The following is a 288,358-nucleotide window of genomic DNA, read 5'->3' as shown; positions in this document are numbered from 1 at the left end:
AGCTGAGTTTTTTAGATGTTTTAGGACACACCGTGCACTTCTCCAAAGTGACTGTTGGCAATTTACATCCCGCCCATCAGCGTAGCCAGGCTCCAGTTTCTCCATGGCCTGTCCTGCATTTCTGGTTTTGACACTTTATTCAGCATGGCCCTTTTGACCGATGGGAAGCGAGACTTCTTTTTAGCGCTGATTTGCCTTTCCAGGTTGCTTGGTTGGCCAAAAAGGGCGTATGCGTTTTTTCCTGAATATATTCAGGAAAAAACGCATACGCCCTTTTTGGCCAAGGGCATCATTGTCGAGGTTTTGCCGCTTTTCCTGTGCTTTAAAGGCGATTCGAATCTCCCTCCTGAAATCTGTTTCCTGCAATTCTGCCTTGCTTTCAAATCCTCTTCGTTGCCTTCCCTCAATATATTTGTGGACGAGAGTCATCATTTCTAAGTCTGCAGGTTTGTGAATTGCAGTGCCCCTGAGCTCCATTTTTCAACTCGCTTTCTTGGGAGCTGGCCGCAAAAGCGCAGGATTGCTTCAGGCCCTATTCTGGTCCCAGGTGGCAGGCTGAGCCTGTGGTTAATTCTTCTTCCTGATGGGAAAATAGAGTGACCTGTGCCTGTCCCAACACCTAGAGCTAGTCTCTCATTGCTTCCCCCTCTTCCCGTTCATCCTCAGGACAAATTGCAACCTGTACGGAACAGGAGGTTAAAGGTGCTGATTCTCCAAGGAGGGAGATTGCTAGTAAAGCGGCTGGAATGGCGAACCCGAGCACAAGGAGATGAGAAATGAGGTGCGATTTAGAAACCTTTCCCGATCACACGGTGTACCATCTTCTGGGTTTCTCATGCATGTTTTCGATGTAGGAAGATGCCCTTGAACCTGGAGATTTGGGACCCATGGGATGGGTACCACGCATTATTACTTTAAAGGGTCTGCGTTTGCTCACCCAACCTCACCAAACCTCTCAGCCCCAAGAGTGTCCACCCTTATGTCTCAATCAGCTGTGGGTCTAGATATGGTCAATCCAGGTGGCATCACAGCCCCTGAACGAATTTTGTAAGAATTTCTCTCTCTTTCACTGTCTTTGTTTCACGGGTTTTTAAAAGTAATTGATTTTTATAATGGGGTTTACCTGCTTTTCACTGCTGTGATTTTGCCGCTTTACACCCACTTGACTCACTTACAGAGAGATATCAATGCATAGGTTTCAAGATTCTTACTAGTCAGATATATTCTTTGGCGGTGAATAGGGGGTGTTGAGTCCAATTCATTGAGCAAGGAGTAGGTCTTGTCTATTACATATTGGGTTAATGGAACGGTATCTGAGCTAATTTGAAACCCTTGTTTTATGCATCACCCCACCTCACTTTTCCCGTTAAGCAGCCATAGTGTGTTTTCTAAACGTGTGACTCTATTCTGTTTTGTAATTCAGTTCAAGGGTAGCGGTTTTTACATTCCCTCTATAAGTGATATCTTATGATAAGTGTCCTTTTCTGTGTGACTTATTTCACTTAGAATCGTCGTACCTAAATCCACTCATCATGCTGCTACTAGCCTTATGACGTTGATTTCATGGCTGAGTGATATTCCATTGTACATAAGGACCACACCTTCTTTATCCATTTTTCTCTTTCCTGGGATATTTAAGGTGTAACGAAGTGGAGGTACTTGTCAACAGAGCAGCCCTAAACTTTGGGGTGCCTGTGTCTTGCTGATTTTTAGTTTTCCCAATTTATACGCCCATGAGTGGAAGTGCCCTATGCTCCCTAAGCTGAGTTTTTTAGATGTTTCAGGACACACCGTGCACTTCTCCAGAGTGGCTGTTGGCAATTTACATCCCGCCCATCAGCGTAGCCAGGCTCCCGTTTCTCCATGGCCTGTCCTGCATTTCTGGTTTTGACACTTTATTCAGCATGGCCCTTTTGACCGATGGGAAGCGAGACTTCTTTGTAGCGCTGATTTGCCTTTCCAGGTTGCTTGGTTGGCCAAAAAGGGCGTATGCGTTTTTTCCTGAATATATTCAGGAAAAAACGCATACGCCCTTTTTGGCCAAGGGCATCATTGTCGAGGTTTTGCCGCTTTTCCTGTGCTTTAAAGGCGATTCGAATCTCCCTCCTGAAATCTGTTTCCTGCAATTCTGCCTTGCTTTCCAATCCTCTTCGTTGCCTTCCCTCAATATATTTGTGGACGAGAGTCATCATTTATAAGTCTGCAGGTTTGTGAATTGCAGTGCCCCTGAGCTCCATTTTTCAACTCGCTTTCTTGGGAGCTGGCCGCAAAAGCGCAGGATTGCTTCAGGCCCTATTCTGGTCTCGGGCGGCAGGCTGAGCCTGTGGTTAATTCTTCTTCCTGAGGGGAAAATAGAGTGACCTGTGCCTGTCCCAACACCTAGAGGTAGTCTCTCATTGGTTCCCCCTCTTCCCGTTCATCCTCAGGACAAATTGCAACCTGTACGGAGCAGGAGGTTACGGTGCTGATTCTCCAAGGACGGAGATTGCTAGTAAAGCGGCTGGAATGGTGAACCCAAGCACAAGGAGATGAGAAATGAGGTGCGTTTTGGAAACCTTTCCCGATCACACGGTATACCATCTTCTGGGTTACTCATGCATGTTTTTGATGTAGGAAGATGCCCTTGAACCTGGAGATTTGGGACCCATGGGATGGGTACCACGCATTATTACTTTAAAGGGTCTGCGTTTGCTCACCCAACCTCACCAAACCTCTCAGCCCCAAGAGTGTCCACCCTTATGTCTCAATCAGCTGTGGGTCTAGATATGGTCAATCCAGATGGCATCACAGCCCCTGAACGAATTTTGTAAGAATTTCTCTCTCTTTCACTGTCTTTGTTTCACGGGTTTTTAAAAGTAATTAATTTTTATAATGGGTTTTAGCAGCTTTTCACTGCTGTGTTTCTCCCACGTTACACCCACTTGACTCACTTACAGAGAGTTATCAATACATAGGTTTTAAGATTCTTACTAGTCAGATATTTTCTTGGGCGGTGAATAGGGGTTGTTTAGTACAATTCACTGAGCAAGGAGTAGGTCTTCTGTATTATATATTGGGTTTATGGAACGGTATCTGAGCTAATTTGAATCCCTTGTTTTATGCATCACCACACCTCACCTTTCCCGATAAGCAGCCATAGTGTGTTTTCTAAACGTGTGACTCTGTTCTATTTTGTAATTCAGTTCACGGGTAGGGGTTTTTACATTCCCTCTATAAGTGATATCTTGTGATAAGTATCTTTTTCTGTGTGACTTATTTCACTTAGAATCGTCGTACCTAAATCCACTCACCATGCTGCTACTAGCCTTATGACGTTGATTTCATGGCTTAGTGATATTCCATTGTACATAAGGACCACAACTTCTTTATCCATTTTTCTCTTTCCTGGGATATATAAGGTGTAACGAAGTGGAGGTTCTTGTCAACAGAGCAGCCCTAAACTTTGGGGTGCCTGTGTCTTGCTGATTTTTAGTTTTCCCAATTTATACGCCCATGAGTGGAAGTGCCCTATGCTCTCTAAGCTGAGTTTTTTAGATGTTTCAGGACACACAGTACACTTCTCCAGAGTGGCTGTTGGCAATTTACATCCCGCACATCAGCGTAGCAAGGCCCCCATTTCTCCATGGCCTCTCCTGCATTTCTGGTTTTGACACTTTATTCAGCATGGTCCTTTTGACCGATGGGAAGCGAGACTTCTTTGTAGCGCTGATTTGCCTTTCCAGGTTGCTTGGTTGGCCAAAAAGGGCGTATGCGTTTTTTCCTGAATATATTCAGGAAAAAACGCATACGCCCTTTTTGGCCAAGGGCATCTTTGTCGAGGTTTTGCCGCTTTTCCTGTGCTTTAAAGGCGATTCGAATCTCCCTCCTGAAATCTGTTTCCTGCAATTCTGCCTTGCTTTCAAATCCTCTTCGTTGCCTTCCCTCAATATATTTGTGGACTAGAGTCATCATTTATAAGTCTGCAGGTTTGTGAATTGCAGTGCCCCTGAGCTCCATTTTTCAACTCGCTTTCTTGGGAGCTGCCCGCAAAAGCGCAGGATTGCTTCAGGCCCTATTCTGGTCCCGGGCGGCAGGCTGAGCCTGCGGTTAATTCTTCTTCCTGAATGGAAAATAGAGAGACCTGTGCCTTTCCCAACACCTAGAGCTAGTCTCTCATTGGTTCCCCCTCTTCCCGTTCATCCTCAGGACAAATTGTACCCTGTACGGAACAGGAGGTTAAAGGTGCTGATTCTCCAAGGAGGGAGATTGCTAGTAAAGCGGCTGGAATGGCGAACCCGAGCAAAAGGAGATGAGAAATGAGGTACGTTTTAGAAACCTTTCCCGATCACACGGTGTACCATCTTCTGGGTTTCTCATGCATGTTTTCGATGTAGGAAGATGCCTTTGAACCTGGAGATTTGGGACCCATGGAATGGGTACCACACAGTATTACTTTAAAGGGTCTGCGTTTCCTCACCCAACCTCACCAAACCTCTCAGCCTCAAGAGTGTCCACTCTTATGTCTCAATCAGCTGTGGGTCTAGATATGGTCAATCCAGGTGGCATCACAGCCCCTGAACGAATTTTTTAAGAATTTCTCTCTCTTTCACTGTCTTTGTTTCACGGGTTTTTAAAAGTAATTGATTTTTATAATGGGGTTTACCTGCTTTTCACTGTTGTGTTTTTGCCGCTTTACACCCACTTGACTCACTTACAGAGAGATATCAATGCATAGGTTTTAAGATTCTTACTAGTCAGATATATTCTTGGGCGGTGAATAGGTGGTGTTGTGTCCAATTCACTGAGCAAGGAGTAGGTCTTGTCTATTACGTATTGGGTTTATGGAACGGTATCTGAGCTAATTTGAAACCCTTGTTTTATGCATCACCCCATCTCACATTTCCCGTTAAGCAGCCATAGTGTATTTTCTAAACGTGTGACCCTGCTCTAATTTGTAATTCAGTTCAAGGGTAGCGGTTTTTATATTCCCTCTATAAGTGATACCTTATGATAAGTATGTTTTTCTGTGTGACTTATTTCACTTAGAATCGTCCTACCTACATCCACTCATCTTGCTGCTACTAGCCTTATGACGTTGATTTCATGGCTGAGTGATATTCCATTGTACATAAGGACCACAACTTCTTTATCCATTTTTCTCTTTCCTGGGATATTTAAGGTGTAACGAAGTGGAGGTTCTTGTCAACAGAGCAGCCCTAAACTTTGGGGTGCCTGTGTCTTGCTGATTTTTAGTTTTCTCAATTTATACGCCCATGAGTGGAAGTGCCCTATGCTCCCTAAGCTGAGTTTTTTAGATGTTTCAGGACACACCGTGCACTTCTCCAGAGTGGCTGTTGGCAATTTACATCCCGCCCATCAGCGTAGCCAGGCTCCCGTTTCTCCATGGCCTGTCTTGCATTTCTGGTTTTGACACTTTATTCAGCATGGCCCTTTTGACCGATGGGAAGCGAGACTTCTTTGTAGAGCTGATTTGCCTTTCCAGGTTGCTTGGTTGGCCAAAAAGGGCGTATGCGTTTTTTCCTGAATATATTCAGGAAAAAACGCATACGCCCTTTTTGGCCAAGGGCATCTTTGTCGAGGTTTTGCCGCTTTTCCTGTGCTTTAAAGGCGATTCGAATCTCCCTCCTGAAATCTGTTTCCTGCAATTCTGCCTTGCTTTCAAATCCTCTTCGTTGCCTTCCCTCAATATATTTGTGGACTAGAGTCATCATTTATAAGTCTGCAGGTTTGTGAATTGCAGTGCTCCTGAGCTCCATTTTTCAACTCGCTTTCTTGGGAGCTGGCCGCAAAAGCGCAGGATTGCTTCAGGCCCTATTCTGGTCCCGGGCGGCAGGCTGAGCCTGCGGTTAATTCTTCTTCCTGAATGGAAAATAGAGAGACCTGTGCCTTTCCCAACACCTAGAGCTAGTCTCTCATTGGTTCCCCCTCTTCTCGTTCATCCTCAGGACAAATTGCAACCTGTACGGAACACGAGGTTAAAGGTGCTGATTCTCCAAGGAGGGAGATTGCTAGTATACCGGCTGGAATGGCGAACCCGAGCACAAGGAGATGAGAAATGAGGTGCGTTTTAGAAACCTTTCCCGATCACACGGTGTACCATCTTCTGGGTTTCTCATGCATGTTTTCGATGTAGGAAGATGCCTTTGAACCTGGAGATTTGGGACCCATGGCATGGGTACCACGCAGTATTACTTTAAAGGGTCTGCGTTTGCTCACCCAACCTCACCAAACCTCTCAGCCCCAAGAGTGTCCACCCTTATGTCTCAATCAGCTGTGGGTCTAGATATGGTCAGTCCAGGTGGCATCACAGCCTCTGAACGAATTTTGTAAGAATTTCTCTCTCTTTCACTGTCTTTGTTTCACGGGTTTTTAAAAGTAATTGATTTTTATAATGGGGTTTACCTGCTTTTCACTGCTGTGATATTGCCGCTTTACACCCACTTGACTCACTTACAGAGAGATATCAATGCATAGGTTTCAAGATTCTTAGTAGTCAGATATATTCTTGAGCGGTGAATAGGGGGTGTTGAGTCCAATTCATTGAGCAAGGAGTAGGGCTTGTCTATTACATATTGGGTTTGTGGAACGGTATCTGAGATAATTTGAAACCCTTGTTTTATGCATCAACCCACCTCACCTTTCCCGTTAAGCAGCCATAGTGTGTTTTCTAAACGTGTGACTCTATTCTGTTTTGTAATTCAGTTCAAGGGTAGCGGTTTTTACATTCCCTCTATAAGTGATATCTTATGATAAGTGTCTTTTTCTGTGTGACTTATTTCACTTAGAATCATCGTATCTAAATCCAGTCATCATGCTGCTACTAGCCTTATGACGTTGATTTCATGGCTGAGTGATATTCCATTGTACATAAGGACCACAACTTGTTTATCCATTTTTCTCTTTCCTGGGATATTTGAGGTGTAACGAAGTGGAGGTTCTTGTCGACAGAGCAGCCCTAAACTTTGGGGTGCCTGTGTCTTGCTGATTTTTAGTTTTCCCAATTTATACGCCCATGAGTGGAAGTGCCCTATGCTCCCTAAGCTGAGTTTTTTAGATGTTTTAGGACACACCGTGCACTTCTCCAAAGTGACTGTTGGCAATTTACATCCCGCCCATCAGCGTAGCCAGGCTCCAGTTTCTCCATGGCCTGTCCTGCATTTCTGGTTTTGACACTTTATTCAGCATGGCCCTTTTGACCGATGGGAAACGAGACTTCTTTGTAGCGCTGATTTGCCTTTCCAGGTTGCTTGGTTGGCCAAAAAGGGCGTATGCGTTTTTTCCTGAATATATTCAGGAAAAAACGCATACGCCCTTTTTGGCCAAGGGCATCATTGTCGAGGTTTTGCCGCTTTTCCAGTGCTTTAAAGGCGATTCGAATCTCCCTCCTGAAATCTGTTTCCTGCAATTCTGCCTTGCTTTCAAATCCTCTTCGTTGCCTTCCCTCAATATATTTGTGGACGAGAGTCATCATTTCTAAGTCTGCAGGTTTGTGAATTGCAGTGCCCCTGAGCTCCATTTTTCAACTCGCTTTCTTGGGAGCTGGCCGCAAAAGCGCAGGATTGCTTCAGGCCCTATTCTGGTCCCAGGCGGCAGGCTGAGCCTGTGGTTAATTCTTCTTCCTGATGGGAAAATAGAGTGACCTGTGCCTGTCCCAACACCTAGAGCTAGTCTCTCATTGCTTCCCCTTCTTCCCGTTCATCCTCAGGACAAATTGCAACCTGTACGGAACAGGAGGTTAAAGGTGCTGATTCTCCAAGGAGGGAGATTGCTAGTAAAGCGGCTGGAATGGCGAACCCGAGCACAAGGAGATGAGAAATGAGGTGCGATTTAGAAACCTTTCCCGATCACACGGTGTACCATCTTCTGGGTTTCTCATGCATGTTTTCGATGTAGGAAGATGCGCTTGAACCTGGAGATTTGGGACCTATGGGATGGGTACCACGCAGTATTAATTTAAAGGGTCTGCGTTTGCTCACCCAACCTCACCAAACCTCTCAGCCCCAAGAGTGTCCACCCTTATGTCTCAATCAGCTGTGGGTCTAGATATGGTCAATCCAGGTGGCATCACAGCCCCTGAACGAATTTTGTAAGAATTTCTCTCTCTTTCACTGTCTTTGTTTCACGGGTTTTTAAAAGTAATTGATTTTTATAATGGGGTTTACCTGCTTTTCACTGCTGTGATTTTGCCGCTTTACACCCACTTGACTCACTTACAGAGAGATATCAATGCATAGGTTTCAAGATTCTTACTAGTCAGATATATTTTTGGGCGGTGAATAGGGGGTGTTGAGTCCAATTCATTGAGCAAGGAGTAGGTCTTGTCTATTACATATTGGGTTAATGGAACGGTATCTGAGCTAATTTGAAACCCTTGTTTTATGCATCACCCCACCTCACTTTTCCCGTTAAGCAGCCATAGTGTGTTTTCTAAACGTGTGACTCTATTCTGTTTTGTAATTCAGTTCAAGGGTAGCGGTTTTTACATTCCCTCTATAAGTGATATCTTATGATAAGTGTCCTTTTCTGTGTGACTTATTTCACTTAGAATCGTCGTACCTAAATCCACTCATCATGCTGCTACTAGCCTTATGACGTTGATTTCATGGCTGAGTGATATTCCATTGTACATAAGGACCACACCTTCTTTATCCATTTTTCTCTTTCCTGGGATATTTAAGGTGTAACGAAGTGGAGGTACTTGTCAACAGAGCAGCCCTAAACTTTGGGGTGCCTGTGTCTTGCTGATTTTTAGTTTTCCCAATTTATACGCCCATGAGTGGAAGTGCCCTATGCTCCCTAAGCTGAGTTTTTTAGATGTTTCAGGACACACCGTGCACTTCTCCAGAGTGGCTGTTGGCAATTTACATCCCGCCCATCAGCGTAGCCAGGCTCCCGTTTCTCCATGGCCTGTCCTGCATTTCTGGTTTTGACACTTTATTCAGCATGGCCCTTTTGACCGATGGGAAGCGAGACTTCTTTGTAGCGCTGATTTGCCTTTCCAGGTTGCTTGGTTGGCCAAAAAGGGCGTATGCGTTTTTTCCTGAATATATTCAGGAAAAAACGCATACGCCCTTTTTGGCCAAGGGAATCATTGTCGAGGTTTTGCCGCTTTTCCTGTGCTTTAAAGGCGATTCGAATCTCCCTCCTGAAATCTGTTTCCTGCAATTCTGCCTTGCTTTCAAATCCTCTTCGTTGCCTTCCCTCAATATATTCGTGGACGAGAGTCATCATTTATAAGTCTGCAGGTTTGTGAATTGCAGTGCCCCTGAGCTCCATTTTTCAACTCGCTTTCTTGGGAGCTGGCCGCAAAAGCGCAGGATTGCTTCAGGTCCTATTCTGGTCCCGGGCGGCAGGCTGAGCCTGTGGTTAATTCTTCTTCCTGAGGGGAAAATAGAGTGACCTGTGCCTGTCCCAACACCTAGAGGTAGTCTCTCATTGGTTCCCCCTCTTCCCGTTCATCCTCAGGACAAATTGCAACCTGTACGGAACAGGAGGTTAAAGGTGCTGATTCTCCAAGGAGGGAATTTGCTAGTAAAGCGGCTGGAATGGCGAACCCGAGCACAAGGAGATGAGAAATGAGGTGCGATTTTGAAACCTTTCCCGATCACACGGTGTACCATCTTCTGGGTTTCTCATGCATGTTTTCGACGTAGGAAGATGCCCTTGAACCTGGAGATTTGGGACCCATGGGATGGGTACCACGCAGTATTACTTTAAAGGGTCTGCGTTTGCTCACCCAACCTCACCAAACCTCTCAGCCCCAAGAGTGTCCACCCTTATGTCTCAATCAGCTGTGGGTCTAGATATGGTCAGTCCAGTTGGCATCACAGCCTCTGAACGAATTTTGTAAGAATTTCTCTCTCTTTCACTGTCTTTGTTTCACGGGTTTTTAAAAGTAATTGATTTTTATAATGGGGTTTACCTGCTTTTCACTGCTGTGATTTTGCCGCTTTACACCCACTTGACTCACTTACAGAGAGATATCAATGCATAGGTTTCAAGATTCTTACTAGTCAGATATATTCTTTGGCGGTGAATAGGGGGTGTTGAGTCCAATTCATTGAGGAAGGAGTAGGGCTTGTCTATTACATATTGGGTTTATGGAATGGTATCTGAGCTAATTTGAAACCCTTGTTTTATGCATCACCCCACCTCACCTTTCCCGTTAAGCAGCCATAGTGTGTTTTCTAAACGTGTGACTCTATTCTGTTTTGTAATTCAGTTCAAGGGTAGCGGTTTTTACATTCCCTGTATAAGTGATATCTTATGATAAGTGTCTTTTTCTGTGTGACTTATTTCACTTAGAATCGTCGTACCTAAATCCACTCATCATGCTGCTACTAGCCTTATGACGTTGATTTCATGGCTGAGTGATATTCCATTGTACATAAGGACCACAACTTCTTTATCCATTTTTCTCTTTCCTGGGATATTTAAGGTGTAACGAAGTGGAGGTTCTTGTCAACAGAGCAGCCCTAAACTTTGGGGTGCCTGTGTCTTGCTGATTTTTAGTTTTCCCAATTTATACGCCCATGAGTGGAAGTGCCCTATGCTCCCTAAGCTGAGTTTTTTCGATGTTTCAGGACACACCGTGCACTTCTCCAGAGTGGCTGTTGGCAATTTACATCCCGCCCATCAGCGTAGCCAGGCTCCCGTTTCTCCATGGCCTGTCCTGCATTTCTGGTTTTGACACTTTATTCAGCATGGCCCTTTTGACCGATGGGAAGCGAGACTTCTTTGTAGCGCTGATTTGCCTTTCCAGGTTGCTTGGTTGGCCAAAAAGGGCGTATGCGTTTTTTCCTGAATATATTCAGGAAAAAACGCATACGCCCTTTTTGGCCAAGGGCATCATTGTCGAGGTTTTGCCGCTTTTCCTGTGCTTTAAAGGCGATTCGAATCTCCCTCCTGAAATCTGTTTCCTGCAATTCTGCCTTGCTTTCAAATCCTCTTCGTTGCCTTCCCTCAATATATTTGTGGACGAGAGTCATCATTTATAAGTCTGCAGGTTTGTGAATTGCAGTGCCCCTGAGCTCCATTTTTCAACTCGCTTTCTTGGGAGCTGGCCGCAAAAGCGCAGGATTGCTTCAGGCCCTATTCTGGTTACAGGCGGCAGTCTGAGCCTGTGGTTAATTCTTCTTCCTGATGGGAAAATAGAGTGACCTGTGCCTGTCCCAACACCTAGAGCGAGTCTCTCATTGCTTCCCCCTCTTCCCGTTCATCCTCAGGACAAATTGCAACCTGTACGGAACAGGAGGTTAAAGGTGCTGATTCTCCAAGGAGGGAGATTGCTAGTAAAGCGGCTGGAATGGCGAACCCGAGCACAAGGAGATGAGAAATGAGGTGCGATTTTGAAACCTTTCCCGATCACACGGTGTACCATCTTTTGGTTTCTCATGCATGTTTTCGATGTAGGAAGATGCCCTTGAACCTGGAGATTTGGGACCCATGGGATGGGTACCACGCAGTATTACTTTAAAGGGTCTGCGTTTGCTCACCAAACCTCACCAAACCTCTGAGCCCCAAGAGTGTCCACCCTTATGTCTCAATCAGCTGTGGGTCTAGATATGGTCAATCCAGGTGGCATCACAGCCCCTGAACGAATTTTGTAAGAATTTCTCTCTCTTTCACTGTCTTTGTTTCACGGGTTTTTAAAAGTAACTGATTTTTATAATGGGGTTTACCTGCTTTTCACTGCTGTGATTTTGCCGCTTTACACCCACTTGACTCACTTACAGAGAGATATCAATGCATAGGTTTCAAGATTCTTACTAGTCAGATATATTCTTGGGCGGTGAATAGGGGGTGTTGAGTCCAATTCATTGAGCAAGGAGTAGGTCTTGTCTATTACATATTGGGTTTATGGAACGGTATCTGAGCTAATTTGAAACCCTTGTTTTATGCATCACCCCACCTCACCTTTCCCGTTAAGCAGCCATAGTGTGTTTTCTAAACGTGTGACTCTATTCTGTTTTGTAATTCAGTTCAAGGGTAGCGGTTTTTACATTCCCTCTATAAGTGATATCTTATGATAAGTGTCTTTTTCTGTGTGACTTATTTCACTTAGAATCGTCGTACCTAAATCCACTCATCATGCTGCTACTAGCCTTATGACGTTGATTTCATGGCTGAGTGATATTCCATTGTACATAAGGACCACAACTTCTTTATCCATTTTTCTCTTTCCTGGCATATTTGAGGTGTAACGAAGTGGAGGTTCTTGTCAACAGAGCAGCCCTAAACTTTGGGGTGCCTGTGTCTTGCTGATTTTTAGTTTTCCCAATTTATACGCCCATGAGTGGAAGTGCCCTATGCTCCCTAAGCTGAGTTTTTTAGATGTTTTAGGACACACCGTGCACTTTTCCAAAGTGGCTGTTGGCAATTTACATCCCGCCCATCAGCGTAGCCAGGCTCCCGTTTCTCCATGGCCTGTCCTGCATTTCTGGTTTTGACACTTTATTCAGCATGGCCCTTTTGACCGATGGGAAGCGAGACTTCTTTGTATCGCTGATTTGCCTTTCCAGGTTGCTTGGTTGGCCAAAAAGGGCGTATGCGTTTTTTCCTGAATATATTCAGGAAAAAACGCATACGCCCTTTTTGGCCAAGGGCATCATTGTCGAGGTTTTGCCGCTTTTCCTGTGCTTTAAAGGCGATTCGAATCTCCCTCCTGAAATCTGTTTCCTGCAATTCTGCCTTGCTTTCAAATCCTCTTCGTTGCCTTCCCTCAATATATTTGTGGACGAGAGTCATCATTTCTAAGTCTGCAGGTTTGTGAATTGCAGTGCCCCTGAGCTCCATTTTTCAACTCGCTTTCTTGGGAGCTGGCCGCAAAAGCGCAGGATTGCTTCAGGCGCTATTCTCGTCCCAGGCGGCAGGCTGAGCCTGTGGTTAATTCTTCTTCCTGATGGGAAAATAGAGTGACCTCTGCCTGTCCCAAAACCTAGAGCTAGTCTCTCATTGCTTCCCCCTCTTCCCGTTCATCCTCCGGACAAATTGCAACCTGTACGGAACAGGAGGTTAAAGGTGCTGATTCTCCAAGGAGGGAGATTGCTAGTAAAGCGGCTGGAATGGCGAACCCGAGCACAAGGAGATGAGAAATGAGGTGCGATTTTGAAACCTTTCCCGATCACACGGTGTACCATCTTTTGGTTTCTCATGCATGTTTTCGATGTAGGAAGATGCCCTTGAACCTGGAGATTTGGGACCCATGGGATGGGTACCACGCAGTATTACTTTAAAGGGTCTGCGTTTGCTCACCAAACCTCACCAAACCTCTGAGCCCCAAGAGTGTCCACCCTTATGTCTCAATCAGCTGTGGGTCTAGATATGGTCAATCCAGGTGGCATCACAGCCCCTGAACGAATTTTGTAAGAATTTCTCTCTCTTTCACTGTCTTTGTTTCACGGGTTTTTAAAAGTAACTGATTTTTATAATGGGGTTTACCTGCTTTTCACTGCTGTGATTTTGCCGCTTTACACCCACTTGACTCACTTACAGAGAGATATCAATGCATAGGTTTCAAGATTCTTACTAGTCAGATATATTCTTGGGCGGTGAATAGGGGGTGTTGAGTCCAATTCATTGAGCAAGGAGTAGGTCTTGTCTATTACATATTGGGTTTATGGAACGGTATCTGAGCTAATTTGAAACCCTTGTTTTATGCATCACCCCACCTCACCTTTCCCGTTAAGCAGCCATAGTGTGTTTTCTAAACGTGTGACTCTATTCTGTTTTGTAATTCAGTTCAAGGGTAGCGGTTTTTACATTCCCTCTATAAGTGATATCTTATGATAAGTGTCTTTTTCTGTGTGACTTATTTCACTTAGAATCGTCGTACCTAAATCCACTCATCATGCTGCTACTAGCCTTATGACGTTGATTTCATGGCTGAGTGATATTCCATTGTACATAAGGACCACAACTTCTTTATCCATTTTTCTCTTTCCTGGCATATTTGAGGTGTAACGAAGTGGAGGTTCTTGTCAACAGAGCAGCCCTAAACTTTGGGGTGCCTGTGTCTTGCTGATTTTTAGTTTTCCCAATTTATACGCCCATGAGTGGAAGTGCCCTATGCTCCCTAAGCTGAGTTTTTTAGATGTTTTAGGACACACCGTGCACTTTTCCAAAGTGGCTGTTGGCAATTTACATCCCGCCCATCAGCGTAGCCAGGCTCCCGTTTCTCCATGGCCTGTCCTGCATTTCTGGTTTTGACACTTTATTCAGCATGGCCCTTTTGACCGATGGGAAGCGAGACTTCTTTGTATCGCTGATTTGCCTTTCCAGGTTGCTTGGTTGGCCAAAAAGGGCGTATGCGTTTTTTCCTGAATATATTCAGGAAAAAACGCATACGCCCTTTTTGGCCAAGGGCATCATTGTCGAGGTTTTGCCGCTTTTCCTGTGCTTTAAAGGCGATTCGAATCTCCCTCCTGAAATCTGTTTCCTGCAATTCTGCCTTGCTTTCAAATCCTCTTCGTTGCCTTCCCTCAATATATTTGTGGACGAGAGTCATCATTTCTAAGTCTGCAGGTTTGTGAATTGCAGTGCCCCTGAGCTCCATTTTTCAACTCGCTTTCTTGGGAGCTGGCCGCAAAAGCGCAGGATTGCTTCAGGCGCTATTCTCGTCCCAGGCGGCAGGCTGAGCCTGTGGTTAATTCTTCTTCCTGATGGGAAAATAGAGTGACCTCTGCCTGTCCCAAAACCTAGAGCTAGTCTCTCATTGCTTCCCCCTCTTCCCGTTCATCCTCCGGACAAATTGCAACCTGTACGGAACAGGAGGTTAAAGGTGCTGATTCTCCAAGGAGGGAGATTGCTAGTAAAGCGGCTGGAATGGCGAACCCGAGCACAAGGAGATGAGAAATGAGGTGCGTTTTAGAAACCTTTCCCGATCACACGGTGTACCATCTTCTGGGTTTCTCATGCATGTTTTCGATGTAGGAAGATGCCCTTGAACCTGGAGATTTGGGACCCATGGGATGGGTACCACGCAGTATTACTTTAAAGGGTCTGCGTTTGCTCACCCAACCTCACCAAACGTCTCAGCCCCAAGAGTGTCCACCCTTATGTCTCAATCAGCTGTGGGTCTAGATATGGTCAGTCCAGGTGGCATCACAGCCTCTGAACGAATTTTGTAAGAATTTCTCTCTCTTTCACTGTCTTTGTTTCACGGGTTTTTAAAAGTAATTTATTTTTATAATGGGGTTTACCTGCTTTTCACTGCTGTGATATTGCCGCTTTACACCCACTTGACTCACTTACAGAGAGATATCAATGCATAGGTTTCAAGATTCTTAGTAGTCAGATATATTCTTGGGCGGTGAATAGGGGGTGTTGAGTCCAATTCATTGAGCAAGGTGTAGGGCTTTTCTATTACATATTGGGTTTGTGGAACGGTATCTGAGATAATTTGAAACCCTTGTTTTATGCATCACCCCACCTCACCTTTCCCGTTAAGCAGCCATAGTGTGTTTTCTAAACGTGTGACTCTATTCTGTTTTGTAATTCAGTTCAAGGGTAGCGGTTTTTACATTCCCTCTATAAGTGATATCTTATGATAAATGTCTTTTTCTGTGTGACTTATTTCACTTAGAATCGTCGTACCTAAATCCACTCATCATGCTGCTACTAGCCTTATGACGTTGATTTCATGGCTGAGTGATATTCCATTGTACATAAGGACCACAACTTCTTTATCCATTTTTCTCTTTTCTGGGATATTTGAGGTGTAACGAAGTGGAGGTTCTTGTCAACAGAGCAGCCCTAAACTTTGGGGTGCCTGTGTCTTGCTGATTTTTAGTTTTCCCAATTTATACGCCCATGAGTGGAAGTGCCCTATGCTCCCTAATCTGAGTTTTTTAGATGTTTTAGGACACACCGTGCACTTCTCCAAAGTGGCTGTTGGCAATTTACATCCCGCCCATCAGCGTAGCCAGGCTCCCGTTTCTCCATGGCCTGTCCTGCATTTCTGGTTTTGACACTTTATTCAGCATGGCCCTTTTGACCGATGGGAAGCGACACTTATTTGTAGCGCTGATTTGCCTTTCCAGGTTGCTTGGTTGGCCAAAAAGGGCGTATGAGTTTTTTCCTGAATATAGTCAGGAAAAAACGCATACGCCCTTTTTGGCCAAGGGCATCATTGTCGAGGTTTTGCCGCTTTTCCTGTGCTTTAAAGGCGATTCGAATCTCCCTCCTGAAATCTGTTTCCTGCAATTCTGCCTTGCTTTCAAATCCTCTTCGTTGCCTTCCCTCAATATATTTGTGGACGAGAGTCATCATTTCTAAGTCTGCAGGTTTGTGAAATGCAGTGGCCCTGAGCTCCATTTTTCAACTGGCTTTCATGGGAGCTGGCCGCAAAAGCGCAGGACTGCTTCAGGACCTATTCTGGTCCCGGGCGGCAGGCTGAACCTGTGGTTAATTCTTCTTCCTGAAGGGAAAATAGAGTGACGTGTGCCTGTCCCAACACCTAGAGCTAGTATCTCATTGGTTCCCCCTCTTCCCGTTCATCCTCAGGACAAATTGCAACCTGTACGGAACAGGAGGTTAAGGTGCTGATTATCCAATGAGGGAGATTGCTAGTAAAGCGGCTGGAATGGCGAACCCAAGAACAAGGAGATGAGAAATGAGGTGCGTTTTGGAAACCTTTCCCGATCACACGGTGTACCATCTTCTGGGTTTCTCATGCATGTTTTCGATGTAGGAAGATGCCCATGAACCTGGAGATTTGGGACCCATGGGATGGGTACCACGCAGTATTACTTTAAAGGGTCTGCGTTTGCTCACCCAACCTCACCAAACCTCTCAGCCCCAAGAGTGTCCACCCTTATGTCTCAATCAGCTGTGGGTCTAGATATGGTCAATCCAGGTGGCATCACAGCCCCTGAGCGAACTTTGTAAGAATTTATCTCTCTTTCACTGTCTTTGTTTCACGGGTTTTTAAAAGAAATTGATTTTTATAATGGGGTTAACAGCTTTTCACTGCTGTGTTTCTGCCGCTTTACACCCACTTGACTCACTTACAGAGAGATATCAATGCATAGGTTTCAAGATTCTTACTAGTCAGATATATTCTTGGGCGGTGAATAGGGGGTGTTGAGTCCAATTCATTGAGGAAGGAGTAGGTCTTGTCTATTACATATTGGGTTTATGGAACGGTATCTGGGCTAATTTGAAACCCTTGTTTTATGCATCACCCCACCTCACCTTTCCCGTTAAGCAGCCATAGTGTGTTTTCTAAACGTGTGACTCTATTCTGTTTTGTAATTCAGTTCAAGGGTAGCGATTTTTACATTCCCTCTATAAGTGATATCTTATGACAAGTGTCTTTTTCTGTGTGACTTATTTCACTTAGAATCGTCGTACCTAAATCCACTCATCATGCTGCTACTAGCCTTATGACGTTGATTTCATGGCTGAGTGGTATTCCATTGTACATAAGGACCACAACTTCTTTATCCATTTTTCTCTTTCCTGGGATATTTGAGGTGTAACGAAGTGGAGGTTCTTGTCAACAGAGCAGCCCTAAACTTTGGGGTGCCTGTGTCTTGCTGATTTTTAGTTTTCCCAATTTATACGCCCATGAGTGGAAGTGCCCTATGCTCCCTAAGCTGAGTTTTTTAGATGTTTTAGGACACACCGTGCACTTCTCCAAAGTGGCTGTTGGCAATTTACATCCCGCCCATCAGCGTAGCCAGGCTCCCGTTTCTCCATGGCCTGTCCTGCATTTCTGGTTTTGACACTTTATTCAGCATTGCCCTTTTGACCGATGGGAAGCGACACTTCTTTGTCGCGCTGATTTGCCTTTCCAGGTTGTTTGGTTGGCCAAAAAGGGCGTATGAGTTTTTTCCTGAATATAGTCAGGAAAAAACGCATACGCCATTTTTGGCCAAGGGCATCATTGTCGAGGTTTTGCCGCTTTTCCTGTGCTTTAAAGGCGATTCGAATCTCCCTCCTGAAATCTGTTTCCTGCAATTCTGCCTTGCTTTCAAATCCTCTTCGTTGCCTTCCCTCAATATATTTGTGGACGAGAGTCATCATTTCTAAGTCTGCAGGTTTGTGAAATGCAGTGGCCCTGAGCTCCATTTTTCAACTCCCTTTCATGGGAGCTGGCCGCAAAAGCGCAGGACTGCTTCAGGACCTATTCTGGTCCCGGGCGGCAGGCTGAGCCTGTGGTTAATTCTTCTTCCTGAAGGGAAAATAGAGTGACGTGTGCCTGTCCCAACACCTAGAGCTAGTATCTCATTGGTTCCCCCTCTTCCCGTTCATCCTCAGGACAAATTGCAACCTGTACGGAACAGGAGGTTAAGGTGCTGATTATCCAATGAGGGAGATTGCTAGTAAAGCGGCTGGAATGGCGAACCCAAGAACAAGGAGATGAGAAATGAGGTGCGTTTTGGAAACCTTTCCCGATCACACGGTGTACCATCTTCTGGGTTTCTCATGCATGTTTTCGATGTAGGAAGATGCCCATGAACCTGGAGATTTGGGACCCATGGGATGGGTACCACGCAGTATTACTTTAAAGGGTCTGCGTTTGCTCACCCAACCTCACCAAACCTCTCAGCCCCAAGAGTGTCCACCCTTATGTCTCAATCAGCTGTGGGTCTAGATATGGTCAATCCAGGTGGCATCACAGCCCCTGAGCGAACTTTGTAAGAATTTCTCTCTCTTTCACTGTCTTTGTTTCACGGGGTTTTAAGAGAAATTGATTTTTATAATGGGGTTAACAGCTTTTCACTGCTGTGTTTCTGCCGCTTTACACCCACTTGACTCACTTACAGAGAGACATCAATGCATAGGTTTCAAGATTTTTACTAGTCAGATATATTCTTGGGCGGTGAATAGGGGGTGTTGAGTCCAATTCACTGAGCAAGGAGTAGGTCTTGTCTATTACATATTGGGTTTATGGAACGGTATCTGAGCTAATTCGAAACCCTTGTTTTATGCATCACCCCACCTCACCTTTCCCGTTAAGCAGCCATAGTGTGTTTTCTAAACGTGTGACTCTATTCTGTTTTGTAATTCAGTTCAAGGGTAGCGGTTTTTACATTCCCTCTATAAGTGATATCTTATGACAAGTGTCTTTTTCTGTGTGACTTATTTCACTTAGAATCGTCGTACCTAAATCCACTCATCATGCTGCTACTAGCCTTATGACGTTGATTTCATGGCTGAGTTATATTCCATTGTACATAAGGACCACAACTTCTTTATCCATTTTTCTCTTTCCTGGGATATTTAAGGTGTAACGAAGTGGAGGTTCTTGTCAACAGAGCAGCCCTAAACTTTGGGGTGCCTGTGTCTTGCTGATTTTTAGTTTTCCCAATTTATACGCCCATGAGTGGAAGTGCCCTATGCTCCCTAAGCTGAGTTTTTTAGATGTTTCAGGACACACCGTGCACTTCTCCAGAGTGGCTGTTGGCAATTTACATCCCGCCCATCAGCGTAGCCAGGCTCCCGTTTCTCCATGGCCTGTCCTGCATTTCTGGTTTTGACACTTTATTCAGCATGGCCCTTTTGACCGATGGGAAGCGAGACTTCTTTGTAGCGCTGATTTGCCTTTCCAGGTTGCTTGGTTGGCCAAAAGGGCGTATGCGTTTTTTCCTGAATATATTCAGGAAAAAACGCATACGCCCTTTTTGGCCAAGGGCATCATTGTCGAGGTTTTGCCGCTTTTCCTGTGCTTTAAAGGCGATTCGAATCTCCCTCCTGAAATCTGTTTCCTGCAATTCTGCCTTGCTTTCCAATCCTCTTCGTTGCCTTCCCTCAATATATTTGTGGACGAGAGTCATCATTTCTAAGTCTGCAGGTTTGTGAATTGCAGTGCCCCTGAGCTCCATTTTTCAACTCGCTTTCTTGGGAGCTGGCCGCAAAAGCATAGGATTGCTTCAGGCCCTATTCTTGTCCCAGGCGGCAGGCTGAGCCTGTGGTTAATTCTTCTTCCTGATGGGAAAATAGAGTGACCTGTGCCTGTCCCAACACCTAGAGCTAGTCTCTCATTGCTTCCCCCTCTTCCCGTTCATCCTCAGGACAAATTGCAACCTGTACGGAACAGGAGGATAAAGGTGCTGATTCTCCAAGGAGGGAGATTGCTAGTAAAGCGGCTGGAATGGCGAACCCGAGCCCAAGGAGATGAGAAATGAGGTGCGTTTTGGAAACCTTTCCCGATCACACGGTGTATCATCTTCTGAGTTCCTCATGCATGTTTTCGATTTAGGAAGATGCCCTTGAAGCTGGAGATTTGGGACCCATGGGATGGGTACCACGCAGTATTACTTTAAAGGGTCTGCGTTTGCTCACCCAACCTCACCAAACCTCTCAGCCCCAAGAGTGTCCACCCTTATGTCTCAATCAGCTGTGGGTCTAGATATGGTCAATCCAGGTGGCATCGCAGCCCCTGAACGAATTTTGGAAGAATTTCTCTCTCTTTCACTGTCTTTGTTTCACGGGTTTTTAAATGTAATTGATTTTTATAATGGGGTTTACCTGCTTTTCACTGCTGTGTTTTTGCTGCTTTACACCCACTTGACTCACTTACAGAGAGATATCAATGCATAGGTTTCAAGATTCTTACTAGTCAGATATATTCTTGGGTGGTGAATAGGTGGTGTTGAGTCCAATTCATTGAGCAAGGAGTACGTCTTGTCTATTACATATTGGGTTTATGGAACGGAATCTGAGCTAATTTGAAACCCTTGTTTTATGCATCACCCCACCTCACCTTTCCCGTTACGCAGCCATAGTGTGTTTTCTAAACGTGTGACTCTATTCTGTTTTGTAATTCAGTTCAAGGGTAGCGGTTTTTACATTCCCTCTATAAGTGATATCTTATGACAAGTGTCTTTTTCTGTGTGACTTATTTCACTTAGAATCGTCGTACCTAAATCCACTCATCATGTTGCTACTAGCCTTATGACGTTGATTTCATGGCTGAGTGATATTCCATTGTACATAAGGACCACAACTTCTTTATCCATTTTTCTCTTTCCTGGGATATTTAAGGTGTAACGAAGTGGAGGTTCTTGTCAACAGAGCAGCCCTAAACTTTGGGGTGCCTGTGTCTTGCTGATTTTTAGTTTTCCCAATTTATACGCCCATGAGTGGAAGTGCCCTATGCTCCCTAAGCTGAGTTTTTTAGATGTTTCAGGACACACCGTGCACTTCTCCAGAGTGGCTGTTGGCAATTTACATCCCGCCCATCAGCGTAGCCAGGCTCCCGTTTCTCCATGGCCTGTCCTGCATTTCTGGTTTTGACACTTTATTCAGCATGGCCCTTTTGACCGATGGGAAGCGAGACTTCTTTGTAGCGCTGATTTGCCTTTCCAGGTTGCTTGGTTGGCCAAAAGGGCGTATGCGTTTTTTCCTGAATATATTCAGGAAAAAACGCATACGCCCTTTTTGGCCAAGGGCATCATTGTCGAGGTTTTGCCGCTTTTCCTGTGCTTTAAAGGCGATTCGAATCTCCCTCCTGAAATCTGTTTCCTGCAATTCTGCCTTGCTTTCCAATCCTCTTCGTTGCCTTCCCTCAATATATTTGTGGACGAGAGTCATCATTTCTAAGTCTGCAGGTTTGTGAATTGCAGTGCCCCTGAGCTCCATTTTTCAACTCGCTTTCTTGGGAGCTGGCCGCAAAAGCATAGGATTGCTTCAGGCCCTATTCTGGTCCCAGGCGGCAGGCTGAGCCTGTGGTTAATTCTTCTTCCTGATGGGAAAATAGAGTGACCTGTGCCTGTCCCAACACCTAGAGCTAGTCTCTCATTGCTTCCCCCTCTTCCCGTTCATCCTCAGGACAAATTGCAACCTGTACGGAACAGGAGGATAAAGGTGCTGATTCTCCAAGGAGGGAGATTGCTAGTAAAGCGGCTGGAATGGCGAACCCGAGCCCAAGGAGATGAGAAATGGGGTGCGTTTTGGAAACCTTTCCCGATCACACGGTGTATCATCTTCTGAGTTCCTCATGCATGTTTTCGATTTAGGAAGATGCCCTTGAAGCTGGAGATTTCGGACCCATGGGATGGGTACCACGCAGTATTACTTTAAAGGGTCTGCGTTTGCTCACCCAACCTCACCAAACCTCTCAGCCCCAAGAGTGTCCACCCTTATGTCTCAATCAGCTGTGGGTCTAGATATGGTCAATCCAGGTGGCATCGCAGCCCCTGAACGAATTTTGGAAGAATTTCTCTCTCTTTCACTGTCTTTGTTTCACGGGTTTTTAAATGTAATTGATTTTTATAATGGGGTTTACCTGCTTTTCACTGCTGTGTTTTTGCCGCTTTACACCCACTTGACTCACTTACAGAGAGATATCAATGCATAGGTTTCAAGATTCTTACTAGTCAGATATATTCTTGGGTGGTGAATAGGTGGTGTTGAGTCCAATTCATTGAGCAAGGAGTACGTCTTGTCTATTACATATTGGGTTTATGGAACGGAATCTGAGCTAATTTGAAACCCTTGTTTTATGCATCACCCCACCTCACCTTTCCCGTTACGCAGCCATAGTGTGTTTTCTAAACGTGTGACTCTATTCTGTTTTGTAATTCAGTTCAAGGGTAGCGGTTTTTACATTCCCTCTATAAGTGATATCTTATGACAAGTGTCGTTTTCTGTGTGACTTATTTCACTTAGAATCGTCGTACCTAAATCCACTCATCATGCTGCAACTAGCCTTATGACGTTGATTTCATGGCTGAGTGATATTCCATTGTACATAAGGACCACAACTTCTTTATCCATTTTTCTCTTTCCTGGGATATTTAAGGTGTAACGAAGTGGAGGTTCTTGTCAACAGAGCAGCCCTAAACTTTGGGGTGCCTGTGTCTTGCTGATTTTTAGTTTTCCCAATTTATACGCCCATGAGTGGAAGTGCCCTATGCTCCCTAAGCTGAGTTTTTTAGATGTTTCAGGACACACCGTGCACTTCTCCAGAGTGGCTGTTGGCAATTTACATCCCGCCCATCAGCGTAGCCAGGCTCCCGTTTCTCCATGGCCTGTCCTGCATTTCTGGTTTTGACACTTTATTCAGCATGGCCCTTTTGACCGATGGGAAGCGAGACTTCTTTGTAGCGCTGATTTGCCTTTCCAGGTTGCTTGGTTGGCCAAAAAGGGCGTATGCGTTTTTTCCTGAATATATTCAGGAAAAAACGCATACGGCCTTTTTGGCCAAGGGAATCATTGTCGAGGTTTTGCCGCTTTTCCTGTGCTTTAAAGGCGATTCGAATCTCCCTCCTGAAATCTGTTTCCTGCAATTCTGCCTTGCTTTCAAATCCTCTTCGTTGCCTTCCCTCAATATATTTGTGGACGAGAGTCATCATTTATAAGTCTGCAGGTTTGTGAATTGCAGTGCCCCTGAGCTCCATTTTTCAACTCGCTTTCTTGGGAGCTGGCCGCAAAAGCGCAGGATTGCTTCAGGCCCTATTCTGGTCCCGGGAGGCAGGCTGAGCCTGTGGTTAATTCTTCTTCCTGAGGGGAAAATAGAGTGACCTGTGCCTGTCCCAACACCTAGAGGTAGTCTCTCATTGGTTCCCCCTCTTCCCGTTCATCCTCAGGACAAATTGCAACCTGTACGGAGCAGGAGGTTACGGTGCTGATTCTCCAAGGACGGAGATTTCTAGTAAAGCGGCTGGAATGGCGAACCCAAGCACAAGGAGATGAGAAATGAGGTGCGTTTTGGAAACCTTTCCCGATCACACGGTATACCATCTTCTGGGTTACTCATGCATGTTTTTGATGTAGGAAGATGCCCTTGAACCTGGAGATTTGGGACCCATGGGATGGGTACCACGCATTATTACTTTAAAGGGTCTGCGTTTGCTCACCCAACCTCACCAAACCTCTCAGCCCCAAGAGTGTCCACCCTTATGTCTCAATCAGCTGTGGGTCTAGATATGGTCAGTCCAGGTGGCATCACAGCCTCTGAACGAATTTTGTAAGAATTTCTCTCTCTTTCACTGTCTTTGTTTCACGGGTTTTTAAAAGTAATTAATTTTTATAATGGGTTTTAGCAGCTTTTCACTGCTGTGTTTCTCCCACGTTACACCCACTTGACTCACTTACAGAGAGTTATCAATACATAGGTTTTAAGATTCTTACTAGTCAGATATTTTCTTGGGCGGTGAATAGGGGTAGTTTAGTACAATTCACTGAGCAAGGAGTAGGTCTTGTCTATTACCTATTGGGTTTATGGAACGGTATCTGAGCTAATTTGAATCCCTTGTTTTAGCATCACCCCACCTCACCTTTCCCATTAAGCAGCCATAGTGTGTTTTCTAAACGTGTGACTCTATTCTCTTTTTGTAATTCAGTTCAAGGGTAGCGGTTTTTACATTCCCTCTATAAGTGATATCTTATGATAAGTGTCTTTTTCTGTGTGACTTATTTCACTTAGAATCGTGGTACCTAAATCCACTCATCATGCTGCTACTAGCATTATGACGTTGATTTCATGGCTGAGTGATATTCCATTGTACATAAGGACCACAACTTCTTTATCCATTTTTCTCTTTCCTGGGATATATAAGGTGTAACGAAGTGGAGGTTCTTGTCAACAGAGCAGCCCTAAACTTTGGGGTGCCTGTGTCTTGCTGATTTTTAATTTTCCCAATTTATACGCCCATGAGTGGAAGTGCCCTATGCTCTCTAAGCTGAGTTTTTTAGATGTTTCAGGACACACCGTACACTTCTCCAGAGTTGCTGTTGGCAATTTACGTCCCGCACATCAGCGTAGCAAGGCCCCCATTTCTCCATGGCCTCTCCTGCATTTCTGGTTTTGACACTTTATTCAGCATGGTCCTTTTGACCGATGGGAAGCGAGACTTCTTTGTAGCGCTGATTTGCCTTTCCAGGTTGCTTGGTTGGCCAAAAAGGGCGTATGCGTTTTTTCCTGAATATATTCAGGAAAAAACGCATACGCCCTTTTTGGCCAAGGGCATCTTTGTCGAGGTTTTGCCGCTTTTCTTGTGCTTTAAAGGCGATTCGAATCTCCCTCCTGAAATCTGTTTCCTGCAATTCTGCCTTGCTTTCAAATCCTCTTCGTTGCCTTCCCTCAATATATTTGTGGACTAGAGTCATCATTTCTAAGTCTGCAGGTTTGTGAATTGCAGTGCCCCTGAGCTCCATTTTTCAACTCGCTTTCTTGGGAGCTGCCCGCAAAAGCGCAGGATTGCTTCAGGCCCTATTCTGGTCCCGGGCGGCAGGCTGAGCCTGCGGTTAATTCTTCTTCCTGAATGGAAAATAGAGAGACCTGTGCCTTTCCCAACACCTAGAGCTAGTCTCTCATTGGTTCCCCCTCTTCCCGTTCATCCTCAGGACAAATTTCAACCTGTACGGAACAGGAGGTTAAAGGTGCTGATTCTCCAAGGAGGGAGATTGCTAGTAAAGCGGCTGGAATGGCGAACCCGAGCACAAGGAGATGAGAAATGAGGTACGTTTTAGAAACCTTTCCCGATCACACGGTGTACCATCTTCTGGGTTTCTCATGCATGTTTTCGATGTAGGAAGATGCCTTTGAACCTGGAGATTTGGGACCCATGGAATGGGTACCACGCAGTATTACTTTAAAGGGTCTGCGTTTCCTCACCCAACCTCACCAAACCTCTCAGCCTCAAGAGTGTCCACTCTTATCTCTCAATCAGCTGTGGGTCTAGATATGGTCAATCCAGGTGGCATCACAGCCCCTGAACGAATTTTTTAAGAATTTCTCTCTCTTTCACTGTCTTTGTTTCAAGGGTTTTTAAAAGTAATTGATTTTTATAATGGGGTTTACCTGCTTTTCACTGTTGTGTTTTTGCCGCTTTACACCCACTTGACTCACTTACAGAGATATATCAATGCATAGGTTTTAAGATTCTTACTAGTCAGATATATTCTTGGGCGGTGAATAGGGGGTGTTGTGTCCATTTCACTGAGCAAGGAGTAGGTCTTGTCTATTACGTATTGGGTTTATGGAACGGTATCTGAACTAATTTGAAACCCTTGTTTTATGCATCACCCCACCTCACATTTCCCGTTAAGCAGCCATAGTGTATTTTCTAAACGTGTGACCGTGCTCTAATTTGTAATTCAGTTCAAGGGTAGCGGTTTTTATATTCCCTCTATAAGTGATACCTTATGATAAGTATGTTTTTCTGTGTGACTTATTTCACTTAGAATCGTCGTACCTAAATCCACTCATCATGCTGCTACTAGCCTTATGACGTTGATTTCATGGCTGAGTGATATTCCATTGTACATAAGGACCACAACTTCTTTATCCATTTTTCTCTTTCCTGGGATATTTAAGGTGTAACGAAGTGGAGGTTCTTGTCAACAGAGCAACCCTAAACTTTGGGGTGCCTGTGTCTTGCTGATTTTTAGTTTTCCCAATTTATACGCCCATGAGTGGAAGTGCCCTATGCTCCATAAGCTGAGTTTTTTAGATGTTTCAGGACACACCGTGCACTTCTCCAGAGTGGCTGTTGGCAATTTACATCCCGCCCTTCAGCGTAGCCAGGCTCCCGTTTCTCCATGGCCTGTCTTGCATTTCTGGTTTTGACACTTTATTCAGCATGGCCCTTTTGACCGATGGGAAGCGAGACTTCTTTGTAGAGCTGATTTGCCTTTCCAGGTTGCTTGGTTGGCCAAAAAGGGCGTATGCGTTTTTTCCTGAATATATTCAGGAAAAAACGCATACGCCCTTTTTGGCCAAGGGCATCTTTGTCGAGGTTTTGCCGCTTTTCCTGTGCTTTAAAGGCGATTCGAATCTCCCTCCTGAAATCTGTTTCCTGCAATTCTGCCTTGCTTTCAAATCCTCTTCGTTGCCTTCCCTCAATATATTTGTGGACTAGAGTCATCATTTATAAGTCTGCAGGTTTGTGAATTGCAGTGTCCCTGAGCTCCATTTTTCAACTCGCTTTCTTGGGAGCTGGCCGCAAAAGCGCAGGATTGCTTCAGGCCCTATTCTGGTCCCAGGCGGCAGGCTGAGCCTGCGGTTAATTCTTCTTCCTGAATGGAAAATAGAGAGACCTGTGCCTTTCCCAACACCTAGAGCTAGTCTCTCATTGGTTCCCCCTCTTCTCATTCATCCTCAGGACAAATTGCAACCTGTACGGAACACGAGGTTAAAGGTGCTGATTCTCCAAGGAGGGAGATTGCTAGTAAAGCGGCTGGAATGGCGAACCCGAGCACAAGGAGATGAGAAATGAGGTGCGTTTTAGAAACCTTTCCCGATCACACGGTGTACCATCTTCTGGGTTTCTCATGCATGTTTTCGATGTAGGAAGATGCCTTTGAACCTGGAGATTTGGGACCCATGGAATGGGTACCACGCAGTATTACTTTAAAGGGTCTGCGTTTCCTCACCCAACCTCACCAATCCTCTCAGCCTCAAGAGTGTCCACCCTTATGTCTCAATCAGCTGTGGGTCTAGATATGGTTAATCCACGTGGCATCACAGCCCCTGAACGAATTTTTTAAGAATTTCTCTCTCTTTCACTGTCTTTATTTCACGGGTTTTTAAAAGTAATTGATTTTTATAATTGGGTTTACCTGCTTTTCACTGTTGTGTTTTTGCTGCTTTACACCCACTTGACTCACTTACAGAGAGATATCAATGCATAGGTTTTCAGATTCTTACTAGTCAGATATATTCTTGGGCGGTGAATAGGGGGTGTTGTGTCCAATTCACTGAGCAAGGAGTACGTCTTGTCTATTACATATTGGGTTTATGGAACGGAATCTGAGCTAATTTGAAACCCTTGTTTTATGCATCACCCCACCTCACCTTTCCCGTTACGCAGCCATAGTGTGTTTTCTAAACGTGTGACTCTATTCTGTTTTGTAATTCAGTTCAAGGGTAGCGGTTTTTACATTCCCTCTATAAGTGATATCTTATGACAAGTGTCTTTTTCTGTGTGACTTATTTCACTTAGAATCGTCGTACCTAAATCCACTCATCATGCTGCAACTAGCCTTATGACGTTGATTTCATGGCTGAGTGATATTCCATTGTACATAAGGACCACAACTTCTTTATCCATTTTTTTCTTTCCTGGGATATTAAAGGTGTAACGAAGTGGAGGTTCTTGTCAACAGAGCAGCCCTAAACTTTGGGGTGCCTGTGTCTTGCTGATTTTTAGTTTTCCTAATTTATACGCCCATGAGTGGAAGTGCCCTATGCTCCCTAAGCTGAGTTTTTTAGATGTTTCAGGACACACCGTGCACTTCTCCAGAGTGGCTGTTGGCAATTTACATCCTGCGCATCAGCGAAGCCAGGCTCCCGTTTCTCCATGGCCTGTCCTGCATTTCTAGTTTTGACAGTTTAATCACCATGGCCCTTTTGACCGATGGGAAGCGTGACTTCTTTGTAGCGCTGATTTGCCTTTCCAGGGTGCTTGGTTGTCCAAAAAGGGCGTATGCGTTTTTTCCTGAATATATTCAGGAAAAAACGCATACGCCCTTTTTGGCCAAGGGCATCATTGTCGAGGTTTTGCCGCTTTTCTTGTGCTTTAAAGGCGATTCGAATCTCCCTCCTGAAATCTGTTTCCTGCAATTCAGCCTTGCTTTCAAATCCTCTTCGTTGCCTTCCCTCAATATATTTGTGGACGAGAGTCATCATTTATAAGTCTGCAGGTTTGTAAATTGCAGTGCCCCTGAGCTCCATTTTTCAACTCGCTTTCTTGGGAGCTGGCCGCAAAAGCGCAGGATTGCTTCAGTCCCTATTCTGGTCCCGGGCGGCAGCCTGAGCCTGTGGTTAATTCTTCTTCCTGAATGGAAAATAGAGAGACCTGTGCCTTTCCCAACACCTAGAGCTAGTCTATCATTGGTTCCCCCTCTTCCCGTTCATCCTCAGGACAAATTGCAACCTGTACGGAACAGGAGGTTAAAGGTGCTGATTCTCCAAGGAGGGAGATTGCTAGTAAAGCGGCTGGAATGGCGAACCCGAGCACAAGGAGATGAGAAATTAGGTGCGTTTTAAAAACCTTTCCCGATCACACGGTGTACCATCTTCTGGGTTTCTCATGCATGTTTTCGATGTAGGAAGATGCCCTTGAACCTGGAGATTTGGGACGCATGGGATGGGTACCACGCAGTATTACTTTAAAGGGTCTGCGTTTGCTCACCCAACCTCACCAAACCTCTCAGCCCCAAGAGTGTCCACCCTTATGTCTCAATCAGCTGTGGGTCTAGATATGGTCAATCCAGGTGGCATCACAGCTCCTGAACGAATTTTTTAAGAATTTCTCTCTCTTTCACTGTCTTTGTTTCACGGGTTTTTAAAAGTAATTGATTTTTATAATGGGGTTTACCTGCTTTTCACTGCTGTGATATTGCCGCTTTACACCCACTTGACTCACTTACAGAGAGATATCAATGCATAGGTTTTAAGATTCTGACTAGTCAGATATATTCTTGGGCGGTGAATAGTGGGTGTTGTGTCCAATTCATTGAGCAAGGAGTAAGTCTTGTCTATTACCTATTGGGTTTATGGAATGGTATCTGAGCTAATTTGAAACCCTTGTTTTATGCATCACCCCACCTCACCTTTCCCGTTAAGCAGCCATAGTGTATTTTCTAAACGTGTGACCCTGCTCTAATTTGTAATTCAGTTCAAGGGTAGCAGTTTTTATATTCCCTCTATAAGTGATATCTTATGATAAGTGTCTTTTTCTGTGTGAATTATTTCACTTAGAATCATCGTATCTAAATCCAGTCATCATGCTGCTACTAGCCTTATGACGTTGATTTCATGGCTGAGTGATATTCCATTGTACATAAGGACCACAACTTCTTTATCCATTTTTCTCTTTCCTGGGATATTTGAGGTGTAACGAAGTGGAGGTTCTTGTCGACAGAGCAGCCCTAAACTTTGGGGTGCCTGTGTCTCGCTGATTTTTAGTTTTCCCAATTTATACGCCCATGAGTGGAAGTGCCCTATGCTCCCTAAGCTGAGTTTTTTAGATGTTTTAGGACACACCGTGCAGTTTTCCAAAGTGACTGTTGGCAATTTACATTCCGCCCATCAGCGTAGCCTGGCTCCAGTTTCTCCATGGCCTGTCCTGCATTTCTGGTTTTGACACTTTATTCAGCATGGCCCTTTTGACCGATGGGAAGCGAGACTTCTTTGTATCGCTGATTTGCCTTTCCAGGTTGCTTGGTTGGCCAAAAAGGGCGTATGCGTTTTTTCCTGAATATATTCAGGAAAAAACGCATACGCCCTTTTTGGCCAAGGGCATCATTGTCGAGGTTTTGCCGCTTTTCCTGTGCTTTAAAGGCGATTCGAATCTCCCTCCTGAAATCTGTTTCCTGCAATTCTGCCTTGCTTTCAAATCCTCTTCGTTGCCTTCCCTCAATATATTTGTGGACGAGAGTCATCATTTATAAGTCTGCAGGTTTGTGAATTGCAGTGGCCCTGAGCTCCATTTTTCAACTCGCTTTCTTGGGAGCTGGCCGCAAAAGCGCAGGATTGCTTCAGGCCCTATTCTCGTCCCAGGCGGCAGGCTGAGCCTGTGGTTAATTCTTCTTCCTGATGGGAAAATAGAGTGACCTCTTCCTGTCCCAAAACCTAGAGATAGTCTCTCATTGCTTCCCCCTCTTCCCGTTCATCCTCCGGACAAATTGCAACCTGTACGGAACAGGAGGTTAAAGTTGCTGATTCTCCAAGGAGGGAGATTGCTAGTAAAGCGGCTGGAATGGCGAACCCGAGCACAAGGAGATGAGAAATGAGGTGCGTTTTAGAAACCTTTCCCGATCACACGGTGTACCATCTTCTGGGTTTCTCATGCATGTTTTCGATGTAGGAAGATGCCCTTGAACCTGGAGATTTGGGACGCATGGGATGGGTACCACGCAGTATTACTTTAAAGGGTCTGCGTTTGCTCACCCAACCTCACCAAACCTCTCAGCCCCAAGAGTGTCCACCCTTATGTCTCAATCAGCTGTGGGTCTAGATATGGTCAATCCAGGTGGCATCACAGCCCCTGAACGAATTTTGTAAGAATTTCTCTCTCTTTCACTGTCTTTGTTTCACGGGTTTTTAAATGTAATTGATTTTTATAATGGGGTTTACCTGCTTTTCACTGCTGTGTTTTTGCCGCTTTACACCCACTTGACTCACTTACAGAGAGATATCAATGCATAGGTTTCAAGATTCTTACTAGTCAGATATATTCTTGGGTGGTGAATAGGTGGTGTTGAGTCCAATTCATTGAGCAAGGAGTAGGTCTTGTCTATTACATATTGGGTTTATGGAACGGAATCTGAGCTAATTTGAAACCCTTGTTTTATGCATCACCCCACCTCACCTTTCCCGTTACGCAGCCATAGTGTGTTTTCTAAACGTGTGACTCTATTCTGTTTTGTAATTCAGTTCAAGGGTAGCGGTTTTTACATTCCCTCTATAAGTGATATCTTATGACAAGTGTCTTTTTCTGTGTGACTTATTTCACTTAGAATCGTCGTACCTAAATCCACTCATCATGCTGCAACTAGCCTTATGACGTTGCTTTCATGGCTGAGTGATATTCCATTGTACATAAGGACCACAACTTCTTTATCCATTTTTTTCTTTCCTGGGATATTAAAGGTGTAACGAAGTGGAGGTTCTTGTCAACAGAGCAGCCCTAAACTTTGGGGTGCCTGTGTCTTGCTGATTTTTAGTTTTCCCAATTTATACGCCCATGAGTGGAAGTGCCCTATGCTCCCTAAGCTGAGTTTTTTAGATGTTTCAGGACACACCGTGCACTTCTCCAGAGTGGCTGTTGGCAATTTACATCCCGCCCATCAGCGTAGCCAGGCTCCCGTTTCTCCATGGCCTGTCCTGCATTTCTGGTTTTGACACTTTATTCAGCATGGCCCTTTTGACCGATGGGAAGCGAGACTTCTTTGTAGCGCTGATTTGCCTTTCCAGGTTGCTTGGTTGGCCAAAAAGGGCGTATGCGTTTTTTCCTGAATATATTCAGGAAAAAACGCATACGCCCTTTTTGGCCAAGGGAATCATTGTCGAGGTTTTGCCGCTTTTCCTGTGCTTTAAAGGCGATTCGAATCTCCCTCCTGAAATCTGTTTCCTGCAATTCTGCCTTGCTTTCAAATCCTCTTCGTTGCCTTCCCTCAATATATTCGTGGACGAGAGTCATCATTTATAAGTCTGCAGGTTTGTGAATTGCAGTGCCCCTGAGCTCCATTTTTCAACTCGCTTTCTTGGGAGCTGGCCGCAAAAGCGCAGGATTGCTTCAGGCCCTATTCTGGTCCCGGGCGGCAGGCTGAGCCTGTGGTTAATTCTTCTTCCTGAGGGGAAAATAGAGTGACCTGTGCCTGTCCCAACACCTAGAGGTAGTCTCTCATTGGTTCCCCCTCTTCCCGTTCATCCTCAGTACAAATTGCTACCTGTACGGAGCAGGAGGTTACGGTGCTGATTCTCCAAGGACGGAGATTGCCAGTAAAGCGGCTGGAATGGTGAACCCAAGCACAAGGAGATGAGAAATGAGGTGCGTTTTGGAAACCTTTCCCGATCACACGGTATACCATCTTCTGGGTTACTCATGCATGTTTTTGATGTAGGAAGATGCCCTTGAACCTGGAGATTTGGGACCCATGGGATGGGTACCACGCATTATTACTTTAAAGGGTCTGCGTTTGCTCACCCAACCTCACCAAACCTCTCAGCCCCAAGAGTGTCCACCCTTATGTCTCAATCAGCTGTGGGTCTAGATATGGTCAATCCAGATGGCATCACAGCCCCTGAACGAATTTTGTAAGAATTTCTCTCTCTTTCACTGTCTTTGTTTCACGGGTTTTTAAAAGTAATTAATTTTTATAATGGGTTTTAGCAGCTTTTCACTGCTGTGTTTCTCCCACGTTACACCCACTTGACTCACTTACAGAGAGTTATCAATACATAGGTTTTAAGATTCTTACTAGTCATATATTTTCTTGGGCGGTGAATAGGGGTTGTTTAGTACAATTCACTGAGCAAGGAGTAGGTCTTCTCTATTATATATTGGGTTTATGGAACGGTATCTGAGCTAATTTGAATCCCTTGTTTTATGCATCACCACACCTCACCTTTCCCGATAAGCAGCCATAGTGTGTTTTCTAAACGTGTGACCCTGCTCTAATTTGTAATTCAGTTCAAGGGTAGCGGTTTTTATATTCCCTCTATAAGTGATACCTTATGATAAGTATGTTTTTCTGTGTGACTTATTTCACTTAGAATCGTCCTACCTACATCCACTCATCTTGATGCTACTAGCCTTATGACGTTGATTTCATGGCTGAGTGATATTCCATTGTACATAAGGACCACAACTTCTTTATCCATTTTTCTCTTTCCTGGGATATTTAAGGTGTAACGAAGTGGAGGTTCTTGTCAACAGAGCAGCCCTAAACTTTGGGGTGCCTGTGTCTTGCTGATTTTTAGTTTTCCCAATTTATACGCCCATGAGTGGAAGTGCCCTATGCTCCCTAAGCTGAGTTTTTTAGATGTTTTAGGACACACCGTGCACTTCTCCAAAGTGGCTGTTGGCAATTTACATCCCGCCCATCAGCGTAGCCAGGCTCCCGTTTCTCCATGGCCTGTCCTGCATTTCTGGTTTTGACACTTTATTCAGCATTGCCCTTTTGACCGATGGGAAGCGACACTTCTTTGTCGCGCTGATTTGCCTTTCCAGGTTGTTTGGTTGGCCAAAAAGGGCGTATGAGTTTTTTCCTGAATATAGTCAGGAAAAAACGCATACGCCATTTTTGGCCAAGGGCATCATTGTCGAGGTTTTGCCGCTTTTCCTGTGCTTTAAAGGCGATTCGAATCTCCCTCCTGAAATCTGTTTCCTGCAATTCTGCCTTGCTTTCAAATCCTCTTCGTTGCCTTCCCTCAATATATTTGTGGACGAGAGTCATCATTTCTAAGTCTGCAGGTTTGTGAAATGCAGTGGCCCTGAGCTCCATTTTTCAACTCCCTTTCATGGGAGCTGGCCGCAAAAGCGCAGGACTGCTTCAGGACCTATTCTGGTCCCGGGCGGCAGGCTGAGCCTGTGGTTAATTCTTCTTCCTGAAGGGAAAATAGAGTGACGTGTGCCTGTCCCAACACCTAGAGCTAGTATCTCATTGGTTCCCCCTCTTCCCGTTCATCCTCAGGACAAATTGCAACCTGTACGGAACAGGAGGTTAAGGTGCTGATTATCCAATGAGGGAGATTGCTAGTAAAGCGGCTGGAATGGCGAACCCAAGAACAAGGAGATGAGAAATGAGGTGCGTTTTGGAAACCTTTCCCGATCACACGGTGTACCATCTTCTGGGTTTCTCATGCATGTTTTCGATGTAGGAAGATGCCCATGAACCTGGAGATTTGGGACCCATGGGATGGGTACCACGCAGTATTACTTTAAAGGGTCTGCGTTTGCTCACCCAACCTCACCAAACCTCTCAGCCCCAAGAGTGTCCACCCTTATGTCTCAATCAGCTGTGGGTCTAGATATGGTCAATCCAGGTGGCATCACAGCCCCTGAGCGAACTTTGTAAGAATTTCTCTCTCTTTCACTGTCTTTGTTTCACGGGGTTTTAAGAGAAATTGATTTTTATAATGGGGTTAACAGCTTTTCACTGCTGTGTTTCTGCCGCTTTACACCCACTTGACTCACTTACAGAGAGACATCAATGCATAGGTTTCAAGATTTTTACTAGTCAGATATATTCTTGGGCGGTGAATAGGGGGTGTTGAGTCCAATTCACTGAGCAAGGAGTAGGTCTTGTCTATTACATATTGGGTTTATGGAACGGTATCTGAGCTAATTCGAAACCCTTGTTTTATGCATCACCCCACCTCACCTTTCCCGTTAAGCAGCCATAGTGTGTTTTCTAAACGTGTGACTCTATTCTGTTTTGTAATTCAGTTCAAGGGTAGCGGTTTTTACATTCCCTCTATAAGTGATATCTTATGACAAGTGTCTTTTTCTGTGTGACTTATTTCACTTAGAATCGTCGTACCTAAATCCACTCATCATGCTGCTACTAGCCTTATGACGTTGATTTCATGGCTGAGTTATATTCCATTGTACATAAGGACCACAACTTCTTTATCCATTTTTCTCTTTCCTGGGATATTTAAGGTGTAACGAAGTGGAGGTTCTTGTCAACAGAGCAGCCCTAAACTTTGGGGTGCCTGTGTCTTGCTGATTTTTAGTTTTCCCAATTTATACGCCCATGAGTGGAAGTGCCCTATGCTCCCTAAGCTGAGTTTTTTAGATGTTTCAGGACACACCGTGCACTTCTCCAGAGTGGCTGTTGGCAATTTACATCCCGCCCATCAGCGTAGCCAGGCTCCCGTTTCTCCATGGCCTGTCCTGCATTTCTGGTTTTGACACTTTATTCAGCATGGCCCTTTTGACCGATGGGAAGCGAGACTTCTTTGTAGCGCTGATTTGCCTTTCCAGGTTGCTTGGTTGGCCAAAAGGGCGTATGCGTTTTTTCCTGAATATATTCAGGAAAAAACGCATACGCCCTTTTTGGCCAAGGGCATCATTGTCGAGGTTTTGCCGCTTTTCCTGTGCTTTAAAGGCGATTCGAATCTCCCTCCTGAAATCTGTTTCCTGCAATTCTGCCTTGCTTTCCAATCCTCTTCGTTGCCTTCCCTCAATATATTTGTGGACGAGAGTCATCATTTCTAAGTCTGCAGGTTTGTGAATTGCAGTGCCCCTGAGCTCCATTTTTCAACTCGCTTTCTTGGGAGCTGGCCGCAAAAGCATAGGATTGCTTCAGGCCCTATTCTTGTCCCAGGCGGCAGGCTGAGCCTGTGGTTAATTCTTCTTCCTGATGGGAAAATAGAGTGACCTGTGCCTGTCCCAACACCTAGAGCTAGTCTCTCATTGCTTCCCCCTCTTCCCGTTCATCCTCAGGACAAATTGCAACCTGTACGGAACAGGAGGATAAAGGTGCTGATTCTCCAAGGAGGGAGATTGCTAGTAAAGCGGCTGGAATGGCGAACCCGAGCCCAAGGAGATGAGAAATGAGGTGCGTTTTGGAAACCTTTCCCGATCACACGGTGTATCATCTTCTGAGTTCCTCATGCATGTTTTCGATTTAGGAAGATGCCCTTGAAGCTGGAGATTTGGGACCCATGGGATGGGTACCACGCAGTATTACTTTAAAGGGTCTGCGTTTGCTCACCCAACCTCACCAAACCTCTCAGCCCCAAGAGTGTCCACCCTTATGTCTCAATCAGCTGTGGGTCTAGATATGGTCAATCCAGGTGGCATCGCAGCCCCTGAACGAATTTTGGAAGAATTTCTCTCTCTTTCACTGTCTTTGTTTCACGGGTTTTTAAATGTAATTGATTTTTATAATGGGGTTTACCTGCTTTTCACTGCTGTGTTTTTGCTGCTTTACACCCACTTGACTCACTTACAGAGAGATATCAATGCATAGGTTTCAAGATTCTTACTAGTCAGATATATTCTTGGGTGGTGAATAGGTGGTGTTGAGTCCAATTCATTGAGCAAGGAGTACGTCTTGTCTATTACATATTGGGTTTATGGAACGGAATCTGAGCTAATTTGAAACCCTTGTTTTATGCATCACCCCACCTCACCTTTCCCGTTACGCAGCCATAGTGTGTTTTCTAAACGTGTGACTCTATTCTGTTTTGTAATTCAGTTCAAGGGTAGCGGTTTTTACATTCCCTCTATAAGTGATATCTTATGACAAGTGTCTTTTTCTGTGTGACTTATTTCACTTAGAATCGTCGTACCTAAATCCACTCATCATGTTGCTACTAGCCTTATGACGTTGATTTCATGGCTGAGTGATATTCCATTGTACATAAGGACCACAACTTCTTTATCCATTTTTCTCTTTCCTGGGATATTTAAGGTGTAACGAAGTGGAGGTTCTTGTCAACAGAGCAGCCCTAAACTTTGGGGTGCCTGTGTCTTGCTGATTTTTAGTTTTCCCAATTTATACGCCCATGAGTGGAAGTGCCCTATGCTCCCTAAGCTGAGTTTTTTAGATGTTTCAGGACACACCGTGCACTTCTCCAGAGTGGCTGTTGGCAATTTACATCCCGCCCATCAGCGTAGCCAGGCTCCCGTTTCTCCATGGCCTGTCCTGCATTTCTGGTTTTGACACTTTATTCAGCATGGCCCTTTTGACCGATGGGAAGCGAGACTTCTTTGTAGCGCTGATTTGCCTTTCCAGGTTGCTTGGTTGGCCAAAAGGGCGTATGCGTTTTTTCCTGAATATATTCAGGAAAAAACGCATACGCCCTTTTTGGCCAAGGGCATCATTGTCGAGGTTTTGCCGCTTTTCCTGTGCTTTAAAGGCGATTCGAATCTCCCTCCTGAAATCTGTTTCCTGCAATTCTGCCTTGCTTTCCAATCCTCTTCGTTGCCTTCCCTCAATATATTTGTGGACGAGAGTCATCATTTCTAAGTCTGCAGGTTTGTGAATTGCAGTGCCCCTGAGCTCCATTTTTCAACTCGCTTTCTTGGGAGCTGGCCGCAAAAGCATAGGATTGCTTCAGGCCCTATTCTGGTCCCAGGCGGCAGGCTGAGCCTGTGGTTAATTCTTCTTCCTGATGGGAAAATAGAGTGACCTGTGCCTGTCCCAACACCTAGAGCTAGTCTCTCATTGCTTCCCCCTCTTCCCGTTCATCCTCAGGACAAATTGCAACCTGTACGGAACAGGAGGATAAAGGTGCTGATTCTCCAAGGAGGGAGATTGCTAGTAAAGCGGCTGGAATGGCGAACCCGAGCCCAAGGAGATGAGAAATGGGGTGCGTTTTGGAAACCTTTCCCGATCACACGGTGTATCATCTTCTGAGTTCCTCATGCATGTTTTCGATTTAGGAAGATGCCCTTGAAGCTGGAGATTTCGGACCCATGGGATGGGTACCACGCAGTATTACTTTAAAGGGTCTGCGTTTGCTCACCCAACCTCACCAAACCTCTCAGCCCCAAGAGTGTCCACCCTTATGTCTCAATCAGCTGTGGGTCTAGATATGGTCAATCCAGGTGGCATCGCAGCCCCTGAACGAATTTTGGAAGAATTTCTCTCTCTTTCACTGTCTTTGTTTCACGGGTTTTTAAATGTAATTGATTTTTATAATGGGGTTTACCTGCTTTTCACTGCTGTGTTTTTGCCGCTTTACACCCACTTGACTCACTTACAGAGAGATATCAATGCATAGGTTTCAAGATTCTTACTAGTCAGATATATTCTTGGGTGGTGAATAGGTGGTGTTGAGTCCAATTCATTGAGCAAGGAGTACGTCTTGTCTATTACATATTGGGTTTATGGAACGGAATCTGAGCTAATTTGAAACCCTTGTTTTATGCATCACCCCACCTCACCTTTCCCGTTACGCAGCCATAGTGTGTTTTCTAAACGTGTGACTCTATTCTGTTTTGTAATTCAGTTCAAGGGTAGCGGTTTTTACATTCCCTCTATAAGTGATATCTTATGACAAGTGTCGTTTTCTGTGTGACTTATTTCACTTAGAATCGTCGTACCTAAATCCACTCATCATGCTGCAACTAGCCTTATGACGTTGATTTCATGGCTGAGTGATATTCCATTGTACATAAGGACCACAACTTCTTTATCCATTTTTCTCTTTCCTGGGATATTTAAGGTGTAACGAAGTGGAGGTTCTTGTCAACAGAGCAGCCCTAAACTTTGGGGTGCCTGTGTCTTGCTGATTTTTAGTTTTCCCAATTTATACGCCCATGAGTGGAAGTGCCCTATGCTCCCTAAGCTGAGTTTTTTAGATGTTTCAGGACACACCGTGCACTTCTCCAGAGTGGCTGTTGGCAATTTACATCCCGCCCATCAGCGTAGCCAGGCTCCCGTTTCTCCATGGCCTGTCCTGCATTTCTGGTTTTGACACTTTATTCAGCATGGCCCTTTTGACCGATGGGAAGCGAGACTTCTTTGTAGCGCTGATTTGCCTTTCCAGGTTGCTTGGTTGGCCAAAAAGGGCGTATGCGTTTTTTCCTGAATATATTCAGGAAAAAACGCATACGGCCTTTTTGGCCAAGGGAATCATTGTCGAGGTTTTGCCGCTTTTCCTGTGCTTTAAAGGCGATTCGAATCTCCCTCCTGAAATCTGTTTCCTGCAATTCTGCCTTGCTTTCAAATCCTCTTCGTTGCCTTCCCTCAATATATTCGTGGACGAGAGTCATCATTTATAAGTCTGCAGGTTTGTGAATTGCAGTGCCCCTGAGCTCCATTTTTCAACTCGCTTTCTTGGGAGCTGGCCGCAAAAGCGCAGGATTGCTTCAGGCCCTATTCTGGTCCCGGGAGGCAGGCTGAGCCTGTGGTTAATTCTTCTTCCTGAGGGGAAAATAGAGTGACCTGTGCCTGTCCCAACACCTAGAGGTAGTCTCTCATTGGTTCCCCCTCTTCCCGTTCATCCTCAGGACAAATTGCAACCTGTACGGAGCAGGAGGTTACGGTGCTGATTCTCCAAGGACGGAGATTTCTAGTAAAGCGGCTGGAATGGCGAACCCAAGCACAAGGAGATGAGAAATGAGGTGCGTTTTGGAAACCTTTCCCGATCACACGGTATACCATCTTCTGGGTTACTCATGCATGTTTTTGATGTAGGAAGATGCCCTTGAACCTGGAGATTTGGGACCCATGGGATGGGTACCACGCATTATTACTTTAAAGGGTCTGCGTTTGCTCACCCAACCTCACCAAACCTCTCAGCCCCAAGAGTGTCCACCCTTATGTCTCAATCAGCTGTGGGTCTAGATATGGTCAGTCCAGGTGGCATCACAGCCTCTGAACGAATTTTGTAAGAATTTCTCTCTCTTTCACTGTCTTTGTTTCACGGGTTTTTAAAAGTAATTAATTTTTATAATGGGTTTTAGCAGCTTTTCACTGCTGTGTTTCTCCCACGTTACACCCACTTGACTCACTTACAGAGAGTTATCAATACATAGGTTTTAAGATTCTTACTAGTCAGATATTTTCTTGGGCGGTGAATAGGGGTAGTTTAGTACAATTCACTGAGCAAGGAGTAGGTCTTGTCTATTACCTATTGGGTTTATGGAACGGTATCTGAGCTAATTTGAATCCCTTGTTTTAGCATCACCCCACCTCACCTTTCCCATTAAGCAGCCATAGTGTGTTTTCTAAACGTGTGACTCTATTCTCTTTTTGTAATTCAGTTCAAGGGTAGCGGTTTTTACATTCCCTCTATAAGTGATATCTTATGATAAGTGTCTTTTTCTGTGTGACTTATTTCACTTAGAATCGTGGTACCTAAATCCACTCATCATGCTGCTACTAGCATTATGACGTTGATTTCATGGCTGAGTGATATTCCATTGTACATAAGGACCACAACTTCTTTATCCATTTTTCTCTTTCCTGGGATATATAAGGTGTAACGAAGTGGAGGTTCTTGTCAACAGAGCAGCCCTAAACTTTGGGGTGCCTGTGTCTTGCTGATTTTTAATTTTCCCAATTTATACGCCCATGAGTGGAAGTGCCCTATGCTCTCTAAGCTGAGTTTTTTAGATGTTTCAGGACACACCGTACACTTCTCCAGAGTTGCTGTTGGCAATTTACGTCCCGCACATCAGCGTAGCAAGGCCCCCATTTCTCCATGGCCTCTCCTGCATTTCTGGTTTTGACACTTTATTCAGCATGGTCCTTTTGACCGATGGGAAGCGAGACTTCTTTGTAGCGCTGATTTGCCTTTCCAGGTTGCTTGGTTGGCCAAAAAGGGCGTATGCGTTTTTTCCTGAATATATTCAGGAAAAAACGCATACGCCCTTTTTGGCCAAGGGCATCTTTGTCGAGGTTTTGCCGCTTTTCTTGTGCTTTAAAGGCGATTCGAATCTCCCTCCTGAAATCTGTTTCCTGCAATTCTGCCTTGCTTTCAAATCCTCTTCGTTGCCTTCCCTCAATATATTTGTGGACTAGAGTCATCATTTCTAAGTCTGCAGGTTTGTGAATTGCAGTGCCCCTGAGCTCCATTTTTCAACTCGCTTTCTTGGGAGCTGCCCGCAAAAGCGCAGGATTGCTTCAGGCCCTATTCTGGTCCCGGGCGGCAGGCTGAGCCTGCGGTTAATTCTTCTTCCTGAATGGAAAATAGAGAGACCTGTGCCTTTCCCAACACCTAGAGCTAGTCTCTCATTGGTTCCCCCTCTTCCCGTTCATCCTCAGGACAAATTTCAACCTGTACGGAACAGGAGGTTAAAGGTGCTGATTCTCCAAGGAGGGAGATTGCTAGTAAAGCGGCTGGAATGGCGAACCCGAGCACAAGGAGATGAGAAATGAGGTACGTTTTAGAAACCTTTCCCGATCACACGGTGTACCATCTTCTGGGTTTCTCATGCATGTTTTCGATGTAGGAAGATGCCTTTGAACCTGGAGATTTGGGACCCATGGAATGGGTACCACGCAGTATTACTTTAAAGGGTCTGCGTTTCCTCACCCAACCTCACCAAACCTCTCAGCCTCAAGAGTGTCCACTCTTATCTCTCAATCAGCTGTGGGTCTAGATATGGTCAATCCAGGTGGCATCACAGCCCCTGAACGAATTTTTTAAGAATTTCTCTCTCTTTCACTGTCTTTGTTTCAAGGGTTTTTAAAAGTAATTGATTTTTATAATGGGGTTTACCTGCTTTTCACTGTTGTGTTTTTGCCGCTTTACACCCACTTGACTCACTTACAGAGATATATCAATGCATAGGTTTTAAGATTCTTACTAGTCAGATATATTCTTGGGCGGTGAATAGGGGGTGTTGTGTCCATTTCACTGAGCAAGGAGTAGGTCTTGTCTATTACGTATTGGGTTTATGGAACGGTATCTGAACTAATTTGAAACCCTTGTTTTATGCATCACCCCACCTCACATTTCCCGTTAAGCAGCCATAGTGTATTTTCTAAACGTGTGACCGTGCTCTAATTTGTAATTCAGTTCAAGGGTAGCGGTTTTTATATTCCCTCTATAAGTGATACCTTATGATAAGTATGTTTTTCTGTGTGACTTATTTCACTTAGAATCGTCGTACCTAAATCCACTCATCATGCTGCTACTAGCCTTATGACGTTGATTTCATGGCTGAGTGATATTCCATTGTACATAAGGACCACAACTTCTTTATCCATTTTTCTCTTTCCTGGGATATTTAAGGTGTAACGAAGTGGAGGTTCTTGTCAACAGAGCAACCCTAAACTTTGGGGTGCCTGTGTCTTGCTGATTTTTAGTTTTCCCAATTTATACGCCCATGAGTGGAAGTGCCCTATGCTCCATAAGCTGAGTTTTTTAGATGTTTCAGGACACACCGTGCACTTCTCCAGAGTGGCTGTTGGCAATTTACATCCCGCCCTTCAGCGTAGCCAGGCTCCCGTTTCTCCATGGCCTGTCTTGCATTTCTGGTTTTGACACTTTATTCAGCATGGCCCTTTTGACCGATGGGAAGCGAGACTTCTTTGTAGAGCTGATTTGCCTTTCCAGGTTGCTTGGTTGGCCAAAAAGGGCGTATGCGTTTTTTCCTGAATATATTCAGGAAAAAACGCATACGCCCTTTTTGGCCAAGGGCATCTTTGTCGAGGTTTTGCCGCTTTTCCTGTGCTTTAAAGGCGATTCGAATCTCCCTCCTGAAATCTGTTTCCTGCAATTCTGCCTTGCTTTCAAATCCTCTTCGTTGCCTTCCCTCAATATATTTGTGGACTAGAGTCATCATTTATAAGTCTGCAGGTTTGTGAATTGCAGTGTCCCTGAGCTCCATTTTTCAACTCGCTTTCTTGGGAGCTGGCCGCAAAAGCGCAGGATTGCTTCAGGCCCTATTCTGGTCCCAGGCGGCAGGCTGAGCCTGCGGTTAATTCTTCTTCCTGAATGGAAAATAGAGAGACCTGTGCCTTTCCCAACACCTAGAGCTAGTCTCTCATTGGTTCCCCCTCTTCTCATTCATCCTCAGGACAAATTGCAACCTGTACGGAACACGAGGTTAAAGGTGCTGATTCTCCAAGGAGGGAGATTGCTAGTAAAGCGGCTGGAATGGCGAACCCGAGCACAAGGAGATGAGAAATGAGGTGCGTTTTAGAAACCTTTCCCGATCACACGGTGTACCATCTTCTGGGTTTCTCATGCATGTTTTCGATGTAGGAAGATGCCTTTGAACCTGGAGATTTGGGACCCATGGAATGGGTACCACGCAGTATTACTTTAAAGGGTCTGCGTTTCCTCACCCAACCTCACCAATCCTCTCAGCCTCAAGAGTGTCCACCCTTATGTCTCAATCAGCTGTGGGTCTAGATATGGTTAATCCACGTGGCATCACAGCCCCTGAACGAATTTTTTAAGAATTTCTCTCTCTTTCACTGTCTTTATTTCACGGGTTTTTAAAAGTAATTGATTTTTATAATTGGGTTTACCTGCTTTTCACTGTTGTGTTTTTGCTGCTTTACACCCACTTGACTCACTTACAGAGAGATATCAATGCATAGGTTTTCAGATTCTTACTAGTCAGATATATTCTTGGGCGGTGAATAGGGGGTGTTGTGTCCAATTCACTGAGCAAGGAGTACGTCTTGTCTATTACATATTGGGTTTATGGAACGGAATCTGAGCTAATTTGAAACCCTTGTTTTATGCATCACCCCACCTCACCTTTCCCGTTACGCAGCCATAGTGTGTTTTCTAAACGTGTGACTCTATTCTGTTTTGTAATTCAGTTCAAGGGTAGCGGTTTTTACATTCCCTCTATAAGTGATATCTTATGACAAGTGTCTTTTTCTGTGTGACTTATTTCACTTAGAATCGTCGTACCTAAATCCACTCATCATGCTGCAACTAGCCTTATGACGTTGATTTCATGGCTGAGTGATATTCCATTGTACATAAGGACCACAACTTCTTTATCCATTTTTTTCTTTCCTGGGATATTAAAGGTGTAACGAAGTGGAGGTTCTTGTCAACAGAGCAGCCCTAAACTTTGGGGTGCCTGTGTCTTGCTGATTTTTAGTTTTCCTAATTTATACGCCCATGAGTGGAAGTGCCCTATGCTCCCTAAGCTGAGTTTTTTAGATGTTTCAGGACACACCGTGCACTTCTCCAGAGTGGCTGTTGGCAATTTACATCCTGCGCATCAGCGAAGCCAGGCTCCCGTTTCTCCATGGCCTGTCCTGCATTTCTAGTTTTGACAGTTTAATCACCATGGCCCTTTTGACCGATGGGAAGCGTGACTTCTTTGTAGCGCTGATTTGCCTTTCCAGGGTGCTTGGTTGTCCAAAAAGGGCGTATGCGTTTTTTCCTGAATATATTCAGGAAAAAACGCATACGCCCTTTTTGGCCAAGGGCATCATTGTCGAGGTTTTGCCGCTTTTCTTGTGCTTTAAAGGCGATTCGAATCTCCCTCCTGAAATCTGTTTCCTGCAATTCAGCCTTGCTTTCAAATCCTCTTCGTTGCCTTCCCTCAATATATTTGTGGACGAGAGTCATCATTTATAAGTCTGCAGGTTTGTAAATTGCAGTGCCCCTGAGCTCCATTTTTCAACTCGCTTTCTTGGGAGCTGGCCGCAAAAGCGCAGGATTGCTTCAGTCCCTATTCTGGTCCCGGGCGGCAGCCTGAGCCTGTGGTTAATTCTTCTTCCTGAATGGAAAATAGAGAGACCTGTGCCTTTCCCAACACCTAGAGCTAGTCTATCATTGGTTCCCCCTCTTCCCGTTCATCCTCAGGACAAATTGCAACCTGTACGGAACAGGAGGTTAAAGGTGCTGATTCTCCAAGGAGGGAGATTGCTAGTAAAGCGGCTGGAATGGCGAACCCGAGCACAAGGAGATGAGAAATTAGGTGCGTTTTAAAAACCTTTCCCGATCACACGGTGTACCATCTTCTGGGTTTCTCATGCATGTTTTCGATGTAGGAAGATGCCCTTGAACCTGGAGATTTGGGACGCATGGGATGGGTACCACGCAGTATTACTTTAAAGGGTCTGCGTTTGCTCACCCAACCTCACCAAACCTCTCAGCCCCAAGAGTGTCCACCCTTATGTCTCAATCAGCTGTGGGTCTAGATATGGTCAATCCAGGTGGCATCACAGCTCCTGAACGAATTTTTTAAGAATTTCTCTCTCTTTCACTGTCTTTGTTTCACGGGTTTTTAAAAGTAATTGATTTTTATAATGGGGTTTACCTGCTTTTCACTGCTGTGATATTGCCGCTTTACACCCACTTGACTCACTTACAGAGAGATATCAATGCATAGGTTTTAAGATTCTGACTAGTCAGATATATTCTTGGGCGGTGAATAGTGGGTGTTGTGTCCAATTCATTGAGCAAGGAGTAAGTCTTGTCTATTACCTATTGGGTTTATGGAATGGTATCTGAGCTAATTTGAAACCCTTGTTTTATGCATCACCCCACCTCACCTTTCCCGTTAAGCAGCCATAGTGTATTTTCTAAACGTGTGACCCTGCTCTAATTTGTAATTCAGTTCAAGGGTAGCAGTTTTTATATTCCCTCTATAAGTGATATCTTATGATAAGTGTCTTTTTCTGTGTGAATTATTTCACTTAGAATCGTCCTACCTAAATCCACTCATCTTGCTGCTACTAGCCTTATCACGTTGATTTCATGGCTGAGTGATATTCCATTGTACATAAGGACCACAACTTCTTTATCCATTTTCTGTTTCCTGGGATATTTGAGGTGTAACGAAGTGGAGGTTCTTGTCAACAGAGCAGCCCTAAACTTTGGGGTGCCTGTGTCTTGTGATTTTTAGTTTTCCCGATTTATACGCCCATGAGTGGAAGTGCCCTATGCTCCCTAAGCTGAGTTTTTTAGATGTTTTAGGTCACACCGTGCACGTCTCCAAAGTGGCTGTTGGCAATTTACATCCCGCCCATCAGCGTAGCCAGGCTCCAGTTTCTCCATGGCCTGTCCTGCATTTCTGATTTTGACACTTTATTCAGCATGGCCCTTTTGACCGATGGGAAGCGAGACTTCTTTGTAGCGCTGATTTGCCTTTCCAGGTTGCTTGGTTGGCCAAAAAGGGCGTATGCGTTTTTTCCTGAATATATTCAGGAAAAAACGCATACGCCCTTTTTGGCCAAGGGCATCATTGTCGAGGTTTTGCCGCTTTTCCTGTGCTTTAAAGGCGATTCGAATCTCCCTCCTGAAATCTGTTTCCTGCAATTCTGCCTTGCTTTCAAATCCTCTTCGTTGCCTTCCCTCAATATATTTGTGGACGAGAGTCATCATTTATAAGTCTGCAGGTTTGTGAATTGCAGTGCCCCTGAGCTCCATTTTTCAACTCGCTTTCTTGGGAGCTGGCCGCAAAAGCGCAGGATTGCTTCAGGCCCTATTCTGGTCCAAGGCGGCAGGCTGAGCCTGTGGTTAATTCTTCTTCCTGATGGGAAAATAGAGTGACGTGTGCCTGTCCCAACACCTAGACCTAGTCTCTCATTGGTTTCCCTCTTCCCGTTCATCCTCAGGACAAATTGCAACCTGTACGGAACAGGAGGTTAAAGGTGCTGATTCTCCAAGGAGGGAGATTGCTAGTAAAGCGGCTGGAATGGCGAACCCGAGCACAAGGAGATGAGAAATGAGGTGCGTTTTAGAAACCTTTCCCGATCACACGGTGTACCATCTTCTGCGTTTCTCATGCATGTTTTCGATGTAGGAAGATGCCCTTGAACCTGGAGATTTGGGACCCATGGGATGGGTACCACGCAGTATTATTTTAAAGGGTCTGCGTTTGCTCACCCAACCTCACCAAACCTCTCAGCCCCAAGAGTGTCCACCCTTATGTCTCAATCAGCTGTGGGTCTAGATATGGTCAGTCCAGGTGGCATCACAGCCTCTGAACGAATTTTGTAAGAATTTCTCTCTCTTTCACTGTCTTTGTTTCACGGGTTTTTAAAAGTAATTGATTTTTATAATGGGGTTTACCTGCTTTTCACTGCTGTGATATTGCCGCTTTACACCCACTTGACTCACTTACAGAGAGATATCAATGCATAGGTTTCAAGATTCTTAGTAGTCAGATATATTCTTGAGCGGTGAATAGGGGGTGTTGAGTCCAATTCATTGAGCAAGGAGTAGGGCTTGTCTATTACATATTGGGTTTGTGGAACGGTATCTGAGATAATTTGAAACCCTTGTTTTATGCATCAACCCACCTCACCTTTCCCGTTAAGCAGCCATAGTGTGTTTTCTAAACGTGTGACTCTATTCTGTTTTGTAATTCAGTTCAAGGGTAGCGGTTTTTACATTCCCTCTATAAGTGATATCTTATGATAAGTGTCTTTTTCTGTGTGACTTATTTCACTTAGAATCATCGTATCTAAATCCAGTCATCATGCTGCTACTAGCCTTATGACGTTGATTTCATGGCTGAGTGATATTCCATTGTACATAAGGACCACAACTTCTTTATCCATTTTTCTCTTTCCTGGGATATTTGAGGTGTAACGAAGTGGAGGTTCTTGTCGACAGAGCAGCCCTAAACTTTGGGGTGCCTGTGTCTCGCTGATTTTTAGTTTTCCCAATTTATACGCCCATGAGTGGAAGTGCCCTATGCTCCCTAAGCTGAGTTTTTTAGATGTTTTAGGACACACCGTGCAGTTTTCCAAAGTGACTGTTGGCAATTTACATTCCGCCCATCAGCGTAGCCTGGCTCCAGTTTCTCCATGGCCTGTCCTGCATTTCTGGTTTTGACACTTTATTCAGCATGGCCCTTTTGACCGATGGGAAGCGAGACTTCTTTGTATCGCTGATTTGCCTTTCCAGGTTGCTTGGTTGGCCAAAAAGGGCGTATGCGTTTTTTCCTGAATATATTCAGGAAAAAACGCATACGCCCTTTTTGGCCAAGGGCATCATTGTCGAGGTTTTGCCGCTTTTCCTGTGCTTTAAAGGCGATTCGAATCTCCCTCCTGAAATCTGTTTCCTGCAATTCTGCCTTGCTTTCAAATCCTCTTCGTTGCCTTCCCTCAATATATTTGTGGACGAGAGTCATCATTTATAAGTCTGCAGGTTTGTGAATTGCAGTGGCCCTGAGCTCCATTTTTCAACTCGCTTTCTTGGGAGCTGGCCGCAAAAGCGCAGGATTGCTTCAGGCCCTATTCTCGTCCCAGGCGGCAGGCTGAGCCTGTGGTTAATTCTTCTTCCTGATGGGAAAATAGAGTGACCTCTTCCTGTCCCAAAACCTAGAGATAGTCTCTCATTGCTTCCCCCTCTTCCCGTTCATCCTCCGGACAAATTGCAACCTGTACGGAACAGGAGGTTAAAGTTGCTGATTCTCCAAGGAGGGAGATTGCTAGTAAAGCGGCTGGAATGGCGAACCCGAGCACAAGGAGATGAGAAATGAGGTGCGTTTTAGAAACCTTTCCCGATCACACGGTGTACCATCTTCTGGGTTTCTCATGCATGTTTTCGATGTAGGAAGATGCCCTTGAACCTGGAGATTTGGGACGCATGGGATGGGTACCACGCAGTATTACTTTAAAGGGTCTGCGTTTGCTCACCCAACCTCACCAAACCTCTCAGCCCCAAGAGTGTCCACCCTTATGTCTCAATCAGCTGTGGGTCTAGATATGGTCAATCCAGGTGGCATCACAGCCCCTGAACGAATTTTGTAAGAATTTCTCTCTCTTTCACTGTCTTTGTTTCACGGGTTTTTAAATGTAATTGATTTTTATAATGGGGTTTACCTGCTTTTCACTGCTGTGTTTTTGCCGCTTTACACCCACTTGACTCACTTACAGAGAGATATCAATGCATAGGTTTCAAGATTCTTACTAGTCAGATATATTCTTGGGTGGTGAATAGGTGGTGTTGAGTCCAATTCATTGAGCAAGGAGTAGGTCTTGTCTATTACATATTGGGTTTATGGAACGGAATCTGAGCTAATTTGAAACCCTTGTTTTATGCATCACCCCACCTCACCTTTCCCGTTACGCAGCCATAGTGTGTTTTCTAAACGTGTGACTCTATTCTGTTTTGTAATTCAGTTCAAGGGTAGCGGTTTTTACATTCCCTCTATAAGTGATATCTTATGACAAGTGTCTTTTTCTGTGTGACTTATTTCACTTAGAATCGTCGTACCTAAATCCACTCATCATGCTGCAACTAGCCTTATGACGTTGCTTTCATGGCTGAGTGATATTCCATTGTACATAAGGACCACAACTTCTTTATCCATTTTTTTCTTTCCTGGGATATTAAAGGTGTAACGAAGTGGAGGTTCTTGTCAACAGAGCAGCCCTAAACTTTGGGGTGCCTGTGTCTTGCTGATTTTTAGTTTTCCCAATTTATACGCCCATGAGTGGAAGTGCCCTATGCTCCCTAAGCTGAGTTTTTTAGATGTTTCAGGACACACCGTGCACTTCTCCAGAGTGGCTGTTGGCAATTTACATCCCGCCCATCAGCGTAGCCAGGCTCCCGTTTCTCCATGGCCTGTCCTGCATTTCTGGTTTTGACACTTTATTCAGCATGGCCCTTTTGACCGATGGGAAGCGAGACTTCTTTGTAGCGCTGATTTGCCTTTCCAGGTTGCTTGGTTGGCCAAAAAGGGCGTATGCGTTTTTTCCTGAATATATTCAGGAAAAAACGCATACGCCCTTTTTGGCCAAGGGAATCATTGTCGAGGTTTTGCCGCTTTTCCTGTGCTTTAAAGGCGATTCGAATCTCCCTCCTGAAATCTGTTTCCTGCAATTCTGCCTTGCTTTCAAATCCTCTTCGTTGCCTTCCCTCAATATATTCGTGGACGAGAGTCATCATTTATAAGTCTGCAGGTTTGTGAATTGCAGTGCCCCTGAGCTCCATTTTTCAACTCGCTTTCTTGGGAGCTGGCCGCAAAAGCGCAGGATTGCTTCAGGCCCTATTCTGGTCCCGGGCGGCAGGCTGAGCCTGTGGTTAATTCTTCTTCCTGAGGGGAAAATAGAGTGACCTGTGCCTGTCCCAACACCTAGAGGTAGTCTCTCATTGGTTCCCCCTCTTCCCGTTCATCCTCAGGACAAATTGTACCCTGTACGGAACAGGAGGTTAAAGGTGCTGATTCTCCAAGGAGGGAGATTGCTAGTAAAGCGGCTGGAATGGCGAACCCGAGCAAAAGGAGATGAGAAATGAGGTACGTTTTAGAAACCTTTCCCGATCACACGGTGTACCATCTTCTGGGTTTCTCATGCATGTTTTCGATGTAGGAAGATGCCTTTGAACCTGGAGATTTGGGACCCATGGAATGGGTACCACGCAGTATTACTTTAAAGGGTCTGCGTTTCCTCACCCAACCTCACCAAACCTCTCAGCCTCAAGAGTGTCCACTCTTATGTCTCAATCAGCTGTGGGTCTAGATATGGTCAATCCAGGTGGCATCACAGCCCCTGAACGAATTTTTTAAGAATTTCTCTCTCTTTCACTGTCTTTGTTTCACGGGTTTTTAAAAGTAATTGATTTTTATAATGGGGTTTACCTGCTTTTCACTGTTGTGTTTTTGCCGCTTTACACCCACTTGACTCACTTACAGAGAGATATCAATGCATAGGTTTTAAGATTCTTACTAGTCAGATATATTCTTGGGCGGTGAATAGGGGGTGTTGTGTCCAATTCACTGAGCAAGGAGTAGGTCTTGTCTATTACGTATTGGGTTTATGGAACGGTATCTGAGCTAATTTGAAACCCTTGTTTTATGCATCACCCCATCTCACATTTCCCGTTAAGCAGCCATAGTGTATTTTCTAAACGTGTGACCGTGCTCTAATTTGTAATTAAGTTCAAGGGTAGCGGTTTTTATATTCCCTCTATAAGTGATACCTTATGATAAGTATGTTTTTCTGTGTGACTTATTTCACTTAGAATCGTCCTACCTACATCCACTCATCTTGCTGCTACTAGCCTTATGACGTTGATTTCATGGCTGAGTGATATTCCATTGTACATAAGGACCACAACTTCTTTATCCATTTTTCTCTTTCCTGGGATATTTAAGGTGTAACGAAGTGGAGGTTCTTGTCAACAGAGCAGCCCTAAACTTTGGGGTGCCTGTGTCTTGCTGATTTTTAGTTTTCCCAATTTATACGCCCATGAGTGGAAGTGCCCTATGCTCCCTAAGCTGAGTTTTTTAGATGTTTCAGGACACACCGTGCACTTCTCCAGAGTGGCTGTTGGCAATTTACATCCCGCCCATCAGCGTAGCCAGGCTCCCGTTTCTCCATGGCCTGTCTTGCATTTCTGGTTTTGACACTTTATTCAGCATGGCCCTTTTGACCGATGGGAAGCGAGACTTCTTTGTAGAGCTGATTTGCCTTTCCAGGTTGCTTGGTTGGCCAAAAAGGGCGTATGCGTTTTTTCCTGAATATATTCAGGAAAAAACGCATACGCCCTTTTTGGCCAAGGGCATCTTTGTCGAGGTTTTGCCGCTTTTCCTGTGCTTTAAAGGCGATTCGAATCTCCCTCCTGAAATCTGTTTCCTGCAATTCTGCCTTGCTTTCAAATCCTCTTCGTTGCCTTCCCTCAATATATTTGTGGACTAGAGTCATCATTTATAAGTCTGCAGGTTTGTGAATTGCAGTGCTCCTGAGCTCCATTTTTCAACTCGCTTTCTTGGGAGCTGGCCGCAAAAGCGCAGGATTGCTTCAGGCCCTATTCTGGTCCCGGGCGGCAGGCTGAGCCTGCGGTTAATTCTTCTTCCTGAATGGAAAATAGAGAGACCTGTGCCTTTCCCAACACCTAGAGCTAGTCTCTCATTGGTTCCCCCTCTTCTCGTTCATCCTCAGGACAAATTGCAACCTGTACGGAACACGAGGTTAAAGGTGCTGATTCTCCAAGGAGGGAGATTGCTAGTATACCGGCTGGAATGGCGAACCCGAGCACAAGGAGATGAGAAATGAGGTGCGTTTTAGAAACCTTTCCCGATCACACGGTGTACCATCTTCTGGGTTTCTCATGCATGTTTTCGATGTAGGAAGATGCCTTTGAACCTGGAGATTTGGGACCCATGGCATGGGTACCACGCAGTATTACTTTAAAGGGTCTGCGTTTGCTCACCCAACCTCACCAAACCTCTCAGCCCCAAGAGTGTCCACCCTTATGTCTCAATCAGCTGTGGGTCTAGATATGGTCAGTCCAGGTGGCATCACAGCCTCTGAACGAATTTTGTAAGAATTTCTCTCTCTTTCACTGTCTTTGTTTCACGGGTTTTTAAAAGTAATTGATTTTTATAATGGGGTTTACCTGCTTTTCACTGCTGTGATATTGCCGCTTTACACCCACTTGACTCACTTACAGAGAGATATCAATGCATAGGTTTCAAGATTCTTAGTAGTCAGATATATTCTTGAGCGGTGAATAGGGGGTGTTGAGTCCAATTCATTGAGCAAGGAGTAGGGCTTGTCTATTACATATTGGGTTTGTGGAACGGTATCTGAGATAATTTGAAACCCTTGTTTTATGCATCAACCCACCTCACCTTTCCCGTTAAGCAGCCATAGTGTGTTTTCTAAACGTGTGACTCTATTCTGTTTTGTAATTCAGTTCAAGGGTAGCGGTTTTTACATTCCCTCTATAAGTGATATCTTATGATAAGTGTCTTTTTCTGTGTGACTTATTTCACTTAGAATCATCGTATCTAAATCCAGTCATCATGCTGCTACTAGCCTTATGACGTTGATTTCATGGCTGAGTGATATTCCATTGTACATAAGGACCACAACTTCTTTATCCATTTTTCTCTTTCCTGGGATATTTGAGGTGTAACGAAGTGGAGGTTCTTGTCGACAGGGCAGCCCTAAACTTTGGGGTGCCTGTGTCTTGCTGATTTTTAGTTTTCCCAATTTATACGCCCATGAGTGGAAGTGCCCTATGCTCCCTAAGCTGAGTTTTTTAGATGTTTTAGGACACACCGTGCACTTCTCCAAAGTGACTGTTGGCAATTTACATCCCGCCCATCAGCGTAGCCAGGCTCCAGTTTCTCCATGGCCTGTCCTGCATTTCTGGTTTTGACACTTTATTCAGCATGGCCCTTTTGACCGATGGGAAGCGAGACTTCTTTGTAGCGCTGATTTGCCTTTCCAGGTTGCTTGGTTGGCCAAAAAGGGCGTATGCGTTTTTTCCTGAATATATTCAGGAAAAAACGCATACGCCCTTTTTGGCCAAGGGCATCATTGTCGAGGTTTTGCCGCTTTTCCTGTGCTTTAAAGGCGATTCGAATCTCCCTCCTGAAATCTGTTTCCTGCAATTCTGCCTTGCCTTCAAATCCTCTTCGTTGCCTTCCCTCAATATATTTGTGGACGAGAGTCATCATTTCTAAGTCTGCAGGTTTGTGAATTGCAGTGCCCCTGAGCTCCATTTTTCAACTCGCTTTCTTGGGAGCTGGCCGCAAAAGCGCAGGATTGCTTCAGGCCCTATTCTGGTCCCAGGCGGCAGGCTGAGCCTGTGGTTAATTCTTCTTCCTGATGGGAAAATAGAGTGACCTGTGCCTGTCCCAACACCTAGAGCTAGTCTCTCATTGCTTCCCCCTCTTCCCGTTCATCCTCAGGACAAATTGCAACCTGTACGGAACAGGAGGTTAAAGGTGCTGATTCTCCAAGGAGGGAGATTGCTAGTAAAGCGGCTGGAATGGCGAACCCGAGCACAAGGAGATGAGAAATGAGGTGCGATTTAGAAACCTTTCCCGATCACACGGTGTACCATCTTCTGGGTTTCTCATGCATGTTTTCGATGTAGGAAGATGCCCTTGAACCTGGAGATTTGGGACCCATGGGATGGGTACCACGCAGTATTAATTTAAAGGGTCTGCGTTTGCTCACCCAACCTCACCAAACCTCTCAGCCCCAAGAGTGTCCACCCTTATGTCTCAATCAGCTGTGGGTCTAGATATGGTCAATCCAGGTGGCATCACAGCCCCTGAACGAATTTTGTAAGAATTTCTCTCTCTTTCACTGTCTTTGTTTCACGGGTTTTTAAAAGTAATTGATTTTTATAATGGGGTTTACCTGCTTTTCACTGCTGTGATTTTGCCGCTTTACACCCACTTGACTCACTTACAGAGAGATATCAATGCATAGGTTTCAAGATTCTTACTAGTCAGATATATTCTTGGGCGGTGAATAGGGGGTGTTGAGTCCAATTCATTGAGCAAGGAGTAGGTCTTGTCTATTACATATTGGGTTAATGGAACGGTATCTGAGCTAATTTGAAACCCTTGTTTTATGCATCACCCCACCTCACTTTTCCCGTTAAGCAGCCATAGTGTGTTTTCTAAACGTGTGACTCTATTCTGTTTTGTAATTCAGTTCAAGGGTAGCGGTTTTTACATTCCCTCTATAAGTGATATCTTATGATAAGTGTCCTTTTCTGTGTGACTTATTTCACTTAGAATCGTCGTACCTAAATCCACTCATCATGCTGCTACTAGCCTTATGACGTTGATTTCATGGCTGAGTGATATTCCATTGTACATAAGGACCACACCTTCTTTATCCATTTTTCTCTTTCCTGGGATATTTAAGGTGTAACGAAGTGGAGGTACTTGTCAACAGAGCAGCCCTAAACTTTGGGGTGCCTGTGTCTTGCTGATTTTTAGTTTTCCCAATTTATACGCCCATGAGTGTAAGTGCCCTATGCTCCCTAAGCTGAGTTTTTTAGATGTTTCAGGACACACCGTGCACTTCTCCAGAGTGGCTGTTGGCAATTTACATCCCGCCCATCAGCGTAGCCAGGCTCCCGTTTCTCCATGGCCTGTCCTGCATTTCTGGTTTTGACACTTTATTCAGCATGGCCCTTTTGACCGATGGGAAGCGAGACTTCTTTGTAGCGCTGATTTGCCTTTCCAGGTTGCTTGGTTGGCCAAAAAGGGCGTATGCGTTTTTTCCTGAATATATTCAGGAAAAAACGCATACGCCCTTTTTGGCCAAGGGCATCATTGTCGAGGTTTTGCCGCTTTTCCTGTGCTTTAAAGGCGATTCGAATCTCCCTCCTGAAATCTGTTTCCTGCAATTCTGCCTTGCTTTCAAATCCTCTTCGTTGCCTTCCCTCAATATATTTGTGGACGAGAGTCATCATTTCTAAGTCTGCAGGTTTGTGAATTGCAGTGCCCCTGAGCTCCATTTTTCAACTCGCTTTCTTGGGAGCTGGCCGCAAAAGCGCAGGATTGCTTCAGGCCCTATTCTGGTCCCGGGCGGCAGGCTGAGCCTGTGGTTAATTCTTCTTCCTGAGGGGAAAATAGAGTGACCTGTGCCTGTCCCAACACCTAGAGGTAGTCTCTCATTGGTTCCCCCTCTTCCCGTTCATCCTCAGGACAAATTGCAACCTGTACGGAGCAGGAGGTTACGGTGCTGATTCTCCAAGGACGGAGATTGCTAGTAAAGCGGCTGGAATGGTGAACCCAAGCACAAGGAGATGAGAAATGAGGTGCGTTTTGGAAACCTTTCCCGATCACACGGTATACCATCTTCTGGGTTACTCATGCATGTTTTTGATGTAGGAAGATGCCCTTGAACCTGGAGATTTGGGACCCATGGGATGGGTACCACGCATTATTACTTTAAAGGGTCTGCGTTTGCTCACCCAACCTCACCAAACCTCTCAGCCCCAAGAGTGTCCACCCTTATGTCTCAATCAGCTGTGGGTCTAGATATGGTCAATCCAGATGGCATCACAGCCCCTGAACGAATTTTGTAAGAATTTCTCTCTCTTTCACTGTCTTTGTTTCACGGGTTTTTAAAAGTAATTAATTTTTATAATGGGTTTTAGCAGCTTTTCACTGCTGTGTTTCTCCCACGTTACACCCACTTGACTCACTTACAGAGAGTTATCAATACATAGGTTTTAAGATTCTTACTAGTCAGATATTTTCTTGGGCGGTGAATAGGGGTTGTTTAGTACAATTCACTGAGCAAGGAGTAGGTCTTCTGTATTATATATTGGGTTTATGGAACGGTATCTGAGCTAATTTGAATCCCTTGTTTTATGCATCACCACACCTCACCTTTCCCGATAAGCAGCCATAGTGTGTTTTCTAAACGTGTGACTCTGTTCTATTTTGTAATTCAGTTCACGGGTAGGGGTTTTTACATTCCCTCTATAAGTGATATCTTGTGATAAGTATCTTTTTCTGTGTGACTTATTTCACTTAGAATCGTCGTACCTAAATCCACTCACCATGCTGCTACTAGCCTTATGACGTTGATTTCATGGCTTAGTGATATTCCATTGTACATAAGGACCACAACTTCTTTATCCATTTTTCTCTTTCCTGGGATATATAAGGTGTAACGAAGTGGAGGTTCTTGTCAACAGAGCAGCCCTAAACTTTGGGGTGCCTGTGTCTTGCTGATTTTTAGTTTTCCCAATTTATACGCCCATGAGTGGAAGTGCCCTATGCTCTCTAAGCTGAGTTTTTTAGATGTTTCAGGACACACAGTACACTTCTCCAGAGTGGCTGTTGGCAATTTACGTCCCGCACATCAGCGTAGCAAGGCCCCCATTTCTCCATGGCCTCTCCTGCATTTCTGGTTTTGACACTTTATTCAGCATGGTCCTTTTGACCGATGGGAAGCGAGACTTCTTTGTAGCGCTGATTTGCCTTTCCAGGTTGCTTGGTTGGCCAAAAAGGGCGTATGCGTTTTTTCCTGAATATATTCAGGAAAAAACGCATACGCCCTTTTTGGCCAAGGGCATCTTTGTCGAGGTTTTGCCGCTTTTCCTGTGCTTTAAAGGCGATTCGAATCTCCCTCCTGAAATCTGTTTCCTGCAATTCTGCCTTGCTTTCAAATCCTCTTCGTTGCCTTCCCTCAATATATTTGTGGACTAGAGTCATCATTTATAAGTCTGCAGGTTTGTGAATTGCAGTGCCCCTGAGCTCCATTTTTCAACTCGCTTTCTTGGGAGCTGCCCGCAAAAGCGCAGGATTGCTTCAGGCCCTATTCTGGTCCCGGGCGGCAGGCTGAGCCTGCGGTTAATTCTTCTTCCTGAATGGAAAATAGAGAGACCTGTGCCTTTCCCAACACCTAGAGCTAGTCTCTCATTGGTTCCCCCTCTTCCCGTTCATCCTCAGGACAAATTGTACCCTGTACGGAACAGGAGGTTAAAGGTGCTGATTCTCCAAGGAGGGAGATTGCTAGTAAAGCGGCTGGAATGGCGAACCCGAGCAAAAGGAGATGAGAAATGAGGTACGTTTTAGAAACCTTTCCCGATCACACGGTGTACCATCTTCTGGGTTTCTCATGCATGTTTTCGATGTAGGAAGATGCCTTTGAACCTGGAGATTTGGGACCCATGGAATGGGTACCACGCAGTATTACTTTAAAGGGTCTGCGTTTCCTCACCCAACCTCACCAAACCTCTCAGCCTCAAGAGTGTCCACTCTTATGTCTCAATCAGCTGTGGGTCTAGATATGGTCAATCCAGGTGGCATCACAGCCCCTGAACGAATTTTTTAAGAATTTCTCTCTCTTTCACTGTCTTTGTTTCACGGGTTTTTAAAAGTAATTGATTTTTATAATGGGGTTTACCTGCTTTTCACTGTTGTGTTTTTGCCGCTTTACACCCACTTGACTCACTTACAGAGAGATATCAATGCATAGGTTTTAAGATTCTTACTAGTCAGATATATTCTTGGGCGGTGAATAGGTGGTGTTGTGTCCAATTCACTGAGCAAGGAGTAGGTCTTGTCTATTACGTATTGGGTTTATGGAACGGTATCTGAGCTAATTTGAAACCCTTGTTTTATGCATCACCCCATCTCACATTTCCCGTTAAGCAGCCATAGTGTATTTTCTAAACGTGTGACCCTGCTCTAATTTGTAATTCAGTTCAAGGGTAGCGGTTTTTATATTCCCTCTATAAGTGATACCTTATGATAAGTATGTTTTTCTGTGTGACTTATTTCACTTAGAATCGTCCTACCTACATCCACTCATCTTGCTGCTACTAGCCTTATGACGTTGATTTCATGGCTGAGTGATATTCCATTGTACATAAGGACCACAACTTCTTTATCCATTTTTCTCTTTCCTGGGATATTTAAGGTGTAACGAAGTGGAGGTTCTTGTCAACAGAGCAGCCCTAAACTTTGGGGTGCCTGTGTCTTGCTGATTTTTAGTTTTCCCAATTTATACGCCCATGAGTGGAAGTGCCCTATGCTCCCTAAGCTGAGTTTTTTAGATGTTTCAGGACACACCGTGCACTTCTCCAGAGTGGCTGTTGGCAATTTACATCCCGCCCATCAGCGTAGCCAGGCTCCCGTTTCTCCATGGCCTGTCTTGCATTTCTGGTTTTGACACTTTATTCAGCATGGCCCTTTTGACCGATGGGAAGCGAGACTTCTTTGTAGAGCTGATTTGCCTTTCCAGGTTGCTTGGTTGGCCAAAAAGGGCGTATGCGTTTTTTCCTGAATATATTCAGGAAAAAACGCATACGCCCTTTTTGGCCAAGGGCATCTTTGTCGAGGTTTTGCCGCTTTTCCTGTGCTTTAAAGGCGATTCGAATCTCCCTCCTGAAATCTGTTTCCTGCAATTCTGCCTTGCTTTCAAATCCTCTTCGTTGCCTTCCCTCAATATATTTGTGGACTAGAGTCATCATTTATAAGTCTGCAGGTTTGTGAATTGCAGTGCTCCTGAGCTCCATTTTTCAACTCGCTTTCTTGGGAGCTGGCCGCAAAAGCGCAGGATTGCTTCAGGCCCTATTCTGGTCCCGGGCGGCAGGCTGAGCCTGCGGTTAATTCTTCTTCCTGAATGGAAAATAGAGAGACCTGTGCCTTTCCCAACACCTAGAGCTAGTCTCTCATTGGTTCCCCCTCTTCTCGTTCATCCTCAGGACAAATTGCAACCTGTACGGAACACGAGGTTAAAGGTGCTGATTCTCCAAGGAGGGAGATTGCTAGTATACCGGCTGGAATGGCGAACCCGAGCACAAGGAGATGAGAAATGAGGTGCGTTTTAGAAACCTTTCCCGATCACACGGTGTACCATCTTCTGGGTTTCTCATGCATGTTTTCGATGTAGGAAGATGCCTTTGAACCTGGAGATTTGGGACCCATGGCATGGGTACCACGCAGTATTACTTTAAAGGGTCTGCGTTTGCTCACCCAACCTCACCAAACCTCTCAGCCCCAAGAGTGTCCACCCTTATGTCTCAATCAGCTGTGGGTCTAGATATGGTCAGTCCAGGTGGCATCACAGCCTCTGAACGAATTTTGTAAGAATTTCTCTCTCTTTCACTGTCTTTGTTTCACGGGTTTTTAAAAGTAATTGATTTTTATAATGGGGTTTACCTGCTTTTCACTGCTGTGATATTGCCGCTTTACACCCACTTGACTCACTTACAGAGAGATATCAATGCATAGGTTTCAAGATTCTTAGTAGTCAGATATATTCTTGAGCGGTGAATAGGGGGTGTTGAGTCCAATTCATTGAGCAAGGAGTAGGGCTTGTCTATTACATATTGGGTTTGTGGAACGGTATCTGAGATAATTTGAAACCCTTGTTTTATGCATCAACCCACCTCACCTTTCCCGTTAAGCAGCCATAGTGTGTTTTCTAAACGTGTGACTCTATTCTGTTTTGTAATTCAGTTCAAGGGTAGCGGTTTTTACATTCCCTCTATAAGTGATATCTTATGATAAGTGTCTTTTTCTGTGTGACTTATTTCACTTAGAATCATCGTATCTAAATCCAGTCATCATGCTGCTACTAGCCTTATGACGTTGATTTCATGGCTGAGTGATATTCCATTGTACATAAGGACCACAACTTGTTTATCCATTTTTCTCTTTCCTGGGATATTTGAGGTGTAACGAAGTGGAGGTTCTTGTCGACAGAGCAGCCCTAAACTTTGGGGTGCCTGTGTCTTGCTGATTTTTAGTTTTCCCAATTTATACGCCCATGAGTGGAAGTGCCCTATGCTCCCTAAGCTGAGTTTTTTAGATGTTTCAGGACACACCGTGCACTTCTCCAGAGTGGCTGTTGGCAATTTACATCCCGCCCATCAGCGTAGCCAGGCTCCCGTTTCTCCATGGCCTGTCCTGCATTTCTGGTTTTGACACTTTATTCAGCATGGCCCTTTTGACCGATGGGAAGCGAGACTTCTTTGTAGCGCTGATTTGCCTTTCCAGGTTGCTTGGTTGGCCAAAAAGGGCGTATGCGTTTTTTCCTGAATATATTCAGGAAAAAACGCATACGCCCTTTTTGGCCAAGGGAATCATTGTCGAGGTTTTGCCGCTTTTCCTGTGCTTTAAAGGCGATTCGAATCTCCCTCCTGAAATCTGTTTCCTGCAATTCTGCCTTGCTTTCAAATCCTCTTCGTTGCCTTCCCTCAATATATTCGTGGACGAGAGTCATCATTTATAAGTCTGCAGGTTTGTGAATTGCAGTGCCCCTGAGCTCCATTTTTCAACTCGCTTTCTTGGGAGCTGGCCGCAAAAGCGCAGGATTGCTTCAGGTCCTATTCTGGTCCCGGGCGGCAGGCTGAGCCTGTGGTTAATTCTTCTTCCTGAGGGGAAAATAGAGTGACCTGTGCCTGTCCCAACACCTAGAGGTAGTCTCTCATTGGTTCCCCCTCTTCCCGTTCATCCTCAGGACAAATTGCAACCTGTACGGAGCAGGAGGTTACGGTGCTGATTCTCCAAGGACGGAGATTGCTAGTAAAGCGGCTGGAATGGTGAACCCAAGCACAAGGAGATGAGAAATGAGGTGCGTTTTGAAAACCTTTCTGGATCACACGGTGTACCATCTTCTGGGTTTCTCATGCATGCTTTCGATGTAGGAAGATGCCCTTGAACCTGGAGATTTGGGACCCATGGGATGGGTACCATGCAGTATTACTTTAAAGGGTCTGCGTTTGCTCACCCAACCTCACCAAACGTCTCAGCCCCAAGAGTGTCCACCCTTATGTCTCAATCAGCTGTGGGTCTAGATATGGTCACTCCAGGTGGCATCACAGCCTCTGAACGAATTTTGTAAGAATTTCTCTCTCTTTCACTGTCTTTGTTTCACGGGTTTTTAAAAGTAATTGATTTTTATAATGGGGTTTACCTGCTTTTCACTGCTGTGATTTTGCCGCTTTACACCCACTTGACTCACTTACAGAGAGATATCAATGCATAGGTTTCAAGATTCTTACTAGTCAGATATATTCTTGGGCGGTGAATAGGGGGTGTTGAGTCCAATTCATTGAGCAAGGAGTAGGTCTTGTCTATTACATATTGGGTTTATGGAACGGTATCTGAGCTAATTTGAAACCCTTGTTTTATGCATCACCCCACCTCACCTTTCCCGTTAAGCAGCCATAGTGTGTTTTCTAAACGTGTGACTCTATTCTGTTTTGTAATTCAGTTCAAGGGTAGCGGTTTTTACATTCCCTCTATAAGTGATATCTTATGATAAGTGTCTTTTTCTGTGTGACTTATTTCACTTAGAATCGTCGTACCTAAATCCACTCATCATGCTGCTACTAGCCTTATGACGTTGATTTCATGGCTGAGTGATATTCCATTGTACATAAGGACCACAACTTCTTTATCCATTTTTCTCTTTCCTGGCATATTTGAGGTGTAACGAAGTGGAGGTTCTTGTCAACAGAGCAGCCCTAAACTTTGGGGTGCCTGTGTCTTGCTGATTTTTAGTTTTCCCAATTTATACGCCCATGAGTGGAAGTGCCCTATGCTCCCTAAGCTGAGTTTTTTAGATGTTTTAGGACACACCGTGCACTTTTCCAAAGTGGCTGTTGGCAATTTACATCCCGCCCATCAGCGTAGCCAGGCTCCCGTTTCTCCATGGCCTGTCCTGCATTTCTGGTTTTGACACTTTATTCAGCATGGCCCTTTTGACCGATGGGAAGCGAGACTTCTTTGTATCGCTGATTTGCCTTTCCAGGTTGCTTGGTTGGCCAAAAAGGGCGTATGCGTTTTTTCCTGAATATATTCAGGAAAAAACGCATACGCCCTTTTTGGCCAAGGGCATCATTGTCGAGGTTTTGCCGCTTTTCCTGTGCTTTAAAGGCGATTCGAATCTCCCTCCTGAAATCTGTTTCCTGCAATTCTGCCTTGCTTTCAAATCCTCTTCGTTGCCTTCCCTCAATATATTTGTGGACGAGAGTCATCATTTCTAAGTCTGCAGGTTTGTGAATTGCAGTGCCCCTGAGCTCCATTTTTCAACTCGCTTTCTTGGGAGCTGGCCGCAAAAGCGCAGGATTGCTTCAGGCGCTATTCTCGTCCCAGGCGGCAGGCTGAGCCTGTGGTTAATTCTTCTTCCTGATGGGAAAATAGAGTGACCTCTGCCTGTCCCAAAACCTAGAGCTAGTCTCTCATTGCTTCCCCCTCTTCCCGTTCATCCTCCGGACAAATTGCAACCTGTACGGAACAGGAGGTTAAAGGTGCTGATTCTCCAAGGAGGGAGATTGCTAGTAAAGCGGCTGGAATGGCGAACCCGAGCACAAGGAGATGAGAAATGAGGTGCGTTTTAGAAACCTTTCCCGATCACACGGTGTACCATCTTCTGGGTTTCTCATGCATGTTTTCGATGTAGGAAGATGCCCTTGAACCTGGAGATTTGGGACCCATGGGATGGGTACCACGCAGTATTACTTTAAAGGGTCTGCGTTTGCTCACCCAACCTCACCAAACGTCTCAGCCCCAAGAGTGTCCACCCTTATGTCTCAATCAGCTGTGGGTCTAGATATGGTCAGTCCAGGTGGCATCACAGCCTCTGAACGAATTTTGTAAGAATTTCTCTCTCTTTCACTGTCTTTGTTTCACGGGTTTTTAAAAGTAATTTATTTTTATAATGGGGTTTACCTGCTTTTCACTGCTGTGATATTGCCGCTTTACACCCACTTGACTCACTTACAGAGAGATATCAATGCATAGGTTTCAAGATTCTTAGTAGTCAGATATATTCTTGGGCGGTGAATAGGGGGTGTTGAGTCCAATTCATTGAGCAAGGTGTAGGGCTTTTCTATTACATATTGGGTTTGTGGAACGGTATCTGAGATAATTTGAAACCCTTGTTTTATGCATCACCCCACCTCACCTTTCCCGTTAAGCAGCCATAGTGTGTTTTCTAAACGTGTGACTCTATTCTGTTTTGTAATTCAGTTCAAGGGTAGCGGTTTTTACATTCCCTCTATAAGTGATATCTTATGATAAGTGTCTTTTTCTGTGTGACTTATTTCACTTAGAATCGTCGTACCTAAATCCACTCATCATGCTGCTACTAGCCTTATGACGTTGATTTCATGGCTGAGTGATATTCCATTGTACATAAGGACCACAACTTCTTTATCCATTTTTCTCTTTCCTGGGATATTTGAGGTGTAACGAAGTGGAGGTTCTTGTCAACAGAGCAGCCCTAAACTTTGGGGTGCCTGTGTCTTGCTGATTTTTAGTTTTCCCAATTTATACGCCCATGAGTGGAAGTGCCCTATGCTCCCTAATCTGAGTTTTTTAGATGTTTTAGGACACACCGTGCACTTCTCCAAAGTGGCTGTTGGCAATTTACATCCCGCCCATCAGCGTAGCCAGGCTCCCGTTTCTCCATGGCCTGTCCTGCATTTCTGGTTTTGACACTTTATTCAGCATGGCCCTTTTGACCGATGGGAAGCGACACTTATTTGTAGCGCTGATTTGCCTTTCCAGGTTGCTTGGTTGGCCAAAAAGGGCGTATGAGTTTTTTCCTGAATATAGTCAGGAAAAAACGCATACGCCCTTTTTGGCCAAGGGCATCATTGTCGAGGTTTTGCCGCTTTTCCTGTGCTTTAAAGGCGATTCGAATCTCCCTCCTGAAATCTGTTTCCTGCAATTCTGCCTTGCTTTCAAATCCTCTTCGTTGCCTTCCCTCAATATATTTGTGGACGAGAGTCATCATTTCTAAGTCTGCAGGTTTGTGAAATGCAGTGGCCCTGAGCTCCATTTTTCAACTGGCTTTCATGGGAGCTGGCCGCAAAAGCGCAGGACTGCTTCAGGACCTATTCTGGTCCCGGGCGGCAGGCTGAACCTGTGGTTAATTCTTCTTCCTGAAGGGAAAATAGAGTGACGTGTGCCTGTCCCAACACCTAGAGCTAGTATCTCATTGGTTCCCCCTCTTCCCGTTCATCCTCAGGACAAATTGCAACCTGTACGGAACAGGAGGTTAAGGTGCTGATTATCCAATGAGGGAGATTGCTAGTAAAGCGGCTGGAATGGCGAACCCAAGAACAAGGAGATGAGAAATGAGGTGCGTTTTGGAAACCTTTCCCGATCACACGGTGTACCATCTTCTGGGTTTCTCATGCATGTTTTCGATGTAGGAAGATGCCCATGAACCTGGAGATTTGGGACCCATGGGATGGGTACCACGCAGTATTACTTTAAAGGGTCTGCGTTTGCTCACCCAACCTCACCAAACCTCTCAGCCCCAAGAGTGTCCACCCTTATGTCTCAATCAGCTGTGGGTCTAGATATGGTCAATCCAGGTGGCATCACAGCCCCTGAGCGAACTTTGTAAGAATTTATCTCTCTTTCACTGTCTTTGTTTCACGGGTTTTTAAAAGAAATTGATTTTTATAATGGGGTTAACAGCTTTTCACTGCTGTGTTTCTGCCGCTTTACACCCACTTGACTCACTTACAGAGAGATATCAATGCATAGGTTTCAAGATTCTTACTAGTCAGATATATTCTTGGGCGGTGAATAGGGGGTGTTGAGTCCAATTCATTGAGGAAGGAGTAGGTCTTGTCTATTACATATTGGGTTTATGGAACGGTATCTGGGCTAATTTGAAACCCTTGTTTTATGCATCACCCCACCTCACCTTTCCCGTTAAGCAGCCATAGTGTGTTTTCTAAACGTGTGACTCTATTCTGTTTTGTAATTCAGTTCAAGGGTAGCGATTTTTACATTCCCTCTATAAGTGATATCTTATGACAAGTGTCTTTTTCTGTGTGACTTATTTCACTTAGAATCGTCGTACCTAAATCCACTCATCATGCTGCTACTAGCCTTATGACGTTGATTTCATGGCTGAGTGGTATTCCATTGTACATAAGGACCACAACTTCTTTATCCATTTTTCTCTTTCCTGGGATATTTGAGGTGTAACGAAGTGGAGGTTCTTGTCAACAGAGCAGCCCTAAACTTTGGGGTGCCTGTGTCTTGCTGATTTTTAGTTTTCCCAATTTATACGCCCATGAGTGGAAGTGCCCTATGCTCCCTAAGCTGAGTTTTTTAGATGTTTTAGGACACACCGTGCACTTCTCCAAAGTGGCTGTTGGCAATTTACATCCCGCCCATCAGCGTAGCCAGGCTCCCGTTTCTCCATGGCCTGTCCTGCATTTCTGGTTTTGACACTTTATTCAGCATTGCCCTTTTGACCGATGGGAAGCGACACTTCTTTGTCGCGCTGATTTGCCTTTCCAGGTTGTTTGGTTGGCCAAAAAGGGCGTATGAGTTTTTTCCTGAATATAGTCAGGAAAAAACGCATACGCCATTTTTGGCCAAGGGCATCATTGTCGAGGTTTTGCCGCTTTTCCTGTGCTTTAAAGGCGATTCGAATCTCCCTCCTGAAATCTGTTTCCTGCAATTCTGCCTTGCTTTCAAATCCTCTTCGTTGCCTTCCCTCAATATATTTGTGGACGAGAGTCATCATTTCTAAGTCTGCAGGTTTGTGAAATGCAGTGGCCCTGAGCTCCATTTTTCAACTCCCTTTCATGGGAGCTGGCCGCAAAAGCGCAGGACTGCTTCAGGACCTATTCTGGTCCCGGGCGGCAGGCTGAGCCTGTGGTTAATTCTTCTTCCTGAAGGGAAAATAGAGTGACGTGTGCCTGTCCCAACACCTAGAGCTAGTATCTCATTGGTTCCCCCTCTTCCCGTTCATCCTCAGGACAAATTGCAACCTGTACGGAACAGGAGGTTAAGGTGCTGATTATCCAATGAGGGAGATTGCTAGTAAAGCGGCTGGAATGGCGAACCCAAGAACAAGGAGATGAGAAATGAGGTGCGTTTTGGAAACCTTTCCCGATCACACGGTGTACCATCTTCTGGGTTTCTCATGCATGTTTTCGATGTAGGAAGATGCCCATGAACCTGGAGATTTGGGACCCATGGGATGGGTACCACGCAGTATTACTTTAAAGGGTCTGCGTTTGCTCACCCAACCTCACCAAACCTCTCAGCCCCAAGAGTGTCCACCCTTATGTCTCAATCAGCTGTGGGTCTAGATATGGTCAATCCAGGTGGCATCACAGCCCCTGAGCGAACTTTGTAAGAATTTCTCTCTCTTTCACTGTCTTTGTTTCACGGGGTTTTAAGAGAAATTGATTTTTATAATGGGGTTAACAGCTTTTCACTGCTGTGTTTCTGCCGCTTTACACCCACTTGACTCACTTACAGAGAGACATCAATGCATAGGTTTCAAGATTTTTACTAGTCAGATATATTCTTGGGCGGTGAATAGGGGGTGTTGAGTCCAATTCATTGAGCAAGGAGTAGGTCTTGTCTATTACATATTGGGTTTATGGAACGGTATCTGAGCTAATTCGAAACCCTTGTTTTATGCATCACCCCACCTCACCTTTCCCGTTAAGCAGCCATAGTGTGTTTTCTAAACGTGTGACTCTATTCTGTTTTGTAATTCAGTTCAAGGGTAGCGGTTTTTACATTCCCTCTATAAGTGATATCTTATGACAAGTGTCTTTTTCTGTGTGACTTATTTCACTTAGAATCGTCGTACCTAAATCCACTCATCATGCTGCTACTAGCCTTATGACGTTGATTTCATGGCTGAGTGATATTCCATTGTACATAAGGACCACAACTTCTTTATCCATTTTTCTCTTTCCTGGGATATTTAAGGTGTAACGAAGTGGAGGTTCTTGTCAACAGAGCAGCCCTAAACTTTGGGGTGCCTGTGTCTTGCTGATTTTTAGTTTTCCCAATTTATACGCCCATGAGTGGAAGTGCCCTATGCTCCCTAAGCTGAGTTTTTTAGATGTTTCAGGACACACCGTGCACTTCTCCAGAGTGGCTGTTGGCAATTTACATCCCGCCCATCAGCGTAGCCAGGCTCCCGTTTCTCCATGGCCTGTCCTGCATTTCTGGTTTTGACACTTTATTCAGCATGGCCCTTTTGACCGATGGGAAGCGAGACTTCTTTGTAGCGCTGATTTGCCTTTCCAGGTTGCTTGGTTGGCCAAAAGGGCGTATGCGTTTTTTCCTGAATATATTCAGGAAAAAACGCATACGCCCTTTTTGGCCAAGGGCATCATTGTCGAGGTTTTGCCGCTTTTCCTGTGCTTTAAAGGCGATTCGAATCTCCCTCCTGAAATCTGTTTCCTGCAATTCTGCCTTGCTTTCCAATCCTCTTCGTTGCCTTCCCTCAATATATTTGTGGACGAGAGTCATCATTTCTAAGTCTGCAGGTTTGTGAATTGCAGTGCCCCTGAGCTCCATTTTTCAACTCGCTTTCTTGGGAGCTGGCCGCAAAAGCATAGGATTGCTTCAGGCCCTATTCTGGTCCCAGGCGGCAGGCTGAGCCTGTGGTTAATTCTTCTTCCTGATGGGAAAATAGAGTGACCTGTGCCTGTCCCAACACCTAGAGCTAGTCTCTCATTGCTTCCCCCTCTTCCCGTTCATCCTCAGGACAAATTGCAACCTGTACGGAGCAGGAGGTTACGGTGCTGATTCTCCAAGGACGGAGATTTCTAGTAAAGCGGCTGGAATGGCGAACCCAAGCACAAGGAGATGAGAAATGAGGTGCGTTTTGGAAACCTTTCCCGATCACACGGTATACCATCTTCTGGGTTACTCATGCATGTTTTTGATGTAGGAAGATGCCCTTGAACCTGGAGATTTGGGACCCATGGGATGGGTACCACGCATTATTACTTTAAAGGGTCTGCGTTTGCTCACCCAACCTCACCAAACCTCTCAGCCCCAAGAGTGTCCACCCTTATGTCTCAATCAGCTGTGGGTCTAGATATGGTCAGTCCAGGTGGCATCACAGCCTCTGAACGAATTTTGTAAGAATTTCTCTCTCTTTCACTGTCTTTGTTTCACGGGTTTTTAAAAGTAATTAATTTTTATAATGGGTTTTAGCAGCTTTTCACTGCTGTGTTTCTCCCACGTTACACCCACTTGACTCACTTACAGAGAGATATCAATGCATAGGTTTTAAGATTCTTACTAGTCAGATATATTCTTGGGCGGTGAATAGGGGGTGTTGTGTCCATTTCACTGAGCAAGGAGTAGGTCTTGTCTATTACGTATTGGGTTTATGGAACGGTATCTGAACTAATTTGAAACCCTTGTTTTATGCATCACCCCACCTCACATTTCCCGTTAAGCAGCCATAGTGTATTTTCTAAACGTGTGACCGTGCTCTAATTTGTAATTCAGTTCAAGGGTAGCGGTTTTTATATTCCCTCTATAAGTGATACCTTATGATAAGTATGTTTTTCTGTGTGACTTATTTCACTTAGAATCGTCGTACCTAAATCCACTCATCATGCTGCAACTAGCCTTATGACGTTGATTTCATGGCTGAGTGATATTCCATTGTACATAAGGACCACAACTTCTTTATCCATTTTTTTCTTTCCTGGGATATTAAAGGTGTAACGAAGTGGAGGTTCTTGTCAACAGAGCAGCCCTAAACTTTGGGGTGCCTGTGTCTTGCTGATTTTTAGTTTTCCTAATTTATACGCCCATGAGTGGAAGTGCCCTATGCTCCCTAAGCTGAGTTTTTTAGATGTTTCAGGACACACCGTGCACTTCTCCAGAGTGGCTGTTGGCAATTTACATCCTGCGCATCAGCGAAGCCAGGCTCCCGTTTCTCCATGGCCTGTCCTGCATTTCTAGTTTTGACAGTTTAATCAGCATGGCCCTTTTGACCGATGGGAAGCGTGACTTCTTTGTAGCGCTGATTTGCCTTTCCAGGGTGCTTGGTTGTCCAAAAAGGGCGTATGCGTTTTTTCCTGAATATATTCAGGAAAAAACGCATACGCCCTTTTTGGCCAAGGGCATCATTGTCGAGGTTTTGCCGCTTTTCTTGTGCTTTAAAGGCGATTCGAATCTCCCTCCTGAAATCTGTTTCCTGCAATTCAGCCTTGCTTTCAAATCCTCTTCGTTGCCTTCCCTCAATATATTTGTGGACGAGAGTCATCATTTATAAGTCTGCAGGTTTGTAAATTGCAGTGCCCCTGAGCTCCATTTTTCAACTCGCTTTCTTGGGAGCTGGCCGCAAAAGCGCAGGATTGCTTCAGTCCCTATTCTGGTCCCGGGCGGCAGCCTGAGCCTGTGGTTAATTCTTCTTCCTGAATGGAAAATAGAGAGACCTGTGCCTTTCCCAACACCTAGAGCTAGTCTATCATTGGTTCCCCCTCTTCCCGTTCATCCTCAGGACAAATTGCAACCTGTACGGAACAGGAGGTTAAAGGTGCTGATTCTCCAAGGAGGGAGATTGCTAGTAAAGCGGCTGGAATGGCGAACCCGAGCACAAGGAGATGAGAAATTAGGTGCGTTTTAAAAACCTTTCCCGATCACACGGTGTACCATCTTCTGGGTTTCTCATGCATGTTTTCGATGTAGGAAGATGCCCTTGAACCTGGAGATTTGGGACGCATGGGATGGGTACCACGCTGTATTACTTTAAAGGGTCTGCGTTTGCTCACCCAACCTCACCAAACCTCTCAGCCCCAAGAGTGTCCACCCTTATGTCTCAATCAGCTGTGGGTCTAGATATGGTCAATCCAGGTGGCATCACAGCTCCTGAACGAATTTTTTAAGAATTTCTCTCTCTTTCACTGTCTTTGTTTCACGGGTTTTTAAAAGTAATTGATTTTTATAATGGGGTTTACCTGCTTTTCACTGCTGTGATATTGCCGCTTTACACCCACTTGACTCACTTACAGAGAGATATCAATGCATAGGTTTTAAGATTCTGACTAGTCAGATATATTCTTGGGCGGTGAATAGTGGGTGTTGTGTCCAATTCATTGAGCAAGGAGTAAGTCTTGTCTATTACCTATTGGGTTTATGGAATGGTATCTGAGCTAATTTGAAACCCTTGTTTTATGCATCACCCCACCTCACCTTTCCCGTTAAGCAGCCATAGTGTATTTTCTAAACGTGTGACCCTGCTCTAATTTGTAATTCAGTTCAAGGGTAGCAGTTTTTATATTCCCTCTATAAGTGATATCTTATGATAAGTGTCTTTTTCTGTGTGAATTATTTCACTTAGAATCGTCCTACCTAAATCCACTCATCTTGCTGCTACTAGCCTTATCACGTTGATTTCATGGCTGAGTGATATTCCATTGTACATAAGGACCACAACTTCTTTATCCATTTTCTGTTTCCTGGGATATTTGAGGTGTAACGAAGTGGAGGTTCTTGTCAACAGAGCAGCCCTAAACTTTGGGGTGCCTGTGTCTTGCTGATTTTTAGTTTTCCCGATTTATACGCCCATGAGTGGAAGTGCCCTATGCTCCCTAAGCTGAGTTTTTTAGATGTTTTAGGTCACACCGTGCACGTCTCCAAAGTGGCTGTTGGCAATTTACATCCCGCCCATCAGCCTAGCCAGGCTCCAGTTTCTCCATGGCCTGTCCTGCATTTCTGATTTTGACACTTTATTCAGCATGGCCCTTTTGACCGATGGGAAGCGAGACTTCTTTGTAGCGCTGATTTGCCTTTCCAGGTTGCTTGGTTGGCCAAAAAGGGCGTATGCGTTTTTTCCTGAATATATTCAGGAAAAAACGCATACGCCCTTTTTGGCCAAGGGCATCATTGTCGAGGTTTTGCCGCTTTTCCTGTGCTTTAAAGGCGATTCGAATCTCCCTCCTGAAATCTGTTTCCTGCAATTCTGCCTTGCTTTCAAATCCTCTTCGTTGCCTTCCCTCAATATATTTGTGGACGAGAGTCATCATTTCTAAGTCTGCAGGTTTGTGAATTGCAGTGCCCCTGAGCTCCATTTTTCAACTCGCTTTCTTGGGAGCTGGCCGCAAAAGCGCAGGATTGCTTCAGGCCCTATTCTGGTCCAAGGCGGCAGGCTGAGCCTGTGGTTAATTCTTCTTCCTGATGGGAAAATAGAGTGACCTCTTCCTGTCCCAAAACCTAGAGATAGTCTCTCATTGCTTCCCCCTCTTCCCGTTCATCCTCCGGACAAATTGCAACCTGTACGGAACAGGAGGTTAAAGTTGCTGATTCTCCAAGGAGGGAGATTGCTAGTAAAGCGGCTGGAATGGCGAACCCGAGCACAAGGAGATGAGAAATGAGGTGCGTTTTAGAAACCTTTCCCGATCACACGGTGTACCATCTTCTGGGTTTCTCATGCATGTTTTCGATGTAGGAAGATGCCCTTGAACCTGGAGATTTGGGACGCATGGGATGGGTACCACGCAGTATTACTTTAAAGGGTCTGCGTTTGCTCACCCAACCTCACCAAACCTCTCAGCCCCAAGAGTGTCCACCCTTATGTCTCAATCAGCTGTGGGTCTAGATATGGTCAATCCAGGTGGCATCACAGCCCCTGAACGAATTTTTTAAGAATTTCTCTCTCTTTCACTGTCTTTGTTTCACGGGTTTTTAAATGTAATTGATTTTTATAATGGGGTTTACCTGCTTTTCACTGCTGTGTTTTTGCCGCTTTACACCCACTTGACTCACTTACAGAGAGATATCAATGCATAGGTTTCAAGATTCTTACTAGTCAGATATATTCTTGGGTGGTGAATAGGTGGTGTTGAGTCCAATTCATTGAGCAAGGAGTAGGTCTTGTCTATTACATATTGGGTTTATGGAACGGAATCTGAGCTAATTTGAAACCCTTGTTTTATGCATCACCCCACCTCACCTTTCCCGTTACGCAGCCATAGTGTGTTTTCTAAACGTGTGACTCTATTCTGTTTTGTAATTCAGTTCAAGGGTAGCGGTTTTTACATTCCCTCTATAAGTGATATCTTATGACAAGTGTCTTTTTCTGTGTGACTTATTTCACTTAGAATCGTCGTACCTAAATCCACTCATCATGCTGCAACTAGCCTTATGACGTTGCTTTCATGGCTGAGTGATATTCCATTGTACATAAGGACCACAACTTCTTTATCCATTTTTTTCTTTCCTGGGATATTAAAGGTGTAACGAAGTGGAGGTTCTTGTCAACAGAGCAGCCCTAAACTTTGGGGTGCCTGTGTCTTGCTGATTTTTAGTTTTCCCAATTTATACGCCCATGAGTGGAAGTGCCCTATGCTCCCTAAGCTGAGTTTTTTAGATGTTTCAGGACACACCGTGCACTTCTCCAGAGTGGCTGTTGGCAATTTACATCCCGCCCATCAGCGTAGCCAGGCTCCCGTTTCTCCATGGCCTGTCCTGCATTTCTGGTTTTGACACTTTATTCAGCATGGCCCTTTTGACCGATGGGAAGCGAGACTTCTTTGTAGCGCTGATTTGCCTTTCCAGGTTGCTTGGTTGGCCAAAAAGGGCGTATGCGTTTTTTCCTGAATATATTCAGGAAAAAACGCATACGCCCTTTTTGGCCAAGGGAATCATTGTCGAGGTTTTGCCGCTTTTCCTGTGCTTTAAAGGCGATTCGAATCTCCCTCCTGAAATCTGTTTCCTGCAATTCTGCCTTGCTTTCAAATCCTCTTCGTTGCCTTCCCTCAATATATTCGTGGACGAGAGTCATCATTTATAAGTCTGCAGGTTTGTGAATTGCAGTGCCCCTGAGCTCCATTTTTCAACTCGCTTTCTTGGGAGCTGGCCGCAAAAGCGCAGGATTGCTTCAGGCCCTATTCTGGTCCCGGGCGGCAGGCTGAGCCTGTGGTTAATTCTTCTTCCTGAGGGGAAAATAGAGTGACCTGTGCCTGTCCCAACACCTAGAGGTAGTCTCTCATTGGTTCCCCCTCTTCCCGTTCATCCTCAGTACAAATTGCAACCTGTACGGAGCAGGAGGTTACGGTGCTGATTCTCCAAGGACGGAGATTGCTAGTAAAGCGGCTGGAATGGTGAACCCAAGCACAAGGAGATGAGAAATGAGGTGCGTTTTGGAAACCTTTCCCGATCACACGGTATACCATCTTCTGGGTTACTCATGCATGTTTTTGATGTAGGAAGATGCCCTTGAACCTGGAGATTTGGGACCCATGGGATGGGTACCACGCATTATTACTTTAAAGGGTCTGCGTTTGCTCACCCAACTTCACCAAACCTCTCAGCCCCAAGAGTGTCCACCCTTATGTCTCAATCAGCTGTGGGTCTAGATATGGTCAATCCAGATGGCATCACAGCCCCTGAACGAATTTTGTAAGAATTTCTCTCTCTTTCACTGTCTTTGTTTCACGGGTTTTTAAAAGTAATTAATTTTTATAATGGGTTTTAGCAGCTTTTCACTGCTGTGTTTCTCCCACGTTACACCCACTTGACTCACTTACAGAGAGTTATCAATACATAGGTTTTAAGATTCTTACTAGTCATATATTTTCTTGGGCGGTGAATAGGGGTTGTTTAGTACAATTCACTGAGCAAGGAGTAGGTCTTCTCTATTATATATTGGGTTTATGGAACGGTATCTGAGCTAATTTGAATCCCTTGTTTTATGCATCACCACACCTCACCTTTCCCGATAAGCAGCCATAGTGTGTTTTCTAAACGTGTGACTCTGTTCTATTTTGTAATTCAGTTCACGGGTAGGGGTTTTTACATTCCCTCTATAAGTGATATCTTGTGATAAGTATCTTTTTCTGTGTGACTTATTTCACTTAGAATCGTCGTACCTAAATCCACTCACCATGCTGCTACTAGCCTTATGACGTTGATTTCATGGCTTAGTGATATTCCATTGTACATAAGGACCACAACTTCTTTATCCATTTTTCTCTTTCCTGGGATATATAAGGTGTAACGAAGTGGAGGTTCTTGTCAACAGAGCAGCCCTAAACTTTGGGGTGCCTGTGTCTTGCTGATTTTTAGTTTTCCCAATTTATACGCCCATGAGTGGAAGTGCCCTATGCTCTCTAAGCTGAGTTTTTTAGATGTTTCAGGACACACAGTACACTTCTCCAGAGTGGCTGTTGGCAATTTACATCCCGCACATCAGCGTAGCAAGGCCCCCATTTCTCCATGGCCTCTCCTGCATTTCTGGTTTTGACACTTTATTCAGCATGGTCCTTTTGACCGATGGGAAGCGAGACTTCTTTGTAGCGCTGATTTGCCTTTCCAGGTTGCTTGGTTGGCCAAAAAGGGCGTATGCGTTTTTTCCTGAATATATTCAGGAAAAAACGCATACGCCCTTTTTGGCCAAGGGCATCTTTGTCGAGGTTTTGCCGCTTTTCCTGTGCTTTAAAGGCGATTCGAATCTCCCTCCTGAAATCTGTTTCCTGCAATTCTGCCTTGCTTTCAAATCCTCTTCGTTGCCTTCCCTCAATATATTTGTGGACTAGAGTCATCATTTATAAGTCTGCAGGTTTGTGAATTGCAGTGCCCCTGAGCTCCATTTTTCAACTCGCTTTCTTGGGAGCTGCCCGCAAAAGCGCAGGATTGCTTCAGGCCCTATTCTGGTCCCGGGCGGCAGGCTGAGCCTGCGGTTAATTCTTCTTCCTGAATGGAAAATAGAGAGACCTGTGCCTTTCCCAACACCTAGAGCTAGTCTCTCATTGGTTCCCCCTCTTCCCGTTCATCCTCAGGACAAATTGTACCCTGTACGGAACAGGAGGTTAAAGGTGCTGATTCTCCAAGGAGGGAGATTGCTAGTAAAGCGGCTGGAATGGCGAACCCGAGCAAAAGGAGATGAGAAATGAGGTACGTTTTAGAAACCTTTCCCGATCACACGGTGTACCATCTTCTGGGTTTCTCATGCATGTTTTCGATGTAGGAAGATGCCTTTGAACCTGGAGATTTGGGACCCATGGAATGGGTACCACGCAGTATTACTTTAAAGGGTCTGCGTTTCCTCACCCAACCTCACCAAACCTCTCAGCCTCAAGAGTGTCCACTCTTATGTCTCAATCAGCTGTGGGTCTAGATATGGTCAATCCAGGTGGCATCACAGCCCCTGAACGAATTTTTTAAGAATTTCTCTCTCTTTCACTGTCTTTGTTTCACGGGTTTTTAAAAGTAATTGATTTTTATAATGGGGTTTACCTGCTTTTCACTGTTGTGTTTTTGCCGCTTTACACCCACTTGACTCACTTACAGAGAGATATCAATGCATAGGTTTTAAGATTCTTACTAGTCAGATATATTCTTGGGCGGTGAATAGGTGGTGTTGTGTCCAATTCACTGAGCAAGGAGTAGGTCTTGTCTATTACGTATTGGGTTTATGGAACGGTATCTGAGCTAATTTGAAACCCTTGTTTTATGCATCACCCCATCTCACATTTCCCGTTAAGCAGCCATAGTGTATTTTCTAAACGTGTGACCCTGCTCTAATTTGTAATTCAGTTCAAGGGTAGCGGTTTTTATATTCCCTCTATAAGTGATACCTTATGATAAGTATGTTTTTCTGTGTGACTTATTTCACTTAGAATCGTCCTACCTACATCCACTCATCTTGCTGCTACTAGCCTTATGACGTTGATTTCATGGCTGAGTGATATTCCATTGTACATAAGGACCACAACTTCTTTATCCATTTTTCTCTTTCCTGGGATATTTAAGGTGTAACGAAGTGGAGGTTCTTGTCAACAGAGCAGCCCTAAACTTTGGGGTGCCTGTGTCTTGCTGATTTTTAGTTTTCCCAATTTATACGCCCATGAGTGGAAGTGCCCTATGCTCCCTAAGCTGAGTTTTTTAGATGTTTCAGGACACACCGTGCACTTCTCCAGAGTGGCTGTTGGCAATTTACATCCCGCCCATCAGCGTAGCCAGGCTCCCGTTTCTCCATGGCCTGTCTTGCATTTCTGGTTTTGACACTTTATTCAGCATGGCCCTTTTGACCGATGGGAAGCGAGACTTCTTTGTAGAGCTGATTTGCCTTTCCAGGTTGCTTGGTTGGCCAAAAAGGGCGTATGCGTTTTTTCCTGAATATATTCAGGAAAAAACGCATACGCCCTTTTTGGCCAAGGGCATCTTTGTCGAGGTTTTGCCGCTTTTCCTGTGCTTTAAAGGCGATTCGAATCTCCCTCCTGAAATCTGTTTCCTGCAATTCTGCCTTGCTTTCAAATCCTCTTCGTTGCCTTCCCTCAATATATTTGTGGACTAGAGTCATCATTTATAAGTCTGCAGGTTTGTGAATTGCAGTGCTCCTGAGCTCCATTTTTCAACTCGCTTTCTTGGGAGCTGGCCGCAAAAGCGCAGGATTGCTTCAGGCCCTATTCTGGTCCCGGGCGGCAGGCTGAGCCTGCGGTTAATTCTTCTTCCTGAATGGAAAATAGAGAGACCTGTGCCTTTCCCAACACCTAGAGCTAGTCTCTCATTGGTTCCCGCTCTTCTCGTTCATCCTCAGGACAAATTGCAACCTGTACGGAAATCGAGGTTAAAGGTGCTGATTCTCCAAGGAGGGAGATTGCTAGTATACCGGCTGGAATGGCGAACCCGAGCACAAGGAGATGAGAAATGAGGTGCGTTTTAGAAACCTTTCCCGATCACACGGTGTACCATCTTCTGGGTTTCTCATGCATGTTTTCGATGTAGGAAGATGCCTTTGAACCTGGAGATTTGGGACCCATGGAATGGGTACCACGCAGTATTACTTTAAAGGGTCTGCGTTTGCTCACCCAACCTCACCAAACCTCTCAGCCCCAAGAGTGTCCACCCTTATGTCTCAATCAGCTGTGAGTCTAGATATGGTCAGTCCAGGTGGCATCACAGCCTCTGAACGAATTTTGTAAGAATTTCTCTCTCTTTCACTGTCTTTGTTTCACGGGTTTTTAAAAGTAATTGATTTTTATAATGGGGTTTACCTGCTTTTCACTGCTGTGATATTGCCGCTTTACACCCACTTGACTCACTTACAGAGAGATATCAATGCATAGGTTTCAAGATTCTTAGTAGTCAGATATATTCTTGAGCGGTGAATAGGGGGTGTTGAGTCCAATTCATTGAGCAAGGAGTAGGGCTTGTCTATTACATATTGGGTTTGTGGAACGGTATCTGAGATAATTTGAAACCCTTGTTTTATGCATCAACCCACCTCACCTTTCCCGTTAAGCAGCCATAGTGTGTTTTCTAAACGTGTGACTCTATTCTGTTTTGTAATTCAGTTCAAGGGTAGCGGTTTTTACATTCCCTCTATAAGTGATATCTTATGATAAGTGTCTTTTTCTGTGTGACTTATTTCACTTAGAATCATCGTATCTAAATCCAGTCATCATGCTGCTACTAGCCTTATGACGTTGATTTCATGGCTGAGTGATATTCCATTGTACATAAGGACCACAACTTCTTTATCCATTTTTCTCTTTCCTGGGATATTTGAGGTGTAACGAAGTGGAGGTTCTTGTCGACAGAGCAGCCCTAAACTTTGGGGTGCCTGTGTCTTGCTGATTTTTAGTTTTCCCAATTTATACGCCCATGAGTGGAAGTGCCCTATGCTCCCTAAGCTGAGTTTTTTAGATGTTTTAGGACACACCGTGCACTTCTCCAAAGTGACTGTTGGCAATTTACATCCCGCCCATCAGCGTAGCCAGGCTCCAGTTTCTCCATGGCCTGTCCTGCATTTCTGGTTTTGACACTTTATTCAGCATGGCCCTTTTGACCGATGGGAAGCGAGACTTCTTTGTAGCGCTGATTTGCCTTTCCAGGTTGCTTGGTTGGCCAAAAAGGGCGTATGCGTTTTTTCCTGAATATATTCAGGAAAAAACGCATACGCCCTTTTTGGCCAAGGGCATCATTGTCGAGGTTTTGCCGCTTTTCGTGTGCTTTAAAGGCGAATCGAATCTCCCTCCTGAAATCTGTTTCCTGCAATTCTGCCTTGCTTTCAAATCCTCTTCGTTGCCTTCCCTCAATATATTTGTGGACGAGAGTCATCATTTCTAAGTCTGCAGGTTTGTGAATTGCAGTGCCCCTGAGCTCCATTTTTCAACTCGCTTTCTTGGGAGCTGGCCGCAAAAGCGCAGGATTGCTTCAGGCCCTATTCTGGTCCCAGGCGGCAGGCTGAGCCTGTGGTTAATTCTTCTTCCTGATGGGAAAATAGAGTGACCTGTGCCTGTCCCAACACCTAGAGCTAGTCTCTCATTGCTTCCCCCTCTTCCCGTTCATCCTCAGGACAAATTGCAACCTGTATGGAACAGGAGGTTAAAGGTGCTGATTCTCCAAGGAGGGAGATTGCTAGTAAAGCGGCTGGAATGGCGAACCCGAGCACAAGGAGATGAGAAATGAGGTGCGATTTAGAAACCTTTCCCGATCACACGGTGTACCATCTTCTGGGTTTCTCATGCATGTTTTCGATGTAGGAAGATGCCCTTGAACCTGGAGATTTGGGACCCATGGGATGGGTACCACGCAGTATTAATTTAAAGGGTCTGCGTTTGCTCACCCAACCTCACCAAACCTCTCAGCCCCAAGAGTGTCCACCCTTATGTCTCAATCAGCTGTGGGTCTAGATATGGTCAATCCAGGTGGCATCACAGCCCCTGAACGAATTTTGTAAGAATTTCTCTCTCTTTCACTGTCTTTGTTTCACGGGTTTTTAAAAGTAATTGATTTTTATAATGGGGTTTACCTGCTTTTCACTGCTGTGATATTGCCGCTTTACACCCACTTGACTCACTTACAGAGAGATATCAATGCATAGGTTTCAAGATTCTTAGTAGTCAGATATATTCTTGAGCGGTGAATAGGGGGTGTTGAGTCCAATTCATTGAGCAAGGAGTAGGGCTTGTCTATTACATATTGGGTTTGTGGAACGGTATCTGAGATAATTTGAAACCCTTGTTTTATGCATCAACCCACCTCACCTTTCCCGTTAAGCAGCCATAGTGTGTTTTCTAAACGTGTGACTCTATTCTGTTTTGTAATTCAGTTCAAGGGTAGCGGTTTTTACATTCCCTCTATAAGTGATATCTTATGATAAGTGTCTTTTTCTGTGTGACTTATTTCACTTAGAATCATCGTATCTAAATCCAGTCATCATGCTGCTACTAGCCTTATGACGTTGATTTCATGGCTGAGTGATATTCCATTGTACATAAGGACCACAACTTCTTTATCCATTTTTCTCTTTCCTGGGATATTTGAGGTGTAACGAAGTGGAGGTTCTTGTCGACAGAGCAGCCCTAAACTTTGGGGTGCCTGTGTCTTGCTGATTTTTAGTTTTCCCAATTTATACGCCCATGAGTGGAAGTGCCCTATGCTCCCTAAGCTGAGTTTTTTAGATGTTTTAGGACACACCGTGCAGTTTTCCAAAGTGACTGTTGGCAATTTACATTCCGCCCATCAGCGTAGCCAGGCTCCAGTTTCTCCATGGCCTGTCCTGCATTTCTGGTTTTGACACTTTATTCAGCATGGCCCTTTTGACCGATGGGAAGCGAGACTTCTTTGTATCGCTGATTTGCCTTTCCAGGTTGCTTGGTTGGCCAAAAAGGGCGTATGCGTTTTTTCCTGAATATATTCAGGAAAAAACGCATACGCCCTTTTTGGCCAAGGGCATCATTGTCGAGGTTTTGCCGCTTTTCCTGTGCTTTAAAGGCGATTCGAATCTCCCTCCTGAAATCTGTTTCCTGCAATTCTGCCTTGCTTTCAAATCCTCTTCGTTGCCTTCCCTCAATATATTTGTGGACGAGAGTCATCATTTATAAGTCTGCAGGTTTGTGAATTGCAGTGGCCCTGAGCTCCATTTTTCAACTCGCTTTCTTGGGAGCTGGCCGCAAAAGCGCAGGATTGCTTCAGGCCCTATTCTCGTCCCAGGCGGCAGGCTGAGCCTGTGGTTAATTCTTCTTCCTGATGGGAAAATAGAGTGACCTCTTCCTGTCCCAAAACCTAGAGATAGTCTCTCATTGCTTCCCCCTCTTCCCGTTCATCCTCCGGACAAATTGCAACCTGTACGGAACAGGAGGTTAAAGTTGCTGATTCTCCAAGGAGGGAGATTGCTAGTAAAGCGGCTGGAATGGCGAACCCGAGCACAAGGAGATGAGAAATGAGGTGCGTTTTAGAAACCTTTCCCGATCACACGGTGTACCATCTTCTGCGTTTCTCATGCATGTTTTCGATGTAGGAAGATGCCCTTGAACCTGGAGATTTGGGACCCATGGGATGGGTACCACGCAGTATTATTTTAAAGGGTCTGCGTTTGCTCACCCAACCTCACCAAACCTCTCAGCCCCAAGAGTGTCCACCCTTATGTCTCAATCAGCTGTGGGTCTAGATATGGTCAATCCAGGTGGCATCACAGCCCCTGAACGAATTTTGTAAGAATTTCTCTCTCTTTCACTGTCTTTGTTTCACGGGTTTTTAAATGTAATTGATTTTTATAATGGGGTTTACCTGCTTTTCACTGCTGTGTTTTTGCCGCTTTACACCCACTTGACTCACTTACAGAGAGATATCAATGCATAGGTTTCAAGATTCTTACTAGTCAGATATATTCTTGGGTGGTGAATAGGTGGTGTTGAGTCCAATTCATTGAGCAAGGAGTAGGTCTTGTCTATTACATATTGGGTTTATGGAACGGAATCTGAGCTAATTTGAAACCCTTGTTTTATGCATCACCCCACCTCACCTTTCCCGTTACGCAGCCATAGTGTGTTTTCTAAACGTGTGACTCTATTCTGTTTTGTAATTCAGTTCAAGGGTAGCGGTTTTTACATTCCCTCTATAAGTGATATCTTATGACAAGTGTCTTTTTCTGTGTGACTTATTTCACTTAGAATCGTCGTACCTAAATCCACTCATCATGCTGCAACTAGCCTTATGACGTTGCTTTCATGGCTGAGTGATATTCCATTGTACATAAGGACCACAACTTCTTTATCCATTTTTTTCTTTCCTGGGATATTAAAGGTGTAACGAAGTGGAGGTTCTTGTCAACAGAGCAGCCCTAAACTTTGGGGTGCCTGTGTCTTGCTGATTTTTAGTTTTCCCAATTTATACGCCCATGAGTGGAAGTGCCCTATGCTCCCTAAGCTGAGTTTTTTAGATGTTTCAGGACACACCGTGCACTTCTCCAGAGTGGCTGTTGGCAATTTACATCCCGCCCATCAGCGTAGCCAGGCTCCCGTTTCTCCATGGCCTGTCCTGCATTTCTGGTTTTGACACTTTATTCAGCATGGCCCTTTTGACCGATGGGAAGCGAGACTTCTTTGTAGCGCTGATTTGCCTTTCCAGGTTGCTTGGTTGGCCAAAAAGGGCGTATGCGTTTTTTCCTGAATATATTCAGGAAAAAACGCATACGCCCTTTTTGGCCAAGGGAATCATTGTCGAGGTTTTGCCGCTTTTCCTGTGCTTTAAAGGCGATTCGAATCTCCCTCCTGAAATCTGTTTCCTGCAATTCTGCCTTGCTTTCAAATCCTCTTCGTTGCCTTCCCTCAATATATTCGTGGACGAGAGTCATCATTTATAAGTCTGCAGGTTTGTGAATTGCAGTGCCCCTGAGCTCCATTTTTCAACTCGCTTTCTTGGGAGCTGGCCGCAAAAGCGCAGGATTGCTTCAGGCCCTATTCTGGTCCCGGGCGGCAGGCTGAGCCTGTGGTTAATTCTTCTTCCTGAGGGGAAAATAGAGTGACCTGTGCCTGTCCCAACACCTAGAGGTAGTCTCTCATTGGTTCCCCCTCTTCCCGTTCATCCTCAGTACAAATTGCAACCTGTACGGAGCAGGAGGTTACGGTGCTGATTCTCCAAGGACGGAGATTGCTAGTAAAGCGGCTGGAATGGTGAACCCAAGCACAAGGAGATGAGAAATGAGGTGCGTTTTGGAAACCTTTCCCGATCACACGGTATACCATCTTCTGGGTTACTCATGCATGTTTTTGATGTAGGAAGATGCCCTTGAACCTGGAGATTTGGGACCCATGGGATGGGTACCACGCATTATTACTTTAAAGGGTCTGCGTTTGCTCACCCAACCTCACCAAACCTCTCAGCCCCAAGAGTGTCCACCCTTATGTCTCAATCAGCTGTGGGTCTAGATATGGTCAATCCAGATGGCATCACAGCCCCTGAACGAATTTTGTAAGAATTTCTCTCTCTTTCACTGTCTTTGTTTCACGGGTTTTTAAAAGTAATTAATTTTTATAATGGGTTTTAGCAGCTTTTCACTGCTGTGTTTCTCCCACGTTACACCCACTTGACTCACTTACAGAGAGTTATCAATACATAGGTTTTAAGATTCTTACTAGTCAGATATTTTCTTGGGCGGTGAATAGGGGTTGTTTAGTACAATTCACTGAGCAAGGAGTAGGTCTTCTGTATTATATATTGGGTTTATGGAACGGTATCTGAGCTAATTTGAATCCCTTGTTTTATGCATCACCACACCTCACCTTTCCCGATAAGCAGCCATAGTGTGTTTTCTAAACGTGTGACTCTGTTCTATTTTGTAATTCAGTTCACGGGTAGGGGTTTTTACATTCCCTCTATAAGTGATATCTTGTGATAAGTATCTTTTTCTGTGTGACTTATTTCACTTAGAATCGTCGTACCTAAATCCACTCACCATGCTGCTACTAGCCTTATGACGTTGATTTCATGGCTTAGTGATATTCCATTGTACATAAGGACCACAACTTCTTTATCCATTTTTCTCTTTCCTGGGATACATAAGGTGTAACGAAGTGGAGGTTCTTGTCAACAGAGCAGCCCTAAACTTTGGGGTGCCTGTGTCTTGCTGATTTTTAGTTTTCCCAATTTATACGCCCATGAGTGGAAGTGCCCTATGCTCTCTAAGCTGAGTTTTTTAGATGTTTCAGGACACACAGTACACTTCTCCAGAGTGGCTGTTGGCAATTTACATCCCGCACATCAGCGTAGCAAGGCCCCCATTTCTCCATGGCCTCTCCTGCATTTCTGGTTTTGACACTTTATTCAGCATGGTCCTTTTGACCGATGGGAAGCGAGACTTCTTTGTAGCGCTGATTTGCCTTTCCAGGTTGCTTGGTTGGCCAAAAAGGGCGTATGCGTTTTTTCCTGAATATATTCAGGAAAAAACGCATACGCCCTTTTTGGCCAAGGGCATCTTTGTCGAGGTTTTGCCGCTTTTCCTGTGCTTTAAAGGCGATTCGAATCTCCCTCCTGAAATCTGTTTCCTGCAATTCTGCCTTGCTTTCAAATCCTCTTCGTTGCCTTCCCTCAATATATTTGTGGACTAGAGTCATCATTTATAAGTCTGCAGGTTTGTGAATTGCAGTGCCCCTGAGCTCCATTTTTCAACTCGCTTTCTTGGGAGCTGCCCGCAAAAGCGCAGGATTGCTTCAGGCCCTATTCTGGTCCCGGGCGGCAGGCTGAGCCTGCGGTTAATTCTTCTTCCTGAATGGAAAATAGAGAGACCTGTGCCTTTCCCAACACCTAGAGCTAGTCTCTCATTGGTTCCCCCTCTTCCCGTTCATCCTCAGGACAAATTGTACCCTGTACGGAACAGGAGGTTAAAGGTGCTGATTCTCCAAGGAGGGAGATTGCTAGTAAAGCGGCTGGAATGGCGAACCCGAGCAAAAGGAGATGAGAAATGAGGTACGTTTTAGAAACCTTTCCCGATCACACGGTGTACCATCTTCTGGGTTTCTCATGCATGTTTTCGATGTAGGAAGATGCCTTTGAACCTGGAGATTTGGGACCCATGGAATGGGTACCACGCAGTATTACTTTAAAGGGTCTGCGTTTCCTCACCCAACCTCACCAAACCTCTCAGCCTCAAGAGTGTCCACTCTTATGTCTCAATCAGCTGTGGGTCTAGATATGGTCAATCCAGGTGGCATCACAGCCCCTGAACGAATTTTTTAAGAATTTCTCTCTCTTTCACTGTCTTTGTTTCACGGGTTTTTAAAAGTAATTGATTTTTATAATGGGGTTTACCTGCTTTTCACTGTTGTGTTTTTGCCGCTTTACACCCACTTGACTCACTTACAGAGAGATATCAATGCATAGGTTTTAAGATTCTTACTAGTCAGATATATTCTTGGGCGGTGAATAGGTGGTGTTGTGTCCAATTCACTGAGCAAGGAGTAGGTCTTGTCTATTACGTATTGGGTTTATGGAACGGTATCTGAGCTAATTTGAAACCCTTGTTTTATGCATCACCCCATCTCACATTTCCCGTTAAGCAGCCATAGTGTATTTTCTAAACGTGTGACCCTGCTCTAATTTGTAATTCAGTTCAAGGGTAGCGGTTTTTATATTCCCTCTATAAGTGATACCTTATGATAAGTATGTTTTTCTGTGTGACTTATTTCACTTAGAATCGTCCTACCTACATCCACTCATCTTGCTGCTACTAGCCTTATGACGTTGATTTCATGGCTGAGTGATATTCCATTGTACATAAGGACCACAACTTCTTTATCCATTTTTCTCTTTCCTGGGATATTTAAGGTGTAACGAAGTGGAGGTTCTTGTCAACAGAGCAGCCCTAAACTTTGGGGTGCCTGTGTCTTGCTGATTTTTAGTTTTCCCAATTTATACGCCCATGAGTGGAAGTGCCCTATGCTCCCTAAGCTGAGTTTTTTAGATGTTTCAGGACACACCGTGCACTTCTCCAGAGTGGCTGTTGGCAATTTACATCCCGCCCATCAGCGTAGCCAGGCTCCCGTTTCTCCATGGCCTGTCTTGCATTTCTGGTTTTGACACTTTATTCAGCATGGCCCTTTTGACCGATGGGAAGCGAGACTTCTTTGTAGAGCTGATTTGCCTTTCCAGGTTGCTTGGTTGGCCAAAAAGGGCGTATGCGTTTTTTCCTGAATATATTCAGGAAAAAACGCATACGCCCTTTTTGGCCAAGGGCATCTTTGTCGAGGTTTTGCCGCTTTTCCTGTGCTTTAAAGGCGATTCGAATCTCCCTCCTGAAATCTGTTTCCTGCAATTCTGCCTTGCTTTCAAATCCTCTTCGTTGCCTTCCCTCAATATATTTGTGGACTAGAGTCATCATTTATAAGTCTGCAGGTTTGTGAATTGCAGTGCTCCTGAGCTCCATTTTTCAACTCGCTTTCTTGGGAGCTGGCCGCAAAAGCGCAGGATTGCTTCAGGCCCTATTCTGGTCCCGGGCGGCAGGCTGAGCCTGCGGTTAATTCTTCTTCCTGAATGGAAAATAGAGAGACCTGTGCCTTTCCCAACACCTAGAGCTAGTCTCTCATTGGTTCCCGCTCTTCTCGTTCATCCTCAGGACAAATTGCAACCTGTACGGAAATCGAGGTTAAAGGTGCTGATTCTCCAAGGAGGGAGATTGCTAGTATACCGGCTGGAATGGCGAACCCGAGCACAAGGAGATGAGAAATGAGGTGCGTTTTAGAAACCTTTCCCGATCACACGGTGTACCATCTTCTGGGTTTCTCATGCATGTTTTCGATGTAGGAAGATGCCTTTGAACCTGGAGATTTGGGACCCATGGAATGGGTACCACGCAGTATTACTTTAAAGGGTCTGCGTTTGCTCACCCAACCTCACCAAACCTCTCAGCCCCAAGAGTGTCCACCCTTATGTCTCAATCAGCTGTGAGTCTAGATATGGTCAGTCCAGGTGGCATCACAGCCTCTGAACGAATTTTGTAAGAATTTCTCTCTCTTTCACTGTCTTTGTTTCACGGGTTTTTAAAAGTAATTGATTTTTATAATGGGGTTTACCTGCTTTTCACTGCTGTGATATTGCCGCTTTACACCCACTTGACTCACTTACAGAGAGATATCAATGCATAGGTTTCAAGATTCTTAGTAGTCAGATATATTCTTGAGCGGTGAATAGGGGGTGTTGAGTCCAATTCATTGAGCAAGGAGTAGGGCTTGTCTATTACATATTGGGTTTGTGGAACGGTATCTGAGATAATTTGAAACCCTTGTTTTATGCATCAACCCACCTCACCTTTCCCGTTAAGCAGCCATAGTGTGTTTTCTAAACGTGTGACTCTATTCTGTTTTGTAATTCAGTTCAAGGGTAGCGGTTTTTACATTCCCTCTATAAGTGATATCTTATGATAAGTGTCTTTTTCTGTGTGACTTATTTCACTTAGAATCATCGTATCTAAATCCAGTCATCATGCTGCTACTAGCCTTATGACGTTGATTTCATGGCTGAGTGATATTCCATTGTACATAAGGACCACAACTTCTTTATCCATTTTTCTCTTTCCTGGGATATTTGAGGTGTAACGAAGTGGAGGTTCTTGTCGACAGAGCAGCCCTAAACTTTGGGGTGCCTGTGTCTTGCTGATTTTTAGTTTTCCCAATTTATACGCCCATGAGTGGAAGTGCCCTATGCTCCCTAAGCTGAGTTTTTTAGATGTTTTAGGACACACCGTGCACTTCTCCAAAGTGACTGTTGGCAATTTACATCCCGCCCATCAGCGTAGCCAGGCTCCAGTTTCTCCATGGCCTGTCCTGCATTTCTGGTTTTGACACTTTATTCAGCATGGCCCTTTTGACCGATGGGAAGCGAGACTTCTTTGTAGCGCTGATTTGCCTTTCCAGGTTGCTTGGTTGGCCAAAAAGGGCGTATGCGTTTTTTCCTGAATATATTCAGGAAAAAACGCATACGCCCTTTTTGGCCAAGGGCATCATTGTCGAGGTTTTGCCGCTTTTCGTGTGCTTTAAAGGCGAATCGAATCTCCCTCCTGAAATCTGTTTCCTGCAATTCTGCCTTGCTTTCAAATCCTCTTCGTTGCCTTCCCTCAATATATTTGTGGACGAGAGTCATCATTTCTAAGTCTGCAGGTTTGTGAATTGCAGTGCCCCTGAGCTCCATTTTTCAACTCGCTTTCTTGGGAGCTGGCCGCAAAAGCGCAGGATTGCTTCAGGCCCTATTCTGGTCCCAGGCGGCAGGCTGAGCCTGTGGTTAATTCTTCTTCCTGATGGGAAAATAGAGTGACCTGTGCCTGTCCCAACACCTAGAGCTAGTCTCTCATTGCTTCCCCCTCTTCCCGTTCATCCTCAGGACAAATTGCAACCTGTATGGAACAGGAGGTTAAAGGTGCTGATTCTCCAAGGAGGGAGATTGCTAGTAAAGCGGCTGGAATGGCGAACCCGAGCACAAGGAGATGAGAAATGAGGTGCGATTTAGAAACCTTTCCCGATCACACGGTGTACCATCTTCTGGGTTTCTCATGCATGTTTTCGATGTAGGAAGATGCCCTTGAACCTGGAGATTTGGGACCCATGGGATGGGTACCACGCAGTATTAATTTAAAGGGTCTGCGTTTGCTCACCCAACCTCACCAAACCTCTCAGCCCCAAGAGTGTCCACCCTTATGTCTCAATCAGCTGTGGGTCTAGATATGGTCAATCCAGGTGGCATCACAGCCCCTGAACGAATTTTGTAAGAATTTCTCTCTCTTTCACTGTCTTTGTTTCACGGGTTTTTAAAAGTAATTGATTTTTATAATGGGGTTTACCTGCTTTTCACTGCTGTGATATTGCCGCTTTACACCCACTTGACTCACTTACAGAGAGATATCAATGCATAGGTTTCAAGATTCTTAGTAGTCAGATATATTCTTGAGCGGTGAATAGGGGGTGTTGAGTCCAATTCATTGAGCAAGGAGTAGGGCTTGTCTATTACATATTGGGTTTGTGGAACGGTATCTGAGATAATTTGAAACCCTTGTTTTATGCATCAACCCACCTCACCTTTCCCGTTAAGCAGCCATAGTGTGTTTTCTAAACGTGTGACTCTATTCTGTTTTGTAATTCAGTTCAAGGGTAGCGGTTTTTACATTCCCTCTATAAGTGATATCTTATGATAAGTGTCTTTTTCTGTGTGACTTATTTCACTTAGAATCATCGTATCTAAATCCAGTCATCATGCTGCTACTAGCCTTATGACGTTGATTTCATGGCTGAGTGATATTCCATTGTACATAAGGACCACAACTTCTTTATCCATTTTTCTCTTTCCTGGGATATTTGAGGTGTAACGAAGTGGAGGTTCTTGTCGACAGAGCAGCCCTAAACTTTGGGGTGCCTGTGTCTTGCTGATTTTTAGTTTTCCCAATTTATACGCCCATGAGTGGAAGTGCCCTATGCTCCCTAAGCTGAGTTTTTTAGATGTTTTAGGACACACCGTGCAGTTTTCCAAAGTGACTGTTGGCAATTTACATTCCGCCCATCAGCGTAGCCAGGCTCCAGTTTCTCCATGGCCTGTCCTGCATTTCTGGTTTTGACACTTTATTCAGCATGGCCCTTTTGACCGATGGGAAGCGAGACTTCTTTGTATCGCTGATTTGCCTTTCCAGGTTGCTTGGTTGGCCAAAAAGGGCGTATGCGTTTTTTCCTGAATATATTCAGGAAAAAACGCATACGCCCTTTTTGGCCAAGGGCATCATTGTCGAGGTTTTGCCGCTTTTCCTGTGCTTTAAAGGCGATTCGAATCTCCCTCCTGAAATCTGTTTCCTGCAATTCTGCCTTGCTTTCAAATCCTCTTCGTTGCCTTCCCTCAATATATTTGTGGACGAGAGTCATCATTTATAAGTCTGCAGGTTTGTGAATTGCAGTGGCCCTGAGCTCCATTTTTCAACTCGCTTTCTTGGGAGCTGGCCGCAAAAGCGCAGGATTGCTTCAGGCCCTATTCTCGTCCCAGGCGGCAGGCTGAGCCTGTGGTTAATTCTTCTTCCTGATGGGAAAATAGAGTGACCTCTTCCTGTCCCAAAACCTAGAGATAGTCTCTCATTGCTTCCCCCTCTTCCCGTTCATCCTCCGGACAAATTGCAACCTGTACGGAACAGGAGGTTAAAGTTGCTGATTCTCCAAGGAGGGAGATTGCTAGTAAAGCGGCTGGAATGGCGAACCCGAGCACAAGGAGATGAGAAATGAGGTGCGTTTTAGAAACCTTTCCCGATCACACGGTGTACCATCTTCTGCGTTTCTCATGCATGTTTTCGATGTAGGAAGATGCCCTTGAACCTGGAGATTTGGGACCCATGGGATGGGTACCACGCAGTATTATTTTAAAGGGTCTGCGTTTGCTCACCCAACCTCACCAAACCTCTCAGCCCCAAGAGTGTCCACCCTTATGTCTCAATCAGCTGTGGGTCTAGATATGGTCAATCCAGGTGGCATCACAGCCCCTGAACGAATTTTGTAAGAATTTCTCTCTCTTTCACTGTCTTTGTTTCACGGGTTTTTAAATGTAATTGATTTTTATAATGGGGTTTACCTGCTTTTCACTGCTGTGTTTTTGCCGCTTTACACCCACTTGACTCACTTACAGAGAGATATCAATGCATAGGTTTCAAGATTCTTACTAGTCAGATATATTCTTGGGTGGTGAATAGGTGGTGTTGAGTCCAATTCATTGAGCAAGGAGTAGGTCTTGTCTATTACATATTGGGTTTATGGAACGGAATCTGAGCTAATTTGAAACCCTTGTTTTATGCATCACCCCACCTCACCTTTCCCGTTACGCAGCCATAGTGTGTTTTCTAAACGTGTGACTCTATTCTGTTTTGTAATTCAGTTCAAGGGTAGCGGTTTTTACATTCCCTCTATAAGTGATATCTTATGACAAGTGTCTTTTTCTGTGTGACTTATTTCACTTAGAATCGTCGTACCTAAATCCACTCATCATGCTGCAACTAGCCTTATGACGTTGCTTTCATGGCTGAGTGATATTCCATTGTACATAAGGACCACAACTTCTTTATCCATTTTTTTCTTTCCTGGGATATTAAAGGTGTAACGAAGTGGAGGTTCTTGTCAACAGAGCAGCCCTAAACTTTGGGGTGCCTGTGTCTTGCTGATTTTTAGTTTTCCCAATTTATACGCCCATGAGTGGAAGTGCCCTATGCTCCCTAAGCTGAGTTTTTTAGATGTTTCAGGACACACCGTGCACTTCTCCAGAGTGGCTGTTGGCAATTTACATCCCGCCCATCAGCGTAGCCAGGCTCCCGTTTCTCCATGGCCTGTCCTGCATTTCTGGTTTTGACACTTTATTCAGCATGGCCCTTTTGACCGATGGGAAGCGAGACTTCTTTGTAGCGCTGATTTGCCTTTCCAGGTTGCTTGGTTGGCCAAAAAGGGCGTATGCGTTTTTTCCTGAATATATTCAGGAAAAAACGCATACGCCCTTTTTGGCCAAGGGAATCATTGTCGAGGTTTTGCCGCTTTTCCTGTGCTTTAAAGGCGATTCGAATCTCCCTCCTGAAATCTGTTTCCTGCAATTCTGCCTTGCTTTCAAATCCTCTTCGTTGCCTTCCCTCAATATATTCGTGGACGAGAGTCATCATTTATAAGTCTGCAGGTTTGTGAATTGCAGTGCCCCTGAGCTCCATTTTTCAACTCGCTTTCTTGGGAGCTGGCCGCAAAAGCGCAGGATTGCTTCAGGCCCTATTCTGGTCCCGGGCGGCAGGCTGAGCCTGTGGTTAATTCTTCTTCCTGAGGGGAAAATAGAGTGACCTGTGCCTGTCCCAACACCTAGAGGTAGTCTCTCATTGGTTCCCCCTCTTCCCGTTCATCCTCAGTACAAATTGCAACCTGTACGGAGCAGGAGGTTACGGTGCTGATTCTCCAAGGACGGAGATTGCTAGTAAAGCGGCTGGAATGGTGAACCCAAGCACAAGGAGATGAGAAATGAGGTGCGTTTTGGAAACCTTTCCCGATCACACGGTATACCATCTTCTGGGTTACTCATGCATGTTTTTGATGTAGGAAGATGCCCTTGAACCTGGAGATTTGGGACCCATGGGATGGGTACCACGCATTATTACTTTAAAGGGTCTGCGTTTGCTCACCCAACCTCACCAAACCTCTCAGCCCCAAGAGTGTCCACCCTTATGTCTCAATCAGCTGTGGGTCTAGATATGGTCAATCCAGATGGCATCACAGCCCCTGAACGAATTTTGTAAGAATTTCTCTCTCTTTCACTGTCTTTGTTTCACGGGTTTTTAAAAGTAATTAATTTTTATAATGGGTTTTAGCAGCTTTTCACTGCTGTGTTTCTCCCACGTTACACCCACTTGACTCACTTACAGAGAGTTATCAATACATAGGTTTTAAGATTCTTACTAGTCAGATATTTTCTTGGGCGGTGAATAGGGGTTGTTTAGTACAATTCACTGAGCAAGGAGTAGGTCTTCTGTATTATATATTGGGTTTATGGAACGGTATCTGAGCTAATTTGAATCCCTTGTTTTATGCATCACCACACCTCACCTTTCCCGATAAGCAGCCATAGTGTGTTTTCTAAACGTGTGACTCTGTTCTATTTTGTAATTCAGTTCACGGGTAGGGGTTTTTACATTCCCTCTATAAGTGATATCTTGTGATAAGTATCTTTTTCTGTGTGACTTATTTCACTTAGAATCGTCGTACCTAAATCCACTCACCATGCTGCTACTAGCCTTATGACGTTGATTTCATGGCTTAGTGATATTCCATTGTACATAAGGACCACAACTTCTTTATCCATTTTTCTCTTTCCTGGGATACATAAGGTGTAACGAAGTGGAGGTTCTTGTCAACAGAGCAGCCCTAAACTTTGGGGTGCCTGTGTCTTGCTGATTTTTAGTTTTCCCAATTTATACGCCCATGAGTGGAAGTGCCCTATGCTCTCTAAGCTGAGTTTTTTAGATGTTTCAGGACACACAGTACACTTCTCCAGAGTGGCTGTTGGCAATTTACATCCCGCACATCAGCGTAGCAAGGCCCCCATTTCTCCATGGCCTCTCCTGCATTTCTGGTTTTGACACTTTATTCAGCATGGTCCTTTTGACCGATGGGAAGCGAGACTTCTTTGTAGCGCTGATTTGCCTTTCCAGGTTGCTTGGTTGGCCAAAAAGGGCGTATGCGTTTTTTCCTGAATATATTCAGGAAAAAACGCATACGCCCTTTTTGGCCAAGGGCATCTTTGTCGAGGTTTTGCCGCTTTTCCTGTGCTTTAAAGGCGATTCGAATCTCCCTCCTGAAATCTGTTTCCTGCAATTCTGCCTTGCTTTCAAATCCTCTTCGTTGCCTTCCCTCAATATATTTGTGGACTAGAGTCATCATTTATAAGTCTGCAGGTTTGTGAATTGCAGTGCCCCTGAGCTCCATTTTTCAACTCGCTTTCTTGGGAGCTGCCCGCAAAAGCGCAGGATTGCTTCAGGCCCTATTCTGGTCCCGGGCGGCAGGCTGAGCCTGCGGTTAATTCTTCTTCCTGAATGGAAAATAGAGAGACCTGTGCCTTTCCCAACACCTAGAGCTAGTCTCTCATTGGTTCCCCCTCTTCCCGTTCATCCTCAGGACAAATTGTACCCTGTACGGAACAGGAGGTTAAAGGTGCTGATTCTCCAAGGAGGGAGATTGCTAGTAAAGCGGCTGGAATGGCGAACCCGAGCAAAAGGAGATGAGAAATGAGGTACGTTTTAGAAACCTTTCCCGATCACACGGTGTACCATCTTCTGGGTTTCTCATGCATGTTTTCGATGTAGGAAGATGCCTTTGAACCTGGAGATTTGGGACCCATGGAATGGGTACCACGCAGTATTACTTTAAAGGGTCTGCGTTTCCTCACCCAACCTCACCAAACCTCTCAGCCTCAAGAGTGTCCACTCTTATGTCTCAATCAGCTGTGGGTCTAGATATGGTCAATCCAGGTGGCATCACAGCCCCTGAACGAATTTTTTAAGAATTTCTCTCTCTTTCACTGTCTTTGTTTCACGGGTTTTTAAAAGTAATTGATTTTTATAATGGGGTTTACCTGCTTTTCACTGTTGTGTTTTTGCCGCTTTACACCCACTTGACTCACTTACAGAGAGATATCAATGCATAGGTTTTAAGATTCTTAATAGTCAGATATATTCTTGGGCGGTGAATAGGTGGTGTTGTGTCCAATTCACTGAGCAAGGAGTAGGTCTTGTCTATTACGTATTGGGTTTATGGAACGGTATCTGAGCTAATTTGAAACCCTTGTTTTATGCATCACCCCATCTCACATTTCCCGTTAAGCAGCCATAGTGTATTTTCTAAACGTGTGACCCTGCTCTAATTTGTAATTCAGTTCAAGGGTAGCGGTTTTTATATTCCCTCTATAAGTGATACCTTATGATAAGTATGTTTTTCTGTGTGACTTATTTCACTTAGAATCGTCCTACCTACATCCACTCATCTTGCTGCTACTAGCCTTATGACGTTGATTTCATGGCTGAGTGATATTCCATTGTACATAAGGACCACAACTTCTTTATCCATTTTTCTCTTTCCTGGGATATTTGAGGTGTAACGAAGTGGAGGTTCTTGTCGACAGAGCAGCCCTAAACTTTGGGGTGCCTGTGTCTTGCTGATTTTTAGTTTTCCCAATTTATACGCCCATGAGTGGAAGTGCCCTATGCTCCCTAAGCTGAGTTTTTTAGATGTTTTAGGACACACCGTGCAGTTTTCCAAAGTGACTGTTGGCAATTTACATTCCGCCCATCAGCGTAGCCAGGCTCCAGTTTCTCCATGGCCTGTCCTGCATTTCTGGTTTTGACACTTTATTCAGCATGGCCCTTTTGACCGATGGGAAGCGAGACTTCTTTGTATCGCTGATTTGCCTTTCCAGGTTGCTTGGTTGGCCAAAAAGGGCGTATGCGTTTTTTCCTGAATATATTCAGGAAAAAACGCATACGCCCTTTTTGGCCAAGGGCATCATTGTCGAGGTTTTGCCGCTTTTCCTGTGCTTTAAAGGCGATTCGAATCTCCCTCCTGAAATCTGTTTCCTGCAATTCTGCCTTGCTTTCAAATCCTCTTCGTTGCCTTCCCTCAATATATTTGTGGACGAGAGTCATCATTTATAAGTCTGCAGGTTTGTGAATTGCAGTGGCCCTGAGCTCCATTTTTCAACTCGCTTTCTTGGGAGCTGGCCGCAAAAGCGCAGGATTGCTTCAGGCCCTATTCTCGTCCCAGGCGGCAGGCTGAGCCTGTGGTTAATTCTTCTTCCTGATGGGAAAATAGAGTGACCTCTTCCTGTCCCAAAACCTAGAGATAGTCTCTCATTGCTTCCCCCTCTTCCCGTTCATCCTCCGGACAAATTGCAACCTGTACGGAACAGGAGGTTAAAGTTGCTGATTCTCCAAGGAGGGAGATTGCTAGTAAAGCGGCTGGAATGGCGAACCCGAGCACAAGGAGATGAGAAATGAGGTGCGTTTTAGAAACCTTTCCCGATCACACGGTGTACCATCTTCTGCGTTTCTCATGCATGTTTTCGATGTAGGAAGATGCCCTTGAACCTGGAGATTTGGGACCCATGGGATGGGTACCACGCAGTATTATTTTAAAGGGTCTGCGTTTGCTCACCCAACCTCACCAAACCTCTCAGCCCCAAGAGTGTCCACCCTTATGTCTCAATCAGCTGTGGGTCTAGATATGGTCAATCCAGGTGGCATCACAGCCCCTGAACGAATTTTGTAAGAATTTCTCTCTCTTTCACTGTCTTTGTTTCACGGGTTTTTAAATGTAATTGATTTTTATAATGGGGTTTACCTGCTTTTCACTGCTGTGTTTTTGCCGCTTTACACCCACTTGACTCACTTACAGAGAGATATCAATGCATAGGTTTCAAGATTCTTACTAGTCAGATATATTCTTGGGTGGTGAATAGGTGGTGTTGAGTCCAATTCATTGAGCAAGGAGTAGGTCTTGTCTATTACATATTGGGTTTATGGAACGGAATCTGAGCTAATTTGAAACCCTTGTTTTATGCATCACCCCACCTCACCTTTCCCGTTAAGCAGCCATAGTGTGTTTTCTAAACGTGTGACTCTATTCTGTTTTGTAATTCAGTTCAAGGGTAGCGGTTTTTACATTCCCTCTATAAGTGATATCTTATGACAAGTGTCTTTTTCTGTGTGACTTATTTCACTTAGAATCGTCGTACCTAAATCCACTCATCATGCTGCAACTAGCCTTATGACGTTGCTTTCATGGCTGAGTGATATTCCATTGTACATAAGGACCACAACTTCTTTATCCATTTTTTTCTTTCCTGGGATATTAAAGGTGTAACGAAGTGGAGGTTCTTGTCAACAGAGCAGCCCTAAACTTTGGGGTGCCTGTGTCTTGCTGATTTTTAGTTTTCCCAATTTATACGCCCATGAGTGGAAGTGCCCTATGCTCCCTAAGCTGAGTTTTTTAGATGTTTCAGGACACACCGTGCACTTCTCCAGAGTGGCTGTTGGCAATTTACATCCCGCCCATCAGCGTAGCCAGGCTCCCGTTTCTCCATGGCCTGTCCTGCATTTCTGGTTTTGACACTTTATTCAGCATGGCCCTTTTGACCGATGGGAAGCGAGACTTCTTTGTAGCGCTGATTTGCCTTTCCAGGTTGCTTGGTTGGCCAAAAAGGGCGTATGCGTTTTTTCCTGAATATATTCAGGAAAAAACGCATACGCCCTTTTTGGCCAAGGGAATCATTGTCGAGGTTTTGCCGCTTTTCCTGTGCTTTAAAGGCGATTCGAATCTCCCTCCTGAAATCTGTTTCCTGCAATTCTGCCTTGCTTTCAAATCCTCTTCGTTGCCTTCCCTCAATATATTCGTGGACGAGAGTCATCATTTATAAGTCTGCAGGTTTGTGAATTGCAGTGCCCCTGAGCTCCATTTTTCAACTCGCTTTCTTGGGAGCTGGCCGCAAAAGCGCAGGATTGCTTCAGGCCCTATTCTGGTCCCGGGCGGCAGGCTGAGCCTGTGGTTAATTCTTCTTCCTGAGGGGAAAATAGAGTGACCTGTGCCTGTCCCAACACCTAGAGGTAGTCTCTCATTGGTTCCCCCTCTTCCCGTTCATCCTCAGTACAAATTGCAACCTGTACGGAGCAGGAGGTTACGGTGCTGATTCTCCAAGGACGGAGATTGCTAGTAAAGCGGCTGGAATGGTGAACCCAAGCACAAGGAGATGAGAAATGAGGTGCGTTTTGGAAACCTTTCCCGATCACACGGTATACCATCTTCTGGGTTACTCATGCATGTTTTTGATGTAGGAAGATGCCCTTGAACCTGGAGATTTGGGACCCATGGGATGGGTACCACGCATTATTACTTTAAAGGGTCTGCGTTTGCTCACCCAACCTCACCAAACCTCTCAGCCCCAAGAGTGTCCACCCTTATGTCTCAATCAGCTGTGGGTCTAGATATGGTCAATCCAGATGGCATCACAGCCCCTGAACGAATTTTGTAAGAATTTCTCTCTCTTTCACTGTCTTTGTTTCACGGGTTTTTAAAAGTAATTAATTTTTATAATGGGTTTTAGCAGCTTTTCACTGCTGTGTTTCTCCCACGTTACACCCACTTGACTCACTTACAGAGAGTTATCAATACATAGGTTTTAAGATTCTTACTAGTCAGATATTTTCTTGGGCGGTGAATAGGGGTTGTTTAGTACAATTCACTGAGCAAGGAGTAGGTCTTCTGTATTATATATTGGGTTTATGGAACGGTATCTGAGCTAATTTGAATCCCTTGTTTTATGCATCACCACACCTCACCTTTCCCGATAAGCAGCCATAGTGTGTTTTCTAAACGTGTGACTCTGTTCTATTTTGTAATTCAGTTCACGGGTAGGGGTTTTTACATTCCCTCTATAAGTGATATCTTGTGATAAGTATCTTTTTCTGTGTGACTTATTTCACTTAGAATCGTCGTACCTAAATCCACTCACCATGCTGCTACTAGCCTTATGACGTTGATTTCATGGCTTAGTGATATTCCATTGTACATAAGGACCACAACTTCTTTATCCATTTTTCTCTTTCCTGGGATATATAAGGTGTAACGAAGTGGAGGTTCTTGTCAACAGAGCAGCCCTAAACTTTGGGGTGCCTGTGTCTTGCTGATTTTTAGTTTTCCCAATTTATACGCCCATGAGTGGAAGTGCCCTATGCTCTCTAAGCTGAGTTTTTTAGATGTTTCAGGACACACAGTACTCTTCTCCAGAGTGGCTGTTGGCAATTTACATCCCGCACATCAGCGTAGCAAGGCCCCCATTTCTCCATGGCCTCTCCTGCATTTCTGGTTTTGACACTTTATTCAGCATGGTCCTTTTGACCGATGGGAAGCGAGACTTCTTTGTAGCGCTGATTTGCCTTTCCAGGTTGCTTGGTTGGCCAAAAAGGGCGTATGCGTTTTTTCCTGAATATATTCAGGAAAAAACGCATACGCCCTTTTTGGCCAAGGGCATCTTTGTCGAGGTTTTGCCGCTTTTCCTGTGCTTTAAAGGCGATTCGAATCTCCCTCCTGAAATCTGTTTCCTGCAATTCTGCCTTGCTTTCAAATCCTCTTCGTTGCCTTCCCTCAATATATTTGTGGACTAGAGTCATCATTTATAAGTCTGCAGGTTTGTGAATTGCAGTGCCCCTGAGCTCCATTTTTCAACTCGCTTTCTTGGGAGCTGCCCGCAAAAGCGCAGGATTGCTTCAGGCCCTATTCTGGTCCCGGGCGGCAGGCTGAGCCTGCGGTTAATTCTTCTTCCTGAATGGAAAATAGAGAGACCTGTGCCTTTCCCAACACCTAGAGCTAGTCTCTCATTGGTTCCCCCTCTTCCCGTTCATCCTCAGGACAAATTGTACCCTGTACGGAACAGGAGGTTAAAGGTGCTGATTCTCCAAGGAGGGAGATTGCTAGTAAAGCGGCTGGAATGGCGAACCCGAGCAAAAGGAGATGAGAAATGAGGTACGTTTTAGAAACCTTTCCCGATCACACGGTGTACCATCTTCTGGGTTTCTCATGCATGTTTTCGATGTAGGAAGATGCCTTTGAACCTGGAGATTTGGGACCCATGGAATGGGTACCACGCAGTATTACTTTAAAGGGTCTGCGTTTCCTCACCCAACCTCACCAAACCTCTCAGCCTCAAGAGTGTCCACTCTTATGTCTCAATCAGCTGTGGGTCTAGATATGGTCAATCCAGGTGGCATCACAGCCCCTGAACGAATTTTTTAAGAATTTCTCTCTCTTTCACTGTCTTTGTTTCACGGGTTTTTAAAAGTAATTGATTTTTATAATGGGGTTTACCTGCTTTTCACTGTTGTGTTTTTGCCGCTTTACACCCACTTGACTCACTTACAGAGAGATATCAATGCATAGGTTTTAAGATTCTTACTAGTCAGATATATTCTTGGGCGGTGAATAGGGGGTGTTGTGTCCAATTCACTGAGCAAGGAGTAGGTCTTGTCTATTACGTATTGGGTTTATGGAACGGTATCTGAGCTAATTTGAAACCCTTGTTTTATGCATCACCCCATCTCACATTTCCCGTTAAGCAGCCATAGTGTATTTTCTAAACGTGTGACCGTGCTCTAATTTGTAATTCAGTTCAAGGGTAGCGGTTTTTATATTCCCTCTATAAGTGATACCTTATGATAAGTATGTTTTTCTGTGTGACTTATTTCACTTAGAATCGTCCTACCTACATCCACTCATCTTGCTGCTACTAGCCTTATGACGTTGATTTCATGGCTGAGTGATATTCCATTGTACATAAGGACCACAACTTCTTTATCCATTTTTCTCTTTCCTGGGATATTTAAGGTGTAACGAAGTGGAGGTTCTTGTCAACAGAGCAGCCCTAAACTTTGGGGTGCCTGTGTCTTGCTGATTTTTAGTTTTCCCAATTTATACGCCCATGAGTGGAAGTGCCCTATGCTCCCTAAGCTGAGTTTTTTAGATGTTTCAGGACACACCGTGCACTTCTCCAGAGTGGCTGTTGGCAATTTACATCCCGCCCATCAGCGTAGCCAGGCTCCCGTTTCTCCATGGCCTGTCTTGCATTTCTGGTTTTGACACTTTATTCAGCATGGCCCTTTTGACCGATGGGAAGCGAGACTTCTTTGTAGAGCTGATTTGCCTTTCCAGGTTGCTTGGTTGGCCAAAAAGGGCGTATGCGTTTTTTCCTGAATATATTCAGGAAAAAACGCATACGCCCTTTTTGGCCAAGGGCATCTTTGTCGAGGTTTTGCCGCTTTTCCTGTGCTTTAAAGGCGATTCGAATCTCCCTCCTGAAATCTGTTTCCTGCAATTCTGCCTTGCTTTCAAATCCTCTTCGTTGCCTTCCCTCAATATATTTGTGGACTAGAGTCATCATTTATAAGTCTGCAGGTTTGTGAATTGCAGTGCTCCTGAGCTCCATTTTTCAACTCGCTTTCTTGGGAGCTGGCCGCAAAAGCGCAGGATTGCTTCAGGCCCTATTCTGGTCCCGGGCGGCAGGCTGAGCCTGCGGTTAATTCTTCTTCCTGAATGGAAAATAGAGAGACCTGTGCCTTTCCCAACACCTAGAGCTAGTCTCTCATTGGTTCCCCCTCTTCTCGTTCATCCTCAGGACAAATTGCAACCTGTACGGAACACGAGGTTAAAGGTGCTGATTCTCCAAGGAGGGAGATTGCTAGTATACCGGCTGGAATGGCGAACCCGAGCACAAGGAGATGAGAAATGAGGTGCGTTTTAGAAACCTTTCCCGATCACACGGTGTACCATCTTCTGGGTTTCTCATGCATGTTTTCGATGTAGGAAGATGCCTTTGAACCTGGAGATTTGGGACCCATGGAATGGGTACCACGCAGTATTAATTTAAAGGGTCTGCGTTTGCTCACCCAACCTCACCAAACCTCTCAGCCCCAAGAGTGTCCACCCTTATGTCTCAATCAGCTGTGAGTCTAGATATGGTCAGTCCAGGTGGCATCACAGCCTCTGAACGAATTTTGTAAGAATTTCTCTCTCTTTCACTGTCTTTGTTTCACGGGTTTTTAAAAGTAATTGATTTTTATAATGGGGTTTACCTGCTTTTCACTGCTGTGATATTGCCGCTTTACACCCACTTGACTCACTTACAGAGAGATATCAATGCATAGGTTTCAAGATTCTTAGTAGTCAGATATATTCTTGAGCGGTGAATAGGGGGTGTTGAGTCCAATTCATTGAGCAAGGAGTAGGGCTTGTCTATTACATATTGGGTTTGTGGAACGGTATCTGAGATAATTTGAAACCCTTGTTTTATGCATCAACCCACCTCACCTTTCCCGTTAAGCAGCCATAGTGTGTTTTCTAAACGTGTGACTCTATTCTGTTTTGTAATTCAGTTCAAGGGTAGCGGTTTTTACATTCCCTCTATAAGTGATATCTTATGATAAGTGTCTTTTTCTGTGTGACTTATTTCACTTAGAATCATCGTATCTAAATCCAGTCATCATGCTGCTACTAGCCTTATGACGTTGATTTCATGGCTGAGTGATATTCCATTGTACATAAGGACCACAACTTCTTTATCCATTTTTCTCTTTCCTGGGATATTTGAGGTGTAACGAAGTGGAGGTTCTTGTCGACAGAGCAGCCCTAAACTTTGGGGTGCCTGTGTCTTGCTGATTTTTAGTTTTCCCAATTTATACGCCCATGAGTGGAAGTGCCCTATGCTCCCTAAGCTGAGTTTTTTAGATGTTTTAGGACACACCGTGCACTTCTCCAAAGTGACTGTTGGCAATTTACATCCCGCCCATCAGCGTAGCCAGGCTCCAGTTTCTCCATGGCCTGTCCTGCATTTCTGGTTTTGACACTTTATTCAGCATGGCCCTTTTGACCGATGGGAAGCGAGACTTCTTTGTAGCGCTGATTTGCCTTTCCAGGTTGCTTGGTTGGCCAAAAAGGGCGTATGCGTTTTTTCCTGAATATATTCAGGAAAAAACGCATACGCCCTTTTTGGCCAAGGGCATCATTGTCGAGGTTTTGCCGCTTTTCCTGTGCTTTAAAGGCGATTCGAATCTCCCTCCTGAAATCTGTTTCCTGCAATTCTGCCTTGCTTTCAAATCCTCTTCGTTGCCTTCCCTCAATATATTTGTGGACGAGAGTCATCATTTCTAAGTCTGCAGGTTTGTGAATTGCAGTGCCCCTGAGCTCCATTTTTCAACTCGCTTTCTTGGGAGCTGGCCGCAAAAGCGCAGGATTGCTTCAGGCCCTATTCTGGTCCCAGGCGGCAGGCTGAGCCTGTGGTTAATTCTTCTTCCTGATGGGAAAATAGAGTGACCTGTGCCTGTCCCAACACCTAGAGCTAGTCTCTCATTGCTTCCCCCTCTTCCCGTTCATCCTCAGGACAAATTGCAACCTGTACGGAACAGGAGGTTAAAGGTGCTGATTCTCCAAGGAGGGAGATTGCTAGTAAAGCGGCTGGAATGGCGAACCCGAGCACAAGGAGATGAGAAATGAGGTGCGATTTAGAAACCTTTCCCGATCACACGGTGTACCATCTTCTGGGTTTCTCATGCATGTTTTCGATGTAGGAAGATGCCCTTGAACCTGGAGATTTGGGACCCATGGGATGGGTACCACGCAGTATTAATTTAAAGGGTCTGCGTTTGCTCACCCAACCTCACCAAACCTCTCAGCCCCAAGAGTGTCCACCCTTATGTCTCAATCAGCTGTGGGTCTAGATATGGTCAATCCAGGTGGCATCACAGCCCCTGAACGAATTTTGTAAGAATTTCTCTCTCTTTCACTGTCTTTGTTTCACGGGTTTTTAAAAGTAATTGATTTTTATAATGGGGTTTACCTGCTTTTCACTGCTGTGATTTTGCCGCTTTACACCCACTTGACTCACTTACAGAGAGATATCAATGCATAGGTTTCAAGATTCTTACTAGTCAGATATATTCTTGGGCGGTGAATAGGGGGTGTTGAGTCCAATTCATTGAGCAAGGAGTAGGTCTTGTCTATTACATATTGGGTTAATGGAACGGTATCTGAGCTAATTTGAAACCCTTGTTTTATGCATCACCCCACCTCACTTTTCCCGTTAAGCAGCCATAGTGTGTTTTCTAAACGTGTGACTCTATTCTGTTTTGTAATTCAGTTCAAGGGTAGCGGTTTTTACATTCCCTCTATAAGTGATATCTTATGATAAGTGTCCTTTTCTGTGTGACTTATTTCACTTAGAATCGTCGTACCTAAATCCACTCATCATGCTGCTACTAGCCTTATGACGTTGATTTCATGGCTGAGTGATATTCCATTGTACATAAGGACCACACCTTCTTTATCCATTTTTCTCTTTCCTGGGATATTTAAGGTGTAACGAAGTGGAGGTACTTGTCAACAGAGCAGCCCTAAACTTTGGGGTGCCTGTGTCTTGCTGATTTTTAGTTTTCCCAATTTATACGCCCATGAGTGTAAGTGCCCTATGCTCCCTAAGCTGAGTTTTTTAGATGTTTCAGGACACACCGTGCACTTCTCCAGAGTGGCTGTTGGCAATTTACATCCCGCCCATCAGCGTAGCCAGGCTCCCGTTTCTCCATGGCCTGTCCTGCATTTCTGGTTTTGACACTTTATTCAGCATGGCCCTTTTGACCGATGGGAAGCGAGACTTCTTTGTAGCGCTGATTTGCCTTTCCAGGTTGCTTGGTTGGCCAAAAAGGGCGTATGCGTTTTTTCCTGAATATATTCAGGAAAAAACGCATACGCCCTTTTTGGCCAAGGGCATCATTGTCGAGGTTTTGCCGCTTTTCCTGTGCTTTAAAGGCGATTCGAATCTCCCTCCTGAAATCTGTTTCCTGCAATTCTGCCTTGCTTTCAAATCCTCTTCGTTGCCTTCCCTCAATATATTTGTGGACGAGAGTCATCATTTCTAAGTCTGCAGGTTTGTGAATTGCAGTGCCCCTGAGCTCCATTTTTCAACTCGCTTTCTTGGGAGCTGGCCGCAAAAGCGCAGGATTGCTTCAGGCCCTATTCTGGTCCCGGGCGGCAGGCTGAGCCTGTGGTTAATTCTTCTTCCTGAGGGGAAAATAGAGTGACCTGTGCCTGTCCCAACACCTAGAGGTAGTCTCTCATTGGTTCCCCCTCTTCCCGTTCATCCTCAGGACAAATTGCAACCTGTACGGAGCAGGAGGTTACGGTGCTGATTCTCCAAGGACGGAGATTGCTAGTAAAGCGGCTGGAATGGTGAACCCAAGCACAAGGAGATGAGAAATGAGGTGCGTTTTGGAAACCTTTCCCGATCACACGGTATACCATCTTCTGGGTTACTCATGCATGTTTTTGATGTAGGAAGATGCCCTTGAACCTGGAGATTTGGGACCCATGGGATGGGTACCACGCATTATTACTTTAAAGGGTCTGCGTTTGCTCACCCAACCTCACCAAACCTCTCAGCCCCAAGAGTGTCCACCCTTATGTCTCAATCAGCTGTGGGTCTAGATATGGTCAATCCAGATGGCATCACAGCCCCTGAACGAATTTTGTAAGAATTTCTCTCTCTTTCACTGTCTTTGTTTCACGGGTTTTTAAAAGTAATTAATTTTTATAATGGGTTTTAGCAGCTTTTCACTGCTGTGTTTCTCCCACGTTACACCCACTTGACTCACTTACAGAGAGTTATCAATACATAGGTTTTAAGATTCTTACTAGTCAGATATTTTCTTGGGCGGTGAATAGGGGTTGTTTAGTACAATTCACTGAGCAAGGAGTAGGTCTTCTGTATTATATATTGGGTTTATGGAACGGTATCTGAGCTAATTTGAATCCCTTGTTTTATGCATCACCACACCTCACCTTTCCCGATAAGCAGCCATAGTGTGTTTTCTAAACGTGTGACTCTGTTCTATTTTGTAATTCAGTTCACGGGTAGGGGTTTTTACATTCCCTCTATAAGTGATATCTTGTGATAAGTATCTTTTTCTGTGTGACTTATTTCACTTAGAATCGTCGTACCTAAATCCACTCACCATGCTGCTACTAGCCTTATGACGTTGATTTCATGGCTTAGTGATATTCCATTGTACATAAGGACCACAACTTCTTTATCCATTTTTCTCTTTCCTGGGATATATAAGGTGTAACGAAGTGGAGGTTCTTGTCAACAGAGCAGCCCTAAACTTTGGGGTGCCTGTGTCTTGCTGATTTTTAGTTTTCCCAATTTATACGCCCATGAGTGGAAGTGCCCTATGCTCTCTAAGCTGAGTTTTTTAGATGTTTCAGGACACACAGTACACTTCTCCAGAGTGGCTGTTGGCAATTTACGTCCCGCACATCAGCGTAGCAAGGCCCCCATTTCTCCATGGCCTCTCCTGCATTTCTGGTTTTGACACTTTATTCAGCATGGTCCTTTTGACCGATGGGAAGCGAGACTTCTTTGTAGCGCTGATTTGCCTTTCCAGGTTGCTTGGTTGGCCAAAAAGGGCGTATGCGTTTTTTCCTGAATATATTCAGGAAAAAACGCATACGCCCTTTTTGGCCAAGGGCATCTTTGTCGAGGTTTTGCCGCTTTTCCTGTGCTTTAAAGGCGATTCGAATCTCCCTCCTGAAATCTGTTTCCTGCAATTCTGCCTTGCTTTCAAATCCTCTTCGTTGCCTTCCCTCAATATATTTGTGGACTAGAGTCATCATTTATAAGTCTGCAGGTTTGTGAATTGCAGTGCCCCTGAGCTCCATTTTTCAACTCGCTTTCTTGGGAGCTGCCCGCAAAAGCGCAGGATTGCTTCAGGCCCTATTCTGGTCCCGGGCGGCAGGCTGAGCCTGCGGTTAATTCTTCTTCCTGAATGGAAAATAGAGAGACCTGTGCCTTTCCCAACACCTAGAGCTAGTCTCTCATTGGTTCCCCCTCTTCCCGTTCATCCTCAGGACAAATTGTACCCTGTACGGAACAGGAGGTTAAAGGTGCTGATTCTCCAAGGAGGGAGATTGCTAGTAAAGCGGCTGGAATGGCGAACCCGAGCAAAAGGAGATGAGAAATGAGGTACGTTTTAGAAACCTTTCCCGATCACACGGTGTACCATCTTCTGGGTTTCTCATGCATGTTTTCGATGTAGGAAGATGCCTTTGAACCTGGAGATTTGGGACCCATGGAATGGGTACCACGCAGTATTACTTTAAAGGGTCTGCGTTTCCTCACCCAACCTCACCAAACCTCTCAGCCTCAAGAGTGTCCACTCTTATGTCTCAATCAGCTGTGGGTCTAGATATGGTCAATCCAGGTGGCATCACAGCCCCTGAACGAATTTTTTAAGAATTTCTCTCTCTTTCACTGTCTTTGTTTCACGGGTTTTTAAAAGTAATTGATTTTTATAATGGGGTTTACCTGCTTTTCACTGTTGTGTTTTTGCCGCTTTACACCCACTTGACTCACTTACAGAGAGATATCAATGCATAGGTTTTAAGATTCTTACTAGTCAGATATATTCTTGGGCGGTGAATAGGTGGTGTTGTGTCCAATTCACTGAGCAAGGAGTAGGTCTTGTCTATTACGTATTGGGTTTATGGAACGGTAGCTGAGCTAATTTGAAACCCTTGTTTTATGCATCACCCCATCTCACATTTCCCGTTAAGCAGCCATAGTGTATTTTCTAAACGTGTGACCCTGCTCTAATTTGTAATTCAGTTCAAGGGTAGCGGTTTTTATATTCCCTCTATAAGTGATACCTTATGATAAGTATGTTTTTCTGTGTGACTTATTTCACTTAGAATCGTCCTACCTACATCCACTCATCTTGCTGCTACTAGCCTTATGACGTTGATTTCATGGCTGAGTGATATTCCATTGTACATAAGGACCACAACTTCTTTATCCATTTTTCTCTTTCCTGGGATATTTAAGGTGTAACGAAGTGGAGGTTCTTGTCAACAGAGCAGCCCTAAACTTTGGGGTGCCTGTGTCTTGCTGATTTTTAGTTTTCCCAATTTATACGCCCATGAGTGGAAGTGCCCTATGCTCCCTAAGCTGAGTTTTTTAGATGTTTCAGGACACACCGTGCACTTCTCCAGAGTGGCTGTTGGCAATTTACATCCCGCCCATCAGCGTAGCCAGGCTCCCGTTTCTCCATGGCCTGTCTTGCATTTCTGGTTTTGACACTTTATTCAGCATGGCCCTTTTGATCGATGGGAAGCGAGACTTCTTTGTAGAGCTGATTTGCCTTTCCAGGTTGCTTGGTTGGCCAAAAAGGGCGTATGCGTTTTTTCCTGAATATATTCAGGAAAAAACGCATACGCCCTTTTTGGCCAAGGGCATCTTTGTCGAGGTTTTGCCGCTTTTCCTGTGCTTTAAAGGCGATTCGAATCTCCCTCCTGAAATCTGTTTCCTGCAATTCTGCCTTGCTTTCAAATCCTCTTCGTTGCCTTCCCTCAATATATTTGTGGACTAGAGTCATCATTTATAAGTCTGCAGGTTTGTGAATTGCAGTGCTCCTGAGCTCCATTTTTCAACTCGCTTTCTTGGGAGCTGGCCGCAAAAGCGCAGGATTGCTTCAGGCCCTATTCTAGTCCCGGGCGGCAGGCTGAGCCTGCGGTTAATTCTTCTTCCTGAATGGAAAATAGAGAGACCTGTGCCTTTCCCAACACCTAGAGCTAGTCTCTCATTGGTTCCCCCTCTTCTCGTTCATCCTCAGGACAAATTGCAACCTGTACGGAACACGAGGTTAAAGGTGCTGATTCTCCAAGGAGGGAGATTGCTAGTATACCGGCTGGAATGGCGAACCCGAGCACAAGGAGATGAGAAATGAGGTGCGTTTTAGAAACCTTTCCCGATCACACGGTGTACCATCTTCTGGGTTTCTCATGCATGTTTTCGATGTAGGAAGATGCCTTTGAACCTGGAGATTTGGGACCCATGGAATGGGTACCACGCAGTATTACTTTAAAGGGTCTGCGTTTGCTCACCCAACCTCACCAAACCTCTCAGCCCCAAGAGTGTCCACCCTTATGTCTCAATCAGCTGTGGGTCTAGATATGGTCAGTCCAGGTGGCATCACAGCCTCTGAACGAATTTTGTAAGAATTTCTCTCTCTTTCACTGTCTTTGTTTCACGGGTTTTTAAAAGTAATTGATTTTTATAATGGGGTTTACCTGCTTTTCACTGCTGTGATATTGCCGCTTTACACCCACTTGACTCACTTACAGAGAGATATCAATGCATAGGTTTCAAGATTCTTAGTAGTCAGATATATTCTTGAGCGGTGAATAGGGGGTGTTGAGTCCAATTCATTGAGCAAGGAGTAGGGCTTGTCTATTACATATTGGGTTTGTGGAACGGTATCTGAGATAATTTGAAACCCTTGTTTTATGCATCAACCCACCTCACCTTTCCCGTTAAGCAGCCATAGTGTGTTTTCTAAACGTGTGACTCTATTCTGTTTTGTAATTCAGTTCAAGGGTAGCGGTTTTTACATTCCCTCTATAAGTGATATCTTATGATAAGTGTCTTTTTCTGTGTGACTTATTTCACTTAGAATCATCGTATCTAAATCCAGTCATCATGCTGCTACTAGCCTTATGACGTTGATTTCATGGCTGAGTGATATTCCATTGTACATAAGGACCACAACTTCTTTATCCATTTTTCTCTTTCCTGGGATATTTGAGGTGTAACGAAGTGGAGGTTCTTGTCGACAGAGCAGCCCTAAACTTTGGGGTGCCTGTGTCTTGCTGATTTTTAGTTTTCCCAATTTATACGCCCATGAGTGGAAGTGCCCTATGCTCCCTAAGCTGAGTTTTTTAGATGTTTTAGGACACACCGTGCACTTCTCCAAAGTGACTGTTGGCAATTTACATCCCGCCCATCAGCGTAGCCAGGCTCCAGTTTCTCCATGGCCTGTCCTGCATTTCTGGTTTTGACACTTTATTCAGCATGGCCCTTTTGACCGATGGGAAGCGAGACTTCTTTGTAGCGCTGATTTGCCTTTCCAGGTTGCTTGGTTGGCCAAAAAGGGCGTATGCGTTTTTTCCTGAATATATTCAGGAAAAAACGCATACGCCCTTTTTGGCCAAGGGCATCATTGTCGAGGTTTTGCCGCTTTTCCTGTGCTTTAAAGGCGATTCGAATCTCCCTCCTGAAATCTGTTTCCTGCAATTCTGCCTTGCTTTCAAATCCTCTTCGTTGCCTTCCCTCAATATATTTGTGGACGAGAGTCATCATTTCTAAGTCTGCAGGTTTGTGAATTGCAGTGCCCCTGAGCTCCATTTTTCAACTCGCTTTCTTGGGAGCTGGCCGCAAAAGCGCAGGATTGCTTCAGGCCCTATTCTGGTCCCAGGCGGCAGGCTGAGCCTGTGGTTAATTCTTCTTCCTGATGGGAAAATAGAGTGACCTGTGCCTGTCCCAACACCTAGAGCTAGTCTCTCATTGCTTCCCCCTCTTCCCGTTCATCCTCAGGACAAATTGCAACCTGTACGGAACAGGAGGTTAAAGGTGCTGATTCTCCAAGGAGGGAGATTGCTAGTAAAGCGGCTGGAATGGCGAACCCGAGCACAAGGAGATGAGAAATGAGGTGCGATTTAGAAACCTTTCCCGATCACACGGTGTACCATCTTCTGGGTTTCTGATGCATGTTTTCGATGTAGGAAGATGCGCTTGAACCTGGAGATTTGGGACCCATGGGATGGGTACCACGCAGTATTAATTTAAAGGGTCTGCGTTTGCTCACCCAACCTCACCAAACCTCTCAGCCCCAAGAGTGTCCACCCTTATGTCTCAATCAGCTGTGGGTCTAGATATGGTCAATCCAGGTGGCATCACAGCCCCTGAACGAATTTTGTAAGAATTTCTCTCTCTTTCACTGTCTTTGTTTCACGGGTTTTTAAAAGTAATTAATTTTTATAATGGGGTTTACCTGCTTTTCACTGCTGTGATTTTGCCGCTTTACACCCACTTGACTCACTTACAGAGAGATATCAATGCATAGGTTTCAAGATTCTTACTAGTCAGATATATTCTTGGGCGGTGAATAGGGGGTGTTGAGTCCAATTCATTGAGCAAGGAGTAGGTCTTGTCTATTACATATTGGGTTAATGGAACGGTATCTGAGCTAATTTGAAACCCTTGTTTTATGCATCACCCCACCTCACTTTTCCCGTTAAGCAGCCATAGTGTGTTTTCTAAACGTGTGACTCTATTCTGTTTTGTAATTCAGTTCAAGGGTAGCGGTTTTTACATTCCCTCTATAAGTGATATCTTATGATAAGTGTCCTTTTCTGTGTGACTTATTTCACTTAGAATCGTCGTACCTAAATCCACTCATCATGCTGCTACTAGCCTTATGACGTTGATTTCATGGCTGAGTGATATTCCATTGTACATAAGGACCACACCTTCTTTATCCATTTTTCTCTTTCCTGGGATATTTAAGGTGTAACGAAGTGGAGGTACTTGTCAACAGAGCAGCCCTAAACTTTGGGGTGCCTGTGTCTTGCTGATTTTTAGTTTTCCCAATTTATACGCCCATGAGTGGAAGTGCCCTATGCTCCCTAAGCTGAGTTTTTTAGATGTTTTAGGACACACCGTGCAGTTTTTCAAAGTGGCTGTTGGCAATTTACATCCCGCCCATCAGCGTAGCCAGGCTCCCGTTTCTCCATGGCCTGTCCTGCATTTCTGGTTTTGACACTTTATTCAGCATGGCCCTTTTGACCGATGGGAAGCGAGACTTCTTTGTAGCGCTGATTTGCCTTTCCAGGTTGCTTGGTTGGCCAAAAAGGGCGTATGCGTTTTTTCCTGAATATATTCAGGAAAAAACGCATACGCCCTTTTTGGCCAAGGGCATCATTGTCGAGGTTTTGCCGCTTTTCCTGTGCTTTAAAGGCGATTCGAATCTCCCTCCTGAAATCTGTTTCCTGCAATTCTGCCTTGCTTTCAAATCCTCTTCGTTGCCTTCCCTCAATATATTTGTGGACGAGATTCATCATTTATAAGTCTGCAGGTTTGTGAATTGCAGTGCCCCTGAGCTCCATTTTTCAACTCGCTTTCTTGGGAGCTGGCCGCAAAAGCGCAGGATTGCTTCAGGCCCTATTCTGGTCCCGGGCGGCAGGCTGAGCCTGTGGTTAATTCTTCTTCCTGAGGGGAAAATAGAGTGACCTGTGCCTGTCCCAACACCTAGAGGTAGTCTCTCATTGGTTCCCCCTCTTCCCGTTCATCCTCAGGACAAATTGTAACCTGTACGGAGCAGGAGGTTACGGTGCTGATTCTCCAAGGACGGAGATTGCTAGTAAAGCGGCTGGAATGGTGAACCCAAGCACAAGGAGATGAGAAATGAGGTGCGTTTTGGAAACCTTTCCCGATCACACGGTATACCATCTTCTGGGTTACTCATGCATGTTTTCGATGTAGGAAGATGCCTTTGAACCTGGAGATTTGGGACCCATGGAATGGGTACCACGCAGTATTACTTTAAAGGGTCTGCGTTTCCTCACCCAACCTCACCAAACCTCTCAGCCTCAAGAGTGTCCACTCTTATGTCTCAATCAGCTGTGGGTCTAGATATGGTCAATCCAGGTGGCATCACAGCCCCTGAACGAATTTTTTAAGAATTTCTCTCTCTTTCACTGTCTTTGTTTCACGGGTTTTTAAAAGTAATTGATTTTTATAATGGGGTTTACCTGCTTTTCACTGCTGTGATATTGCCGCTTTACACCCACTTGACTCACTTACAGAGAGATATCAATGCATAGGTTTTAAGATTCTTACTAGTCAGATATATTCTTGGGCGGTGAATAGGTGGTGTTGTGTCCAATTCACTGAGCAAGGAGTAGGTCTTGTCTATTACGTATTGGGTTTATGGAACGGTATCTGAGCTAATTTGAAACCCTTGTTTTATGCATCACCCCATCTCACATTTCCCGTTAAGCAGCCATAGTGTATTTTCTAAACGTGTGACCCTGCTCTAATTTGTAATTCAGTTCAAGGGTAGCGGTTTTTATATTCCCTCTATAAGTGATACCTTATGATAAGTATGTTTTTCTGTGTGACTTATTTCACTTAGAATCGTCCTACCTACATCCACTCATCTTGCTGCTACTAGCCTTATGACGTTGATTTCATGGCTGAGTGATATTCCATTGTACATAAGGACCACAACTTCTTTATCCATTTTTCTCTTTCCTGGGATATTTAAGGTGTAACGAAGTGGAGGTTCTTGTCAACAGAGCAGCCCTAAACTTTGGGGTGCCTGTGTCTTGCTGATTTTTAGTTTTCCCAATTTATACGCCCATGAGTGGAAGTGCCCTATGCTCCCTAAGCTGAGTTTTTTAGATGTTTCAGGACACACCGTGCACTTCTCCAGAGTGGCTGTTGGCAATTTACATCCCGCCCATCAGCGTAGCCAGGCTCCCGTTTCTCCATGGCCTGTCTTGCATTTCTGGTTTTGACACTTTATTCAGCATGGCCCTTTTGACCGATGGGAAGCGAGACTTCTTTGTAGCGCTGATTTGCCTTTCCAGGTTGCTTGGTTGGGCAAAAGGGCGTATGCGTTTTTTCCTGAATATATTCAGGAAAAAACGCATACGCCCTTTTTGGCCAAGGGCATCATTGTCGAGGTTTTGCCGCTTTTCCTGTGCTTTAAAGGCGATTCGAATCTCCCTCCTGAAATCTGTTTCCTGCAATTCTGCCTTGCTTTCAAATCCTCTTCGTTGCCTTCCCTCAATATATTTGTGGACGAGAGTCATCATTTCTAAGTCTGCAGGTTTGTGAATTGCAGTGCCCCTGAGCTCCATTTTTCAACTCGCTTTCTTGGGAGCTGGCCGCAAAAGCGCAGGATTGCTTCAGGCCCTATTCTGGTCCAAGGCGGCAGGCTGAGCCTGTGGTTAATTCTTCTTCCTGATGGGAAAATAGAGTGACGTGTGCCTGTCCCAACACCTAGACCTAGTCTCTCATTGGTTCCCCTCTTCCCGTTCATCCTCTGGACAAATTGCAACCTGTACGGAACAGGAGGTTAAAGGTGCTGATTCTCCAAGGAGGGAGATTGCTAGTAAAGCGGCTGGAATGGCGAACCCGAGCACAAGGAGATGAGAAATGAGGTGCGTTTTAGAAACCTTTCCCGATCACACGGTGTACCATCTTCTGCGTTTCTCATGCATGTTTTCGATGTAGGAAGATGCCCTTGAACCTGGAGATTTGGGACCCATGGGATGGGTACCACGCAGTATTATTTTAAAGGGTCTGCGTTTGCTCACCCAACCTCACCAAACCTCTCAGCCCCAAGAGTGTCCACCCTTATGTCTCAATCAGCTGTGGGTCTAGATATGGTCAGTCCAGGTGGCATCACAGCCTCTGAACGAATTTTGTAAGAATTTCTCTCTCTTTCACTGTCTTTGTTTCACGGGTTTTTAAAAGTAATTGATTTTTATAATGGGGTTTACCTGCTTTTCACTGCTGTGATATTGCCGCTTTACACCCACTTGACTCACTTACAGAGAGATATCAATGCATAGGTTTCAAGATTCTTAGTAGTCAGATATATTCTTGAGCGGTGAATAGGGGGTGTTGAGTCCAATTCATTGAGCAAGGAGTAGGGCTTGTCTATTACATATTGGGTTTGTGGAACGGTATCTGAGATAATTTGAAACCCTTGTTTTATGCATCAACCCACCTCACCTTTCCCGTTAAGCAGCCATAGTGTGTTTTCTAAACGTGTGACTCTATTCTGTTTTGTAATTCAGTTCAAGGGTAGCGGTTTTTACATTCCCTCTATAAGTGATATCTTATGATAAGTGTCTTTTTCTGTGTGACTTATTTCACTTAGAATCATCGTATCTAAATCCAGTCATCATGCTGCTACTAGCCTTATGACGTTGATTTCATGGCTGAGTGATATTCCATTGTACATAAGGACCACAACTTCTTTATCCATTTTTCTCTTTCCTGGGATATTTGAGGTGTAACGAAGTGGAGGTTCTTGTCGACAGAGCAGCCCTAAACTTTGGGGTGCCTGTGTCTTGCTGATTTTTAGTTTTCCCAATTTATACGCCCATGAGTGGAAGTGCCCTATGCTCCCTAAGCTGAGTTTTTTAGATGTTTTAGGACACACCGTGCACTTCTCCAAAGTGACTGTTGGCAATTTACATCCCGCCCATCAGCGTAGCCAGGCTCCAGTTTCTCCATGGCCTGTCCTGCATTTCTGGTTTTGACACTTTATTCAGCATGGCCCTTTTGACCGATGGGAAGCGAGACTTCTTTGTAGCGCTGATTTGCCTTTCGAGGTTGCTTGGTTGGCCAAAAAGGGCGTATGCGTTTTTTCCTGAATATATTCAGGAAAAAACGCATACGCCCTTTTTGGCCAAGGGCATCATTGTCGAGGTTTTGCCGCTTTTCCTGTGCTTTAAAGGCGATTCGAATCTCCCTCCTGAAATCTGTTTCCTGCAATTCTGCCTTGCTTTCAAATCCTCTTCGTTGCCTTCCCTCAATATATTTGTGGACGAGAGTCATCATTTCTAAGTCTGCAGGTTTGTGAATTGCAGTGCCCCTGAGCTCCATTTTTCAACTCGCTTTCTTGGGAGCTGGCCGCAAAAGCGCAGGATTGCTTCAGGCCCTATTCTGGTCCCAGGCGGCAGGCTGAGCCTGTGGTTAATTCTTCTTCCTGATGGGAAAATAGAGTGACCTGTGCCTGTCCCAACACCTAGAGCTAGTCTCTCATTGCTTCCCCCTCTTCCCGTTCATCCTCAGGACAAATTGCAACCTGTACGGAACAGGAGGTTAAAGGTGCTGATTCTCCAAGGAGGGAGATTGCTAGTAAAGCGGCTGGAATGGCGAACCCGAGCACAAGGAGATGAGAAATGAGGTGCGATTTAGAAACCTTTCCCGATCACACGGTGTACCATCTTCTGGGTTTCTCATGCATGTTTTCGATGTAGGAAGATGCGCTTGAACCTGGAGATTTGGGACCCATGGGATGGGTACCACGCAGTATTAATTTAAAGGGTCTGCGTTTGCTCACCCAACCTCACCAAACCTCTCAGCCCCAAGAGTGTCCACCCTTATGTCTCAATCAGCTGTGGGTCTAGATATGGTCAATCCAGGTGGCATCACAGCCCCTGAACGAATTTTGTAAGAATTTCTCTCTCTTTCACTGTCTTTGTTTCACGGGTTTTTAAAAGTAATTGATTTTTATAATGGGGTTTACCTGCTTTTCACTGCTGTGATTTTGCCGCTTTACACCCACTTGACTCACTTACAGAGAGATATCAATGCATAGGTTTCAAGATTCTTACTAGTCAGATATATTCTTGGGCGGTGAATAGGGGGTGTTGAGTCCAATTCATTGAGCAAGGAGTAGGTCTTGTCTATTACATATTGGGTTAATGGAACGGTATCTGAGCTAATTTGAAACCCTTGTTTTATGCATCACCCCACCTCACTTTTCCCGTTAAGCAGCCATAGTGTGTTTTCTAAACGTGTGACTCTATTCTGTTTTGTAATTCAGTTCAAGGGTAGCGGTTTTTACATTCCCTCTATAAGTGATATCTTATGATAAGTGTCCTTTTCTGTGTGACTTATTTCACTTAGAATCGTCGTACCTAAATCCACTCATCATGCTGCTACTAGCCTTATGACGTTGATTTCATGGCTGAGTGATATTCCATTGTACATAAGGACCACACCTTCTTTATCCATTTTTCTCTTTCCTGGGATATTTAAGGTGTAACGAAGTGGAGGTACTTGTCAACAGAGCAGCCCTAAACTTTGGGGTGCCTGTGTCTTGCTGATTTTTAGTTTTCCCAATTTATACGCCCATGAGTGGAAGTGCCCTATGCTCCCTAAGCTGAGTTTTTTAGATGTTTTAGGACACACCGTGCAGTTTTTCAAAGTGGCTGTTGGCAATTTACATCCCGCCCATCAGCGTAGCCAGGCTCCCGTTTCTCCATGGCCTGTCCTGCATTTCTGGTTTTGACACTTTATTCAGCATGGCCCTTTTGACCGATGGGAAGCGAGACTTCTTTGTAGCGCTGATTTGCCTTTCCAGGTTGCTTGGTTGGCCAAAAAGGGCGTATGCGTTTTTTCCTGAATATATTCAGGAAAAAACGCATACGCCCTTTTTGGCCAAGGGCATCATTGTCGAGGTTTTGCCGCTTTTCCTGTGCTTTAAAGGCGATTCGAATCTCCCTCCTGAAATCTGTTTCCTGCAATTCTGCCTTGCTTTCAAATCCTCTTCGTTGCCTTCCCTCAATATATTTGTGGACGAGAGTCATCATTTATAAGTCTGCAGGTTTGTGAATTGCAGTGCCCCTGAGCTCCATTTTTCAACTCGCTTTCTTGGGAGCTGGCCGCAAAAGCGCAGGATTGCTTCAGGCCCTATTCTGGTCCCGGGCGGCAGGCTGAGCCTGTGGTTAATTCTTCTTCCTGAGGGGAAAATAGAGTGACCTGTGCCTGTCCCAACACCTAGAGGTAGTCTCTCATTGGTTCCCCCTCTTCCCGTTCATCCTCAGGACAAATTGTAACCTGTACGGAGCAGGAGGTTACGGTGCTGATTCTCCAAGGACGGAGATTGCTAGTAAAGCGGCTGGAATGGTGAACCCAAGCACAAGGAGATGAGAAATGAGGTGCGTTTTGGAAACCTTTCCCGATCACACGGTATACCATCTTCTGGGTTACTCATGCATGTTTTCGATGTAGGAAGATGCCTTTGAACCTGGAGATTTGGGACCCATGGAATGGGTACCACGCAGTATTACTTTAAAGGGTCTGCGTTTCCTCACCCAACCTCACCAAACCTCTCAGCCTCAAGAGTGTCCACTCTTATGTCTCAATCAGCTGTGGGTCTAGATATGGTCAATCCAGGTGGCATCACAGCCCCTGAACGAATTTTTTAAGAATTTCTCTCTCTTTCACTGTCTTTGTTTCACGGGTTTTTAAAAGTAATTGATTTTTATAATGGGGTTTACCTGCTTTTCACTGCTGTGATATTGCCGCTTTACACCCACTTGACTCACTTACAGAGAGATATCAATGCATAGGTTTTAAGATTCTTACTAGTCAGATATATTCTTGGGCGGTGAATAGGTGGTGTTGTGTCCAATTCACTGAGCAAGGAGTAGGTCTTGTCTATTACGTATTGGGTTTATGGAACGGTATCTGAGCTAATTTGAAACCCTTGTTTTATGCATCACCCCATCTCACATTTCCCGTTAAGCAGCCATAGTGTATTTTCTAAACGTGTGACCCTGCTCTAATTTGTAATTCAGTTCAAGGGTAGCGGTTTTTATATTCCCTCTATAAGTGATACCTTATGATAAGTATGTTTTTCTGTGTGACTTATTTCACTTAGAATCGTCCTACCTACATCCACTCATCTTGCTGCTACTAGCCTTATGACGTTGATTTCATGGCTGAGTGATATTCCATTGTACATAAGGACCACAACTTCTTTATCCATTTTTCTCTTTCCTGGGATATTTAAGGTGTAACGAAGTGGAGGTTCTTGTCAACAGAGCAGCCCTAAACTTTGGGGTGCCTGTGTCTTGCTGATTTTTAGTTTTCCCAATTTATACGCCCATGAGTGGAAGTGCCCTATGCTCCCTAAGCTGAGTTTTTTAGATGTTTCAGGACACACCGTGCACTTCTCCAGAGTGGCTGTTGGCAATTTACATCCCGCCCATCAGCGTAGCCAGGCTCCCGTTTCTCCATGGCCTGTCTTGCATTTCTGGTTTTGACACTTTATTCAGCATGGCCCTTTTGACCGATGGGAAGCGAGACTTCTTTGTAGCGCTGATTTGCCTTTCCAGGTTGCTTGGTTGGGCAAAAGGGCGTATGCGTTTTTTCCTGAATATATTCAGGAAAAAACGCATACGCCCTTTTTGGCCAAGGGCATCATTGTCGAGGTTTTGCCGCTTTTCCTGTGCTTTAAAGGCGATTCGAATCTCCCTCCTGAAATCTGTTTCCTGCAATTCTGCCTTGCTTTCAAATCCTCTTCGTTGCCTTCCCTCAATATATTTGTGGACGAGAGTCATCATTTCTAAGTCTGCAGGTTTGTGAATTGCAGTGCCCCTGAGCTCCATTTTTCAACTCGCTTTCTTGGGAGCTGGCCGCAAAAGCGCAGGATTGCTTCAGGCCCTATTCTGGTCCAAGGCGGCAGGCTGAGCCTGTGGTTAATTCTTCTTCCTGATGGGAAAATAGAGTGACGTGTGCCTGTCCCAACACCTAGACCTAGTCTCTCATTGGTTCCCCTCTTCCCGTTCATCCTCTGGACAAATTGCAACCTGTACGGAACAGGAGGTTAAAGGTGCTGATTCTCCAAGGAGGGAGATTGCTAGTAAAGCGGCTGGAATGGCGAACCCGAGCACAAGGAGATGAGAAATGAGGTGCGTTTTAGAAACCTTTCCCGATCACACGGTGTACCATCTTCTGCGTTTCTCATGCATGTTTTCGATGTAGGAAGATGCCCTTGAACCTGGAGATTTGGGACCCATGGGATGGGTACCACGCAGTATTATTTTAAAGGGTCTGCATTTGCTCACCCAACCTCACCAAACCTCTCAGCCCCAAGAGTGTCCACCCTTATGTCTCAATCAGCTGTGGGTCTAGATATGGTCAGTCCAGGTGGCATCACAGCCTCTGAACGAATTTTGTAAGAATTTCTCTCTCTTTCACTGTCTTTGTTTCACGGGTTTTTAAAAGTAATTGATTTTTATAATGGGGTTTACCTGCTTTTCACTGCTGTGATATTGCCGCTTTACACCCACTTGACTCACTTACAGAGAGATATCAATGCATAGGTTTCAAGATTCTTAGTAGTCAGATATATTCTTGAGCGGTGAATAGGGGGTGTTGAGTCCAATTCATTGAGCAAGGAGTAGGGCTTGTCTATTACATATTGGGTTTGTGGAACGGTATCTGAGATAATTTGAAACCCTTGTTTTATGCATCAACCCACCTCACCTTTCCCGTTAAGCAGCCATAGTGTGTTTTCTAAACGTGTGACTCTATTCTGTTTTGTAATTCAGTTCAAGGGTAGCGGTTTTTACATTCCCTCTATAAGTGATATCTTATGATAAGTGTCTTTTTCTGTGTGACTTATTTCACTTAGAATCATCGTATCTAAATCCAGTCATCATGCTGCTACTAGCCTTATGACGTTGATTTCATGGCTGAGTGATATTCCATTGTACATAAGGACCACAACTTCTTTATCCATTTTTTTCTTTCCTGGGATATTAAAGGTGTAACGAAGTGGAGGTTCTTGTCAACAGAGCAGCCCTAAACTTTGGGGTGCCTGTGTCTTGCTGATTTTTAGTTTTCCCAATTTATACGCCCATGAGTGGAAGTGCCCTATGCTCCCTAAGCTGAGTTTTTTAGATGTTTCAGGACACACCGTGCACTTCTCCAGAGTGGCTGTTGGCAATTTACATCCCGCCCATCAGCGTAGCCAGGCTCCCGTTTCTCCATGGCCTGTCCTGCATTTCTGGTTTTGACACTTTATTCAGCATGGCCCTTTTGACCGATGGGAAGCGAGACTTCTTTGTAGCGCTGATTTGCCTTTCCAGGTTGCTTGGTTGGCCAAAAAGGGCGTATGCGTTTTTTCCTGAATATATTCAGGAAAAAACGCATACGCCCTTTTTGGCCAAGGGAATCATTGTCGAGGTTTTGCCGCTTTTCCTGTGCTTTAAAGGCGATTCGAATCTCCCTCCTGAAATCTGTTTCCTGCAATTCTGCCTTGCTTTCAAATCCTCTTCGTTGCCTTCCCTCAATATATTCGTGGACGAGAGTCATCATTTATAAGTCTGCAGGTTTGTGAATTGCAGTGCCCCTGAGCTCCATTTTTCAACTCGCTTTCTTGGGAGCTGGCCGCAAAAGCGCAGGATTGCTTCAGGTCCTATTCTGGTCCCGGGCGGCAGGCTGAGCCTGTGGTTAATTCTTCTTCCTGAGGGGAAAATAGAGTGACCTGTGCCTGTCCCAACACCTAGAGGTAGTCTCTCATTGGTTCCCCCTCTTCCCGTTCATCCTCAGGACAAATTGCAACCTGTACGGAGCAGGAGGTTACGGTGCTGATTCTCCAAGGACGGAGATTGCTAGTAAAGCGGCTGGAATGGTGAACCCAAGCACAAGGAGATGAGAAATGAGGTGCGTTTTGGAAACCTTTCCCGATCACACGGTATACCATCTTCTGGGTTACTCATGCATGTTTTTGATGTAGGAAGATGCCCTTGAACCTGGAGATTTGGGACCCATGGGATGGGTACCACGCATTATTACTTTAAAGGGTCTGCGTTTGCTCACCCAACCTCACCAAACCTCTCAGCCCCAAGAGTGTCCACCCTTATGTCTCAATCAGCTGTGGGTCTAGATATGGTCAATCCAGATGGCATCACAGCCCCTGAACGAATTTTGTAAGAATTTCTCTCTCTTTCACTGTCTTTGTTTCACGGGTTTTTAAAAGTAATTAATTTTTATAATGGGTTTTAGCAGCTTTTCACTGCTGTGTTTCTCCCACGTTACACCCACTTGACTCACTTACAGAGAGTTATCAATACATAGGTTTTAAGATTCTTACTAGTCAGATATTTTCTTGGGCGGTGAATAGGGGTTGTTTAGTACAATTGACTGAGCAAGGAGTAGGTCTTCTGTATTATATATTGGGTTTATGGAACGGTATCTGAGCTAATTTGAATCCCTTGTTTTATGCATCACCACACCTCACCTTTCCCGATAAGCAGCCATAGTGTGTTTTCTAAACGTGTGACTCTGTTCTATTTTGTAATTCAGTTCACGGGTAGGGGTTTTTACATTCCCTCTATAAGTGATATCTTGTGATAAGTATCTTTTTCTGTGTGACTTATTTCACTTAGAATCGTCGTACCTAAATCCACTCACCATGCTGCTACTAGCCTTATGACGTTGATTTCATGGCTTAGTGATATTCCATTGTACATAAGGACCACAACTTCTTTATCCATTTTTCTCTTTCCTGGGATATATAAGGTGTAACGACGTGGAGGTTCTTGTCAACAGAGCAGCCCTAAACTTTGGGGTGCCTGTGTCTTGCTGATTTTTAGTTTTCCCAATTTATACACCCATGAGTGGAAGTGCCCTATGCTCTCTAAGCTGAGTTTTTTAGATGTTTCAGGACACACAGTACACTTCTCCAGAGTGGCTGTTGGCAATTTACATCCCGCACATCAGCGTAGCAAGGCCCCCATTTCTCCATGGCCTCTCCTGCATTTCTGGTTTTGACACTTTATTCAGCATGGTCCTTTTGACCGATGGGAAGCGAGACTTCTTTGTAGCGCTGATTTGCCTTTCCAGGTTGCTTGGTTGGCCAAAAAGGGCGTATGCGTTTTTTCCTGAATATATTCAGGAAAAAACGCATACGCCCTTTTTGGCCAAGGGCATCTTTGTCGAGGTTTTGCCGCTTTTCCTGTGCTTTAAAGGCGATTCGAATCTCCCTCCTGAAATCTGTTTCCTGCAATTCTGCCTTGCTTTCAAATCCTCTTCGTTGCCTTCCCTCAATATATTTGTGGACTAGAGTCATCATTTATAAGTCTGCAGGTTTGTGAATTGCAGTGCCCCTGAGCTCCATTTTTCAACTCGCTTTCTTGGGAGCTGCCCGCAAAAGCGCAGGATTGCTTCAGGCCCTATTCTGGTCCCGGGCGGCAGGCTGAGCCTGCGGTTAATTCTTCTTCCTGAATGGAAAATAGAGAGACCTGTGCCTTTCCCAACACCTAGAGCTAGTCTCTCATTGGTTCCCCCTCTTCCCGTTCATCCTCAGGACAAATTGTACCCTGTACGGAACAGGAGGTTAAAGGTGCTGATTCTCCAAGGAGGGAGATTGCTAGTAAAGCGGCTGGAATGGCGAACCCGAGCAAAAGGAGATGAGAAATGAGGTACGTTTTAGAAACCTTTCCCGATCACACGGTGTACCATCTTCTGGGTTTCTCATGCATGTTTTCGATGTAGGAAGATGCCTTTGAACCTGGAGATTTGGGACCCATGGAATGGGTACCACGCAGTATTACTTTAAAGGGTCTGCGTTTCCTCACCCAACCTCACCAAACCTCTCAGCCTCAAGAGTGTCCACTCTTATGTCTCAATCAGCTGTGGGTCTAGATATGGTCAATCCAGGTGGCATCACAGCCCCTGAACGAATTTTTTAAGAATTTCTCTCTCTTTCACTGTCTTTGTTTCACGGGTTTTTAAAAGTAATTGATTTTTATAATGGGGTTTACCTGCTTTTCACTGTTGTGTTTTTGCCGCTTTACACCCACTTGACTCACTTACAGAGAGATATCAATGCATAGGTTTTAAGATTCTTACTAGTCAGATATATTCTTGGGCGGTGAATAGGTGGTGTTGTGTCCAATTCACTGAGCAAGGAGTAGGTCTTGTCTATTACGTATTGGGTTTATGGAACGGTATCTGAGCTAATTTGAAACCCTTGTTTTATGCATCACCCCATCTCACATTTCCCGTTAAGCAGCCATAGTGTATTTTCTAAACGTGTGACCCTGCTCTAATTTGTAATTCAGTTCAAGGGTAGCGGTTTTTATATTCCCTCTATAAGTGATACCTTATGATAAGTATGTTTTTCTGTGTGACTTATTTCACTTAGAATCGTCCTACCTACATCCACTCATCTTGCTGCTACTAGCCTTATGACGTTGATTTCATGGCTGAGTGATATTCCATTGTACATAAGGACCACAACTTCTTTATCCATTTTTCTCTTTCCTGGGATATTTAAGGTGTAACGAAGTGGAGGTTCTTGTCAACAGAGCAGCCCTAAACTTTGGGGTGCCTGTGTCTTGCTGATTTTTAGTTTTCCCAATTTATACGCCCATGAGTGGAAGTGCCCTATGCTCCCTAAGCTGAGTTTTTTAGATGTTTCAGGACACACCGTGCACTTCTCCAGAGTGGCTGTTGGCAATTTACATCCCGCCCATCAGTGTAGCCAGGCTCCCATTTCTCCATGGCCTGTCTTGCATTTCTGGTTTTGACACTTTATTCAGCATGGCCCTTTTGACCGATGGGAAGCGAGACTTCTTTGTAGAGCTGATTTGCCTTTCCAGGTTGCTTGGTTGGCCAAAAAGGGCGTATGCGTTTTTTCCTGAATATATTCAGGAAAAAACGCATACGCCCTTTTTGGCCAAGGGCATCTTTGTCGAGGTTTTGCCGCTTTTCCTGTGCTTTAAAGGCGATTCGAATCTCCCTCCTGAAATCTATTTCCTGCAATTCTGCCTTGCTTTCAAATCCTCTTCGTTGCCTTCCCTCAATATATTTGTGGACTAGAGTCATCATTTATAAGTCTGCAGGTTTGTGAATTGCAGTGCTCCTGAGCTCCATTTTTCAACTCGCTTTCTTGGGAGCTGGCCGCAAAAGCGCAGGATTGCTTCAGGCCCTATTCTGGTCCCGGGCGGCAGGCTGAGCCTGCGGTTAATTCTTCTTCCTGAATGGAAAATAGAGAGACCTGTGCCTTTCCCAACACCTAGAGCTAGTCTCTCATTGGTTCCCCCTCTTCTCGTTCATCCTCAGGACAAATTGCAACCTGTACGGAACACGAGGTTAAAGGTGCTGATTCTCCAAGGAGGGAGATTGCTAGTATACCGGCTGGAATGGCGAACCCGAGCACAAGGAGATGAGAAATGAGGTGCGTTTTAGAAACCTTTCCCGATCACACGGTGTACCATCTTCTGGGTTTCTCATGCATGTTTTCGATGTAGGAAGATGCCTTTGAACCTGGAGATTTGGGATCCATGGAATGGGTACCACGCAGTATTACTTTAAAGGGTCTGCGTTTGCTCACCCAACCTCACCAAACCTCTCAGCCCCAAGAGTGTCCACCCTTATGTCTCAATCAGCTGTGGGTCTAGATATGGTCAGTCCAGGTGGCACCACAGCCTCTGAACGAATTTTGTAAGAATTTCTCTCTCTTTCACTGTCTTTGTTTCACGGGTTTTTAAAAGTAATTGATTTTTATAATGGGGTTTACCTGCTTTTCACTGCTGTGATATTGCCGCTTTACACCCACTTGACTCACTTACAGAGAGATATCAATGCATAGGTTTCAAGATTCTTAGTAGTCAGATATATTCTTGAGCGGTGAATAGGGGGTGTTGAGTCCAATTCATTGAGCAAGGAGTAGGGCTTGTCTATTACATATTGGGTTTGTGGAACGGTATCTGAGATAATTTGAAACCCTTGTTTTATGCATCAACCCACCTCACCTTTCCCGTTAAGCAGCCATAGTGTGTTTTCTAAACGTGTGACTCTATTCTGTTTTGTAATTCAGTTCAAGGGTAGCGGTTTTTACATTCCCTCTATAAGTGATATCTTATGATAAGTGTCTTTTTCTGTGTGACTTATTTCACTTAGAATCATCGTATCTAAATCCAGTCATCATGCTGCTACTAGCCTTATGACGTTGATTTCATGGCTGAGTGATATTCCATTGTACATAAGGACCACAACTTCTTTATCCATTTTTCTCTTTCCTGGGATATTTGAGGTGTAACGAAGTGGAGGTTCTTGTCGACAGAGCAGCCCTAAACTTTGGGGTGCCTGTGTCTTGCTGATTTTTAGTTTTCCCAATTTATACGCCCATGAGTGGAAGTGCCCTATGCTCCCTAAGCTGAGTTTTTTAGATGTTTTAGGACACACCGTGCACTTCTCCAAAGTGACTGTTGGCAATTTACATCCCGCCCATCAGCGTAGCCAGGCTCCAGTTTCTCCATGGCCTGTCCTGCATTTCTGGTTTTGACACTTTATTCAGCATGGCCCTTTTGACCGATGGGAAGCGAGACTTCTTTGTAGCGCTGATTTGCCTTTCCAGGTTGCTTGGTTGGCCAAAAAGGGCGTATGCGTTTTTTCCTGAATATATTCAGGAAAAAACGCATACGCCCTTTTTGGCCAAGGGCATCATTGTCGAGGTTTTGCCGCTTTTCCTGTGCTTTAAAGGCGATTCGAATCTCCCTCCTGAAATCTGTTTCCTGCAATTCTGCCTTGCTTTCAAATCCTCTTCGTTGCCTTCCCTCAATATATTTGTGGACGAGAGTCATCATTTCTAAGTCTGCAGGTTTGTGAATTGCAGTGCCCCTGAGCTCCATTTTTCAACTCGCTTTCTTGGGAGCTGGCCGCAAAAGCGCAGGATTGCTTCAGGCCCTATTCTGGTCCCAGGCGGCAGGCTGAGCCTGTGGTTAATTCTTCTTCCTGATGGGAAAATAGAGTGACCTGTGCCTGTCCCAACACCTAGAGCTAGTCTCTCATTGCTTCCCCCTCTTCCCGTTCATCCTCAGGACAAATTGCAACCTGTACGGAACAGGAGGTTAAAGGTGCTGATTCTCCAAGGAGGGAGATTGCTAGTAAAGCGGCTGGAATGGCGAACCCGAGCACATGGAGATGAGAAATGAGGTTCGATTTAGAAACCTTTCCCGATCACACGGTGTACCATCTTCTGGGTTTCTCATGCATGTTTTCGATGTAGGAAGATGCCCTTGAACCTGGAGATTTGGGACGCATGGGATGGGTACCACGCAGTATTACTTTAAAGGGTCTGCGTTTGCTCACCCAACCTCACCAAACCTCTCAGCCCCAAGAGTGTCCACCCTTATGTCTCAATCAGCTGTGGGTCTAGATATGGTCAATCCAGGTGGCATCACAGCTCCTGAACGAATTTTTTAAGAATTTCTCTCTCTTTCACTGTCTTTGTTTCACGGGTTTTTAAAAGTAATTGATTTTTATAATGGGGTTTACCTGCTTTTCACTGCTGTGATATTGCCGCTTTACACCCACTTGACTCACTTACAGAGAGATATCAATGCATAGGTTTTAAGATTCTGACTAGTCAGATATATTCTTGGGCGGTGAATAGTGGGTGTTGTGTCCAATTCATTGAGCAAGGAGTAGGTCTTGTCTATTACCTATTGGGTTTATGGAATGGTATCTGAGCTAATTTGAAACCCTTGTTTTATGCATCACCCCACCTCACCTTTCCCGTGAAGCAGCCATAGTGTATTTTCTAAACGTGTGACCCTGCTCTAATTTGTAATTCAGTTCAAGGGTAGCGGTTTTTATATTCCCTCTATAAGTGATATCTTATGATAAGTGTCTTTTTCTGTGTGAATTATTTCACTTAGAATCGTCCTACCTAAATCCACTCATCTTGCTGCTACTAGCCTTATCACGTTGATTTCATGGCTGAGTGATATTCCATTGTACATAAGGACCACAACTTCTTTATCCATTTTCTGTTTCCTGGGATATTTGAGGTGTAACGAAGTGGAGGTTTTTGTCAACAGAGCAGCCCTAAACTTTGGGGTGCCTGTGTCTTGCTGATTTTTAGTTTTCCCAATTTATACGCCCATGAGTGGAAGTGCCCTATGCTCCCTAAGCTGAGTTTTTTAGATGTTTTAGGTCACACCGTGCACGTCTCCAAAGTGGCTGTTGGCAATTTACATCCCGCCCATCAGCGTAGCCAGGCTCCCGTTTCTCCATGGCCTGTCCTGCATTTCTGGTTTTGACACTTTATTCAGCATGGCCCTTTTGACCGATGGGAAGCGAGACTTCTTTGTAGCGCTGATTTGCCTTTCCAGGTTGCTTGGTTGGCCGAAAAGGGCGTATGCGTTTTTTCCTGAATATATTCAGGAAAAAATGCATACGCCCTTTTTGGCCAAGGGCATCATTGTCGAGGTTTTGCCGCTTTTCCTGTGCTTTAAAGGCGATTCGAATCTCCCTCCTGAAATCTGTTTCCTGCAATTCTGCCTTGCTTTCAAATCCTCTTCGTTGCCTTCCCTCAATATATTTGTGGACGAGAGTCATCATTTCTAAGTCTGCAGGTTTGTGAATTGCAGTGCCCCTGAGCTCCATTTTTCAACTCGCTTTCTTGGGAGCTGGCCGCAAAAGCGCAGGATTGCTTCAGGCCCTATTCTCGTCCCAGGCGGCAGGCTGAGCCTGTGGTTAATTCTTCTTCCTGATGGGAAAATAGAGTGACCTCTGCCTGTCCCAAAACCTAGAGCTAGTCTCTCATTGCTTCCCCCTCTTCCTGTTCATCCTCCGGACAAATTGCAACCTGTACGGAACAGGAGGTTAAAGGTGCTGATTCTCCAAGGAGGGAGATTGCTAGTAAAGCGGCTGGAATGGCGAACCCGAGCACAAGGAGATGAGAAATGAGGTGCGTTTTAGAAACCTTTCCCGATCACACGGTGTACCATCTTCTGGGTTTCTCATGCATGTTTTCGATGTAGGAAGATGCCCTTGAACCTGGAGATTTGGGACCCATGGGATGGGTACCACGCAGTATTATATTAAAGGGTCTGCGTTTGCTCACCCAACCTCACCAAACCTCTCAGCCCCAAGAGTGTCCACCCTTATGTCTCAATCAGCTGTGGGTCTAGATATGGTCAGTCCAGGTGGCATCACAGCCTCTGAACGAATTTTGTAAGAATTTCTCTCTCTTTCACTGTCTTTGTTTCACGGGTTTTTAAAAGTAATTGATTTTTATAATGGGGTTTACCTGCTTTTCACTGCTGTGATATTGCCGCTTTACACCCACTTGACTCACTTACAGAGAGATATCAATGCATAGGTTTCAAGATTCTTAGTAGTCAGATATATTCTTGAGCGGTGAATAGGGGGTGTTGAGTCCAATTCATTGAGCAAGGAGTAGGGCTTGTCTATTACATATTGGGTTTGTGGAACGGTATCTGAGATAATTTGAAACCCTTGTTTTATGCATCACCCCACCTCACCTTTCCCGTTAAGCAGCCATAGTGTGTTTTCTAAACGTGTGACTCTATTCTGTTTTGTAATTCAGTTCAAGGGTAGCGGTTTTTACATTCCCTCTATAAGTGATATCTTATGATAAGTGTCTTTTTCTGTGTGACTTATTTCACTTAGAATCATCGTATCTAAATCCAGTCATCATGCTGCTACTAGCCTTATGACGTTGATTTCATGGCTGAGTGATATTCCATTGTACATAAGGACCACAACTTCTTTATCCATTTTTCTCTTTCCTGGGATATTTGAGGTGTAACGAAGTGGAGGTTCTTGTCGACAGAGCAGCCCTAAACTTTGGGGTGCCTGTGTCTTGCTGATTTTTAGTTTTCCCAATTTATACGCCCATGAGTGGAAGTGCCCTATGCTCCCTAAGCTGAGTTTTTTAGATGTTTTAGGACACACCGTGCACTTCTCCAAAGTGACTGTTGGCAATTTACATCCCGCCCATCAGCGTAGCCAGGCTCCAGTTTCTCCATGGCCTGTCCTGCATTTCTGGTTTTGACACTTTATTCAGCATGGCCCTTTTGACCGATGGGAAGCGAGACTTCTTTGTAGCGCTGATTTGCCTTTCCAGGTTGCTTGGTTGGCCAAAAAGGGCGTATGCGTTTTTTCCTGAATATATTCAGGAAAAAACGCATACGCCCTTTTTGGCCAAGGGCATCATTGTCGAGGTTTTGCCGCTTTTCCTGTGCTTTAAAGGCGATTCGAATCTCCCTCCTGAAATCTGTTTCCTGCAATTCTGCCTTGCTTTCAAATCCTCTTCGTTGCCTTCCCTCAATATATTTGTGGACGAGAGTCATCATTTCTAAGTCTGCAGGTTTGTGAATTGCAGTGCCCCTGAGATCCATTTTTCAACTCGCTTTCTTGGGAGCTGGCCGCAAAAGCGCAGGATTGCTTCAGGCCCTATTCTGGTCCCAGGCGGCAGGCTGAGCCTGTGGTTAATTCTTCTTCCTGATGGGAAAATAGAGTGACCTGTGCCTGTCCCAACACCTAGAGCTAGTCTCTCATTGGTTCCCCCTCTTCCCGTTCATCCTCAGGACAAATTGCAACCTGTACGGAACAGGAGGTTAAAGGTGCTGATTCTCCAAGGAGGGAGATTGCTAGTAAAGCGGCTGGAATGGCGAACCCGAGCACAAGGAGATGAGAAATGAGGTGCGATTTAGAAACCTTTCCCGATCACACGGTGTACCATCTTCTGGGTTTCTCATGCATGTTTTCGATGTAGGAAGATGCCCTTGAACCTGGAGATTTGGGACTCATGGGATGGGTACCACGCAGTATTAATTTAAAGGGTCTGCGTTTGCTCACCCAACCTCACCAAACCTCTCAGCCCCAAGAGTGTCCACCCTTATGTCTCAATCAGCTGTGGGTCTAGATATGGTCAGTCCAGGTGGCATCACAGCCTCTGAACGAATTTTGTAAGAATTTCTCTCTCTTTCACTGTCTTTGTTTCACGGGTTTTTAAAAGTAATTGATTTTTATAATGGGGTTTACCTGCTTTTCACTGCTGTGATATTGCCGCTTTACACCCACTTGACTCACTTACAGAGAGATATCAATGCATAGGTTTCAAGATTCTTAGTAGTCAGATATATTCTTGAGCGGTGAATAGGGGGTGTTGAGTCCAATTCATTGAGCAAGGAGTAGGGCTTGTCTATTACATATTGGGTTTGTGGAACGGTATCTGAGATAATTTGAAACCCTTGTTTTATGCATCAACCCACCTCACCTTTCCCGTTAAGCAGCCATAGTGTGTTTTCTAAACGTGTGACTCTATTCTGTTTTGTAATTCAGTTCAAGGGTAGCGGTTTTTACATTCCCTCTATAAGTGATATCTTATGATAAGTGTCTTTTTCTGTGTGACTTATTTCACTTAGAATCATCGTATCTAAATCCAGTCATCATGCTGCTACTAGCCTTATGACGTTGATTTCATGGCTGAGTGATATTCCATTGTACATAAGGACCACAACTTCTTTATCCATTTTTCTCTTTCCTGGGATATTTGAGGTGTAACGAAGTGGAGGTTCTTGTCGACAGAGCAGCCCTAAACTTTGGGGTGCCTGTGTCTTGCTGATTTTTAGTTTTCCCAATTTATACGCCCATGAGTGGAAGTGCCCTATGCTCCCTAAGCTGTGTTTTTTAGATGTTTTAGGACACACCGTGCACTTCTCCAAAGTGACTGTTGGCAATTTACATCCCGCCCATCAGCGTAGCCAGGCTCCAGTTTCTCCATGGCCTGTCCTGCATTTCTGGTTTTGACACTTTATTCAGCATGGCCCTTTTGACCGATGGGAAGCGAGACTTCTTTGTAGCGCTGATTTGCCTTTCCAGGTTGCTTGGTTGGCCAAAAAGGGCGTATGCGTTTTTTCCTGAATATATTCAGGAAAAAACGCATACGCCCTTTTTGGCCAAGGGCATCATTGTCGAGGTTTTGCCGCTTTTCCTGTGCTTTAAAGGCGATTCGAATCTCCCTCCTGAAATCTGTTTCCTGCAATTCTGCCTTGCTTTCAAATCCTCTTCGTTGCCTTCCCTCAATATATTTGTGGACGAGAGTCATCATTTCTAAGTCTGCAGGTTTGTGAATTGCAGTGCCCCTGAGATCCATTTTTCAACTCGCTTTCTTGGGAGCTGGCCGCAAAAGCGCAGGATTGCTTCAGGCCCTATTCTGGTCCCAGGCGGCAGGCTGAGCCTGTGGTTAATTCTTCTTCCTGATGGGAAAATAGAGTGACCTGTGCCTGTCCCAACACCTAGAGCTAGTCTCTCATTGGTTCCCCCTCTTCCCGTTCATCCTCAGGACAAATTGCAACCTGTACGGAACAGGAGGTTAAAGGTGCTGATTCTCCAAGGAGGGAGATTGCTAGTAAAGCGGCTGGAATGGCGAACCCAAGCACATGGAGATGAGAAATGAGGTTCGATTTAGAAACCTTTCCCGATCACACGGTGTACCATCTTCTGGGTTTCTCATGCATGTTTTCGATGTAGGAAGATGCCCTTGAACCTGGAGATTTGGGACGCATGGGATGGGTACCACGCAGTATTACTTTAAAGGGTCTGCGTTTGCTCACCCAACCTCACCAAACCTCTCAGCCCCAAGAGTGTCCACCCTTATGTCTCAATCAGCTGTGGGTCTAGATATGGTCAATCCAGGTGGCATCACAGCTCCTGAACGAATTTTTTAAGAATTTATCTCTCTTTCACTGTCTTTGTTTCACGGGTTTTTAAAAGTAATTGATTTTTATAATGGGGTTTACCTGCTTTTCACTGCTGTGATATTGCCGCTTTACACCCACTTGACTCACTTACAGAGAGATATCAATGCATAGGTTTTAAGATTCTGACTAGTCAGATATATTCTTGGGCGGTGAATAGTGGGTGTTGTGTCCAATTCATTGAGCAAGGTGTAGGTCTTGTCTATTACCTATTGGGTTTATGGAATGGTATCTGAGCTAATTTGAAACCCTTGTTTTATGCATCACCCCACCTCACCTTTCCCGTGAAGCAGCCATAGTGTATTTTCTAAACGTGTGACCCTGCTCTAATTTGTAATTCAGTTCAAGGGTAGCGGTTTTTATATTCCCTCTATAAGTGATATCTTATGATAAGTGTCTTTTTCTGTGTGAATTATTTCACTTAGAATCGTCCTACCTACATCCACTCATCTTGCTGCTACTAGCCTTATCACGTTGATTTCATGGCTGAGTGATATTCCATTGTACATAAGGACCACAACTTCTTTATCCATTTTCTGTTTCCTGGGATATTTGAGGTGTAACGAAGTGGAGGTTTTTGTCAACAGAGCAGCCCTAAACTTTGGGGTGCCTGTGTCTTGCTGATTTTTAGTTTTCCCAATTTATACGCCCATGAGTGGAAGTGCCCTATGCTCCCTAAGCTGAGTTTTTTAGATGTTTTAGGTCACACCGTGCACGTCTCCAAAGTGGCTGTTGGCAATTTACATCCCGCCCATCAGCGTAGCCAGGCTCCCGTTTCTCCATGGCCTGTCCTGCATTTCTGGTTTTGACACTTTATTCAGCATGGCCCTTTTGACCGATGGGAAGCGAGACTTCTTTGTAGCGCTGATTTGCCTTTCCAGGTTGCTTGGTTGGCCGAAAAGGGCGTATGCGTTTTTTCCTGAATATATTCAGGAAAAAATGCATACGCCCTTTTTGGCCAAGGGCATCATTGTCGAGGTTTTGCCGCTTTTCCTGTGCTTTAAAGGCGATTCGAATCTCCCTCCTGAAATCTGTTTCCTGCAATTCTGCCTTGCTTTCAAATCCTCTTCGTTGCCTTCCCTCAATATATTTGTGGACGAGAGTCATCATTTCTAAGTCTGCAGGTTTGTGAATTGCAGTGCCCCTGAGCTCCATTTTTCAACTCGCTTTCTTGGGAGCTGGCCGCAAAAGCGCAGGATTGCTTCAGGCCCTATTCTCGTCCCAGGCGGCAGGCTGAGCCTGTGGTTAATTCTTCTTCCTGATGGGAAAATAGAGTGACCTCTGCCTGTCCCAACACCTAGAGCTAGTCTCTCATTGCTTCCCCCTCTTCCTGTTCATCCTCCGGACAAATTGCAACCTGTACGGAACAGGAGGTTAAAGGTGCTGATTCTCCAAGGAGGGAGATTGCTAGTAAAGCGGCTGGAATGGCGAACCCGAGCACAAGGAGATGAGAAATGAGGTGCGTTTTAGAAACCTTTCCCGATCACACGGTGTACCATCTTCTGGGTTTCTCATGCATGTTTTCGATGTAGGAAGATGCCCTTGAACCTGGAGATTTGGGACCCATGGGATGGGTACAACGCAGTATTATTTTAAAGGGTCTGCGTTTGCTCACCCAACCTCACCAAACCTCTCAGCCCCAAGAGTGTCCACCCTTATGTCTCAATCAGCTGTGGGTCTAGATATGGTCAGTCCAGGTGGCATCACAGCCTCTGAACGAATTTTGTAAGAATTTCTCTCTCTTTCACTGTCTTTGTTTCACGGGTTTTTAAAAGTAATTGATTTTTATAATGGGGTTTACCTGCTTTTCACTGCTGTGATATTGCCGCTTTACACCCACTTGACTCACTTACAGAGAGATATCAATGCATAGGTTTCAAGATTCTTAGTAGTCAGATATATTCTTGAGCGGTGAATAGGGGGTGTTGAGTCCAATTCATTGAGCAAGGAGTAGGGCTTGTCTATTACATATTGGGTTTGTGGAACGGTATCTGAGATAATTTGAAACCCTTGTTTTATGCATCAACCCACCTCACCTTTCCCGTTAAGCAGCCATAGTGTGTTTTCTAAACGTGTGACTCTATTCTGTTTTGTAATTCAGTTCAAGGGTAGCGGTTTTTACATTCCCTCTATAAGTGATATCTTATGATAAGTGTCCTTTTCTGTGTGACTTATTTCACTTAGAATCGTCGTACCTAAATCCACTCATCATGCTGCTACTAGCCTTATGACGTTGATTTCATGGCTGAGTGATATTCCATTGTACATAAGGACCACACCTTCTTTATCCATTTTTCTCTTTCCTGGGATATTTAAAGTGTAACGAAGTGGAGGTACTTGTCAACAGAGCAGCCCTAAACTTTGGGGTGCCTGTGTCTTGCTGATTTTTAGTTTTCCCAATTTATACGCCCATGAGTGGAAGTGCCCTATGCTCCCTAAGCTGAGTTTTTTAGATGTTTTAGGACACACCGTGCAGTTTTCCAAAGTGGCTGTTGGCAATTTACATCCCGCCCATCAGCGTAGCCAGGCTCCCGTTTCTCCATGGCCTGTCCTGCATTTCTGGTTTTGACACTTTATTCAGCATGGCCCTTTTGACCGATGGGAAGCGAGACTTCTTTGTAGCGCTGATTTGCCTTTCCAGGTTGCTTGGTTGGCCAAAAAGGGCGTATGCGTTTTTTCCTGAATATATTCAGGAAAAAACGCATACGCCCTTTTTGGCCAAGGGCATCATTGTCGAGGTTTTGCCGCTTTTCCTGTGCTTTAAAGGCGATTCGAATCTCCCTCCTGAAATCTGTTTCCTGCAATTCTGCCTTGCTTTCAAATCCTCTTCGTTGCCTTCCCTCAATATATTTGTGGACGAGAGTCATCATTTCTAAGTCTGCAGGTTTGTGAATTGCAGTGCCCCTGAGCTCCATTTTTCAACTCGCTTTCTTGGGAGCTGGCCGCAAAAGCGCAGGATTGCTTCAGGCCCTATTCTGGTCCAAGGCGGCAGGCTGAGCCTGTGGTTAATTCTTCTTCCTGAGGGGAAAATAGAGTGACCTGTGCCTGTCCCAACACCTAGAGGTAGTCTCTCATTGGTTCCCCCTCTTCCCGTTCATCCTCAGGACAAATTGTAACCTGTACGGAGCAGGAGGTTACGGTGCTGATTCTCCAAGGACGGAGATTGCTAGTAAAGCGGCTGGAATGGTGAACCCAAGCACAAGGAGATGAGAAATGAGGTGCGTTTTGGAAACCTTTCCCGATCACACGGTATACCATCTTCTCGGTTACTCATGCATGTTTTCGATGTAGGAAGATGCCTTTGAACCTGGAGATTTGGGACCCATGGAATGGGTACCACGCAGTATTACTTTAAAGGGTCTGCGTTTCCTCACCCAACCTCACCAAACCTCTCAGCCTCAAGAGTGTCCACTCTTATGTCTCAATCAGCTGTGGGTCTAGATATGGTCAATCCAGGTGGCATCACAGCCCCTGAACGAATTTTTTAAGAATTTCTCTCTCTTTCACTGTCTTTGTTTCACGGGTTTTTAAAAGTAATTGATTTTTATAATGGGGTTTACCTGCTTTTCACTGCTGTGATATTGCCGCTTTACACCCACTTGACTCACTTACAGAGAGATATCAATGCATAGGTTTTAAGATTCTTACTAGTCAGATATATTCTTGGGCGGTGAATAGGTGGTGTTGTGTCCAATTCACTGAGCAAGGAGTAGGTCTTGTCTATTACGTATTGGGTTTATGGAACGGTATCTGAGCTAATTTGAAACCCTTGTTTTATGCATCACCCCATCTCACATTTCCCGTTAAGCAGCCATAGTGTATTTTCTAAACGTGTGACCCTGCTCTAATTTGTAATTCAGTTCAAGGGTAGCGGTTTTTATATTCCCTCTATAAGTGATACCTTATGATAAGTATGTTTTTCTGTGTGACTTATTTCACTTAGAATCGTCCTACCTACATCCACTCATCTTGCTGCTACTAGCCTTATGACGTTGATTTCATGGCTGAGTGATATTCCATTGTACATAAGGACCACAACTTCTTTATCCATTTTTCTCTTTCCTGGGATATTTAAGGTGTAACGAAGTGGAGGTTCTTGTCAACAGAGCAGCCCTAAACTTTGGGGTGCCTGTGTCTTGCTGATTTTTAGTTTTCCCAATTTATACGCCCATGAGTGGAAGTGCCCTATGCTCCCTAAGCTGAGTTTTTTAGATGTTTCAGGACACACCGTGCACTTCTCCAGAGTGGCTGTTGGCAATTTACATCCCGCCCATCAGCGTAGCCAGGCTCCCGTTTCTCCATGGCCTGTCTTGCATTTCTGGTTTTGACACTTTATTCAGCATGGCCCTTTTGACCGATGGGAAGCGAGACTTCTTTGTAGCGCTGATTTGCCTTTCCAGGTTGCTTGGTTGGGCAAAAGGGCGTATGCGTTTTTTCCTGAATATATTCAGGAAAAAACGCATACGCCCTTTTTGGCCAAGGGCATCATTGTCGAGGTTTTGCCGCTTTTCCTGTGCTTTAAAGGCGATTCGAATCTCCCTCCTGAAATCTGTTTCCTGCAATTCTGCCTTGCTTTCAAATCCTCTTCGTTGCCTTCCCTCAATATATTTGTGGACGAGAGTCATCATTTCTAAGTCTGCAGGTTTGTGAATTGCAGTGCCCCTGAGCTCCATTTTTCAACTCGCTTTCTTGGGAGCTGGCCGCAAAAGCGCAGGATTGCTTCAGGCCCTATTCTGGTCCAAGGCGGCAGGCTGAGCCTGTGGTTAATTCTTCTTCCTGAGGGGAAAATAGAGTGACCTGTGCCTGTCCCAACACCTAGAGGTAGTCTCTCATTGGTTCCCCCTCTTCCCGTTCATCCTCAGGACAAATTGTAACCTGTACGGAGCAGGAGGTTACGGTGCTGATTCTCCAAGGACGGAGATTGCTAGTAAAGCGGCTGGAATGGTGAACCCAAGCACAAGGAGATGAGAAATGAGGTGCGTTTTGGAAACCTTTCCCGATCACACGGTATACCATCTTCTCGGTTACTCATGCATGTTTTCGATGTAGGAAGATGCCTTTGAACCTGGAGATTTGGGACCCATGGAATGGGTACCACGCAGTATTACTTTAAAGGGTCTGCGTTTCCTCACCCAACCTCACCAAACCTCTCAGCCTCAAGAGTGTCCACTCTTATGTCTCAATCAGCTGTGGGTCTAGATATGGTCAATCCAGGTGGCATCACAGCCCCTGAACGAATTTTTTAAGAATTTCTCTCTCTTTCACTGTCTTTGTTTCACGGGTTTTTAAAAGTAATTGATTTTTATAATGGGGTTTACCTGCTTTTCACTGCTGTGATATTGCCGCTTTACACCCACTTGACTCACTTACAGAGAGATATCAATGCATAGGTTTTAAGATTCTTACTAGTCAGATATATTCTTGGGCGGTGAATAGGTGGTGTTGTGTCCAATTCACTGAGCAAGGAGTAGGTCTTGTCTATTACGTATTGGGTTTATGGAACGGTATCTGAGCTAATTTGAAACCCTTGTTTTATGCATCACCCCATCTCACATTTCCCGTTAAGCAGCCATAGTGTATTTTCTAAACGTGTGACCCTGCTCTAATTTGTAATTCAGTTCAAGGGTAGCGGTTTTTATATTCCCTCTATAAGTGATACCTTATGATAAGTATGTTTTTCTGTGTGACTTATTTCACTTAGAATCGTCCTACCTACATCCACTCATCTTGCTGCTACTAGCCTTATGACGTTGATTTCATGGCTGAGTGATATTCCATTGTACATAAGGACCACAACTTCTTTATCCATTTTTCTCTTTCCTGGGATATTTAAGGTGTAACGAAGTGGAGGTTCTTGTCAACAGAGCAGCCCTAAACTTTGGGGTGCCTGTGTCTTGCTGATTTTTAGTTTTCCCAATTTATACGCCCATGAGTGGAAGTGCCCTATGCTCCCTAAGCTGAGTTTTTTAGATGTTTCAGGACACACCGTGCACTTCTCCAGAGTGGCTGTTGGCAATTTACATCCCGCCCATCAGCGTAGCCAGGCTCCCGTTTCTCCATGGCCTGTCTTGCATTTCTGGTTTTGACACTTTATTCAGCATGGCCCTTTTGACCGATGGGAAGCGAGACTTCTTTGTAGCGCTGATTTGCCTTTCCAGGTTGCTTGGTTGGGCAAAAGGGCGTATGCGTTTTTTCCTGAATATATTCAGGAAAAAACGCATACGCCCTTTTTGGCCAAGGGCATCATTGTCGAGGTTTTGCCGCTTTTCCTGTGCTTTAAAGGCGATTCGAATCTCCCTCCTGAAATCTGTTTCCTGCAATTCTGCCTTGCTTTCAAATCCTCTTCGTTGCCTTCCCTCAATATATTTGTGGACGAGAGTCATCATTTCTAAGTCTGCAGGTTTGTGAATTGCAGTGCCCCTGAGCTCCATTTTTCAACTCGCTTTCTTGGGAGCTGGCCGCAAAAGCGCAGGATTGCTTCAGGCCCTATTCTGGTCCAAGGCGGCAGGCTGAGCCTGTGGTTAATTCTTCTTCCTGATGGGAAAATAGAGTGACGTGTGCCTGTCCCAACACCTAGACCTAGTCTCTCATTGGTTCCCCTCTTCCCGTTCATCCTCAGGACAAATTGCAACCTGTACGGAACAGGAGGTTAAAGGTGCTGATTCTCCAAGGAGGGAGATTGCTAGTAAAGCGGCTGGAATGGCGAACCCGAGCACAAGGAGATGAGAAATGAGGTGCGTTTTAGAAACCTTTCCCGATCACACGGTGTACCATCTTCTGCGTTTCTCATGCATGTTTTCGATGTAGGAAGATGCCCTTGAACCTGGAGATTTGGGACCCATGGGATGGGTACCACGCAGTATTATTTTAAAGGGTCTGCGTTTGCTCACCCAACCTCACCAAACCTCTCAGCCCCAAGAGTGTCCACCCTTATGTCTCAATCAGCTGTGGGTCTAGATATGGTCAGTCCAGGTGGCATCACAGCCTCTGAACGAATTTTGTAAGAATTTCTCTCTCTTTCACTGTCTTTGTTTCACGGGTTTTTAAAAGTAATTGATTTTTATAATGGGGTTTACCTGCTTTTCACTGCTGTGATATTGCCGCTTTACACCCACTTGACTCACTTACAGAGAGATATCAATGCATAGGTTTCAAGATTCTTAGTAGTCAGATATATTCTTGAGCGGTGAATAGGGGGTGTTGAGTCCAATTCATTGAGCAAGGAGTAGGGCTTGTCTATTACATATTGGGTTTGTGGAACGGTATCTGAGATAATTTGAAACCCTTGTTTTATGCATCAACCCACCTCACCTTTCCCGTTAAGCAGCCATAGTGTGTTTTCTAAACGTGTGACTCTATTCTGTTTTGTAATTCAGTTCAAGGGTAGCGGTTTTTACATTCCCTCTATAAGTGATATCTTATGATAAGTGTCTTTTTCTGTGTGACTTATTTCACTTAGAATCATCGTATCTAAATCCAGTCATCATGCTGCTACTAGCCTTATGACGTTGATTTCATGGCTGAGTGATATTCCATTGTACATAAGGACCACAACTTCTTTATCCATTTTTTTCTTTCCTGGGATATTAAAGGTGTAACGAAGTGGAGGTTCTTGTCAACAGAGCAGCCCTAAACTTTGGGGTGCCTGTGTCTTGCTGATTTTTAGTTTTCCCAATTTATACGCCCATGAGTGGAAGTGCCCTATGCTCCCTAAGCTGAGTTTTTTAGATGTTTCAGGACACACCGTGCACTTCTCCAGAGTGGCTGTTGGCAATTTACATCCCGCCCATCAGCGTAGCCAGGCTCCCGTTTCTCCATGGCCTGTCCTGCATTTCTGGTTTTGACACTTTATTCAGCATGGCCCTTTTGACCGATGGGAAGCGAGACTTCTTTGTAGCGCTGATTTGCCTTTCCAGGTTGCTTGGTTGGCCAAAAAGGGCGTATGCGTTTTTTCCTGAATATATTCAGGAAAAAACGCATACGCCCTTTTTGGCCAAGGGAATCATTGTCGAGGTTTTGCCGCTTTTCCTGTGCTTTAAAGGCGATTCGAATCTCCCTCCTGAAATCTGTTTCCTGCAATTCTGCCTTGCTTTCAAATCCTCTTCGTTGCCTTCCCTCAATATATTCGTGGACGAGAGTCATCATTTATAAGTCTGCAGGTTTGTGAATTGCAGTGCCCCTGAGCTCCATTTTTCAACTCGCTTTCTTGGGAGCTGGCCGCAAAAGCGCAGGATTGCTTGAGGTCCTATTCTGGTCCCGGGCGGCAGGCTGAGCCTGTGGTTAATTCTTCTTCCTGAGGGGAAAATAGAGTGACCTGTGCCTGTCCCAACACCTAGAGGTAGTCTCTCATTGGTTCCCCCTCTTCCCGTTCATCCTCAGGACAAATTGCAACCTGTACGGAGCAGGAGGTTACGGTGCTGATTCTCCAAGGACGGAGATTGCTAGTAAAGCGGCTGGAATGGTGAACCCAAGCACAAGGAGATGAGAAATGAGGTGCGTTTTGGAAACCTTTCCCGATCACACGGTATACCATCTTCTGGGTTACTCATGCATGTTTTTGATGTAGGAAGATGCCCTTGAACCTGGAGATTTGGGACCCATGGGATGGGTACCACGCATTATTACTTTAAAGGGTCTGCGTTTGCTCACCCAACCTCACCAAACCTCTCAGCCCCAAGAGTGTCCACCCTTATGTCTCAATCAGCTGTGGGTCTAGATATGGTCAATCCAGATGGCATCACAGCCCCTGAACGAATTTTGTAAGAATTTCTCTCTCTTTCACTGTCTTTGTTTCACGGGTTTTTAAAAGTAATTAATTTTTATAATGGGTTTTAGCAGCTTTTCACTGCTGTGTTTCTCCCACGTTACACCCACTTGACTCACTTACAGAGAGTTATCAATACATAGGTTTTAAGATTCTTACTAGTCAGATATTTTCTTGGGCGGTGAATAGGGGTTGTTTAGTACAATTGACTGAGCAAGGAGTAGGTCTTCTCTATTATATATTGGGTTTATGGAACGGTATCTGAGCTAATTTGAATCCCTTGTTTTATGCATCACCACACCTCACCTTTCCCGATAAGCAGCCATAGTGTGTTTTCTAAACGTGTGACTCTGTTCTATTTTGTAATTCAGTTCACGGGTAGGGGTTTTTACATTCCCTCTATAAGTGATATCTTGTGATAAGTATCTTTTTCTGTGTGACTTATTTCACTTAGAATCGTCGTACCTAAATCCACTCACCATGCTGCTACTAGCCTTATGACGTTGATTTCATGGCTTAGTGATATTCCATTGTACATAAGGACCACAACTTCTTTATCCATTTTTCTCTTTCCTGGGATATATAAGGTGTAACGACGTGGAGGTTCTTGTCAACAGAGCAGCCCTAAACTTTGGGGTGCCTGTGTCTTGCTGATTTTTAGTTTTCCCAATTTATACACCCATGAGTGGAAGTGCCCTATGCTCTCTAAGCTGAGTTTTTTAGATGTTTCAGGACACACAGTACACTTCTCCAGAGTGGCTGTTGGCAATTTACATCCCGCACATCAGCGTAGCAAGGCCCCCATTTCTCCATGGCCTCTCCTGCATTTCTGGTTTTGACACTTTATTCAGCATGGTCCTTTTGACCGATGGGAAGCGAGACTTCTTTGTAGCGCTGATTTGCCTTTCCAGGTTGCTTGGTTGGCCAAAAAGGGCGTATGCGTTTTTTCCTGAATATATTCAGGAAAAAACGCATACGCCCTTTTTGGCCAAGGGCATCTTTGTCGAGGTTTTGCCGCTTTTCCTGTGCTTTAAAGGCGATTCGAATCTCCCTCCTGAAATCTGTTTCCTGCAATTCTGCCTTGCTTTCAAATCCTCTTCGTTGCCTTCCCTCAATATATTTGTGGACTAGAGTCATCATTTATAAGTCTGCAGGTTTGTGAATTGCAGTGCCCCTGAGCTCCATTTTTCAACTCGCTTTCTTGGGAGCTGCCCGCAAAAGCGCAGGATTGCTTCAGGCCCTATTCTGGTCCCGGGCGGCAGGCTGAGCCTGCGGTTAATTCTTCTTCCTGAATGGAAAATAGAGAGACCTGTGCCTTTCCCAACACCTAGAGCTAGTCTCTCATTGGTTCCCCCTCTTCCCGTTCATCCTCAGGACAAATTGTACCCTGTACGGAACAGGAGGTTAAAGGTGCTGATTCTCCAAGGAGGGAGATTGCTAGTAAAGCGGCTGGAATGGCGAACCCGAGCAAAAGGAGATGAGAAATGAGGTACGTTTTAGAAACCTTTCCCGATCACACGGTGTACCATCTTCTGGGTTTCTCATGCATGTTTTCGATGTAGGAAGATGCCTTTGAACCTGGAGATTTGGGACCCATGGAATGGGTACCAGGCAGTATTACTTTAAAGGGTCTGCGTTTCCTCACCCAACCTCACCAAACCTCTCAGCCTCAAGAGTGTCCACTCTTATGTCTCAATCAGCTGTGGGTCTAGATATGGTCAATCCAGGTGGCATCACAGCCCCTGAACGAATTTTTTAAGAATTTCTCTCTCTTTCACTGTCTTTGTTTCACGGGTTTTTAAAAGTAATTGATTTTTATAATGGGGTTTACCTGCTTTTAACTGTTGTGTTTTTGCCGCTTTACACCCACTTGACTCACTTACAGAGAGATATCAATGCATAGGTTTTAAGATTCTTACTAGTCAGATATATTCTTGGGCGGTGAATAGGTGGTGTTGTGTCCAATTCACTGAGCAAGGAGTAGGTCTTGTCTATTACGTATTGGGTTTATGGAACGGTATCTGAGCTAATTTGAAACCCTTGTTTTATGCATCACCCCATCTCACATTTCCCGTTAAGCAGCCATAGTGTATTTTCTAAACGTGTGACCCTGCTCTAATTTGTAATTCAGTTCAAGGGTAGCGGTTTTTATATTCCCTCTATAAGTGATACCTTATGATAAGTATGTTTTTCTGTGTGACTTATTTCACTTAGAATCGTCCTACCTACATCCACTCATCTTGCTGCTACTAGCCTTATGACGTTGATTTCATGGCTGAGTGATATTCCATTGTACATAAGGACCACAACTTCTTTATCCATTTTTCTCTTTCCTGGGATATTTAAGGTGTAACGAAGTGGAGGTTCTTGTCAACAGAGCAGCCCTAAACTTTGGGGTGCCTGTGTCTTGCTGATTTTTAGTTTTCCCAATTTATACGCCCATGAGTGGAAGTGCCCTATGCTCCCTAAGCTGAGTTTTTTAGATGTTTCAGGACACACCGTGCACTTCTCCAGAGTGGCTGTTGGCAATTTACATCCCGCCCATCAGTGTAGCCAGGCTCCCGTTTCTCCATGGCCTGTCTTGCATTTCTGGTTTTGACACTTTATTCAGCATGGCCCTTTTGACCGATGGGAAGCGAGACTTCTTTGTAGAGCTGATTTGCCTTTCCAGGTTGCTTGGTTGGCCAAAAAGGGCGTATGCGTTTTTTCCTGAATATATTCAGGAAAAAACGCATACGCCCTTTTTGGCCAAGGGCATCTTTGTCGAGGTTTTGCCGCTTTTCCTGTGCTTTAAAGGCGATTCGAATCTCCCTCCTGAAATCTATTTCCTGCAATTCTGCCTTGCTTTCAAATCCTCTTCGTTGCCTTCCCTCAATATATTTGTGGACTAGAGTCATCATTTATAAGTCTGCAGGTTTGTGAATTGCAGTGCTCCTGAGCTCCATTTTTCAACTCGCTTTCTTGGGAGCTGGCCGCAAAAGCGCAGGATTGCTTCAGGCCCTATTCTGGTCCCGGGCGGCAGGCTGAGCCTGCGGTTAATTCTTCTTCCTGAATGGAAAATAGAGAGACCTGTGCCTTTCCCAACACCTAGAGCTAGTCTCTCATTGGTTCCCCCTCTTCTCGTTCATCCTCAGGACAAATTGCAACCTGTACGGAACACGAGGTTAAAGGTGCTGATTCTCCAAGGAGGGAGATTGCTAGTATACCGGCTGGAATGGCGAACCCGAGCACAAGGAGATGAGAAATGAGGTGCGTTTTAGAAACCTTTCCCGATCACACGGTGTACCATCTTCTGGGTTTCTCATGCATGTTTTCGATGTAGGAAGATGCCTTTGAACCTGGAGATTTGGGATCCATGGAATGGGTACCACGCAGTATTACTTTAAAGGGTCTGCGTTTGCTCACCCAACCTCACCAAACCTCTCAGCCCCAAGAGTGTCCACCCTTATGTCTCAATCAGCTGTGGGTCTAGATATGGTCAGTCCAGGTGGCACCACAGCCTCTGAACGAATTTTGTAAGAATTTCTCTCTCTTTCACTGTCTTTGTTTCACGGGTTTTTAAAAGTAATTGATTTTTATAATGGGGTTTACCTGCTTTTCACTGCTGTGATATTGCCGCTTTACACCCACTTGACTCACTTACAGAGAGATATCAATGCATAGGTTTCAAGATTCTTAGTAGTCAGATATATTCTTGAGCGGTGAATAGGGGGTGTTGAGTCCAATTCATTGAGCAAGGAGTAGGGCTTGTCTATTACATATTGGGTTTGTGGAACGGTATCTGAGATAATTTGAAACCCTTGTTTTATGCATCAACCCACCTCACCTTTCCCGTTAAGCAGCCATAGTGTGTTTTCTAAACGTGTGACTCTATTCTGTTTTGTAATTCAGTTCAAGGGTAGCGGTTTTTACATTCCCTCTATAAGTGATATCTTATGATAAGTGTCTTTTTCTGTGTGACTTATTTCACTTAGAATCATCGTATCTAAATCCAGTCATCATGCTGCTACTAGCCTTATGACGTTGATTTCATGGCTGAGTGATATTCCATTGTACATAAGGACCACAACTTCTTTATCCATTTTTCTCTTTCCTGGGATATTTGAGGTGTAACGAAGTGGAGGTTCTTGTCGACAGAGCAGCCCTAAACTTTGGGGTGCCTGTGTCTTGCTGATTTTTAGTTTTCCCAATTTATACGCCCATGAGTGGAAGTGCCCTATGCTCCCTAAGCTGAGTTTTTTAGATGTTTTAGGACACACCGTGCACTTCTCCAAAGTGACTGTTGGCAATTTACATCCCGCCCATCAGCGTAGCCAGGCTCCAGTTTCTCCATGGCCTGTCCTGCATTTCTGGTTTTGACACTTTATTCAGCATGGCCCTTTTGACCGATGGGAAGCGAGACTTCTTTGTAGCGCTGATTTGCCTTTCCAGGTTGCTTGGTTGGCCAAAAAGGGCGTATGCGTTTTTTCCTGAATATATTCAGGAAAAAACGCATACGCCCTTTTTGGCCAAGGGCATCATTGTCGAGGTTTTGCCGCTTTTCCTGTGCTTTAAAGGCGATTCGAATCTCCCTCCTGAAATCTGTTTCCTGCAATTCTGCCTTGCTTTCAAATCCTCTTCGTTGCCTTCCCTCAATATATTTGTGGACGAGAGTCATCATTTCTAAGTCTGCAGGTTTGTGAATTGCAGTGCCCCTGAGCTCCATTTTTCAACTCGCTTTCTTGGGAGCTGGCCGCAAAAGCGCAGGATTGCTTCAGGCCCTATTCTGGTCCCAGGCGGCAGGCTGAGCCTGTGGTTAATTCTTCTTCCTGATGGGAAAATAGAGTGACCTGTGCCTGTCCCAACACCTAGAGCTAGTCTCTCATTGCTTCCCCCTCTTCCCGTTCATCCTCAGGACAAATTGCAACCTGTACGGAACAGGAGGTTAAAGGTGCTGATTCTCCAAGGAGGGAGATTGCTAGTAAAGCGGCTGGAATGGCGAACCCGAGCACAAGGAGATGAGAAATGAGGTGCGATTTAGAAACCTTTCCCGATCACACGGTGTACCATCTTCTGGGTTTCTCATGCATGTTTTCGATGTAGGAAGATGCCCTTGAACCTGGAGATTTGGGACCCATGGGATGGGTACCACGCAGTATTAATTTAAAGGGTCTGCGTTTGCTCACCCAACCTCACCAAACCTCTCAGCCCCAAGAGTGTCCACCCTTATGTCTCAATCAGCTGTGGGTCTAGATATGGTCAATCCAGGTGGCATCACAGCCCCTGAACGAATTTTGTAAGAATTTCTCTCTCTTTCACTGTCTTTGTTTCACGGGTTTTTAAAAGTAATTGATTTTTATAATGGGGTTTACCTGCTTTTCACTGCTGTGATTTTGCCGCTTTACACCCACTTGACTCACTTACAGAGAGATATCAATGCATAGGTTTCAAGATTCTTACTAGTCAGATATATTCTTGGGCGGTGAATAGGGGGTGTTGAGTCCAATTCATTGAGCAAGGAGTAGGTCTTGTCTATTACATATTGGGTTAATGGAACGGTATCTGAGCTAATTTGAAACCCTTGTTTTATGCATCACCCCACCTCACTTTTCCCGTTAAGCAGCCATAGTGTGTTTTCTAAACGTGTGACTCTATTCTGTTTTGTAATTCAGTTCAAGGGTAGCGGTTTTTACATTCCCTCTATAAGTGATATCTTATGATAAGTGTCTTTTTCTGTGTGACTTATTTCACTTAGAATCGTCGTACCTAAATCCACTCATCATGCTGCTACTAGCCTTATGACGTTGATTTCATGGCTGAGTGATATTCCATTGTACATAAGGACCACACCTTCTTTATCCATTTTTCTCTTTCCTGGGATATTTAAGGTGTAACGAAGTGGAGGTTCTTGTCAACAGAGCAGCCCTAAACTTTGGGGTGCCTGTGTCTTGCTGATTTTTAGTTTTCCCAATTTATACGCCCATGAGTGGAAGTGCCCTATGCTCCCCAAGCTGAGTTTTTTAGATGTTTCAGGACACACCGTGCACTTCTCCAGAGTGGCTGTTGGCAATTTACATCCTGCGCATCAGCGAAGCCAGGCTCCCGTTTCTCCATGGCCTGTCCTGCATTTCTGGTTTTGACAGTTTAATCAGCATGGCCCTTTTGACCGATGGGAAGCGTGACTTCTTTGTAGCGCTGATTTGCCTTTCCAGGGTGCTTGTTTGTCCAAAAAGGGCGTATGCGTTTTTTCCTGAATATATTCAGGAAAAAACGCATACGCCCTTTTTGGCCAAGGGCATCATTGTCGAGGTTTTGCCGCTTTTCTTGTGCTTTAAAGGCGATTCGAATCTCCCTCCTGAAATCTGTTTCCTGCAATTCAGCCTTGCTTTCAAATCCTCTTCGTTGCCTTCCCTCAATATATTTGTGGACGAGAGTCATCATTTGTAAGTCTGCAGGTTTGTAAATTGCAGTGCCCCTGAGCTCCATTTTTCAACTCGCTTTCTTGGGAGCTGGCCGCAAAAGCGCAGGATTGCTTCAGGCCCTATTCTGGTCCCGGGCGGCAGCCTGAGCCTGTGGTTAATTCTTCTTCCTGAATGGAAAATAGAGAGACCTGTGCCTTTCCCAACACCTAGAGCTAGTCTATCATTGGTTCCCCCTCTTCCCGTTCATCCTCAGGACAAATTGCAACCTGTACGGAACAGGAGGTTAAAGGTGCTGATTCTCCAAGGAGGGAGATTGCTAGTAAAGCGGCTGGAATGGCGAACCCGAGCACAAGGAGATGAGAAATGAGGTGCGTTTTAAAAACCTTTCCCGATCACACGGTGTACCATCTTCTGGGTTTCTCATGCATGTTTTCGATGTAGGAAGATGCCCTTGAACCTGGAGATTTGGGACGCATGGGATGGGTACCACGCAGTATTACTTTAAAGGGTCTGCGTTTGCTCACCCAACCTCACCAAACCTCTCAGCCCCAAGAGTGTCCACCCTTATGTCTCAATCAGCTGTGGGTCTAGATATGGTCAATCCAGGTGGCATCACAGCTCCTGAACGAATTTTTTAAGAATTTCTCTCTCTTTCACTGTCTTTGTTTCACGGGTTTTTAAAAGTAATTGATTTTTATAATGGGGTTTACCTGCTTTTCACTGCTGTGATATTGCCGCTTTACACCCACTTGACTCACTTACAGAGCGATATCAATGCATAGGTTTTAAGATTCTGACTAGTCAGTTATATTCTTGGGCGGTGAATAGTGGGTGTTGTGTCCAATTCATTGAGCAAGGAGTAGGTCTTGTCTATTACCTATTGGGTTTATGGAATGGTATCTGAGCTAATTTGAAACCCTTGTTTTATGCATCACCCCACCTCACCTTTCCCGTTAAGCAGCCATAGTGTATTTTCTAAACGTGTGACCCTGCTCTAATTTGTAATTCAGTTCAAGCGTAGCGGTTTTTATATTCCCTCTATAAGTGATATCTTATGATAAGTGTCTTTTTCTGTGTGAATTATTTCACTTAGAATCGTCCTACCTAAATCCACTCATCTTGCTGCTACTAGCCTTATGACGTTGATTTCATGGCTGAGTGATATTCCATTGTACATAAGGACCACAACTTCTTTATCCATTTTTCTGTTTCCTGGGATATTTGAGGTGTAACGAAGTGGAGGTTCTTGTCAACAGAGCAGCCCTAAACTTTGGGGTGCCTGTGTCTTGCTGATTTTTAGTTTTCCCAATTTATACGCCCATGAGTGGAAGTGCCCTATGCTCCCTAAGCTGATTTTTTTCGATGTTTCAGGACACACCGTGCACTTCTCCAGAGTGGCTGTTGGCAATTTACATCCCGCCCATCAGCGTAGCCAGGCTCCCGTTTCTCCATGGCCTGTTTTGCATTTCTGGTTTTGACACTTTATTCAGCATGGCCCTTTTGACCGATGGGAAGCGAGACTTCTTTGTAGCGCTGATTTGCCTTTCCAGGTTGCTTGGTTGGCCAAAAAGGGCGTATGCGTTTTTTCCTGAATATATTCAGGAAAAAATGCATACGCCCTTTTTGGCCAAGGGCATCATTGTCGAGGTTTTGCCGCTTTTCCTGTGCTTTAAATGCGATTCGAATCTCCCTCCTGAAATCTGTTTCCTGCAATTCTGCCTTGCTTTCAAATCCTCTTCGTTGCCTTCCCTCAATATATTTGTGGACGAGAGTCATCATTTCTAAGTCTGCAGGTTTGTGAATTGCAGTGCCCCTGAGCTCCATTTTTCAACTCGCTTTCTTGGGAGCTGGCCGCAAAAGCGCAGGATTGCTTCAGGCCCTATTCTGGTCCAAGGCGGCAGGCTGAGCCTGTGGTTAATTCTTCTTCCTGATGGGAAAATAGAGTGACGTGTGCCTGTCCCAACACCTAGACCTAGTCTCTCATTGGTTCCCCTCTTCCCGTTCATCCTCAGGACAAATTGCAACCTGTACGGAACAGGAGGTTAAAGGTGCTGATTCTCCAAGGAGGAGATTGCTAGTAAAGCGGCTGGAATGGCGAACCCGAGCACAAGGAGATGAGAAATGAGGTGCGTTTTAGAAACCTTTCCCGATCACACGGTGTACCATCTTCTGCGTTTCTCATGCATGTTTTCGATGTAGGAAGATGCCCTTGAACCTGGAGATTTGGGACCCATGGGATGGGTACCACGCAGTATTACTTTAAAGGGTCTGCGTTTGCTCACCCAACCTCACCAAACCTCTCAGCCCCAAGAGTGTCCACCCTTATGTCTCAATCAGCTGTGGGTCTAGATATGGTCAATCCAGGTGGCATCACAGCCCCTGAACGAATTTTGTAAGAATTTCTCTCTCTTTCACTGTCTTTGTTTCACGGGTTATTAAAAGTAATTGATTTTTATAATGGGGTTTACCTGCTTTTCACTGCTGTGATTTTGCCACTTTACACCCACTTGACTCACTTACAGAGAGATATCAATGCATAGGTTTCAAGATTCTTACTAGTCAGATATATTCTTGGGCGGTGAATAGGGGGTGTTGAGTCCAATTCATTGAGCAAGGAGTAGGTCTTGTCTATTACATATTGGGTTTATGGAACGGTATCTGAGCTAATTTGAAACCCTTGTTTTATGCATCACCCCACCCCACCTTTCCCGTTAAGCAGCCATAGTGTCTTTTCTAAACGTGTGACTCTATTCTGTTTTGTAATTCAGTTCAAGGGTAGCGGTTTTTACATTCCCTCTATAAGTGATATCTTATGATAAGTGTCTTTTTCTGTGTGACTTATTTCACTTAGAATCATCGTATCTAAATCCAGTCATCATGCTGCTACTAGCCTTATGACGTTGATTTCATGGCTGAGTGATATTCCATTGTACATAAGGACCACAACTTCTTTATCCATTTTTCTCTTTCCTGGGATATTTGAGGTGTAACGAAGTGGAGGTTCTTGTCGACAGAGCAGCCCTAAACTTTGGGGTGCCTGTGTCTTGCTGATTTTTAGTTTTCCCAATTTATACGCCCATGAGTGGAAGTGCCCTATGCTCCCTAAGCTGAGTTTTTTAGATGTTTTAGGACACACCGTGCACTTCTCCAAAGTGACTGTTGGCAATTTACATCCCGCCCATCAGCGTAGCCAGGCTCCAGTTTCTCCATGGCCTGTCCTGCATTTCTGGTTTTGACACTTTATTCAGCATGGCCCTTTTGACCGATGGGAAGCGAGACTTCTTTGTAGCGCTGATTTGCCTTTCCAGGTTGCTTGGTTGGCCAAAAAGGGCGTATGCGTTTTTTCCTGAATATATTCAGGAAAAAACGCATACGCCCTTTTTGGCCAAGGGCATCATTGTCGAGGTTTTGCCGCTTTTCCTGTGCTTTAAAGGCGATTCGAATCTCCCTCCTGAAATCTGTTTCCTGCAATTCTGCCTTGCTTTCAAATCCTCTTCGTTGCCTTCCCTCAATATATTTGTGGACGAGAGTCATCATTTCTAAGTCTGCAGGTTTGTGAATTGCAGTGCCCCTGAGCTCCATTTTTCAACTCGCTTTCTTGGGAGCTGGCCGCAAAAGCGCAGGATTGCTTCAGGCCCTATTCTGGTCCCAGGCGGCAGGCTGAGCCTGTGGTTAATTCTTCTTCCTGATGGGAAAATAGAGTGACCTGTGCCTGTCCCAATACCTAGAGCTAGTCTCTCATTGGTTCCCCCTCTTCCCGTTCATCCTCAGGACAAATTGCAACCTGTACGGAACAGGAGGTTAAAGGTGCTGATTCTCCAAGGAGGGAGATTGCTAGTAAAGCGGCTGGAATGGCGAACCCGAGCACATGGAGATGAGAAATGAGGTTCGATTTAGAAACCTTTCCCGATCACACGGTGTACCATCTTCTGGGTTTCTCATGCATGTTTTCGATGTAGGAAGATGCCCTTGAACCTGGAGATTTGGGACGCATGGGATGGGTACCACGCAGTATTACTTTAAAGGGTCTGCGTTTGCTCACCCAACCTCACCAAACCTCTCAGCCCCAAGAGTGTCCACCCTTATGTCTCAATCAGCTGTGGGTCTAGATATGGTCAATCCAGGTGGCATCACAGCTCCTGAACGAATTTTTTAAGAATTTCTCTCTCTTTCACTGTCTTTGTTTCACGGGTTTTTAAAAGTAATTGATTTTTATAATGGGGTTTACCTGCTTTTCACTGCTGTGATATTGCCGCTTTACACCCACTTGACTCACTTACAGAGAGATATCAATGCATAGGTTTTAAGATTCTGACTAGTCAGATATATTCTTGGGCGGTGAATAGTGGGTGTTGTGTCCAATTCATTGAGCAAGGTGTAGGTCTTGTCTATTACCTATTGGGTTTATGGAATGGTATCTGAGCTAATTTGAAACCCTTGTTTTATGCATCACCCCACCTCACCTTTCCCGTGAAGCAGCCATAGTGTATTTTCTAAACGTGTGACCCTGCTCTAATTTGTAATTCAGTTCAAGGGTAGCGGTTTTTATATTCCCTCTATAAGTGATATCTTATGATAAGTGTCTTTTTCTGTGTGAATTATTTCACTTAGAATCGTCCTACCTACATCCACTCATCTTGCTGCTACTAGCCTTATGACGTTGATTTCATGGCTGAGTGATATTCCATTGTACATAAGGACCACAACTTCTTTATCCATTTTTCTCTTTCCTGGGATATTTGAGGTGTAACGAAGTGGAGGTTCTTGTCGACAGAGCAGCCCTAAACTTTGGGGTGCCTGTGTCTTGCTGATTTTTAGTTTTCCCAATTTATACGCCCATGAGTGGAAGTGCCCTATGCTCCCTTAGCTGAGTTTTTTAGATGTTTTAGGACACACCGTGCACTTCTCCAAAGTGACTGTTGGCAATTTACATCCCGCCCATCAGCGTAGCCAGGCTCCAGTTTCTCCATGGCCTGTCCTGCATTTCTGGTTTTGACACTTTATTCAGCATGGCCCTTTTGACCGATGGGAAGCGAGACTTCTTTGTAGCGCTGATTTGCCTTTCCAGGTTGCTTGGTTGGCCAAAAAGGGCGTATGCGTTTTTTCCTGAATATATTCAGGAAAAAACGCATACGCCCTTTTTGGCCAAGGGCATCATTGTCGAGGTTTTGCCGCTTTTCCTGTGCTTTAAAGGCGATTCGAATCTCCCTCCTGAAATCTGTTTCCTGCAATTCTGCCTTGCTTTCAAATCCTCTTCGTTGCCTTCCCTCAATATATTTGTGGATGAGAGTCATCATTTCTAAGTCTGCAGGTTTGTGAATTGCAGTGCCCCTGAGATCCATTTTTCAACTCGCTTTCTTGGGAGCTGGCCGCAAAAGCGCAGGATTGCTTCAGGCCCTATTCTGGTCCCAGGCGGCAGGCTGAGCCAGTGGTTAATTCTTCTTCCTGATGGGAAAATAGAGTGACCTGTGCCTATCCCAACACCTAGAGCTAGTCTCTCATTGGTTCCCCCTCTTCCCGTTCATCCTCAGGACAAATTGCAACCTGTACGGAACAGGAGGTTAAAGGTGCTGATTCTCCAAGGAGGGAGATTGCTAGTAAAGCGGCTGGAATGGCGAACCCGAGCACAAGGAGATGAGAAATGAGGTGCGATTTAGAAACCTTTCCCGATCACACGGTGTACCATCTTCTGGGTTTCTCATGCATGTTTTCGATGTAGGAAGATGCCCTTGAACCTGGAGATTTGGGACCCATGGGATGGGTACCACGCAGTATTAATTTAAAGGGTCTGCGTTTGCTCACCCAACCTCACCAAACCTCTCAGCCCCAAGAGTGTCCACCCTTATGTCTCAATCAGCTGTGGCTCTAGATATGGTCAATCCAGGTGGCATCACAGCCCCTGAACGAATTTTGTAAGAATTTCTCTCTCTTTCACTGTCTTTGTTTCACGGGTTTTTAAAAGTAATTGATTTTTATAATGGGGTTTACCTGCTTTTCACTGCTGTGATTTTGCCGCTTTACACCCACTTGACTCACTTACAGAGAGATATCAATGCATAGGTTTCAAGATTCTTACTAGTCAGATATATTCTTGGGCGGTGAATAGGGGGTGTTGAGTCCAATTCATTGAGCAAGTAGTAGGTCTTGTCTCTTACATATTGGGTTTATGGAACGGTATCTGAGATAATTTGAAACCCTTGTTTTATGCATCACCCCACCTCACCTTTCCCGTTAAGCAGCCATAGTGTGTTTTCTAAACGTGTTACTCTATTCTGTTTTGTAATTCAGTTCAAGGGTAGCGGTTTTTACATTCCCTCTATAAGTGATATCTTATGATAAGTGTCTTTTTCTGTGTGACTTATTTCACTTAGAATCGTCGTACCTAAATCCACTCATCATGCTGCTACTAGCCTTATGACGTTGATTTCATGGCTCAGTGATATTCCATTCTACATAAGGACCACAACTTCTTTATCCATTTTTCTCTTTCCTGGAATATTTAAGGTGTAACCAAGTGGAGGTTCTTGTCAACAGAGCAGCCCTAAACTTTGGGGTGCCTGTGTCTTGCTGATTTTTAGTTTTCCCAATTTATACGCCCATGAGTGGAAGTGCCCTATGCTCCCTAAGCTGAGTTTTTTAGATGTTTCAGGACACACCGTGCACTTCTCCAGAGTGGCTGTTGGCAATTTACATCTCGCCCATCAGCGTAGCCAGGCTCCCGTTTCTCCATGGCCTGTCCTGCATTTCTGGTTTTGACACTTTATTCAGCATGGCCCTTTTGACCGATGGGAAGCGAGACTTCTTTGTAGCGCTGATTTGCCTTTCCAGGTTGCTTGGTTGGCCATAAAGGGCGTATGCGTTTTTTCCTGAATATATTCAGGAAAAAACGCATACGCCCTTTTTGGCCAAGGGCATCATTGTCGAGGTTTTGCCGCTTTTCCTGTGCTTTAAAGGCGATTCGAATCTCCCTCCTGAAATCTGTTTCCTGCAATTCTGCCTTGCTTTCAAATCCTCTTCGTTGCCTTCCCTCAATATATTTGTGGACGAGAGTCATCATTTCTAAGTCTGCAGGTTTGTGAATTGCAGTGCCCCTGAGCTCCATTTTTCAACTCGCTTTCTTGGGAGCTGGCCGCAAAAGCGCAGGATTGCTTCAGGCCCTATTCTGGTCCCAGGCGGCAGGCTGAGCCTGTGGTTAATTCTTCTTCCTGATGGGAAAATAGAGTGACCTGTGCCTGTCCCAACACCTAGAGCTAGTCTCTCATTGTTTCCCCCTCTTCCCGTTCATCCTCAGGACAAATTGCAACCTGTACGGAACAGGAGGTTAAAGGTGCTGATTCTCCAAGGAGGGAGATTGCTAGTAAAGCGGCTGGAATGGCGAACCCGAGCACAAGGAGATGAGAAATGAGGTGCGTTTTAGAAACCTTTCCCGATCACACGGTTTACCATCTTCTGGGTTTCTCATGCATGTTTTCGATGTAGGAAGATGCCCTTGAACCTGGAGATTTGGGACCCATGGGATGGGTACCACGCAGTATTCCTTTAAAGGGTCTGCGTTTGCTCACCCAACCTCACCAAACCTCTCAGCCCCAAGAGTGTCCACCCTTATGTCTCAATCAGCTGTGGGTCTAGATATGGTCAGTCCAGGTGGCATCACAGCCTCTGAACGAATTTTGTAAGAATTTCTCTCTCTTTCACTGTCTTTGTTTCACGGGTTTTTAAAAGTAATTGATTTTTATAATGGGGTTTACCTGCTTTTCACTGCTGTGATATTGCCGCTTTACACCCACTTGACTCACTTACAGAGAGATATCAATGCATAGGTTTCAAGATTCTTAGTAGTCAGATATATTCTTGGGCGGTGAATAGGGGGTGTTGAGTCCAATTCATTGAGCAAGGAGTAGGGCTTGTCTATTACATATTGGGTTTGTGGAACGGTATCTGAGATAATTTGAAACCCTTGTTTTATGCATCAACCCACCTCACCTTTCCCGTTAAGCAGCCATAGTGTGTTTTCTAAACGTGTGACTCTATTCTGTTTTGTAATTCAGTTCAAGGGTAGCGGTTTTTACATTCCCTCTATAAGTGATATCTTATGATAAGTGTCTTTTTCTGTGTGACTTATTTCACTTAGAATCATCGTATCTAAATCCACTCATCATGCTGCTACTAGCCTTATGACGTTGATTTCATGGCTGAGTGATATTCCATTGTACATAAGGACCACAACTTCTTTATCCATTTTTCTCTTTCCTGGGATATTTGAGGTGTAACGAAGTGGAGGTTCTTGTCAACAGAGCAGCCCTAAACTTTGGGGTGCCTGTGTCTTGCTGATTTTTAGTTTTCCCAATTTATACGCCCATGAGTGGAAGTGCCCTATGCTCCCTAAGCTGAGTTTTTTAGATGTTTTAGGACACACCGTGCACTTCTCCAAAGTGGCTGTTGGCAATTTACATCCCGCCCATCAGCGTAGCCAGGCTCCAGTTTCTCCATGGCCTGTCCTGCATTTCTGGTTTTGACACTTTATTCAGCATGGCCCTTTTGACCGATGGGAAGCGAGACTTCTTTGTAGCGCTGATTTGCCTTTCCAGGTTGCTTGGTTGGGCAAAAGGGCATATGCGTTTTTTCCTGAATATATTCAGGAAAAAACGCATACGCCCTTTTTGGCCAAGGGCATCATTGTCGAGGTTTTGCCGCTTTTCCTGTGCTTTAAAGGCGATTCGAATCTCCCTCCTGAAATCTGTTTCCTGCAATTCTGCCTTGCTTTCAAATCCTCTTCGTTGCCTTCCCTCAATATATTTGTGGACGAGAGTCATCATTTATAAGTCTGCAGGTTTGTGAATTGCAGTGCCCCTGAGCTCCATTTTTCAACTCGCTTTCTTGGGAGCTGGCCGCAAAAGCGCAGGATTGCTTCAGGCCCTATTCTGGTCCCAGTCGGCAGGCTGAGCCTGTGGTTAATTCTTCTTCCTGATGGGAAAATAGAGTGACCTGTGCCTGTCCCAACACCTAGAGCTAGTCTCTCATTGGTTCCCCCTCTTCCCGTTCATCCTCAGGACAAATTGCAACCTGTACGGAACAGGAGGTTAAAGGTGCTGATTCTCCAAGGAGGGAGATTGCTAGTAAAGCGGCTGGAATGGCGAACCCGAGCACAAGGAGATGAGAATTGAGGTGCGTTTTAGAAACCTTTCCCGATCACACGGTGTACCATCTTCTGGGTTTCTCATGCATGTTTTCGATGTAGGAAGATGCCCTTGAACCTGGAGATTTGGGACCCATGGGATGGGTACCACGCACTATTACTTTAAAGGGTCTGCGTTTGCTCACCCAACCTCACCAAACCTCTCAGCCCCAAGAGTGTCCACCCTTATGTCTCAATCAGCTGTGGGTCTAGATATGGTCAGTCCAGGTGGAATCACAGCCTCTGAACGAATTTTGTAAGAATTTCTCTCTCTTTCACTGTCTTTGTTTCACGGGTTTTTAAAAGTAATTGATTTTTATAATGGGGTTTACCTGCTTTTCACTGCTGTGATTTTGCCGCTTTACACCCACTTGACTCACTTACAGAGAGATATCAATGCATAGGTTTCAAGATTTTACTAGTCAGATATATTCTTGGGCGGTGAATAGGGGGTGTTGAGTCCAATTCATTGAGCAAGGAGTAGGTCTTGTCTATTACATATTGGGTTTATGGAACGGTATCTGAGCTAATTTGAATCCCTTGTTTTAGCATCACCACGCCTCACCTTTCCCGTTAAGCAGCCATAGTGTGTTTTCTAAACGTGTGACTCTATTCTGTTTTGTAATTCAGTTCAAGGGTAGCGGTTTTTACATTCCCTCTATAAGTGATATCTTATGATAAGTGTCTTTTTCTGTGTGACTTATTTCACTTAGAATCGTCGTACCTAAATCCACTCATCATGCTGCTACTAGCCTTATGACGTTGATTTCATGGCTGAGTGATATTGCATTGTACATAAGGACCACAACTTCTTTATCCATTTTTCTCTTTCCTGGAATATTTAAGGTGTAACGAAGTGGAGGTTCTTGTCAACAGAGCAGCCCTAAACTTTGGGGTGCCTCTGTCTTGCTGATTTTTAGTTTTCCCAATTTATACGCCCATGAGTGGAAGTGCCCTATGCTCCCTAAGCTGAGTTTTTTAGATGTTTCAGGACACACCGTGCACTTCTCCAGAGTGGCTGTTGGCAATTTACATCCCGCCCATCAGCGTAGCCAGGCTCCCGTTTCTCCATGGCCTGTCTTGAATTTCTGGTTTTGACACTTTATTCAGCATGGCCCTTTTGACCGATGGGAAGCGAGACTTCTTTGTAGCGCTGATTTGCCTTTCCAGGTTGCTTGGTTGGCCAAAAAGGGCGTATGCGTTTTTTCCTCAATATATTCAGGAAAAAACGCATACGCGCTTTTTGGCCAAGGGCATCATAGTCAAGATTTTGCCGCTTTGCCTGTGCATTAAAGGCGATTCGCATCTCCCTCCTGAAATCTGTTTCCTGCAATTCTGCCTTGCTTTCAAATCCTCTTCGTTGCCTTCCCTCAATATACTTGTGGACGAGAGTTATCATTTATAAGTCTGCAGGTTTGTGAATTGCAGTGCCCCTGAGCTCCATTTTTCAACTCGCTTTCTTGGGAGCTGGCCGCAAAAGCGCAGGAATGCTTCAGGCCCTATTCTGGTTCTGGGCGGCAGGCTGAGCCTGTGGTTAATTCTTCTTAATGATGGGAAAATAGAGTGACCTGTGCCTGTCCCAACACCTAGAGCTAGTCTCTCATTGGTTCCCCCTCTTCCCGTTCATCCTCAGGACAAATTGCAACCTGTACGGAACAGGAGGTTAAAGGTGCTGATTCTCCAAGGAGGGAGATTGCTAGTAAAGCGGCTGGAATGGCGAACCCGAGCACAAGGAGATGAGAAATGAGTTGCGTTTTAGAAACCTTTCCCGATCACACGGTGTTCCATCTTCTGGGTTTCTCATGCATGTTTTCGATGTAGGAAGATGCCCTTGAACCTGGAGATTTGGGACCCGTGGGATGGGTACCACGCAGTATTACTTTAAAGGGTCTGCGTCTGCTCACCCAACCTCACCAATCCTCTCTGCCCCAAGAGTGTCCAGCCTTATGTGTAACCCAGTCGTGGGTCTAGATATGGTCAATCCAGGTTGCTTCACTGCCCCTGAACGAAATTTTTACTAATTTCTCTCTATTTCATTTTATTTGTTGGGGTTTTTTTTGTAATTTATTTTTAGATTGGGGTTTAGCTGATTTTCACTGCTGTGTTTATGCTGCTTTACACCCACTTGACTCACTTACAGAGAGATATCAATACATAGGTTTTAAGATTCTTACTAGTCAGATATATTTTTGTGCCGTGAATAGGGAGTGTTGAGTCCAGTTCTCTGAGCAAGGGGTAGGTCTTGTCTATTACATATTGGGTATATGGAACCATGTCTGAGCTAATTTGAAACCCTTGTTTTATTCATCACCCCACCTCACCTTTCCCGTTAAGCAGCCATAGTGTGTTTTCTAAACATGTGACTCTGTTCTGTTTTGTAATTCAGTTCAAGTGTAGCTGTTTTTACATTCCCTGTATAAGTGATATCTTATGATAAGTATCTTTTTCTGTGTGACTTATTTCACTTAGAAATATTGTACTTGAATCCACTCATCATGCTGCTATTAGCCATATGACATTGATTTCATGGCTGAGTGGTATTCCATTGTACATATTAGCACAACTTCTTTATCCATTTTTCTCTATCCTGGCATATTAATGGTGTACTGAAGTGGAGGTTCTTGAAAACAGAGCAGCCCTAAACTTTGGGGTACCTGTGTCTTTTTGATTTTTATTTTTCCCAGTTTATACGCCCATGAGTGGAAGTGCCCTATGCTCTCTAGCTGTGTTTTTTAGATGTTTTAGGAAACACCATACACTTCTCCAGAGTGGCCGTTGGCAAATTACATCCCGCCCATCAGCCTAACAATGCTCCCTTTTCTCCCTGGCCTTTCCTGCATTTCTGGGTTTTACACTCTTTTAGAATGGCCCTTTTGACCCCTGGGAAATGAGACTTCTTTGTAGTGCTCATTTGCATTTCTGGCTTGCTTGGTTGGTGAAAAAAGGCGTATGCCTTTTTTCCTGAATATATTCAGGAAAAAAGGTGTTCGCCCTCTTTGGCCAAGGGCATCATTGTCGACGTTTTACCGCTTTTCATGTGCTTTAAAGGCGATTCGAATCTACCTCCTGAAATTTGTTTCCTGCAATTCTGCCTTGCTTTCAAATCGTCTTCGTTGCCTTCCCTCAATGTATTTTTGGACGAGAGTGATCATTTATAATTCTGCATGTTTGTGAATTGCAGTGCCCCTGAGCTCCATTTTTAAACTCGCTTTTTTGTGAGCTGGCTGCAAAACCGCAGGATTCCTTTAGGCCTTATACTGGTTCCGTGGGGCAGGCTGAGCCTGTGGTTAATTCTTCTTTTTGATTTGAAATTAGAGTGACCTGTGCCTGTCTGAACATCTAGGGCTTGTCTCTCATTGTTTCTCCTCCTTCCCCTTCATCCTCTGGACAAATTCCAAAGTCTGTGCAACAGGATGTTGAAGGTGCTGACATCCTCAAGTGTGGAGAATGTTAGGAAAGAGGCTGGAGGGGTTAACCCGACAACCAGGGGATTAGGAGATGAGGTGCCTTTTCCAAAATCTTCCTGATCCAACCGTGTACCATCTTCTGGGTGTCACAGGCATGTTTTAGCTGTAGGAAAGCTCCCATGTATGTAAGGAGAACACCAGGGATTTTTTCAAATCAGTGTCTCCCCGAACCCCAATCTTGGGAATTTTTAAGCTACTGGTACATGTATGTTCATTAAGGGACTGGGCTGTAGGCAGAGTCCGAACTTTAGAGGATTGAAGTCTTCATGGTCAGAAACGCTCACCATCGGCCTCCTTTAGTTTCCATTTTATCTGTAGTTGATAGATGATGTCGATATAGATATCTATTGTTTTTCAGATTATTTCCCCTTAGGGGTTATTACAAAATATTGAGTATAGTACCCTGTGCTATACAGCAGTTCCTTGTTGATGATATATTTTATACATAGCAGTGTGTATATGTTAATCCGAAACTGTTAATTTATCCCTCCTCCCACCTTTCCCCTTTGGTAATAAAAAAATACAAGATTTTATACTTCTCAGAAATCTAGGAGCTGAAAGAGAGGTATCATTTTCAATGGAAAATCATTCAAAACAAGATTGAAACTTCAGCCAAGATTAGTAGATCCACATCCTTGGAAAGAAATCACTGCATTTCTCTAATGTTGACCTGACAAATACGACAAACCCCTCCACTGAACTTGCTTATAATAAAGTGATGGAAATATCAAATGGAAGTGTTAGAAATACCTTATTTTACACGAGCCTTATACACTGCTCTATGTTAACTACAGTTTGGCTCACACATCTGTTCATTGAAGTTACAATATTTGGCTCACACATATGTTCATTGAAGTTACAATATTTGGCTCACACATCTGTTCATTGAAGTTACAATGTTCTCAAATTCTGTTACTGATCCTGCAGAGTCGGCCCCAACAAGGGTCCCCCTGCCCAGTGTCATTGGAGCCAACAGATCGAGACTGAGTTTGGTTCAGAAGCAAAGGAAAACTTTATATTTTGATCAGAGAATGGAGAGGTGAGAGCGTGCGCTCCCCCGCGGGCTGTGGGCCGGGCTGCTGTGTAGGGATCCCGTCAGCGTCAGCAGGAGGGATGGGGCGGAGCTCTCGAGGTCTGGGTTGGCTGGAGCTCAGGCTCTATGTGGCGGAGTCTGCACAGGGCCCCGAGAGCTGAGGTGTCGGCCCAGCCATTTTGCACTAGGAAATCGGGTCTGAAGTGCCAGGTGTGGGACCTCTGCCTGTGGAAACCTAGGAACAAGTGAAATTAGAAAAAGCACAAAGGAAAAAAAGGTTAGACTTTATTTTATTGCCCAGATTCTATTTTTATCTCCCAGGAATTTTTAATGGGCTTTGCCGGTGACAAACCCCTCCTCTGCCTCTTGTCCCATTCCACATTCTTGGGGTGCTGAGGGTGCAGACACCTCTTCTGTAAATGCTTCGTGCTGAGTTGGGTATCCTCATACCCGGGGGGAGGGGCAGGACTTCTCCCCAGCAGCCTCCAGGTGAGGTTGATTGTCCCGAGGCCTCCTCCCTCACTGCTCGTCTGCCTGAGCACCAGCGTTGGAAGTTTTATAGATTCTAATGACCTTTAAGGGTCCAGGAAAGAGATGCACAGGGACGCTGGGGGGGCCGGTTTTACCCTGCTCCACATTGGTTCGGCCCCCTTAGGCTGACGGTTTCTGCCAGCCTAGATGCTCTGACCAGTAGTCTGTGCTTTCTTCAGTTAGGCCACTGAATTAACGTACAAACAGCACCAGGTTTCAGAGCCCTGCCTGCTCAACTCCCAGACAGTCCAGGGCCGGTGGTGATCCAGGACCATGATGGCCACTCAGTCACCGCCCTTTTGAAGTAACCAGGAGTACATCTGGTCTCATTGGCTGCCGTCACCGTGGTGTCTGTAGGCTTTTCTATGGTGGCAGCGTTATTTACGGGTCCCCTGCCAGGTTTATTAGCTCCGCTCTGGGTGCAGTAAGTCCTGCAAGCAATAGTCTGTTCTTTTGGGGCACACTCTTGTGGTTTTCTGAGAGAAGCTCCAGGTCAAGTGATGGTCACATGAGTCGTCATGGGGGCCTTTTGTCCCAGGTTGTCTCTCTGGAGGTTGGAGTTGGAGGGCCTCCTCACTCGAGGTCATTGTGCCCACGGAGCGATCCCTGCAACTTCAGGGCATGGTGGGTGTTTAGGATCACCAAGTGGCGTCCTTTACCCTTAGGAGGGAGCTGGCCTTGCGGGCTGCTCATTTCCAGGTTTTTAGATACCCCCAGTATCCTGGTCGGATGGGGTGGCTGGCCAATGCCTGGAGGGCATTCTTGCGTTGTTCCATTTCAAGTGGTCCCAGTTTTGACACTAAAACTCCAAGGGCGATTCGCCTTCGACCAGGAATGTAAAGGTCAAAGGGTTTAGCTAAATTAGGGAGGTCCAGGGCAAGGGTCTGAATTGACTGCTCTTTCCATTCTTGAAAGGCCGCTTCTGGATTCTATTCAAAAGGATCATCATCTTTTCCTTTCAGTGTTTCATATAGAGACCCAGGTATTAGACTGTAGTTAGGGATCCAGATGCAGCAAACCCCAGTCTCCCCAGGAACCCCTAAGCTGTCTTCTAGTTTTAGGAAGGGTGAGGCTGCAAATGGCTTCTTCCCTTTCCTGGGATGGGCTTCTCCGATCTGTGAGAATGAAGCCCAGGCAGGTCACCTTAGTCTGTGATATTTGAGCCTTTTTCTTGGACACCTTCTATCTTTTATTGGCTAGGTAGTCCAGAGGCCTCCTTAGTAGGGCTGGCGATCAGAATGTCGTCTGCATATTTTTTTAAAAGTTATTTATTTATTATTTATGGCTGTGTTGTGTCTTCGTTTCTGTGCGAGGGCTTTCTCTAGTTGCGGCAAGCGGGGGCCACTCTTCATCGCGGTGCGCGGGCCTCTCACTATCGCAGCCTCTCTTATTGTGGAGCACAGGCTCCAGAAGCGCAGGCTCAGTAATTGTGGCTCATGGGCCTAGTTGCTCCGCGGCATATGGGATCTTCTCAGACCAGGGCTCGAACCTGTGTCCCCTGCATTGGCAGGCAGATTCTCAACCACTGCGCCACCAGGGAAGCCCAGAATGTCGTCTGCATATTGAAGGAGGGTTCACTTCTCCAGAGGTAGATCTTTTAGGGTTTTAGCTAACGTTCCCCCAAAGATGGTGTGGGAATTTTTGAACCCCTGGGGCAGGACGGCCAAGCAGTATTGTTTTTGTTGTATGTTGAGTCCTGCCACTCACAGCCAAAATTTCTTGTGACTCTGGGACTAATGGAATACAGAAAAAGGCATCATTGAAGTCTAATACAGAATACCATGTCCTGGTGGATGGTAGAATGGCCAGCAGGGTGTAGGAATTAGGAACTACTGGATGTATATCCTCTGTGGCTTCACTGACTGTCCTGGCGTCCTTTACCAGGTCCCCAGCAGCCCACGGGGCTCTCATGGTCAGGCCCCTCCCAGGATATGGAGCTCACCTGTGCAGGTAGCCAGCAGCCCACGGGGCTCTCGTGGTTAGGCCCCTCCCAGGATATGGAGCTCACCTGTGCAGGTACCCAGCAGCCCATGGGGCTCTCATTGTCAGGCCCCTCCCAGGATATGGAGCTCACCTGGGCAGGTACCCAGCAGCCCACGGGGCTCTCGTGGTTAGGCCCCTCCCAGGATATGGAGCTCACCTGTGCAGGTACCCAGCAGCCCATGGGGCTCTCATTGTCAGGCCCCTCCCAGGATATGGAGCTCACCTGGGCAGGTACCCAGCAGCTCACGGGGCTCTCGTGGGCAGGCCCCTACCAGGATATGGAGCTCACCTGGGCAGGTACCCAGCAGCTCACGGGGCTCTCGTGGGCAGGCCCCTCCCTGGATATGGAGCTCCCTTGGACAGGTACCCCGGCAGAGCTGGGCACACAGGAACCGTGCACATAGCCCTCATTGCAGAGCACCGCCAGCACACCTGTCGCTCAGAGCTGACACAGAGCACCTCAGAGCAGGGCTTGAACTAACAAACAGCAGCTCCGACATGTCTGTGACCCTAGGCTTCACTCTGTGCAGCCTCCCTCCACCTGGTCTTCCAGGGGCTTCCACTGCAGCCGGGGCACCAGGCATCTGTCTCCACCCACCAACCCTCCTCTCCCTGACTCCTGGGTGCCTCTCATTAGGAGAGGGTCTTCTTGAAGTTGTCTTCCACTCATGGACCAGATAAAATAATTAGAAAACAAGCCAGGGCTGCCACCCCTTGTCTATCCTGACTCTCGGGACCCTACACCTGTTCCTTGGATCTGGCCGGTGCAGCAAGGCCCATTCTCTGCAACTCTGAGCCCCTGAGGGGCGAGGATTGGCTGACCTGGGCAGCCTGACCTGGCCGGCCAGCCCTTCCCAGGTGTGCCTGGGTTGAGGTCAATATAAACACCCCTCCAGGCAGCAAAAGCCTCTGCAGCTGTGCCTGACGCCATATTCTCTGCCCCGTCAGCAGTCTCGGGGTTGTGCTGGTGGGAGGGAGTAGGGCCCAGGGCTCTATGAGTGGCCCCGTGTGAGTGGGGCTCTGCTGGACTTTCTGCAGGAGTTGCCGGGCTGCCACCTGCTAAAGAAGACGATGTGTCACCCATACCTGCTGCTGGAATTTCTCCCCGGGCAGAGGTGAGGAAGGAAAAAAGCAGTGGGGACCGGGACAGGAGGGGTACCTCAGTCAGGGAAATGGAAAGCTTCCAGAAGAGCGCCCGGGGCCAGGACCATCCTGGCTGGCCTGCAGGCACCAAGTCGGCCTGCGTGCTGTCGCTGGTGTGACTCCAAGCCCTTTCCTCTAGGCTTTAAAGTCTTTGCACACATTCAGGTGTTTTACCTGGGAAGGGTGGGAAAAGTTCAGCAGCAGCTGCCCTGAGGCTCAGCTCAGGTTTACTCAGAGACGCCTCCTCACGGTCCCCCAGCTTTGCAATGAGGACGCTCCTTGCAGGGGAGCTGCTGGCTGCATGGGAGACGATTCCCCACCTCTGACCAACTTCAGAATTGTTTACCACTGGAGCAAGTGCCCTGATAGGGTTTTCCTCTGTATGACCAGTGGGTTCTGTTTTTTTTTTTTTCTTTTTTGGTTCAAGGTAGGTTTTATTCCTCTTTTTGTATTTATAGATATAAGCATGGGAATAATTCATTCATATAAATACGTCTATGGGAAGGACAGAACTTTTTTTTGTGTTTTATGTTTTTAAATATTATTTTTTAATTTTTAAATTTTATTTTATTCATTTTTTTATACAGCAGGCTCTTATTGGTTATCTATTTTATACATATAAGTGTATATATGTCAATCCCAGGCTCGCAATTCATCCCACCACCTCCACCCTGCCACTTTCCCCCCTTGGTGACCATACATTTGTTCTCTACATCTGTGTCTCTATTTCTGCCTTGCAAACCGGTTCATCTGTACCATTTTTCTAGGTTCCACATGTATGCGTTAATATACGATATTTGTTTTTCTTTTTCTGACTTACTTCACTCTGTATGACAGTCTCTAGATCTATCCATGTCTTTACAAGTGACCCAATTTCATTCCTTTTTATGACTGAGTAATATTCCATTTTATATATGTACCACATATTTTCCATTTGTCTATCTATGGGCATTTAGGTTGCTTCCATGACCTGGCTATTGTAAATAGTACTGCAATGAACATTGTGGTGAATGTGTCTTTTTGAATTATGGTTTTCTCTGGGTATATGCCCAGTAGTGGGATTGCTGAGTCATATGGTAATTCTATTTTTAGTTTTTTAAGGAACCTCCATACTGTTCTCCATAGTGACTGTATCAATTTACATTCCCACAAATAGTGTAAGAGGGTTCCCTTTTCTCCACACCCTCTCCAGCATTTGTTGTTTGTAGATTTTCTGATGATGCCCATTCTAACTTGTGTGAGGTGATACCTCATTGTAGTTTTGGTTTATATTTCTCTAATAATTAGTGATGTTGAGCAGCTTTTCATGGGCTTCTTGGCCATCTGTATGTCTTCTCGGGACAAATGTCTATTTACCTCATCTGCCCATTTTTGGATTGGGTTGTTTGTTTTTTTACTGTTGAGCTGCATGTGCTGTTTATATATATTGGATATTAATCCTTTGTCCATTGATTCGTTTGCAAATATTTTCTCCCATTCTGAGGTTGTCTTTTCGTCTTGTTTGTAGTTTCCTTTGCTTTGCAAAAGCTTTTAGGTTTCATTTGCTCCCATTTGTTTATTTTTGTTTTTTATTCCATTACTCTAGTAGGTGGATCAAAAAAGATCTTGTTGTGATTTTTGTCAAAGAGTATTCTTCCTATGTTTTCCTCTAAGAGTTTTATAGTGTCCGGTCTTACATTTTGGTCTCTAATCCATTTTGTGTTTATTTTTTGTGTATGGTGTTAGGGAGTGTTCTAATTTCATTCTTTTACATGTAGTTGTCCATTTTTCCCAGCACCACTTATGGAAGAGACTGTCTTTTCTCCATTGTATATCCTTGCCTCCTTTGTCATAGATTAGTGGACCATAGGTGTGTAGGTTTATCTCTGGGCTTTCTTTTTTTTTCCTTTTACATCTTTATTGGAGTATCATTACTTTACAATTGTGTGTTAGTTTCTGCTGTATAAAAAAGTGAATCAGCTATATGTATACATATAACAACATATCCACTCCCTCTTGCACCTCCCTCTCACTCCCTTATCCCACCCCTTTAGGTGGTCACAAAGCACCGAGCTGATCTCCCTGTGCTATGTGGCTGCTTCCCAGTAGCTATCAATTTTACATTTGGTAGTGTATATATGTCCATACCACTCTCTCACTTTGTCCCAGCTTACACTTCCCCCTCCCCGTGTCCTCAAGTCCTTTCTCTACGTCGGTGTCCTTAATCCTTTCCTGCCCCTAGGTTTTTCATAAACTTTTTTTCTTTTAGATTCCATATATATGTGTTAGCATACGGTATTTGTTTTTCTCTTTCTGACTTACTTCACTCTGTAGGACAGACTCTAGATCCATCCACCTCACTACAAATAACTCAGTTTTGTTTCTTTTTATGGCTGAATAATGTTCCATTGTATATATGTGCCACATCTTCTTTATCCAGTTATCTGTTGATGGACACTTAGGTTGCTTCCATGTCCTGGCTATTGTAAATAGAGCTACAATGAACATTGTGGTACATGACTCTTTTTGAATTATGGTTTTCTCAGGGTAAATGTCCAGTAGTGGGATTGCTGGGTTGTACGGTTGTTCTATTTTTAGTTTTCAAGGAACCCCCATACCGTTCTCCCTAGTGGCTATATCAATTTACATTCCCACCAACAGTGCAAGAGGGTTCCCTTTTCTCCAATAAATGCCTCTCCAGCATTTATTGTTTGTAGATTTTTTGATGATGGCCATTCTGACTGGTGTGAGGTGATACCTCATTGTAGTTTTGATTTGCATTTCTCTAATAATTAGTGATGTTCAACATCCTTTCATGTGTTTGTTGGCAACCTGTATATCTTCTTTGGAGAAATGTCTATTTAGGTCTTCTGCCCATTTTTGGATTGGGTTGTTTGGTTTTGTGATATTGAGCTACAGGAGCTGCTTTTTGGAGGTTAATCCTTTGCCATTTGCTTCATTTGAAAATATTTTCTCCCATTCTGATGGTTGTCTTTTCATCTTGCTTTTGTTTTCCTTTGCTGTGCAAAAGATTTTAAATTTCATTAAGTCCCATTTTTTTTATTTCTGTTTATATTTCCATTTCTCTAGGAGGTGGGTCAAAAAGGATCTTGCTGTGATTTATGTCATAGACTGTTCTGCTTATGTTTTCCTCTAAGAGTTTTATAGTGGCTGGTCTTACATTTAGGTCTCTAATCCATTTTGAGTTTATTTTTGTCTATGGTGTTAGGGAGTGTTCTAATTTCATTCTTTTACATGTAGTTGTCCAGTTTTTCCAGCACCACTTACTGAAGACACTGTCTTTTCTCCATTGTATACCCTTGCCTCCTTTGTCATAGATTAGTGGACCATAGGTACGTGGGTTTATCTCTGTGCTTTCTATCCTGTTCTATTGATCTATATTTCTGTTTTTGTGCCACTACCATATTATCTTGATTACTGTAGCTTTGTAATATAGTCTGAAGTCTGGAAGTCTGATTCCTCCAGCTCTTTTTTTTTCCCCTCAAGACTGCTTTGGCTATCCGGGGTCTTTTGTGTCTCCCTACAAATTTTAAGATTTTTTTTTCTAGTTCTGTAGAAAATACCATTGGTAATTTGATAGGGATTGCATTGAATCTGTAGATTGCTTTGGGTAGTATAGTCATTTTCACAATATTGATTCTTCTAATCCAAGAACATGGTATATGTCTCCATCTGTTTATATCAACTTTGATTTCTTTCATCAGTGTCTTATAGTTTTCTGAGTACAGGTCTTTTACTTCCTTAAGTAGGTTTATTCCTAGGTGTTTTATTTTTGTTGCAGTGGTAATGGGATTGTTTCCTTAATTTCTCTTTCTGTTCTTTCATTGTTAGTGTATAGGAATGCAAGCAATTTCTGTGCATTAATTTTGTATCCTGCAACTTTACCAAATTCATTGATTAGCTCCAGTGGTTTTCTGGTGGCATCTTTAGGATTCTCTATCTATGATATGATGTCATTTGCAAACAATGACAATTTTACTTCTTCTTTTCCTTTTTGTATTTCTTTTATTTCTTTTTCTTCTCTGATTGCCATGGCTAGGACTTCCAAAACTATGTTGAATAGTAGTGGTGAGAGTGGACATCCTCGTCTTGTTCCTGATCTGAGAGGAAACGTTTTCAGTTTTTCACCGTTGAGAATGATGTTTGCTGTGGGTTTGTCATATATGGCCTTTATTATGTTGAGGTAGTTTCCCTCTATGCCCACAATCTGCAGAGTTTTTATCGTAAATGGGTGTTGAATTTTCTCAAAATCTTTTCCTGCATCTATTGAGATGATCATATGGTTTTATTCTACAATTTGTTAATATGGTGTATCACATTGATTTGTGTATATTGAAGAATCCTTGCATCCCTGGGATAAAACCCACTTGATCATGGTGTTTGATCCTTTTAATGTGTTGTTCGATTCTGTTTGCTAGTATTTTGTTGAGGATTTTTACAACTATATTCATCAGTGATATTGGTGTATAATTTTCTTTCCTTGTAGTATCTTTGTCTGGTTTTGGTATCAGGGTGACGGTGGTCTCATAGAATGAGTTTGGGAGTGTTCCTTCCCCTGCAATTGTTTTGAAGAATTTGAGAAGGTTGGGTGTTAGCTCTTCTCTAAATGTTTGACAGAATTCACCTGTGATGCCATCTGGTTCTGGACTTTTGTTTGTTGGAAGATTTTTAATCACAGTTTCAATTTCATTGCTTGTGATAGGTTTGTTCATATTTTCTATTTCTTCCTGGTTCAGTCTTGGAAGGTTATCCCTTTCTAAGAATTTGCCCATTTCTTCCAGGTTGTCCATTTTATTGGCATAGAGTTGCTTGTAGTAGTCTCTTAGGATGCTTTGTATTCCTGTGGTGTCTGTTGTAACTTCTCCTTTTTCACTTCTAATTTTGTTGATTTGATTCCTCTCCCTCTTTTTCTTGAGTCTGGCTAAAGGTTTATCATTTTTGTTTATCTTCTCAAAGAACCGGCTTTTAGTTTTATTGATCTTTGCTTTCATTTTCTTTGCTTCTATTTCATTTATTTCTGCTTTGATCTTTATGATTTCTTTCATTCTACTAACTTTTGGTTTTGTTCTTCTTTCTCTAGTTCCTCTAGGTGTAAGGTTAGATTGTTTATTTGAGATTTTTCCTGTTTCTTGAGGTAGGCTCGTATTGCTATAAACTTCCCTCTTAGAACTGCTTTTGCTGCATCCCATAGGTTTTGGATCATCGTGTGTTTCTTGTCATTTGTCTCTAGGTAGTTTTTGATTTCCTCTTTTATTTCTTCAGTGATCTCTTGGTTATTTAGTAACGTATTGTTTAGCCTCCATGTGTTTGTGTTGTTTACAGTTTTGTCCCTGTTATTGATTTCTAATCTCATAGCATTGTGGTCGGAACAGCTGCTTGATATGATTTCAGTTTTCTTAAATTTACTGAGGCTTTATTTGTGACCCAAGATGTGATCTATCCTGGAGAATGTTCCATGTGCAGTTGAGAAGAACGTGTAATCTGCTGTTTTTGGATGGAATGTCCTATAAATATCAATTAACTATATCTGGTCTATTGTGTCATTTAAAGCTTGTGTTTCCTTATTAATTTTCTGTCTGGATGATCTCCACTGGTGTAAGTGAGCTGTTAAAGTCCCCTGCTATTATTGTGTTACTGTTGATTTCCTCTTTTATAGCTGTTAGCAGTTGCCTTATGTATTGAGGTGCTCCTATGTTGGGCACATATATATTTATAATTGTTATATCTTCTTCTTGGATTGATCCCTTGACCATTATGTAGTGTCTTTCCTTGTCTCTTGTAACATTCTTTATTTTAAAGTCTATTTTATCTGCTATGAGTATTGCTACTCCAGCTTTCTTTTGATTTTCATTTGCATAGAATATATTTTTCCATCGCCTCACTTTCAGTCTGTATGTGTCCCTAGGTCTGAAATGGGTCTCTTGTAGACAGCATATATATGGGTCTTCTTTTTGGATCCATTCAGGGAGCCTGTGTCTTTTGGTTGGAACATTTAGTCCATTCACGTTTAAGGTAATTATTGATATGTATGTTCCTATTACTATTTTCTTAATTGTTATGGGTTTGTCTTGGTGGGTCCTTTTCTTCTCTTGTGTTTCCCACTTAGAGAAGTTCCTTTAGCATTTGGTGTAGAGCTGGTTTCATGGTGCTGAATTCTCTTAGCTTTTGCTTGTCTGTAGGGCTTATGATTTCTCTGTCAAATCTGAATGAGATCCTTGCTGGTTGGAGTACTCTTGGTTGTAGGTTCTTCCCTTTCATCACTTTAAATTTATGCCACTCCCTTCTGGCTTGTAGATTTTCTGCTGAGAAATCAGCTGTTATCCTTAAGGGATTTCCCTTGTATGTTATTTGTCATTTTTCCCTTGTTGTTTTCAATAATTTTTCTTTGTCTTCAATTTTTGTCAATTTGGTTACTATGTGTCTTGGCATTTTTCTCCTTTGATTTATCCTGACTGGGACTCTCTGCACTTCCTGGACTTGGGTGGCTATTTCTTTTCCCATGCTAGGGAAGTTTTCGACTATAATCTCTTCAAATGTATTCTTGGGTCCTTTCTCTCTCTCTTCTCCTTCTGGGACCCCTATGATGTGAATGTTGTTGCGTTTAATGTTGTCCCAGAGGACTCTTAGGGTGTCTTCATTTATTTTCATTTTTTTTCTTTATTCTGTTCCATGGCAGTGATTTCCACCTTTCTGTCTTCCAGGTCACTTATCCGTTCTTCTGCCACAGTTATTCTGCTACTGATTCCTTCTGGTGTATTTTTCATTTCAGTTATTATATGGTTCACCTCTGTTTGTTTGTTCTTTAATTCTTCTAGGTGTTTGCTCCTTAATTCTTCTAGGTCTTTGTTAAGCATTTCTTGAATCTTCTCGATCTTTGCCTCCATTCTTTTGCCAAGGTCTTGGATCATGTTCACTATCATTATTCTGAATTCTTTTTCTGGAAGGTTCCGTATCTCCACCTCATTTCGTTTTTTTTTTTTCCTAGGGTTTTATCTTGTTCCTTAATCTGGTATAAAGTCCTCTGCCTTTTCATTTTGTCTATCTTTCTGTGAATGTGGTTTTCCTTCCACAGGCTGCAGAATTGTAGTTCTTCTTGCTTCTGCTGTCTGCTCTCCAGTGGATGAGTCTATCTTAGAGGCTTGTGCAAGCTTCCTGATGGGAGGGACTGGTGGTTGGTAGAGCTGGGTGTTGCTTTGGTGGGCAAAGCTTTAATCTGCTTGTCTGCAGATTAAATAAAACTTTAATAAAAAGTTTAATCCACTTATCTGCTGATGCATGGGGCTGGGTTCCCTCCCTGTTGGTAGTTTCGCCTGAGGTGACCCAGCACTGGAGCCTACCTTGCTCTTGGTGGGGTTAATGGCGGACTCTGGGAGGGCTCACACCAAGGAGTATTTCCCAGAACTTCTGCTGCCAGTGTCGTTGTCCTCACGGTGAGCCACAGCCACAGCTACCACCTGCCTCTGCAGGAGACCCTCTAAAACTATCAGGTAGTTCTGGTCATTCTCCTATGGGGTCACTGCTCCTTCCCCTGGGTTCTGATGTGCTCACTACTTTGTGTGTGCCCTCCAAGAGTGGAGTATCTAAGTGGAGTTGAGACTCTGAGACTCTGCGTGGAGTCGCACAGACTCTGGGTCCTGTGAAGCTTCGATGCTTTGTGGTTCTAGAAATCCTATAGGAGACGGTCCACAGCAGGTGAAGCTATTGCTGTCAGTTGAGGTGGTGAAGCCAAAGATCTGCAGTTCCGACTAGAGGTGCCGATGTACATACAGGACAAAATCATCTCGTGTGAATGTACTTCAGGCATGTTTAAGATGAATGGAGCCATGTTAATGCCTACCATATTCTATCTTGAGCCTCTCCTCAGGGACCCCCTCCTCAGTTCCTGAGGCTCCTGTAAGTCATGTACAGGGGACTGGAGAGTGGGCTCTGTCCAATCTGAGCCCTGAGTTACCCTGTGTGTATCTTAGGATACTTTGTATTTCTGTGGGGTCTGTTGTAACATCATCTCTTTCATTTCAGATTTATTTGGGCCCTCTCTTTTTAAAAAAACATACTACTGTTGTCTTTTATTCTTTACAGAAGTTTAATAAGTGTTTGATCTACCTTGACTTACTCTATGTATACTTTTTGCAGTGAGATTTTTACTTTTCTTTGTTTTCTTGTTACTATCAATAATTAGTGAGACTTCTTTTAAGCTACCTTCAACATTGATTATAAAGCTGCTTTATTAGTGATGACAGAGCCTTAATGGAAGTCATGTTCTGGTTGTAAATTAGAATGCAATGTGCCAGCAAAAAGCCCCTTAAGTTTATTTCTCATTACTTCTTGTTCTTTTTTTAATTTAATTTTTATTTTTTATCAGAGCAAATTTGATTACAATGTTTTGTTTGTTCTAGGTGTGCAAGATGTGGTTCTTTCACACATATACATATATCTATTCTTCTTTGGATCATTTTCCCAAGTAGGTTATGATACAATGTTGAGTAATCTTCTTTCGGTATTATGTAGGTCTTTGGTGATTACACATTTCACATTTGTTTCTATATCTATGTTAACCCCAATATCCTAATGTATCCAATCCTCACACCTTTCCATTTGGTGAACCATAAGTTAGTTTAGTGAATCTGTGATTGCATTTCTCTGTGGAAATATCTTCATTGGTATCAATTTTTAGCTAAGATCTATAAGTGATATTATAGGATATGTGTCTTTTGCTTTCTGACTTAGTACAATTTGCCTGATTGCCTCAAGAATCATACATGGTGCTGCAAATGGCATTGTTTTATTTTTTTCCCTGGCTAATATTCCATCTGTACGTGTGCCAGTTCCTCTTTGGCCATGCAACTCTTGATGGACTTTTTGGTTGCATCCATGTCTTGGCTATTGTAATACTGCTGCAATACACATTTGCTTGCCTGTGTCTTTCCAGTTCTATCTTCTTATGTTATAGTCCAAGGAGTGGGCTTGCTGTATCATATGGTAAGTCAGTGTGTACGTTTTAAAGGCACCACCATTCAGTTCTCATTAGTGGCTCTTTCCAGGTTACGTCCAACTTAAAGTTGAGGGTATGCATTTCTCCAAAACACCTTCAGTATTTATTGTTTGTACTTTTCTTGCTGAGGGTTATTCTGATAGGTGTGAGCTGATACCCTTTGTGGTTGAATTTGCATGTATCCCATAAGCTGTTGAAATTGAGCTTGAAAGCATGTCCTTTTTATTTATCAAACAGTGATTACAGCTTAGTTCTTCAAGGTGTTTTCTTAAAGTATGTGTCACATTTTGAAAATTTTTGGCCATTACCTCCCTCGAGACATTTTGAGGGCAGTTTTCATTTACAGCCCTGCATTACTTGTTCATATGAAGTGACCATTAGCACAGGCTTTAAAGCTGCTTTTGCACGTAATGGCCAGAGGGCGGCAGCCTTTCTACGTTCCCCACTCTTGTAACTAGGGAAACAGACCTTCCGGCCTGTGGTGTTCCTCGGTTATAAATTAGAGTGCAATGTGCCCGGATAAACCCACAAATGCTGATGTCTCCTTACTTTTGTTTGTTTTTTTTTAAATTTAATTTATATTTAGTATTGGAGTAATATTCCATTGTGTACATGGACCACTTCTTCTTGGTGCATTCCTCGGTTGATGGACATTTTCATTGCTTCCAAGTGTTGGCTATGGTAAATATTGCTGGAGTGAAGGATTGCCAGCCTGTGACTTTTTGATTCTCATTTTCTCAGGTGATAGGTCCAGCAGTGGTTTTGATTGATTGACTGGTAGCTCAATGTTTCCCTTTTCAAAGCACCTACATTGTGTTTTCATTAGTGACTCTTTACATGCCCCCCCTTACAACCGAGGGTACGCATTTCTCCACATTCCCTTCAGCATTTATTTTTTGCAGCATTTTTGCTAATGGCCATTCAGACTGCTGTGAGCTGATAGGTATTTGTAATATGGGTATGCATGTCGTTAAATATTCTAAAATTTATCATTTTTCCACGCCTTTTTCTTTTCTGTTAAAAGAAAAAAGAAAAAAAAAGTGTGAGTACAATATTCGTCTTGAAAGTGTCTTCCTGGAACGTTGCCCTCTTTTGAATTTTTTGGTCAATTTTCAACCCCAGGATTGTTTTGAAATGTAGGTGTCATTTACAGGCCAGCAATGAGTGTGAATATTTAGGGACCATTAGCACTAGGTTTAACCTGCTGTTGTTCGAAACGGCCACAAAGCAGCAGCATTTCTCCATTACCAAATCTGGTTACTAGGGCAGCAGAGCCGTTCTGGAAGTCGTTTTCCTAGGTTGTAAATTTCAATGGAATGGGCTGGAAAACGCCCCATAAGTTTATGTCTGATTACTTCTTTTTCATTGTTTTAATTTTTGAAATCAGGGTAATCGTTAGAATGTTGTTTGTCCAAGGTGTACACACTCTGGTTCATTTACAGATTATTTATATCTATTTATGTAGAGATCCTCTTCCCATGTAAATTATTACGGAGTGTTCTGTAGACCTCCCTTGTTATATGGTCGGTCTTTTTGTAATATGTATATAATATGTATTTGGATCATATACATATCATATAGTAACACGAATCTTCATTTATCCATTCCCCCCACCTTTCCCTTTAGATGAGCAAAGTTGGTTTTCTAAGTTTGTGAGTGTATTTCTCTGTGAATTGTGTTCATTTGTGTCAGTTATTAGATAACGCCTATAAGTGATATCATAGGATATAAGTCTTTTGCTTTCCAACTTACCTCATGATTTGTGATTATCTCCAGCCTCATTTGTGGTGCCTCAAAGAGCAGGGTTTCATTCTTTTCCATGGCTAATATTCCATTGTGTACCTGGACCACTTATTCTATATCCATTCACTTGTTGATGGACATTTTTATCGCTTCACTGCCTTGGCTATTGTGAATAATGCTGCACTGCAGCTTTTGCAACCTGTGTCTTCTCGATACTTGTCTTCTCAGGTGAGAGGTCCAATGGTGCACCTGCTGGATTGAATGGTACCTAAATTTTTACTTTTAAACGCAGCTCTTTTCTGTTCTCATTACTGGCTGTTAACCACTTTGCATCTCACCAGCAGCTAGAGGATACACAATTCTCTACAACTGCATCAGCATTTATGGTTTGTAGACTTTTTGCTGATGGTCAGTCAACTGGTGTGATTGGAAACCCTTTTGTTGATTAGATTGCATGAGTCTAATAATTCCTGAGGTTGAGCCTTAATCCTTTCTCCTTTTTTTTAAAGACAGTGAGTAATACTTACCTCTTCGTAGTATTTTATTGAAAAATTTGCCTGTATTAAATTTTTTTGTCCGTTCCCTACCTCAGCACAATTTTTGACGGCAGGTGTCCTTTACAGCCCTGAGTCCTTGTGAATTTTAAGTGACCATTAGCTGTGGGTTTCTCTTGCGGGAAACGGCCACAAGGCAGCAGCATTTCTCCTTTACCAAATCTGGTTACTATGGCAACAGAGCCTTACTGGAAGTGGTGGTCTAGGTTGCAAATTAGAATGGAATGTGCGAGGAAAAAGCCCTTTAAGTTTATGTCTCATTACTTCTTGTTCGTATTTTTAAGTTAATTTTTATTTTTTGTCACAGCAAACTTGATTACAATGTTTTGTTTGTTCTAGGTGTGCAAGATGTGGTTCTTTCACACATATACATATATCTATTCTTCTTCGGATCCTTTTCCCATGTAGGTTATGACACAATGTAGAGTAGTCTTCTCTTGGTATTCTGTAGGTCTTTGGTGATTATATATTTCACATGTGTTTGTATGTCTCTGTTAACCTCAATATGGTAATGTATCCAATCCTCACACCTTTCCATCTGGTGAACCATAAGTTTTTTAATGAATCTGTGATTGCCTTTCTCTGTGGAAATATCTTCGTTTGTATCAATTTTTAGGTAACACCTATATCTGATATGATAGGATATGTATCTTTCACTTTCTCACTTACTACAAGTTGTGTGATTACCTCTAGACTCATCTATGGTGCTGCAAATGGCATTGTTTCATTTTTTCACTAGCTCATATTCCATCTGTACATGTAGCAGTTCTTCTTTGTCCACCCATTTGTCAGTGGACTTTTTGGTTACTTCCATATCTTGGCTATTGTAATAGTATGCATTGCAGATTTGCCTGCCTGTGTCCTTCCAATTCTGTCTTCGTCGGTTATAGGTCCAGGAATAGGTCTGCTAGGTCATATGGTAGCTCAGTGTTTACCTTTTAAAGGTACCTCCATTCTGTTATCATTAGTGGCTCTTTCCAGGTTACGTCCCACTTAAAGTTGAGGGTATGCATTTCTCCACAGCACCTTCAGCATTTATTATTTGTAGTTTTTGCTGATGATTATTCTGACGGGTGTGAGCTGACACCTCTTTACGGTTGAATTTGCATGTGTCTCATATTCCGTTGCAATTGAGCTTTAAGGCAAGTCATTTTTATTTTTCAAGCTGTAATTACAGCTTAGTTCTTCAAAGTGGTTTCTTAAAGTATGTGTCAAATTTTGAAATGTTTTGGCCATTACCTCCCTCAAGACATTTTGAGGGCAGGTTTCATTTTCAGCCCTACAGTACTTGTTCATATGAAGTGATCATTAGCACAGGCTTTAAACTGCTTTTGCAGGTAACGGCCACAGGGCTGCTACCTTTCTACATTCCCCACGCTGATACTAGGCAAACAGACTTTACGGCCAGTGGTGTTCCTCGGTTGTAAATTAGAGTAGAATGTGCCCAGATAAACACACAAAAGCTGATGTCTCCTTACTTTTGTTGGATTTTTAAATTTAATTTATATTTATTATTGGAGTTAATATTCTATTTTGTACATGGACCACTTCTTGGTGCATTCCTCTGTTGATGGACATTTTCATTGCTTCCAAGTGTTGCCTATGGTGAATATTGCTGGAGTGCAGGATTGCCAGCCTGTGACTTTTTGATTCTCATTTTCTCTGGTGATAGGCCCAGCAGTGGGTGTGATTGATGGACTGGTCACTCAGTGTTTACTTTTTCAAAGCACCTCCAATGTGTTTTTATTAGTGGCTTTTACAACGTCCCCCTTAGAACCGAGGGTACGCATTTCTCCAAAATCGCTTCAGCATTTATTGTTTGCACCATTTTTGCTGATGGCCATTCTGACTGCTGTGATCTGATAGGTATTTGTAATTTGGGTTTGCATATCTTTCAAAATTCCTAAGATTCATCATTTTTCCACATATTTTTCTTTTATCAAAAGAAAAATCTGTGAGCACAATATACCTCTTGAAATTATCTTCTTCTAAGTTTGCCCTCTTTTGAATTTTTTGTTCGATTTTTGACCCCAGAATTTTTTTGGAGGGCAGGTGTCATTTACAGAACTGCCAGTTGGTGAATATTTAGTGACCGTTTGCAATGGGTTTAAAGCTGCTGTTGTGGGAAACGGCCAAAAGGAGGCAGCCATTCCCCAATCTAGGTACTAAGGCAGCAGAGCCTTTCTGGAAGTCGTTGTCTTAAGTTGTAAATTAGAATGGAGTTTGCCAGGTGAAATCCCCATAAGTTTATGTCTCATTAGTTCTTATTCGTTTTTTTTTCCAAACACACACACTGTATTTTATTTTTATAAGAGATAAATAGACTGACATCAAGCATTGTACATGGATGATCACAACAAAAGCAACAATGATTGCAATTACGAAACATGAAACACACTCAGACTATGTCAAAATATTGACATTCAGTCCAGTAATCCTTCACTGTAGCAGCTGCTTTACTTTGCAGTGAAAATTGATTTGTATATTCTTTGCCTCTGAGTCCTTGTGGGATTTTTTTTTAATTCAAACAGAAAGTAACAAAAATTATACTTATCGTCATCAGTTCACTCAGTCCCATGTAATTAATTTTTTTTTTCATCTTGATCTTTTGTTAGCACTTTTATGAGTTCATTAGTTTTATCATTAGAGTTCTGAAAATGCTTATTTATTCAGTTCAGCAGTACAGTAGAGTTACCAGAAACCTGTACTTGTCAGAGTCTTTTCCATGAATTTCATAAAGATGAAACCCTTTTATAGGAACATATTTGCAAAAGCATCAGAGTACACCCAGAACTGTCTGTAAATGACAAGACTTAAAAATGACCATGGTTAAAGATTTGATGAAAGTTTATAATAATGCAGTTGACAAGAAAATTAGTTATTTCTGAGATATACATTTTAAAGTAATAACTAGGATTATGAATTATAACATTATACCAGAACATATAAGATTTTTAGAAATTTCATGTAATGTCTGAAACATTTATATTAACATATTTCCATACAAAAAAACGAATGAAAGTTTAGTATTAGTTGTTTTGTTTGTTTTTGTATACTGCAGGTTCTTATCAGTCATCAATTTTATACACATCAGTGTATACATGTCAATCCCAATCGCCCAATTCAGGACGACACCATCCCCACCCCACCACATTTTGCCCCCCGTGGTGTCCATGTGTCTGCGCTCTACATTTGTGTCTCAACTTCTGCCCTGCAAACTGGCTCATCTGTACCAATTTTCTAGGTTCCACGTACCTGCGTTAATAAACGATATTTGTTTTTCTCTTTCTGACTTACTTGACTCTGTATGACAGTCTCTAGATCCATCCACGTCACAACAAATGACTCAATTTGGTTCCTTTTTGTGGCTGAGAAATATTCCATTCTATATATGTACCACAACTTCTTTATCCATTCGTCTGTTGATGGGCATTTAGGTTGCTTCCATAACCAGGCTATTGTAAAGAGTGCTGTAATAAACATTCGGGTGCATGTGTATTTTTGAATTATGGTTTTCTGTGGGTGTATAACCAGTAGTGGGATTGCTGGGTCATATGGTAGCTCAATGTTCACATTTTTAAGGCACCTCCATTCTGTTCTCTTTAGTGGCTCTTTCCAAGTTACATCCCACTTAAAGTTCAGGGTATGCATTCCTCCACAACACCTTCAGCATTTAATGTTTGTAGTTTTCTTGCTGACGGTTATTTTGACAAGTGTGAGCTGCTACCTCTTTGTGGTTGAATTCACATGTGCCTCATAATCCGTTGAAATTGAGCGTTAAGGCATGTCCTTTTTATTTTTCAAGCTGTGATTACCCCTTAGCTCTTCAAAGTGTTCTCTTAAAGTATGTGTCACATTTTGAAATGTTTTGGCCATTACCTCCCTCAAGACATTTTGAGGGCAGGTTTCATTTACAGTCCTGCAGTACTTGTTCCTAGGAAATGACCATTAGCACAGGCTTTAAAGGTGCTTTTACAGGTAACTGCCAGAGGGTGGCAGCCTTTCTATGTTCCCCACCCTGGTACTTATGGAAAAACCCTTGTGTCCTGTGGTGTTTCTCGGTTATAAATTAGAGTGGAGTGTGCCCGGACAAACACACACAAGCTGATGGCTCCTTACTTTTGTTGCTTTTTTAAATTTAATTTTTATTTTTTATTGGAGTAATTTTCCACTGTGTACGTGGACCACTTCTACTTTGGGCATTCCTCGGTTGATGGACATTTTCATTGCTTCCAAGTGTTGGCTGTGGTAAATATTGTTGGAGTGCAGGATTGCCAGCCTGTGGCTTTTTGATTCTCATTTTCTCAGGTGATAGGCCCAGCAGTGGGTGTGATTCATTGACTGGTAGCACCGTGTTTCCCTTTTCAAAGCACCTTCTTTGTGTTTTCATTAGTGGCTCTTACCACGTCCCCCTTAGAATCCAGGGTGCACATTTCTCCACAATCGCTTCAGCATTTATTGTTTGCAGCATTTATGCTAATGGCCCTTCTGGCTGCTGTGAGCTGATAGGTTGTCGTAATTTGGGTTTGCATGTCTTTGAAAATTCATAAAACTCATCATTTTTCTCCACCGTTTTCTTTTCTGTTAAAAAGAAGGAAACAATTGGGAGTACAATATAACTCTTAAAATTGTGTTCTTGGAAGGATGCACTCTTTTGAAATTTTTGGTCGATTTTCCACCCCAGAATTTTTTTAGAAAGCAGGTGTCTTTTACCGAACTGCAAGTTTGGTGAATATTTAGTGACCTTTAGCAATGGGTTTAAAGCTGCTGTTGTGGGAATTGGCCTCAGGCAGGCAACATATCTCCATTCCCATATCTGGGTACTAGGGCAGCAGAGCCTTTCTGGAAGTCGTGTTTCTAGTTTGTAAATTACATTGGAATGTGCATGGAGAAACCCCCATAAGTGTATGTCTCATTATTTCTTCTTGGTTTTAAATTTTTTTTTAATTGGGGTAAAGCTTAGAATATTGTTTGTCCGAGGTGTACACAATCTGGTTCATTTGTACATTATATTTGTCTACTCAAGTACAGATGCTCTTCCCATGTAAAATGTTACTGAGGGTTCTGCAGACCTCCCTTGCTATATGGTTGGTGTTTTTGAGATATGTATATAATATGTGTTTGTATACATATAGTAACACTAATCTTAATTTATCCATTCCCCCCACCTTTCCTTTTAGATGAGCATAGTTTGTTTTCTAAGTGCGTGAGTGTCTTTCTCTGTGGAAATATGTTCATTTGTGTCAGTTATTAGATAATGCCTATAAGTGATATCATAGAATGTAGGTCTTTTGCTTTCCGACTTAACTCATGTTTCGTGATTATCTCCAGACTCCTTTGTGGTGCCTCAGAGAGCAATGGTTCATTGTTTTCCATGGCTATTATTTCATTGTGTACATGGACCACTTCTTCTTTATCCATTCACCTCTTGTTGGACATTTTGATTGCTTCACTGTCTTGGCTATTGTTAATAAGGCTGTACTGCAGCTTTTGCAGCTTGTGTCTTCTCGATACTAATCTTCTCAGGTGAGAGGTCCAATGGTGCGCCTGCTAGATTGAATGGTACCTCCATTTTTACTTTTAAACAAAGATCCTTTCTGTTCTCATTATTGGCTTTTACCTCTTTACGTCTCACCAGCAGGTAGAGGGTACACAGTTCTCTAAAACCCCATCAGCATTTATTGTTTGTAGACTTTTTGCTGATGATCAGTCGACTGGTGTAAGTTGAAACTTTTTGTAGATTAGATTTCATGGGTCTAACACTCCCTGAGGTTGAGCTTTTATCCATTTTCCTTTTCGTTTAAAAGTGTGTGAGTAAAACTTAACTCTTCATACTCTCTTCTTGAAACATTTGCCTGTTTTGAATTTTTTTGTCCATTCCCTACTTCAGCTCAGTTTTTTAGGGCAGGTGTCCTTTACAGCCCTGAGTCCTTGTGAAAGTTAAGTTACCATTAGCTGTGAGTTTAAAGCTGCTCTTGCAGGAAATGGCCACAAGGTGGCATCATTTCTCCTTTACCAAATTTGGTAACAGGGGAAACAGAGCCTTAATGGAAGTGGTGTTCTAGGTTGTAAATTAGAATGGAATGTGCCAGGAAAAAGCCCTTTATGTTTATGTCTCATTACTTGTTGTTCATATTTATAATTTACTTTTTATTTTTTATCCAAGCAAATTTGATTACAATGGTTTGTTTGTTCTAGGTGGGCAAATGTGGTTCTTTCACACATATACGTGTATCTATTCTTCCTGGCATCCTTTTCCCATATAGGTTATGACACAATGTTGAGTAGTCTTCTCCTGGTCTTCCGTACGTCTTTGGTGATTATATATTTCACATGGTTTGTATATCTCTGTTAACCCCAATATGGTAAATTATCCAATCCTCATCCCTTTCTATTTGATGAACCATAAGTTTTTTAATGAATCTGTGATTGCCTTTCTCTGTGGAAATATCTTCATTAGTATCAATTTTTATGTAACTCCTAAAAGTGATATGATAGGATATGTGTCTTTTACTTTCTCACTTACTACAGGTGCTGTGATTACGTCTAGATTCATCTATGGTGCTGCAAATGGCATTGTTTCATTTTTTTCACTAGCGAATATTCCATCTATACATGGAGGAGTTCTTCTTTGTCCACCCATCTGTTGGTGGACTTTTTGGTTACCTCCATATCTTGGCTATTGTAATACTGTGCAATGCAGATTGGCCTGCCTGTGTCTTTCCAATTCTCTCTTCTTAGATTATAGATCGAGGAGTGGGCCTGCTGGATCATATGGTAGCTCAATGTATACCTTTTTAAGGCACCTCCATTCTGTTCTCATTTGTGGCCCTTTCCAAGTTACGTCCCCCTTGAAGTTGAGGGTATGCATTTCTCCACAACAGCTTCAGCATTTATTGTTTGTAGTTTTCTTGCTGATGGTTTTTCTGACAAGTGTGAGCTCATACCTCTTTTTGGTTGAATTCGCATGTGCCTCATAATCCGTTGAAACTGAGCTTTAAGGCATATCCTTTTTATTTTTCAAGCTGTGATTACCCCTTAGTTCTTCAAAGTGTTCTCTTAAAGTATGTGTCACATTTTGAAATGTTTTGGCCATTACCTCCCTCAAGACATATTGAGGGCATGTTTCATTTACAGTCCTGCATTACTTCTTCCTATGAAATGACCATTAGCACAGGCCTTAAAGCTGTTTTTGCAGGTAACTGCCAGAGGGTGGCAGCCTTTCTATGTTCCCCACCCTGGTAACTAGGGAAATGCCCTTGCGGCCTGTGGTGTTTCTCAGTTATAAATTAGAGTGGAGTGTGCCCGGACAAACCCACACAAGCTGATGTGTCTTTACTTTTGTTCAATTTTTAAATTTAATTTTTATTTTTTATTGGAGTAATTTTCCACTGTGTACTTGGACCACTTCTACTTTGTGCATTCCTCAGTTGATGGACATTTTCATTGCTTCCAAGAGTTGGCTATGGTAAATATTGTTGGAGTGCAGGATTGCCAGCCTGTGACTTTTTTTTTTAATATTTATTTATTTATTTATTTATTTATTTATTTTTGGCTGTGTTGGATCTTCGTTTGTGCGCAAGGGCTTTCTGTAGTTGCGGCGAGCGGGGGCCACTCTTCATCGCGGTGCGTGGGTCTCTCACTATCGCGGCCTCTCTTGTTGCGGAGCACAGGCTCCATGCGCGCAGGCTCAGTGGTTGTGGCTCACGGTCCCAGTTGCTCCGCGGCATGTGGGATCTTCCCAGACCGGGGCTCGAACCCGTGTGCCCTGCATTGGCAGGCAGACTCTCAACCACTGCACCACCAGGGAAGCCCCAAGCCTGTGACTTTTTGATTCTCATTTTCTCAGGTGATAGGCCCAGCAGTCGGTGTGACTGATTGACTGATAGCACCATGTTACCCTTATCAAAGCACCTTCTTTGTGTTTTCATTAGTGGCTCTTACCACGTCCCCCTTAGAATCGAGGGTACGCATTTCTCCACAATCGCTTCAGCCTTTATTGTTTGCAGCATTTATGCTAATGGCCCTTCTGGCTGGTGTGAGCTGATAGGTTTTTGTACTTTGGGTTTGCATGTCTTTGAAAATTCATAAAACTCATCATTTTTCTCTGCCGTTTTCTTTTCTGCTAAAAAAAGGAAACAGTTGGGAGTACAATATAATTCTTGAAATTGTCTTCTTGGAAGCTTGCCCTCTGTTAAATTTTTTGGTCGATTTTCCAGCCCAGAATTTTTTTAGAGAGCAGGTCTCATTTCCCGAATTGCAAGTGTGGTGCATATTTAGTGACCTTTAGTAATGGGTTAAAAGCTGCTGTTGTGGGAAGTGGCCTCAAGCAGGCAGCATTCCTCGATTCCCAAATCTGGGTACTAGGGCAGCAGAGCCTTTCTGGAAGTCGTGTTCCTAGGTTGTAAATTATATTAGAATGTGCATGGAGAAACCCCCATAAGTTTATGTCTCATTATTTCTTCTTGGTTTTAAAAATTTTTTTAATTGGAGTAAAGCTTGGAATATTGTTTGTCCGAGGTGTACACAATCTGGTTCATTTGTACATTATATATGTCTATTCAAGTACAGATCCCCTTCCCATGTAAAGTGTTACAGAGGGTTCCGCACACCTCCCTTCTATATGGTAGGTCTTTTTGAGATATGTATATAATATGTGTTTGTATACATATAGTAACACTAACCTTAATTTATCCACTCCCCCCACCTTTCCTTTTAGATGAGCATAGTTTGTTTTCTAAATCTGTGAGTGTCTTTCTCTTTGGAAATATGTTCATTTGTGTCAGTTATTAGATAACGCCTGTAAGTGATATCATAGAATATAGGTCTTTTGCTTTCGGACTTACCTCATGTTTCGTGATTATCTCCAGACTCATTTGTGGTGCCTCAAAGAACAATGGTTCATTGTTTTCCATGGCTAATATTCCATTGTGTACATGGACCACTTCTTCTTTATCTATTCACCTGTTGTTGGACATTTTGATTCCTTCACTGTCTTGGCTATTGTGAATAAGGCTGCACTGAAGCTTTTGCGGCCTGTGTCTTCTCGATTCTTGTCTTCTCCGGTGAGAGGTCCAATGGTGCGCCTGCTGGATTGAATGGTACCTCCATTTTTACTTTTAAACACAGCTCCTTTCTGTTCTCATTATTGGCCGTTACCCCTTTACGTCTCACCAGCAGGTAGAGGGTACACAGTTCTCTAAACCCCGTCAGCATTTATTGTTTGTAGACTTTTTGCTGATGGTCAGTCGACTGGTGTAAGTTGAAACTTTTTGTAGATTAGATTTCATGGGTCTAACACTCCCTGAGGTTGAGCTTTTATCCATTTTCCTTTTTTTTAAAAGAGCGTGAGTAAAACGTTAATATTCATACTCTCTTCTGGAAACATTTGCCTGTTTTGAAATTTTTGTCCATTCCCTACTTCAGCACAATTTTTTAGGGCAGGTGTCCTTTACAGCCCTGAGTCCTTGTGAATGTTAAGTGACCATTAGCTGTGAGTTTAAAGCTGCTCTTGCAGGAAACGGCCACAAGGTGGCATCATTTCTCCTTTACCAAATTTGGTAAGTGGGGAAACAGAGCCTTAATGGAAGTGGTGTTCTAGGTTGTAAATTAGAATGGAATGTGCCAGGAAAAAGCCCTTTATGTTTATGTCTCATTACTTGTTGTTCATATTTATAATTTACTTTTTATTTTTTATCCAAGCAAATTTGATTACAATGGTTTGTTTGTTCTAGGTGGGCAAATGTGGTTCTTTCACACATATACGTGTATCTATTCTTCCTCGCATCCTTTTCCCATATAGGTTATGACACAATGTTGAGTAGTCTTCTCCTGGTCTTCCGTACGTCTTTGGTGATTATATATTTCACATGGTTTGTATATCTCTGTTAACCCCAATATGGTAAATTATCCAATCCTCATCCCTTTCTATTTGATGAACCATAAGTTTTTTAATGAATCTGTGATTGCCTTTCTCTGTGGAAATATCTTCATTAGTATCAATTTTTATGTAACTCCTAAAAGTGATATGATAGGATATGTGTCTTTTACTTTCTCACTTACTACAGGTGCTGTGATTACGTCTAGACTCATCTATGGTGCTGCAAATGGCATTGTTTCATTTTTTTCACTAGCGAATATTCCATCTATACATGGAGGAGTTCTTCTTTGTCCACCCATCTGTTGGTGGACTTTTTGGTTACCTCCATATCTTGGCTATTGTAATACTGTGCAATGCAGATTGGCCTGCCTGTGTCTTTCCAATTCTCTCCTCTTAGATTATAGGTCGAGGAGTGGGCCTGCTGGATCATATGGTAGCTCAATGTTTACCTTTTTAAGGCACCTCCATTCTGTTCTCATTTGTGGCCCTTTCCAAGTTACGTCCCCCTTGAAGTTGAGGGTATGCATTTCTCCACAACAGCTTCAGCATTTATTGTTTGTAGTTTTCTTGCTGATGGTTTTTCTGACAAGTGTGAGCTGATACCTCTTTTTGGTTGAATTCGCATGTGCCTCATAATCCGTTGAAACTGAGCTTTAAGGCATATCCTTTTTATTTTTCAAGCTGTGATTACCCCTTAGTTCTTCAAAGTGTTCTCTTAAAGTGTGTGTCACATTTTGAAATGTTTTGGCCATTACCTCCCTCAAGACATATTGAGGGCATGTTTCATTTACAGTCCTGCATTACTTCTTCCTATGAAATGACCATTAGCACAGGCCTTAAAGCTGTTTTTGCAGGTAACTGCCAGAGGGTGGCAGCCTTTCTATGTTCCCCACCCTGGTAACTAGGGAAATGCCCTTGCGGCCTGTGGTGTTTCTCAGTTATAAATTAGAGTGGAGTGTGCCCGGACAAACCCACACAAGCTGATGTGTCTTTACTTTTGTTCAATTTTTAAATTTAATTTTTATTTTTTATTGGAGTAATTTTCCACTGTGTACTTGGACCACTTCTACTTTGTGCATTCCTCAGTTGATGGACATTTTCATTGCTTCCAAGTGTTGGCTATGGTAAATATTGTTGGAGTGCAGGATTGCCAGCCTGTGACTTTTTTTTTTTAATATTTATTTATTTATTTATTTATTTATTTATTTATTTATTTATTTATTTATTTATTTATTTATTTATTTATGGCTGTGTTGGATCTTCGTTTGTGCGCGAGGGCTTTCTGTAGTTGCGGCGAGCGGGGGCCACTCTTCATCGCGGTGCGTGGGTCTCTCACTATCGCGGCCTCTCTTGTTGCGGAGCACAGGCTCCATGCGCGCAGGCTCAGTGGTTGTGGCTCACGGGCCCAGTTGCTCCGCGGCATGTGGGATCTTCCCAGACCGGGGCTCGAACCCGTGTGCCCTGCATTGGCAGGCAGACTCTCAACCACTGCACCACCAGGGAAGCCCCAAGCCTGTGACTTTTTGATTCTCATTTTCTCAGTTGATAGGCCCAGCAGTGGGTGTGATTGATTGACTGGTAGCACCGTGTTACCCTTATCAAAGCACCTTCTTTGTGTTTTCATTAGTGGCTCTTACCACGTCCCCCTTAGAATCGAGGGTACGCATTTCTCCACAATCGCTTCAGCATTTATTGTTTGCAGCATTTATGCTAATGGCCCTTCTGGCTGGTGTGAGCTGATAGGTTTTTGTACTTTGGGTTTTCATGTCTTTGAAAATTCATAAAACTCATCATTTTTCTCTGCCGTTTTCTTTTCTGCTAAAAAAAGGAAACAGTTGGGAGTACAATATAATTCTTGAAATTGTCTTCTTGGAAGCTTGCCCTCTGTTAAATTTTTTGGTCGATTTTCCAGCCCAGAATTTTTTTAGAGAGCAAGTCTCATTTCCCGAACTGCAAGTGTGGTGCATATTTAGTGACCTTTAGTAATGGGTTAAAAGCTGCTGTTGTGGGAAGTGGCCTCAAGCAGGCAGCATTCCTCGATTCCCAAATCTGGGTACTAGGGCAGCAGAGCCTTTCTGGAAGTCGTGTTCCTAGGTTGTAAATTTTATTGGAATGTGCATGGAGAAACCCCCATAAGTTTATGTCTCATTATTTCTTCTTGGTTTTAAAAATTTTTTTAATTGGAGTAAAGCTTAGAATATTGTTTGTCCGAGGTGTACACAATCTGGTTCATTTGTACATTATATTTGTCTACTCAAGTACAGATGCTCTTCCCATGTAAAATGTTACTGAGGGTTCTGCAGACCTCCCTTGCTATATGGTTGGTGTTTTTGAGATATGTATATAATATGAGTTTGTATACATATAGTAACACTAATCTTAATTTATCCATTCCCCCCACCTTTCCTTTTAGATGAGCATAGTTTGTTTTCTAAGTGCGTGAGTGTCTTTCTCTGTGGAAATATGTTCATTTGTGTCAGTTATTAGATAATGCCTATAAGTGATATCATAGAATGTAGGTCTTTTGCTTTCCGACTTAACTCATGTTTCGTGATTATCTCCAGACTCATTTGTGGTGCCTCAGAGAGCAATGGTTCATTGTTTTCCATGGCTATTATTTCATTGTGTACATGGACCACTTCTTCTTTATCCATTCACCTCTTGTTGGACATTTTGATTGCTTCACTGTCTTGGCTATTGTGAATAAGGCTGTACTGCAGCTTTTGCAGCTTGTGTCTTCTCGATACTAATCTTCTCAGGTGAGAGGTCCAATGGTGCGCCTGCTAGATTGAATGGTACCTCCATTTTTACTTTTAAACAAAGATCCTTTCTGTTCTCATTATTGGCTTTTACCTCTTTACGTCTCACCAGCAGGTAGAGGGTACACAGTTCTCTAAAACCCCGTCAGCATTTATTGTTTGTAGACTTTTTGCTGATGGTCAGTCGACTGGTGTAAGTTGAAACTTTTTGTAGATTAGATTTCATGGGTCTAACACTCCCTGAGGTTGAGCTTTTATCCATTTTCCTTTTTGTTTAAAAGTGTGTGAGTAAAACTTAACTCTTCATACTCTCTTCTTGAAACATTTGCCTGTTTTGAATTTTTTTGTCCATTCCCTACTTCAGCTCAGTTTTTTAGGGCAGGTGTCCTTTACAGCCCTGAGTCCTTGTGAAAGTTAAGTTACCATTAGCTGTGAGTTTAAAGCTGCTCTTGCAGGAAATGGCCACAAGGTGGCATCATTTCTCCTTTACCAAATTTGGTAACAGGGGAAACAGAGCCTTAATGGAAGTGGTGTTCTAGGTTGTAAATTAGAATGGAATGTGCCAGGAAAAAGCCCTTTATATTTATGTCTCAGTACTTGTTGTTCATATTTATAATTTGCTTTTTATTTTTTATCCAAGCAAATTTGATTACAATGGTTTGTTTGTTCTAGGTATGCAAATGTGGTTCTTTCACACATATACGTGCATCTATTCTTCCTCGCATCCTTTTCCCATGTAGGTTATGACACAAAGTTAAATAGTCTTCTCCTGGTCTTCCGTACGTCTTTGGTGATTATATATTTCACATGGTTTGTATATCTCTGTTAACCCCAATATGGTAATGTATCCAATCCTCATCCCTTTCTATTTGGTGAACCATAAGTTTTTTAATGAATCTCTGATTGCCTTTCTCTGTGGAAATATCTTCATTGGTATCAATTTTTAAGTAACTCCTAAAAGTGATATGATAGGATATGTGTCTTTTACTTTCTCACTTACAACAGGTGGTGTGATTATGTCTAGACTCATCTATGGTGCTGCAAATGGCATTGTTTCATTTTTTTCACTAGCGAATATTCCATCTATACATGGAGGAGTTCTTCTTTGTCCACCCATCTGTTGGTGGACTTTTTGGTTACCTCCATATCTTGGCTATTGTAATACTGTGCAATGCAGATTTGCCTGCCTGTGTCTTTCCCATTCTCTCTTCTTAGATTATTGGTCGAGGAGTGGGCCTGCTGGATCATATGGTAGCTCAATGTTTACCTTTTCAAGGCACCTCCATTCTGTTCTCATTCATGGCCCTTTCCAAGTTACGTCCCCCTTGAAGTTGAGGGTATGCATTTCTCCACAACAGCTTCAGCATTTATTGTTTGTAGTTTTCTTGCTGATGGTTTTTCTGACAAGTGTGAGCTGATACCCCTTTGAGGTTGAATTCGCATGTGCCTCATAATCCTTTGAAACTGAGCTTTAAGGCATATCCTTTTTATTTTTCAAGCTGTGATTACCCCTTAGTTCTTCAAAGTGTTCTCTTAAAGTATGTGTCACATTTTGAAATGTTTTGGCCATTACCTCCCTCAAGACATATTGAGGGCATGTTTCATTTACAGTCCTGCATTACTTCTTCCTATGAAATGACCATTAGCACAGGCCTTAAAGCTGTTTTTGCAGGTAACTGCCAGAGGGTGGCAGCCTTTCTATGTTCCCCACCCTGGTAACTAGGGAAATGCCCTTGCGGCCTGTAGTGTTTCTCGGTTATAAATTAGAGTGGAGTGTGCCCGGACAAACCCACACAAGCTGATGTCTCTTTACTTTTGTTGGATTTTTAAGTTTAATTTTTATTTTTTATTGGAGTAATTTTCCACTGTGTACGTGGACCACTTCTACTTTGTGCATTCCTCGGTTGATGGACATTTTCATTGCCTCCAAGTGTTCGCTATCGTTAATATTGTTGGAGTGCAGGATTTTCATCCTGTGACTTTTTGATTCTCATTTTCTCAGGCGATAGTCCTAGCAGTGGGTGTGATTGATTGACTGGTAGCACCGTGTTACCCTTTTCAAATCACCTTCTTTGTGTTTTCCTTAGTGGTTCCTACCACGTCCCGCTTAGAATCAAGGGTACGCATTTCTCCACAATCCCTCCAGCATTTATTCTTTGCAGCATTTATGCTAATGGCCCTTCTGGCTGGTGTGAGCTGATAGGTTTTTGTAATTTGGGTTTCCATGTCTTTGAAAATTCATAAAACTCATCATTTTTTCCGCCGTTTTCTTTTCTGTTAAAAAAAGGATACAATTGGGAATACAATATAACTCTTGAAATTGTCTTCTTGGAAGGTTGCCCTCTGTTTAATTTTTTGGTCGATTTTCCAGCCCAGAATTTTTTTAGAGAGCAGGTGTCATTTACCGAACTGCAAGTTTGGTGAATATTTAGTGACCTTTAGCAATGGGTTTAAAGCTGCTCTTGTAGGAAGTGGCCTCAAGCAGGCAGCATTTCTCCATTCCCCAATCTGTGTACTAGGGCAGCAGAGCCTTTCTGGAAGTCGTGTCCCTAGGTTGTAAATTACATTGGAATGTGCATGGAGAAACCCCCATAAGTTTATGTCTCATTATTTCTTCTTGGTTTTAATTTTTTTTTTTAATTGGGGTAAAGCTTAGAATATTGTTCATCCTAGTTGTACACAGTCTGGTTCATTTGTACATTATATATGTCTATTCAAGTACAGATCCTCTTCCAATGTAAAATGTTACAGAGGGTTCCGCACACATCCCTTGCTATATGGTCGGTCTTTTTGAGTTATGTATATAATATGTGTTTGTATACATATAGTAACACTAATCTTAATTTATCCATTCCCCACACCTTTCCTTTTAGATGAGCATAATTTGTTTTCTAAGTCAGTGAGTGTCTTTCTCTGTGGAAATATGTTCATTTGTGTCCGTTATTAGATAACGCCTCTAAGTGATATCATAGAATATAGGTCTTTTGCTTTCGGACTTATCTCATATTTCGTGACTACCTCCAAACTCATTTGTGGTGCCTCAAAGAGCAATGGTTCATTGTTTTCCATGGCTAACATTCCATTGTGTACATGGACCACTTCTTCTTTATCCATTCACCTGTTGTTGGAAATTTTGATTGCTTCACTGTCTTGGCTATTGTGAATAAGGCTGTACTGCAGCTTTTGCGGCCTGTGTCTTCTCGATTCTTGTCTTCTCCGGTGAGAGGTCCAATGGTGCGCCTGCTGGATTGAATGGTACCTCCATTTTTACTTTTAAACACAGATCCTTTCTGTTCTCATTATTGGCTGATACCCCTTTACGTCTCACCAGCAGGTACAGGGTACAGAGTTCTCTAAAACCGCTTCAGCATTTATTGTTTGTAGACATTTTGCTGATGGTTAGTCGAATGGTGTAAGTTGAAACTTTTTGTAGATTAGATTGCATGGGTCTAAAACTCCCTGAGGTTGAGCCTTTATCCATTTTCCATTTTTTTTAAAGAGCGTGAGTAAAACGTAACTATTCATACTATCTTCTTGAAACATTTGCCTGTTTTGAATTTTTTTGTCCATTCCCTCCATCAGCACAATTATTTAGGGCAGGTGTCCTTTACAGCCCTGAGTCCTTGTGAATGTTAAGTGACCATTAGCTGTGAGTTTAAATCTGCTCTTGCAGGAAATGGGCACAAGGTGACATCATTTCTCCTTTACCATATTTGGTAACTGGGGAAACAGATCCTTAATGGAAGTGGTGTTCTAGGTTGTAAATTAAAATGGAATGTGCCAGGAAAAAGCCCTTTATGTTCATGTCTCATTACTTCCTGTTCATATTTATAATTTACTTTTTATTTTTTATCCAAGCAAATTTGATTACAATGGTTTGTTTGTTCTAGGTGTGCAAATGTGGTTCTTTCACACATATACGTGTATCTGTTATTCCTCGCATCTTTTTCCCATGTAGTTTATGACACAATGTTGAGTAGTCTTCTCCTGGTCTTCCGTACGTCTTTGGTGATTATATATTTCACATTGTTTGTATATCTCTGTTAACCCCAATATGGTAAATTATCCAATCCTCATCCCTTTCTCTTTGGTGAACCATAAGTTTTTTAATGAATCTGTGATTGCCTTTCTCTGTGGAAATATCTTCATTAGTATCAATTTTTATGTAACTCCTAAAAGAGATATGATAGGATATGTGTCTTTTACTTTCTCACTTACTACAGGTGGTGTGATTACGTCCAGACTCATCTATGGTGCTGCAAATGGCATTGTTTCATTTTTTTCACTAGCGAATATTCCATCTATACATGGAGGAGTTCTTCTTTGTCCACCCATCTGTTGGTGGACTTTTTGGTTACCTCCATATCTTGGCTATTGTAATACTGTGCAATGCAGATTGGCCTGCCTGTGTCTTTCCAATTCTCTCCTCTTAGATTTTAGGTTGAGGAGTGGGCCTGCTGGATCATATGGTAGCTCAATGTTTACCTTTTTAAGGCACCTCCATTCTGTTCTCATTTGTGGCCCTTTCCAAGTTACGTCCCCCTTGAAGTTGAGGGTATGCCTTTCTCAACAACAGCTTCAGCATTTATTGTTTGTAGTTTTCTTGCTGATGGTTTTTCTGACAAGTGTGAGCTGATACCTCTTTTTGGTTGAATTCGCATGTGCCTCATAATCCGTTGAAACTGAGCTTTAAGGCATATCCTTTTTATTTTTCAAGCTGTGATTACCCCTTAGTTCTTCAAAGTGTTCTCTTAAAGTATGTGTCACATTTTGAAATGTTTTGGCCATTACCTCCCTCAAGACATATTGAGGGCATGTTTCATTTACAGTCCTGCATTACTTCTTCCTATGAAATGACCATTAGCACAGGCCTTAAAGCTGTTTTTGCAGGTAACTGCCAGAGGGTGGCAGCCTTTCTATGTTCCCCACCCTGGTAACTAGGGAAATGCCCTTGCGGCCTGTGGTGTTTCTCAGTTATAAATTAGAGTGGAGTGTGCCCGGACAAACCCACACAAGCTGATGTGTCTTTACTTTTGTTCAATTTTTAAATTTAATTTTTATTTTTTATTGGAGTAATTTTCCACTGTGTACTTGGACCACTTCTACTTTGTGCATTCCTCAGTTGATGGACATTTTCATTGCTTCCAAGTGTTGGCTCTGGTAAATATTGTTGGAGTGCAGGATTGCCAGCCTGTGACTTTTTTTTTTAATATTTATTTATTTACTTATTTATTTATTTATTTTTGGCTGTGTTGGATCTTCGTTTGTGCGCAAGGGCTTTCTGTAGTTGCGGCGAGCGGGGGCCACTCTTCATCGCGGTGCGTGGGTCTCTCACTATCGCGGCCTCTCTTGTTGCGGAGCACAGGCTCCATGCGCGCAGGCTCAGTGGTTGTGGCTCACGGTCCCAGTTGCTCCGCGGCATGTGGGATCTTCCCAGACCGGGGCTCGAACCCGTGTGCCCTGCATTGGCAGGCAGACTCTCAACCACTGCACCACCAGGGAAGCCCCAAGCCTGTGACTTTTTGATTCTCATTTTCTCAGGTGATAGGCCCAGCAGTCGGTGTGATTGATTGACTGATAGCACCATGTTACCCTTATCAAAGCACCTTCTTTGTGTTTTCATTAGTGGCTCTTACCACGTCCCCCTTAGAATCGAGGGTACGCATTTCTCCACAATCGCTTCAGCCTTTATTGTTTGCAGCATTTATGCTAATGGCCCTTCTGGCTGGTGTGAGCTGATAGGTTTTTGTACTTTGGGTTTGCATGTCTTTGAAAATTCATAAAACTCATCATTTTTCTCTGCCGTTTTCTTTTCTGCTAAAAAAAGGAAACAGTTGGGAGTACAATATAATTCTTGAAATTGTCTTCTTGGAAGCTTGCCCTCTGTTAAATTTTTTGGTCGATTTTCCAGCCCAGAATTTTTTTAGAGAGCAGGTCTCATTTCCCGAATTGCAAGTGTGGTGCATATTTAGTGACCTTTAGTAATGGGTTAAAAGCTGCTGTTGTGGGAAGTGGCCTCAAGCAGGCAGCATTCCTCGATTCCCAAATCTGGGTACTAGGGCAGCAGAGCCTTTCTGGAAGTCGTGTTCCTAGGTTGTAAATTATATTAGAATGTGCATGGAGAAACCCCCATAAGTTTATGTCTCATTATTTCTTCTTGGTTTTAAAAATTTTTTTAATTGGAGTAAAGCTTAGAATATTGTTTGTCCGAGGTGTACACAATCTGGTTCATTTGTACATTATATATGTCTATTCAAGTACAGATCCCCTTCCCATGTAAAGTGTTACAGAGGGTTCCGCACACCTCCCTTCTATATGGCAGGTCTTTTTGAGATATGTATATAATATGTGTTTGTATACATATAGTAACACTAACCTTAATTTATCCACTCCCCCCACCTTTCCTTTTAGATGAGCATAGTTTGTTTTCTAAATCTGTGAGTGTCTTTCTCTTTGGAAATATGTTCATTTGTGTCAGTTATTAGATAACGCCTGTAAGTGATATCATAGAATATAGGTCTTTTGCTTTCGGACTTACCTCATGTTTCGTGATTATCTCCAGACTCATTTGTGGTGCCTCAAAGAACAATGGTTCATTGTTTTCCATGGCTAATATTCCATTGTGTACATGGACCACTTCTTCTTTATCTATTCACCTGTTGTTGGACATTTTGATTCCTTCACTGTCTTGGCTATTGTGAATAAGGCTGCACTGAAGCTTTTGCGGCCTGTGTCTTCTCGATTCTTGTCTTCTCCGGTGAGAGGTCCAATGGTGCGCCTGCTGGATTGAATGGTACCTCCATTTTTACTTTTAAACACAGCTCCTTTCTGTTCTCATTATTGGCCGTTACCCCTTTACGTCTCACCAGCAGGTAGAGGGTACACAGTTCTCTAAACCCCGTCAGCATTTATTGTTTGTAGACTTTTTGCTGATGGTCAGTCGACTGGTGTAAGTTGAAACTTTTTGTAGATTAGATTTCATGGGTCTAACACTCCCTGAGGTTGAGCTTTTATCCATTTTCCTTTTTTTTAAAAGAGCGTGAGTAAAACGTTAATATTCATACTCTCTTCTGGAAACATTTGCCTGTTTTGAAATTTTTGTCCATTCCCTACTTCAGCACAATTTTTTAGGGCAGGTGTCCTCTACAGCCCTGAGTCCTTGTGAATGTTAAGTGACCATTAGCTGTGAGTTTAAAGCTGCTCTTGCAGGAAACGGCCACAAGGTGGCATCATTTCTCCTTTACCAAATTTGGTAAGTGGGGAAACAGAGCCTTAATGGAAGTGGTGTTCTAGGTTGTAAATTAGAATGGAATGTGCCAGGAAAAAGCCCTTTATGTTTATGTCTCATTACTTGTTGTTCATATTTATAATTTACTTTTTATTTTTTATCCAAGCAAATTTGATTACAATGGTTTGTTTGTTCTAGGTGGGCAAATGTGGTTCTTTCACACATATACGTGTATCTATTCTTCCTCGCATCCTTTTCCCATATAGGTTATGACACAATGTTGAGTAGTCTTCTCCTGGTCTTCCGTACGTCTTTGGTGATTATATATTTCACATGGTTTGTATATCTCTGTTAACCCCAATATGGTAAATTATCCAATCCTCATCCCTTTCTATTTGATGAACCATAAGTTTTTTAATGAATCTGTGATTGCCTTTCTCTGTGGAAATATCTTCATTAGTATCAATTTTTATGTAACTCCTAAAAGTGATATGATAGGATATGTGTCTTTTACTTTCTCACTTACTACAGGTGCTGTGATTACGTCTAGACTCATCTATGGTGCTGCAAATGGCATTGTTTCATTTTTTTCACTAGCGAATATTCCATCTATACATGGAGGAGTTCTTCTTTGTCCACCCATCTGTTGGTGGACTTTTTGGTTACCTCCATATCTTGGCTATTGTAATACTGTGCAATGCAGATTGGCCTGCCTGTGTCTTTCCAATTCTCTCCTCTTAGATTATAGGTCGAGGAGTGGGCCTGCTGGATCATATGGTAGCTCAATGTTTACCTTTTTAAGGCACCTCCATTCTGTTCTCATTTGTGGCCCTTTCCAAGTTACGTCCCCCTTGAAGTTGAGGGTATGCATTTCTCCACAACAGCTTCAGCATTTATTGTTTGTAGTTTTCTTGCTGATGGTTTTTCTGACAAGTGTGAGCTGATACCTCTTTTTGGTTGAATTCGCATGTGCCTCATAATCCGTTGAAACTGAGCTTTAAGGCATATCCTTTTTATTTTTCAAGCTGTGATTACCCCTTAGTTCTTCAAAGTGTTCTCTTAAAGTGTGTGTCACATTTTGAAATGTTTTGGCCATTACCTCCCTCAAGACATATTGAGGGCATGTTTCATTTACAGTCCTGCATTACTTCTTCCTATGAAATGACCATTAGCACAGGCCTTAAAGCTGTTTTTGCAGGTAACTGCCAGAGGGTGGCAGCCTTTCTATGTTCCCCACCCTGGTAACTAGGGAAATGCCCTTGCGGCCTGTGGTGTTTCTCAGTTATAAATTAGAGTGGAGTGTGCCCGGACAAACCCACACAAGCTGATGTGTCTTTACTTTTGTTCAATTTTTAAATTTAATTTTTATTTTTTATTGGAGTAATTTTCCACTGTGTACTTGGACCACTTCTACTTTGTGCATTCCTCAGTTGATGGACATTTTCATTGCTTCCAAGTGTTGGCTATGGTAAATATTGTTGGAGTGCAGGATTGCCAGCCTGTGACTTTTTTTTTTTAATATTTATTTATTTATTTATTTATTTATTTATTTATTTATTTATTTATTTATTTATGGCTGTGTTGGATCTTCGTTTGTGCGCGAGGGCTTTCTGTAGTTGCGGCGAGCGGGGGCCACTCTTCATCGCGGTGCGTGGGTCTCTCACTATCGCGGCCTCTCTTGTTGCGGAGCACAGGCTCGATGCGCGCAGGCTCAGTGGTTGTGGCTCACGGGCCCAGTTGCTCCGCGGCATGTGGGATCTTCCCAGACCGGGGCTCGAACCCGTGTGCCCTGCATTGGCAGGCAGACTCTCAACCACTGCACCACCAGGGAAGCCCCAAGCCTGTGACTTTTTGATTCTCATTTTCTCAGTTGATAGGCCCAGCAGTGGGTGTGATTGATTGACTGGTAGCACCGTGTTACCCTTATCAAAGCACCTTCTTTGTGTTTTCATTAGTGGCTCTTACCACGTCCCCCTTAGAATCGAGGGTACGCATTTCTCCACAATCGCTTCAGCATTTATTGTTTGCAGCATTTATGCTAATGGCCCTTCTGGCTGGTGTGAGCTGATAGGTTTTTGTACTTTGGGTTTTCATGTCTTTGAAAATTCATAAAACTCATCATTTTTCTCTGCCGTTTTCTTTTCTGCTAAAAAAAGGAAACAGTTGGGAGTACAATATAATTCTTGAAATTGTCTTCTTGGAAGCTTGCCCTCTGTTAAATTTTTTGGTCGATTTTCCAGCCCAGAATTTTTTTAGAGAGCAGGTCTCATTTCCCGAACTGCAAGTGTGGTGCATATTTAGTGACCTTTAGTAATGGGTTAAAAGCTGCTGTTGTGGGAAGTGGCCTCAAGCAGGCAGCATTCCTCGATTCCCAAATCTGGGTACTAGGGCAGCAGAGCCTTTCTGGAAGTCGTGTTCCTAGGTTGTAAATTTTATTGGAATGTGCATGGAGAAACCCCCATAAGTTTATGTCTCATTATTTCTTCTTGGTTTTAAAAATTTTTTTAATTGGAGTAAAGCTTAGAATATTGTTTGTCCGAGGTGTACACAATCTGGTTCATTTGTACATTATATTTGTCTACTCAAGTACAGATGCTCTTCCCATGTAAAATGTTACTGAGGGTTCTGCAGACCTCCCTTGCTATATGGTTGGTGTTTTTGAGATATGTATATAATATGAGTTTGTATACATATAGTAACACTAATCTTAATTTATCCATTCCCCCCACCTTTCCTTTTAGATGAGCATAGTTTGTTTTCTAAGTGCGTGAGTGTCTTTCTCTGTGGAAATATGTTCATTTGTGTCAGTTATTAGATAATGCCTATAAGTGATATCATAGAATGTAGGTCTTTTGCTTTCCGACTTAACTCATGTTTCGTGATTATCTCCAGACTCATTTGTGGTGCCTCAGAGAGCAATGGTTCATTGTTTTCCATGGCTATTATTTCATTGTGTACATGGACCACTTCTTCTTTATCCATTCACCTCTTGTTGGACATTTTGATTGCTTCACTGTCTTGGCTATTGTGAATAAGGCTGTACTGCAGCTTTTGCAGCTTGTGTCTTCTCGATACTAATCTTCTCAGGTGAGAGGTCCAATGGTGCGCCTGCTAGATTGAATGGTACCTCCATTTTTACTTTTAAACAAAGATCCTTTCTGTTCTCATTATTGGCTTTTACCTCTTTACGTCTCACCAGCAGGTAGAGGGTACACAGTTCTCTAAAACCCCGTCAGCATTTATTGTTTGTAGACTTTTTGCTGATGGTCAGTCGACTGGTGTAAGTTGAAACTTTTTGTAGATTAGATTTCATGGGTCTAACACTCCCTGAGGTTGAGCTTTTATCCATTTTCCTTTTTGTTTAAAAGTGTGTGAGTAAAACTTAACTCTTCATACTCTCTTCTTGAAACATTTGCCTGTTTTGAATTTTTTTGTCCATTCCCTACTTCAGCTCAGTTTTTTAGGGCAGGTGTCCTTTACAGCCCTGAGTCCTTGTGAAAGTTAAGTTACCATTAGCTGTGAGTTTAAAGCTGCTCTTGCAGGAAATGGCCACAAGGTGGCATCATTTCTCCTTTACCAAATTTGGTAACAGGGGAAACAGAGCCTTAATGGAAGTGGTGTTCTAGGTTGTAAATTAGAATGGAATGTGCCAGGAAAAAGCCCTTTATATTTATGTCTCAGTACTTGTTGTTCATATTTATAATTTGCTTTTTATTTTTTATCCAAGCAAATTTGATTACAATGGTTTGTTTGTTCTAGGTATGCAAATGTGGTTCTTTCACACATATACGTGCATCTATTCTTCCTCGCATCCTTTTCCCATGTAGGTTATGACACAAAGTTAAATAGTCTTCTCCTGGTCTTCCGTACGTCTTTGGTGATTATATATTTCACATGGTTTGTATATCTCTGTTAACCCCAATATGGTAATGTATCCAATCCTCATCCCTTTCTATTTGGTGAACCATAAGTTTTTTAATGAATCTCTGATTGCCTTTCTCTGTGGAAATATCTTCATTGGTATCAATTTTTAAGTAACTCCTAAAAGTGATATGATAGGATATGTGTCTTTTACTTTCTCACTTACAACAGGTGGTGTGATTATGTCTAGACTCATCTATGGTGCTGCAAATGGCATTGTTTCATTTTTTTCACTAGCGAATATTCCATCTATACATGGAGGAGTTCTTCTTTGTCCACCCATCTGTTGGTGGACTTTTTGGTTACCTCCATATCTTGGCTATTGTAATACTGTGCAATGCAGATTTGCCTGCCTGTGTCTTTCCCATTCTCTCTTCTTAGATTATTGGTCGAGGAGTGGGCCTGCTGGATCATATGGTAGCTCAATGTTTACCTTTTCAAGGCACCTCCATTCTGTTCTCATTCATGGCCCTTTCCAAGTTACGTCCCCCTTGAAGTTGAGGGTATGCATTTCTCCACAACAGCTTCAGCATTTATTGTTTGTAGTTTTCTTGCTGATGGTTTTTCTGACAAGTGTGAGCTGATACCCCTTTGAGGTTGAATTCGCATGTGCCTCATAATCCTTTGAAACTGAGCTTTAAGGCATATCCTTTTTATTTTTCAAGCTGTGATTACCCCTTAGTTCTTCAAAGTGTTCTCTTAAAGTATGTGTCACATTTTGAAATGTTTTGGCCATTACCTCCCTCAAGACATATTGAGGGCATGTTTCATTTACAGTCCTGCATTACTTCTTCCTATGAAATGACCATTAGCACAGGCCTTAAAGCTGTTTTTGCAGGTAACTGCCAGAGGGTGGCAGCCTTTCTATGTTCCCCACCCTGGTAACTAGGGAAATGCCCTTGCGGCCTGTAGTGTTTCTCGGTTATAAATTAGAGTGGAGTGTGCCCGGACAAACCCACACAAGCTGATGTCTCTTTACTTTTGTTGGATTTTTAAATTTAATTTTTATTTTTTATTGGAGTAATTTTCCACTGTGTACGTGGACCACTTCTACTTTGTGCATTCCTCGGTTGATGGACATTTTCATTGCCTCCAAGTGTTCGCTATCGTTAATATTGTTGGAGTGCAGGATTTTCATCCTGTGACTTTTTGATTCTCATTTTCTCAGGCGATAGTCCTAGCAGTGGGTGTGATTGATTGACTGGTAGCACCGTGTTACCCTTTTCAAATCACCTTCTTTGTGTTTTCCTTAGTGGTTCCTACCACGTCCCGCTTAGAATCAAGGGTACGCATTTCTCCACAATCCCTCCAGCATTTATTCTTTGCAGCATTTATGCTAATGGCCCTTCTGGCTGGTGTGAGCTGATAGGTTTTTGTAATTTGGGTTTCCATGTCTTTGAAAATTCATAAAACTCATCATTTTTTCCGCCGTTTTCTTTTCTGTTAAAAAAAGGATACAATTGGGAATACAATATAACTCTTGAAATTGTCTTCTTGGAAGGTTGCCCTCTGTTTAATTTTTTGGTCGATTTTCCAGCCCAGAATTTTTTTAGAGAGCAGGTGTCATTTACCGAACTGCAAGTTTGGTGAATATTTAGTGACCTTTAGCAATGGGTTTAAAGCTGCTCTTGTAGGAAGTGGCCTCAAGCAGGCAGCATTTCTCCATTCCCCAATCTGTGTACTAGGGCAGCAGAGCCTTTCTGGAAGTCGTGTCCCTAGGTTGTAAATTACATTGGAATGTGCATGGAGAAACCCCCATAAGTTTATGTCTCATTATTTCTTCTTGGTTTTAATTTTTTTTTTTAATTGGGGTAAAGCTTAGAATATTGTTCATCCTAGTTGTACACAGTCTGGTTCATTTGTACATTATATATGTCTATTCAAGTACAGATCCTCTTCCAATGTAAAATGTTACAGAGGGTTCCGCACACATCCCTTGCTATATGGTCAGTCTTTTTGAGTTATGTATATAATATGTGTTTGTATACATATAGTAACACTAATCTTAATTTATCCATTCCCCACACCTTTCCTTTTAGATGAGCATAATTTGTTTTCTAAGTCAGTGAGTGTCTTTCTCTGTGGAAATATGTTCATTTGTGTCCGTTATTAGATAACGCCTCTAAGTGATATCATAGAATATAGGTCTTTTGCTTTCGGACTTATCTCATATTTCGTGACTACCTCCAAACTCATTTGTGGTGCCTCAAAGAGCAATGGTTCATTGTTTTCCATGGCTAACATTCCATTGTGTACATGGACCACTTCTTCTTTATCCATTCACCTGTTGTTGGAAATTTTGATTGCTTCACTGTCTTGGCTATTGTGAATAAGGCTGTACTGCAGCTTTTGCGGCCTGTGTCTTCTCGATTCTTGTCTTCTCCGGTGAGAGGTCCAATGGTGCGCCTGCTGGATTGAATGGTACCTCCATTTTTACTTTTAAACACAGATCCTTTCTGTTCTCATTATTGGCTGTTACCCCTTTACGTCTCACCAGCAGGTACAGGGTACAGAGTTCTCTAAAACCGCTTCAGCATTTATTGTTTGTAGACATTTTGCTGATGGTTAGTCGAATGGTGTAAGTTGAAACTTTTTGTAGATTAGATTGCATGGGTCTAAAACTCCCTGAGGTTGAGCCTTTATCCATTTTCCATTTTTTTTAAAGAGCGTGAGTAAAACGTAACTATTCATACTATCTTCTTGAAACATTTGCCTGTTTTGAATTTTTTTGTCCATTCCCTCCATCAGCACAATTATTTAGGGCAGGTGTCCTTTACAGCCCTGAGTCCTTGTGAATGTTAAGTGACCATTAGCTGTGAGTTTAAATCTGCTCTTGCAGGAAATGGGCACAAGGTGACATCATTTCTCCTTTACCATATTTGGTAACTGGGGAAACAGATCCTTAATGGAAGTGGTGTTCTAGGTTGTAAATTAAAATGGAATGTGCCAGGAAAAAGCCCTTTATGTTCATGTCTCATTACTTCCTGTTCATATTTATAATTTACTTTTTATTTTTTATCCAAGCAAATTTGATTACAATGGTTTGTTTGTTCTAGGTGGGCAAATGTGGTTCTTTCACACATATACGTGTATCTATTCTTCCTCGCATCCTTTTCCCATATAGGTTATGACACAATGTTGAGTAGTCTTCTCCTGGTCTTCCGTACGTCTTTGGTGATTATATATTTCACATGGTTTGTATATCTCTGTTAACCCCAATATGGTAAATTATCCAATCCTCATCCCTTTCTATTTGATGAACCATAAGTTTTTTAATGAATCTGTGATTGCCTTTCTCTGTGGAAATATCTTCATTAGTATCAATTTTTATGTAACTCCTAAAAGTGATATGATAGGATATGTGTCTTTTACTTTCTCACTTACTACAGGTGCTGTGATTACGTCTAGACTCATCTATGGTGCTGCAAATGGCATTGTTTCATTTTTTTCACTAGCGAATATTCCATCTATACATGGAGGAGTTCTTCTTTGTACCCATCTGTTGGTGGACTTTTTGGTTACCTCCATATCTTGGCTATTGTAATACTGTGCAATGCAGATTGGCCTGCCTGTGTCTTTCCAATTCTCTCCTCTTAGATTATAGGTCGAGGAGTGGGCCTGCTGGATCATATGGTAGCTCAATGTTTACCTTTTTAAGGCACCTCCATTCTGTTCTCATTTGTGGCCCTTTCCAAGTTACGTCCCCCTTGAAGTTGAGGGTATGCATTTCTCCACAACAGCTTCAGCATTTATTGTTTGTAGTTTTCTTGCTGATGGTTTTTCTGACAAGTGTGAGCTGATACCTCTTTTTGGTTGAATTCGCATGTGCCTCATAATCCGTTGAAACTGAGCTTTAAGGCATATCCTTTTTATTTTTCAAGCTGTGATTACCCCTTAGTTCTTCAAAGTGTTCTCTTAAAGTGTGTGTCACATTTTGAAATGTTTTGGCCATTACCTCCCTCAAGACATATTGAGGGCATGTTTCATTTACAGTCCTGCATTACTTCTTCCTATGAAATGACCATTAGCACAGGCCTTAAAGCTGTTTTTGCAGGTAACTGCCAGAGGGTGGCAGCCTTTCTATGTTCCCCACCCTGGTAACTAGGGAAATGCCCTTGCGGCCTGTGGTGTTTCTCAGTTATAAATTAGAGTGGAGTGTGCCCGGACAAACCCACACAAGCTGATGTGTCTTTACTTTTGTTCAATTTTTAAATTTAATTTTTATTTTTTATTGGAGTAATTTTCCACTGTGTACGTGGACCACTTCTACTTTGTGCATTCCTCGGTTGATGGACATTTTCATTGCTTCCAAGTGTTGGCTATGGAAAATATTGTTGGAGTGCAGGATTGCCAGCCTGTGACTTTTTTTTTTTAATATTTATTTATTTATTTATTTATTTATTTATTTATTTATTTATTTATTTATGGCTGTGTTGGATCTTCGTTTGTGCGCGAGGGCTTTCTGTAGTTGCGGCGAGCGGGGGCCACTCTTCATCGCGGTGCGTGGGTCTCTCACTATCGCGGCCTCTCTTGTTGCGGAGCACAGGCTCGATGCGCGCAGGCTCAGTGGTTGTGGCTCACGGGCCCAGTTGCTCCGCGGCATGTGGGATCTTCCCAGACCGGGGCTCGAACCCGTGTGCCCTGCATTGGCAGGCAGACTCTCAACCACTGCACCACCAGGGAAGCCCCAAGCCTGTGACTTTTTGATTCTCATTTTCTCAGTTGATAGGCCCAGCAGTGGGTGTGATTGATTGACTGGTAGCACCGTGTTACCCTTATCAAAGCACCTTCTTTGTGTTTTCATTAGTGGCTCTTACCACGTCCCCCTTAGAATCGAGGGTACGCATTTCTCCACAATCGCTTCAGCATTTATTGTTTGCAGCATTTATGCTAATGGCCCTTCTGGCTGGTGTGAGCTGATAGGTTTTTGTACTTTGGGTTTTCATGTCTTTGAAAATTCATAAAACTCATCATTTTTCTCTGCCGTTTTCTTTTCTGCTAAAAAAAGGAAACAGTTGGGAGTACAATATAATTCTTGAAATTGTCTTCTTGGAAGCTTGCCCTCTGTTAAATTTTTTGGTCGATTTTCCAGCCCAGAATTTTTTTAGAGAGCAGGTCTCATTTCCCGAACTGCAAGTGTGGTGCATATTTAGTGACCTTTAGTAATGGGTTAAAAGCTGCTGTTGTGGGAAGTGGCCTCAAGCAGGCAGCATTCCTCGATTCCCAAATCTGGGTACTAGGGCAGCAGAGCCTTTCTGGAAGTCGTGTTCCTAGGTTGTAAATTTTATTGGAATGTGCATGGAGAAACCCCCATAAGTTTATGTCTCATTATTTCTTCTTGGTTTTAAAAATTTTTTTAATTGGAGTAAAGCTTAGAATATTGTTTGTCCGAGGTGTACACAATCTGGTTCATTTGTACATTATATTTGTCTACTCAAGTACAGATGCTCTTCCCATGTAAAATGTTACTGAGGGTTCTGCAGACCTCCCTTGCTATATGGTTGGTGTTTTTGAGATATGTATATAATATGAGTTTGTATACATATAGTAACACTAATCTTAATTTATCCATTCCCCCCACCTTTCCTTTTAGATGAGCATAGTTTATTTTCTAAGTGCGTGAGTGTCTTTCTCTGTGGAAATATGTTCATTTGTGTCAGTTATTAGATAATGCCTATAAGTGATATCATAGAATGTAGGTCTTTTGCTTTCCGACTTAACTCATGTTTCGTGATTATCTCCAGACTCATTTGTGGTGCCTCAGAGAGCAATGGTTCATTGTTTTCCATGGCTATTATTTCATTGTGTACATGGACCACTTCTTCTTTATCCATTCACCTCTTGTTGGACATTTTGATTGCTTCACTGTCTTGGCTATTGTGAATAAGGCTGTACTGCAGCTTTTGCAGCTTGTGTCTTCTCGATACTAATCTTCTCAGGTGAGAGGTCCAATGGTGCGCCTGCTAGATTGAATGGTACCTCCATTTTTACTTTTAAACAAAGATCCTTTCTGTTCTCATTATTGGCTTTTACCTCTTTATGTCTCACCAGCAGGTAGAGGGTACACAGTTCTCTAAAACCCCGTCAGCATTTATTGTTTGTAGACTTTTTGCTGATGGTCAGTCGACTGGTGTAAGTTGAAACTTTTTGTAGATTAGATTTCATGGGTCTAACACTCCCTGAGGTTGAGCTTTTATCCATTTTCCTTTTTGTTTAAAAGTGTGTGAGTAAAACTTAACTCTTCATACTCTCTTCTTGAAACATTTGCCTGTTTTGAATTTTTTTGTCCATTCCCTACTTCAGCTCAGTTTTTTAGGGCAGGTGTCCTTTACAGCCCTGAGTCCTTGTGAAAGTTAAGTTACCATTAGCTGTGAGTTTAAAGCTGCTCTTGCAGGAAATGGCCACAAGGTGGCATCATTTCTCCTTTACCAAATTTGGTAACAGGGGAAACAGAGCCTTAATGGAAGTGGTGTTCTAGGTTGTAAATTAGAATGGAATGTGCCAGGAAAAAGCCCTTTATATTTATGTCTCAGTACTTGTTGTTCATATTTATAATTTACTTTTTATTTTTTATCCAAGCAAATTTGATTACAATGGTTTGTTTGTTCTAGGTATGCAAATGTGGTTCTTTCACACATATACGTGCATCTATTCTTCCTCGCATCCTTTTCCCATGTAGGTTATGACACAAAGTTAAATAGTCTTCTCCTGGTCTTCCGTACGTCTTTGGTGATTATATATTTCACATGGTTTGTATATCTCTGTTAACCCCAATATGGTAATGTATCCAATCCTCATCCCTTTCTATTTGGTGAACCATAAGTTTTTTAATGAATCTCTGATTGCCTTTCTCTGTGGAAATATCTTCATTGGTATCAATTTTTAAGTAACTCCTAAAAGTGATATGATAGGATATGTGTCTTTTACTTTCTCACTTACAACAGGTGGTGTGATTATGTCTAGACTCATCTATGGTGCTGCAAATGGCATTGTTTCATTTTTTTCACTAGCGAATATTCCATCTATACATGGAGGAGTTCTTCTTTGTCCACCCATCTGTTGGTGGACTTTTTGGTTACCTCCATATCTTGGCTATTGTAATACTGTGCAATGCAGATTTGCCTGCCTGTGTCTTTCCCATTCTCTCTTCTTAGATTATTGGTCGAGGAGTGGGCCTGCTGGATCATATGGTAGCTCAATGTTTACCTTTTCAAGGCACCTCCATTCTGTTCTCATTCATGGCCCTTTCCAAGTTACGTCCCCCTTGAAGTTGAGGGTATGCATTTCTCCACAACAGCTTCAGCATTTATTGTTTGTAGTTTTCTTGCTGATGGTTTTTCTGACAAGTGTGAGCTGATACCCCTTTGAGGTTGAATTCGCATGTGCCTCATAATCCTTTGAAACTGAGCTTTAAGGCATATCCTTTTTATTTTTCAAGCTGTGATTACCCCTTAGTTCTTCAAAGTGTTCTCTTAAAGTATGTGTCACATTTTGAAATGTTTTGGCCATTACCTCCCTCAAGACATATTGAGGGCATGTTTCATTTACAGTCCTGCATTACTTCTTCCTATGAAATGACCATTAGCACAGGCCTTAAAGCTGTTTTTGCAGGTAACTGCCAGAGGGTGGCAGCCTTTCTATGTTCCCCACCCTGGTAACTAGGGAAATGCCCTTGCGGCCTGTGGTGTTTCTCGGTTATAAATTAGAGTGGAGTGTGCCCGGACAAACCCACACAAGCTGATGTCTCTTTACTTTTGTTGGATTTTTAAATTTAATTTTTATTTTTTATTGGAGTAATTTTCCACTGTGTACGTGGACCACTTCTACTTTGTGCATTCCTCGGTTGATGGACATTTTCATTGCCTCCAAGTGTTCGCTATCGTTAATATTGTTGGAGTGCAGGATTTTCATCCTGTGACTTTTTGATTCTCATTTTCTCAGGCGATAGTCCTAGCAGTGGGTGTGATTGATTGACTGGTAGCACCGTGTTACCCTTTTCAAATCACCTTCTTTGTGTTTTCCTTAGTGGTTCCTACCACGTCCCGCTTAGAATCAACGGTACGCATTTCTCCACAATCCCTCCAGCATTTATTCTTTGCAGCATTTATGCTAATGGCCCTTCTGGCTGGTGTGAGCTGATAGGTTTTTGTAATTTGGCTTTCCATGTCTTTGAAAATTCATAAAACTCATCATTTTTTCCGCCGTTTTCTTTTCTGTTAAAAAAAGGATACAATTGGGAATACAATATAACTCTTGAAATTGTCTTCTTGGAAGGTTGCCCTCTGTTTAATTTTTTGGTCGATTTTCCAGCCCAGAATTTTTTTAGAGAGCAGGTGTCATTTACCGAACTGCAAGTTTGGTGAATATTTAGTGACCTTTAGCAATGGGTTTAAAGCTGCTCTTGTAGGAAGTGGCCTCAAGCAGGCAGCATTTCTCCATTCCCCAATCTGTGTACTAGGGCAGCAGAGCCTTTCTGGAAGTCGTGTCCCTAGGTTGTAAATTACATTGGAATGTGCATGGAGAAACCCCCATAAGTTTATGTCTCATTATTTCTTCTTGCTTTTAATTTTTTTTTTTTAATTGGGGTAAAGCTTAGAATATTGTTCATCCTAGTTGTACACAGTCTGGTTCATTTGTACATTATATATGTCTATTCAAGTACAGATCCTCTTCCAATGTAAAATGTTACAGAGGGTTCCGCACACATCCCTTGCTATATGGTCGGTCTTTTTGAGTTATGTATATAATATGTGTTTGTATACATATAGTAACACTAATCTTAATTTATCCATTCCCCACACCTTTCCTTTTAGATGAGCATAATTTGTTTTCTAAGTCAGTGAGTGTCTTTCTCTGTGGAAATATGTTCATTTGTGTCCGTTATTAGATAACGCCTCTAAGTGATATCATAGAATATAGGTCTTTTGCTTTCGGACTTATCTCATATTTCGTGACTACCTCCAAACTCATTTGTGGTGCCTCAAAGAGCAATGGTTCATTGTTTTCCATGGCTAACATTCCATTGTGTACATGGACCACTTCTTCTTTATCCATTCACCTGTTGTTGGAAATTTTGATTGCTTCACTGTCTTGGCTATTGTGAATAAGGCTGTACTGCAGCTTTTGCGGCCTGTGTCTTCTCGATTCTTGTCTTCTCCGGTGAGAGGTCTAATGGTGCGCCTGCTGGATTGAATGGTACCTCCATTTTTACTTTTAAACACAGATCCTTTCTGTTCTCATTATTGGCTGTTACCCCTTTACGTCTCACCAGCAGGTACAGCGTACAGAGTTCTCTAAAACCGCTTCAGCATTTATTGTTTGTAGACATTTTGCTGATGGTTAGTCGAATGGTGTAAGTTGAAACTTTTTGTAGATTAGATTGCATGGGTCTAAAACTCCCTGAGGTTGAGCCTTTATCCATTTTCCATTTTTTTTAAAGAGCGTGAGTAAAACGTAACTATTCATACTATCTTCTTGAAACATTTGCCTGTTTTGAATTTTTTTGTCCATTCCCTCCATCAGCACAATTATTTAGGGCAGGTGTCCTTTACAGCCCTGAGTCCTTGTGAATGTTAAGTGACCATTAGCTGTGAGTTTAAATCTGCTCTTGCAGGAAATGGGCACAAGGTGACATCATTTCTCCTTTACCATATTTGGTAACTGGGGAAACAGATCCTTAATGGAAGTGGTGTTCTAGGTTGTAAATTAAAATGGAATGTGCCAGGAAAAAGCCCTTTATGTTCATGTCTCATTACTTCCTGTTCATATTTATAATTTACTTTTTATTTTTTATCCAAGCAAATTTGATTACAATGGTTTGTTTGTTCTAGGTGTGCAAATGTGGTTCTTTCACACATATACGTGTATCTGTTATTCCTCGCATCTTTTTCCCATGTAGTTTATGACACAATGTTGAGTAGTCTTCTCCTGGTCTTCCATACGTCTTTGCTGATTATATATTTCACATTGTTTGTATATCTCTGTTAACCCCAATATGGTAAATTATCCAATCCTCATCCCTTTCTCTTTGGTGAACCATAAGTTTTTTAATGAATCTGTGATTGCCTTTCTCTGTGGAAATATCTTCATTGGTATCAATTTTTAAGTAACTCCTAAAAGTGATATGATAGGATATGTGTCTTTTGCTTTCTCACTTACTACAGGTGGCGTGATTACGTATAGACCCATCTATGGTGCTGCAAATGGCATTGTTTCATTTGTTTCACTAGCGAATATTCCATCTGTACATGGAGGAGTTCTTCTTTGTCCACCCATCTGTTGGTGGACTTTTTGTTTACTTCCATATCTTGGCTATTGTAATACTGTGCCATGCAGATTTGCCTGCCTGTGTCTTTCCAATTTTCTCTTCTTATATTATAGGTCGAGGAGTGGGCCTCCTGGATCATATGGTAGCTCAATGTTTACCTTTTAAAGGCACCTCCATTCTGTTCTTATTCGTGGCCCTTTCCAAGTTATGTCCCACTTGAAGATGAAGGTATTCAATTCTCCAAAACACCTTCAGCATTTATTGTTTGTAGTTTTCTTGCTGCTGGTTATTCTGACAAGTGTGAGCTGATACCTCTTGGTGGTTGAATTCGCATGTGCTTCATCATCCGTTGAAATTGAGCTTTAAGGCATGTCCTTTTTATTTTTCAAGCTGAGATTACCTCTTATTTCTTCAAAGTGTTCTCTTAAAGTATGTGTCACATTTTGAAATGTTTTGGCCATTACCTCTCTCAAGACATTTTGAGGGCAGGTTTCATTTACAGTCCTGCATTACTTCTTCCTATGAAATGACCATTAGCACAGGCTTTAAAGCTGCTTTTGCAGGTAAAAGCCAGAGGGTGGCAGCCTTTCTATGTTCCCCACCCTGTAAACTAGGGAAAAGCCCTTGCGGCCTGTGGTGTTTCTCGGTTATAAATTAGAGTGGAGTGTGCCCGGAGAAACCCACACAAGCTGATGTCTCTTTACTTTTGTTGGATTTTTAAATTAAATTTTTATTTTTTATTGGAGTAATTTTCCAGTGTGTACGTGGACCACTTCTACATTGTGCATTCCATGGTTGATGGACATTTTCTTTGCTTCCATGTGTTGGCTATGGTAAATATTGTTGGAGTGCAGCATTGCCATCCTGTGGCTTTTTGATTCTCATTTTCTCACGTGATAGGCCCAGCAGTGGGTGTGATTGATTGACTGATAGCACCGTGTTTCCCTTTTCAAAGCACCTTCTTTTTGTTTTCATTAGTGGCACTTACCACGTCCCTCTTATCATCGAGGGTACGCATTTCTCCACAATCGCTTCAGCATTTATTGTTTGCAGCATTTATGCTAATGGCCCTTCTGGCTGGTGTGAGCTGATAGGTTTTTTTACGTTGGGTTTGCATGTCTTTGAAAATTCATAAAACTCATCATTTTTCTCCGCCATTTTCTTTTCTGTTACAAAAATGAAACAATTGGGAGTACAATATAACTCTTGAAATTGTCTTCTTGGAAGCTTGCACTCTGTTTAATTTTTGGTCGATTTTCCACCCCAGAATTTTTTTAGAGAGCAGGTGTCATTTACCGAACTGCAAGTGTGGTGCATATTTAGTGACTTTTAGCAATGGGTTTAAAGCTGCTGTTGTGGGAAGTGGCCTCAAGCAGGCAGCATTTCTGCATTCCCAAACCTGGGTACTAGGGCAGCAGAGCCTTTCTGGAAGTCGTGTTCCTAGGTTGTAAATTACATTGGAATGTGCATGGAGAAACCCCCATAAGTTTATGTCTCATTATTTCTTCTTGGTTTTACATTTTTTTTTTAATTGGGGTAAAGCTTAGAATATTGTTCGTCCTAGGTGTACACAATCTGGTTCATTTGTACATTATATATGTCTATTCAAGTACAGACCCTCTTCCCATGTAAAATGTTACAGAGGGTTCCGCACACCTCCCTTGCTATATGGTCGGTCTTTTTGAGATATGTATATAATATGTGTTTGTATACATATAGTAAAACTAATCTTAATTTATCCATTCCCCACACCTTTCCTTTTAGATGAGCATACTTTGTTTTGTAAGTCAGTGAGTGTCTTTCTCTGTGGAAATATGTTCTTTTGTGTCAGTTATTAGATAACGCCTATAAGTGATATCATAGAATATACGTCTTTTGCTTTCGGACTTACCTCATGTTTCGTGATTATCTCCAGACTCATTTGTGGTGCCTCAGAGAGCAATGGTTCATTGTTTTCCATGGCTAATATTCCATTGTATACATGGACCACTTCGTCTTTATCCATTTATCTGTTGTTGGACATTTTGATTCCTTCACTGTCTTGGCTATTGTGAATTAGGCTGCACTGCAGGTTTTGCATCCTGTGTCTTCTCGATTCTTGTCTTCTCCGGTGAGAGGTCCAATGGTGCGCCTGCTGGATTGAATGGTACCTCCATTTTTACTTTTAAACACAGCTCCTTTCTGTTCTCATTATTGGCCGTTACCCCTTTACGTCTCACCAGAAGGTAGAGGGTACACAGTTCTCTAATACCCCTTCAGCATTTATTGTTTGTAGACTTTTTGCTGATGTTCAGTCGACTGGTGTAAATTGAAACTTTTTGTAGATTAGATTGCATGGGTCTAACACTCCGTGAGGTTGAGCTTTTATCCATTTTCCTTTTTTTTAAAAGAGCGTGAGTTAAACGTTAATATTCACACTCTCTTCTTGAAACATTTGCCTGTTTTGAATTTTTTGTCCATTCCCTACTTCAGCACAATTTTTTAGGGCAGGTGTCCTTTACAGCCCTGAGTCCTTGAGAATGTTAACTGGCCATTAGCTGTGAGTTTAAAGCTGCTCTTGCAGGAAACGGCCAAAAGGTGGCATCATTTCTCCTTTACCAAATTTGGTAACTGGGGAAACGAAGCCTTAATGGATGTGGTGTTCTAGGTTGTAAATTAGAATGGAATGTGCCAGGAAAATGTCCTTTATGTTTATGTCTCATTACATCTTGTTCATATTTATAATTTACTTTTTATTTTTTATCCAAGCAAATTTGATTACAATGGTTTGTTTGTTCTAGGTGTGCAAATGTGGTTGTTTCACACATATACGTGTATCTATTCTTCCTCGCATCCTTTTCCCATGTAGGTTATGACACAATGTTGAGTAGTCTTCTCCTGGTCTTCCGTACGTCTTTGGTGATTATATATTTCACATGGTTTGTATATCTCTGTTAACCCCAATATGGTAAATTATCCAATCCTCATCCCTTTCTATTTGGTGAACCATAAGGATTTTAATGAATCTGTGATTGCCTTTCTCTGTGGAAATGTCTTCATTGGTATCAATTTTTAAGTAACTCCTAAAAGTGATATGATAGTATATGTGTCTTTTACTTTCTCACTTACTACAGGTGGTGTGCTTACGTCTAGACTCATCTATGGTGCTGCAAATGGCATTGTTTCATTTTTTTCACTAGCGAATATTCCATCTATACATGGAGGAGTTCTTCTTTGTCCACCCATCTGTTGGTGGACTTTTTGGTTACCTACATATCTTGGCTATTGTAATACTGTGCAATGCAGATTTGCCTGCCTGTGTCTTTCCAATTCTCTCTTCTTAGATTACAGGTCGAGGAGTGGGCCTGCTGGATCATATGGTAGCTCAATGTTTACCTTTTTAAGGCACCTCCATTCTGTTCTCATTCGTGGCCCTTTCCAAGTTATGTCCCCCTTGAAGTTGAGGGTATGCATTTCTCCACAACAGCTTCAGCATTTATTGTTTGTAGTTTTCTTGCTGATGGTTTTTCTGACTACTGTGAGCTGACAACTCTTTTTCGTTGAATTCACATGTGCCTCATAATCCGTTGAAATTGAGCTTTAAGGCATATACTTTTTATTTTTCAAGCTGTGATTACCCCTTAGTTCTTCAAAGTGTTCTCTTAAAGTATGTGTCACATTTTGAAATGTTTTGGCCATTACCTCCCTCAAGACATTTTGAGGGCAGGTTTCATTTACGGTCCTGCATTACTTCTTCCTATGAAATGATCATTAGCACAGGCCTTAAAGCTGCTTTTGCAGGTAACTGCCAGAGGGTGGCAGCCTTTCTATGTTCCCCTCCCTGGTAACTAGGGAAAAGCCCTTGCGGCCTGTGGTGTTTCTCGGTTATAAATTAGAGTGGAGTGTGCCCGGACAAACCCACACAAGCTGATGTCTCTTTACTTTTGTTGGATTTTTAAATTTAATTTTTATTTTTTATTGGAGTAATTTTCCACTGTGTACGTGGACCACTTCTACTTTGTGCATTCCTCGGTTGATGGACATTTTCATTGCTTCCAAGTGTTGGCTATGGTAAATATTGTTGGAGTGCAGGATTGCCAGCCTGTGACTTTTTTTTTTTTAATATTTATTTATTTATTTATTTATTGATTGATTTTTGGCTGTGTTGGATCTTCGTTTGTGCGCAAGGGCTTTCTGTAGTTGCGGCGAGCGGGGGCCACTCTTCATCGCGGTGCGTGGGTCTCTCACTATCGCGGCCTCTCTTGTTGCGGAGCACAGGCTCCATGCGCGCAGGCTCAGTGGTTGTGGCTCACGGTCCCAGTTGCTCCGCGGCATGTGGGATCTTCCCAGACCGGGGCTCGAACCCGTGTGCCCTGCATTGGCAGGCAGACTCTCAACCACTGCACCACCAGGGAAGCCCCAAGCCTGTGACTTTTTGATTCTCATTTTCTCAGGTGATAGGCCCAGCAGTCGGTGTGATTGATTGACTGATAGCACCATGTTACCCTTATCAAAGCACCTTCTTTGTGTTTTCATTAGTGGCTCTTACCACGTCCCCCTTAGAATCGAGGGTACGCATTTCTCCACAATCGCTTCAGCCTTTATTGTTTGCAGCATTTATGCTAATGGCCCTTCTGGCTGGTGTGAGCTGATAGGTTTTTGTACTTTGGGTTTGCATGTCTTTGAAAATTCATAAAACTCATCATTTTTCTCTGCCGTTTTCTTTTCTGCTAAAAAAAGGAAACAGTTGGGAGTACAATATAATTCTTGAAATTGTCTTCTTGGAAGCTTGCCCTCTGTTAAATTTTTTGGTCGATTTTCCAGCCCAGAATTTTTTTAGAGAGCAGGTCTCATTTCCCGAATTGCAAGTGTGGTGCATATTTAGTGACCTTTAGTAATGGGTTAAAAGCTGCTGTTGTGGGAAGTGGCCTCAAGCAGGCAGCATTCCTCGATTCCCAAATCTGGGTACTAGGGCAGCAGAGCCTTTCTGGAAGTCGTGTTCCTAGGTTGTAAATTATATTAGAATGTGCATGGAGAAACCCCCATAAGTTTATGTCTCATTATTTCTTCTTGGTTTTAAAAATTTTTTTAATTGGAGTAAAGCTTAGAATATTGTTTGTCGGAGGTGTACACAATCTGGTTCATTTGTACATTATATATGTCTATTCAAGTACAGATCCCCTTCCCATGTAAAGTGTTACAGAGGGTTCCGCACACCTCCCTTCTATATGGTAGGTCTTTTTGAGATATGTATATAATATGTGTTTGTATACATATAGTAACACTAACCTTAATTTATCCACTCCCCCCACCTTTCCTTTTAGATGAGCATAGTTTGTTTTCTAAATCTGTGAGTGTCTTTCTCTTTGGAAATATGTTCATTTGTGTCAGTTATTAGATAACGCCTGTAAGTGATATCATAGAATATAGGTCTTTTGCTTTCGGACTTACCTCATGTTTCGTGATTATCTCCAGACTCATTTGTGGTGCCTCAAAGAACAATGGTTCCTTGTTCTCCATGGCTAATATTCCATTGTGTACATGGACCACTTCTTCTTTATCTATTCACCTGTTGTTGGACATTTTGATTCCTTCACTGTCTTGGCTATTGTGAATAAGGCTGCACTGAAGCTTTTGCGGCCTGTGTCTTCTCGCTTCTTGTCTTCTCCGGTGAGAGGTCCAATGGTGCGCCTGCTGGATTGAATGGTACCTCCATTTTTACTTTTAAACACAGCTCCTTTCTGTTCTCATTATTGGCCGTTACCCCTTTACGTCTCACCAGCAGGTAGAGGGTACACAGTTCTCTAAACCCCGTCAGCATTTATTGTTTGTAGACTTTTTGCTGATGGTCAGTCGACTGGTGTAAGTTGAAACTTTTTGTAGATTAGATTTCATGGGTCTAACACTCCCTGAGGTTGAGCTTTTATCCATTTTCCTTTTTTTTAAAAGAGCGTGAGTAAAACGTTAATATTCATACTCTCTTCTGGAAACATTTGCCTGTTTTGAAATTTTTGTCCATTCCCTACTTCAGCACAATTTTTTAGGGCAGGTGTCCTTTACAGCCCTGAGTCCTTGTGAATGTTAAGTGACCATTAGCTGTGAGTTTAAAGCTGCTCTTGCAGGAAACGGCCACAAGGTGGCATCATTTCTCCTTTACCAAATTTGGTAAGTGGGGAAACAGAGCCTTAATGGAAGTGGTGTTCTAGGTTGTAAATTAGAATGGAATGTGCCAGGAAAAAGCCCTTTATGTTTATGTCTCATTACTTGTTGTTCATATTTATAATTTACTTTTTATTTTTTATCCAAGCAAATTTGATTACAATGGTTTGTTTGTTCTAGGTGGGCAAATGTGGTTCTTTCACACATATACGTGTATCTATTCTTCCTCGCATCCTTTTCCCATATAGGTTATGACACAATGTTGAGTAGTCTTCTCCTGGTCTTCCGTACGTCTTTGGTGATTATATATTTCACATGGTTTGTATATCTCTGTTAACCCCAATATGGTAAATTATCCAATCCTCATCCCTTTCTATTTGATGAACCATAAGTTTTTTAATGAATCTGTGATTGCCTTTCTCTGTGGAAATATCTTCATTAGTATCAATTTTTATGTAACTCCTAAAAGTGATATGATAGGATATGTGTCTTTTACTTTCTCACTTACTACAGGTGCTGTGATTACGTCTAGACTCATCTATGGTGCTGCAAATGGCATTGTTTCATTTTTTTCACTAGCGAATATTCCATCTATACATGGAGGAGTTCTTCTTTGTCCACCCATCTGTTGGTGGACTTTTTGGTTACCTCCATATCTTGGCTATTGTAATACTGTGCAATGCAGATTGGCCTGCCTGTGTCTTTCCAATTCTCTCCTCTTAGATTATAGGTCGAGGAGTGGGCCTGCTGGATCATATGGTAGCTCAATGTTTACCTTTTTAAGGCACCTCCATTCTGTTCTCATTTGTGGCCCTTTCCAAGTTACGTCCCCCTTGAAGTTGAGGGTATGCATTTCTCCACAACAGCTTCAGCATTTATTGTTTGTAGTTTTCTTGCTGATGGTTTTTCTGACAAGTGTGAGCTGATACCTCTTTTTGGTTGAATTCGCATGTGCCTCATAATCCGTTGAAACTGAGCTTTAAGGCATATCCTTTTTATTTTTCAAGCTGTGATTACCCCTTAGTTCTTCAAAGTGTTCTCTTAAAGTGTGTGTCACATTTTGAAATGTTTTGGCCATTACCTCCCTCAAGACATATTGAGGGCATGTTTCATTTACAGTCCTGCATTACTTCTTCCTATGAAATGACCATTAGCACAGGCCTTAAAGCTGTTTTTGCAGGTAACTGCCAGAGGGTGGCAGCCTTTCTATGTTCCCCACCCTGGTAACTAGGGAAATGCCCTTGCGGCCTGTGGTGTTTCTCAGTTATAAATTAGAGTGGAGTGTGCCCGGACAAACCCACACAAGCTGATGTGTCTTTACTTTTGTTCAATTTTTAAATTTAATTTTTATTTTTTATTGGAGTAATTTTCCACTGTGTACTTGGACCACTTCTACTTTGTGCATTCCTCAGTTGATGGACATTTTCATTGCTTCCAAGTGTTGGCTATGGTAAATATTGTTGGAGTGCAGGATTGCCAGCCTGTGACTTTTTTTTTTTAATATTTATTTATTTATTTATTTATTTATTTATTTATTTATTTATTTATTTATTTATGGCTGTGTTGGATCTTCGTTTGTGCGCGAGGGCTTTCTGTAGTTGCGGCGAGCGGGGGCCACTCTTCATCGCGGTGCGTGGGTCTCTCACTATCGCGGCCTCTCTTGTTGCGGAGCACAGGCTCCATGCGCGCAGGCTCAGTGGTTGTGGCTCACGGGCCCAGTTGCTCCGCGGCATGTGGGATCTTCCCAGACCGGGGCTCGAACCCGTGTGCCCTGCATTGGCAGGCAGACTCTCAACCACTGCACCACCAGGGAAGCCCCAAGCCTGTGACTTTTTGATTCTCATTTTCTCAGTTGATAGGCCCAGCAGTGGGTGTGATTGATTGACTGGTAGCACCGTGTTACCCTTATCAAAGCACCTTCTTTGTGTTTTCATTAGTGGCTCTTACCACGTCCCCCTTAGAATCGAGGGTACGCATTTCTCCACAATCGCTTCAGCATTTATTGTTTGCAGCATTTATGCTAATGGCCCTTCTGGCTGGTGTGAGCTGATAGGTTTTTGTACTTTGGGTTTTCATGTCTTTGAAAATTCATAAAACTCATCATTTTTCTCTGCCGTTTTCTTTTCTGCTAAAAAAAGGAAACAGTTGGGAGTACAATATAATTCTTGAAATTGTCTTCTTGGAAGCTTGCCCTCTGTTAAATTTTTTGGTCGATTTTCCAGCCCAGAATTTTTTTAGAGAGCAGGTCTCATTTCCCGAATTGCAAGTGTGGTGCATATTTAGTGACCTTTAGTAATGGGTTAAAAGCTGCTGTTGTGGGAAGTGGCCTCAAGCAGGCAGCATTCCTCGATTCCCAAATCTGGGTACTAGGGCAGCAGAGCCTTTCTGGAAGTCGTGTTCCTAGGTTGTAAATTATATTAGAATGTGCATGGAGAAACCCCCATAAGTTTATGTCTCATTATTTCTTCTTGGTTTTAAAAATTTTTTTAATTGGAGTAAAGCTTAGAATATTGTTTGTCCGAGGTGTACACAATCTGGTTCATTTGTACATTATATATGTCTATTCAAATACAGATCCCCTTCCCATGTAAAGTGTTACAGAGGGTTCCGCACACCTCCCTTCTATATGGTAGGTCTTTTTGAGATATGTATATAATATGTGTTTGTATACATATAGTAACACTAACCTTAATTTATCCACTCCCCCCACCTTTCCTTTTAGATGAGCATAGTTTGTTTTCTAAATCTGTGAGTGTCTTTCTCTTTGGAAATATGTTCATTTGTGTCAGTTATTAGATAACGCCTGTAAGTGATATCATAGAATATAGGTCTTTTGCTTTCGGACTTACCTCATGTTTCGTGATTATCTCCAGACTCATTTGTGGTGCCTCAAAGAACAATGGTTCATTGTTTTCCATGGCTAATATTCCATTGTGTACATGGACCACTTCTTCTTTATCTATTCACCTGTTGTTGGACATTTTGATTCCTTCACTGTCGTGGCTATTGTGAATAAGGCTGCACTGAAGCTTTTGCGGCCTGTGTCTTCTCGATTCTTGTCTTCTCCGGTGAGAGGTCCAATGGTGCGCCTGCTGGATTGAATGGTACCTCCATTTTTACTTTTAAACACAGCTCCTTTCTGTTCTCATTATTGGCCGTTACCCCTTTACGTCTCACCAGCAGGTAGAGGGTACACAGTTCTCTAAACCCCGTCAGCATTTATTGTTTGTAGACTTTTTGCTGATGGTCAGTCGACTGGTGTAAGTTGAAACTTTTTGTAGATTAGATTTCATGGGTCTAACACTCCCTGAGGTTGAGCTTTTATCCATTTTCCTTTTTTTTAAAAGAGCGTGAGTAAAACGTTAATATTCATACTCTCTTCTGGAAACATTTGCCTGTTTTGAAATTTTTGTCCATTCCCTATTTCAGCACAATTTTTTAGGGCAGGTGTCCTTTACAGCCCTGAGTCCTTGTGAATGTTAAGTGACCATTAGCTGTGAGTTTAAAGCTGCTCTTGCAGGAAACGGCCACAAGGTGGCATCATTTCTCCTTTACCAAATTTGGTAAGTGGGGAAACAGAGCCTTAATGGAAGTGGTGTTCTAGGTTGTAAATTAGAATGGAATGTGCCAGGAAAAAGCCCTTTATGTTTATGTCTCATTACTTGTTGTTCATATTTATAATTTACTTTTTATTTTTTATCCAAGCAAATTTGATTACAATGGTTTGTTTGTTCTAGGTGGGCAAATGTGGTTCTTTCACACATATACGTGTATCTATTCTTCCTCGCATCCTTTTCCCATATAGGTTATGACACAATGTTGAGTAGTCTTCTCCTGGTCTTCCGTACGTCTTTGGTGATTATATATTTCACATGGTTTGTATATCTCTGTTAACCCCAATATGGTAAATTATCCAATCCTCATCCCTTTCTATTTGATGAACCATAAGTTTTTTAATGAATCTGTGATTGCCTTTCTCTGTGGAAATATCTTCATTAGTATCAATTTTTATGTAACTCCTAAAAGTGATATGATAGGATATGTGTCTTTTACTTTCTCACTTACTACAGGTGCTGTGATTACGTCTAGACTCATCTATGGTGCTGCAAATGGCATTGTTTCATTTTTTTCACTAGCGAATATTCCATCTATACATGGAGGAGTTCTTCTTTGTCCACCCATCTGTTGGTGGACTTTTTGGTTACCTCCATATCTTGGCTATTGTAATACTGTGCAATGCAGATTGGCCTGCCTGTGTCTTTCCAATTCTCTCCTCTTAGATTATAGGTCGAGGAGTGGGCCTGCTGGATCATATGGTAGCTCAATGTTTACCTTTTTAAGGCACCTCCATTCTGTTCTCATTTGTGGCCCTTTCCAAGTTACGTCCCCCTTGAAGTTGAGGGTATGCATTTCTCCACAACAGCTTCAGCATTTATTGTTTGTAGTTTTCTTGCTGATGGTTTTTCTGACAAGTGTGAGCTGATACCTCTTTTTGGTTGAATTCGCATGTGCCTCATAATCCGTTGAAACTGAGCTTTAAGGCATATCCTTTTTATTTTTCAAGCTGTGATTACCCCTTAGTTCTTCAAAGTGTTCTCTTAAAGTGTGTGTCACATTTTGAAATGTTTTGGCCATTACCTCCCTCAAGACATATTGAGGGCATGTTTCATTTACAGTCCTGCATTACTTCTTCCTATGAAATGACCATTAGCACAGGCCTTAAAGCTGTTTTTGCAGGTAACTGCCAGAGGGTGGCAGCCTTTCTATGTTCCCCACCCTGGTAACTAGGGAAATGCCCTTGCGGCCTGTGGTGTTTCTCAGTTATAAATTAGAGTGGAGTGTGCCCGGACAAACCCACACAAGCTGATGTGTCTTTACTTTTGTTCAATTTTTAAATTTAATTTTTATTTTTTATTGGAGTAATTTTCCACTGTGTACTTGGACCACTTCTACTTTGTGCATTCCTCAGTTGATGGACATTTTCATTGCTTCCAAGTGTTGGCTATGGTAAATATTGTTGGAGTGCAGGATTGCCAGCCTGTGACTTTTTTTTTTTAATATTTATTTATTTATTTATTTATTTATTTATTTATTTATTTATTTATTTATTTATGGCTGTGTTGGATCTTCGTTTGTGCGCGAGGGCTTTCTGTAGTTGCGGCGAGCGGGGGCCACTCTTCATCGCGGTGCGTGGGTCTCTCACTATCGCGGCCTCTCTTGTTGCGGAGCACAGGCTCCATGCGCGCAGGCTCAGTGGTTGTGGCTCACGGGCCCAGTTGCTCCGCGGCATGTGGGATCTTCCCAGACCGGGGCTCGAACCCGTGTGCCCTGCATTGGCAGGCAGACTCTCAACCACTGCACCACCAGGGAAGCCCCAAGCCTGTGACTTTTTGATTCTCATTTTCTCAGTTGATAGGCCCAGCAGTGGGTGTGATTGATTGACTGGTAGCACCGTGTTACCCTTATCAAAGCACCTTCTTTGTGTTTTCATTAGTGGCTCTTACCACGTCCCCCTTAGAATCGAGGGTACGCATTTCTCCACAATCGCTTCAGCATTTATTGTTTGCAGCATTTATGCTAATGGCCCTTCTGGCTGGTGTGAGCTGATAGGTTTTTGTACTTTGGGTTTTCATGTCTTTGAAAATTCATAAAACTCATCATTTTTCTCTGCCGTTTTCTTTTCTGCTAAAAAAAGGAAACAGTTGGGAGTACAATATAATTCTTGAAATTGTCTTCTTGGAAGCTTGCCCTCTGTTAAATTTTTTGGTCGATTTTCCAGCCCAGAATTTTTTTAGAGAGCAAGTCTCATTTCCCGAACTGCAAGTGTGGTGCATATTTAGTGACCTTTAGTAATGGGTTAAAAGCTGCTGTTGTGGGAAGTGGCCTCAAGCAGGCAGCATTCCTCGATTCCCAAATCTGGGTACTAGGGCAGCAGAGCCTTTCTGGAAGTCGTGTTCCTAGGTTGTAAATTTTATTGGAATGTGCATGGAGAAACCCCCATAAGTTTATGTCTCATTATTTCTTCTTGGTTTTAAAAATTTTTTTAATTGGAGTAAAGCTTAGAATATTGTTTGTCCGAGGTGTACACAATCTGGTTCATTTGTACATTATATTTGTCTACTCAAGTACAGATGCTCTTCCCATGTAAAATGTTACTGAGGGTTCTGCAGACCTCCCTTGCTATATGGTTGGTGTTTTTGAGATATGTATATAATATGAGTTTGTATACATATAGTAACACTAATCTTAATTTATCCATTCCCCCCACCTTTCCTTTTAGATGAGCATAGTTTGTTTTCTAAGTGCGTGAGTGTCTTTCTCTGTGGAAATATGTTCATTTGTGTCAGTTATTAGATAATGCCTATAAGTGATATCATAGAATGTAGGTCTTTTGCTTTCCGACTTAACTCATGTTTCGTGATTATCTCCAGACTCATTTGTGGTGCCTCAGAGAGCAATGGTTCATTGTTTTCCATGGCTATTATTTCATTGTGTACATGGACCACTTCTTCTTTATCCATTCACCTCTTGTTGGACATTTTGATTGCTTCACTGTCTTGGCTATTGTGAATAAGGCTGTACTGCAGCTTTTGCAGCTTGTGTCTTCTCGATACTAATCTTCTCAGGTGAGAGGTCCAATGGTGCGCCTGCTAGATTGAATGGTACCTCCATTTTTACTTTTAAACAAAGATCCTTTCTGTTCTCATTATTGGCTTTTACCTCTTTACGTCTCACCAGCAGGTAGAGGGTACACAGTTCTCTAAAACCCCGTCAGCATTTATTGTTTGTAGACTTTTTGCTGATGGTCAGTCGACTGGTGTAAGTTGAAACTTTTTGTAGATTAGATTTCATGGGTCTAACACTCCCTGAGGTTGAGCTTTTATCCATTTTCCTTTTTGTTTAAAAGTGTGTGAGTAAAACTTAACTCTTCATACTCTCTTCTTGAAACATTTGCCTGTTTTGAATTTTTTTGTCCATTCCCTACTTCAGCTCAGTTTTTTAGGGCAGGTGTCCTTTACAGCCCTGAGTCCTTGTGAAAGTTAAGTTACCATTAGCTGTGAGTTTAAAGCTGCTCTTGCAGGAAATGGCCACAAGGTGGCATCATTTCTCCTTTACCAAATTTGGTAACAGGGGAAACAGAGCCTTAATGGAAGTGGTGTTCTAGGTTGTAAATTAGAATGGAATGTGCCAGGAAAAAGCCCTTTATATTTATGTCTCAGTACTTGTTGTTCATATTTATAATTTGCTTTTTATTTTTTATCCAAGCAAATTTGATTACAATGGTTTGTTTGTTCTAGGTATGCAAATGTGGTTCTTTCACACATATACGTGCATCTATTCTTCCTCGCATCCTTTTCCCATGTAGGTTATGACACAAAGTTAAATAGTCTTCTCCTGGTCTTCCGTACGTCTTTGGTGATTATATATTTCACATGGTTTGTATATCTCTGTTAACCCCAATATGGTAATGTATCCAATCCTCATCCCTTTCTATTTGGTGAACCATAAGTTTTTTAATGAATCTCTGATTGCCTTTCTCTGTGGAAATATCTTCATTGGTATCAATTTTTAAGTAACTCCTAAAAGTGATATGATAGGATATGTGTCTTTTACTTTCTCACTTACAACAGGTGGTGTGATTATGTCTAGACTCATCTATGGTGCTGCAAATGGCATTGTTTCATTTTTTTCACTAGCGAATATTCCATCTATACATGGAGGAGTTCTTCTTTGTCCACCCATCTGTTGGTGGACTTTTTGGTTACCTCCATATCTTGGCTATTGTAATACTGTGCAATGCAGATTTGCCTGCCTGTGTCTTTCCCATTCTCTCTTCTTAGATTATTGGTCGAGGAGTGGGCCTGCTGGATCATATGGTAGCTCAATGTTTACCTTTTCAAGGCACCTCCATTCTGTTCTCATTCATGGCCCTTTCCAAGTTACGTCCCCCTTGAAGTTGAGGGTATGCATTTCTCCACAACAGCTTCAGCATTTATTGTTTGTAGTTTTCTTGCTGATGGTTTTTCTGACAAGTGTGAGCTGATACCCCTTTGAGGTTGAATTCGCATGTGCCTCATAATCCTTTGAAACTGAGCTTTAAGGCATATCCTTTTTATTTTTCAAGCTGTGATTACCCCTTAGTTCTTCAAAGTGTTCTCTTAAAGTATGTGTCACATTTTGAAATGTTTTGGCCATTACCTCCCTCAAGACATATTGAGGGCATGTTTCATTTACAGTCCTGCATTACTTCTTCCTATGAAATGACCATTAGCACAGGCCTTAAAGCTGTTTTTGCAGGTAACTGCCAGAGGGTGGCAGCCTTTCTATGTTCCCCACCCTGGTAACTAGGGAAATGCCCTTGCGGCCTGTAGTGTTTCTCGGTTATAAATTAGAGTGGAGTGTGCCCGGACAAACCCACACAAGCTGATGTCTCTTTACTTTTGTTGGATTTTTAAGTTTAATTTTTATTTTTTATTGGAGTAATTTTCCACTGTGTACGTGGACCACTTCTACTTTGTGCATTCCTCGGTTGATGGACATTTTCATTGCCTCCAAGTGTTCGCTATCGTTAATATTGTTGGAGTGCAGGATTTTCATCCTGTGACTTTTTGATTCTCATTTTCTCAGGCGATAGTCCTAGCAGTGGGTGTGATTGATTGACTGGTAGCACCGTGTTACCCTTTTCAAATCACCTTCTTTGTGTTTTCCTTAGTGGTTCCTACCACGTCCCGCTTAGAATCAAGGGTACGCATTTCTCCACAATCCCTCCAGCATTTATTCTTTGCAGCATTTATGCTAATGGCCCTTCTGGCTGGTGTGAGCTGATAGGTTTTTGTAATTTGGGTTTCCATGTCTTTGAAAATTCATAAAACTCATCATTTTTTCCGCCGTTTTCTTTTCTGTTAAAAAAAGGATACAATTGGGAATACAATATAACTCTTGAAATTGTCTTCTTGGAAGGTTGCCCTCTGTTTAATTTTTTGGTCGATTTTCCAGCCCAGAATTTTTTTAGAGAGCAGGTGTCATTTACCGAACTGCAAGTTTGGTGAATATTTAGTGACCTTTAGCAATGGGTTTAAAGCTGCTCTTGTAGGAAGTGGCCTCAAGCAGGCAGCATTTCTCCATTCCCCAATCTGTGTACTAGGGCAGCAGAGCCTTTCTGGAAGTCGTGTCCCTAGGTTGTAAATTACATTGGAATGTGCATGGAGAAACCCCCATAAGTTTATGTCTCATTATTTCTTCTTGGTTTTAATTTTTTTTTTTAATTGGGGTAAAGCTTAGAATATTGTTCATCCTAGTTGTACACAGTCTGGTTCATTTGTACATTATATATGTCTATTCAAGTACAGATCCTCTTCCAATGTAAAATGTTACAGAGGGTTCCGCACACATCCCTTGCTATATGGTCGGTCTTTTTGAGTTATGTATATAATATGTGTTTGTATACATATAGTAACACTAATCTTAATTTATCCATTCCCCACACCTTTCCTTTTAGATGAGCATAATTTGTTTTCTAAGTCAGTGAGTGTCTTTCTCTGTGGAAATATGTTCATTTGTGTCCGTTATTAGATAACGCCTCTAAGTGATATCATAGAATATAGGTCTTTTGCTTTCGGACTTATCTCATATTTCGTGACTACCTCCAAACTCATTTGTGGTGCCTCAAAGAGCAATGGTTCATTGTTTTCCATGGCTAACATTCCATTGTGTACATGGACCACTTCTTCTTTATCCATTCACCTGTTGTTGGAAATTTTGATTGCTTCACTGTCTTGGCTATTGTGAATAAGGCTGTACTGCAGCTTTTGCGGCCTGTGTCTTCTCGATTCTTGTCTTCTCCGGTGAGAGGTCCAATGGTGCGCCTGCTGGATTGAATGGTACCTCCATTTTTACTTTTAAACACAGATCCTTTCTGTTCTCATTATTGGCTGATACCCCTTTACGTCTCACCAGCAGGTACAGGGTACAGAGTTCTCTAAAACCGCTTCAGCATTTATTGTTTGTAGACATTTTGCTGATGGTTAGTCGAATGGTGTAAGTTGAAACTTTTTGTAGATTAGATTGCATGGGTCTAAAACTCCCTGAGGTTGAGCCTTTATCCATTTTCCATTTTTTTTAAAGAGCGTGAGTAAAACGTAACTATTCATACTATCTTCTTGAAACATTTGCCTGTTTTGAATTTTTTTGTCCATTCCCTCCATCAGCACAATTATTTAGGGCAGGTGTCCTTTACAGCCCTGAGTCCTTGTGAATGTTAAGTGACCATTAGCTGTGAGTTTAAATCTGCTCTTGCAGGAAATGGGCACAAGGTGACATCATTTCTCCTTTACCATATTTGGTAACTGGGGAAACAGATCCTTAATGGAAGTGGTGTTCTAGGTTGTAAATTAAAATGGAATGTGCCAGGAAAAAGCCCTTTATGTTCATGTCTCATTACTTCCTGTTCATATTTATAATTTACTTTTTATTTTTTATCCAAGCAAATTTGATTACAATGGTTTGTTTGTTCTAGGTGTGCAAATGTGGTTCTTTCACACATATACGTGTATCTGTTATTCCTCGCATCTTTTTCCCATGTAGTTTATGACACAATGTTGAGTAGTCTTCTCCTGGTCTTCCGTACGTCTTTGGTGATTATATATTTCACATTGTTTGTATATCTCTGTTAACCCCAATATGGTAAATTATCCAATCCTCATCCCTTTCTCTTTGGTGAACCATAAGTTTTTTAATGAATGTGTGATTGCCTTTCTCTGTGGAAATATCTTCATTAGTATCAATTTTTATGTAACTCCTAAAAGAGATATGATAGGATATGTGTCTTTTACTTTCTCACTTACTACAGGTGGTGTGATTACGTCCAGACTCATCTATGGTGCTGCAAATGGCATTGTTTCATTTTTTTCACTAGCGAATATTCCATCTATACATGGAGGAGTTCTTCTTTGTCCACCCATCTGTTGGTGGACTTTTTGGTTACCTCCATATCTTGGCTATTGTAATACTGTGCAATGCAGATTGGCCTGCCTGTGTCTTTCCAATTCTCTCCTCTTAGATTTTAGGTTGAGGAGTGGGCCTGCTGGATCATATGGTAGCTCAATGTTTACCTTTTTAAGGCACCTCCATTCTGTTCTCATTTGTGGCCCTTTCCAAGTTACGTCCCCCTTGAAGTTGAGGGTATGCCTTTCTCAACAACAGCTTCAGCATTTATTGTTTGTAGTTTTCTTGCTGATGGTTTTTCTGACAAGTGTGAGCTGATACCTCTTTTTGGTTGAATTCGCATGTGCCTCATAATCCGTTGAAACTGAGCTTTAAGGCATATCCTTTTTATTTTTCAAGCTGTGATTACCCCTTAGTTCTTCAAAGTGTTCTCTTAAAGTATGTGTCACATTTTGAAATGTTTTGGCCATTACCTCCCTCAAGACATATTGAGGGCATGTTTCATTTACAGTCCTGCATTACTTCTTCCTATGAAATGACCATTAGCACAGGCCTTAAAGCTGTTTTTGCAGGTAACTGCCAGAGGGTGGCAGCCTTTCTATGTTCCCCACCCTGGTAACTAGGGAAATGCCCTTGCGGCCTGTGGTGTTTCTCAGTTATAAATTAGAGTGGAGTGTGCCCGGACAAACCCACACAAGCTGATGTGTCTTTACTTTTGTTCAATTTTTAAATTTAATTTTTATTTTTTATTGGAGTAATTTTCCACTGTGTACTTGGACCACTTCTACTTTGTGCATTCCTCAGTTGATGGACATTTTCATTGCTTCCAAGTGTTGGCTCTGGTAAATATTGTTGGAGTGCAGGATTGCCAGCCTGTGACTTTTTTTTTTAATATTTATTTATTTACTTATTTATTTATTTATTTTTGGCTGTGTTGGATCTTCGTTTGTGCGCAAGGGCTTTCTGTAGTTGCGGCGAGCGGGGGCCACTCTTCATCGCGGTGCGTGGGTCTCTCACTATCGCGGCCTCTCTTGTTGCGGAGCACAGGCTCCATGCGCGCAGGCTCAGTGGTTGTGGCTCACGGTCCCAGTTGCTCCGCGGCATGTGGGATCTTCCCAGACCGGGGCTCGAACCCGTGTGCCCTGCATTGGCAGGCAGACTCTCAACCACTGCACCACCAGGGAAGCCCCAAGCCTGTGACTTTTTGATTCTCATTTTCTCAGGTGATAGGCCCAGCAGTCGGTGTGATTGATTGACTGATAGCACCATGTTACCCTTATCAAAGCACCTTCTTTGTGTTTTCATTAGTGGCTCTTACCACGTCCCCCTTAGAATCGAGGGTACGCATTTCTCCACAATCGCTTCAGCCTTTATTGTTTGCAGCATTTATGCTAATGGCCCTTCTGGCTGGTGTGAGCTGATAGGTTTTTGTACTTTGGGTTTGCATGTCTTTGAAAATTCATAAAACTCATCATTTTTCTCTGCCGTTTTCTTTTCTGCTAAAAAAAGGAAACAGTTGGGAGTACAATATAATTCTTGAAATTGTCTTCTTGGAAGCTTGCCCTCTGTTAAATTTTTTGGTCGATTTTCCAGCCCAGAATTTTTTTAGAGAGCAGGTCTCATTTCCCGAATTGCAAGTGTGGTGCATATTTAGTGACCTTTAGTAATGGGTTAAAAGCTGCTGTTGTGGGAAGTGGCCTCAAGCAGGCAGCATTCCTCGATTCCCAAATCTGGGTACTAGGGCAGCAGAGCCTTTCTGGAAGTCGTGTTCCTAGGTTGTAAATTATATTAGAATGTGCATGGAGAAACCCCCATAAGTTTATGTCTCATTATTTCTTCTTGGTTTTAAAAATTTTTTTAATTGGAGTAAAGCTTAGAATATTGTTTGTCCGAGGTGTACACAATCTGGTTCATTTGTACATTATATATGTCTATTCAAGTACAGATCCCCTTCCCATGTAAAGTGTTACAGAGGGTTCCGCACACCTCCCTTCTATATGGCAGGTCTTTTTGAGATATGTATATAATATGTGTTTGTATACATATAGTAACACTAACCTTAATTTATCCACTCCCCCCACCTTTCCTTTTAGATGAGCATAGTTTGTTTTCTAAATCTGTGAGTGTCTTTCTCTTTGGAAATATGTTCATTTGTGTCAGTTATTAGATAACGCCTGTAAGTGATATCATAGAATATAGGTCTTTTGCTTTCGGACTTACCTCATGTTTCGTGATTATCTCCAGACTCATTTGTGGTGCCTCAAAGAACAATGGTTCATTGTTTTCCATGGCTAATATTCCATTGTGTACATGGACCACTTCTTCTTTATCTATTCACCTGTTGTTGGACATTTTGATTCCTTCACTGTCTTGGCTATTGTGAATAAGGCTGCACTGAAGCTTTTGCGGCCTGTGTCTTCTCGATTCTTGTCTTCTCCGGTGAGAGGTCCAATGGTGCGCCTGCTGGATTGAATGGTACCTCCATTTTTACTTTTAAACACAGCTCCTTTCTGTTCTCATTATTGGCCGTTACCCCTTTACGTCTCACCAGCAGGTAGAGGGTACACAGTTCTCTAAACCCCGTCAGCATTTATTGTTTGTAGACTTTTTGCTGATGGTCAGTCGACTGGTGTAAGTTGAAACTTTTTGTAGATTAGATTTCATGGGTCTAACACTCCCTGAGGTTGAGCTTTTATCCATTTTCCTTTTTTTTAAAAGAGCGTGAGTAAAACGTTAATATTCATACTCTCTTCTGGAAACATTTGCCTGTTTTGAAATTTTTGTCCATTCCCTACTTCAGCACAATTTTTTAGGGCAGGTGTCCTCTACAGCCCTGAGTCCTTGTGAATGTTAAGTGACCATTAGCTGTGAGTTTAAAGCTGCTCTTGCAGGAAACGGCCACAAGGTGGCATCATTTCTCCTTTACCAAATTTGGTAAGTGGGGAAACAGAGCCTTAATGGAAGTGGTGTTCTAGGTTGTAAATTAGAATGGAATGTGCCAGGAAAAAGCCCTTTATGTTTATGTCTCATTACTTGTTGTTCATATTTATAATTTACTTTTTATTTTTTATCCAAGCAAATTTGATTACAATGGTTTGTTTGTTCTAGGTGGGCAAATGTGGTTCTTTCACACATATACGTGTATCTATTCTTCCTCGCATCCTTTTCCCATATAGGTTATGACACAATGTTGAGTAGTCTTCTCCTGGTCTTCCGTACGTCTTTGGTGATTATATATTTCACATGGTTTGTATATCTCTGTTAACCCCAATATGGTAAATTATCCAATCCTCATCCCTTTCTATTTGATGAACCATAAGTTTTTTAATGAATCTGTGATTGCCTTTCTCTGTGGAAATATCTTCATTAGTATCAATTTTTATGTAACTCCTAAAAGTGATATGATAGGATATGTGTCTTTTACTTTCTCACTTACTACAGGTGCTGTGATTACGTCTAGACTCATCTATGGTGCTGCAAATGGCATTGTTTCATTTTTTTCACTAGCGAATATTCCATCTATACATGGAGGAGTTCTTCTTTGTCCACCCATCTGTTGGTGGACTTTTTGGTTACCTCCATATCTTGGCTATTGTAATACTGTGCAATGCAGATTGGCCTGCCTGTGTCTTTCCAATTCTCTCCTCTTAGATTATAGGTCGAGGAGTGGGCCTGCTGGATCATATGGTAGCTCAATGTTTACCTTTTTAAGGCACCTCCATTCTGTTCTCATTTGTGGCCCTTTCCAAGTTACGTCCCCCTTGAAGTTGAGGGTATGCATTTCTCCACAACAGCTTCAGCATTTATTGTTTGTAGTTTTCTTGCTGATGGTTTTTCTGACAAGTGTGAGCTGATACCTCTTTTTGGTTGAATTCGCATGTGCCTCATAATCCGATGAAACTGAGCTTTAAGGCATATCCTTTTTATTTTTCAAGCTGTGATTACCCCTTAGTTCTTCAAAGTGTTCTCTTAAAGTGTGTGTCACATTTTGAAATGTTTTGGCCATTACCTCCCTCAAGACATATTGAGGGCATGTTTCATTTACAGTCCTGCATTACTTCTTCCTATGAAATGACCATTAGCACAGGCCTTAAAGCTGTTTTTGCAGGTAACTGCCAGAGGGTGGCAGCCTTTCTATGTTCCCCACCCTGGTAACTAGGGAAATGCCCTTGCGGCCTGTGGTGTTTCTCAGTTATAAATTAGAGTGGAGTGTGCCCGGACAAACCCACACAAGCTGATGTGTCTTTACTTTTGTTCAATTTTTAAATTTAATTTTTATTTTTTATTGGAGTAATTTTCCACTGTGTACTTGGACCACTTCTACTTTGTGCATTCCTCAGTTGATGGACATTTTCATTGCTTCCAAGTGTTGGCTATGGTAAATATTGTTGGAGTGCAGGATTGCCAGCCTGTGACTTTTTTTTTTTAATATTTATTTATTTATTTATTTATTTATTTATTTATTTATTTATTTATGGCTGTGTTGGATCTTCGTTTGTGCGCGAGGGCTTTCTGTAGTTGCGGCGAGCGGGGGCCACTCTTCATCGCGGTGCGTGGGTCTCTCACTATCGCGGCCTCTCTTGTTGCGGAGCACAGGCTCCATGCGCGCAGGCTCAGTGGTTGTGGCTCACGGGCCCAGTTGCTCCGCGGCATGTGGGATCTTCCCAGACCGGGGCTCGAACCCGTGTGCCCTGCATTGGCAGGCAGACTCTCAACCACTGCACCACCAGGGAAGCCCCAAGCCTGTGACTTTTTGATTCTCATTTTCTCAGTTGATAGGCCCAGCAGTGGGTGTGATTGATTGACTGGTAGCACCGTGTTACCCTTATCAAAGCACCTTCTTTGTGTTTTCATTAGTGGCTCTTACCACGTCCCCCTTAGAATCGAGGGTACGCATTTCTCCACAATCGCTTCAGCATTTATTGTTTGCAGCATTTATGCTAATGGCCCTTCTGGCTGGTGTGAGCTGATAGGTTTTTGTACTTTGGGTTTTCATGTCTTTGAAAATTCATAAAACTCATCATTTTTCTCTGCCGTTTTCTTTTCTGCTAAAAAAAGGAAACAGTTGGGAGTACAATATAATTCTTGAAATTGTCTTCTTGGAAGCTTGCCCTCTGTTAAATTTTTTGGTCGATTTTCCAGCCCAGAATTTTTTTAGAGAGCAGGTCTCATTTCCCGAACTGCAAGTGTGGTGCATATTTAGTGACCTTTAGTAATGGGTTAAAAGCTGCTGTTGTGGGAAGTGGCCTCAAGCAGGCAGCATTCCTCGATTCCCAAATCTGGGTACTAGGGCAGCAGAGCCTTTCTGGAAGTCGTGTTCCTAGGTTGTAAATTTTATTGGAATGTGCATGGAGAAACCCCCATAAGTTTATGTCTCATTATTTCTTCTTGGTTTTAAAAATTTTTTTAATTGGAGTAAAGCTTAGAATATTGTTTGTCCGAGGTGTACACAATCTGGTTCATTTGTACATTATATTTGTCTACTCAAGTACAGATGCTCTTCCCATGTAAAATGTTACTGAGGGTTCTGCAGACCTCCCTTGCTATATGGTTGGTGTTTTTGAGATATGTATATAATATGAGTTTGTATACATATAGTAACACTAATCTTAATTTATCCATTCCCCCCACCTTTCCTTTTAGATGAGCATAGTTTGTTTTCTAAGTGCGTGAGTGTCTTTCTCTGTGGAAATATGTTCATTTGTGTCAGTTATTAGATAATGCCTATAAGTGATATCATAGAATGTAGGTCTTTTGCTTTCCGACTTAACTCATGTTTCGTGATTATCTCCAGACTCATTTGTGGTGCCTCAGAGAGCAATGGTTCATTGTTTTCCATGGCTATTATTTCATTGTGTACATGGACCACTTCTTCTTTATCCATTCACCTCTTGTTGGACATTTTGATTGCTTCACTGTCTTGGCTATTGTGAATAAGGCTGTACTGCAGCTTTTGCAGCTTGTGTCTTCTCGATACTAATCTTCTCAGGTGAGAGGTCCAATGGTGCGCCTGCTAGATTGAATGGTACCTCCATTTTTACTTTTAAACAAAGATCCTTTCTGTTCTCATTATTGGCTTTTACCTCTTTACGTCTCACCAGCAGGTAGAGGGTACACAGTTCTCTAAAACCCCGTCAGCATTTATTGTTTGTAGACTTTTTGCTGATGGTCAGTCGACTGGTGTAAGTTGAAACTTTTTGTAGATTAGATTTCATGGGTCTAACACTCCCTGAGGTTGAGCTTTTATCCATTTTCCTTTTTGTTTAAAAGTGTGTGAGTAAAACTTAACTCTTCATACTCTCTTCTTGAAACATTTGCCTGTTTTGAATTTTTTTGTCCATTCCCTACTTCAGCTCAGTTTTTTAGGGCAGGTGTCCTTTACAGCCCTGAGTCCTTGTGAAAGTTAAGTTACCATTAGCTGTGAGTTTAAAGCTGCTCTTGCAGGAAATGGCCACAAGGTGGCATCATTTCTCCTTTACCAAATTTGGTAACAGGGGAAACAGAGCCTTAATGGAAGTGGTGTTCTAGGTTGTAAATTAGAATGGAATGTGCCAGGAAAAAGCCCTTTATATTTATGTCTCAGTACTTGTTGTTCATATTTCTAATTTGCTTTTTATTTTTTATCCAAGCAAATTTGATTACAATGGTTTGTTTGTTCTAGGTATGCAAATGTGGTTCTTTCACACATATACGTGCATCTATTCTTCCTCGCATCCTTTTCCCATGTAGGTTATGACACAAAGTTAAATAGTCTTCTCCTGGTCTTCCGTACGTCTTTGGTGATTATATATTTCACATGGTTTGTATATCTCTGTTAACCCCAATATGGTAATGTATCCAATCCTCATCCCTTTCTATTTGGTGAACCATAAGTTTTTTAATGAATCTCTGATTGCCTTTCTCTGTGGAAATATCTTCATTGGTATCAATTTTTAAGTAACTCCTAAAAGTGATATGATAGGATATGTGTCTTTTACTTTCTCACTTACAACAGGTGGTGTGATTATGTCTAGACTCATCTATGGTGCTGCAAATGGCATTGTTTCATTTTTTTCACTAGCGAATATTCCATCTATACATGGAGGAGTTCTTCTTTGTCCACCCATCTGTTGGTGGACTTTTTGGTTACCTCCATATCTTGGCTATTGTAATACTGTGCAATGCAGATTTGCCTGCCTGTGTCTTTCCCATTCTCTCTTCTTAGATTATTGGTCGAGGAGTGGGCCTGCTGGATCATATGGTAGCTCAATGTTTACCTTTTCAAGGCACCTCCATTCTGTTCTCATTCATGGCCCTTTCCAAGTTACGTCCCCCTTGAAGTTGAGGGTATGCATTTCTCCACAACAGCTTCAGCATTTATTGTTTGTAGTTTTCTTGCTGATGGTTTTTCTGACAAGTGTGAGCTGATACCCCTTTGAGGTTGAATTCGCATGTGCCTCATAATCCTTTGAAACTGAGCTTTAAGGCATATCCTTTTTATTTTTCAAGCTGTGATTACCCCTTAGTTCTTCAAAGTGTTCTCTTAAAGTATGTGTCACATTTTGAAATGTTTTGGCCATTACCTCCCTCAAGACATATTGAGGGCATGTTTCATTTACAGTCCTGCATTACTTCTTCCTATGAAATGACCATTAGCACAGGCCTTAAAGCTGTTTTTGCAGGTAACTGCCAGAGGGTGGCAGCCTTTCTATGTTCCCCACCCTGGTAACTAGGGAAATGCCCTTGCGGCCTGTAGTGTTTCTCGGTTATAAATTAGAGTGGAGTGTGCCCGGACAAACCCACACAAGCTGATGTCTCTTTACTTTTGTTGGATTTTTAAATTTAATTTTTATTTTTTATTGGAGTAATTTTCCACTGTGTACGTGGACCACTTCTACTTTGTGCATTCCTCGGTTGATGGACATTTTCATTGCCTCCAAGTGTTCGCTATCGTTAATATTGTTGGAGTGCAGGATTTTCATCCTGTGACTTTTTGATTCTCATTTTCTCAGGCGATAGTCCTAGCAGTGGGTGTGATTGATTGACTGGTAGCACCGTGTTACCCTTTTCAAATCACCTTCTTTGTGTTTTCCTTAGTGGTTCCTACCACGTCCCGCTTAGAATCAAGGGTACGCATTTCTCCACAATCCCTCCAGCATTTATTCTTTGCAGCATTTATGCTAATGGCCCTTCTGGCTGGTGTGAGCTGATAGGTTTTTGTAATTTGGGTTTCCATGTCTTTGAAAATTCATAAAACTCATCATTTTTTCCGCCGTTTTCTTTTCTGTTAAAAAAAGGATACAATTGGGAATACAATATAACTCTTGAAATTGTCTTCTTGGAAGGTTGCCCTCTGTTTAATTTTTTGGTCGATTTTCCAGCCCAGAATTTTTTTAGAGAGCAGGTGTCATTTACCGAACTGCAAGTTTGGTGAATATTTAGTGACCTTTAGCAATGGGTTTAAAGCTGCTCTTGTAGGAAGTGGCCTCAAGCAGGCAGCATTTCTCCATTCCCCAATCTGTGTACTAGGGCAGCAGAGCCTTTCTGGAAGTCGTGTCCCTAGGTTGTAAATTACATTGGAATGTGCATGGAGAAACCCCCATAAGTTTATGTCTCATTATTTCTTCTTGGTTTTAATTTTTTTTTTTAATTGGGGTAAAGCTTAGAATATTGTTCATCCTAGTTGTACACAGTCTGGTTCATTTGTACATTATATATGTCTATTCAAGTACAGATCCTCTTCCAATGTAAAATGTTACAGAGGGTTCCGCACACATCCCTTGCTATATGGTCAGTCTTTTTGAGTTATGTATATAATATGTGTTTGTATACATATAGTAACACTAATCTTAATTTATCCATTCCCCACACCTTTCCTTTTAGATGAGCATAATTTGTTTTCTAAGTCAGTGAGTGTCTTTCTCTGTGGAAATATGTTCATTTGTGTCCGTTATTAGATAACGCCTCTAAGTGATATCATAGAATATAGGTCTTTTGCTTTCGGACTTATCTCATATTTCGTGACTACCTCCAAACTCATTTGTGGTGCCTCAAAGAGCAATGGTTCATTGTTTTCCATGGCTAACATTCCATTGTGTACATGGACCACTTCTTCTTTATCCATTCACCTGTTGTTGGAAATTTTGATTGCTTCACTGTCTTGGCTATTGTGAATAAGGCTGTACTGCAGCTTTTGCGGCCTGTGTCTTCTCGATTCTTGTCTTCTCCGGTGAGAGGTCCAATGGTGCGCCTGCTGGATTGAATGGTACCTCCATTTTTACTTTTAAACACAGATCCTTTCTGTTCTCATTATTGGCTGTTACCCCTTTACGTCTCACCAGCAGGTACAGGGTACAGAGTTCTCTAAAACCGCTTCAGCATTTATTGTTTGTAGACATTTTGCTGATGGTTAGTCGAATGGTGTAAGTTGAAACTTTTTGTAGATTAGATTGCATGGGTCTAAAACTCCCTGAGGTTGAGCCTTTATCCATTTTCCATTTTTTTTAAAGAGCGTGAGTAAAACGTAACTATTCATACTATCTTCTTGAAACATTTGCCTGTTTTGAATTTTTTTGTCCATTCCCTCCATCAGCACAATTATTTAGGGCAGGTGTCCTTTACAGCCCTGAGTCCTTGTGAATGTTAAGTGACCATTAGCTGTGAGTTTAAATCTGCTCTTGCAGGAAATGGGCACAAGGTGACATCATTTCTCCTTTACCATATTTGGTAACTGGGGAAACAGATCCTTAATGGAAGTGGTGTTCTAGGTTGTAAATTAAAATGGAATGTGCCAGGAAAAAGCCCTTTATGTTCATGTCTCATTACTTCCTGTTCATATTTATAATTTACTTTTTATTTTTTATCCAAGCAAATTTGATTACAATGGTTTGTTTGTTCTAGGTGGGCAAATGTGGTTCTTTCACACATATACGTGTATCTATTCTTCCTCGCATCCTTTTCCCATATAGGTTATGACACAATGTTGAGTAGTCTTCTCCTGGTCTTCCGTACGTCTTTGGTGATTATATATTTCACATGGTTTGTATATCTCTGTTAACCCCAATATGGTAAATTATCCAATCCTCATCCCTTTCTATTTGATGAACCATAAGTTTTTTAATGAATCTGTGATTGCCTTTCTCTGTGGAAATATCTTCATTAGTATCAATTTTTATGTAACTCCTAAAAGTGATATGATAGGATATGTGTCTTTTACTTTCTCACTTACTACAGGTGCTGTGATTACGTCTAGACTCATCTATGGTGCTGCAAATGGCATTGTTTCATTTTTTTCACTAGCGAATATTCCATCTATACATGGAGGAGTTCTTCTTTGTACCCATCTGTTGGTGGACTTTTTGGTTACCTCCATATCTTGGCTATTGTAATACTGTGCAATGCAGATTGGCCTGCCTGTGTCTTTCCAATTCTCTCCTCTTAGATTATAGGTCGAGGAGTGGGCCTGCTGGATCATATGGTAGCTCAATGTTTACCTTTTTAAGGCACCTCCATTCTGTTCTCATTTGTGGCCCTTTCCAAGTTACGTCCCCCTTGAAGTTGAGGGTATGCATTTCTCCACAACAGCTTCAGCATTTATTGTTTGTAGTTTTCTTGCTGATGGTTTTTCTGACAAGTGTGAGCTGATACCTCTTTTTGGTTGAATTCGCATGTGCCTCATAATCCGTTGAAACTGAGCTTTAAGGCATATCCTTTTTATTTTTCAAGCTGTGATTACCCCTTAGTTCTTCAAAGTGTTCTCTTAAAGTGTGTGTCACATTTTGAAATGTTTTGGCCATTACCTCCCTCAAGACATATTGAGGGCATGTTTCATTTACAGTCCTGCATTACTTCTTCCTATGAAATGACCATTAGCACAGGCCTTAAAGCTGTTTTTGCAGGTAACTGCCAGAGGGTGGCAGCCTTTCTATGTTCCCCACCCTGGTAACTAGGGAAATGCCCTTGCGGCCTGTGGTGTTTCTCAGTTATAAATTAGAGTGGAGTGTGCCCGGACAAACCCACACAAGCTGATGTGTCTTTACTTTTGTTCAATTTTTAAATTTAATTTTTATTTTTTATTGGAGTAATTTTCCACTGTGTACGTGGACCACTTCTACTTTGTGCATTCCTCGGTTGATGGACATTTTCATTGCTTCCAAGTGTTGGCTATGGAAAATATTGTTGGAGTGCAGGATTGCCAGCCTGTGACTTTTTTTTTTTAATATTTATTTATTTATTTATTTATTTATTTATTTATTTATTTATTTATTTATGGCTGTGTTGGATCTTCGTTTGTGCGCGAGGGCTTTCTGTAGTTGCGGCGAGCGGGGGCCACTCTTCATCGCGGTGCGTGGGTCTCTCACTATCGCGGCCTCTCTTGTTGCGGAGCACAGGCTCGATGCGCGCAGGCTCAGTGGTTGTGGCTCACGGGCCCAGTTGCTCCGCGGCATGTGGGATCTTCCCAGACCGGGGCTCGAACCCGTGTGCCCTGCATTGGCAGGCAGACTCTCAACCACTGCACCACCAGGGAAGCCCCAAGCCTGTGACTTTTTGATTCTCATTTTCTCAGTTGATAGGCCCAGCAGTGGGTGTGATTGATTGACTGGTAGCACCGTGTTACCCTTATCAAAGCACCTTCTTTGTGTTTTCATTAGTGGCTCTTACCACGTCCCCCTTAGAATCGAGGGTACGCATTTCTCCACAATCGCTTCAGCATTTATTGTTTGCAGCATTTATGCTAATGGCCCTTCTGGCTGGTGTGAGCTGATAGGTTTTTGTACTTTGGGTTTTCATGTCTTTGAAAATTCATAAAACTCATCATTTTTCTCTGCCGTTTTCTTTTCTGCTAAAAAAAGGAAACAGTTGGGAGTACAATATAATTCTTGAAATTGTCTTCTTGGAAGCTTGCCCTCTGTTAAATTTTTTGGTCGATTTTCCAGCCCAGAATTTTTTTAGAGAGCAGGTCTCATTTCCCGAACTGCAAGTGTGGTGCATATTTAGTGACCTTTAGTAATGGGTTAAAAGCTGCTGTTGTGGGAAGTGGCCTCAAGCAGGCAGCATTCCTCGATTCCCAAATCTGGGTACTAGGGCAGCAGAGCCTTTCTGGAAGTCGTGTTCCTAGGTTGTAAATTTTATTGGAATGTGCATGGAGAAACCCCCATAAGTTTATGTCTCATTATTTCTTCTTGGTTTTAAAAATTTTTTTAATTGGAGTAAAGCTTAGAATATTGTTTGTCCGAGGTGTACACAATCTGGTTCATTTGTACATTATATTTGTCTACTCAAGTACAGATGCTCTTCCCATGTAAAATGTTACTGAGGGTTCTGCAGACCTCCCTTGCTATATGGTTGGTGTTTTTGAGATATGTATATAATATGAGTTTGTATACATATAGTAACACTAATCTTAATTTATCCATTCCCCCCACCTTTCCTTTTAGATGAGCATAGTTTATTTTCTAAGTGCGTGAGTGTCTTTCTCTGTGGAAATATGTTCATTTGTGTCAGTTATTAGATAATGCCTATAAGTGATATCATAGAATGTAGGTCTTTTGCTTTCCGACGTAACTCATGTTTCGTGATTATCTCCAGACTCATTTGTGGTGCCTCAGAGAGCAATGGTTCATTGTTTTCCATGGCTATTATTTCATTGTGTACATGGACCACTTCTTCTTTATCCATTCACCTCTTGTTGGACATTTTGATTGCTTCACTGTCTTGGCTATTGTGAATAAGGCTGTACTGCAGCTTTTGCAGCTTGTGTCTTCTCGATACTAATCTTCTCAGGTGAGAGGTCCAATGGTGCGCCTGCTAGATTGAATGGTACCTCCATTTTTACTTTTAAACAAAGATCCTTTCTGTTCTCATTATTGGCTTTTACCTCTTTACGTCTCACCAGCAGGTAGAGGGTACACAGTTCTCTAAAACCCCGTCAGCATTTATTGTTTGTAGACTTTTTGCTGATGGTCAGTCGACTGGTGTAAGTTGAAACTTTTTGTAGATTAGATTTCATGGGTCTAACACTCCCTGAGGTTGAGCTTTTATCCATTTTCCTTTTTGTTTAAAAGTGTGTGAGTAAAACTTAACTCTTCATACTCTCTTCTTGAAACATTTGCCTGTTTTGAATTTTTTTGTCCATTCCCTACTTCAGCTCAGTTTTTTAGGGCAGGTGTCCTTTACAGCCCTGAGTCCTTGTGAAAGTTAAGTTACCATTAGCTGTGAGTTTAAAGCTGCTCTTGCAGGAAATGGCCACAAGGTGGCATCATTTCTCCTTTACCAAATTTGGTAACAGGGGAAACAGAGCCTTAATGGAAGTGGTGTTCTAGGTTGTAAATTAGAATGGAATGTGCCAGGAAAAAGCCCTTTATATTTATGTCTCAGTACTTGTTGTTCATATTTATAATTTACTTTTTATTTTTTATCCAAGCAAATTTGATTACAATGGTTTGTTTGTTCTAGGTATGCAAATGTGGTTCTTTCACACATATACGTGCATCTATTCTTCCTCGCATCCTTTTCCCATGTAGGTTATGACACAAAGTTAAATAGTCTTCTCCTGGTCTTCCGTACGTCTTTGGTGATTATATATTTCACATGGTTTGTATATCTCTGTTAACCCCAATATGGTAATGTATCCAATCCTCATCCCTTTCTATTTGGTGAACCATAAGTTTTTTAATGAATCTCTGATTGCCTTTCTCTGTGGAAATATCTTCATTGGTATCAATTTTTAAGTAACTCCTAAAAGTGATATGATAGGATATGTGTCTTTTGCTTTCTCACTTACTACAGGTGGCGTGATTACGTATAGACCCATCTATGGTGCTGCAAATGGCATTGTTTCATTTGTTTCACTAGCGAATATTGCATCTGTACATGGAGGAGTTCTTCTTTGTCCACCCATCTGTTGGTGGACTTTTTGTTTACTTCCATATCTTGGCTATTGTAATACTGTGCCATGCAGATTTGCCTGCCTGTGTCTTTCCAATTTTCTCTTCTTATATTATAGGTCGAGGAGTGGGCCTCCTGGATCATATGGTAGCTCAATGTTTACCTTTTAAAGGCACCTCCATTCTGTTCGTATTCGTGGCCCTTTCCAAGTTATGTCCCACTTGAAGATGAAGGTATTCAATTCTCCAAAACACCTTCAGCATTTATTGTTTGTAGTTTTCTTGCTGATGGTTATTCTGACAAGTGTGAGCTGATACCTCTTGGTGGTTGAATTCGCATGTGCTTCATCATCCGTTGAAATTGAGCTTTAAGGCATGTCCTTTTTATTTTTCAAGCTGAGATTACCTCTTATTTCTTCAACGTGTTCTCTTAAAGTATGTGTCACATTTTGAAATGTTTTGGCCATTACCTCTCTCAAGACATTTTGAGGGCAGGTTTCATTTACAGTCCTGCATTACTTCTTCCTATGAAATGACCATTAGCACAGGCTTTAAAGCTGCTTTTGCAGGTAAAAGCCAGAGGGTGGCAGCCTTTCTATGTTCCCCACCCTGTAAACTAGGGAAAAGCCCTTGCGGCCTGTGGTGTTTCTCGGTTATAAATTAGAGTGGAGTGTGCCCGGAGAAACCCACACAAGCTGATGTCTCTTTACTTTTGTTGGATTTTTAAATTAAATTTTTATTTTTTATTGGAGTAATTTTCCAGTGTGTACGTGGACCACTTCTACATTGTGCATTCCATGGTTGATGGACATTTTCTTTGCTTCCATGTGTTGGCTATGGTAAATATTGTTGGAGTGCAGCATTGCCATCCTGTGGCTTTTTGATTCTCATTTTCTCACGTGATAGGCCCAGCAGTGGGTGTGATTGATTGACTGATAGCACCGTGTTTCCCTTTTCAAAGCACCTTCTTTGTGTTTTCATTAGTGGCACTTACCACGTCCCTCTTATCATCGAGGGTACGCATTTCTCCACAATCGCTTCAGCATTTATTGTTTGCAGCATTTATGCTAATGGCCCTTCTGGCTGGTGTGAGCTGATAGGTTTTTTTACGTTGGGTTTGCATGTCTTTGAAAATTCATAAAACTCATCATTTTTCTCCGCCATTTTCTTTTCTGTTACAAAAATGAAACAATTGGGAGTACAATATAACTCTTGAAATTGTCTTCTTGGAAGCTTGCACTCTGTTTAATTTTTGGTCGATTTTCCACCCCAGAATTTTTTTAGAGAGCAGGTGTCATTTACCGAACTGCAAGTGTGGTGCATATTTAGTGACTTTTAGCAATGGGTTTAAAGCTGCTGTTGTGGGAAGTGGCCTCAATCAGGCAGCATTTCTGCATTCCCAAACCTGGGTACTAGGGCAGCAGAGCCTTTCTGGAAGTCGTGTTCCTAGGTTGTAAATTACATTGGAATGTGCATGGAGAAACCCCCATAAGTTTATGTCTCATTATTTCTTCTTGGTTTTAAATTTTTTTTTTAATTGGGGTAAAGCTTAGAATATTGTTCGTCCTAGGTGTACACAATCTGGTTCATTTGTACATTATATATGTCTATTCAAGTACAGACCCTCTTCCCATGTAAAATGTTACAGAGGGTTCCGCACACCTCCCTTGCTATATGGTCGGTCTTTTTGAGATATGTATATAATATGTGTTTGTATACATATAGTAAAACTAATCTTAATTTATCCATTCCCCACACCTTTCCTTTTAGATGAGCATACTTTGTTTTGTAAGTCAGTGAGTGTCTTTCTCTGTGGAAATATGTTCTTTTGTGTCAGTTATTAGATAACGCCTATAAGTGATATCATAGAATATACGTCTTTTGCTTTCGGACTTACCTCATGTTTCGTGATTATCTCCAGACTCATTTGTGGTGCCTCAGAGAGCAATAGTTCATTGTTTTCCATGGCTAATATTCCATTGTATACATGGACCACTTCGTCTTTATCCATTTATCTGTTGTTGGACATTTTGATTCCTTCACTGTCTTGGCTATTGTGAATTAGGCTGCACTGCAGGTTTTGCATCCTGTGTCTTCTCGATTCTTGTCTTCTCCGGTGAGAGGTCCAATGGTGCGCCTGCTGGATTGAATGGTACCTCCATTTTTACTTTTAAACACAGCTCCTTTCTGTTCTCATTATTGGCCGTTACCCCTTTACGTCTCACCAGAAGGTAGAGGGTACACAGTTCTCTAATACCCCTTCAGCATTTATTGTTTGTAGACTTTTTGCTGATGTTCAGTCGACTGGTGTAAATTGAAACTTTTTGTAGATTAGATTGCATGGGTCTAACACTCCGTGAGGTTGAGCTTTTATCCATTTTCCTTTTTTTTAAAAGAGCGTGAGTTAAACGTTAATATTCACACTCTCTTCTTGAAACATTTGCCTGTTTTGAATTTTTTGTCCATTCCCTACTTCAGCACAATTTTTTAGGGCAGGTGTCCTTTACAGCCCTGAGTCCTTGAGAATGTTAACTGACCATTAGCTGTGAGTTTAAAGCTGCTCTTGCAGGAAACGGCCAAAAGGTGGCATCATTTCTCCTTTACCAAATTTGGTAACTGGGGAAACGAAGCCTTAATGGATGTGGTGTTCTAGGTTGTAAATTAGAATGGAATGTGCCAGGAAAATGTCCTTTATGTTTATGTCTCATTACATCTTGTTCATATTTATAATTTACTTTTTATTTTTTATCCAAGCAAATTTGATTACAATGGTTTGTTTGTTCTAGGTGTGCAAATGTGGTTGTTTCACACATATACGTGTATCTATTCTTCCTCGCATCCTTTTCCCATGTAGGTTATGACACAATGTTGAGTAGTCTTCTCCTGGTCTTCCGTACGTCTTTGATGATTATATATTTCACATGGTTTGTATATCTCTGTTAACCCCAATATGGTAAATTATCCAATCCTCATCCCTTTCTATTTGGTGAACCATAAGGATTTTAATGAATCTGTGATTGCCTTTCTCTGTGGAAATATCTTCATTGGTATCAATTTTTAAGTAACTCCTAAAAGTGATATGATAGTATATGTGTCTTTTACTTTCTCACTTACTACAGGTGGTGTGCTTACGTCTAGACTCATCTATGGTGCTGCAAATGGCATTGTTTCATTTTTTTCACTAGCGAATATTCCATCTATACATGGAGGAGTTCTTCTTAGTCCACCCATCTGTTGGTGGACTTTTTGGTTACCTACATATCTTGGCTATTGTAATACTGTGCAATGCAGATTGGCCTGCCTGTGTCTTTCCAATTCTCTCTTCTTAGATTATAGGTCGAGGAGTGGGCCTGCTGGATCATATGGTAGCTCAATGTTTACCTTTTTAAGGCACCTCCATTCTGTTCTCATTCGTGGCCCTTTCCAAGTTACGTCCCCCTTGAAGTTGAGGGTATGCATTTCTCCACAACAGCTTCAGCATTTATTGTTTGTAGTTTTCTTGCTGATGGTTTTTCTGACTACTGTGAGCTGACAACTCTTTTTGGTTGAATTCACATGTGCCTCATAATCCGTTGAAATTGAGCTTTAAGGCATATCCTTTTTATTTTTCAAGCTGTGATTACCCCTTAGTTCTTCAAAGTGTTCTCTTAAAGTATGTGTCACATTTTGAAATGTTTTGGCCATTACCTCCCTCAAGACATATTGAGGGCAGGTTTCATTTACGGTCCTGCATTACTTCTTCCTATGAAATGATCATTAGCACAGGCCTTAAAGCTGCTTTTGCAGGTAACTGCCAGAGGGTGGCAGCCTTTCTATGTTCCCCTCCCTGGTAACTAGGGAAAAGCCCTTGCGGCCTGTGGTGTTTCTCGGTTATAAATTAGAGTGGAGTGTGCCCGGACAAACCCACACAAGCTGATGTCTCTTTACTTTTGTTGGATTTTTAAATTTAATTTTTATTTTTTATTGGAGTAATTTTCCACTGTGTACGTGGACCACTTCTTCTTTGTGCATTCCTCGGTTGATGGACATTTTCATTGCTTCCAAGTGTTGGCTATGGTAAATATTGTTGGAGTGCAGGATTGCCAGCCTGTGACTTTTTTTTTTTTAATATTTATTTATTTATTTATTTATTTATTTATTTATTTATTTATTTATTTATTTTTGGCTGTGTTGGATCTTCGTTTGTGCGAGAGGGCTTTCTGTAGTGGCGGCGAGCGGGGGCCACTCTTCATCGCGGTGCGTGGGTCTCTCACTATCGCGGCCTCTCTTGTTGCGGAGCACAGGCTCCATGCGCGCAGGCTCAGTGGTTGTGGCTCACGGGCCCAGTTGCTCTGCGGCATGTGGGATCTTCCCAGACCGGGGCTCGAAAACGTGTGCCCTGCATTGGCAGGCAGACTCTCAACCACTGCACCACCAGGGAAGCCCCAAGCCTGTGACTTTTTGATTCTCATTTTCTCAGGTGATAGGCCCAGCAGTGGGTGTGATTGATTGACTGGTAGCACCGTGTTACCCTTATCAAAGCACCTTCTTTGTGTTTTCATTAGTGGCTCTTACCACATCCCCCTTAGAATCGAGGGTACGCATTTCTCCACAATCGCTTCAGCATTTATTGTTTTCAGCATTTATGCTAATGGCCCTTCTGGCTGGTGTGAGCTGATAGGTTTTTGTACTTTGGGTTTTCATGTCTTTGAAAATTCATAAAACTCATCATTTTCCTCTGCCGTTTTCTTTTCTGCTAAAAAAAGGGAACAGTTGGGAGTACAATATAATTCTTGAAATTGTCTTCTTGGAAGCTTGCCCTCTGTTAAATTTTTTGGTCGATTTCCAGCCCAGAATTTTTTTAGAGAGCAGGTCTCATTTCCCGAACTGCAAGTGTGGTGCATATTTAGTGACCTTTAGTAATGGGTTAAAAGCTGCTGTTGTGGGAAGTGGCCTCAAGCAGGCAGCATTCCTCCATTCCCAAATCTGGGTGCTAGGGCAGCAGAGCCTTTCTGGAAGTCGTGTTCCTAGGTTGTAAATTATATTGGAATGTGCATGGAGAAACCCCCATAAGTTTATGTCTCATTATTTCTTCTTGGTTTTAAAAATTTTTTTAATTGGGGTAAAGCTTAGAATATTGTTTGTCCGAGGTGTACACAATCTGGTTCATTTGTACATTATATATGTCTATTCAAGTACAGATCCCCTTCCCATGTAAAATGTTACAGAGGGTTCCGCACACCTCCCTTCTATATGGTAGGTCTTTTTGAGATATGTATATAATATGTGTTTGTATACATATAGTAACACTAACCTTAATTTATCCACTCCCCCCACCTTTCCTTTTAGATGAGCATAGTTTGTTTTCTAAATCTGTGAGTGTCTTTCTCTTTGGAAATATGTTCATTTGTGTCAGTTATTAGATATCGCCTGTAAGTGATATCATAGAATATAGGTCTTTTGCTTTCGGACTTACCTCTTGTTTCGTGATTATCTCCAGACTCATTTGTGGTGCCTCAAAAAACAATGGTTCATTGTTTTCCATGGCTAATATTCCATTGTGTACATGGACCACTTCTTCTTTATCTATTCACCTGTTGTTGGACATTTTGATTCCTTCACTGTCTTGGCTATTGTGAAGAAGGCTGCACTGAAGCTTTTGCGGCCTGTGTCTTCTCGATTCTTGTCTTCTCCGGTGAGAGGTCCAATGGTGCGCCCGCTGCATTGAATGGTACCTCCATTTTTACTTTTAAACACAGTTCCTTTCTGTTCTCATTATTGGCCGTTACCCCTTTACGTCTCACCAGCAGGTAGAGGGTACACAGTTCTCTAAAACCTCGTCAGCACTTATTGTTTGTAGACTTTTTGCTGATGGTCAGTCGACTGGTGTAAGTTGAAACTTTTTGTAGATTAGATTTCATGGGTCTAACACTCCCTGAGGTTGAGCTTTTATCCATTTTCCTTTTTTTTAAAAGAGCGTGAGTAAAACGTTAATATTCATACTCTCTTCTGGAAACATTTGCCTGTTTTGAAATTTTTGTCCATTCCCTACTTCAGCACAATATTTTAGGGCAGGTGTCCTTTACAGCCCTGAGTCCTTGTGAATGTTAAGTGACCATTAGCTGTGAGTTTAAAGCTGCTCTTGCAGGAAACGGCCACAAGGTGGCATCATTTCTCCTTTACCAAATTTGGTAAGTGGGGAAACAGAGCCTTAATGGAAGTGGTGTTCTAGGTTGTAAATTAGAATGGAATGTGCGAGGAAAACGCCCTTTATGTTTATGTCTCATTACTTGTTGTTCATATTTATAATTTACTTTTTATTTTTTATCCAAGCAAATTTGATTACAATGGTTTGTTTGTTCTAGGTGGGCAAATGTGGTTCTTTCACACATATACGTGTATCTATTCTTCCTCGCATCCTTTTCCCATATAGGTTATGACACAATGTTGAGTAGTCTTCTCCTGGTCTTCCGTACGTCTTTGGTGATTATATATTTCACATGGTTTGTATATCTCTGTTAACCCCAATATGGTAAATTATCCAATCCTCATCCATTTCTATTTGGTGAACCATAAGTTTTTTAATGAATCTGTGATTGCCTTTCTCTGTGGAAATATCTTCATTAGTATCAATTTTTATGTAACTCCTAAAAGTGATATGATAGGATATGTGTCTTTTACTTTCTCACTTACTACAGGTGGTGTGATTACGTCTAGACTCATCTATGGTGCTGCAAATGGCATTGTTTCATTTTTTTCACTAGCGAATATTCCATCTATACATGGAGGAGTTCTTCTTTGTCCACCCATCTGTTGGTGGACTTTTTGGTTACCTCCATATCTTGGCTATTGTAATACTGTGCAATGCAGATTGGCCTGCCTGTGTCTTTCCAATTCTCTCTTCTTAGATTATAGGTCGAGGAGTGGTCCTGCTGGATCATATGGTAGCTCAATGTTTACCTTTTTAAGGCACCTCCATTCTGTTCTCATTTGTGGCCCTTTCCAAGTTACGTCCCCCTTGAAGTTGAGGGTATGCATTTCTCCACAACAGCTTCAGCATTTATTGTTTGTAGTTTTCTTGCTGATGGTTTTTCTGACAAGTGTGAGCTGATACCTCTTTTTGGTTGAATTCTCATGTGCCTCATAATCCGTTGAAACTGAGCTTTAAAGCATATCCTTTTTATTTTTCAAGCTGTGATTACCCCTTAGTTCTTCAAAGTATTCTCTTAAAGTATGTGTCACATTTTGAAATGTTTTGGCCATTACCTCCCTCAAGACATATTGAGGGCATGTTTCATTTACAGTCCTGCATTACTTCTTCCTATTAAATGACCATTAGCACAGGCCTTAAAGCTGTTTTTGCAGGTAACTGACAGAGGGTGGCAGCCTTTCTATGTTCCCCACCCTGGTAACTAGGGAAATGCCCTTGCGGCCTGTGGTGTTACTCGGTTATAAATTAGAGTGGAGTGTGCCCGGACAAACCCACACAAGCTGATGTCTCTTTACTTTTGTTGGATTTTTAAATTTAATTTTTATTTTTTATTGGAATAATTTTCCACTGTGTACGTGGACCACTTCTACTTTGTGCATTCCTCGGTTGATGGACATTTTCATTGCTTCCAAGTGTTGGCTATGGAAAATATTGTTGGAGTGCAGGATTGCCAGCCTGTGACTTTTTTTTTTTAATATTTATTTATTTATTTATTTATTTATTTATTTATTTATTTATTTATTTTTGGCTGTGTTGGATCTTCGTTTGTGCGCGAGGGCTTTCTGTAGTTGCGGCGAGCGGGTGCCACTCTTCATCGCGGTGCGTGGGTCTCTCACTATCGCGGCCTCTCTTGTTGCGGAGCACAGGCTCCATGCGCGCAGGCTCAGTGGTTGTGGTTCATGGGCCCAGTTGCTCCGCGGCATGTGGGATCTTCCCAGACCGGGGCTCGAACCCGTGTGCCCTGCATTGGCAGGCAGACTCTCAACCACTGCACCACCAGGGAAGCCCCAAGCCTGTGACTTTTTGATTCTCATTTTCTCAGGTGATAGGCCCAGCAGTGGGTGTGATTGATTGACTGGTAGCACCATGTTACCCTTATCAAAGCACCTTCTTTGTGTTTTCATTAGTGGCTCTTACCACATCCCCCTTAGAATCGAGGGTACGCATTTCTCCACAATCGCTTCAGCATTTATTGTTTTCAGCATTTATGCTAATGGCCCTTCTGGCTGGTGTGAGCTGATAGGTTTTTGTACTTTGGGTTTTCATGTCTTTGAAAATTCATAAAACTCATCATTTTCCTCTGCCGTTTTCTTTTCTGCTAAAAAAACGGAACAGTTGGGAGTACAATATAATTCTTGAAATTGTCTTCTTGGAAGCTTGCCCTCTGTTAAATTTTTTGGTCGATTTCCAGCCCAGAATTTTTTTAGAGAGCAGGTCTCATTTCCCGAACTGCAAGTGTGGTGCATATTTAGTGACCTTTAGTAATGGGTTAAAAGCTGCTGTTGTGGGAAGTGGCCTCAAGCAGGCAGCATTCCTCCATTCCCAAATCTGGGTACTAGGGCAGCAGAGCCTTTCTGGAAGTCGTGTTCCTAGGTTGTAAATTATATTGGAATGTGCATGGAGAAACCCCCATAAGTTTATGTCTCATTATTTCTTCTTGGTTTTAAAAATTTTTTTAATTGGGGTAAAGCTTAGAATATTGTTTGTCCGAGGTGTACACAATCTGGTTCATTTGTACATTATATATGTCTATTCAAGTACTGATCCCCTTCCCATGTAAAATGTTACAGAGGGTTCCGCACACCTCCCTTCTATATGGTAGGTCTTTTTGAGATATGTATATAATATGTGTTTGTATACATATAGTAACACTAACCTTAATTTATCCACTCCCCCCACCTTTCCTTTTAGATGAGCATAGTTTGTTTTCTAAATCTGTGAGTGTCTTTCTCTTTGGAAATATGTTCATTTGTGTCAGTTATTAGATAACGCCTGTAAGTGATATCATAGAATATAGGTCTTTTGCTTTCGGACTTACCTCTTGTTTCGTGATTATCTCCAGACTCATTTGTGGTGCCTCAAAAAACAATGGTTCATTGTTTTCCATGGCTAATATTCCATTGTGTACATGGACCACTTCTTCTTTATCTATTCACCTGTTGTTGGACATTTTGATTCCTTCACTGTCTTGGCTATTGTGAAGAAGGCTGCACTGAAGCTTTTGCGGCCTGTGTCTTCTCGATTCTTGTCTTCTCCGGTGAGAGGTCCAATGGTGCGCCCGCTGCATTGAATGGTACCTCCATTTTTACTTTTAAACACAGTTCCTTTCTGTTCTCATTATTGGCCGTTACCCCTTTACGTCTCACCAGCAGGTAGAGGGTACACAGTTCTCTAAAACCCCGTCAGCACTTATTGTTTGTAGACTTTTTGCTGATGGTCAGTCGACTGGTGTAAGTTGAAACTTTTTGTAGATTAGATTTCATGGGTCTAACACTCCCTGAGGTTGAGCTTTTATCCATTTTCCTTTTTTTTAAAAGAGCGTGAGTAAAACGTTAATATTCATACTCTCTTCTGGAAACATTTGCCTGTTTTGAAATTTTTGTCCATTCCCTACTTCAGCACAATTTTTTAGGGCAGGTGTCCTTTACAGCCCTGAGTCCTTGTGAATGTTAAGTGACCATTAGCTGTGAGTTTAAAGCTGCTCTTGCAGGAAACGGCCACAAGGTGGCATCATTTCTCCTTTACCAAATTTGGTAAGTGGGGAAACAGAGCCTTAATGGAAGTGGTGTTCTAGGTTGTAAATTAGAATGGAATGTGCGAGGAAAACGCCCTTTATGTTTATGTCTCATTACTTGTTGTTCATATTTATAATTTACTTTTTATTTTTTATCCAAGCAAATTTGATTACAATGGTTTGTTTGTTCTAGGTGGGCAAATGTGGTTCTTTCACACATATACGTGTATCTATTCTTCCTCGCATCCTTTTCCCATATAGGTTATGACACAATGTTGAGTAGTCTTCTCCTGGTCTTCCGTACGTCTTTGGTGATTATATATTTCACATGGTTTGTATATCTCTGTTAACCCCAATATGGTAAATTATCCAATCCTCATCCATTTCTATTTGGTGAACCATAAGTTTTTTAATGAATCTGTGATTGCCTTTCTCTGTGGAAATATCTTCATTAGTATCAATTTTTATGTAACTCCTAAAAGTGATATGATAGGATATGTGTCTTTTACTTTCTCACTTACTACAGGTGGTGTGATTACGTCTAGACTCATCTATGGTGCTGCAAATGGCATTGTTTCATTTTTTTCACTAGCGAATATTCCATCTATACATGGAGGAGTTCTTCTTTGTCCACCCATCTGTTGGTGGACTTTTTGGTTACCTCCATATCTTGGCTATTGTAATACTGTGCAATGCAGATTGGCCTGCCTGTGTCTTTCCAATTCTCTCTTCTTAGATTATAGGTCGAGGAGTGGGCCTGCTGGATCATATGGTAGCTCAATGTTTACCTTTTTAAGGCACCTCCATTCTGTTCTCATTTGTGGCCCTTTCCAAGTTACGTCCCCCTTGAAGTTGAGGGTATGCATTTCTCCACAACAGCTTCTGCATTTATTGTTTGTAGTTTTCTTGCTGATGGTTTTTCTGACAAGTGTGAGCTGATACCTCTTTTTGGTTGAATTCGCATGTGCCTCATAATCCGTTGAAACTGAGCTTTAAGGCATATCCTTTTTATTTTTCAAGCTGTGATTACCCCTTAGTTCTTCAAAGTGTTCTCTTAAAGTATGTGTCACATTTTGAAATGTTTTGGCCATTACCTCCCTCAAGACATATTGAGGGCATGTTTCATTTACAGTCCTGCATTACTTCTTCCTATGAAATGACCATTAGCACATGCCTTAAAGCTGTTTTTGCAGGTAACTGCCTGAGGGTGGCAGCCTTTCTATGTTCCCCACCCTGGTAACTAGGGAAATGCCCTTGCGGCCTGTGGTGTTTCTCAGTTATAAATTAGAGTGGAGTGTGCCCGGACAAACCCACACAAGCTGATGTGTCTTTACTTTTGTTCAATTTTTAAATTTAATTTTTATTTTTTATTGGAGTAATTTTCCACTGTGTACTTGGACCACTTCTACTTTGTGCATTCCTCAGTTGATGGACATTTTCATTGCTTCCAAGTGTTGGCTATGGTAAATATTGTTGGAGTGCAGGATTGCCAGCCTGTGACTTTTTTTTTTTAATATTTATTTATTTATTTATTTATTTATTTATTTTTGGCTGTGTTGGATCTTCGTTTGTGCGCGAGGGCTTTTTGTAGTGGCGGCGAGCGGGGGCCACTCTTCATCGCGGTGCGTGGGTCTCTCACTATCGCGGCCTCTCTTGTTGCGGAGCACAGGCTCCATGCGCGCAGGCTCAGTGGTTGTGGCTCACGGGCCCAGTTGCTCCGCGGCATGTGGGATCTTCCCAGACCGGGGCTCGAACCAGTGTGCCCTGCATTGGCAGGCAGACTCTCAACCACTGCACCACCAGGGAAGCCCCAAGCCTGTGACTTTTTGATTCTCATTTTCTCAGGTGATAGGCCCAGCAGTGGGTGTGATTGATTGACTGGTAGCACCGTGTTACCCTTATCAAAGCACCTTCTTTGTGTTTTCATTAGTGGCTCTTACCACGTCCCCCTTAGAATCGAGGGTACGCATTTCTCCACAATCGCTTCAGCATTTATTGTTTGCAGCATTTATGCTAATGGCCCTTCTGGCTGGTGTGAGCTGATAGGTTTTTGTACTTTGGGTTTTCATGTCTTTGAAAATTCATAAAACTCATCATTTTTCTCTGCCGTTTTCTTTTCTGCTAAAAAAAGGAAACAGTTGGGAGTACAATATAATTCTTGAAATTGTCTTCTTGGAAGCTTGCCCTCTGTTAAATTTTTTGGTCGATTTTCCAGCCCAGAATTTTTTTAGAGAGCAGGTCTCATTTCCCGAACTGCAAGTGTGGTGCATATTTAGTGACCTTTAGTAATGGGTTAAAAGCTGCTGTTGTGGGAAGTGGCCTCAAGCAGGCAGAATTCCTCCATTCCCAAATCTGGGTACTAGGGCAGCAGAGCCTTTCTGGAAGTCGTGTTCCTAGGTTGTAAATTATATTGGAATGTGCATGGAGAAACCCCCATAAGTTTATGTCTCATTATTTCTTCTTGGTTTTAAAAATTTTTTTAATTGGAGTAAAGCTTAGAATATTGTTTGTCCGAGGTGTACACAATCTGGTTCATTTGTACATTATATATGTCTATTCAAGTACAGATCCCCTTCCATGTCAAATGTTACAGAGGGTTCCGCACACCTCCCTTCTATATGGTAGGTCTTTTTGAGATATGTATATAATATGTGTTTGTATACATATAGTAACACTAACCTTAATTTATCCACTCCCCCCACCTTTCCTTTTAGATGAGCATAGTTTGTTTTCTAAATCTGTGAGTGTCTTTCTCTTTGGAAATATGTTCATTTGTGTCAGTTATTAGATAACGCCTGTAAGTGATATCATAGAATATAGGTCTTTTGCTTTCGGACTTACCTCATGTTTCGTGATTATCTCCAGACTCATTTGTGGTGCCTCAAAGAACAATGGTTCATTGTTCTCCATGGCTAATATTCCATTGTGTACATGGACCACTTCTTCTTTATCTATTTACCTGTTGTTGGACATTTTGATTCCTTCACTGTCTTGGCTATTGTGAATAAGGCTGCACTGAAGCTTTTGCGGCCTGTGTCTTCACGATTCTTGTCTTCTCCGGTGAGAGGTCCAATGGTGCGCCTGCTGGATTGAATGGTACCTCCATTTTTACTTTTAAACACAGCTCCTTTCTGTTCTCATTATTGGCCGTTACCCCTTTACGTCTCACCAGCAGGTAGAGGGTACACAGTTCTCTAAAACCCCGTCAGCATTTATTGTTTGTAGACTTTTTGCTGATGGTCAGTCGACTGGTGTAAGTTGAAACTTTTTGTAGATTAGATTTCATGGGTCTAACACTCCCTGAGGTTGAGCTTTTATCCATTTTCCTTTTTTTTAAAAAGAGCGTGAGTAAAACGTTAATATTCATACTCTCTTCTGGAAACATTTGCCTGTTTTGAAATTTTTGTCCATTCCCTACTTCAGCACAATTTTTTAGGGCAGGTGTCCTTTACAGCCCTGAGTCCTTGTGAATGTTAAGTGACCATTAGCTGTGAGTTTAAAGCTGCTCTTGCAGGAAACGGCCACAAGGTGGCATCATTTCTCCTTTACCAAATTTGGTAACTGGGGAAACAGAGCCTTAATGGAAGTGGTGTTCTAGGTTGTAAATTAGAATGGAATGTGCCAGGAAAAAGCCCTTTATGTTTATGTCTCATTACTTGTTGTTCATATTTATAATTTACTTTTTATTTTTTATCCAAGCAAATTTGATTACAATGGTTTGTTTGTTCTAGGTGGGCAAATGTGGTTCTTTCACACATATACGTGTATCTATTCTTCCTCGCATCCTTTTCCCATATAGGTTATGACACAATGTTGAGTAGTCTTCTCCTGGTCTTCCGTACGTCTTTGGTGATTATATATTTCACATGGTTTGTATATCTCTGTTAACCCCCCCCCCCAATATGGTAAATTATCCAATCCTCATCCCTTTCTATTTGATGAACCATAAGATTTTTAATGAATCTGTGATTGCCTTTCTCTGTGGAAATATCTTCATTAGTATCAATTTTTATGTAACTCCTAAAAGGGATATGATAGGATATGTGTCTTTTACTTTCTCACTTACTACAGGTGGTGTGATTACGTCTAGACTCATCTATGGTGCTGCAAATGGCATTGTTTCATTTTTTTCACTAGCGAATATTCCATCTATACATGGAGGAGTTCTTCTTTGTCCACCCATCTGTTGGTGGACTTTTTGGTTACCTCCATATCTTGGCTATTGTAATACTGTGCAATGCAGATTGGCCTGCCTGTGTCTTTCCAATTCTCTCTTCTTAGATTATAGGTCGAGGAGTGGGCCTGCTGGATCATATGGTAGCTCAATGTTTACCTTTTTAAGGCACCTCCATTCTGTTCTCATTTGTGGCCCTTTCCATGTTACGTCCCCCTTGAAGTTGAGGGTATGCATTTCTCCACAACAGCTTCAGCATTTATTGTTTGTAGTTTTCTTGCTGATGGTTTTTCTGACAAGTGTGAGCTGATACCTCTTTTTGGTTGAATTCGCATGTGCCTCATAATCCGTTGAAACTGAGCTTTAAGGCATATCCTTTTTATTTTTCAAGCTGTGATTACCCCTTAGTTCTTCAAAGTGTTCTCTTAAAGTATGTGTCACATTTTGAAATGTTTTGGCCATTACTTCCCTCAAGACATATTGAGGGCATGTTTCATTTACAGTCCTGCATTACTTCTTCCTATGAAATGACCATTAGCACAGGCCTTAAAGCTGTTTTTGCAGGTAACTGCCTGAGGGTGGCAGCCTTTCTATGTTCCCCACCCTGGTAACTAGGGAAATGCCCTTGCGGCCTGTGGTGTTTCTCAGTTATAAATTAGAGTGGAGTGTGCCCGGACAAACCCACACAAGCTGATGTGTCTTTACTTTTGTTCAATTTTTAAATTTAATTTTTATTTTTTATTGGAGTAATTTTCCACTGTGTACTTGGACCACTTCTACTTTGTGCATTCCTCAGTTGATGGACATTTTCATTGCTTCCAAGTGTTGGCTATGGTAAATATTGTTGGAGTGCAGGATTGCCAGCCTGTGACTTTTTTTTTAATATTTATTTATTTATTTATTTATTTATTTATTTATTTTTGGCTGTGTTGGATCTTCGTTTGTGCGTGAGGGCTTTCTGTAGTTGCGGCGAGCGGGGGCCACTCTTCATCACGGTGCGTGGGTCTCTCACTATCGCGGCCTCTCTTGTTGCGGAGCACAGGCTCCATGCGCGCAGGCTCAGTGGTTGTGGCTCACGGGCCCAGTTGCTCCGCGGCATGTGGGATCTTCCCAGACCGGGGCTCGAACCCGTGTGCCCTGCATTGGCAGGCAGACTCTCAACCACTGCACCACCAGGGAAGCCCCAAGCCTGTGACTTTTTGATTCTCATTTTCTCAGGTGATAGGCCCAGCAGTGGGTGTGATTGATTGACTGGTAGCACCGTGTTACCCTTATCAAAGCACCTTCTTTGTGTTTTCATTAGTGGCTCTTACCACGTCCCCCTTAGAATCGAGGGTACGCATTTCTCCACAATCGCTTCAGCATTTATTGTTTGCAGCATTTATGCTAATGGCCCTTCTGGCTGGTGTGAGCTGATAGGTTTTTGTACTTTGGGTTTTCATGTCTTTGAAAATTCATAAAACTCATCATTTTTCTCTGCCGTTTTCTTTTCTGCTAAAAAAAGGAAACAGTTGGGAGTACAATATAATTCTTGAAATTGTCTTCTTGGAAGCTTGCCCTCTGTTAAATTTTTTGGTCGATTTTCCAGCCCAGAATTTTTTTAGAGAGCAGGTCTCATTTCCCGAACTGCAAGTGTGGTGCATATTTAGTGACCTTTAGTAATGGGTTAAAAGCTGCTGTTGTGGGAAGTGGCCTCAAGCAGGCAGCATTCCTCCATTCCCAAATCTGGGTACTAGGGCAGCAGAGCCTTTCTGGAAGTCGTGTTCCTAGGTTGTAAATTATATTGGAATGTGCATGGAGAAACCCCCATAAGTTTATGTCTCATTATTTCTTCTTGGTTTTAAAAATTTTTTTAATTGGAGTAAAGCTTAGAATATTGTTTGTCCGAGGTGTACACAATCTGGTTCATTTGTACATTATATATGTCTATTCAAGTACAGATCCCCTTCCCATGTCAAATGTTACAGAGGGTTCCGAACACCTCCCTTCTATATGGTAGGTCTTTTTGAGATATGTATATAATATGTGTTTGTATACATATAGTAACACTAACCTTAATTTATCCACTCCCCCCACCTTTCCTTTTAGATGAGCATAGTTTGTTTTCTAAATCTGTGAGTGTCTTTCTCTTTGGAAATATGTTCATTTGTGTCAGTTATTAGATAACGCCTGTAAGTGATATCATAGAATATAGGTCTTTTGCTTTCGGACTTACCTCATGTTTCGTGATTATCTCCAGACTCATTTGTGGTGCCTCAAAGAACAATGGTTCATTGTTCTCCATGGCTAATATTCCATTGTGTACATGGACCACTTCTTCTTTATCTATTCACCTGTTGTTGGACATTTTGATTCCTTCACTGTCTTGGCTATTGTGAATAAGGCTGCACTGAAGCTTTTGCGGCCTGTGTCTTCTCGATTCTTGTCTTCTCCGGTGAGAGGTCCAATGGTGCGCCTGCTGGATTGAATGGTACCTCCATTTTTACTTTTAAACACAGCTCCTTTCTGTTCTCATTATTGGCCGTTACCCCTTTACGTCTCACCAGCAGGTAGAGGGTACACAGTTCTCTAAAACCCCGTCAGCATTTATTGTTTGTAGACTTTTTGCTGATGGTCAGTCGACTGGTGTAAGTTGAAACTTTTTGTAGATTAGATTTCATGGGTCTAACACTCCCTGAGGTTGAGCTTTTATCCATTTTCCTTTTTTTTAAAAAGAGCGTGAGTAAAACGTTAATATTCATACTCTCTTCTGGAAACATTTGCCTGTTTTGAAATTTTTGTCCATTCCCTACTTCAGCACAATTTTTTAGGGCAGGTGTCCTTTACAGCCCTGAGTCCTTGTGAATGTTAAGTGACCATTAGCTGTGAGTTTAAAGCTGCTCTTGCAGGAAACGGCCACAAGGTGGCATCATTTCTCCTTTACCAAATTTGGTAACTGGGGAAACAGAGCCTTAATGGAAGTGGTGTTCTAGGTTGTAAATTAGAATGGAATGTGCCAGGAAAAAGCCCTTTATGTTTATGTCTCATTACTTGTTGTTCATATTTATAATTTACTTTTTATTTTTTATCCAAGCAAATTTGATTACAATGGTTTGTTTGTTCTAGGTGGGCAAATGTGGTTCTTTCACACATATACGTGTATCTATTCTTCCTCGCATCCTTTTCCCATATAGGTTATGACACAATGTTGAGTAGTCTTCTCCTGGTCTTCCGTACGTCTTTGGTGATTATATATTTCACATGGTTTGTATATCTCTGTTAACCCCCCCCCCCAATATGGTAAATTATCCAATCCTCATCCCTTTCTATTTGATGAACCATAAGATTTTTAATGAATCTGTGATTGCCTTTCTCTGTGGAAATATCTTCATTAGTATCAATTTTTATGTAACTCCTAAAAGGGATATGATAGGATATGTGTCTTTTACTTTCTCACTTACTACAGGTGGTGTGATTACGTCTAGACTCATCTATGGTGCTGCAAATGGCATTGTTTCATTTTTTTCACTAGCGAATATTCCATCTATACATGGAGGAGTTCTTCTTTCTCCACCCATCTGTTGGTGGACTTTTTGGTTACCTCCATATCTTGGCTATTGTAATACTGTGCAATGCAGATTGGCCTGCCTGTGTCTTTCCAATTCTCTCTTCTTAGATTATAGGTCGAGGAGTGGGCCTGCTGGATCATATGGTAGCTCAATGTTTACCTTTTTAAGGCACCTCCATTCTGTTCTCATTTGTGGCCCTTTCCATGTTACGTCCCCCTTGAAGTTGAGGGTATGCATTTCTCCACAACAGCTTCAGCATTTATTGTTTGTAGTTTTCTTGCTGATGGTTTTTCTGACAAGTGTGAGCTGATACCTCTTTTTGGTTGAATTCGCATGTGCCTCATAATCCGTTGAAACTGAGCTTTAAGGCATATCCTTTTTATTTTTCAAGCTGTGATTACCCCTTAGTTCTTCAAAGTGTTCTCTTAAAGTATGTGTCACATTTTGAAATGTTTTGGCCATTACTTCCCTCAAGACATATTGAGGGCATGTTTCATTTACAGTCCTGCATTACTTCTTCCTATGAAATGACCATTAGCACAGGCCTTAAAGCTGTTTTTGCAGGTAACTGCCTGAGGGTGGCAGCCTTTCTATGTTCCCCACCCTGGTAACTAGGGAAATGCCCTTGCGGCCTGTGGTGTTTCTCAGTTATAAATTAGAGTGGAGTGTGCCCGGACAAACCCACACAAGCTGATGTGTCTTTACTTTTGTTCAATTTTTAAATTTAATTTTTATTTTTTATTGGAGTAATTTTCCACTGTGTACTTGGACCACTTCTACTTTGTGCATTCCTCAGTTGATGGACATTTTCATTGCTTCCAAGTGTTGGCTATGGTAAATATTGTTGGAGTGCAGGATTGCCAGCCTGTGACTTTTTTTTTAATATTTATTTATTTATTTATTTATTTATTTATTTATTTTTGGCTGTGTTGGATCTTCGTTTGTGCGTGAGGGCTTTCTGTAGTTGCGGCGAGCGGGGGCCACTCTTCATCACGGTGCGTGGGTCTCTCACTATCGCGGCCTCTCTTGTTGCGGAGCACAGGCTCCATGCGCGCAGGCTCAGTGGTTGTGGCTCACGGGCCCAGTTGCTCCGCGGCATGTGGGATCTTCCCAGACCGGGGCTCGAACCCGTGTGCCCTGCATTGGCAGGCAGACTCTCAACCACTGCACCACCAGGGAAGCCCCAAGCCTGTGACTTTTTGATTCTCATTTTCTCAGTTGATAGGCCCAGCAGTGGGTGTGATTGATTGACTGGTAGCACCGTGTTACCCTTATCAAAGCACCTTCTTTGTGTTTTCATTAGTGGCTCTTACCACGTCCCCCTTAGAATCGAGGGTACGCATTTCTCCACAATCGCTTCAGCATTTATTGTTTGCAGCATTTATGCTAATGGCCCTTCTGGCTGGTGTGAGCTGATAGGTTTTTGTACTTTGGGTTTTCATGTCTTTGAAAATTCATAAAACTCATCATTTTTCTCTGCCGTTTTCTTTTCTGCTAAAAAAAGGAAACAGTTGGGAGTACAATATAATTCTTGAAATTGTCTTCTTGGAGGCTTGCCCTCTGTTAAATTTTTTGGTCGATTTTCCAGCCCAGAATTTTTTTAGAGAGCAGGTCTCATTTCCCGAATTGCAAGTGTGGTGCATATTTAGTGACCTTTAGTAATGGGTTAAAAGCTGCTGTTGTGGGAAGTGGCCTCAAGCAGGCAGCATTCCTCGATTCCCAAATCTGGGTACTAGGGCAGCAGAGCCTTTCTGGAAGTCGTGTTCCTAGGTTGTAAATTATATTGGAATGTGCATGGAGAAACCCCCATAAGTTTATGTCTCATTATTTCTTCTTGGTTTTAAAAATTTTTTTAATTGGAGTAAAGCTTAGAATATTGTTTGTCTGAGGTGTACACAATCTGGTTCATTTGTACATTATATATGTCTATTCAAGTACAGATCCCCTTCCCATGTAAAATGTTACAGAGGGTTCCGCACACCTCCCTTCTATATGGTAGGTCTTTTTGAGATATGTATATAATATGTGTTTGTATACATATAGTAACACTAACCTTAATTTATCCACTCCCCCCACCTTTCCTTTTAGATGAGCATAGTTTGTTTTCTAAATCTGTGAGTGTCTTTCTCTTTGGAAATATGTTCATTTGTGTCAGTTATTAGATAACGCCTGTAAGTGATATCATAGAATATAGGTCTTTTGCTTTCGGACTTACCTCATGTTTCGTGATTATCTCCAGACTCATTTGTGGTGCCTCAAAGAACAATGGTTCATTGTTTTCCATGGCTAATATTCCATTGTGTACATGGACCACTTCTTCTTTATCTATTCACCTGTTGTTGGACATTTTGATTCCTTCACTGTCTTGGCTATTGTGAATAAGGCTGCACTGAAGCTTTTGCGGCCTGTGTCTTCACGATTCTTGTCTTCTCCGGTGAGAGGTCCAATGGTGCGCCTGCTGGATTGAATGGTACCTCCATTTTTACTTTTAAACACAGCTCCTTTCTGTTCTCATTATTGGCCGTTACCCCTTTACGTCTCACCAGCAGGTAGAGGGTACACAGTTCTCTAAAACCCCGTCAGCATTTATTGTTTGTAGACTTTTTGCTGATGGTCAGTCGACTGGTGTAAGTTGAAACTTTTTGTAGATTAGATTTCATGGGTCTAACACTCCCTGAGGTTGAGCTTTTATCCATTTTCCTTTTTTTTAAAAAGAGCGTGAGTAAAACGTTAATACTCATACTCTCTTCTGGAAACTTTTGCCTGTTTTGAAATTTTTGTCCATTCCCTACTTCAGCACAATTTTTTAGGGCAGGTGTCCTTTACAGCCCTGAGTCCTTGTGAATGTTAAGTGACCATTAGCTGTGAGTTTAAAGCTGCTCTTGCAGGAAACGGCCACAAGGTGGCATCATTTCTCCTTTACCAAATTTGGTAACTGGGGAAACAGAGCCTTAATGGAAGTGGTGTTCTAGGTTGTAAATTAGAATGGAATGTGCCAAGAAAAAGCCCTTTATGTTTATGTCTCATTACTTGTTGTTCATATTTATAATTTACTTTTTATTTTTTTCCAAGAAAATTTGATTACAATGATTTGTTTGTTCTAGGTGGGCAAATGTGGTTCTTTCACACATATACGTGTATCTATTCTTCCTCGCATCCTTTTCCCATATAGGTTATGACACAATGTTGAGTAGTCTTCTCCTGGTCTTCCGTACGTCTTTGGTGATTATATATTTCACATGGTTTGTATATCTCTGTTAACCCCAATATGGTAAATTATCCAATCCTCATCCCTTTCTATTTGATGAACCATAAGTTTTTTAATGAATCTGTGATTGCCTTTCTCTGTGGAAATATCTTCATTAGTATCAATTTTTATGTAACTCCTAAATGGGATATGATAGGATATGTGTCTTTTTCTTTCTCACTTACTACAGGTGGTGTGATTACGTCTAGACTCATCTATGGTGCTGCAAATGGCATTGTTTCATTTTTTTCACTAGCGAATATTCCATCTATACATGGAGGAGTTCTTCTTTGTCCACCCATCTGTTGGTGGACTTTTTGGTTACCTCCATATCTTGGCTATTGTAATACTGTGCAATGCAGATTTGCCTGCCTGTGTCTTTCCAATTCTCTCTTCTTAGATTATAGGTCGAGGAGTGGGCCTGCTGGATCATATGGTAGCTCAATGTTTACCTTTTTAAGGCACCTCCATTCTGTTCTCATTTGTGGCCCTTTCCAAGTTACGTCCCCCTTGAAGTTGAGGGTATGCCTTTCTCCACAACAGCTTCAGCATTTACTGTTTGTAGTTTTCTTGCTGATGGTTTTTCTGTCAAGTGTGAGCTGATACCTCTTTTTGATTGAATTCCCATGTGCCTCATAATCCGTTGAAACTGAGCTTTAAGGCATATCCTTTTTATTTTTCAAGCTGTGATTTCCCCTTAGTTCTTCAAAGTGTTCTCTTAAAGTATGTGTCACATTTTGAAATGTTTTGGCCATTACCTCCCTCAGGACATATTGAGGGCATGTTTCATTTACAGTCCTGCATTACTTCTTCCTATGAAATGACCATTAGCACAGGCCTTAAAGCTGTTTTTGCAGGTAACTGCCTGAGGGTGGCAGCCTTTCTATGTTCCCCACCCTGGTAACTAGGGAAATGCCCTTGCGGCCTGTGGTGTTTCTCAGTTATAAATTAGAGTGGAGTGTGCCCGGACAAACCCACACAAGCTGATGTGTCTTTACTTTTGTTCAATTTTTAAATTTAATTTTTATTTTTTATTGGAGTAATTTTCCACTGTGTACTTGGACCACTTCTACTTTGTGCATTCCTCAGTTGATGGACATTTTCATTGCTTCCAAGTGTTGGCTATGGTAAATATTGTTGGAGTGCAGGATTGCCAGCCTGTGACTTTTTTTTTTAATATTTATTTATTTATTTATTTATTTTTGGCTGTGTTGGATCTTCGTTTGTGCGCGAGGGCTTTCTGTAGTTGCGGCGAGCGGGGGCCACTCTTCATCGCGGTGCGTGGGTCTCTCACTATCGCGGCCTCTCTTGTTGCGGAGCACAGGCTCCATGCGCGCAGGCTCAGTGGTTGTGGCTCACGGGCCCAGTTGCTCCGCGGCATGTGGGATCTTCCCAGACCGGGGCTCGAACCCGTGTGCCCTGCATTGGCAGGCAGACTCTCAACCACTGCACCACCAGGGAAGCCCCAAGCCTTTGACTTTTTGATTCTCATTTTCTCAGGTGATAGGCCCAGCAGTGGGTGTGATTGATTGACTGGTAGCACCGTGTTACCCTTATCAAAGCACCTTCTTTGTGTTTTCATTAGTGGCTCTTACCACGTCCCCCTCAGAACCGAGGGTACGCATTTCTCCACAATCGCTTCAGCATTTATTGTTTTCAGCATTTATGCTAATGGCCCTTCTGGCTGGTGTGAGCTGATAGGTTTTTGTACTTTGGGTTTTCATGTCTTTGAAAATTCATAAAACTCATCATTTTTCTCCGCCGTTTTCTTTTCTGCTAAAAAAAGGAAACCGTTGGGAGTACAATATAATTCTTGAAATTGTCTTCTTGGAAGCATGCCCTCTGTTAAATTTTTTGGTCGATTTTCCAGCCCAGAATTTTTTTAGAGAGCAGGTCTCATTTCCCGAACTGCAAGTGTGGTGCATATTTAGTGACCTTTAGTAATGGGTTAAAAGCTGCTGTTGTGGGAAGTGGCCTCAAGCAGGCAGCATTCCTCCATTCCCAAATCTGGGTACTAGGGCAGCAGAGCCTTTCTGGAAGTCGTGTTCCTAGGTTGTAAATTATATTGGAATGTGCATGGAGAAACCCCCATAAGTTTATGTCTCATTATTTCTTCTTGGTTTTAAAAATTTTTTTAATTGGAGTAAAGCTTAGAATATTGTTTGTCCGAGGTGTACACAATCTGGTTCATTTGTACATTATATATGTCTATTCAAGTACAGATCCCCTTCCCATGTAAAATGTTACAGAGGGTTCCGCACACCTCCCTTCTATATGGTAGGTCTTTTTGAGATATGTATATAATATGTGTTTGTATACATATAGTAACACTAACCTTAATTTATCCACTCCCCCCACCTTTCCTTTTAGATGAGCATAGTTTGTTTTCTAAATCTGTGAGTGTCTTTCTCTTTGGAAATATGTTCATTTGTGTCAGTTATTAGATAACGCCTGTAAGTGATATCATAGAATATAGGTCTTTTGCTTTCGGACTTACCTCATGTTTCGTGATTATCTCCAGACTCATTTGTGGTGCCTCAAAGAACAATGGTTCATTGTTCTCCATGGCTAATATTCCATTGTGTACATGGACCACTTCTTCTTTATCTATTCACCTGTTGTTGGACATTTTGATTCCTTCACTGTCTTGGCTATTGTGAAGAAGGCTGCACTGAAGCTTTTGCGGCCTGTGTCTTCTCGATTCTTGTCTTCTCCGGTGAGAGGTCCAATGGTGCGCCTGCTGGATTGAATGGTACCTCCATTTTTACTTTTAAACACAGCTCCTTTCTGTTCTCATTATTGGCCGTTACCCCTTTACGTCTCACCAGCAGGTAGAGGGTACACAGTTCTCTAAAACCCCGTCAGCATTTATTGTTTGTAGACTTTTTGCTGATGGTCAGTCGACTGGTGTAAGTTGAAACTTTTTGTAGATTAGATTTCATGGGTCTAACACTCCCTGAGGTTGAGCTTTTATCCATTTTCCTTTTTTTTTAAAAGAGCGTGAGTAAAACGTTAATATTCATACTCTCTTCTGGAGACATTTGCCTGTTTTGAAATTTTTGTCCATTCCCTACTTCAGCACAATTTTTTAGGGCAGGTGTCCTTTACAGCCCTGAGTCCTTGTGAATGTTAAGTGACCATTAGCTGTGAGTTTAAAGCTGCTCTTGCAGGAAACGGCCACAAGGTGGCATCATTTCTCCTTTACCAAATTTGGTAACTGGGGAAACAGAGCCTTAATGGAAGTGGTGTTCTAGGTTGTAAATTAGAATGGAATGTGCCAGGAAAAAGCCCTTTATGTTTATGTCTCATTACTTGTTGTTCATATTTATAATTTACTTTTTATTTTTTATCCAAGCAAATTTGATTACAATGGTTTGTTTGTTCTAGGTGGGCAAATGTGGTTCTTTCACACATATACGTGTATCTATTCTTCCTCGCATCCTTTTCCCATATAGGTTATGACACAATGTTGAGTAGTCTTCTCCTGGTCTTCCGTACGTCTTTGGTGATTATATATTTCACATGGTTTGTATATCTCTGTTAACCCCAATATGGTAAATTATCCAATCCTCATCCCTTTCTATTTGATGAACCATAAGTTTTTTAATGAATCTGTGATTGCCTTTCTCTGTGGAAATATCTTCATTAGTATCAATTTTTATGTAACTCCTAAAAGGGATATGATAGGATATGTGTCTTTTACTTTCTCACTTACTACAGGTGGTGTGATTACGTCTAGACTCATCTATGGTGCTGCAAATGGCATTGTTTCATTTTTTTCACTAGCGAATATTCCATCTATACATGGAGGAGTTCTTCTTTGTCCACCCATCTGTTGGTGGACTTTTTGGTTACCTCCATATCTTGGCTATTGTAATACTGTGCAATGCAGATTGGCCTGCCTGTGTCTTTCCAATTCTCTCTTCTTAGATTATAGGTCGAGGAGTGGGCCTGCTGGATCATATGGTAGCTCAATGTTTACCTTTTTAAGGCACCTCCATTCTGTTCTCATTTGTGGCCCTTTCCAAGTTACGTCCCCCTTGACGTTGAGGGTATGCCTTTCTCCACAACAGCTTCAGCATTTATTGTTTGTAGTTTTCTTGCTGATGGTTTTTCTGACAAGTGTGAGCTGATACCTCTTTTTGGTTGAATTCGCATGTGCCTCATAATCCTTTGAAACTGAGCTTTAAGGCATATCCTTTTTATTTTTCAAGCTGTGATTACCCCTTAGTTCTTCAAAGTGTTCTCTTAAAGTATGTGTCACATTTTGAAATGTTTTGGCCATTACCTCCCTCAAGACATATTGAGGGCATGTTTCATTTACAGTCCTGCATTACTTCTTCCTATGAAATGACCATTAGCACAGGCCTTAAAGCTGTTTTTGCAGGTAACTGCCTGAGGGTGGCAGCCTTTCTATGTTCCCCACCCTGGTAACTAGGGAAATGCCCTTGCTGCCTGTGGTGTTTCTCAGTTATAATTTAGAGTGGAGTGTGCCCGGACAAACCCACACAAGCTGATGTGTCTTTACTTTTGTTCAATTTTTAAATTTAATTTTTATTTTTTATTGGAGTAATTTTCCACTGTGTACTTGGACCACTTCTACTTTGTGCATTCCTCAGTTGATGGACATTTTCATTGCTTCCAAGTGTTGGCTATGGTAAATATTGATGGAGTGCAGGATTGCCAGCCTGTGACTTTTTTTTTTAATATTTATTTATTTATTTATTTATTTATTTATTTTTGGCTGTGTTGGATCTTCGTTTGTGCGCGAGGGCTTTCTGTAGTTGCGGCGAGCGGGGGCCACTCTTCATCGCGGTGCGTGGGTCTCTCACTATCGCGGCCTCTCTTGTTGCGGAGCACAGGCTCCATGCGCGCAGGCTCAGTGGTTGTGGCTCACGGGCCCAGTTGCTCCGCGGCATGTGGGATCTTCCCAGACCGGGGCTCGAACCCGTGTGCCCTGCATTGGCAGGCAGACTCTCAACCACTGCACCACCAGGGAAGCCCCAAGCCTTTGACTTTTTGATTCTCATTTTCTCAGGTGATAGGCCCAGCAGTGGGTGTGATTGATTGACTGGTAGCACCGTGTTACCCTTATCAAAGCACCTTCTTTGTGTTTTCATTAGTGGCTCTTACCACGTCCCCCTTAGAATCGAGGGTACGCATTTCTCCACAATCGCTTTAGCATTTATTGTTCGCAGCATTTATGCTAATGGCCCTTCTGGCTGGTGTGAGCTGATAGGTTTTTGTACTTTGGGTTTTCATGTCTTTGAAAATTCATAAAACTCATCATTTTTCTCTGCCGTTTTCTTTTCTGCTAAAAAAAGGAAACAGTTGGGAGTACAATATAATTCTTGAAATTGTCTTCTTGGAAGCTTGCCCTCTGTTAAATTTTTTGGTCGATTTTCCAGCCCAGAATTTTTTTAGAGAGCAGGTCGCATTTCCCGAACTGCAAGTGTGGTGCATATTTAGTGACCTTTAGTAATGGGTTAAAAGCTGCTGTTGTGGGAAGTGGCCTCAAGGAGGCAGCATTCCTCGATTCCCAAATCTGGGTACTAGGGCAGCAGAGCCTTTCTGGAAGTCGTGTTCCTAGGTTGTAAATTATATTGGAATGTGCATTGAGAAACCCCCATAAGTTTATGTCTCATTATTTCTTCTTGGTTTTAAAAATTTTTTTAATTGGAGTAAAGCTTAGAATATTGTTTGTCCGAGGTGTACACAATCTGGTTCATTTGTACATTATATATGTCTATTCAAGTACAGATCCCCTTCCCATGTAAAATGTTGCAGAGGGTTCCGCACACCTCCCTTCTATATGGTAGGTCTTTTTGAGATATGTATATAATATGTGTTTGTATACATATAGTAACACTAACCTTAATTTATCCACTCCCCCCACCTTTCCTTTTAGATGAGCATAGTTTGTTTTCTAAATCTGTGAGTGTCTTTCTCTTTGGAAATATGTTCATTTGTGTCAGTTATTAGATAACGCCTGTAAGTGATATCATAGAATATAGGTCTTTTGCTTTCGGACTTACCTCATGTTTCGTGATTATCTCCAGACTCATTTGTGGTGCCTCAAAGAACAATGGTTCCTTGTTCTCCATGGCTAATATTCCATTGTGTACATGGACCACTTCTTCTTTATCTATTCACCTGTTGTTGGACATTTTGATTCCTTCACTGTCTTGGCTATTGTGAATAAGGCTGCACTGAAGCTTTTGCGGCCTGTGTCTTCTCGATTCTTGTCTTCTCCGGTGAGAGGTCCAATGGTGCGCCTGCTGGATTGAATGGTACCTCCATTTTTACTTTTAAACACAGCTCCTTTCTGTTCTCATTATTGGCCGTTACCCCTTTACGTCTCACCAGCAGGTAGAGGGTACACAGTTCTCTAAAACCCCGTCAGCATTTATTGTTTGTAGACTTTTTGCTGATGGTCAGTCGACTGGTGTAAGTTGAAACTTTTTGTAGATTAGATTTCATGGGTCTAACACTCCCTGAGGTTGAGCTTTTATCCATTTTCCTTTTGTTTAAAAGAGCGTGAGTAAAACGTTAATATTCATACTCTCTTCTGGAGACTTTTGCCTGTTTTGAAATTTTTGTCCATTCCCTACTTCAGCACAATTTTTTAGGGCAGGTGTCCTTTACAGCCCTGAGTCCTTGTGAATGTTAAGTGACCATTAGCTGTGAGTTTAAAGCTGCTCTTGCAGGAAACGGCCACAAGGTGGCATCATTTCTCCTTTACCAAATTTGGTAACTGGGGAAACAGAGCCTTAATGGAAGTGGTGTTCTAGGTTGTAAATTAGAATGGAATGTGCCAGGAAAAAGCCCTTTATGTTTATGTCTCATTACTTGTTGTTCATATTTATAATTTACTTTTTATTTTTTATCCAAGCAAATTTGATTACAATGGTTTGTTTGTTCTAGGTGGGCAAATGTGGTTCTTTCACACATATACGTGTATCTATTCTTCCTCGCATCCTTTTCCCATATAGGTTATGACACAATGTTGAGTAGTCTTCTCCTGGTCTTCCGTACGTCTTTGGTGATTATATATTTCACATGGTTTGTATATCTCTGTTAACCCCAATATGGTAAATTATCCAATCCTCATCCCTTTCTATTTGATGAACCATAAGTTTTTTAATGAATCTGTGATTGCCTTTCTCTGTGGAAATATCTTCATTAGTATCAATTTTTATGTAACTCCTAAAAGGGATATGATAGGATATGTGTCTTTTACTTTCTCACTTACTACAGGTGGTGTGATTACGTCTAGACTCATCTATGGTGCTGCAAATGGCATTGTTTCATTTTTTTCACTAGCGAATATTCCATCTATACATGGAGGAGTTCTTCTTTGTCCACCCATCTGTTGGTGGACTTTTTGGTTACCTCCATATCTTGGCTATTGTAATACTGTGCAATGCAGATTGGCCTGCCTGTGTCTTTCCAATTCTCTCTTCTTAGATTATAGGTCGAGGAGTGGGCCTGCTGGATCATATGGTAGCTCAATGTTTACCTTTTTAAGGCACCTCCATTCTGTTCTCATTTGTGGCCCTTTCCAAGTTACGTCCCCCTTGACGTTGAGGGTATGCCTTTCTCCACAACAGCTTCAGCATTTATTGTTTGTAGTTTTCTTGCTGATGGTTTTTCTGACAAGTGTGAGCTGATACCTCTTTTTGGTTGAATTCGCATGTGCCTCATAATCCTTTGAAACTGAGCTTTAAGGCATATCCTTTTTATTTTTCAAGCTGTGATTACCCCTTAGTTCTTCAAAGTGTTCTCTTAAAGTATGTGTCACATTTTGAAATGTTTTGGCCATTACCTCCCTCAAGACATATTGAGGGCATGTTTCATTTACAGTCCTGCATTACTTCTTCCTATGAAATGACCATTAGCACAGGCCTTAAAGCTGTTTTTGCAGGTAACTGCCTGAGGGTGGCAGCCTTTCTATGTTCCCCACCCTGGTAACTAGGGAAATGCCCTTGCGGCCTGTGGTGTTTCTCAGTTATAAATTAGAGTGGAGTGTGCCCGGACAAACCCACACAAGCTGATGTGTCTTTACTTTTGTTCAATTTTTAAATTTAATTTTTATTTTTTATTGGAGTAATTTTCCACTGTGTACTTGGACCACTTCTACTTTGTGCATTCCTCAGTTGATGGACATTTTCATTGCTTCCAAGTGTTGGCTATGGTAAATATTGTTGGAGTGCAGGATTGCCAGCCTGTGACTTTTTTTTTTAATATTTATTTATTTATTTATTTATTTATTTATTTTTGGCTGTGTTGGATCTTCGTTTGTGCGCGAGGGCTTTCTGTAGTTGCGGCGAGCGGGGGCCACTCTTCTTCGCGGTGCGTGGGTCTCTCACTATCGCGGCCTCTCTTGTTGCGGAGCACAGGCTCCATGCGCGCAGGCTCAGTGGTTGTGGCTCACGGGCCCAGTTGCTCCGCGGCATGTGGGATCTTCCCAGACCGGGGCTCGAACCCGTGTGCCCTGCATTGGCAGGCAGACTCTCAACCACTGCACCACCAGGGAAGCCCCAAGCCTTTGACTTTTTGATTCTCATTTTCTCAGGTGATAGGCCCAGCAGTGGGTGTGATTGATTGACTGGTAGCACCGTGTTACCCTTATCAAAGCACCTTCTTTGTGTTTTCATTAGTGGCTCTTACCACGTCCCCCTCAGAACCGAGGGTACGCATTTCTCCACAATCGCTTCAGCATTTATTGTTTTCAGCATTTATGCTAATGGCCCTTCTGGCTGGTGTGAGCTGATAGGTTTTTGTACTTTGGGTTTTCATGTCTTTGAAAATTCATAAAACTCATCATTTTTCTCCGCCGTTTTCTTTTCTGCTAAAAAAAGGAAACCGTTGGGAGTACAATATAATTCTTGAAATTGTCTTCTTGGAAGCATGCCCTCTGTTAAATTTTTTGGTCGATTTTCCAGCCCAGAATTTTTTTAGAGAGCAGGTCTCATTTCCCGAACTGCAAGTGTGGTGCATATTTAGTGACCTTTAGTCATGGGTTAAAAGCTGCTGTTGTGGGAAGTGGCCTCAAGCAGGCAGCATTCCTCCATTCCCAAATCTGGGTACTAGGGCAGCAGAGCCTTTCTGGAAGTCGTGTTCCTAGGTTGTAAATTATATTGGAATGTGCATGGAGAAACCCCCATAAGTTTATGTCTCATTATTTCTTCTTGGTTTTAAAAATTTTTTTAATTGGAGTAAAGCTTAGAATATTGTTTGTCCGAGGTGTACACAATCTGGTTCATTTGTACATTATATATGTCTATTCAAGTACAGATCCCCTTCCCATGTAAAATGTTACAGAGTGTTCCGCACACCTCCCTTCTATATGGTAGGTCTTTTTGAGATATGTATATAATATGTGTTTGTATGCATATAGTAACACTAACCTTAATTTATCCACTCCCCCCACCTTTCCTTTTAGATGAGCATAGTTTGTTTTCTAAATCTGTGAGTGTCTTTCTCTTTGGAAATATGTTCATTTGTGTCAGTTATTAGATAACGCCTGTAAGTGATATCATAGAATATAGGTCTTTTGCTTTCGGACTTACCTCATGTTTCGTGATTATCTCCAGACTCATTTGTGGTGCCTCAAAGAACAATGGTTCATTGTTCTCCATGGCTAATATTCCATTGTGTACATGGACCACTTCTTCTTTATCTATTCACCTGTTGTTGGACATTTTGATTCCTTCACTGTCTTGGCTATTGTGAAGAAGGCTGCACTGAAGCTTTTGCGGTCTGTGTCTTCTCGATTCTTGTCTTCTCCGGTGAGAGGTCCAATGGTGCGCCTGCTGGATTGAATGGTACCTCCATTTTTACTTTTAAACACAGCTCCTTTCTGTTCTCATTATTGGCCGTTACCCCTTTACGTCTCACCAGCAGGTAGAGGGTACACAGTTCTCTAAAACCCCGTCAGCATTTATTGTTTGTAGACTTTTTGCTGATGGTCAGTCGACTGGTGTAAGTTGAAACTTTTTGTAGATTAGATTTCATGGGTCTAACACTCCCTGAGGTTGAGCTTTTATCCATTTTCCTTTTTTTTTAAAAGAGCGTGAGTAAAACGTTAATACTCATACTCTCTTCTGGAAACTTTTGCCTGTTTTGAAATTTTTGTCCATTCCCTACTTCAGCACAATTTTTTAGGGCAGGTGTCCTTTACAGCCCTGAGTCCTTGTGAATGTTAAGTGACCATTAGCTGTGAGTTTAAAGCTGCTCTTGCAGGAAACGGCCACAAGGTGGCATCATTTCTCCTTTACCAAATTTGGTAAGTGGGGAAACAGAGCCTTAATGGAAGTGGTGTTCTAGGTTGTAAATTAGAATGGAATGTGCCAGGAAAAAGCCCTTTATGTTTATGTCTCATTACTTGTTGTTCATATTTATAATTTACTTTTTATTTTTTATCCAAGCAAATTTGATTACAATGGTTTGTTTGTTCTAGGTGGGCAAATGTGGTTCTTTCACACATATACGTGTATCTATTCTTCCTCGCATCCTTTTCCCATATAGGTTATGACACAATGTTGAGTAGTCTTCTCCTGGTCTTCCGTACGTCTTTGGTGATTATATATTTCACATGGTTTGTATATCTCTGTTAACCCCAATATGGTAAATTATCCAATCCTCATCCCTTTCTATTTGATGAACCATAAGTTTTTTAATGAATCTGTGATTGCCTTTCTCTGTGGAAATATCTTCATTAGTATCAATTTTTATGTAACTCCTAAAAGTGATATGATAGGATATGTGTCTTTTACTTTCTCACTTACTACAGGTGCTGTGATTACGTCTAGACTCATCTATGGTGCTGCAAATGGCATTGTTTCATTTTTTTCACTAGCGAATATTCCATCTATACGTGGAGGAGTTCTTCTTTGTCCACCCATCTGTTGGTGGACTTTTTGGTTACCTCCATATCTTGGCTATTGTAATACTGTGCAATGCAGATTTGCCTGCCTGTGTCTTTCCAATTCTCTCTTCTTAGATTATAGGTCGAGGAGTGGGCCTGCTGGATCATATGGTAGCTCAATGTTTACCTTTTTAAGGCACCTCCATTCTGTTCTCATTTGTGGCCCTTTCCAAGTTACGTCCCCCTTGAAGTTGAGGGTATGCCTTTCTCCACAACAGCTTCAGCATTTACTGTTTGTAGTTTTCTTGCTGATGGTTTTTCTGTCAAGTGTGAGCTGATACCTCTTTTTGGTTGAATTCCCATGTGCCTCATAATCCGTTGAAACTGAGCTTTAAGGCATATCCTTTTTATTTTTCAAGCTGTGATTTCCCCTTAGTTCTTCAAAGTGTTCTCTTAAAGTATGTGTCACATTTTGAAATGTTTTGGCCATTACCTCCCTCAGGACATATTGAGGGCATGTTTCATTTACAGTCCTGCATTACTTCTTCCTATGAAATGACCATTAGCACAGGCCTTAAAGCTGTTTTTGCAGGTAACTGCCTGAGGGTGGCAGCCTTTCTATGTTCCCCACCCTGGTAACTAGGGAAATGCCCTTGCGGCCTGTGGTGTTTCTCAGTTATAAATTAGAGTGGAGTGTGCCCGGACAAACCCACACAAGCTGATGTGTCTTTACTTTTGTTCAATTTTTAAATTTAATTTTTATTTTTTATTGGAGTAATTTTCCACTGTGTACTTGGACCACTTCTACTTTGTGCATTCCTCAGTTGATGGACATTTTCATTGCTTCCAAGTGTTGGCTATGGTAAATATTGTTGGAGTGCAGGATTGCCAGCCTGTGACTTTTTTTTTTAATATTTATTTATTTATTTATTTATTTATTTATTTATTTATTTTTGGCTGTGTTGGGTCTTCGTTTGTGCGCGAGGGCTTTCTGTAGTTGCGGCGAGCGGGGGCCACTCTTCATCGCGGTGCGTGGGTCTCTGACTATCGCGGCCTCTCTTGTTGCGGAGCACAGGCTCCATGCGTGCAGGCTCAGTGGTTGTGGCTCACGCGCCCAGTTGCTCCGCGGCATGTGGGATCTTCCCAGACCGGGGCTCGAACCCGTGTGCCCTGCATTGGCAGGCAGACTCTCAACCACTGCACCACCAGGGAAGCCAGAAGCCTGTGACTTTTTGATTCTCATTTTCTCAGGTGATAGGCCCAGCAGTGGGTGTGATTGATTGACTGGTAGCACCGTGTTACCCTTATCAAAGCACCTTCTTTGTGTTTTCATTAGTGGCTCTTACCACGTCCCCCTTAGAATCGAGGGTACGCATTTCTCCACAATCTCTTCAGCATTTATTGTTTGCAGCATTTATGCTAATGGCCCTTCTGGCTGGTGTGAGCTGATAGGTTTTTGTACTTTGGGTTTGCATGTCTTTGAAAATTCATAAAACTCATCATTTTTCTCCGCCGTTTTCTTTTCTGCTAAAAAAAGGAAACAGTTGAGAGTACAATATAACTCTTGAAATTGTCTTCTTGGAAGCTTGCCCTCTGTAAAATTTTTTGGTCGATTTTCCAGCCCAGAATTTTTTTTGGAGAGCAGGTCTCATTTCCCGAACTGCAAGTGTGGTGCATATTTAGTGACCTTTAGCAATGGGTTAAAAGCTGCTGTTGTGGGAAGTGGCCTCAAGCAGGCAGCATTCCTTCATTCCCAAATCTGGGTACTAGGGCAGCAGAGCCTTTCTGGAAGTCGTGTTCCTAGGTTGTAAATTATATTGGAATGTGCATGGAGAAACCCCCATAAGTTTATGTCTCATTATTTCTTCTTGGTTTTAAATTTTTTTTTAATTGCGGTAAAGCTTAGAATATTGTTTGTCCGAGGTGTACACAATCTGGTTCATTTGTACATTATATATGTCTATTCAAGTACAGATCCCCTTCCCATGTAAAATGTTGCAGAGGGTTCCGCACACCTCCCTTCTATATGGTAGGTCTTTTTGAGATATGTATATAATATGTGTTTGTATACATATAGTAACACTAACCTTAATTTATCCACTCCCCCCACCTTTCCTTTTACATGAGCATAGTTTGTTTTCTAAATCTGTGAGTGTCTTTCTCTTTGGAAATATGTTCATTTGTGTCAGTTATTAGATAACGCCTGTAAGTGATATCATAGAATATAGGTCTTTTGCTTTCGGACTTACCTCATGTTTCGTGATTATCTCCAGACTCATTTGTGGTGCCTCAAAGAACAATGGTTCCTTGTTCTCCATGGCTAATATTCCATTGTGTACATGGACCACTTCTTCTTTATCTATTCACCTGTTGTTGGACATTTTGATTCCTTCACTGTCTTGGCTATTGTGAATAAGGCTGCACTGAAGCTTTTGCGGCCTGTGTCTTCTCGATTCTTGTCTTCTCCGGTGAGAGGTCCAATGGTGCGCCTGCTGGATTGAATGGTACCTCCATTTTTACTTTTAAACACAGCTCCTTTCTGTTCTCATTATTGGCCGTTACCCCTTTACGTCTCACCAGCAGGTAGAGGGTACACAGTTCTCTAAAACCCCGTCAGCCTTTATTGTTTGTAGACTTTTTGCTGATGGTCAGTCGACTGGTGTAAGTTGAAACTTTTTGTAGATTAGATTTCATGGGTCTAACACTCCCTGAGGTTGAGCTTTTATCCATTTTCCTTTTTTTTAAAAGAGCGTGAGTAAAACGTTAATATTCATACTCTCTTCTGGAGACTTTTGCCTGTTTTGAAATTTTTGTCCATTCCCTACTTCAGCACAATTTTTTAGGGCAGGTGTCCTTTACAGCCCTGAGTCCTTGTGAATGTTAAGTGACCATTAGCTGTGAGTTTAAAGCTGCTCTTGCAGGAAACGGCCACAAGGTGGCATCATTTCTCCTTTACCAAATTTGGTAACTGGGGAAACAGAGCCTTAATGGAAGTGGTGTTCTAGGTTGTAAATTAGAATGGAATGTGCCAGGAAAAAGCCCTTTATGTTTATGTCTCATTACTTGTTGTTCATATTTATAATTTACTTTTTATTTTTTATCCAAGCAAATTTGATTACAATGGTTTGTTTGTTCTAGGTGTGCAAATGTGGTTCTTTCACACATATACGTGTATCTATTCTTCCTCGCATCCTTTTCCCATATAGGTTATGACACAATGTTGAGTAGTCTTCTCCTGGTCTTCCGTACGTCTTTGGTGATTATATATTTCACATGGTTTGTATATCTCTGTTAACCACAATATGGTAAATTATCCAATCCACATCCCTTTCTATTTGATGAACCATAAGTTTTTTAATGAATCTGTGATTGCCTTTCTCTGTGGAAATATCTTCATTAGTATCAATTTTTATGTAACTCCTAAAAGGGATATGATAGGATATGTGTCTTTTACTTTCTCACTTACTACAGGTGGTGTGATTACTTCTAGACTCATCTATGGTGCTGCAAATGGCATTGTTTCATTTTTTTCACTAGCGAATATTCCATCTATACATGGAGGAGTTCTTCTTTGTCCACCCATCTGTTGGTGGACTTTTTGGTTACCTCCATATCTTGGCTATTGTAATACTGTGCAATGCAGATTGGCCTCCCTGTGTCTTTCCAATTCTCTCTTCTTAGATTATAGGTCGAGGAGTGGGCCTGCTGGATCATATGGTAGCTCAATGTTTACCTTTTTAAGGCACCTCCATTCTGTTCTCATTTGTGGCCCTTTCCAAGTTACGTCCCCCTTGAAGTTGAGGGTATGCCTTTCTCCACAACAGCTTCAGCATTTATTGTTTGTAGTTTTCTTGCTGATGGTTTTTCTGACAAGTGTGAGCTGATACCTCTTTTTGGTTGAATTCGCATGTGCCTCATAATCCGTTGAAACTGAGCTTTAAGGCATATCCTTTTTATTTTTCAAGCTGTGATTTCCCCTTAGTTCTTCAAAGTGTTCTCTTAAAGTATGTGTCACATTTTGAAATGTTTTGGCCATTACCTCCCTCAAGACATATTGAGGGCATGTTTCATTTACAGTCCTGCATTACTTCTTCCTATGAAATGACCATTAGCACAGGCCTTAAAGCTGTTTTTGCAGGTAACTGCCAGAGGGTGGCAGCCTTTCTATGTTCCCCACCCTGGTAACTAGGGAAATGCCCTTGCGGCCTGTGATGTTTCTCAGTTATAAATTAGAGTGGAGTGTGCCCGGACAAACCCACACAAGCTGATGTCTCTTTACTTTTGTTGGATTTTTAAATTTAATTTTTATTTTTTATTGGAATAATTTTCCACTGTGTACGTGGACCACTTCTACTTTGTGCATTCCTCGGTTGATGGACATTTTCATTGCTTCCAAGTGTTGGCTATGGAAAATATTGTTGGAGTGCAGGATTGCCAGCCTGTGACTTTTTTTTTTAATATTTATTTATTTATTTATTTATTTATTTATTTTTGGCTGTGTTGGGTCTTCGTTTGTGCGCGAGGGCTTTCTGTAGTTGCGGCGAGCGGGGGCCACTCTTCATCGCGGTGCGTGGGTCTCTGACTATCGCGGCCTCTCTTGTTGCGGAGCACAGGCTCCATGCGTGCAGGCTCAGTGGTTGTGGCTCACGCGCCCAGTTGCTCCGCGGCATGTGGGATCTTCCCAGACCGGGGCTCGAACCCGTGTGCCCTGCATTGGCAGGCAGACTCTCAACCACTGCACCACCAGGGAAGCCCCAAGCCTGTGACTTTTTGATTCTCATTTTCTCAGGTGATAGGCCCAGCAGTGGGTGTGATTGATTGACTGGTAGCACCGTGTTACCCTTATCAAAGCACCTTCTTTGTGTTTTCATTAGTGGCTCTTACCACGTCCCCCTTAGAATCGAGGGTACGCATTTCTCCACAATCTCTTCAGCATTTATTGTTTCCAGCATTTATGCTAATGGCCCTTCTGGCTGGTGTGAGCTGATAGGTTTTTGTACTTTGGGTTTGCATGTCTTTGAAAATTCATAAAACTCATCATTTTTCTCCGCCGTTTTCTTTTCTGCTAAAAAAAGGAAACAGTTGAGAGTACAATATAACTCTTGAAATTGTCTTCTTGGAAGCTTGCCCTCTGTAAAATTTTTTGGTCGATTTTCCAGCCCAGAATTTTTTTTGGAGAGCAGGTCTCATTTCCCGAACTGCAAGTGTGGTGCATATTTAGTGACCTTTAGCAATGGGTTAAAAGCTGCTGTTGTGGGAAGTGGCCTCAAGCAGGCAGCATTCCTTCATTCCCAAATCTGGGTACTAGGGCAGCAGAGCCTTTCTGGAAGTCGTGTTCCTAGGTTGTAAATTATATTGGAATGTGCATGGAGAAACCCCCATAAGTTTATGTCTCATTATTTCTTCTTGGTTTTAAATTTTTTTTTAATTGGGGTAAAGCTGAGAATATTGTTTGTCCGAGGTGTACACAATCTGGTTCATTTGTACATTATATATGTCTATTCAAGTACAGATCCCCTTCCCATGTCAAATGTTACAGAGGGTTCCGCACACCTCCCTTCTATATGGTAGGTCTTTTTGAGATATGTATATAATATGTGTTTGTATACATATAGTAACACTAACCTTAATTTATCCACTCCCCCCACCTTTCCTTTTAGATGAGCATAGTTTGTTTTCTAAATCTGTGAGTGTCTTTCTCTTTGGAAATATGTTCATTTGTGTCAGTTATTAGATAACGCCTGTAAGTGATATCATAGAATATAGGTCTTTTGCTTTCGGACTTACCTCATGTTTCGTGATTATCTCCAGACTCATTTGTGGTGCCTCAAAGAACAATGGTTCCTTGTTCTCCATGGCTAATATTCCATTGTGTACATGGACCACTTCTTCTTTATCTATTCACCTGTTGTTGGACATTTTGATTCCTTCACTGTCTTGGCTATTGTGAATAAGGCTGCACTGAAGCTTTTGCGGCCTGTGTCTTCTCGATTCTTGTCTTCTCCGGTGAGAGGTCCAATGGTGCGCCTGCTGGATTGAATGGTACCTCCATTTTTACTTTTAAACACAGCTCCTTTCTGTTCTCATTATTGGCCGTTACCCCTTTACGTCTCACCAGCAGGTAGAGGGTACACAGTTCTCTAAAACCCCGTCAGCATTTATTGTTTGTAGACTTTTTGCTGATGGTCAGTCGACTGGTGTAAGTTGAAACTTTTTGTAGATTAGATTTCATGGGTCTAACACTCCCTGAGGTTGAGCTTTTATCCATTTTCCTTTTTTTTAAAAGAGCGTGAGTAAAACGTTAATATTCATACTCTCTTCTGGAGACTTTTGCCTGTTTTGAAATTTTTGTCCATTCCCTACTTCAGCACAATTTTTTAGGGCAGGTGTCCTTTACAGCCCTGAGTCCTTGTGAATGTTAAGTGACCATTAGCTGTGAGTTTAAAGCTGCTCTTGCAGGAAACGGCCACAAGGTGGCATCATTTCTCCTTTACCAAATTTGGTAACTGGGGAAACAGAGCCTTAATGGAAGTGGTGTTCTAGGTTGTAAATTAGAATGGAATGTGCCAGGAAAAAGCCCTTTATGTTTATGTCTCATTACTTGTTGTTCATATTTATAATTTACTTTTTATTTTTTATCCAAGCAAATTTGATTACAATGGTTTGTTTGTTCTAGGTGTGCAAATGTGGTTCTTTCACACATATACGTGTATCTATTCTTCCTCGCATCCTTTTCCCATATAGGTTATGACACAATGTTGAGTAGTCTTCTTCTGGTCTTCCGTACGTCTTTGGTGATTATATATTTCACATGGTTTGTATATCTCTGTTAACCACAATATGGTAAATTATCCAATCCACATCCCTTTCTATTTGATGAACCATAAGTTTTTTAATGAATCTGTGATTGCCTTTCTCTGTGGAAATATCTTCATTAGTATCAATTTTTATGTAACTCCTAAAAGGGATATGATAGGATATGTGTCTTTTACTTTCTCACTTACTACAGGTGGTGTGATTACTTCTAGACTCATCTATGGTGCTGCAAATGGCATTGTTTCATTTTTTTCACTAGCGAATATTCCATCTATACATGGAGGAGTTCTTCTTTGTCCACCCATCTGTTGGTGGACTTTTTGGTTACCTCCATATCTTGGCTATTGTAATACTGTGCAATGCAGATTGGCCTCCCTGTGTCTTTCCAATTCTCTCTTCTTAGATTATAGGTCGAGGAGTGGGCCTGCTGGATCATATGGTAGCTCAATGTTTACCTTTTTAAGGCACCTCCATTCTGTTCTCATTTGTGGCCCTTTCCAAGTTACGTCCCCCTTGAAGTTGAGGGTATGCCTTTCTCCACAACAGCTTCAGCATTTATTGTTTGTAGTTTTCTTGCTGATGGTTTTTCTGACAAGTGTGAGCTGATACCTCTTTTTGGTTGAATTCGCATGTGCCTCATAATCCGTTGAAACTGAGCTTTAAGGCATATCCTTTTTATTTTTCAAGCTGTGATTTCCCCTTAGTTCTTCAAAGTGTTCTCTTAAAGTATGTGTCACATTTTGAAATGTTTTGGCCATTACCTCCCTCAAGACATATTGAGGGCATGTTTCATTTACAGTCCTGCATTACTTCTTCCTATGAAATGACCATTAGCACAGGCCTTAAAGCTGTTTTTGCAGGTAACTGCCAGAGGGTGGCAGCCTTTCTATGTTCCCCACCCTGGTAACTAGGGAAATGCCCTTGCGGCCTGTGGTGCTTCTCAGTTATAAATTAGAGTGGAATGTGCCCGGACAAACCCACACAAGTTGATGTGTCTTTACTTTTGTTGGATTTTTAAATTTAATTTTTATTTTTTATTGGAATAATTTTCCACTGTGTACGTGGACCACTTCTACTTTGTGCATTCCTCGGTTGATGGACATTTTCATTGCTTCCAAGTGTTGGCTATGGAAAATATTGTTGGAGTGCAGGATTGCCAGCCTGTGACTTTTTTTTTTAATATTTATTTATTTATTTATTTATTTATTTATTTATTTATTTTTGGCTGTGTTGGGTCTTCGTTTGTGCGCGAGGGCTTTCTGTAGTTGCGGCGAGCGGGGGCCACTCTTCTTCGCGGTGCGTGGGTCTCTCACTATCGCGGCCTCTCTTGTTGCGGAGCACAGGCTCCATGCGCGCAGGTTCAGTGGTTGTGGCTCACGGGCCCAGTTGCTCCGCGGCATGTGGGATCTTCCCAGACCGGGGCTCGAACCCGTGTGCCCTGCATTGGCAGGCAGACTCTCAACCACTGCACCACCAGGGAAGCCCCAAGCCTGTGACTTTTTGATTCTCATTTTCTCAGGTGATAGGCCCAGCAGTGGGTGTGATTGATTGACTGGTAGCACCGTGTTACCCTTTTCAAAGCACCTTCTTTGTGTTTTCATTAGTGGCTCTTACCACGTCCCCCTTAGAATCGAGGGTACGCATTTCTCCACAATCGCTTCAGCATTTATTGTTTGCAGCATTTATGCTAATGGCCCTTCTGGCTGGTGTGAGCTGATAGGTTTTTGTACTTTGGGTTTGCATGTCTTTGAAAATTCATAAAACTCATCATTTTTCTCCGCCGTTTTCTTTTCTGCTAAAAAAAGGAAACAGTTGAGAGTACAATATAACTCTTGAAATTGTCTTCTTGGAAGCTTGCCCTCTGTAAAATTTTTTGGTCGATTTTCCAGCCCAGAATTTTTTTTGGAGAGCAGGTCTCATTTCCCGAACTGCAAGTGTGGTGCATATTTAGTGACCTTTAGCAATGGGTTAAAAGCTGCTGTTGTGGGAAGTGGCCTCAAGCAGGCAGCATTCCTTCATTCCCAAATCTGGGTACTAGGGCAGCAGAGCCTTTCTGGAAGTCGTGTTCCTAGGTTGTAAATTATATTGGAATGTGCATGGAGAAACCCCCATAAGTTTATGTCTCATTATTTCTTCTTGGTTTTAAATTTTTTTTTAATTGGGGTAAAGCTTAGAATATTGTTTGTCCGAGGTGTACACAATCTGGTTCATTTGTACATTATATATGTCTATTCAAGTACAGATCCCCTTCCCATGTCAAATGTTACAGAGGGTTCCGCACACCTCCCTTCTATATGGTAGGTCTTTTTGAGATATGTATATAATATGTGTTTGTATACATATAGTAACACTAACCTTAATTTATCCACTCCCCCCACCTTTCCTTTTAGATGAGCATAGTTTGTTTTCTAAATCTGTGAGTGTCTTTCTCTTTGGAAATATGTTCATTTGTGTCAGTTATTAGAAAACGCCTGTAAGTGATATCATAGAATATAGGTCTTTTGCTTTCGGACTTACCTCATGTTTCGTGATTATCTCCAGACTCATTTGTGGTGCCTCAAAGAACAATGGTTCCTTGTTCTCCATGGCTAATATTCCATTGTGTACATGGACCACTTCTTCTTTATCTATTCACCTGTTGTTGGACATTTTGATTCCTTCACTGTCTTGGCTATTGTGAATAAGGCTGCACTGAAGCTTTTGCGGCCTGTGTCTTCTCGATTCTTGTCTTCTCCGGTGAGAGGTCCAATGGTGCGCCTGCTGGATTGAATGGTACCTCCATTTTTACTTTTAAACACAGCTCCTTTCTGTTCTCATTATTGGCCGTTACCCCTTTACGTCTCACCAGCAGGTAGAGGGTACACAGTTCTCTAAAACCCCGTCAGCATTTATTGTTTGTAGACTTTTTGCTGATGGTCAGTCGACTGGTGTAAGTTGAAACTCTTTGTAGATTAGATTTCATGGGTCTAACACTCCCTGAGGTTGAGCTTTTATCCGTTTTCCTTTTTTTTAAAAGAGCGTGAGTAAAACGTTAATATTCATACTCTCTTCTGGAAACATTTGCCTGTTTTGAAATTTTTGTCCATTCCCTACTTCAGCACAATTTTTTAGGGCAGGTGTCCTTTACAGCCCTGAGTCCTTGTGAATGTTAAGTGACCATTAGCTGTGAGTTTAAAGCTGCTCTTGCAGGAAACGGCCACAAGGTGGCATCATTTCTCCTTTACCAAATTTGGTAACTGGGGAAACAGAGCCTTAATGGAAGTGGTGCTCTAGGTTGTAAATTAGAATGGAATGTGCCAGGAAAAAGCCCTTTATGTTTATGTCTCATTACTTGTTGTTCATATTTATAATTTACTTTTTATTTTTTATCCAAGCAAATTTGATTACAATGGTTTGTTTGTTCTACGTGTGCAAATGTGGTTCTTTCACACATATACGTGTATCTATTCTTCCTCGCATCCTTTTCCCATATAGGTTATGACACAATGTTGAGTAGTCTTCTCCTGATCTTCCGTACGTCTTTGGTGATTATATATTTCACATGGTTTGTATATCTCTGTTAACCCCAATATGGTAAATTATCCAATCCTCATCCCTTTCTATTTGATGAACCATAAGTTTTTTAATGAATCTGTGATTGCCTTTCTCTGTGGAAATATCTTCATTAGTATCAATTTTTATGTAACTCCTAAAAGGGATATGATAGGATATGTGTCTTTTACTTTCTCACTTACTACAGGTGGTGTGATTACGTCTAGACTCAACTATGGTGCTGCAAATGGCATTGTTTCATTTTTTTCACTAGCGAATATTCCATCTATACATGGAGGAGTTCTTCTTTGTCCACCCATCTGTTGGTGGACTTTTTGGTTACCTCCATATCGTGGCTATTGTAATACTGTGCAATGCAGATTGGCCTGCCTATGTCTTTCCAATTCTCTCTTCTTAGATTATAGGTCGAGGAGTGGGCCTGCTGGATCATATGGTAGCTCAATGTTTACCTTTTTAAGGCACCTCCATTCTGTTCTCATTTGTGGCCCTTTCCAAGTTACGTCCCCCTTGAAGTTGAGGGTATGCATTTCTCCACAACAGCTTCAGCATTTATTGTTTGTAGTTTTCTTGCTGATGGTTTTTCTGACAAGTGTGAGCTGATACCTCTTTTTGGTTGAATTCGCATGTGCCTCATAATCCGTTGAAACTGAGCTTTAAGGCATATCCTTTTTATTTTTCAAGCTGTGATTACCCCTTAGTTCTTCAAAGTGTTCTCTTAAAGTATGTGTCACATTTTGAAATGTTTTGGCCATTACCTCCCTCAAGACATATTGAGGGCATGTTTCATTTACAGTCCTGCATTACTTCTTCCTATGAAATGACCATTAGCACAGGCCTTAAAGCTGTTTTTGCAGGTAACTGCCAGAGGGTGGCAGCCTTTCTATGTTCCCCACCCTGGTAACTAGGGAAATGCCCTTGCGGCCTGTGGTGTTTCTCAGTTATAAATTAGAGTGGAATGTGCCCGGACAAACCCACACAAGTTGATGTCTCTTTACTTTTGTTGGATTTTTAAATTTAATTTTTATTTTTTATTGGAATAATTTTCCACTGTGTACGTGGACCACTTCTACTTTGTGCATTCCTCGGTTGATGGACATTTTCATTGCTTCCAAGTGTTGGCTATGGAAAATATTGTTGGAGTGCAGGATTGCCAGCCTGTGACTTTTTTTTTTAATATTTATTTATTTATTTATTTATTTATTTATTTATTTATTTTTGGCTGTGTTGGGTCTTCGTTTGTGCGCGAGGGCTTTCTGTAGTTGCGGCGAGCGGGGGCCACTCTTCATCGCGGTGCGTGGGTCTCTCACTATCGCGGCCTCTCTTGTTGCGGAGCACAGGCTCCATGCGCGCAGGTTCAGTGGTTGTGGCTCACGGGCCCAGTTGCTCCGCGGCATGTGGGATCTTCCCAGACCGGGGCTCGAACCCGTGTGCCCTGCATTGGCAGGCAGACTCTCAACCACTGCACCACCAGGGAAGCCCCAAGCCTGTGACTTTTTGATTCTCATTTTCTCAGGTGATAGGCCCAGCAGTGGGTGTGATTGATTGACTGGTAGCACCGTGTTACCCTTATCAAAGCACCTTCTTTGTGTTTTCATTAGTGGCTCTTACCACGTCCCCCTTAGAATCGAGGGTACGCATTTCTCCACAATCGCTTCAGCATTTATTGTTCGCAGCATTTATGCTAATGGCCCTTCTGGCTGGTGTGAGCTGATAGGTTTTTGTACTTTGGGTTTTCATGTCTTTGAAAATTCATAAAACTCATCATTTTTCTCTGCCGTTTTCTTTTCAGCTAAAAAAAGGAAACAGTTGGGAGTACAATATAATTCTTGAAATTGTCTTCTTGGAAGCTTGCCCTCTGTTAAATTTTTTGGTCGATTTTCCAGCCCAGAATTTTTTTAGAGAGCAGGTCTCATTTCCCGAACTGCAAGTGTGGTGCATATTTAGTGACCTTTAGTAATGGGTTAAAAGCTGCTGTTGTGGGAAGTCGCCTCAAGTTGGCAGCATTCCTCGATTCCCAAATCTGGGTACTGGGGCAGCAGAGCCTTTCTGGAAGTCGTGTTCCTAGGTTGTAAATTATATTGGAATGTGCATGGAGAAACCCCCATAAGTTTATGTCTCATTATTTCTTCTTGGTTTTAAAAATTTTTTTAATTGGAGTAAAGCTTAGAATATTGTTTGTCCGAGGTGTACACAATCTGGTTCATTTGTACATTATATATGTCTATTCAAGTACAGATCCCCTTCCCATGTCAAATGTTACAGAGGGTTCCGCACACCTCCCTTCTATATGGTAGGTCTTTTTGAGATATGTATATAATATGTGTTTGTATACATATAGTAACACTAACCTTAATTTATCCACTCCCCCCACCTTTCCTTTTAGATGAGCATAGTTTGTTTTCTAAATCTGTGAGTGTCTTTCTCTTTGGAAATATGTTCATTTGTGTCAGTTATTAGATAACGCCTGTAAGTGATATCATAGAATATAGGTCTTTTGCTTTCGGACTTACCTCATGTTTCGTGATTATCTCCAGACTCATTTGTGGTGCCTCAAAGAACAATGGTTCCTTGTTCTCCATGGCTAATATTCCATTGTGTACATGGACCACTTCTTCTTTATCTATTCACCTGTTGTTGGACATTTTGATTCCTTCACTGTCTTGGCTATTGTGAATAAGGCTGCACTGAAGCTTTTGCGGCCTGTGTCTTCTCGATTCTTGTCTTCTCCGGTGAGAGGTCCAATGGTGCGCCTGCTGGATTGAATGGTACCTCCATTTTTACTTTTAAACACAGCTCCTTTCTGTTCTCATTATTGGCCGTTACCCCTTTACGTCTCACCAGCAGGTAGAGGGTACACAGTTCTCTAAAACCCCGTCAGCATTTATTGTTTGTAGACTTTTTGCTGATGGTCAGTCGACTGGTGTAAGTTGAAACTTTTTGTAGATTAGATTTCATGGGTCTAACACTCCCTGAGGTTGAGCTTTTATCCATTTTCCTTTTGTTTAATAGAGCGTGAGTAAAACGTTAATATTCATACTCTCTTCTGGAGACTTTTGCCTGTTTTGAAATTTTTGTCCATTCCCTACTTCAGCACAATTTTTTAGGGCAGGTGTCCTTTACAGCCCTGAGTCCTTGTGAATGTTAAGTGACCATTAGCTGTGAGTTTAAAGCTGCTCTTGCAGGAAACGGCCACAAGGTGGCATCATTTCTCCTTTACCAAATTTGGTAACTGGGGAAACAGAGCCTTAATGGAAGTGGTGTTCTAGGTTGTAAATTAGAATGGAATGTGCCAGGAAAAAGCCCTTTATGTTTCTGTCTCATTACTTGTTGTTCATATTTATAATTTACTTTTTATTTTTTATCCAAGCAAATTTGATTACAATGGTTTGTTTGTTCTAGGTGGGCAAATGTGGTTCTTTCACACATATACGTGTATCTATTCTTCCTCGCATCCTTTTCCCATATAGGTTATGACACAATGTTGAGTAGTCTTCTCCTGGTCTTCCGTACGTCTTTGGTGATTATATATTTCACATGGTTTGTATATCTCTGTTAACCCCAATATGGTAAATTATCCAATCCTCATCCCTTTCTATTTGATGAACCATAAGTTTTTTAATGAATCTGTGATTGCCTTTCTCTGTGGAAATATCTTCATTAGTATCAATTTTTATGTAACTCCTAAAAGGGATATGATAGGATATGTGTCTTTTACTTTCTCACTTACTACAGGTGGTGTGATTACGTCTAGACTCATCTATGGTGCTGCAAATGGCATTGTTTCATTTTTTTCACTAGCGAATATTCCATCTATACATGGAGGAGTTCTTCTTTGTCCACCCATCTGTTGGTGGACTTTTTGGTTACCTTCATATCTTGGCTATTGTAATACTGTGCAATGCAGATTTGCCTGCCTGTGTCTTTCCAATTCTCTCTTCTTAGATTATAGGTCGAGGAGTGGGCCTGCTGGATCATATGGTAGCTCAATGTTTACCTTTTTAAGGCACCTCCATTCTGTTCTCATTTGTGGCCCTTTCCAAGTTACGTCCCCCTTGAAGTTGAGGGTATGCCTTTCTCCACAACAGCTTCAGCATTTACTGTTTGTAGTTTTCTTGCTGATGGTTTTTCTGACAAGTGTGAGCTGATACCTCTTTTTGGTTGAATTCGCATGTGCCTCATAATCCGTTGAAACTGAGCTTTAAGGCATATCCTTTTTATTTTTCAAGCTGTGATTTCCCCTTAGTTCTTCAAAGTGTTCTCTTAAAGTATGTGTCACATTTTGAAATGTTTTGGCCATTACCTCCCTCAAGACATATTGAAGGCATGTTTCATTTACAGTCCTGCATTACTTCTTCCTATGAAATGACCATTAGCACAGGCCTTAAAGCTGTTTTTGCAGGTAACTGCCAGAGGGTGGCAGCCTTTCTATGTTCCCCACCCTGGTAACTAGGGAAATGCCCTTGCGGCCTGTGGTGTTTCTCAGTTATAAATTAGAGTGGAGTGTGCCCGGACAAACCCACACAAGCTGATGTGTCTTTACTTTTGTTCAATTTTTAACTTTAATTTTTATTTTCTATTGGAGTAATTTTCCACTGTGTACTTGGACCACTTCTACTTTGTGCATTCCTCAGTTGATGGACATTTTCATTGCTTCCAAGTGATGGCTATGGTAAATATTGTTGGAGTGCAGGATTGCCAGCCTGTGACTTTTTTTTTTTAATATTTATTTATTTATTTATTTATTTATTTATTTATTTATTTTTGGCTGTGTTGGATCTTCATTTGTGCGCGAGGGCTTTCTGTAGTTGCGGCGAGCGGGGGCCACTCTTCATCGCGGTGCGTGGGTCTCTCACTATCGCGGCCTCTCTTGTTGCGGAGCACAGGCTCCATGCGCGCAGGCTCAGTGGTTGTGGCTCACGGGCCCAGTTGCTCCGCGGCATGTGGGATCTTCCCAGACCGGGGCTCGAACCCGTGTGCCCTGCATTGGCAGGCAGACTCTCAACCACTGCACCACCAGGGAAGCCCCAAGCCTGTGACTTTTTGATTCTCATTTTCTCAGGTGATAGGCCCAGCAGTGGGTGTGATTGATTGACTGGTAGCACCGTGTTACCCTTATCAAAGCACCTTCTTTGTGTTTTCATTAGTGGCTCTTACCACGTCCCCCTCAGAATCGAGGGTACGCATTTCTCCACAATCGCTTCAGCATTTATTGTTCGCAGCATTTATGCTAATGGCCCTTCTGGCTGGTGTGAGCTGATAGGTTTTTGTACTTTGGGTTTTCATGTCTTTGAAAATTCATAAAACTCATCATTTTTCTCTGCCGTTTTCTTTTCTCCTAAAAAAAGGAAACAGTTGGGAGTACAATATAATTCTTGAAATTGTCTTCTTTGAAGCTTGCCCTCTGTTAAATTTTTTGGTCGATTTTCCAGGCCAGAATTTTTTTAGAGAGCAGGTCTCATTTCCCGAACTGCAAGTGTGGTGAATATTTAGTGACCTTTAGTAATGGGTTAAAAGCTGCTGTTGTGGGAAGTGGCCTCAAGCAGGCAGCATTCCTCCATTCCCAAATCTGGGTACTAGGGCAGCAGAGCCTTTCTGGAAGTCGTGTTCCTAGGTTGTAAATTATATTGGAATGTGCATGGAGAAACCCCCATAAGTTTATGTCTCATTATTTCTTCTTGGTTTTAAATTTTTTTTTAATTGGGGTAAAGCTTAGAATATTGTTTGTCCGAGGTGTACACAATCTGGTTCATTTGTACATTATATATGTCTATTCAAGTACAGATCCCCTTCCCATGTCAAATGTTACAGAGGGTTCCGCACACCTCCCTTCTATATGGTAGGTCTTTTTGAGATATGTATATAATATGTGTTTGTATACATATAGTAACACTAACCTTAATTTATCCACTCCCCCCACCTTTCCTTTTAGATGAGCATAGTTTGTTTTCTAAATCTGTGAGTGTCTTTCTCTTTGGAAATATGTTCATTTGTGTCAGTTATTAGATAACGCCTGTAAGTGATATCATAGAATATAGGTCTTTTGCTTTCGGACTTACCTCATGTTTCGTGATTATCTCCAGACTCATTTGTGGTGCCTCAAAGAACAATGGTTCCTTGTTCTCCATGGCTAATATTCCATTGTGTACATGGACCACTTCTTCTTTATCTATTCACCTGTTGTTGGACATTTTGATTCCTTCACTGTCTTGGCTATTGTGAATAAGGCTGCACTGAAGCTTTTGCGGCCTGTGTCTTCTCGATTCTTGTCTTCTCCGGTGAGAGGTCCAATGGTGCGCCTGCTGGATTGAATGGTACCTCCATTTTTACTTTTAAACACAGCTCCTTTCTGTTCTCATTATTGGCCGTTACCCCTTTACGTCTCACCAGCAGGTAGAGGGTACACAGTTCTCTAAAACCCCGTCAGCATTTATTGTTTGTAGACTTTTTGCTGATGGTCAGTCGACTGGTGTAAGTTGAAACTTTTTGTAGATTAGATTTCATGGGTCTAACACTCCCTGAGGTTGAGCTTTTATCCATTTTCCTTTTTTTTAAAAGATCGTGAGTAAAACGTTAATATTCATACTCTCTTCTGGAGACTTTTGCCTGTTTTGAAATTTTTGTCCATTCCCTACTTCAGCACAATTTTTTAGGGCAGGTGTCCTTTACAGCCCTGAGTCCTTGTGAATGTTAAGTGACCATTAGCTGTGAGTTTAAAGCTGCTCTTGCAGGAAACGGCCACAAGGTGGCATCATTTCTCCTTTACCAAATTTGGTAACTGGGGAAACAGAGCCTTAATGGAAGTGGTGTTCTAGGTTGTAAATTAGAATGGAATGTGCCAGGAAAAAGCCCTTTATGTTTATGTCTCATTACTTGTTGTTCATATTTATAATTTACTTTTTATTTTTTATCCAAGCAAATTTGATTACAATGGTTTGTTTGTTCTAGGTGGGCAAATGTGGTTCTTTCACACATATACGTGTATCTATTCTTCCTCGCATCCTTTTCCCATATAGGTTATGACACAATGTTGAGTAGTCTTCTCCTGGTCTTCCGTACGTCTTTGGTGATTATATATTTCACATGGTTTGTATATCTCTGTTAACCACAATATGGTAAATTATCCAATCCACATCCCTTTCTATTTGATGAACCATAAGTTTTTTAATGAATCTGTGATTGCCTTTCTCTGTGGAAATATCTTCATTAGTATCAATTTTTATGTAACTCCTAAAAGGGATATGATAGGATATGTGTCTTTTACTTTCTCACTTACTACAGGTGGTGTGATTACGTCTAGACTCATCTATGGTGCTGCAAATGGCATTGTTTCATTTTTTTCACTAGCGAATATTCCATCTATACATGGAGGAGTTCTTCTTTGTCCACCCATCTGTTGGTGGACTTTTCGGTTACCTCCATATCTTGGCTATTGTAATACTGTGCAATGCAGATTGGCCTGCCTGTGTCTTTCCAATTCTCTCTTCTTAGATTATAGGTCGAGGAGTGGGCCTGCTGGATCATATGGTAGCTCAATGTTTACCTTTTTAAGGCACCTCCATTCTGTTCTCATTTGTGGCCCTTTCCAAGTTACGTCCCCCTTGAAGTTGAGGGTATGCATTTCTCCACAACAGCTTCAGCATTTATTGTTTGTAGTTTTCTTGCTGATGGTTTTTCTGACAAGTGTGAGCTGATACCTCTTTTTGGTTGAATTCGCATGTGCCTCATAATCCGTTGAAACTGAGCTTTAAGGCATATCCTTTTTATTTTTCAAGCTGTGATTACCCCTTAGTTCTTCAAAGTGTTCTCTTAAAGTATGTGTCACATTTTGAAATGTTTTGGCCATTACCTCCCTCAAGACATATTGAGGGCATGTTTCATTTACAGTCCTGCATTACTTCTTCCTATGAAATGACCATTAGCACAGGCCTTAAAGCTGTTTTTGCAGGTAACTGCCAGAGGGTGGCAGCCTTTCTATGTTCCCCACCCTGGTAACTAGGGAAATGCCCTTGCGGCCTGTGGTGTTTCTCAGTTATAAATTAGAGTGGAGTGTGCCCGGACAAACCCACACAAGCTGATGTCTCTTTACTTTTGTTGGATTTTTAAATTTAATTTTTATTTTTTATTGGAATAATTTTCCAC

Source organism: Balaenoptera physalus (genome assembly GCF_965194825.1).
Source record: "Balaenoptera physalus genome assembly, contig: HAP1_SCAFFOLD_399, whole genome shotgun sequence".
In the NCBI taxonomy this organism is placed as follows: domain Eukaryota; kingdom Metazoa; phylum Chordata; class Mammalia; order Artiodactyla; family Balaenopteridae; genus Balaenoptera; species Balaenoptera physalus.
The sequence above is the reverse complement of the archived record's forward strand: the minus strand, read 5'-3'. Positions refer to the sequence as shown.